At 42.7% G+C, this 277,535-nt stretch overlaps 3 protein-coding genes across 3 annotated transcripts; 1 reads left to right on the top strand and 2 right to left on the bottom strand.

The window, feature by feature from the left end:
• Window positions 1–31,694: 31,694 nt before the first annotated feature.
• On the bottom strand, window positions 31,695–71,233 carry AGPAT5 (1-acylglycerol-3-phosphate O-acyltransferase 5). The gene is made up of 8 exons (XM_054990931.1): window positions 70,691–71,233; window positions 66,638–66,707; window positions 63,946–64,061; window positions 60,562–60,651; window positions 52,511–52,601; window positions 44,692–44,853; window positions 35,286–35,409; window positions 31,695–34,135 (listed from the first exon to the last, which is right to left on the bottom strand). The coding sequence occupies exons 1-8, from the start codon at window positions 70,907–70,909 to the stop codon at window positions 33,910–33,912; spliced, it is 1,098 nt and encodes a 365-aa protein (XP_054846906.1). The 5' UTR covers window positions 70,910–71,233; the 3' UTR covers window positions 31,695–33,909.
• A 29,665-nt stretch (window positions 71,234–100,898) lies between these two features.
• Window positions 100,899–238,707, bottom strand: MCPH1 (microcephalin 1). The gene is made up of 14 exons (XM_054980151.1): window positions 238,626–238,707; window positions 235,912–236,003; window positions 235,102–235,220; window positions 230,125–230,209; window positions 227,124–227,238; window positions 217,840–217,980; window positions 216,535–216,627; window positions 212,529–213,536; window positions 208,834–208,946; window positions 207,574–207,611; window positions 203,199–203,361; window positions 184,772–184,849; window positions 102,954–103,191; window positions 100,899–101,695 (listed from the first exon to the last, which is right to left on the bottom strand). The coding sequence occupies exons 1-14, from the start codon at window positions 238,654–238,656 to the stop codon at window positions 101,634–101,636; spliced, it is 2,376 nt and encodes a 791-aa protein (XP_054836126.1). The 5' UTR covers window positions 238,657–238,707; the 3' UTR covers window positions 100,899–101,633.
• On the top strand, window positions 135,720–184,677 carry ANGPT2 (angiopoietin 2). The gene is made up of 9 exons (XM_054980138.1): window positions 135,720–136,282; window positions 157,938–158,093; window positions 163,581–163,702; window positions 167,806–168,038; window positions 169,374–169,504; window positions 174,130–174,231; window positions 174,541–174,707; window positions 181,847–181,977; window positions 183,626–184,677. The coding sequence occupies exons 1-9, from the start codon at window positions 135,995–135,997 to the stop codon at window positions 183,784–183,786; spliced, it is 1,491 nt and encodes a 496-aa protein (XP_054836113.1). The 5' UTR covers window positions 135,720–135,994; the 3' UTR covers window positions 183,787–184,677.
• Window positions 238,708–277,535: the final 38,828 nt, after the last annotated feature.

The raw sequence follows: 277,535 nt of genomic DNA, 5'->3' as shown, positions 1-277,535 counted from the left end.
GTGAGCAGAAGGTGTTTCTGTTTGCAAAAGGGGCAAAGGTTTTGCAAGTTCTGCACATTGCCCTGTAGAGCCTCCCACACCACTTTCTGTGCTGTTCCAAAGAGTTTCCTTACCCTTAGGAGCAGTTTTTCAGAGGGCACAGGAGGAAGAAAGAGACAGGAAAGATCCATTCTATGAATGGAGCCCTGCTTGCTTATTTCTGTAATCTTCAATGTGTTGACTGCAATAAGCAATTGTAGTTCTCCCTAACTGAAATTAGTCAAATATTCCTCTTGTCATTAAGGTTAGAACTTAAAAAGTGACTACACGCAGGTTCTACAAACGTTTTACAGGATCCTTTTTTACTTGCCTCTTGTAGAATTCAGATTTGGTCACCAATATTGTGACTGCAAGTAATCATGCAATGCCTTAAAGCCACAAAATTCTGACAGAATTTTAAGGGTTGTTTGGAGAATTGCTTTACATCATGTCAGTCAACAATATGTAGGTGACCTCTGTTCTCATAATGCAATTTATTGCAAAATATCTCTCATTCCAAAGTTTAACCAATAACTGGTAGGAGGAGGAAGAGCTATGATTTAACATTTAGTTGCTTAAGACTTTCTTAATTTCGTTTTGAGTCCAAAGGCTCAGAAGTTCATATATTAGGGGGCATTCCTCATGCTGACTGCTGTGGTTCTTATCCTGTGTTACTATGATATATTTACTGAGAAAATCTTAGCAAATAGCTACAGTCTTCAACCCCTGAACCCTTCTTAAACCAGTCAATTCCCATGGGGAGTTCAGGAGTTTTTATAGATAGATAATTTTCTCATGAGAATTTTTCAAGGGTTCCTAGACTAGGAACTGACATGGAAGAGATTCATGAGATTATACTGTAATGATCATGTCTCTCTTTCCAATACTCTGAGAATTCATAGAATGAAGCATGTCTTACAGTGTGGAATAAAAATGGATGATACTTAGTGCTATTTCATGAAGTCTGAATAAACTTATTAAGAAGAAAGTATCATTGGACTCAGTGGGAGTAAAGCAAAACTAATTGTCTACTGTGGTATTTATGGTAAGATGGAAAATAACCCCCCAAAATGCTGAGGTGTGTGAGGCGGCCCGCTGTCAGGGCGGTTATCTGGAGGGTCCGTCGTGGCCTTAGCCACGGCAGCCAGCGGCCGGTGGGTCCAGGGTGGGAGGTTGCTCCAAGGCTGTGCCTGCGGCCTGCGTGCTGGCAGAAGGGCTCCTAGCTTCCTTCAACTGGCCTCAGACCGTCAGGGGCTGTTAGGGCGTTGATAGCCCAGGTTCACAGCATTCTACAAAGGGGAGCCACCCTTAAAGCAGGGCCAGCCTCCCCCGTCTCATCCTTCCCTACCAGGAAGCCCCGAGCTCCTTTTATCCCCTCCCTCTAAGGGAAGCTCCGCCCCATTCCCCAATCGCCAGCCCCCAAGGTGAGGCCAATTACCTGGGCTAATGCCAGCCCTATCACCTGGCCCCACCGCCACCCTGGGGAATTCCTGGGGGACATTCCTGCAGCTGGCACCTCCTGTCAATCCCTCCCCCCTTCCCCTGATTGGCCCTCCCCGGCAGGTGGCTGGCCTGGCAGATCCTGGGGCCTATCATGTGGTGGCGTCTTCGTTGGGTCCCACCCCCCTTGCGGCTGAGCATGCTGCGGCCTGTTGGGCCCGGGCTGCTGGCAGACCGAGGCCCTGCAGCTGTGCCGCCACCTCGGCCTTGCCTCCGTGGTCCTGCCCCTCTGGCGCGGTGGGCTCTGTCACCGTCCCGCTAGCCACCTTTCCCCACTGGCCTCCTGCGCCCCTTCCCTGCTGGGCAAAGGGGCCGGCATTGGCTTCACGGCCACGGTGGCCGCCAGGACTCCAGGCTGCGTGCTGTGGCTTCCTTCCCCTTGTCTCTGCTTTGCCGCCGGCCCGGCTCGGCTTCCAGGTGTGTTGGGGGGCCCGCAGGGCGACGGGGGGTGTTGGCTTCGAGGGAGGGGAGGCCCATCCCCGGACAAGGTGAGAAAAGTTGACGCTTTTTTGTTGCTAGCAGCAGAAATAACAAATATTCAAGAAAGATTGGAAATATAAATTAGATTTACAATTCCAAATATTCATTGAATATTCTCTAGCACTCCCAATTTTTGTTTTGCAGTTCAGTTAAAACTGAGAACTGTGTTTGAATTTCAAAAGCCAAATGGTATTTTTAATACCATGTAATTCACTTGGAATTTGGCATGAACCAAATGGCTCCTCTACCAAGCTACCATGGGAATGATCCAAGGCAGAAGATGTCTTCCAAAGATGGTCCAGTTTTCTTACATAAATACTTACCAAACATTAGAGTAAGGGCCTAAACAAGGGCGGAAAAGATTTCCCAGGAGTCTGTCAAGTGACATGTTGCAGGAGCCTGGCCAGAAAAACAGGTGGAAATTCTTTCTCTTAAATCAACAGACCCACATCCTCTGCATGAGCTTTGCTCAGATGGGTAAAACATTCTGAAAATGGCACCCTGCAGATGGGTGAGATCAGCAGCAACCCAGTCATATACATTCTCTATGGTAGCTTCCACCTGGTGAAGTGGCCTTCCTGAGGAGGACAGGAATGCTCCCATACTGTCATTTTGTAGAATATACACAACAGAAATGTTCAGGAGGATATTTTTTAAAAACAGGGCAGAATAATTCAGAAGATCACTTTTCTATGGAACAGGATTGTAGTCTATTCTAGTGTTAACTGTATATATCACCTCCTTTTACTGCATTGTTTTACACCTTTGCATTATAGTATGTCATGCCTTAAACAAGTTTCTTTTGTCTGCATTGTTTTCTAATTCTGCAATCCTTTTCCAACTACATGATTGAATGTCTTATGCTGCCCAATTGAATTCATTTTATATATTTTGTAACCTGCCTTGAGTCTGAACAAGAAAGGCGGGCAAATAAATAAATAAGATGTTTAGAATGTCATCGTTTCTAATACCATAAAGTTGAATCCTTTATCTATCTTAAAATAAATGCTCCTGGAAAATAGAAAAATAGCTGAAGAAGATACTCAGGGACAACTTGTATACAAATATTAGTTTATTTTATAGATTTATAGTTTTGTTACTTTTGAACTGAAAATGTTCTTTAAATGACTTAGAAAATGGAGGGCTGCATTAACAATGGTTAACATTATTCCTCTTTAGCAATCTGTGATAGAATGGCTGTTGGTTAAATAATTAGGGAGCTCTAACATCCTGGCTATTCTGGAAGATGGTAGAACCCAGGGAGCCACCAGTGCCATTAGCCTTGGGTGAATGGCTATCTGTAAAAAGGGAAGGGTGATCCTGTCTTCTGGTGGCCATGGAAGAGAGGGAAGGAAGAGAGGCACTCTCTTCAGCAGCTTCAGGAGAAATGATCCTCTTATTTAAATCCATTACAATAGTATGAATTTTAAGATAAAGATTCCCATAAACCTAGAACTTTCCTTGACAATGGGTATGAGTTCTGCCTCTGTAGCGTCCACTGTTTCCAAACCTGTTTTGCGGTTTTAAGAAATAGAGCTTCATAGAGTTTAAAATTAAAGATGAAAACTAAGAGTGGAAATAATGTTGTGGATTACCTGGGGATGCTCAAGTGCAGAATTTTATGTGTGGTCCTCAATTCACATGCAAGCTACTCTTGCTTGGTGCACATGAGCTTTCACAGGAGCTTTCACAGGAGCTCCATTTGTGTGATAGCATCTGCGAGTGAGTCTGGAGGGCAGACCACTAATTCAGCTCTGTTTTCACTGTGAGAACAGGTACTGTAGGCTCCTCTGACTTGCATTTCTTTAAGGTGTGAGAAAGTATCAAGATCTGCATTTCAATGAATGGATGTGGAAGTTGGGAAAAACTGGGAAACTTTTAGCAGTTGAGAAGGAACAGAAATAGAACACGTGAATGTTTTCATGTGGAGTGGGCGAATGGAAAGTTGGAGGGGGGACACGTGAAATCGGATTCACTTGAGCATCCTGAGGTGCTTAGTAATGTGTATTTCCACTCTAAGATTATCTGTGTGCTAAGTGCTGCACTAAATACCATCCTGTATAGAATACACAGCCTTGAATCTAAGAATCTCTCCAGTAAACAGAAGGTTTCTGCCTCACCTAATTCCCTTCCTTATAACAACCCCAATCTCATGTAGTTTTTGTCCGTACAGTTCCTGTGATTCCTGGCATAGTCTTTTAGGTGGTCAAAGGGCAACCCCTCTCCATTTTCACCAATGGGGTACAATCAACTCACATTCTAATACAGTGCATCTAGTGTTATATTTCTGAACTCTTTCTGAAGAGGCCTAAGTCCACGGCAAGGCCTAAGTCAATGGCAAATACCAGTTTCTGCTCCAGAGAGATCTTTAAGTAATATTTTATGCTCACACTTGGTAGAAACTGTGACATAGTGACTTTCTGAGGCCCACTCTCTAATTTTATAGCTGACCTGAGATTTTAGTTATCTGCTGACTACAGTCACTAAAATACATCCACCACAGAACTACATTTAGGCTATCTGACATTACCTCAGCTATCAGTGGAAACGGTTACCACAATCAGCTGGGAGTGAGAAACAGTGTACAATGTATATGCATGAGTGAATGAGACTTTAAGGTATTCAGGGAACAGGCCTTAGAGATGCTAGACTCTGCTGCCAATTTGAGTTTGAGAGGGGGGGGGAATTCATATTCAGTAGGATAAATCCTTTATGGAATAAACATTTCTAGGGAAGTTAGCGCTGTGAAGACTTGTGTGATTTGCCCAGTAATCATCTTACCATAGACTAAAGTATTCCTCTGTGAGATGAGAATATAATTCAAGATTTCCACCCTCAGAGACTCTCATAAAACAAGATCTCTATCTCACTAGGACAGGCTAGCTGTAAAATACTTTTAAAAATAAATAGCTAGCTCCTGCTGACAGTTTGATGATAAAAGATTTGTTTTATTTACACAGAGATATCTTCTACAGTAGGCCTGTAGTGAGAACTATTATCTACATTATGGGATTCCATCCATATTTGGTGTGCAACTGATACTTGGTTTTGAAACTCCCATTAGTAAACTGTACTTGGGGTAGGGATAACTCCATTGGTGCTAATGACCACACAGAGGTCAGTTTTGAGGCATCAATTTCCCATCTAGCGTTACTGACCTCTTCACCTTTGCTTTTAAAGTGCCATACTACAGCATAGATCTAATCGATTTGGGATGTACTCTTGTTAGTTTCAGCATTTACTAATTAAAATGCATCTTAAAAAAAATTTCTTAAGTTCAGCTCAGGATCACAACAGATCAGGAAAGGTAAAACGTGAAGGGATAAGCTGGTGCTAGGCTCTCGTGGCCCTTTCTTACATGCCCAGGGTAATGCTCATCGCCACTTTGGGGTCAGGAAGGAATTCTTCTCCAGGCCAGATTGGCCGGGGATCCTGGAGTTTTTTCACTTCCTCTGGGCATAGAGTAGCAGTCACTGGGGGAGGGGGCGAGAGAAGGTAGCTGTGAATTTCCTGCCTTGTGCAAGGGTTTGGACTAGATAACCCTTGGAGGAGGGATCCCTTCTATGTTTCTTCTTTAAATGTCATGGAGGAGTACTGATTTACCTGTAGTTTCAGATAGTAATGTGATTTCAATATTCTTTTATTTGCATTGCTCTAACCATCTTAGCATATCGCATTCACAGTATGCATATTAGAAGAAAATGAAAAAAGTGATAGGATCAGTTGCAAAGCTTATTGCACACAGGTTACAACAAAACAGTTACCATGTTACAATAGTTAGGAAAAAGTAACTCAATTTCATCAGTGACGGCTGGAGCAACAAAAGAAGCCCTTGGCAGAGACACCAATAGGTACAGGTTGGTTAGATACACTTCTGAGACAGGGTTAGAGCTCTCTCTCTCTCTCTCTCTCTCTCTCTCTCTCTCTCTCTCTCTCAGAGGTCAAAAGCTACAACCTCTAGTGCCTATCTGTATTCAGAAAGAAAATAGGGGCACCAAACCTCATTGTATCTGAGAGTCCTATTTAAATTCCTTCCAGCTGATCACACACATCATTGCTGATATAACCTTGGCCTTGGCATGGTACAAAAACAATGACAAAGAATTGCCCACCTGTGAAATGCAAAGCACCAGAAAGTTTTCCAGCATCCTACTGTGAGAAGTGGAAGAGCAAGTGTAAGGGAAATAATCAACAATTCTGTTGCCCAAAGAAAGACCTGCTCTCGCTCTATGTGTGATTCATTAAGCTCAAGGCAATGAAATACACTCTGCACTCACACTGGAGCAGACATGGCAATAGTTAAAAGAGTATATGTGCTTTATGAGCTCAGAATCATAAACACTGCTACCACCAAAGTGTTAGCACTGTAAACAGACAGGAAGTGTTTACTCTCAACACAATGCAGACCCTCCTAAAAAATATGATGCAAGAAAGATCTGAGAGCCTAATCACACAAGTACATATACCTTTAACAACTTTCCCCTGTATTTCATGGTTTGTATACCAGTGGAATTTGGGGGATATGACTTTGTCTTTAAAGCAGAATGCATATGCCATAGTAGCCTCTTCCCAAAATTTATGTGTGAACAAGGGCAGGGTATGTGAACTAGGACTTCTGCCTTTCCCCCCGCCCCCCGTCAGTTCTGTGCATTGAAGAACTATGTTAACACTGAGACATCAGCAAGTATAGCTTTATAGAACAATTTTTTAAATCTGAAATCTAACTCTTCTATAAACATCTGGTACTCAGCAAATCAATGGATCACATTTATTATAGGGCTGGATCCAGCCAGCTTTATCACACAGTCTCACCCAGTCCCCCTTTCACAAGGCTTTCATCAATGCAGAGCCCGTCACTCACAACACAATCCACAACATGCTCTGCAACATAAGGGTGCTTCCTTTCTCCCTTTTCCACCTGCAGAAAAGCTGGTTGTATCCAACGTGTAGTTTCTTATTTTACATATACATGAATATTTCCAAAATTAAGCAGCTACTGAGGGAAGGCTATAATCTTAGGCAGTCTTGCTAGGAAGCAGTAGTCACTGCTTCCTACAAAGATGGTTGGAATCAGGTTGAGGAAGTCTGTGATAACAAAGCCAGTTACTGTTTGTGTAAAACCAGACATTTTGCACGTGCCTAAGATTAATAGTGCAAGTGGAAAACCAGAATCAAAGGTACATCCACACAACTGCATTTTCAGAAGCCGTTTTACCAAAATGGTATTTATATTCAGCACATCCATGGAATTGACCATAACAGTTAGAGGTTTTGATAATTTCAGGTAGGTAGGTAGCCATGTTGGTCTGCAACAGAACAGCAGGATTTGAGTCCAGTAGCACCTCAGAGACCAACAAGATCCTCAGAGTATAAGCTTTTGAGAGTCAAAGTTCACTTTGTCAGATACACGGAAGAGTCATAGAATCATAGGGTTGGAAGGGACCTCCAGGGTCAACTAGCCCAACCCCCTGCACAATGTAAGATATTCACAACTGCCTCCCCCCCCCCCCCCGTGACCCGGCTCCATGCACAGCAGATGGCAAAAAACTCCAGGATCCCTGGCCAAACAGGCCTGGAGCAAATTGCTTCATGACTTCAAAGTGGCAATCGGCATTACTCTGGGCATGTAAGAAAGGGCCACGAGAACTAAGTACTGATATGACCCTTCCTGCCCTCCCTCTCATGATCTGTCTAGGTTCACAGAATCAGCACTGCTGTCAGATGCCTCTGCTTAAAAACCTCCAAAAAGGAGAGCCCACCACCTCCCAAGGGACCACTCTGTCAGGAAGTTGTCCCCTCTCCAGACTAAATACCCCGAGCTCCTTCAACCTTTCCTCATAGGACTTGGTCTCCAGACCCACCCACCCATCTTTGTTGCCCTCCTCTGGACACAGTCCAGCTTGTCTATATCATTCTTAAACTGGGGTGCCCAAAATTGAACACAATACTCTAGGTAAGGTCTAACCAGAGCACAGTCACACAATCCTCTTTTTAATAAGTGTCATTCGTATTTATGTTGTGCCTCTAACTTAGCAAGGAAAAGCTGGAATACATTTTTTAAAATTATGTGAATGGTTTACTGACATACTAGCAGCTTAAGGATATGTATTTCTGGCTTGAGCAAGAAGCCCCGATGTTTACAACTATTTCCTGGCCCACCTACTTGATGGCTTCTTTGAAAATTTCCATGCATATCCAATGTAGTAACTACTGCCCATGTAAATGGGAAGGAATCATTTCACACTAACAACTAAATCACAATTTACATTTAGTGCCATGTTAATCTCCATTGTAGAGTGTGTGCATGGTGAATACAGCATCTCTTCAAATCCACGGGTCACAAAGATGATTCTGAGAGAAAAATAACAGGGCAGGGGGAGAGGAGATGCTGGGAGACAAAAACAAGGTAGGCCCAAGTATTCAGTTCACTGAGCTCACAACTCCTGTACTTTAAAGCTGCCCTTTGTACTCTGAAGAGATTTGCCAAGAACAAGAGTATTATACCATCGTGCTTTAGCAATGCCCTAAACTGCCATTCAGAGAACAAGAACCATACACATATGCAGAAATGGGAAGTGGTGCTATCTTGAAATCAGCAAAACAAAGATACAACCTGTCAAAAAGTAATTGGCCTTGTCTCAGTAAACAATTCCCTCTGTTTTTACAAAACAATCTGAAAATATCTCCTCTGCAGAGGGAATTTTCTGAGTCTACAAACACTGTCTCCATTGAAGCCTCAGGAGAGAATAGACTCTTAAGCCAAATAAATAAAATATGATAAAAGAGGTGCTAAATATACAAGATAAGGAAATGAAGATAAGGAGTGTTTATGTATGTTAGAGGGTACAGTAAGTGTACTTCTCCTTATGCAAGTAATTTATTTTTAGAAAGATCATCTGACTTGATCTCTTCTTTCCAGCATAGTTTGGCTGTTAACCTAATACAAGCTGCAAGTCTTTCCATAAACAAACTATATTCCATTTAAAATTCAGGGGCATGCTGTCTAAGAGTGTGAATCCTCAGTTTCTCACTCTTCCTTTTTTTGACTGCTGATTGCACTTTCCCCAATAGACACATTTACAGCCAGTCCACTGCTGTGTACACCACCAGGGTGCCTTGACAGTATAGTTCCACTGCAAGAATATAGAATTACAGAACCACCACAACCTCACCATATGTATTTATTTATTTAATTCACGCATACCTCACCTTTCTCCCCAGTGCATCTGACAAAGAGAGCTGTGGCTTTCGAAAGCTTATGCCACAATAAAAGTTGGTTAGTCTTAAAGGTGCTACTGGACTCTACTATTATTCTCCCCAGTGGGGACCCAAAATGTCTTACATAATTCTCTTCTCCATTTTATTCTCACAAACTCTGAGAGGATGGTTAGACTGAGAGGATGTGACTGGCCCAAGGCGGCATTTTCTCAATCTGCATCTAATCCTGGTGTGAAGAAAAAGCTATTTATACTCAAGGTTGTTTCTCACCCATCCTCAAGAGAGGCTGGGCCAGTAAAAGGTACCTCCTCCACTACCTTTTTTGCTGTCTTCTCAGACAGGTGGTAGACTGTAGACACTGAAGAGACTGAAGAAGATCCATTTTAGGACATCCCGTCCTTATTTCCTGTCCATATATGGAATATGGCAGAAATTCCAGATAGTTCATATTTTTCTTTTCAGCTCACCACCAGATGGTGCTAAATGGAAGAGCTCTAAAATCCTTTGCTTTTCTACAAGGACTCCCTGATTGCATTTTTTCAGTAAAGGGAATTTTAATTAATTATTTTTCTAAAACAAGCGAGCACATTGTCCCAGAGAAGCTGAATTAATTTTGACACTGTTTTTATTGTGGAAGACATGATAACTATTCTGAAAACGATTGTTTATAGGAAAGGTGCCTGAAAAACTAAGTAATTAGGAGTAAAACCAAGTAATGCTGAGGAATGATCTTTGACGGCATATGTGTGAGGGTTAAGGAACTCACATGATAAATTGATGATTATTCAGCAAAATGTATGCAACTTGTCCCCAAAATGCCCTCTTTTTCCAGAGAACGGGAAAACAGCAAATGTAACATCAGTTTTTAAAAGGAAATCTAGGAAATTACAGACTAGTTTAGCTTAATATCTATTCTGGTTCAATTAGTGAAAACAGTTGTTAAAGTCAGAATTATAAGCATATAGTACAGAGGAACAAGCCATACTGAGGAAGAAGCATCATGGCTTTTGCAAAGGAAATCCTGGCCTTACCAACTTTTTGGAGTCATTCTAGAACATTAACAATCACATGGATAGAGATGTCTGGTAGATATTATATACTTGGACCTTCTAAAAAGCTTTTGACAAACTCCCACAACCAGGCCTCCTGGGTAAACTTAAGTCTTGGCATAAAAGGATTCATCCACTTGTGCATTAGTAAAACAGGAAGCAGAGGGTAGGAGTAAATGGTCAATTGTCATAATGAACAGAAGTAAGCAGGGGGGTCCCTGGGGATCTTATCACATGTCTTCATAAATGACATGGAATCCATTACAGATGACACCAGTATGGTGAAACCAAGGCAGAACTCCAATAAAATTTCTCCATGTGACATGAGCCGGCGACAAAGTGGTAAATACAGCTTTTCTGGTTTGAAAGAAGACTACTGAAGGAGAGGGACTTGACAGCAGTTTATAAAATGGTTTGTGGTTTGGAAAAAGTGAATGGAGAAAATGTTTTCTTCCTCTCCCCAACACTAAGAACTTGACACCCAACAAATCTGATGTGCGGTAACTTCAGGACAGGCTAGTAAAGTACTACTTTGCTCAATGCATAATTAGGTTGTACCAATGGATGTAGTTATCATGAGCACTATCTTAAAAGGCTTTAAAGAGGGACCAGCCATGATGGGACCAGGGTGTTTGGATGTAGTATACCTCTAGCTATAACAGAATGGAATGGAATTCTTAAACATTTGGGGTGGATCCAAAGCAGCATACAGTTTCTCCTCTCCTCTGCTTTATTGTCCCCTGACAAAGCTGTACAGGTAAAAGGGCACTGTGGTGTGCAAGTAATTCAGATGATTTGTACACAGACTGCTCCATAATCACAGTTACACTCCATTGCAACAATGCAACAAATGCTAGCAACATATCTCAACTTTTCTAAAAAGCCCCCCAAAAGTTTTATGAGTTGCTTTAATCCAGTGGCATGGAACCGATGTGCCAGAACTCTGCCTAGTTGTTACATTTTTTAATTGCAGAGTTAAGCAAGCACACTCAATTAAAGGATCCATTTCACTGCTGAGTTTGAAAATCCCTTTCCGTTATATTACAATAATGCTACACATTTCATTTCAAGGAAAACAGTTGCAAATGGTGAACTAATAATTGCAAATAAATTACTTCTGGTTAAATTGGTATAAAGGTAAAAGGTAAAGGTAGTAGTCCCCTATGCAAGCACCGAGTCATTACTGACCCATGGGGGGATGTCTCATCACGACGTTTTCTTGGCAGACTTTTTTATGGAGTGGTTTGCCATTGCCTTCCCCAGTCATCTACACTTTACCCCCAGGAAACTGGGTACTCATTTTACCGACCTCGGAAGGATGGAAGGCTGAGTCAACCTCAAGTTGGCTACCTGAACTCAGGTCGTGAGCAGAGCTTGGACTGCAGTACTGCAGCTTACCACTCTGTGTATAAAAAAACATGCAAATCAAACACTTAGAATTGAAGATATTGCATTATTCGTGAATATTCTCTTACTGCTTACAATAATTGGCTGTTGTTGAGAATATTCTCAAAATATGCTTGAGGATCATAAGTGACTCTTTATGATAAAAGCATGAAATACGGCAGATTCAAAGTAAACAATTATTTTCATAACTTCACTGCTGCACCGTCGATCAAAGGATAATTTTAAAAGCAAAACCCAAAATGGTATGAAATTCAAGACAGTGGATTGGATCAACTTTTCTGTGAATGGAGCATATTTGGAGAGTAGAACTTTGCAATAGGCTGCAGTAAGAATTGGGAATCAATTGAAATTCTACCTCTTTCCTCAACTCTTCCTTGAATGGATAAAAACCTTGAGGAATTGTGACTCTGTATTGGTCCATTCAAGCAAGATTTCTGAGGGGAAAGGAGACTTCTGCTTATTCCCTTCTAGCTGCAGTTGAGCCCTTTTCCCTACTGTTCTGAGGGTGTCCCTAAACTGCCCAGTCATTTTTCAGGAGGTGCAGGGAACGGAAAAGCAGCAAACATTATTTCCATAAAAACTAACTCTTTTAAAGGAAGGATTTAGTCTGAACTGAAAACTTTTAAATTAGAAATTTGTGCCCCTAAAAGGCCTGGTGGGGGCCCAAATTGTCCTGCTGCAAAGCACACACACTCCTGTGCCTGCACGATGATGTCACCTGGAAGTGACACCACTGGAAATGAGGTCATTGTGCGGGCACTGGAAGCACGCATGAGGAACAAAAGGAAGGTGAGTGCCAGGTCCTCCCCCCTTCTGTTGGGAAGGTAAAGGGACCTGGCAACCCTAGTTGGTGTTGAAATAAAGTTCTAATTCGCCTGCTGCAAAGTGCAGGAGTGTTCATGGGTGTGATGATGTCACTCCTGGAATGTGATGTCGCACCGCCCTTGGAGGGTGCCTGAGAAACCCATTCCCACATCTTTCCCCTTTCCGGCCAGATGAGTGGAAATGGGAGGCAGAGGGTGGGATCAGAGGATCCTCCTCTCCCACCGGGGTACTGGTAACCCTAACACCAACCAAGTCTCATGGTGAAAAATGTCCATTTTTGAAAAACAAAATTATGTATGGAGCAGTTCAAAGAAGTTGACTATAATAACCCTATACATTAAAAATCAGAAGACAACCCTTTTTTTCTTCAGCAATAATACGGGCTTTTTCCCTACTGAAGTACATGTTAAAAACAGGTTAGTATATCTTCTAGCTTAATAATGTTCAGAGCCAGGGTGTAAAAATTAGTTTCTACCATTACTTCTTTGTCAAACAAAAGATACTAAGTTTTTATTCAGTTAAGTTTTCTTAACCAGAGAAGGCACTAAATAAATAAAACACTAAGCTTCTCACAGTCTAAAACTGTCAAACATCCTAAGACACAATGAATGCCACTCAATATAATTCTTATGTTACTTTTTTAGAAGAATCCAAACACATATCTAGTTACAAAAAATGAAGTACTTTGGGAAAAGTATTGCATACTATTGTGTCCCATCATAGCCAAAGAGATTTTAAGAACTTGTTGTAATCACTGCAGCTGCTACAGTTTTAACAAGGTGTTGATTTTAGACGAATTCTGAAATAGGACTAGATACCACTGAGGAAAAAGAAAACTAGCTCAAAGTAACACTTGAGGCTTGATGGAAGTAAGCTGTACATACATACCATGTATAATTTGTTTACATCGATATTTTGAGATACCAGCGGAGAGGGACATTAATCACAGATAAGAGGTGTCAGGAATTAACAGAACAGACTGAAGGAAGCTTAATTTACATCTCCCTCAATGTTGCATTTTTTTCAGAAGTTATGGACATTTTGAAAGACATAAAATCAGTCTACATCACTCAAGTAAGGGAGCTCCCAGAACTGATTTAATGATGTGTGTGGGAAACACATTACTGAATTCTTTCCTGGATTTTTTTTCCAGAGGGAACTAAACCCATCTATTACTTGATTATCTGTCAAAAAATTGGCTTCAGAGGCATTAGTCCAATGTTGGACTAAGGTTTTGTTCTCACCGAAGATACTATTCTTAAGACATCCTAGCACATTGGTTCTAGGCCTGGATAGCCTGAGGGGCAACATGAACCATTTTTTTTAAATCCAACAAAATGAGCAGCAAGAAGAGTACCATTCTTGTCTCCCTCCAAAGGTCTGTATCTAGCCAACACCAGTTATATGGTGTAGCCTCCTTCACCTGGCCCTTCCCTATTTCATACCTACTGTGCTAGAGGCTACTGTGCTAGATGGAACTATCAGCCATTTTGCTGTAAAGGAAAAAATGTCCTGACCTGGATAGCCCAGGTGAGCCTGATCTCGTCAGATCTCAGAAGCTAAGCAGGGCTGGCCTTGGTTAGTAATTGGATGGGATGGGAGACCTCCAAGGAAGATCAGGGTTGCAGAGATAGGCAATGGCAAACCACCTCTGTTAATCTCTTGCCATGTAAACCCTATCAGGGGTCGCCATAAGTTAACTCTGACTTGAGGGCACGCTCCACCACCACAAAAGAGAAAATAAAAATCCATGTCCTGGACAAAATGTGAACAATAGGGGGAAGTAGCTATATTATTAAGAATCCTTGCACCTAGGGATGTGCGTTTCGGCATTCAGAATGCCGAAAGAATGCCGAAACAAAAGTGTTTCGGCTTCTTTCGGGGAATGCCGAAACGTTTCGGGGAATGCCGAAACGTTTCGGGTAGCCGAAAGAAAAAAGCCGAAACGTTTCGGGATTCTTTCGACTTTCTTTCGGCTTTTCAATGGGAAAATGCCTCCGTCTTCCCGGACGTCTGGGGGAGGCATTTTCCCACCGAATAAGCCCAAAATTGGTGGGGACCTTCCTCTAACCCTTCTCTAACAACCACCCAAGTTTCAGACAGATTGAACTTTGGGGGGCCATGTTATGGCCCCCCAAAGCAGGTCCCCCCATCCTCCCATAAGAAAGCGAAGGAGCAGCATATTGTTAGCATGCTGCTGCTCATCTTTCTTCATTATTTCCTATGGGGAAAAAATGAAGAGGCAGGCTTCCTTTGCCAGGGGTGGCATTTTGCAGAAGGACCCTCAGGGGCCCTTCTCCCACCCCTCCTCCCACCCCCCACCAAGGCTCAGCCTGCTCCCACTTGGGGGGGCATTTCATGGCCTCCCCAAGTAGGTGCTCTAATCTCTACCACTGACAGCTGGGGGAGGCTTGTGTTGCCAGGGGTGGCATTTTGCATGCAAAATGCCCCCCAGCCCTCAGGGGCCCTTCTCCCACCCTTCCTCCCACCCCCCACCCAGGCTCAGACTGCTCCCACTTGGGGGGGCATTTCATGGCCTCCCCAAGTAGGTCCTCTCAGCCCCTAAAGTCCACCCCTTACAGCCCCACACAAACCCAATTCCCCCCCAGCTGCCACACACAGACCCAAATCCCCACATTAGCCCCTCACAGACCCAAATCCACCCCCACCTGCCCCACACCCATAACCCCAGGAACAGGCTGGCAAAGGCCAGCCCTCTCCCTTTGTTCCCTATGCTGGGAACTTCTAAACTCTCTTTCCCTGGGCAATTCTGCACAGCCCAGGGGTGCCACAATGGTGGGCACACTTCTGAGTGCCAGCTGGTCCCTGTGGAAGAGCACCTGAACCACAGCCACCCTCCCTCAAATTCCCCCACCACCTAGAGATGGCTGGCCAGCCAGCCCCATTGTTCCCTATGATGGGAACCAACTGCACAACAAAGAATAAAACAAGAACAACACAAAATAAAGTTTTAAATTTTTTTTCTCCCTTCCAAAGTACAAGTAGGCAAAGCATTATGACACATTACACCAGCAGTCCCCCACACAGAAAAATAACACAACTCACTTAATATCAGAGAATCACAAAGCATGATTCCTGTCAAAAACACTTTATTTCTTGAACAGCTTTAGGTTACACAGCAGGGGGGAACACCAAAGGGCATGGCAGCACTATCTTACACAAAAATAACACAACTCACTTAACATCAGAGAATCACAAAAACACAATTCCTGTCAAAAACACTTTATTTTTTGAACAGCTTTAGGTTACACAGTAGGAGGGCACAATAGGGCATGATAGCAATGTACTACAAAAAATAATACAACCCACTTCACCGTTTTTGACAGCAATTGTGTTTGTGTGATTCTCTGATGTGAAGTGAGTTGTGTTATTTTTGTGTAGTACACTGCTTTCCTGCTCTGTGGTGCCTTCCTACTGTGTAACCTAAAGCAGTTACAGAAATAAAGTGCTTTTGACAGCAATTTTTCGGGGTGATTCTTTAATGTGAAGTGAGTTGTGTTATTTTTGTGTAAGATACTGCTTCCATGCCCTTTGGTGTTGCCCCCCTGCTGTGTAGCCTAAAGCTGTTCAAGAAATAAAGTGTTTTTGACAGGAATTGTGCTTTTGTGATTCTCTGATGTTAAGTGAGTTGTGTTATTTTTGTGTAAGATAGTGCTGCCATGCCCTTTGGTGTTCCCCCCTGCTGTGTAACCTAAAGCTGTTCAAGAAATAAAGTGTTTTTGACAGGAATCGTGTTTTGTGATTCTCTGATGTTAAGTGAGTTTTGTTTTAATTTTTCTGTGTGGGGGACTGCTGGTGTAATGTGTCATAATGCTTTGCCTACTTGTACTTTGGAAGGGAGAAAATAATTTTTTTAAAACTTTATTTTGTGTTGTTCTTGTTTTATTCTTTGTTGTGCAGTTGGTTCCCATCATAGGGAACAATGGGGCTGGCTGGCCAGCCATCTCTGTAGGTGGTGGGGGAATTTGAGGGAGGGTGTCTGTGGTTCAGGTGCTCTTTCACAGGGACCAGCTGGCACTCAGAAGTGTGCCCACCATTGTGGCACCCCTGGGCTGTGCAGAATTGCCCAGGGAAAGAGAGTTTAGAAGTTCCCAGCATAGGGAACAAAGGGAGAGGGCTGGCCTTTGCCAGCCTGTTCCTGGGGTTATGGGTGTGGGGCAGATGGGGGTGGATTTGGGTCTGTGAGGGGCTAATGTGGGGATTTGGGTCTGTGTGTGGCAGCTGGGGGGGAATTGGGTTTGTGTGGGGCTGTAAGGGGTGGACTTTAGGGGCTGAGAGGACCTACTTGGGGAGGCCATGAAATGCCCCCCCAAGTGGGAGCAGTCTGAGCCTTGGTGGGGGGTGGGAGGAAGGGTGGGAGAAGGGCCCCAGAGGGCTGGGGGGCATTTTGCATGCAAAATGCCACCCCTGGCAACACAAGCCTCCCCCAGCTGTCAGTGGTAGAGATGAGAGCAGAGCACCTACTTGGGGAGGCCATGAAATGCCCCCCCCCAAGTGGGAGCAGGCTGAGCCTTGGTGGGGGGTGGGAGGAGGGGTGGGAGAAGGGCCCCAGAGGGTTGGGGGGCATTTTGCATGCAAAATGCCACCCCTGGCAACACAAGCCTCCCCCAGCTGTCAGTGGTAGAGATTAGAGCACCTACTTGGGGAGGCCATGAAATGCCCCCCCCAAGTGGGAGCAGGCTGAGCCTTGGTGGGGGGTGGGAGGAGGGGTGGGAGAAGGGCCCCTGAGGGTCCTTCTGCAAAATGCCACCCCTGGCAAAGGAAGCCTGCCTCTTCATTTTTTCCCCATAGGAAATAATGAAGAAAGATGAGCAGCAGCATGCTAACAATATGCTGCTCCTTCGCTTTCTTATGGGAGGATGGGGGGACCTGCTTTGGGGGGCCATAACATGGCCCCCCAAAGTTCAATCTGTCTGAAACTTGGGTGGTTGTTAGAGAAGGGTTAGAGGAAGGTCCCCACCAATTTTGGGCTTATTCGGTGGGAAAATGCCTCCTCCAGGCGTCCTGGAAGATGGAGGCATTTTCCCATAGAAAAAAGCCGAAAGAATGCCGAAATAATGCCGAAAGAATCCCGAAAGCCGAAAGCCGAAAGAGATTCTTGTTTCGGCTTTCGGCTTTAACGATAGAGAATCTTCTTTCGGCTTTCTACTTTCGGCTATAGCCGAAAATTTTTGGCTTGCACACCCCTACTTGCACCACAGCCTTAAAATTACCTTTTGGTTCAGGTCTTTTGGTTGAATACAATGTTAGTGTAACTCCCATGAGCTAATTGGTTTAGCCCAGTAAGGCGGAGTTAGTGTTTGGAGCCAGGCAGCTGAGGAAGGGGCTGGTGGCTGGGGAGCGTGATAACGTTTACATGTTCTTATCACCTTAAATAAGGTGATCAGAAACACATTATATGTGAACGATAATGACTAAAAGTGATGTGTTTGTATTATATTTACTTGGTATTATTACTGGCAGGCCTTTTTTCAGCTGGAACATGGTGGAACGGAGTTCTGGAACTGCTTGAAAATGGTCACATGCCCTCTGCGGTGGGCAATCTAAACTCCCTTCTGTCTGGAGATCAGGGGGCGGGGCCACCAGCCATGTGACCATTTTCTCCGAGGGCAACTCACTCAGTTCTGCCACCTCTTTTCCCAGAAAAAAAGCCCCGATTATTGGAATCATGTTATTCTTGCAGGGCTGTAATTCCCAAGCTGAGGACAGAAGCCTGGGTTCCAGTTGCTTCATAAGCAGGAGGATTGTGGCAGCGGACTGTATCACTTGGTGGGATCCAAAAAGTTGAACTTGTTTACCATGAGTGGTTTCAAAGACATTGTAGGCTGCAAATTTCTGGGTTTTTTGCACCTATGAGTTTGGTTTTTAGAAAAAGAAAAAAATGATGTATTGTTCTAATTTTTTTAATAACTTTTTTATTAATATTAATAATGCTTACAATACAAGATAGTTACAAAGCTTTGAAATATTCTTAGTAAGACTTTTGTGATGTACAATATAAGATAGGTAGTCTGAAATTTACACAAAAGGTTAACTGTAGTCACAAACTTATGCTTGAAAAATTGCTAGAAAAAATGCTATAATAAGTAACTATCACTGAATCAGTACAGCATACCCGGCCAAATCTTTCTTCCCTCCCCCTCCCCCCTCTTTCCCCCCCTTAAGATAGTTATCAACTATAAATTCTTCTGACTTTCTCTTCCCTCCCACCTCACCCCCTTCCCCTTTTACCCTTCCCCAAACCCCACATAAAGACAATCCTAACATGGTGGCTTGTAGTATTGTTCTAATTGTTGAAAAGTTTGGTGTAAAGAAATTTTCTGAACATATTTGTGTTGAAAGTTTGCTTCATAATTAGCCCCATAGAGTCTATATGAAAGAGGTTATATTAGCAGAAGGCACTGAAGGTTTCTTGAATTGGAGTTGAGGAGAAGAGGAGGAAAGCTCCAACTGTAGGGTATTCCTGCAACCTTTTCTCCCTTGCATATCACTTCAGGAAAGTGCTCTTGGGAAAAGGCTGCTATTTCCCTTAGCAATCTCTCAAATCAGGAATCAGTGTTCTCAGGTATACCTGCTGTCTTTCATAATTAACCCAATTTTAATTGGGTTGCATGCTAAAGCTTTCCTGTCAGTGATCTCTTACAAAACATCATTTCTGCTCCATTTGTTTTAGCACTACTGCCAGAGGAAATTCATCTAGACATTTGGACAGAAAGGAAGCGTGGAGATGCAGTGGATAGTGTCTGACAAAGACTGGGGAATTCTGAGTTCAAATAATCACTCTTCCATGAAGCTACAGGGTGACTTTGGGCCTGTCACACTCTCAGCCTAATCTATCTGTCAGAGAGGATAATGTGTGGGTGGGGAAAGAAGCATATATGTTGCTCTGAACTCCTTGTAGGAGTTCAGGATTTTAAAAATAATGATATAACTATATACAATAATAAACTGGCTCCCCCGCTTCAGGAAAAGAAACATAAGGGAGACGCTCAGAGACATGGTAGAGCTATCTACCCATTCTGGGGACTCCCCAGTTAAGCAGAAGAATGGTGATGGTGATGGCGGAAAGTGCCATCAAATTTCAGCCAACTTATGATGGCTTCAAGGGGTTTAAAGGCAAGAGATGTTCAGAGGTGATTTGCTATTGCCTGCCTCTGTGTAGCAACTCTGGAATTCCTTGGTGGTCTCAAGTACTACCCAGGGCTGACTGTCCTTACCTTCCAAGATCTGATGAGATTGGGCTAGTCCAGGCCATCCAGGTCAGGGCAAAGCAGAAGAATATAATTTTGTAAATGAACCAAAACAAAATGCAATTTTTTTAAAAAATGGTCCAATTAGTACTTCAAATGGTCCAGAAGGGACAGAATGTTGATGGCAGTTAAGCATCAATTAAAAGTGGGGAGGTAGGAGTAAATCAGCTTAGTCAATCCCCTGGGAGCTTAGAGAATTCTAGGCAGGGAGATTTTGAAGTCTGGGATGAAATTTCCATATCCTCCCTCCATTCTTCACAGTATGTTGTAAAGTGACTGGCCACTGTGGGATGCCACAAGCAATAAAACTAGGCCAATCACAGAAGGTAGAGGTCCTTACATGTTCTAGGAACCCAGTTATGCATAACATGACTGTAAATTAATCACAAGAAAAAGGACCTCCCTTAAGACACTGTGATGTATGGCATTACCTTAGTATCATACAGACCTTCCTGTGCCACATGTCCTCCCACCTTCACTCACTCACTCACTCACTCACTCACTCACTCACTCACTCACTCACTCACTCACTCACTCACTCACTCACTCACTCACTCACTCACTCACTCACTCACTCACTCACTCACTCACGTTTACTTTCCCCACTTGGTAAAGTGATGAACATATACTTCCACAGGGCTTTTTTTCTGAGAAAAGAGGTGGTGGAACTCAGGACTGCACAATGAAGTCACTTTGAGTCAGCTGGAACAAGAGGGGGGAGTTTTTTAAAGGTTAAATTGCCCTCGGCGAAAATAGTCACATGGCCGGTGGCCCCGTCCCCCTGATCTCCAGACAGAGGGCAGTTTAGATTGCCTGCCATGCTGTGGCATGGAGGGCAATCTAAACTCCCCTCTGTCTGGAGATCAGGGGGCGGGGCCACTAGCCATGTAACCATTTTCAAGAGGTACTGAACTCCGGTCCACTGCGTTCCAGCTGAAAAAAAGCCCTGTACTTCTATGAGAGGAAATACTGTTCCCAGAGCATCACTTCACCGGCCTCCTGGATGTGCTAGTCTTCACCAGTCAGAAACTTGTATGTTTGAATGTATGTGCATGGACGAAGTGTGATTTTATGCTCTCTGTGGCTCCTGATTTTATGGTATTCTCCATACCCAATAAGCACTTAAGAGTTCTTCAGAGGTCATAGTTTTTAAAACAAATGCCTGTTATTGAAGCTGTTTCCATCTTTTAATACAGAATGAACTCCATTTCATAACGAAACAGTGGCAACAAAATACTGTCCCATATTCTTGACCACTGACATCAGTTTTCCTCCATACTGTACAAAAATTAAAATGGAGATATATTAGAATACCGAAACATTAGACTCATTGTGGTATGTAATGAATGACACTCTCGGCAACATTTTCAAAGTATATTTCTTCTGGAAAGAGAGCTTCTATAGTAGAATATTCAGGAGTAGTGAAATAACAAGCAAACTTTTCTGGACAGTAAGGCTGAAGAATTTTTTAAAAATCATTCCTCATTTCCCCAAATGATTTGTAAATCTGATATACTACTCAATGTTTATTCAGGTGATATTTGCTAGGTTATGACAGCTTGTATGATAAAAACACCCAAACATTCTCTTACGTACAAACGAGTCATATCCAGTTTATAAAGTGTTTGAAGTATGCACTGTTTATCCAGAATGCCTGTTCCTCATAATAAGAGAATAAAACACTTTGCCAAAACTTGCTCTTCTCAAACGTTCTTCAGTACGTTGTTTCTATATGGCAGTCCAAACCAAGCCTTGAAATCTGAACAAAAATGGTTTGCATAGCCTGCTAATAACATATTTTCACCTTTGTAATCAAAAGGATTTCATGTCAGGATCTTAATGCAATAATAAAACAGTTTATGGAGATGCTGCTAAAATTATATGCACCTGATGGTAGAAAGTACATTGCAAACAACTGGAATTTTTCACTCAAAAACTAAAGTGTCTATGTGAGGTTCATCAAAGCAAAGTACTAAAATCAGACCACTTGGAATGCCCAGAATCCCTTTATAGCTGAACACTTCTGCTAACTACAGCACTTTAACAAAAGAACACGTTAACAATGCAAGCAAGTGTTCTGGCCAACTACTCCACTAGAAATTCAATCGTGTAGAGGAAGACATTGTGCAAAGGCTGCAGCAATTTGTAATTGAAAGAACTTTTTGAAATGTGATGTTATAGGGACTAAAAAGGCCTGTTCCAACTCCCAACAAGATGTAAGAACACAGGACAGGCAAGGTTTCTCACCATGTTTCTAGGACATGGGGCAAATAGGTAATATATATACTAACTTGTAGGTTTCTACAATGGAATTTTAGTGCTGTCTTGCAATCATGTCTTGCAACACCACATTTCTAGGTTCAGTGAATTGTCCCCTGTGATCTCAAAATCTTTTCTTAACGGATACTCTGGCCACCAACATTCTAGTCTCCTTTTTGTCTGCAATACCTGACCTTGACCTCAAAGCATAGGAACAACTGAAAACACGTTTTAAACAACAATAAAGCACTGTAAGTAGCCAATTATAGATAGTTCAGTTGTAGTCATGATGGCCGATAATAGGTTAGATCCAACAACCCAACAGCAGATGTTCCTTGCTCTCTCCTATCCCCCACCCCCCGCAGTTCTTCTGACCCTAGGAAAGTTAATTAAAGAGAAAATTAAAAGGACGGTGGAGAAAGGAGCCGCCACACTCTTTACCAAGCACAGAGAAATGACCCGCTGTCTGCAAGCCAGACAGTGCTGAAACTGGGAGACTGAGGGAGAAGCCTCTCCCACAAGAAACTGGCATCTCCAGGGCAGAACTTCTACCCATCAGTTGTGACCCACCCTGGACCACTGGAGAATCGGTCAGTGGGCTGCTCCTTATTATAACTGCAGCCTATTGACCCACGTGGCTGTTATACTGCAGGCAGCTCCCATGATGACCCCGGGAATCACATTTCCCTGAGAGCAGGGGAAAGATTCATGATAGTCAGCACTTTCTGTTAACATCACTGTATACAACCAAGAGCCTATTTTTAACAAAAAGAAAGTCCCAGAGATGTGACTATGCTTCACACAGAGTCATTTCTAAGAAATTCTGATTGCCCCGAAACGTCGCTGTTTTTAACACACAGTAAACATATTTGTTGATGACTGAAAAAAATGAAAGGTTTTCAAAACTAAGGCCCCTAATGGTAGCCAGTTTCCATATTACATGTAGGGTCAGATACAATGATTTGAGCAAGTTTGTTCCAGTTTCAATATTTACTTACAATTGTACACTTTCAAAATCAATAGAGTGATCCTTTGAAAGAGGTTTCTTCTGGAATGTATGTTTAACATAATTCTGGCATCGGCTCTTAGTTTCCATAATGCGAGCAACAGAATCTCTCCCATAACTACAGATCATGACCCTTTCATGAGAGAGAGATTTCGTGTTTAAACTGACAAGAGTTGCTGCCAGATCACTTGCCAAAGAAACATTTATATGAACTACAAGATACAGAACACAAATACCCCCATTTCAAAGTACATATAACTTCTAATAAAGCAGAAAGCCCTTGTTATAATAAAAGCAACAAAGCCTGACTGCTCGCGAATAGACATGGGCACGAACAGAAAAAACAAACATGGTGTTCGTTGTTCGTTGCCATCCACAAACAACGGACATTGACGAACATGACCTGTTCACGAACATGTTTGTTGTTCATCATTCATGGGGGCCAGCAGGCTCTCCTCCAGCCATCAAGATCCCTACCACACCACTCCTAGAAACCCTACCTGAGCAGACAGCAGGAAATGTACCAATAATAAATAGCTTGGCCCCAGAGCCTGGCAGCAGAGCCTGGAACCTGAAGGGATAGATCCCTACTGAACCACTCCCAGAAACCTTACCTGAGCAGGCAGCAGGAAATGTACCAATAATTAATAATAGCTTGGCCCAGAGCCTGGCAGCAGCCCTGGAACTTGAAGAGGTAGATCCCTATCCCACCACACACAAAGAACATTCAAGCTCCAATGCACTCTCCCTGTCTCTCTCAAAATGCCAACAGCAACTGTCTCTTTCTCACTGTCCGTAAAACCAGAGCTGAGAGCCCCCCTCCCCCCTGCTCTTTGCTTCCTTGTAACAAATGTGGAGCTCCACACTTGAAAGGAAGATGTGCCTATCAAGCTAAGTTGGGCTTAGATTGGGGTTTCCAGGGCAACAGCAGGAGTTCAGACAGAGTTGATTGCAGGAGCCAGATTGTCTGGCTTGACGAACAGCAACAAACCAGGCTTGCAAGGACGACCTGTTCATTTACAACAGCTGATTGGGCTGTTTGTGGCTTTTTAAAGTTTGTATTGCTGTTTGTGCCCATCTCTACTCATGAACAAGGTGTTTCTACATACATACTCCCCAAGTCTGCAGAAAAATGCGATTTTGTATATTAAGCACAAGAATTATCCCTTCCAATAGATGAGGACTAAGTATGTTAACGGAACAAGAAATGCTGAGAATTAGTTGAAAGGAAAAGGGGATGGGGTAGACTGCTCAAGGCTTTGGATGTTTGCAGAACCCTGGAGGGGAAGATGGGGTGGGGGTGGGGATTTCCAAACTGTTTTCCCTTCCTGAGATTTCTCTGAGGTCCCCACCTTGTTTCTGGTGAATGGAAAACAACTAAACTGGTCTTTGGCACACTGCATTTTCTCGGTATTTTAGCATAGCTGACAACTGCCTACCAAAGCTTATATTCTGATGTGCTTCGCTTGCTGTAAAAGGTTTGACATCACCACACCCAATTAAAACCAGAACCAGGCCAGGCAGTTTGCAAGATGTATATTGGAGAGTATATATGAATCAGAACAAACATGGAGTTGGTTATGTAGATCTTTCCCCAATTGTATGAGAAAGTCCACACAATTATCACCATCTGTATGGTTGCTCTCACTTCATACACTTTTACCAGTAGGGTGTGACTCCCACAAGTAAGCAGTTCCCATGTGAGGTTGTATGAATGCAAGGAAGACTGGATCATTCTCTGCCACAAATGTTAGAATTAAGATTATTTGGCTGTTCCTTCCAAGCAAAAGTATTCTCATCTCTTTTAGCATCATTTAGGCTTCCCTCCCATTACAAAATGACTCCACATATGCAGATTAAGTCCAAGGAATCTCACCTCAGGCTAAATTGCTGCCTTTTTGATCTAGAGATATTTCTCAGCTCATGCATGTAAACATCACCATGAGCTGGTATAGAAGATCATACTGAGCCATACTCTGGGATATTATATCTTTTAAAAGTCAGGAACCTGCATGGACTTGTCGAGGGCATTTCATTTCCCCTCCTCCAGTATTTTCTCTTTCCCATCCCTGAAAATGTCCATAGCCTCACCTTTCCCTGCTTCATTCTCTCCTTCCACCCACCAGTCAATCTACCTTTATACGCCCCCCCTTCAGCTTTTCATCCTTCCCTACCCTGACAAAACTCAGGCCTTGCGGTGCTGGTTAGATCTAGACCAGTTGCGTGGTGGTGAACTTGCAAGGAGGTACCTCACTTTCCTCTGTATCCCCCTTATTTCCTCTTTCCCTCCTCCTGGAAACCCCCATATCCTCATATTTCCCTGCCACCAACAAACTTATTTTTTATCTACTCCCCATCTTTAGGTATATTATTTACTTCATTTATACCCTGCGTTTTTTCACAACAAGCAGCTCACATGATTCTCTTCACCTCTATTTTATCCTTACAACAACCCTGCAAGGTAGGTAAGGCTGAGAACATGGGACTGGCCCAAAGTCACCCAGTAAACACCATAGCAAAACACTGCTTCAGACATGGGTATCCCAGAGCTTCAGCTGAAACTGTAACCACTACACCACACTGGCTTTTGTGTAGTGGCTGCTATTGAACAGTAGCAAGCAGCTGAGCCAAAGTGAGTCAAGCAACCTGCATGGTAGCAAGCCACCCAGTGGTTGCTGCTGGGCAGGGCCAAGATGAGCCCTTTCTTGCAGGCCAAAACAGCCCTGGAAAGGGCTCTTCCCCCTCCCCCTGACTTTTAGTGACAAAAACCAAGGTTTGAAGCTCTGTGATTGCCTAGCAACCACCACTGAGTATATTTGTTGCTTATAGCTAGACATGGGCATGATCGGAATTACGGTCTGAAAATTGCCCCAATTTTGGCATTTGCGCCATCGGGACTGGGCTGATCGTTTCCGTTCACGGCTCCCAGTTCAGCGGTCGGGTGGGGCGCTCTATCGGTTCTCGATCGGATCGATCGGTTTACATTTGGGATTGCAGTCTGCAGACAGTCTGGCGCCAGCCATCTGTTCCCGAGGGAACAGAGCCCCGTGGAAACGGAGCCTGGAGAATGCCGGAGCTGTTTGCCCTCCTTCTGTCGCCCTGGAAACGCGAATGGAAGCCCAGCTTTCCTTGATCAGCAGGGCTTCCTTCCAACCACGGAGCAGCCAGAAAAGCGCGCGCCTGTCTCGTCCATTTGGGAGAAGAGAGGGCGAGGGATGGGGGTGTTCTTCTGTAGCCATGGGCACTTGAATCTCATCCCTGCAAAGCCTGAGAGGCAGCTCTTATGGCCAAACACAGCCCTCCTGCGTAGCAGACCCAGGCTTTATAAATAGCCATGTGCTGCGCAACCAAGTTTCACTTTCCGCTTGCGGGTGGAGTGGGACAGAGGCGAGCTCTCGCTTGCCGCTTTTGGAGAGAGAAAGCGCAAGAGAGAGAGAGAGGGAGCTTTAACTTTGGGCTTCAGCGGATAGGGAATAGGGAGCTATCTCCTCTGGTTCCAGGGCTGCCGTCTAGCTCTGGGGCCAAGCTCAGTGGGCACCTCTTTGGCTGAGAGCTCACACAGTATTACACACTTTAGTGCCTGGTCACTCTGGTCTGGGGGAGTGGTGGTGGTGGTGGGCTAAGGCTCTAGTTTATTCCCTCTCTCTTTCTCTCTCTGCTTCCAGGGCTACCGTCTAGCTCTGGGGCCAAGCTCAGTGGGCACCTCCTTGGCTGAGGGCTCACACAGTATCACACACTCTAGTGCCTCCCCCCCCGTGAAAGTACCAGCACACTCTCGTGGGGACAGACCCCCCCACCCCCTGAGGGGAGGTGGCTCGCTGCCACCTCCACGGGCCTGCTGGGCCCAGCGGCCGCCATCCTCCTCCTCCACCATTCCTTTAGCGCTGGAAACCGCGGGGCAGCCTCCCGTGTCGGCCTTCCCGATTCTGTATCGGAAACGGGACTTGATCGGTGAGGTTCAGGTACCTGGGTTCGGTGCCGCCGCGGAATCACGATCAGCTAAATTGGGATTTTTTTTTTTATTGTGCCCATGTCTACTTATAGCTACAGGCTCTCCCATCATATTGCGAGTGTTTTAACCCTTCTGTGTATTTTTTTTTAAGATTGCAGATTTTTCTGCAAGTCTGGCGCTTTTTCATGTTTGTAGAAAGATCTATCTTGTCTGTCCATGACCCCAGCCTCTGGATTTAATGGAGCTATGTTTAGAATGAGATATCTTGACAACTGGGGGACCAGCTAGAAATTGTAGAAGCATCTCATTTCCCCACTCCATTTCCTCTTTCCCTTCCCTGAACCCTCTCCCTATAGCCTCTTCCCTTTTATTGTTTCTTCCTCTCCTTCCCACCCACCAGCAAACTTATATTTATCTGCCCCCATCTTCAACTTTCCCTCCTTCCCTTCCCTGGCAGCCTGTCCCCAGAGAAACTCTGCCCAACTGCACAGGGGGAAAACTGCAATGACTTTTGGGGGGGGGGTACCTCAGTTTCTCCTGCATCCCCCTCCCTGCACTAATTTCTCTTTCCCTCCTCCTAACAGCGCCAATATCCTCACCTTTCCCTTCTTTCTCTCCTTTCCACTCACCCATCTCCCCCCCCATTTCCCATCTATTCTTATTATTTATTTACTTCAATGATACCTCACCTTTCTCCCAGTGGGGACACAAAGCAGTGTACAATATTCTTCACTCCTCCATTTTATCCTCACAACTTTGTGTAGGTTAAACTGTGGGTGTGTGTCTGGCTCAAGATCACCAAGTGAAATTCCATTAGAGAGTGGGAATTTGAACCTGGATCTCCCAGATCCTTGCCTGAAACTCTAACCATTACACAACGCTGGCTTATGTGGGCAGGGGCTGCTGTTGAATAGTATCAACTGAAACACGAAGAGGGCTCCTCCGGTATTCACAAACAGAACCAACTGAAAAGTTACCTGGAGTAACTAGTAGAGAAAATAACCAAAAATATAAACTTATCTTTATAAAGTGCAATCTGTGCAAAAATGCATATGCCAATAATTATCAATAAGTATCAAGCAACTGGGCCTGAGTTAGTCCAGCAAGCCACATGGTAGAAAGTTGCTGGTCCTGGCCTGGAGAAGCCCTCCCTTGCAGGCCAAAACAGCCCTGGGAAGGGCTCTGCCCCTAACCCTGCCTTTTACTGACAAAAATCAAGATAGGAACCAGCTGGCAATACAGTTGTATTGCCACAGCCACTGAGGGCATTCGTTTTGTAAAGCTACAAGCTCTACTTCTATTAATTTGGGGGTATTTAATAGGGGCATGTAATTCAGATTCAGGAAAAAGGCTAGATTTTTGCTGATTCAGCTAAACCTGGCTTTCTCAAATCAAATCAGAGAATCCCAGATCTGATCCAGAAACCCAGATCTAGACCTTCAGATAAATCTGAGTAAATCAGAGAAACGTGGCTTCAGCCTCTGGCTGGCCCCTTCCTAGGTTTCTCCCACTTTTTTTCCAAGGGGAGGGGCAGGCAGAGGCAGGAGGAGTGAGGCAGGGAGTGGGGGGGGGGGTTGAGTGGCCAATCCGTGCAGGAGCTCACCTTGTCTGCTTGGCTTCTGAGAATAACACTGGTTTTGTTGGGCTAAGTTGCAACAATGTCCCTTGCTTCAGTTTGGTTTTGATGGAATTCTGTTTTAACATTATTTTCTGGTTTGATGTTGGTTCCCTTTATTCACTTTGGTTCTAGGGGGATTCCATCCGTTCCCTTGCTTCACTTTGGTTCTGCCAGGCTTACTCTTGCATTTGGGAGTGTGCCTTAGGTCACTGGCAGCCTTGCCCCTGTGTGTTTCTACCTGACAGCCCGCTTGGAAATGTTTGCCCCAAAGGGAACAACAGAGAATGGCTGGGGCCACCTTCAGGAGCCTATAGAATTGAACCCGAGTCCAATCTTCCTGAAACTTGGGGTGGTCTTTATAGGACAGTTAGGAGTAGGCTTCCTGAAAATTTGGTGTTTGCTTAAAAAATCACCCCTCCAGCCCCCACCCATAACTTTCCCAAGAGAATAATGGCAGAATAAATCCAGGATTCTCTCATCTGTCTTAACTGGATCAGAGAATCTTTCCCAGATTTCAGGGATCCTGGATTTTGAACTCCCTGTATCCTGTATCCAGATTTCCCACATTCATATGGGGCACCTATTTTCAGATTTAAGTATGCACAGATTTGACAATGTTGAGAATTAGCTATATTGATTACTAAGTATTAATGTCAAATGCCCAGTCAGTATATTTGGAACACTCAGATGGTATTTTTGAACTGGCTATGTGTACTTTCTATTACTGAAGGTGGTCAGAGTATGAAAATATCAGATGTGAACTACCCAGGAAATGTGTAGAGCCTATTTATACAAATTTAAGCAACACATGTAACAATTAGGTTCAAAATATTATCTCATGACATTACACCATAAATTCCTTTCCAAATTTAGGAGTGGGAAGAGATAAGGAATGTAAGAGCCTGGAGTATTAGAGCAGTAGCCCTTCTAGTCTATCTCATTGTTTCTCACCAGCTGCCGGTTACCTGGTTGAAAGAGCAACAAAAAGGGCAGAGGCCAAGGCCACCTCCCCCACCCCCCATCATGCTCTGGTAATCTCTCTAACCCACTTTGAAGCCCATCCATGCTTGTGTCTACATCCACTCGCACCAAATTTCACAATTACTCACTGATCATTTTGGTTGCCCCCTTTTTCCTTCTTTGAGCTCAGCAATATCCTTTCCAAGATAGAACAATTAGAACTATACTATACACATTCTAAATGACACTGCAGAATAGCTCTATACAAGGCCATTAAAATATTGGCTATTTTACTTTCCATCACTGTCCTAATATTCCCCAGTACTGAGTTTTCCTTTTTCACCACTGCCGCACACTCTCAACATTGTCATCAAACTTTTCACTCCTTCCCCAAGATCTCAATCTTCGTCTCAGCCACTGGCTCACTGAAATGTGGAATATGTATGAAAAAGTATACAAGCTCTACTAATAAATCATCTATGTAGTATGTCTCATCATCTATAACCATGTCGAGTTTAATCCAGTGAAGTATTCCTGTCACCGGAGAACAACTTTCTTACCTTCCATTGCAGCCCAAAATATCCCCCTGAAATGTTGCTCCTGGAGGGTTCTTCACCCCCTAGGAATAACAGTTTGGGGGATTTTATTTAATAACAATAACAACATTTGATTTATATACTGCCCTTCAGGACAACTTAATGCCCACTCAGAGTGGTTTACAAAGTATGTTATTATTACCCCACAACAATCACCCTGTGAGGTGCGTGGGACTGAGAGCTCCAGAGAACTGTGACTCGCCCAAGGTCACCCACAGCTGGCTTCAAGTGGAGGAGTGGAGAATCAAACCCAGCTCTCCAGATTAGAGTCCCGTGCTCTTAACCACTACACCAAACTGGCTCTCTGGCTTACCAACTGGCTTACTTACTTGTCTTATCTCCTTGGAGTCAAAGTAGCTAAAAAAAGCAACAAGTGGTTAACTTATTATGGGTAGCACTGGGAGGGATGTGGCAAGAATGCTGAGCTCTGTGCATGGAAATCCTTCCATCTGTGAAACTGCTCCATTGGGTTCAAGCAGTTGTATGTACCCAACCTCCCACACCATCACTATTTGGAATGTTGTAGTGATTTGCACAATATGCATAAATTATGTAAATTGAACACCTTTGCAGAACTTGTCATTTGCATAGTTTATTCTGCAAGTTTCAGCATTTGACATAATTGATGCCCTTTGGCATGCTAATCAAATCAACTGAAACTATTTTGTCAGTCCTTAAGGTGCCGCGGAACTTTGGTTCTGTTATGCAGGACAATGAAGCCTGAAGCCTACCACTGGAAATAATCTTTTTGTGACCAGCTAGGCACAACACTAGTGCCACACACACAAAATGTAATTTTAAAGGAGAACCAAAATGTTGAATAGCTTTATTGCCTTTTAAAATATATAAATTAACTTCTGCATTTGTTGTCAAATAACAGTCAACGCCTCAAACAAATTAATGGAATTTTTAAAAAATAAATTGTATTAGTATGCCAATGATGTTAAATATAAAATAAGGTTTATATAGGGGGATGATTTGTGTTCTAGGTAATTTGGCATTCAAGTAATCAAATTCCCAAACAACTGTTCTACCACACTGAGGTTAAGCAGTGTATTTTGGTTATAAAGTTGAAGCTATTTTTAGGTTATTGGATTGTTAGATAAGCAAATTAAAATTTTTAATCTTGACATTTAAGCTGGGAAAACATTTCTGCCGATCTGGGCACAGCGTATGACAGAAAAACATTCGCCATTGAAGGCACCTCTTCTGGTACTTCTTGGTCTTACAGTACAATGAGCTAGGTTCAAAGGTGTCCTAATGTAAGAAGGGGGCACTTCCACTTCGGCATGTGTGAGTCCTTGACTAGTACCATTTGAATTTCAGTCTTACACGCATTCTCAATGCTGAGGATCCCACAGCTCTCAAGAGTAGCTTTTTTTGGTGACCGCAAGAGCTGCAGGAGACGTGGCAAAGATCCATTCTATGAGTGGTTCTTTGGGTCCGATGACATTATTCTAAACATTGTTTCAGATAGTTTCTCAACAGGTATTTAGTTAACCAGAAAATCAGATCCAGTCACCAAGACAGCAGAATTAAAAGTCAAAACAATTAACTGAATTTTATATTTGAAACAAAACTGTGCAGAATACTTACAAACTTCAGGAGAAATGTACAAGAACAAGGTCTCGCTTACTCATTCTAGATGGAGGAAGAAACATTTCATGTTTTTAAAAAGATGCTTCACAATTTTAGTTTGTGATGGGCCTTAAAACAGTTCAAGCCTCATTAAAACCAACAGAAGATGCATATGTAAAAATTTAAAAATAGCCTCTAGTAGTTCATTTTTATGGTGAATCTTGATTTAATATAAAGCAACAAATATGAAGTAGGATCCCTTCCTCTACTAAGTACAGAACAATTATCCTCTTAACATCAGGAAATAGTTTTCCCAATATATCACCGAAAGTAATAGCTACAAGAATCAATGGCTCTTAGAAATGTATTTGTGAACACATGAAAGTAACAGAATATGCATTTCCCACTAATATTCTACAGTGCAAACTCAGTTTCATAGTTTCAGCCCATCAGAAGTGCATACCAACTTTGAAAGCTTTAAAAGTATTCCAAAATTACGAGTATTCCAAAATTACAGTGTTAACGCTCAGACCATGAAACATTAGGTTAAATGCAAACTCAGTAGACAAAGGCACATACTTTATGTTTTGGCAAGAACACATGGGTATTCCTTGTTACCATAAAATACACTCTTAGCTGCATAGCAGCGTTGCTCATTGAAGTACACATCCACGTGCTTCCATATGACTTGGCATCCTCCCCACCCCCAAGCTTTGATTCCTGACTGGCATACTCACAGCATAACATATACTGTACATCTCTTCATCAGAGATATCACCCTATCCACAGTGATTATATTGTGTGAAGCCATCCTGAGGTATCAGGAAACTTTGGAATGTTCACCACTGTTTATGGCACACACACTGTAAGTTAACAACAGCTTGGCTGAAGTTTTCCAACAAGCGCTTCTGGGAATCTAGCATAGGCAGATTACAAATTATTTAGCCTCAATTAAGACTTAATTGGAACATATTGCATATAGTAATTTATACACCAAGGAGTGTTAAAAAAAACCAAGAAATCTGTTGGTACAATTATAATAGCAACAAATGTTTTGTGAACAAAAGAAACTAGAGTCAGTTGACAATGACAATATAATAAAATCAAAATACCATTTAACTGATTTTGTCACCCCTTTTTGATTCTAAAAACAACAGTTTGAGCTCTATCATTTTAAATTATTTTTTTGCAAACTTGGGAGAACAAATCTAATATTAAAATAAAAACGCAAAATGCTGTAGCTTTGGTTTTAGTTTGCAATGCAGCTATAATATAGTTGTTGTGAACAAAAGAACAACAGAACCTGGGCAGAAAAAAATGCACAAGGGTGGACCCTTAACAGCTTTCCACTGACAGAAGCAGCTTTGTACCCTGGCTTCCCCTTCAGACCTCCCAAAAGGCTATGCAGGACCAGACAACCTGCTGGGCAAAGAGCCTTTACGCGGCGGGAGGGAAACAGGGAGTTGGGACTAGCAACCTTCCTCGCTCCTGTGCCTGCAGAATGCTGGTAGAATCAAACCTATAAGCTTAATGTATTATCAGCAAATACATTCACTGATCCACTTAGAACTACCTTATTTATTTAAAAAATGAGAGTTCAAACAAAACAATCCATAAACAAAACAAGTTATAGCGCCTTGCCTGTCCCCCCCCCCCAGTAACCTTCTGATCTCGGAAAAGCTGCTGCTAAGGGTTAGGGGTACTTTCCAAATTACTATGCCAGGCAGTATGAAAAGCTGCCACAACAGGGAATAAAAGAACACCAGCCAATCAGCTCTCCTCACTCTTGCAGGACTGGAGGAAATTCCATTAATAAACTAAAAGCTGGCTTGGGAATAAGGGAAGGATGATTCTGACAGATTTCCCCCTCCTACCGCAGTCTCAAAAGCCATACGGCATACTGTTCAAGAGGGTATCATCATGTGCAGATGGGGTAAACCACTCATGGATGGGAAAAAAACATGTTAGAACAGAACGTTTTATCAGCTGCTGTCCTTGAAAAAAAAGTCAGGAGCACAATTACATATATGGTATTTCCCACAACGACGATAGGTTGCAATTTATCCAATGTTCCATTAATAAGGCTTTATTTACATTTCATTATAAATTCATGAAAGAGTTTTATGTGATGTGCAAGACAGGACAAGAAGTGTCACTGATTGTAGGATCTCCTTATGCTATAACGCTGACCCACAGACAGCCAAATAATGTCCCATATATCCATGTTTTCACATAAAGTTTTCTTCCAGTTTCTGTCATCAACATACTAGCAGTCAGACCAGTTAAAAACAGTAAGGATGGCAAAGTTTTCTTGAGGCTTAGTTTGGAATGAACACATTTCCCAGGGAACTTGTTTCTTCTTTTAGAATCTTTTGCATCATAGAATTCTATTAGTAACCTACGAGCAAAGAAAAAGTAAGAACTTATACAGAACAGTCACATTTGCATACCGTATCCTTGTGGTTGGGAGCCTCCTTTAAAAGTTTCCTCATAATTATCTGCAACAATATTTACATATTCCCCTTTCCTGTCTGGAATTTAAACAACTGCCAAATTATGTGAAATGAAGTTTTGGGTTTTAAGGGTTTTTTTGTGTGTGGCAGAATTATCAAAATAGACTGTATTCTAAGACACTGAGAACTGCACCACTGTAACAAACATGGCAGTCCTATATTAATACCTGTCAGTAATATCTACTGCACCTCACCAGGTCATTATGACATGCATTTCCCTGACCCTTGCCACTAGCTGTGATCGGTGATATCTAGCGCTCCCATTCAGTGGGATGATATGTGGAAGATTCCGTGGTGGTGGTGGTGGGGCTCATCACAGGGTTGCTGTTTCTAGCAGCAGTCTCGTGTTTCTTATAATATAGTGTTCTACTAAAAGAGGCCTAATTAAGGTTTGGGACATGGTGCATTGATACGAATCAAGCGGACTTAAGTCATCAAGAAAAAAAAAACAAGTTTAAAGTCACTGTATTTCAATGTTTCCATTTCATGCAGTCTTCCTTTAAAGCAAGGAGTTTTCCAACAGCAGAATGTGTGTGTTCTGCTTGTACAGGAAGACTGCTCCTTGCCTCAGAGGAAGGGTCCATCTGCTTTTCATCAAGTTTCCAATATAAATATATCCTGAAAAAATATGCTATTTTTTAACAATGAAAAAAGTCATCCACACCCTAGGCTTAGAACAAATAACAAAGAAATGTATCAAAATCTCACGAGAGCAATGCCAGCCAAATTCATGATTTCTCACTTAACATCTGATGGCCCACTGACTGTAAAGCCATCATCACATCTAACTCAATGGAGACAAAACTTTTTAGCACTTGTGTAAATAGCAAGGGCCAGGGATAACCTACCTCACAGAGTTGTTCTGAGGATAAAATGCAGGAGGGAAGAAATATATACACAAACCTGAACACTGGGAAGGAACGGCAGGATAAAAATGATAGCGCTAAAAGCTATCCATCTACGTTGGGTTTAACAGAAGCCTCAGACTAGACTAACGATAGTGTAAATGCAGCAAAATATATTTTCACTACTTACTTATCCTTGATTTCAAAACGTTCATGAAGCCATCTTCTCATGTACATTTGTTCTTTTGGAATATCCTTTAGATCAATTCGATCGACATGGATATGGATTCTTGGACACTCCTTACAAAGAAAGTCTAAAAACCCAAATGGTCATAATCAATATCTCAGTGCAAGTTATATAAAAATAAGATTTACAGAAAAGAATCTATTTTCATCCCTTTTTTCAATGTTTCATTAATGCAAATGCACAGTAGGATCGGAATCCCATCTCAAAGCTAGCTGCTCCGCATCATTTTGCATCAGCAATTCATGACCTCTGGATGAATTTGGCTGTCAGTGAGTGGTAGGGAAGAAAAGCAGGAGGGAACTGAGGAGGAACAACAGTCATAATATCTTATGAAACGCTGGGTTGAAACCAATATCTCAGTCCTTCTAGTGGTACAGCATCCCTCCAGTGCAATGTGTTCTGCGGACAGCAGAGGTATGGCACATAAACACAAAATCTCTCATAAGTCTTATTCTGAAAGGTTAAAAAGAGGAACAAGCTTAAATACTGACTCTACTGATCATGTATTTCTTATGTGTATGTATATTGAGAGAAGGTTGCCACACTTGAAAACTAATTCATATTTAAGTTACTTGACTTTGAAACAAATCTGCACACTCTTTTGATCTAGTGTGTTGTAGCAGTTAAGAGTGGCAGGACTCTAATCTGGAGAGCCAGGTTTGATTCCCCACTCCTCCATTTGAATCCAGCTGGATGACTTTAGGTCAATCACAGCTCTTTCAGAGCTCTCTCAGGCCCACCCACCTCACACAGGATGATTGTTGTGAGGATAATAACACACTTTGTAAAAACTGCTCTGTGGGCATTAAGTTGTCCTGAAGGGCAGTATATAAATCGAATGTTATGTTATTATTATTTTGCTGTCCATAAAAAGTGCTCCACATTTCCTTGTACTTAAATCTGCCTATTGAGCAACTTGGTCTTCATGTAAGGTAGCTATAGTTTTCTGACATTTGAGAATACAAGGAGTGCAAGTCTTTCTACCTAGTCATACTCCAGTGATACACAAACATGTAATGAGCACTTCGACTGCATCCTGACATTGATATTCTTGTTCCTACATATACAACCCTATTCAGAGTTCTGGATAGGTACAGGCACAGCTGTCTGCCATTCTAGAAAAATATAATCTAGAATCATAATCTAGCCATGTTCATGTTACAGGCGCTGCATGAAGCAATATGGAGGTCAAAGTTACCTTTAAAGTGACACTGCCCATGGCAATTCTGCAACTTTTCTTCCCACACGTGGAAGCCACTGCAGGAGAAACCATCGTCCCCTCCACCCCCCGTACTGTTCTGCTCTCAAGACTTAAAAATTCTTTTAAAAACTCAGTTATTCAGTGTAGTTACAAGAATGGTCAACTGGATATAATCAACAGCGTCAAGGAACTATTTTAATTATGCAGTTCATCTTAGTGAGACCAAACCATTTTTAAAGACCCAATGTCATTGTAACCACTTAAGTTAACCAGTGGATAAAAACAATTTATAGCATTCCTGTTTTTGTGAAGGAACAGCTGGATTCTATCATAGGAGCCACTAAAGGTTGATCGTAGTCCCATGACCCTTAATTTCACATCAGTTCAACTCCCCAAAGGCTTATGTAATTAAGCTACAAAACCTAAACCTTGTTGCAGCAATTCATTAAGTAAAATAACATCCAACATTAGGAATACTGGCTTGAAATGCCAAGGTTTGATGAGTTGCTTAATTGTCACAAAACTTGCCAGAAGGCTATTCTTGGATGTAAAAATAAAACAAAACTCCTCTCTACATCAGGCAACATATTTTAGAATCATACATTACCTCAAGCTTTTGATTAGGAACAACTTTCTTATTGTGAAACAGAAACTGATTAGAATGTGTCAACTGAACTCTCACGGGAACAAACATGAACAGCATTAAGAAAATTAGTTAAAACTAAAAATTTCAATCTCATGGAATAAAAAAAACAGGAACTAATCAGCACGCATCTGTATTTGCTTCCAGAAGCATCATAATCATAAGGAACAGAAAAAAAGGCCAATTTAAGATAATTTAACTGGCAAGGATACTGTACACATTAGTTGTGTTTCAAGCATATATTAGTTGTGTTTTAAGTTTATAGTATATAAAAAGTTTAAAAGGAAAAGGCTTAGAAGAATTGAAAATACATTTTGTTTTTGAAGCCCATGTACAGCAGACTAAAGAGTATTGGCTCCAGAAATGGAAAACCTACCTCAATCCCAATACAAAGATAAGTTGGTTGAATCAGGATAGGTCACTATTTTTTTTAAGTGTGTGTGGAGAGAGGGGAGATCAGAAATTGGAAAGAAAGGAAACTTTGGAAGTTTTAGAAAGCACTGGAAAATCCTCCTATGAAACAGTGCCTCTTTTGGAATGAATATGTTATTTTTAAAGAAAAGAATGTGGATCCAGAACAGTGTTTTCATGGACTCATGAACCTATGCTTGCAGAACACAACTTTCCCATCTCACCCTCCTTCTGAGGCCCCAAATGCCCCCTCAAGTGTTGCTCAAGGGGAAGGACACCCCTGGAATAGTACTGGGGACGCACTGGAGCTGCAGTAGGATAGTGGAGGAAAAAGGCACATTCTGTGGGCAGAAGTCTTTGTGTGCAGGGAAACACTATTCTGGATCCAAGACAAGTTATTATTCACTCAAAATGTGTAGTATACATTTTTAAAATATAAAATCTACAGCTTTAAATAATAATTCCTGTATATACTGTAGATATCTTCAAGATGTTTATTGTTTAAATGTGGCTACTTGTGTACATAAGTGATTATAATGTGTATCATGGTACACATTATACTACCACTCCACTAAGCAAAGTTAATAAATTAATTAAAATAGTTATACCTCACCTTTCCTGTTGGCTCAAGGTTGAAGCCTTCCTCCAACTAGGAAGTGTCACTTCCACTGAGAAAGAGCTACTTAAGTTGGAGGAAGGCTCCTCAGAGGTTGACTGGATCCACTCCACTGTGATTCTACAAGTGTGTTTCTGTCCAAGTGAACACAAGTTATTTTCTACAAAATTGAGGGGGGGGGAGTATTTTCTACTTTTTTCTTCCCCTCATATGGCAAAAACTAAGGTACACATAGCAAGGTAATGAGGTACAGCAGTCTGTATCTCTATACTGCCTATATTTGCATTTTTGCTTGTTGAAAATTAAGGCATTTATACTTTTAAAATGTATAAATATTCCTGGCAGTAAACTTTTACATGCTAAGTTAGAAATGATACATTGTACTGCATATATTTCAATGTTTAAAGATTCCAGAAGTTGTATATCCCGGAATGCATATCATTTTAATAAGCCAGTTACAACAACACACATACATAAAACTTTATATATTTAAATAATTGTACATGCCTCCTCCCCTTTGTCCATTTTATTGGGTAGCAATGGCTATAGTGAGGATTCTGTTCTGAAATTGCAAGTGTAGAAAGGGATAAGTTTGTTATTCCAAATTAATGAATACTGACAGAAACAGAATTCTTGTCAGAATGCAAGAAGATGGAAAAGAATGAGAATTCAACCATTTCAAATATTCTTAGGCAGGGAGAGATGAGTGACTGAACTAGGAGATCTGGCAGTTGAGTGCAATCTGTCATGCTTCAAGGTGATGATAGGATCTTCCCTAACACCCTATACATTCTAGAATAAAAAAGAGGTTTAAATAAATATATCAGACATAAGTGGAGGTAAAATACTTTCCCTTGTCTCATATCAAATCAAGCTTTGACAATAGCCTATGCTGAATAATGGCATACTTTGTAAACCGCTCTGAGAGGGCATTAAGTTGTCCTGAAGGGCAGTATATAAATCGAATGTTATTATTATGTTATTATTATTGAACTGAGGGAAGAAACTTCCTAGTAGTCTCAGCAAACAGAAGATGTAGTCAAGGTACTCTACACGTCATACACTTCAGCTTTCAGATGTCTTCCACAACTTCACATGAAATGACTGAAGACAAAGGATACTAACAAAGAATTATACCCTTCTAAGTCAGCTGAAGTCAACGGGGTTAACTCCATTTAAGTGTGAAACACTAAGACTGGATAATGGAGGCTTGCTCTGTATGTCTGACATTTGCAAGCCCTTAAGATGGGGATGGGAGTACATTAAAAACACGATTATTATACAACTGATATAAGGGTGCCAGATTTATGAAGTGAAAAGGGCTAGCTTAAATTCAGGCACTATGGTGTGTGAAGTTGCACACAGTACTTCAGGCATCCCTGAATTTTAAGACCAAAAACAGATTGCTTGGCCATTTTGTATTCTGTACTGTACCCAAACAATGATGTGGGTTTTCCTGAAAAGTAAGATTTGGATCTGATTTAACATACTTAAATGTATTTAAATTTAGTAAACTAATTTTAAAATTATCCCATGTCAACTTTATATCCTAATAGCTACAAATACTTGAACTGAAATATGGGGAAAGGAAAAGTTTGATTTAAATCTTATATTATGTGGAAATTGTTTTTTACTGGAATAATCCTTTTAAAAACTTTAAAAGAGCATAGCATGTACTTCCCTTGCATTGTTTACATGGAAAGAAAATCCTGACGGCAGTCAGAATTGTTGACACACTAATTTTAGCATATGGCATGGAGCATAATATGCTATAGTGCACTCATATTTCAAAAAAATTGAACTCTTATCCATGGAGTTCACTAGGACATCACACCGCTTGCATTACTTGTTAGTTCTGTATTATACAGTAACATTTCCACCATATGAGAGGAGAAACACATAAGAATTTTATCTTTGGTTCTGCAGGTCAAATCAAAACTAATCAGGTGAAATGACTTTTATTTAGATTACTATATGTATATCTGATTTTATACCTTTATTCCCAATTCGCAAATCAGTAAAATATCCATGTACTGTCTAAAACAATTCTTAGGAATAATCACTTCAAAAGCATTAATTATTAATTAATTAATAATAATTAATTAATTTATTAATTTTATAAAACTATCTTTAGAAATGGACACTTGTCTGTGGAAAAACTTCTACACCCTATCCCAAATATAAAATGTAGTATGAAAAATTATATGGAAGCATTTCAAACTGAAATCAGTCATTCTGCCATCCAATAATGGTGTTGAGCAGCCTATACTTTCAAATTCATTGGTGGGTAACAGATAAACTTTGACCTTGAACCCTTATACTTTTTACTTAGAAAAATTAACCAGATTGGAATTGAATTCCTGATGGCAGCATTACCTACCCAGAGGGTGAAATAACAAGAGGGTTTAAGGCACCAAATCTAACCACATGATAGAAAGGGAGTTGTGACAAGGCCGCTTAGTGACTGTGCTTGCCTCTTACATAATTAGGTCCTAGTATTAATATGGCATGGTAGGAGCATTATAACTCACATTGTAGGCTGCATTTACTATACAACATTTTCCCCCCTGAATATTGTGCCCAAGTATTAAGGCTCCTTAGTGGGACTATATGGCCCTGAGGATGAGACATGTATATAGAAATCACAAATAACTTCTTATTCATCTTTCCCTCCCATGATACTCTGGCAGTATCAAGAGCTGACTCTTTCTAGTCCTCAATATGCCCTCTATGAGTAATTTATTTCCCACCCACCCCTAGAATCTCAATGCCTTTCACAGCACTATTTTGGATTCTAACTGGAAGACACTCTGTTAATTCCTGACAGCTTGACTGTTAACTCCCAACTCACACAGCTAACTGCCTCTCTACATACACTTCTCAGCTCCATCCATACTCTGTCATCAACCAATCACTCACTCATCCTCTCTTTCATCCTTCTGTAACACACCAAACATTTAAACACACACACACACCACACACACACTTAACTTCAAATCATTACAGGCCTCTTTCCACCTTGCCCTTATCAAATATCAGTGAAGACTATTTGCAATAGCTACACCCCAGCTCTGGAGTCCTTTGTGCCAGAGAACCAACACCATGGCATCTTCTTAACGCAGTGGGGAGGGAAAGCATTTAAGAAGTTGTATTTAAGTGTTTTAGTCAACATGACCAATTTCAATGCACATCACAATTTGTTTACACATAGTGGAATAATCTGGCCAACCTAACTGCAGACATTATAATGTTCTTATACATAGAACACATGTGTCTATGTATAAGTGCCTTACTGAGCATTCGTATTAGTTTCTTTGCTACTAACTAACAAAGAGAATTCTCATCTGGAAGGCTTAAACAAGAACCACACGGAAACAAGAGAATAGTAAGAAACTAAAATTATCTAGTGACTGTGATGTTTTATAGATTTCTTCAGGAACTTTTAAGGCTTTTCTTGGTTCTGTTTTGGGGCACTGCTGGAGATATATTCTCATTTAATTGTTTTATGTTTTCATAGACATTAAAATTCTTTTGACAGATCCTATGTTGATAGTTATAATGCCTGAGAGTAGGAAGGCTGTTCTTAAAATATTTCAGATTTATCTGCGATGTTTGATTTCACTCCTCTACACACTTACCTCAGACTTGAAATTGGTACATATATGAATTAAATGAAGTCTGCTGCATTGGAATAAGGTTACCAGTACAAATTGCGAGTGAGCCGTTTCACCACTACTCATAGATTCCAGAATACAAGGCATGTTAGTCTATTGCAGCAAAACAAAAAGAAGAGTTGTGGCACTTTAAGTTGTAACTTTATCTGTTAAGTCTTTAAGGTCCCACAAGATGCTTTTTTGAGTATAAATTGCAAACAGCCCTTGTAATGAATCTTGAATATATTGACTGGCTGCACCAATCTAGAATGTTTTAATATTTGATCAAATGCTATGTCCTAATAAAGAAATTGAAAATGTTGTATAGCAAATGCAGAATACCACGTGAGAATAATATTATGTGAATTCTTGCCTATCTCATTCCATACCTTCAGAAGAGGCTTTTCAGGGGGATGCAGTGAAACTTAAATGTTACTTGTATGTGCTGTATAACAACATAAAAATGGACTTCAATAAGCGTAAATGTATGTCTATTTTAAACAGGGCTTTCAAGTTTTGGTCAACTTTGGAAGCCAATGAGAATTTGTAGTCACCATGATTATGCCTCTTTCCTACTTGAGAGAGAAGTAAGGCCTCATCTCTGTGCCTCTGAGTGCCTCCAAAGTGCAGAACAAGACCAAGGCAGACCCCCTCATTTCTCCGCCCAATAGCTCCCAGCTCAGGAGAAAGCTTGCCAGACCCTTATGTGGAACAAAACTGTGATCCCTGTTCTTAGCAGATATACAAGATAAACACGATCACCACAGGGACAGCTGACTTAAATCTTGATATCTGACGACAGTTGAAAGAGTTATTCTTAGACTCTGGAAAGATGAAGAAATTCCAAATGTAAAAAAACATGTTCAGTATGCTAGAGGCAAAGTGCCTTGGCCGAGTAAAAGACCAAGAATGATCATTTCAAAGCAAGATTTATATGAGAGGAAGCTCTCAGCTTGCTGGAACAAAATACTATACCTTGTCATAGGGTGGACATGCACTAAACATTAACATGAACTGTTGGTTCCTTCCAATCATTCTGCAATTATATTGAAGATAATGCAACACATTTTTATATATGGGAAGCAATAAGGCCGGATCACATTTTCATAAGAAACCCTTTTTCAGAATGGAAAAACAGTTCTTGGCCCCTGAAATGTTTGCTGCCATTTTCAAGAGCAGCTTTGGCACGGACTTTTTTTTCCTGGCAGGCTACATGCACCAGCTGATCTGGGGGTTATGAAGTCAGAGAGAGGAGGTCAAGTATGTGTGTAAAGTCCTGTCAAGTTGCAGCTGACTTGTGGTAATCTCTGCTGGGGTTTTCAAGGCAAGAGACTACTAGGGGTGGTTGGCCATTGCCTGCCTCTGTGTGGTGGCCATGGTCTTCCTTGGTAGTCACCCATCCAAGTACTAACCATAACATTTGAGTGAGAGCAGTTCTTGTACTTTCAACTCTGAAGGGTATTTTGGTTTTGTTTTGATCTTGAGAACTGGAAAGGGGAGGGAGAGAAAAACTAAACAGTACTGCCATTCCTTAGAGTTGAGTGCTTGATTTCAGAGATGATTTTGTCCCCATTAAATGGCTAATTAGCAGTCTTCCTGAATTATACGCAACATATGGAAGTACTTTAACTGGAAATGAAGTTCTTTACAAATCATGCCCTCCACCACTTCAGTCTTAGGCAATAACCTGCCTCTACACAGTCTGATTCCCAGATCTCACAGTAGGAAAGTCCTGTTGATATTATATACCTCACCCTTGATATTAAATCAAAATGTTCTCAAGTAGGTGGCAACAGATGTATACTGCTATTATATCAACATCTGTTGACTAAAGTCAGAGGAAACCATCTTTTTTAGTTACTCATGCAGTAATTTGCTCCGAACTATTACCAGATTGCATTACCACTTTTAATGTAGGCTTGGCAGGCCAATTCATATTGAGGTTGCTTTAAAAACTGGTTATGCACTTATTTCAACTTTTAAAAACTGGGTTATGTTGAAAAGGCCCATACACATGGTGGGGGCAATTTTCACCATTTCCTCCCTCATGTGGCAGCCTTCCAACTCACCCCACCTGCATTTTCTGGGGGGAATCTCTATCCCCTAGGTACAGCATTTTGGATTGCAGCAGGATGGAGGAAACAGAGGAGTCATACTTAATAACATTCAATTTATATACTGCCCTTCAGGACAACTTAATGCCCACTCAGAGTGGTTTACAAAGTATGTCATTATTATCCCCACAACAAAATACCCTGTGAGGTGGGTGGGGCTGAGAGAGCTCCAGAAAGCCATGACTAGCCCAAGGGCACCCAGCTGGCTTCAAGTGGAGGAGTGGGGAATCAAACCCGGCTCTCCAGATTAGAGTCCCGTGCTCTTAACCACTACACCAAACTTGCACGCATAGAAATTTCAGATGAGATTTGACCCATTTTTAGATCAATGTCAGCTGTTAAACTCAGTCCGGTGCTTAGCAGGATGCCAGGATACTAGACTGGTCACTGGATACTAAGTAACCAAACAACAAGCATCTTCTGATTGTGTATCATCAAAAATCAAGGAAATGATTTTATTTTGGGTATTATACAACAAGTATTTTACCAGAGACGAAAAAAATCTCTACTTTTGCTACTTCAAAAACAGAGATCGTAAAGCAAGTGGCAGGCATAACACATGGTTGTCTGTCACAGATTGTATGCATCTAGTCTAACACATTATAGAAATCAAGTAATGCATATCTTGTGTAATGCCTTTTCAGGCAGTTTGTACTAGGTGAAAGGAGAGCAAGCAATCTTTCTTTAGATCACCTAATACCATCTACTCACCTGTCATGGATGGTGCCACTTTTCTTTGTCCTTTAAGGTCCACAGTACCTTCATATGCCACTGTTACATCATAAACGGCATCTAAGTAATCTTTCATTGAGTCCACAGCAATATAAGTAGCCTTCACTCGTGGTGTAAGAACTTGCTTTAACACTGCAAGTTCTAAGGGAGAAAAAAAGTACACGTACTGAAGAGGTATCATAAAAAGCATTAAAGGATACTCAGAAGAAAAAGCTGTTGCCATAGACAACGGTTTTCTAATTACCCATAGATACTTCTTTTTGTTTGACATGCAGGTATCATATTAGTGTTTCTCAGATCCTCTTTGCAGACTGAATCATTTGCTATAGAATTTCTAGGCACTGTAAAAGATTCTGGGGATTATATTGTTTATGCAGAGTGCTGGCAAAGCTGGCTTTACAATCACCTTAGGGCACTCTTATGAATTCAAAGAGAATACATTTCACAGTCTTCAGCACAATGAAAGGGGAAATTAGTAATAGCAAGTCAGTTTTTCCAATCTGCTTATCTGCTATTATTACAGATGTCACCAAAAAAATCTCCAAATCCAATGTAGCGATGTGTTTTCAGATATTTCAGGTTCTGGTATTTTTTCAGATATATCTGAATATCTGTAGTGATATTTGAGTTTCCCAGAATACTGTTAATCGGGTCCTAAGAAATTCCGGAAATATTCAGGGATCACATTTTAAGGTTCCCAGGCTTGTTTTTCTTCCATTTTACAGGTTTTCTGGGCAACAAGAGGAAGGGGGAGGGAAGGCACTGTCCTAGACAAAGGGGCCAGACATCAGGGAGAACACTAGAACCCTCTGTCCTCCTCTCACGGTCCTCTTTGGGTCTCTGAGCATGGGCAAAAAGGAGAAAAAGCAGGGCCCCAGCTTGACTCCATTTCAGGACTGGATCTTTTGGAGTGTTAGCGCTGCTTCATACTGCAGCTCTAGACATCCCTGCCCTGGACTTCTGCTGCCTGCTGCTGTTTGCACAGGAAAACCACCTTGTTCTTTCATGCCTGGAAAGCATCAGGACTGGTTTAATATTATTTAATTTTTTTCTGTGCTTTTTTGTTTTCCAGATAGGACTATATTTGGGATGGGTGGAGAGAGAGCATCTCCCCCCCCCCTTTTCTAGTTCTTTTAAGAATAATTTTTCTTGGATTTTTTTTGTGCTGTTTTATGAGTATTTAAAAGGCTTTTGCTGTTGGGTTCTCTTTTCTTGTTTTAGCATTTTAATTGCTTTGCATTTTCTCTGTTTCAAAAAGGCTTTTAATTTTAAAGGGTTTGTGCTTTTGTGAGAGGATGTGGTTCCAGGTTGTTACTATTTTATAAAGTTTCTCTGCACCATGCTTGAACATCTAGTGGAGCAGAAGAATGCCCCAGAAAAGGGGGCCTTCGATGCAGCTACTGTGCAGGGGGAGGGACCACTCAACAACGAGGAGTGGCTGACTCTCTCTCAGATGGTGGAGGTCTTTATGCCATTAGGAGTTCACCAGTGTGCTCTTCTAAGCCTGGGTCACATCATTCCTTTGATCCAAATTGCTTCAGGGAAAGACGACCACCTTTCAGGACCCAAGCACAGGACATGCAGACTTCGTTCCAGCAGTGCATGTGCTGGTACAAAGGCTGCAGAGGGGTATCAAATCCTTCCTAGGACTTTTCATCAAGAAGGTCTACATGTCGATAACCATATGCAACCCACATAGGACAGCCTCACCAAGCATGCTGGACAGCTCATTTACTGGAGAGATGAGTTCTCACTGAATGTATTGTTCACAGGCCAAGAGGAGCACACTGCCTCTAGGATGGAGTATGGTTTTAGAAAAAAAACATGCTCACTCTACATGCTTATTGGCCTTTAAGCCACAAAAGAGAGGTCCAGCCAGGCCATATATTTTCTGACCCAGTAGCTCAGTTGATCAGTGGCACATGACTTGTAGAGCTCAGAAAGGTGGTCAACTCCACCACTGTGTCCACTCAAGCCTGATTTGTGTGCCTTGCGTTCCTGCTGGTGCCAGTGCCTTCCAGATGGCCCTTCTCAGGCATAGAGTGTTCACTGATTGCTGATCAGAAACAAATTTAACACTTTACCTAGCCCTCAGGTCATGCATTGGAACAGCCTGGTAATTTAATCAAGAAACACCTATTCCTGGGTCTGAGTCCGCCCCCTCTCCATTTCCTATTTTGGAATATTCACAGGACTCAGGAACCACTTCTCGCGGCTGAACATGCCTGAATCCCCTTGACAACCTAGGAAAAAGAACCTTTATTTTCTTTCAATCTTCTGGCCTTACAACAGAGGCCAGAATCTGACTGCAAGGAGCACGGAGCAGCCTAAGTCTCCATATGCCAAAACATGGTGCAGATCTTAACCCCTTCCTTTTCATTTATGGGCTACCCAGATACTTAGTACTCCTACCTGGAACTTGGATGAGTGCCTGGAACCTAAACAGCTTTAAGCGACTGCTTCACTTTTTAAATTCTACCTCTTAGGCCTCTTGCCTCCTCCTTCCTGAGAGATACACATTGCACACTGCATATGTGGATGCCTGGAATATTTTAAGTTAACATATGCCCATATAACATTGATGTATATTACTGTATGATTGATATTATTTTAACTACTGGACTATGTTAATCACTTCTCTCTATCTCCAATTTCTGTATGTTCCAGATCTCTGTCCTCCTTCAATCTTATGTTAGAAGCCTTGTAACTTTGTTCCAATTGCTTAGTTGCCACCTGTGTTAGTCATTACCCAGACTAGACAAATATCGGGGTGCAAAACTTAAGCTGGCATCTCCTAAAAGTGAGAAACAGCAGCAAGAAGGGTTTGTTCCTTATGTTTGGGTTACCCTTGAGTGGGACCAAAACTGGAAAGTAATGAAGTCTATTACTATATAGTAACAAAGAAAAAACAGCACATTGTATAGATCAGTGTGAAAGAATCAGGCAGCAAAAGGACATTTACTAGGGTTCCTTTGCAAAAGAGCTCACTATTCAGTCTGTGTGGAAATTGGTTGATATTCCCCATATAATATGCAAAAGGTTTCAGTATCTCTTCTATAAAATTTCAGCATATCTAGAGTCCTCAACTTTCCACTTTCATCACACATAACAGCGCTCTTTTTTCTTTTAGGCTGCTTCTTTGGATGCTATCCCTTGCTTGGGCAACTGTTCCAGAGCAACTGTCTCACCCTTCCAACTAGCACTAGGATGAATCTTCTCTGTCCAATTCACCTGCCAGACTCAGGCACAAACCCAGACGGGTTCTGCTTGTAGGTCAGATTTGTGACAGATACATATCATATCACAGACACGTATCATATCCTGTCATCCCAACCCATATCCATTATTACCCTCATACTCACTACTGGGTAAGGTAAAGTTTTGACTTCTAATAAAAATTTAGATTGTGATTACCTCTACTTATCTATTCTTCATCTATTTTTATGTGGGAGATATGAAGGACTTGGTTCTAAGCAAGATAAGGAAAGCCCTTCTGAGTCTTGAAATAAGCTTCACTGCCATATCATGGGAAGTTCTTTTAGTTAAAGAACGGAAAGGAGAGGTGGCCTTATTTTTATACATTCCAGGATCCTGCTGTTTATAAAACTCTGCCCTCCAAAACCAGAATTAAAAAAAGAATAGGAACATTACTTAGTCTTGCTCTTATTCTGTTCAAGATGATGCAGGAACCTAAGTACAACTCTGTTTTTAAAGTATTATTTCAGTTTAAGTGCCATTGAATTGAAGGAAGTTGCTCCAGTGCCGGGAAAAGGAGGCTTAAACCTTTTGTTTACAGAGTATTTAAGACATTCCTTTTCCCAAACAAATTGTAAAATCAGTTACTTTTAAGAACTATTCGTCAAATATATATACTGCTAGTTCTACAAAGATGATCCTTTATCATGTGCTACAAATATGGGCAACAATGATATTGGACCAATCCCAGACATTTCATCATTATTTACTTACGAATCACAAGATTAACTATGATAACATTTTGAAGCCTAACAGTTTAATTTTTAGTTTGCAAATTTTGCACCATATAGTGCTAATGATGACTAATGAGCTGTGCTTTAAAAGTGTTGCTCCAGTCCAATTGTGCTAGATAACTGTTTTTTAAATCAAGTATTGGATTGGACACACCAAATATTACTCTCAACTTTCTCCAAAATATATTGTAAAAACACAAGATATGAAGATTCTATGATGCTGGGAGAACTAGGAGAAATTTTGGTTGTTGTGGGTTTTCCGGGCTGTATTGCCGTGGTCTTGGCATTGTAGTTCCTGACGTTTCGCCAGCAGCTGTGGCTGGCATCTTCAGAGGTGTAGCACCAAAAGACAGAGATCTCTCAGTGTCACAGTGTGGAAAAGATGTAGGTCATTTGTATTATACAAATGACCTACATCTTTTCCACACTGTGACACTGAGAGATCTCTGTCTTTTGGTGCTACACCTCTGAAGATGCCAGCCACAGCTGCTGGCGAAACGTCAGGAACTACAATGCCAAGACCACGGCAATACAGCCCGGAAAACCCACAACAACCATCGTTCTCCGGCCGTGAAAGCCTTCGACAATACATAGGAGAAATTTTGTTTTTTTAAAAATCAAGTTTGTACATATTTCAATCCTACATTCCATATTATTAAGATGGGGTGAAAAATTAGATAAATGCTTATTCCTTTTCCTGCATAGTTTATGGAAGTAATGAAAAATATAAAAGCATATAGCAGAGTATTCTTTAATATAGTTAAACAAAGACGTGTATGCATATTACAGATACATCACAATTAGCCACTGGAGGAAAGAGCTCTAGATACAAATATGGTCAAAGTCAGAGATTTGGGAAGGAAAGTTACAGCATGCAAATAGCTCTGAAGAAAATAGAGTAAGTCGTTTCTCCAGTATACACTGTTCTGAAGACAGCACTGATTTTTCTACAAATAGATTGCAAACCGACAGACAGGAAGTCATTTACAAGATAACAATCTCATTGCTGGTCAAGAATCACAGAAATAGAGATGTATAGTGCCAAGAAAAATGAAAACTCCTACAAGTTAGATGACTGAAGAACACCTCACTAGAGAGATAAGGAACAAAGAGAGGATAATTGAACAATACACATCATCAAGTTGTGTTTTAGGTGATCCAGAAGAAAGATAATCCTGCTATTAGAAAATACCAGAGCTTTCAAAACACATCTTGCTACTGTGAGCCTCCTCTGGAAGATAGTAATTATCAGGACAAGCTCACAGTGGCATGGATTATTACATAAATATACCATCCTTTGTGGTAAACTACTTTGGGGAAAGTTTTCTTCCAAAAAAGCATGGGTATATTTTAACAATAGTCTTTTCTTCAGTACATACAAATTCACAAGCCTGTAAAGGACAACTAGCAAAAAAACTAAATGGAATATCAATATATAAAGATATTGTTCCTGGCATCTGATATTCAGAGGTAAAGGCTCAGATTCTGCAGAACATTTCCCCTAATGGAGGGGATTTCCATCAGCAAAGATGACCATCTCATCCTTCACTGCAAGCTAAAGAACCCCTCAAAATAGTGTTCCTGGGGTACAAGAGACCCCTGTGAACATTACAAGGAAGGAGTTGGACATCTACAGTGGGATGAAGGAATTGGCAAAAATCCCACCCTTTTGTTCATAGACACTTTCTGTAGGATCCAACCCATAAATAGGGGTTTTCTTTCATGTGCCCTTAACCATCATCATAAACTTCTCAGACTAGATGCTATTAGAATGCTGAATGATGCGGCCATCTGGTTAAACCCAGAATATAAGAAAAGCCATGCTATGGACTTAGCAAACAGCACCCTTACCTTCATAAACAAACTATGATAATTGACAGCATAAATTTACTTCCCCAAGAAGCAAATATGAATGTGAGGATGAGCCTAGCATTTGGGGGGGCGGGTTCTAAAAAATAAACCAACCAGCATCTTATATGTAAGATGCCATTCCTCTACAGGGACCTCTTCCAGCCTTACTCCATTTTCATTCACTGCATCTTTCAGCGGTAGTGACTTCCCTGATTTGCCTACGCATCATCCCAGAAAACAGCAAGGTGCACTCAGCGTGCACCACATAAAAGATGACAAAGCAAAGCATTAATCAGTTGTTTTGAACTATATCCATCATGAAATGGCCACCCAAGGAGGCAAGGTAACCACCACAATCAAAAGTGTTCCTTTAGCTGTTTAGTACGTCTGCTTTGTACTTGATAGCCCCAGTGAAGCTACGTAGATCTCAAATGTTTGCAAAGGAAGGTGGGGGGAAGGAACCAATAATTGGGGACTTGAGGACAAACACCAAAGTGTGCAAGCTGGCCAAAGGGTTCTGCTGGGGGTTGGAGGGGGTGACACTGCCGATATTCATGACACTTTTCAGCCAAGCTCTGCTGGATGAATTAAAAGGAGTTACACTGGCAAGCATCTATCATTTAATCACACAGAAGCTTCCCCTGTAGTTTCAAGGTCACCAAGATGCATTAAATTACACTTGGATCATGGCCAAATAATCACTGACAAAATTTCTATTTTAATGATCTGTAGTCCTGCCAGCAGAACCTAGCTAAAATGTTTTGTGGCTGCTGCTGCACATCTAAATTCAAGATGGCGGCGGAAACACCACCCCTCGTCTCCTCCATTCAATTAATAAAAGTGGTAGTACCACCTACCAGAGTGACAGGTGAGAAGTTCTTTGACTCAGTGCTTTCCAGTAGATTGGTTTGCTGGTCAATTTATTGACCATTGTTCTAAAACTTCCTCTACTTATGGGTTTGTTCTTCCTACCACAGGTGGTGTGTAGTTTTCACTGAAAGACTCCATTAAAAGCTTGGGGTCCTGATTTTCTATTAGAGGAAAAGGCGTTCATGACAGTGAAAAATGCTCCTCTACATCTAATTAGGAAGCTGGCCCTCCATCTGTAGGTGCCTGAGCTCGCTATGCTGAGCCATGCTTTAGTAATCTAAAGGCTCGATTATACTAACATGCTCTACAAGGGGCTACTCTTTAAGATGATCCAGAAACTGCAGATGATTCAAAATGCTGCAGCGCTCTTGATATCTGGGTCTAGCCAGTGGGACTGTGTCAGTTCTTTCTAAGTCCAATTCAAGCTGTTGGTGCTCACCTTACCTGGGACCCACATACCTGCATGTTACTGAACAACAGTTCCATTCTTCCCAGCAAGGTTTACTGTCTGGGGCACATTTGGCAATAGTTCAGACTTAACCCTCTTAAGTAGTTGCCCCATGCCTGTAGAGCAGCCTCTTGGAAGAACTCAAGAGGTCCTCCTATACTGGAAAGGCTGCAGAATAGCTATTCTGGAAAATTTTTAGAGAAACCTAGAGTAAAGAGGGAATAAGATTTTTTTTTGTTTAGATTGGTCTTATCTGTTTTAATGTAAACTGACTTGGGTCCCGAGAAGCTCAGAAGGGTAGGCATATAAATATTTACAAGTAATTAAATTATATACTACCAATGTACCATAAATCAAAGTCATATTGTGCTTTTATTAAATTGGACTGTATTAAGTACCACCTTGCTCCACGTAACTGTACCTAATTTTCTTTTAAGATTCCAGTTGTTTCATAAAATTGTGCAGGAAGTTAGTCACCAAAAGATTGGTGAACATGATGGCAAGATTTTATTATTGTGCAAAATTTACAGGGTGACTAGCTGCTCTGGTCTTCTTTGAAAGTCACAGGTAGAGTCTGACAATAGAGCCTGTTACTGTTACTTGCCTTTATTCTTCCCAAAGTTCTTTGAATTTCACTTACCTTCTTTCTTAGCATATGACTGACTATCTGCAATGACTTTTGGTAGCTCTGGATTGTAACGTGTCCCCTCAGGAAAAATCACAAGATACATCTGCAGGATTACAAACAACGTGGCTCAGGTAATATAATTTACGTTGCAACTGTGAACAAAGCTTTTTGGGGGGGGATAAATTGTATTAGCAGGATATACTATACTATTCAGTAAAGTTGAGCAATGGTGATATTCAATGAAAAACTGTTTTTCTGAAGAAAAGAAACTCACAAAAGAAAGCAGCAGAAGCAGCTAAATCAAAAATAAACAGTCAAGCAGGGAACATAAAAGCATAATCAACTCAACATATATCCTCTTACATCTTGCACAGATATTCCCAGCCAGATCCCCATGTCTCCTCAGCTGTAACACTTTAATATAACATATCCTGTAAAGCAGTACACCTAGCATGAAGCTGGTATAGGTATTTCTAATGGAAAACAATCTCACATCCACTGTCATATGTCTGGCTCTTAGTTAGTTGGATGGTAAGGGTGAAAGTCTGTAACATTCTGGAGTGAAATTCTTCCTATCTTGAAATCTGTTTGCGAGGAACAAAAAAGTGCTTTCCACCTGCATATTACACCAAGTTTTCTAGGTGTTTGCCCTACAAGGAGATCTGCTTTGGGCCTCTGTAATTCCACATTTGAGGGAGTTGAACCAAAGTAGTTGTTTATTTTTTCTGCAGTAGGAAAATGCCCCATTTGGCCACTTTGTTTCATCAGCTGATTGGCTGAGGACAGGTCAGTTTCATCAGCTGAGGAAACTTGCAAGGTTTTTTTTTTTTTAAAAGTGCACCAACATTGCAACATTAATGTTTTTAAAAAGGGAGAGGATTTTCTTCTTACTGTTGAGGTTAGCACACTTAAATCCATTCTTAAAATTCTTCTAAGCCATACGACAACTGATAGGCTTCAGAAACTTTCAAGTTTTTGATTTTTATGCACCGTTGTACTGCTGCAACGCTGTTTATAATTTTTTTAAAAAAGAAAAAAACTGGATTGGTTGCTGTTTAACCAATCAGGATACGGGGGGATAAAGAAGCGAGTGAAAGGCAGGGCAAGGCCTCGCACCAAAAAAAGCATTCTGCACTTCAAAAAAGCCCTGGTTTGACTTTGCTGTAAAGAAAAATTGAGGTATGTGTGCAGGAAGAAAAACCATACAAAACCTCACGGAAAAACTGGCTCTGCAGCTGATACAGCCTTTCACTGTGCAGAATGCAAAAAAGTCTGGGAAGCAGTTTGGAGACTGAATCAGGGTATTTTGACCATGCATGCAGAACAGTGGAAAGAAAATGATACAGTACGGGGGCCAGAACCAACAAAAAAGGCCCAGTGCAGAAGATCAAAACAATGCAGTTTGATAAGTAAACACTGTCATGTAATTTCAGATACAGAATTTGTGGAAGGAATAACAGAATTCTGTGACTGGTTAACTAAAACATAATTCTGATGCCTATTTTTATACTTTAGAAGGATGGAAAATACTTAAATGGGCGATCTTCCCAAAAATATGGCAAAGTTTTCTAGACAAAATCCAAGAGAGCCTCCAAACAGTTACTTTGAAATACACCTTCACAGAACTGTCAGCAAGACAGTTTTTGTGCCTGGATTGGAGGGGGAGATTGTAACAATGAATCAATTTATCACCGAAATAAAAAAAATAGTTTACTTTGAACTTCTATGGGTTACTGCACTTTTTTATTTAAGTGCAATTGCTTCATATTTATGTTGTTCAGATTTGTACCATTAAGGCTGAAAAAAATGTACCTTGTACCTCCATCAGAGTTGGTGTCATTTCTGCACGCATTGTAATGCTGCTTAGGTTGCATGGAAAAGCAATGGATGGTTCCACTGGACTGGTGGAACATCAAGTTAATAGCTGTCCAGGAAGATTTGTACCAGGCAATTTCCTCATGTAATAAAGCAATTCATATGAATCACAGCAGAGAGCGCCTAAGAGTTTATGGTATTTTTATTTGTTGGCACTTAAAAGCCAAAACTTTGGCTACTGTCTTGTTGGCATCAGTGCATTAAATCTATTTCTTTATGAGCAATTCCACAATGGGTAAGAGTATTGATTTTTTACTAGCAGAGATGTTTCAAATGCTATACTTAAAACTACCTCAGCTCTAAGTTGTAAAGGGTAAGGTATCAACGCTTCAACTAGTGCACAATGCCTTATAATCAAGATGGGTAGAAGGGAAAGAGGACTAGATATTCCTGTACTGTACATCCATCACAATGGGTAATTTCATCTCTTTAGAAATGAGATAGGTGTATTAAACTATTGGATCTGCTTTTATATACACTGGACATCTTCAAACTAAGTCTCAAAATCACCAGATGGATAAAATCTGGTGATTTTGAAATCCTATTATTTTTCAAGAGAAGAGTAGAATTCGGCAGTGTGATATAATTGTGGCATAGCCCTAAATTCTGGTAAGAGAAGGTAAAGATACTGTTTACTGAGTTTGCCTTTCAACATGGGGAGTCTCTCTTCCCTCTCAATCAGTATATTACCAGTGTACCATGAATCTGTTGGCTGACATTTTCTTAATGCTTGTTTCCAAATCACTAAGTTAATTCATAAATATTGTTTGGAAAGCAGTCTGGGCCAAAACAAGCAAAGCCTGATTAGCATAATCTCATGTAATGTTTGTTTCATCCTGTTTTTGTGTCCTCAGCTGACTTGCTCATCCTGCACATAAATCGTACGTCCACTCATGCAAAACACCTGTGAACTGGCTTGACCTCAGGTCCAGCTCTGCAAGTATCTCGTATTTCTAGACTTCTGCAGTGCTCCAACATTTAACACTGGGTTCTAATAAGTTTTGGCCATAAAAACTTTCTATGCAGTTTTGACATGCTAAATGGTTTCAGGGAGATTCAAGTTTTATCTTTGCTACCTGAGATTCTTTTAACAAGAGTTGCCAGGGAAACAACCAGAGACCTTTGGCATGCTAAGTATACATCTGATCTCCAGTATCTTGGTAAAACTGTCCCATGAGTTTCTGTGAGCAATTGCATGAAATGGAGTATTGTGGGGAAAACGTTTGGAAGAAAGGTAAGAGGCATGCCATACTCATAAGCCATTCAGAATTTTGAAACAACTGATCTGAGACAATCGCTCCAGACGGAAGACAGAAGACTTCTGGCTTAGTTACAGAGGGATCACATTCAAGTTCTGTGATGCTGCATTCTCATTGACATTTATTTGGGTGGCAGAATTCTTACTGTAACATGCAGATGAGAGCTTGACATTTGCAGTAGTGTATAGATCAGCTCTTTTTACGGAGTTAGCATTACTTGGCCAAGTCAGGAGCAGTTCCTCATTTTTCAGTAGGCAGCCAACCAGCCTTAAGGTAAATTTCTGTCCAGAGATCCAGGCAGACTATGATTGAAGTGACATTCACTTCAGATATACAATAGTTTTGTTTCTCAGACTGAAAGGTTACCGGTAGCCAGAACCTTAAGGAACATTATCTGACTTGTCATTGCCACAGACTTTAACCATGGTAGCAACATTCCGCACGGTGTCTTGAACTGTTCCACTTTGGAATTCCCAAGGCAAATTCATTTCTATATATTTGACATAAACATTTTCAGTCAAGGGCTTGCCACTGGATTATCTAACGTTCCAAAATTTATGTACAAAACATGAACCAAAGTATAAAATTCCACATCTGACTAGATTAGCCATAGCTTTCAACTGTTCTCATATGTTCAGTGTTTCCTGAATTCTTTCTTCCACTTGTTTTTTTTAAAATTATTACAACTGTCTCCACATCCAGTCCTTTCTGAACAATACTTTATTGTGCAAGTCTTAAGTGTTAAATGTTTCCCCTTCAAGGTCTTCCAATTCAAACAGCTACAATGATATCAGTTGCAACAAGGATTTTGGATAAACCCAGTACTTTGAACCACATGTTGCTTGCTTGTATAAATAAAGACCATAGAATGGACACAGGGAAGACAAAATAAATTGTAAATCTTGCAGGATCTTCAATTTTCAGTGGTACTATTAAGTGCATAAACTGGCTTATCTTCAGCCAAAAACACTTCCTTGGTCATCTAAAATAAACTATTAAGATTACTATTAAACAGCAACCTTCTTGCATTTTCTGCATTCAAAATGTTCTTCAGATTTTGAAGGATCACCTTTCCCAATGTATTCCAACCCTCCTTAGGTATACGAGTGTCCAGACTTGTATTCTAGTTAAATGTTCACCGAACCTTATTTTTCTAACTCTACTGACTTTCAGGACTGACTATCTGCAGCACAACATGTATGAGATTACTGCAATGAAGAGTCTCAGTTCAATATATTGTCAAAGGCTTTCACAGCCGGAGAACGATGGTTGTTGTGGATTTTCCGGGCTGTATAGCCGTGGTCTTGGCATTGTAGTTCCTGACGTTTCGCCAGCAGCTGTGGCTGGCATCTTCAGAGGTATAGCACCAAAAGACAGATCTCTCAGTGTCAGTGTCTCAGCATGAAACTGAGAGATCCCTGTCTTTTGGTGCTACACCTCTGAAGATGCCAGTCACAGCTGCTGGCGAAATGTCAGGAACTACAATGCCAAGACCACGGCCATACAGCCCGGAAAATCCACAACAATCATCAGTCTCAGTTCAGTCTGATAATGTGCAAAATTACTTTCCTTTTTGTGAGAAAGCTGATACAGGTGCAATTTTCCAAAAAGGAGACTATGGAGTTCAGTGGAAGTCACTTGAGATAAAGCAAATCCATTTCATTCACCTTTACCTTTTCATAAGCACTAAATTATTTATACAAAAAACCTCTGTCAAATAAAAGAGAAATTCCACAGAAAATGAAATAACAGAATAAAAAAAGAAGAAAATCTGCATATCTTCATTATTGTTCTTGCTAGTAAAAATACAAAAAACAATTCTTCAAACTCTGTGTCAGAGATTATCTTAATGTAACACTACATGCAATGTCATCGGTATGTCTCTAGTTTTCTAAATTTTCTAAAAAAAAAAAAAATTGTAAGCAAATGCTTTGTTACATTGTTAGCAATAGTGACCTTTCCTAAATCTTCTATTTCAGTGTCAGTTTCATGACTGAACCAGTTACATAGCCAAAAGCTAGAAAACAAAGATTGCTGTTGTGTTTGATACTGTTTTCATGAAAGCGTGCCTAGAAACTGGAGCAACTGAACCCCTCCATCTGTTTAAGCAGTGTGATTAAGACTGCTTTTCCTGTCTGTGTTTTACTGACTGTTTTTAACAGCTCCATTGTCTCACCTTACAGGTCTCAAATCTGTCAGGAAGAAGAACGTATTCTTTAAGTGTGTAGAAGATGGGGGCTCTATTTCCAGCTGTTGATACCAAGCCAGACTGTCACAGTTTTCCTTCTATTTTTGACAGACCTGCTGCCACCAGGGTCACAAAGTCTTGTCTTAACATAGCAGGTTTTTGAGAATAAAGATGGAGTTTTTTTAGGGGGACAAAAGAAGGAAACAGAAAAAATAATTCTTCTTACACTTGCTTTCTCTAGGGGCACCAGAAATAAACCGGGGGGAGGGGGCAGTTTTACGTTTACAATCAAGTTTATTATTAAGTTTAAAATGCAACAGCTATACTATAAGAATTATCATTAAAGGTGAATTAGTTTTTTACAAATAGAACTATCATACAGTGAGAACTGAAGTGGGCAATGATAAATATGGAAATATATTAATTAGAAATAAAGCATCTTAACTAAAGTTATTATACTTCTATCAGCAGTTAAAAAATACAGTTTTATGTCAAATCTGAATCTACTGGAATTAAGTCCCTAATTTAAAATACATGAACAAAACATAATTCTGCCTTGACTGGCCAGAATTAAAATGCAATTAATGGTTCCATTATTCACCTCTGTGTGTTTTTAATAGAGATATTTTCCTCTATTGAGGAATTATCATTGTAAGCAAACCCACACAAATTAACAGATTAAAGATAAAACCAAAATAACAGTGCCAAACAAAAGGAGTTTCCCGAACTGCCTCTGAACTTCTTAGATAACTGAAAATTAAGAGATAAAAAGCCATGACAGTATGTTGATGATATTATGGTGTCTGAACTCTCATATCTGGCTCCATATAGGAATACAGTTCAAGTTCTGAGAGCCAGCATGGTAGACTAGAATCTGGGAGACCCAGGTTCGAACCCCCACCCCACCATGGATGATTGCTGGGTTACCTTGGGCAAGACACAACCTCTCAGCCTAACCTACCTCACATGAAGAGAAGAATTATATCAGTCCTCTTGGGTCCTTATTGGGGAGAAAGATGGAGTATACATAAACTATCACTGCCTACCCCTATTTGATCACCTGCAGGTATATGATCTTAGACTAGTCTGCAGCATTATCTCCAGTTTCTTTTTGGGAAAAATATTTGTTGCAGCTATGATTAATAGGTTTATTTTAAATAAAATGATCCACACAGTTATTTCACTGTTGGCTATAGGTCTTATACAAACAGGAGCAAATACAACATTATAAATTATAGCTGTTCTAAAGAGCTCTAAAAGTGGTTGGAAAGTCTGCAAGGGTCAACAGGGTTTGAGCTGAGTATTTTAGCAGTGCTCGTCAACAGACACTGCTTGAGGCACTTGAACTTAGGGGCAAGGGAGGGGAGGCTATTTCTGAAGGAGCTGAATAGTCCCCTATGCACGTGAGGACATGATACTTTGGACTGTAGTCTACGATTACTAATCGGCTTTATGATAGGAAATAAACTGCTGCTTGAAACAGGCAGACTCCAAAGGAAGACACCTAAACTGCAAAGTTTTCAGAAGTTGCATAAGGCAGTGTTGGTCAGGATAGCTTTCTTAAATAGTGGCTGAATTTCTAGGTGGGTTTCTATGGCAGATTGTACTGTATGAGGATTGTTCTGTGGTTCTGGGATTTTTTTAACAGATTGTAATGAAAGGACTTTAAACGTCACTATAGGCCAGTGTTTCTCAACCTTTTTCCGACCGTGCCCCCCTTCTGACCTTGTTCCCTCCTGTGGCCCCCCTGTCCTACTGGTATAAAGGTAGCTATTTTATATGCCAATAAAGGTGTTGTACTTGAAGGTAGCTATTTCAATGTCTTGTTTGTAAATTGAGCTTTTTCTTCCTTCTATGGAATACCCCTGCTCTTTAGCTGCCCCTAGTGGACTCAGGGTTACACTTGCATGAAGAAACAACACCCCACACACTGTCTTTTCTGTTTTCTTTTCTCGGTCACTTCTCTGTTTTCTTCACTGCTCACTTCCCTCTGTGGCCCCGTAGTCTCGTGCTGTGGCCCCCCATTTATGCAATTTTAACCTGTGGCCCCGTTGAATATCCTGGGGCACCCTGGGGGGCCATATGGCCCCAGGTTGAGAACCACTGCTATAGGCCACTGTCGCTGGTTTCTTCTTCTTTAGAGAAAAATGGGCTAAAATGTCTCAAAGCCTCAGAAAACTTTGTTAAATTAAAAGTTAAAAGACATTTTTAAAGTGCCAAATGCTATATGGGGATATTGTAATAAGAAGAATTCTACTGGTAATTTAGTAAAACTCAGTAATAAGATAGTAAACATGGACGTTTTCCTTATATGCAGCCATTCTACATAATCGGAGCTCTAAAGTTTTGTCTATATAGAAAACTTCATACCAGTTGTGCAATATAAATTCTATTAGGCCATTTTTATTGTAAGACACATTCATTTCAATACAGTGAGTATATAAAAGTGCACTGGGAAATTGGAGTGCAAGAGATTTGTGTGTATCACTTCCTATATCCAGTAATGCTATGGAGAGATTTTTCCTAGCAAGTGCCCCTGTTGCTGAAGAAGGGAAACATAAACAAAGTACCTTATTTTGTCCTCCATCTATTCAGCAGCACTAATATGAGAACCATGTTACTGGGCCAATGGCCAGGCATAAATATATTTTGTAATTCTGACATTAATCTAGGGGCAGGTAACTTAAAATGCAGTGTGGGCAAGAAACATACACATACAGTTTGCAAAAGTATAATCTTACTGGAGTTTCAGCTTTCGTCTGGGCTTGTAAGTTGCTTCTCATTTTCTTTTCATCAAATTTGGCACTTCGTTTTACATAGATGCCTCCATGCTAGTACATAAAAAGAAACATTTGTGACATCTATTGTTTCAATAAAACAATGTACCTTTTAATATTATACTAGAAAAGCTTAAAAGATTTACGAAGAAAAATAAGATCATTTTACCTCACACCATTATTTTTGACATACAACTTTCACCACTCCTGCCTCAATATGAACTAGTATAGATTAATGTGACATTGTAATGTTAAGCAAAACTGTAAATTCTACTCCATTTCTTTATTAATACAATTAAGCTGAAAAAAGGCATTTAAAAAACTCTATGTAAGAGTTGGAAAACTAAGATATACAGAGAAGCAAGACTGTTCATGTATTGAAATCAATTAAAATATTTCAATTATATTAATGTTATCAATAGCTATAGCTTGAGATAAATAGTAAATTGTAAACCATTTAGCCTGAGAAAAAGGCAGAGATTTGTTAATTCCAGATGCTTTGGTTCCAACAAATTCTAATGAATACATCCGTGTGTAACTCAGAAACACTATACGAAACAAAACTGTTTTTCTACGTATAGTTCAATGCAAAATTACTTAGCTTCTACTCATTCATTTTTTCCACTGTTTTTAGAAGGCCAATCAAAATAGTATGTACACCAAGTAGCCTTCTGCTAATAAGCTTGGTTCAACTAACTGCAAGTTGCCCTGTGGATTCTATGAAACTCTACAAAGAATGGAAAAGCATGAATATCTACACCTGAAGAGACTAAGCATATTATTAGTATTATAGCCAGCATCTATAATTCCTATGTGCCGAAAATGTTGATCATTTCACTTATGTCAAAGTGCTATTACCATGGAATTTATTCCAATCTAAAGAACAGATCAGTGTTTCAACTTGAAATTGAGAACAATTTTTCGTTATAAAGGAGTTTAATGTAGATTTTCCAAAAACAAGTATTAAGTTGTGAAATTATGAGAATGGTGCAATGGAAAAAGTCCTTTCTACTTAAAGAGCATATACTAGAAAATAAAATCCCCAAATGCCACTTGCAGATCAGTGCAATTCATAGATAGGTTCTGAGTATGTTCATCAGGATTTGATGGCCAAGCCCCATGTATATTGACCCATAAATAAAGTAGACCATATGCCAGCAATCTTGGTCTGTTTCGGACAGTAGAAATCTGTGGGTAGGTTCTGTTTGGTTCTATACAGATCACTATCTAGTGACATTTGGGCTGACTGTCTGAAATTCTGCAAAAGCATAAACCTATTAAGAAAGCCTCTGGACAGACTACCAGATTTGAAGGAGTTACCAACTAACTTGTTTTCCATCAATATCCTGGTTGATTTGCGCAATAGGGAGCTGGCCCAGGCAGTTAATAACATTCTAAATTTTGCTGTGGAAATGAAGTTGCTTCTCTGCTTTCTGAGGAGCTAGAAGTGAATTAGGAGGAACAGCAATTAAAAGCAAGTGGCAAAACTAGAGTGACTTCAGTCAGTCATGGCTTATAAACAGCTGAGAGTCTACACCAGGCAGTATTGATGGTGAACAAGTTATACTTCTCTGCCAACATTGTATAACGTGCATAATATTGTACACTGGAACTCTTCTGGGTTGCAACAAAGCTTACTAAGTTCTCAACAACTGATTGTAGAAGTGGGAAAAAGAGTAGCTTACGTTGGAGGCAGTCTCCTCCTTCCTATTATTTGTAGAGATAACGAGACATTCTCAGTAACTATACAATTATTTGTAAATATGGTGATGGTGTGATGGTGTGTATACATATATATTTAAAAAACTGAAGAGCCAATATAAAATTGAAATACAGTTTAAAAGCAATTATATGCTGCAAGTCTAAAGACATTTACTTGACAGTAAATCCTGCTCAAATCAATGGGACATCCAAATAAATGTGTTTGCAACCGAGACAACAGTTTTTCACAGGGGGTATAATATCCTAAACCGTTTCTTCTCAGCAATAAACATGGTTACTCTATCCCACTGTAATGAACATAAGGACTTTTGGGGCACCTACTTTAAACGTGTGTCAGAATATTTTTCCAGGAATCAGATAATATGTTTTTAGATCTTTCAAATTCCTCCAGTAATGATTTAAGGGCTTGTTTTGTAGACAATAAAAAAAAACAGGATGTGTTTACCAATAAATTTTCCTCAAACTTGTTTTCTGCTTTCTACATTTTCAGTACTTTATATATACATATATATATTCCACAACAGGATGTTTAGCAGAGGTCGGAAATCTGCATTCCATCACAATTCTGTAATTAATTGTCACTGGAAAGTTTTAGTTGAGTGTAAATGACATCACTGACACAGCATCAACAGGAAAAGCAGGAAGTGTTTTATATTTTCACAGCATTTGGCATGACAGAGAGAATAAAAAACCTGTCAGCTTTATGTATCCTTAATAATGTAACACTTTTACTTAAACACCAGTAAGTACCACCATTCACAAGCTGAATTAGTAATACATCCTCCTACTTTCTACTCTCCAAACAAACACCCAGAAATTAAACACACACAGGGCAGGAGCCAGCTAGATTTTTTTTTTGCTGAGCTCTCCTTCTTACTACAGCTTGTCCCACATGGCTTTTGTATTGTGAAGTCTCAAGAATCTCTGAATTGCAACTACTGTATTTAACTAAACAGATCACGCCAACACCCTATTAGGATGAAATTCTAAAGGACCAAAAGGGAAAGAATGTAAGAATACATTAAGCAAGCAGTCCATATAGGAAAAGGACTGATCTTTCATCTAATTTTCACTGTGACAAAGACCAAAGCACAGTTATAGCCTCTGCTGGTATTTGCTGCCTTATTTGCTTGCTATTCTTTTGAAAGACACACCAATTTTGCTAAAACGTTATGTAGCCATGCTATAGCAGAGCTAGTATCCCATAAACATGCCTTTCTATTTGCATTAAAACAACCTACAGAACTAAAATATCAAGGAATTTCTCTATCGTCATTAGCTATAAGCTTTTATAGTCCTATAAACAGGACACAGGAACATGTTATTCTTTGTAGACAATATCCCACATCAAATTCAGTGACAAACACCAGGTTTTGAAAAGATTATACCACCCTAAGATGCACAAACATACTCTTAAAATCATAAGGGGAAAATATGGTCAGCCAAAGACAGAAGAATCTCTTACTAGTACTTCAGCTGTGTGATACACATAGTTTTATTACCAGGAAAACTGACTATACTGTTGAAACCCTTATTTGTAAATAGGTTTCACTAATATCACTAGAATTTACTCACAGGTAAATATTCAGAATTGAAGTGCTATGTGGGAATAGGTTAACAATTTACCTGATAAAAATACCACCCGTACAAAGGAAGCCATTTTAACCCATCTTTCAAAACATATCGAATGTGTCCAATAGCATTCTGCCTGATGGCCAACATGTCTGCTATAATCCAGTCAACTGCAAAGACAAAGCACAAATATTTAAGCACATAACCGAACATTAAAATACTTCCAAAACTATCGTTAGCACAGGTAACAGGCCTATATTATTTTTTAATGTGAAATCTTGTACTGGTTGTGAACATATCAGCAATGCAATGGAAGCTACCCTCACAATTACATTAATAATGCAATCCTATGCAGATTTTCTCTATTATAAGCTCACTGACTTTAACGGCCTTAGACTGGAGGACTTTTGAATAGGATTACACTGTAAAGAGGATGATATCGAATATTCTAATTTTACCCAATTCCTGTTTGGTTATAGACCATACAGGTATGGTCTACAGTTCAACCTACAATCAACAGAAGGGAATCCATATAACAATCATAGTACATTTTTCATAAGGTTATCATGGCAATATACATGGCAATATCCCCTGTGCCCCAGGATTTTATTCTCACAACTCTGTGAATAAGTTGGAGAGAAGAAGAACTGGCTTGTGATTCAGCTAGCTTCATGATTCAGGCCCCAGTCCTATCACGACACTAACTCCTATACCAGCTCCTTGAAGAATCAAGCTGAAGCACAACACATTTTAACTTCAGGTGGGTAGCCAAGCTGGTCTGTAGACAGAAGAGCAAGATTTGGGTCCAGTAGCATCTTAAAGATCAACCAGATATCCAGAATATGAGCTTACAGATGCTAATTTTCTTAAAGATAAACTAGATTTCCAGGGTATAAGCTTTTTAAAAAAAGGTAAAAGTAGTCAGTCCCCTGTGCAAGCACCGAGTCATTACTGACTCACAGGGAGACATCACATCACGTTTTCTTGGCAGACTTTTTGTTACGGGGTGGTTTGCCATTGCCTTCCCAGTCATCTATATTTTACCCCCAGGAAACTGGGTATTCATTTTACCAACCTCAGAAAGATGGAAGGCTGAGTCAACGAGCCAGCTTACTTGAACCCAGCTTCTGCCAGGATTGAACTCAGGTTGTGAGTAGGGGTGTGCAGGGCAAGGTCAATTCAGGTTTCCTGCTTCGGGTTTATCCGAAGCAGGGGAAAATTTTGGGAATACCATAATTCCCAAGTGGCAAGCTGCTTCGGAATTAGGGTATTTTACTCGCTTCGGTATGCTCCGTAAATATTCAGAGCATACTGAAGCGACTCCCCCCCCCTCGGGGCAACCCCTCCACCTCCACTCTCCCGGGGCAACCCCTCTACCCCCCACCCACTTACCTTGCACTGGAGGGAGAGGGGGATCAGCTGAGCGGCAGTGGGCCACTGCTGCAGTGGCCACCGCAGCAGTGGCGGTGGTGCCCAGTGGCGGCTGTGGTGGTGGCGGTGGCGGCAGCATCATGTGGCAGCGGCCTGGAGCCAGCTGGCTCCTCTGCCGTCACACCACCTCCTGCCGAACCGCCTCCTCCACCCCTCCACATCCCCGCGGGCAGCAGAGAGGGCTGGAGCCACCGCTGACCACGGGGCCAAGGTAAGTGGGGTGGGGGCTGCTTGGATGGTATTTAAAGGGCCCCACCACTGCTTGCAAGCAGTGGCGGGGCCCTTTAAACTAAGCCCTGAAGCTTTCCGAGGCATTCTGAATGCTTCAGAAAGCTTTGATTCGGGATTTCATGCTGGCCCCAATTCGGAAATCCCGAATCTTTACGGATCGGGTCCGATTCAGGAATTTTTCCCAAATCGGATTTCCGAACCGCACACCCCTAGTTGTGAACAGAGCTTGGGCTGCAGTACTGCAGCTTACCACTGTGCGCCACAGAGTCCTGGGTATGAGCTTATAGATGCTAATATTCTGGATTTCATACCCAGGCTCTATCAAGCTAACTACAACATGTATTTTAGCTAGCTTCCTGACACTCTGATTTACAATACCCCTCCAATCCTGTGACTGGATTATAAGGACCCCTTCCTTTTCCCACTCCTCATAACTACCAAAGGGAGCTCTGACTCTCGAAAGCTCATACCCTGGAAATCTAGCTGGTCTTTTAAGATGCTACTGAACCTGAATCTTGCTCTAACACATCTTAGTGTAACAAGTCACTTTTATACTATGGAATGCATTTTGAAAAAAACAAGTTATAACAGGATATTACTCTGCACTTTTTAAAAGAACCACAGAAGCACTCCAATTGATGCAAATCACTAAACCAAATTCAAAACAAGAGAATGAATAAGCTCAAGTTCAGTGAGTGATAATAAACATGAAAGGCTTCTTACAAATAGAAAGCTTGGGCCCTGATCCATAAACGTATATTAGGCAGAGGCAATAGTTTGTGTGTGCACAATGAGGATTCTCATTGTTGCTACCTCAAAAAAGAGCTCTTTATTTTCTTTGAAATGAAGTTTTTGAAATAAAGTTTCCACCAAGTTTTGAAGCAGTTTGTCAGCCAAGTAGGGACACTTTTGAAAACAAGCTTTGAAGCCTCATCATACAGGGAATTTACTTTCTGTGTTGTAGTGAATAATGTAATACTTTATAGAGATCTGGATTTCAAGTTAAATCTGGGGTATTTCAGCACGCACAGTCATATTTTCTATAGAAAAAAATCTTCTGTGCCCAAGGATGGGATATACTGACCTGTACACTGATGATTTGATATATACACTACATTCTCTTTTGTTTTTGGCAAATCACCGTAGAGAATTATCTAGGAGAGAAAAGGTACCTCATTAGCACATTTATTCACAGAGGGGTTAAGGAAGAAATTTAAAACTAGAGTTCAACAATTTAATGAAACAAATTCTCAAGACTGAAAATTTAGTAAGTTCTACTTCACTGCAAATTTAAAGAAAATGAAAGTTGTAATACCACGCTCTCTTTTTTGTCCAAATGCTATTTTTGATCTCCTTGATACCACATGGTCCTCCACTGAAGCTAGCATGACCATATATAATAATAAGGGTTCACCTCTGCCTAAGGGATGGACGAATAAGCTGGGCTATTTTACAGATGTACTTTTAAAAGAAAATAGTCAATCATTTAAAGATTTTCATTCTCTTGTATAAAAAAATGACCAATATGTTCCTATAAGAATCATATTTCTTCCCAGTGACGTGTATCAAACTGACTAATAACTCTTGAAACCACATTTTTAAAGATGGAAACCTAACTATGGCTGCCTCAAACTGACCTGTGGAAATAATGAAGTTATCCAGACAAATCCAGAACTTGCATAATAAAAAAAATATATCAACCTTCAAGCCGCTTTATATAAGTAAAAAACAATTTGCAATGGTCTTTCTCATCCACCCCATTCAACTAGCCGGTATAGGAGAAATACAAACATTTACACATTAACAAAATTTACAAGTAAGCAGGGCTTTTTTTCAGCAGGAACGGGGTGGAACGGAGTTCCGGCACCTCTTAAAAATGGTCACATGGCCAGTGGCCCCGCCTCCTGATCTCCAGACAGAGGGCAATCTAAACTCCCCTCTGTCTAGAGATCAGGGGGTGGGGCCACCGGCCATGTGACCATTTTCACCAAGGGCAATTTAAACTTTAACCCCCCCCCATTTCAGCTGATCCAAACTGACATCATTGTGCAGTCCTGAGTTCCACCACTGAGTTCCACCACCTCTTTTCCCAGAAAAAAAGCCCTGAAAGTAAGTATTTATCCTACCCAATTTAAACAAAGTGAAGAGTTTTGCTTTTCTATCAGTGGAAAGATACAAAGTTTCAACATAAATTTTAAAAAGACTGAAAAAACGGATTTAATTCATGAATGAGAGGAAGGGATGAAAAACCACTTGAAGCACAGAACTACTCAAGATAACAGGATGTCTTTGACCTCAAGGTCCCACTAGCTTCATTCAGGCCTGCCCAGAGACAGGAACCATGAGACATCTGTTCACCAAGGCCACAAAACAGAACTTGTAACATCTGCTTTCTGGCAACAGGGCTAAATCCTACAACGGATCCTAAACACTTTTATTTGCCCACCAGTCTTAGTGATTTCAGCAGAACTTGCTTCCAAGCTGACATATTTAAAGAGCAAGGATATCAAGAAGCAAGTATAATTTTATATACCAGCAAGCAAGTTTAATATAAAGATGGCATGACTTTACAATGATTTTTTTGACAGCAAAGGGACACCAATAAACCCCAACATGAAAGCAAGGCTATTCCTACAGCTAATACATGAACTGATCTTGGATGCGATAGTGCAGAAGTTTTGGGAACCTTGTAGATATGGTCTGAATCCAGCCTAGATTCTTGTGGGCACAAGGCAGGGTGTTCACTGATTCCTCCCTTAAGCAGCAACCTAAAACATACCCTGGAATACTGCTCCTGGAGGATGGGGGACTACCAGAAATTATTTATGGGGAATCTGAAGACCCCTGGGGGAGTGCAGTGAAAAACCATTCCCCAACTTGCAATCATGGAAATCTATGTAATTTCACTGTCAGTTTCATCATTAAACAATTCTGTGCCATTTGAAAAGCTACTAAACTTACTCTGATGATGATGATGAGCATGAAGGTGGTTAAAAGTAGTGAGTAAGTGACTGATCTACACTTAGTTGATACATTCAGCCATTGTATCATTTTGTGCATATGTGGTAATACTCTCTGCAGCTTGCAGAGGGACACATTCATAGTTACCATCAACCAAAAGAGCCACATTTATTAACATCCATAGCATGAGGCCTGCACTGCAAGGAGGCCCACAGCTTTCCATTTCCTCCAGCAATAGCCGTTTCCAAGTGGGAACCACCTGGCAACCACAAGCCCCTCAGGGCAACAGCCTTCCCCTCACTTTTTTGGAAAATGACGCAGGTGCCACATTGGGGAATGATGTTCAAAAAAGCCACCAGTGGGGTGTGCTGCACAGTGGGCTTATTCAGTGGGGTGGCTTCTGACCCACTGCATATCACTGTACTAGAGTAACACACAATCGACAAAAATAATGTGAAAAAGGATTGCACTCTGCTCTGACTGTAACTGAGTCCAGATACCTTGTGTTGGTCATGATATAAAATCGTTCCTTATTTATTGTTACCCATTAACCATTAACTGTCACACAATTACAATTCACAATCAAACTTGAAATATGAACAGAGGCTCATGATCTAGAAGGTTGAACTCCGCAATCTGAGGGCTCTAAACTATGGGTTAAAGACCAATGGTGTGGCTAGTTTTACAATATGGTTTGGGAACCTCTGGTTTAGTCCCCACTCTGTCACTACACAAGCTCATTGGATGATTTGGGCCAGTCATGTTCTTCGAGCCTAACCTACCTCAAAGGATCACTGTGAGCATATAAAGTGGAAGGGAAAAAATCATGCATGATGCAGAGAGCTCCTTAGAACGAGGGCAGGATAAAAGTGTTCTAGATACAATACACAGACATATACAAGAACATATTAGAAGATTGGGAAAAGCCATTCTTTTTAAGACTTTATGTGAATGTGTGTAAACAATATTCATTAGTTACACATCAATCTTCTAGATAGGATAACTAATCTTCAAGGCCACCTGGGTGTATTAGTTAAATGTTGGATGAGGTTCTGGGAGGCCCAGTTCAAATTCCACAGTGCCATGAAGCTTTCTGGGTGATCTTGGGCCACACTCTCCATCTCTCAACCTGACCTACCTCACATGATGTTGTAAAGTAAACTGAATGAGAAAAGATGTATGTCAGTTTCATGGAGAAGGAGCAGATTAAATAAAATCTTTGGGTCATCAAGTATAGTTCCTTAAAAGAGTTTTCCAGTTTGCCCTTGAATATGTGGAATGATTTAAAACCCCAAAATATCTGATAAAGTGGAATCTACAACTGATTAAACCAATTAAGGGCTTAAAGATGCTTATGGTCACTTTTTTAGAAAAATTCTCTCACAACCTGGTGACACAGGATGACTGAAAAAGGCCTTCTATCACTGATGTTAAGGGAGAAGTTTTTTTTTTTATGTAGGCTACAATATCCTTGCCAAAGCACAGGCTTTCTGACCATGTGCTGCATTCCCCTCCCACCTATGAGACTGGGGCAGGGCTTTCCGGTCAGAGTACTTTGTTTCTTTTTGAACAGGCATAAAAATCAGTACTGCTTTTTTAAACTGGACCCTACAATTCAGGTTGTATTCACACTATGGAATGCATATACATTCCATCTGTTATTCAAATATAAACCCAGCTATAAGGTACATTCACTTTTAAAAGATTGCCCTCATTCCTACCTCACATGAACATGGACACAAAGCAGCACAAGTGCCAGCATCCAGACACAAAACACCTTCAGCATTATTCCCCGCAAGTAGAAGGCCAGTTCTCACTTGTACTCAGGTGTGCATATTCAATTACAGCAACATGTTCTGTCAAGTGTGAAGGGCATATATATGTAACATTATACACACATTTTTTTTGAAGCCAGCATGATCTTTTCCTGGCTTCCATATCTGCTTTTTAAGATACGCACAGCCCATCACCATATTCAGGGTATGTGCATTTGCTCCTCAAAAGTCAGAAGCCAAGTGTCCAAAGCTGTAACAAAAAAGTGTGCATGAACCCCTTTGACAAGGACACCAAAGATACCACTCCCCCCCTTTGTCCCCTCCCTAAAGGTATGGCCTCATTCTCCACGAGTGGGTTGTTGGGAGCGGGGAAAGAGTGTGTGTGTCCTTCGGTCAGTCACCTGTACGCCGGTGTAGTTCTCGAAGAAGAAGAGCACCATGCTCTGGTAGATGGTGTACAGCCGGTCGTCCACCTGGTGATAGAAGCGGGCGGGCAGCAGGGCGGAAAGCAGGCGCCAGGCTCCCCAGGCCAGCATGTAGGTGGGGGCGGTGCCCATCATCACAGCGGCGGGCAGCACGTAGCGCATGGAGTAGGTGTGCAGCACCAGCGAGAGCAACATCTTCCCCCAGCTCTGCTTTCTCTCTCTTTTTCACCCTCCTCCTGCCCTCCCTTGGCCGCCCTCCTCGCGCCGGCAGAAGCCGCCTGCCTGCTTCCCTCACCGGCCGCGCCACATTCAGCAGCAGACCAGCCGTCGGTCAGGCGCTTCTCCTCAAGCTAAAGCGGAGGAGGAGCCGAGTCCGAGCTGCCAGCCGCATGGCCGGCGGGCGGCCGAGGCGAAAAGAAGCGTGAGAGAGAGAGCGAAAGAGGCGGGTCGGGCGAGAGCCAGTTCCGGGCAGGCTCATGCCCGCCCTCGCCGCTTCCCTTCAGAAAGCGCACAGCCCGCCCTTCCCACCACCCTCTTGCCTGGGAAAGAAAAAGGCGCCTGCGGCAAGGCAGCTCCGCCTCGCCGGTGGAGACTGAGGAGACTTCCGGGGGCTGGGCAAGGCCGCCTGGCGAAAGCAGCAGCCCGCCTCTTTCTTCCTCCTGTCAGAAACCCTTCGGGAAAGGCGCGAAATATTGACAGGGTCTCTGAGGGGATAATGACCAGAAGCCATCGCCTGCTTGGAAGCGCGCTTTCCCGGCTCCTCTCAGGCGCAGGGGTTGGTGGTTGATAAAAGATAGGGGGGGGGGCGGGATTTCTGGCAACCCGATTTCTGATGTTTATGGTTGTGCATCGGAGGAGGGAATAAAGTTGTGGCAAAATAGGCACCCGCTGAAGGATTAGAAAGCCTTTTAAAAAGCGACTGATATTCAGTTGTTATTAGTCCTTAAGATGCCACTGGACTCTTGTTTAATTTTAAGAAGTGTGTGTGTGGAGGGGAGCAATGTAGTAACTTTTTACTAAGGCAAAATTTACACAACAGGCTTTTAAGTGCTCCAGGACTCATCAGGCTGGATGTTAAAATGAAAAAAAAGGGGAGGGGGAGAAAGGTGCTTTCAAGCCACGGAGCCGTCCAATTCAATACATAAGCGAAAGTTGATCACTGTTATGCTGCCAGTATAGCAAAGGCAGAACCTGATACTAGGCAGACAAGTGGGATGCGGGCGCTAGAGTAGCAACAAGAGTATGCACAAATTCCTGTCATTTCCTTAATAGCACACTGGGAAAGCACCCATGGAATATACTTCATTGGATACCACACTTACTTTTGGGGCAGCAACAAGATGATAAGCAAAACAGAAGGAAGAGATAAGATTAGCACTCATGTATTCAGAGCAGTCCTCTGTTTTAGAGGTGACATTTTAGGCAGCAGAATGTTTTTATGCTCCTCACTTATCTTTATAGCCTGTTTTATTATTCATAATAAACCACCAGATGAGAGACAGGGCATTTTTAGTGGTGGTGGCATCTCATCTGTGGAATGCCCTTCCCGTTGAGGCTCACCTGGCATAAACTATATTTTCATTTCTGTGAGAGGCTAAACATTCCTGTTTACCCAGGCTTTTAACTAGGGGTTGATCTTTCAAATTGTACAGTGAGCTCCAACTTCTTTTATGAGACTTTTAAAAAGCTGTTAGATGTTTTATGCTGTATTTACATTGTAGCTTGGTTTTGTATGTTTTTATTGCTGGTTTTTAAAACACTGGCTTATTAGTTTGCTAATATTTAGCTAATCTTATCTGTTAATTTTTAAATAATATTTTACTTGTAAGATGCCTTGAGCCTGTTTCCTAGAGAGAGGGCATAAAAATGTTCTAAATAAATAATTTCAAATGTTGTTTTTATGATTTTTGTGCTGTTTTTTCTTTGTGAGCTATCTCAAACAAGTCTGTGGAGAGACAGCATATATTTTCTGAATAAATAAAACTGCACACTAAGGAGAACACACAAATGGACAGACACAGCTTAAGGTATTAGGAATCCCTGAACAAACCTGGCATCAGGCATAAATATCAGGGGATAATTGTAGAGAGTATGCACAGATACAGTATACCCAAGGCTCCCAGTTCAAGGTAGGCCTTAAATGAATTATTTCATGCTGATTGGCTGCTTTACATACCAATAATTTTGTTCATTACTATCACTCCAGCAACTCTTGTGACCACCACCCTTCCTTTAGTCTTGCAGGGAGAATCATGTAACCTGAACAGGCTTCCCTTTCTCTAAGCACAGCCATGCAACAGTGGAGGATATTCTCAGACGTAAGCCCCACTGCGAGTCCCATGATGAGAATAGCTGAGCTCAGTCCAGAGCAATGAGTAGGAACTGGGCCCTTTCTATCCAAGCTCTATCAAAAGCTGTGATACTGTTTTATTTCAAGCCTATTGAAAGCAATACACAAGGATTTACCGATCTACATGCTGCAGCAACCCTCAGTCCCTTTGCAAGGTGCACTAACATCACTGGTAGACCTGACCTTGTCACAGCGTGCTTGCTAGAGGACTAACTATGCGTATTCATTTAAAATATTTATATTCTGCCTTTCCACAGTACCTAAGGTGGCTTACAAAGAGTAAACACACAGAATTATAAAACAGGTAAAATGCATGAAGTTAAAGTGTCATTACTAGTTGCTACTAAAGGTGTGTCAAAATGAAGAGAGTGCATGACCTTTCTGTACTATATCTGGCAGGCTATTCCAAAGTGTGGGCATTGCCGCTGTAAATTAGCTCATACATGCAGCAGCTGAATTATCCCAAGTAGAGGGGACCATCAGAAACGAGTACCTGATGACCTTAGTTGGCATTTGGGCTCATATGAGGAAAGGCACTCCATAAGATACGCAAATCCCAGGCCTTGAGGAGCTTAAAGGTGACCATTTTAGGGTTACGGTTGCCTAGAGAAAATATGCCCTATCCCTTTAATAGAGGCTTAATGAACTGTTATTTATAAGATGAAGTTATTTACTTCCATGCCATGATAAGTTGCCCATATCCACACTTTTAGCTTCTATTAAAGGCACACGACATTTTCTTCCAAGCCTATTGGCAACCTGAACTATGCTTGTCTGTTATGTGGCTTGCAATGGGTGTAGAAGCTAGTTTGGAACAAGTGTTGGCAACCCCATAACAGGCAGCACACTGGTGTCTGCAGCTGTTGACTGTGTCATAGGCTTAGCAGCTGGATGGCATTGTCTAGTGAAGAGTTCATCCTGAACTCTACCCCAGTTGGATGGCTGTCTGCAAAGAGACAAAGGGACAGCACCAAGTAAAACACTGTAGTAGCAGCAGACAGCAAGAGGGTTCCAAAAGCCTGCCTATTGCGTTCTTGTTTCCCACTTGGGGATTCCCATATGGTGGGATGTGTTTCTTGGGGGACTTAGGAAACCCACTGGGCCAATAATTGCTAATTCCTTGAAGGGAGCTGCATTGGAACTATGTCTGTACTTTTAGTTGGGCTGCTCAGCAGGGGTCTGATCTGCATCACAGGTAGCAAAATAGCTGGAGTTAATAGTGGTCACTTACAACTGTGGCTTCCTGCAGTCCCCACTTGAGGGGATGGTTATTCTAGCATGACATTGTTCTGGTGCAAGCATGCCTTGATGTTACTGTATCACCTGCTTAAACTAATATATCTGAGTTACCACCAATATTCTAAGACTTTCAGGAACAGAATTTAGGCTTACACTGTGAAACTACTGGAAGGATATCCACTGTGGCCAGGATATCAGATATATGTTGGAAGGGTATCAACTAAACAGCCTCCCCCCCCCCCTCTTCTAAGTAGTAGTGTGGATGTCCTCTGAATCCTGTTTGTTGCATTTTTAAAACCATGAACAAAGAGTTATAACATAGAAGGACTTGGTGCCACTTTTTGGCTTGCTAGTACTGTTCCTTACACTGTTTTCCTCTTGTAACTTAAAGAGTTCAAGGAGATTGTAATAATCTGTATTTATTTATATTACTCAGAAATATTAGCTAGGCTTAAGGGGGGGTGGAGATTGGCTTCCCAAGATCCGTAGCTGAGCTTCATAGCTTAGCAGGGTTTTGACCTTGGATCTTCCATATTTCCTTTTCTGGCAGGATTCTTCTGCTTTAAAACGCCCGAATCAAAGAAGATTCATTAAACAAAACTTTCACTAAATAAAACCTGAATCTGTAATTATTATTTAGCACTGCTTTACTGGATGAAGCAAAAGCATGGGAATTTGTTGCCTACAAAAACTAACAAACCAGAGAGCTTTTTGTCTCGTACTTTTTGTCCCTTGTGTAGCAAGAATGAGCCCTGATGTAACATGCTGTGCTTCAGGGCAGAGAACATGTTGGCTGTTCTCTTATCACTTGTTGGGGCACAGTGGATATTGTTTCCAGTTAAGGGCAATTTAATTACTCATTTAGCCTGAATATCAGAAATTACCGTGTACTTTATATAATGATAGATTTCAGGTATAGAATTAGGAGGACAAGTGAAAGTGGGGAGTGATTTATTTGCATTTTGAGTACAAGCAAATGTGGCATAGTGGGAAAGGGCTGGGTCCCCTCCCACCACCACACTATTCTTTTGGGTATGTATGTATTTCTAGTCTCTCTTTTCTCACTGACACTTGAGGCAGATTACAGAATGTAACTGAGTATGATATTCAATAAACAGTACAAAAGGGTATAGATTGCAGAGGTTTGAAAATAAGCAAAAATCTGATACAGAGCTGAAACAATGGGGTTTTCTGCATGAGTTTTTTCCATCGGTTCTGCCCCCCTGCTTCAATTTATCCTCTGATTTCTACACTCATTATTTTGCCTTTAGTTTTTGCTTCCCTAATTCCTTAGTTTTTGGTTCCCTACTTCCACCCCTTTTTTCCCAGATCTTCTGAGACCACTTTTACCCTGATCTTTTTATGGAAGCTGATTTTGAGTTGATTTTTTCCCCACATGCATAATGTTTCTTTCAGTTTTGTTTGTCTCGCGGATTACCACCCAGCTCTCACCCCCTTTTCAATGACTGGACATTCATCATTAAGTTACTCCTCTCCCCATCTCCCCTCTGACTTTCTTTTCTATCTTTTTTTTAAAAGTTATTTTTATAGCATTATATTGACCTACCATTATAGATAAACATGCAGCAGATTGTCTGAATTTCCAGCTTTCATTTTTAAAAAACAGTTAAGTCTCTAGCTCCTTACATTTTCCCTGAGATCACTGCAAGGGAATGGGCTAGAAACTTTGTTTAAAAATGAAAACTGGGAATTCGGGTAATCTGCTGCATGCATTGCTACAATGGTAGGTCAATTTAATGCTATGAAAACAATTACTCCTAAAAAAAGATAGAAAACAAAAGTGGGGGGAAGGTGGGGAGAGGAGTGGCTTAATGATAAATGTCCAATCCATATAACACTATGAAAATGTTTGTTTGTTTTTAATGCAGAAGCCCAGAGGCTGGGGGGTGGCCACTTCTGGTGCCAGAAAAAACAGCAGGGTTTGAAAATCGCATAGCTGCAGCTGTTCCAGGCTTTGTCCTAACAGAGGTCAGTTTACTTACCATGTCAACCTCTGCCTCCTAGCTCTGGGTAGCCCATGCAAGCTCTCAGGTTTGGGGTGGACTTAGGTATGGATTGTGGAGCTGCTCCCTGCAAAGGCTTCCCCAGGTGTTCATCTTTTTAAAAAATCCAGCCCTTATATTGATATAACATTATAAACATGCACAAAAAATATACAGGGCGTGTGGGTGCTGTGATATAACTGATGATGCCAACAATGATGACAGCACTCTCCCTTGAAAATCCTGATTATATAAGACACATGCAGAACAAAATAAACCAACACTTCAATTGTAAAAATGCAAAGGGAAGACAGACATGCAGAATAACCATATCCAAACAGATACCAATGCTTGGAGATCAACTGCTAAGAAAGTCAGGATTAAGTTGAAGAAAAGCCCAGCATTGAAACAAACATAAGAAATTTGATATGACATATTAAACAACATGGAAGCTACCCAGTAGGAACATACTTAGAGTAACAGACAGTACATAGTACACAGTCCCTATCAACCTATCAAAGCATCCCTTTGAGCCATTTCCTTACAGTGCAGCCCTAATACCTGTGTAAGAAAGCTTTCCTGAATAATTTGTTTTTGCACAGTTCATGGAAAGGCAGGAGAGAGGGAGCTTTCCTAACATATTCAGGCAGGCTGTTCCATAAGGTGGAGGCCACAACAGAGAATATACATGCATGGAAAGCTGCTGATTTTGCTCAGTTGCAGGGTGGTATCTGCAGAAGGCCCTGTTTAGATGAGCGAAGCTGCCATGGCGGAGCATAGAGTGAGCAGCAGTCCTGTAGATTTGAGGGTCCAAGGTCATGAAGGGCCTTGAGTCTCAGTGAGGAAGGTGGACTATAAATGACAAAAATAAAAAATAAATAAGGGCTTTGTATGTGATAGCCAAAACATTGAATTGAGCCCAGTAATTGGATTGACTGCAGAATAGGGTTAATATGCATGCTCTGCCAAGTTCCCAGTAATCATTGCACTGTGGCGTTCTGCATTATCAATATCAATAGCAGATGGTGAATTATGTAAGGCCAAAACTAGATGTTAGGGTTGGCTATGAGCTGGGCTGGGAGTCTCCATGTGCAAGAATTCAGTGGAGTTGCCAACCTACATATGAGGCCTGTATATCCCTTGGAATTACAACTAATCTCCAGAATACAGAGATCAGTTACCCTGGAGAAAATGGCTGATCTGGAGGGTGGACGCTATGGCATTATACCATGCTGAGATCCTTCCCGTCCCCAAACCCCATCAACCCAGGGTCCACCTCCAAATTTCAAGGAATTTCCTAGCCTGAAGTTGACAACCCTAAGCTGCAAAATGGGGCAAATAGGTCGCAGGACCATTTCAGCTCAGGAAACAGAGAAGCTGAAGCCCCTCCTGCCCCCTTGCCATGATTCCAAGCCAAATTGGTTCCCCAATGCCAATGTTTGGCTGTGCAAACATCAAAGTTGGGTCAAGGGAACCTCGAGCCAACTTATGGCCAAACGTAACATCCAGTTTGGGCAGTCTTCACAGATACAACTTTCAAATTTCAGATAATCTTAAACACTTCTCATTCTAAAGGCATCATTTCCACACACCAACCAAAGTGAGTCTTTTTGGACACATCCATATGTATTATCTGGGGAAAGTACTGCACTCCTGTTATTTATACAGAAGTTATGTTTCTTTCCAGTTCCACCAGGCCAGCAGACTATCTGCCATCCAGTCTTCCAACAAGCAGCATGTTCACAGTGGCATATGGTACAGGGCAAGGCTACTGGAGCCCCAGCCTAGCTATTTTTGGCACCAGAAACAGCTGCTTTGGAAACTTACAGCCACGCTACCACAGCATATTACACTACTCAGCTATTTTTAGTCCTTAGAGCCGGGGGGGGGGGAGAGCTAGGGCACATGTGCCAAAAAAAAGAAAAGAAAAGCTGAGTCAAGGATGTTCAGTTTCAACCTGGAAGCCTGGCCTTGTTATCCAAGTCCAACATTAGGCTAGATTTAAAAAGACACAGATTTGCAACCAGGATACATTTTCTCAGAGCTACATTGGGGGTAATGAACAGCTTCAGCATATAGCCTTAGCCAAAAATTTGGGGCTGAAAAATAAGGATATATAGGCATTTTGTAATAACATTTGGTAATTTGTGGCTTAAAAGATGTGTGTCAGTGCCACTTAAAATAGGGATGTTGCCACATGATGGACATGAAAACCCACCCCAACCATAGCTGAAGCAAATGGTGCAGGAACAGGCAGGAATGGAGTGAGCAGCACTCCCCTGTTCCCATGCCACCCACTGCTGCTGCTGCACACTCCCACCCTTTCCTCCACGGTGTCTGTGCAAAATGGTGCAGGCATGGTGCTGCTGATTTTGCTGGGGCTCCCTTTTGGCCCTGACCCCCCCCCCCTTCCCCTCATTTTCACTTTCTCTACTGAGCCTACAGTGCAGCTTGACAGGGAAAGTGTAAAAAGCCCTTTAAAGGAACAAAGGGGAGGGCAAATGATGTGAAGCAGCCCTGCACCATTTTGAAAGTGGTGCTTATCTTGGCCACCCTTTGTTGTACTAGCAACAGAAGCAACGTTTACACAGATGCTCCTCTGAAGGCATGATGAAAAGCCCCCTTTAAACCAGAGGGAAACAGGTTGGGTTTTTCCTCTGTCTTAAAGGGGAAAGGCCTAGGTAAATCATCAGTTGTACTCAGAATGAACTTCCCCTTTAATGCACAGAGTTCTTCTGGCTTTTCATCTGGGGAAAAATCCCATATGGAAGCAACAGGTGTGTTGATTTTAGAGGCAGGAGTCACTTTCAGGTAATAAGAATTCCATGAATCCTTGAATGTTTATCCAGGCAGTGAAATATAAATGTGCTTTCTTAGTAATCTCTGTAAGATCCATGTCTTAACATGTCTTTTAGTAAGAGTGACAGCCAAGCTACAAGTGATGCCTGACACAGGTTGGACACTTGTCAGCTTCCCTCAGGTTTTGATGGGAAATGTAGGCATCCTGGTCTTGCAGCTGTAATGGAGAGCCAAGCTGTAAAACCAGGATGCCTACATTTCCCATCAAAACTTGAGGGAAGCTGACAAGTGTCCAACCTGGGTAAGGTGTCACTTGTAGCTTGGTTCTAAGTTCAGAAGCACCTTATGCTAAAACACAAGTCTTTTCACAGGGGCAATTCTTCATGCTTATGTTTCTGCCATGGCCAGCTCAGATTGCCTTGCATTTCTGTTTAGAATTTTTAAATGCTTGAATGGTCTTGAGGGGGACATTTAGTGGTTCCCCATCCTCTTGGACAGGACAGATTTCACTTACAGAGATAAAATGAATTCCTGCCATTTGTTACGGCATTAGAAATGTATTATCATATGAACATAGAAACTGCCTATCTGAGTGAGCATTCTTTTTCCCCTATGGACTGACTGTCTTAGAGCAGCCTGTGGGTGGTAGCTGAGCTTACTGTGAGCATTGGGATATATTGAGGCCTTCTAAAACCTCCAATTTTTGTCCTTTTCTTCTCCCTTCCAAGAGACCAGCTCTTTTCTGCCAACCACATGAGGCCTAGAAAACATGTTTCAGATCACCTACAATACAAAGGCTGAGAACTAGCAGAGAGGGGGAAGATTGGATGTAATTCTGCATAATTTCATCTTGTTCACTTCAACAAGGGCCACCTCAGAGAGAGAAAAACAAACCCCTCCCTTTGCCTAGCCCTCAGACCATTAATCAAGACTTCTTAGTAATTAATCAAAAAGCACTTTAATACAAAGGATCTGGAGGCCTTTAGCACTCAAGCTTTAGACAGAACTAAAGCATGCATTAGCATTTCCCACGAAGAAGTTCTTGGTCCAGAATGATTTAATTTGGACTATGCAATTTATTTCCCCCCCAAATTCCAGTTTTGTGAGGTAACTAAGAAGACTTCCAATACATCTCCCTTCCCACAGGTCTCCCCTCTTTCCCCTTATTTGAAAACATTCCCAGGACCTGGGAACTCCTTCTCACCTCTGGAGGATGTGGGCTCATCTCTCCTTTCTTAAACCCAAGAAAAAAGGGTGTGGTTTTTGTTTTGTTTTTAAATCAAGATGCTGGCCTTATAATAGAAGCCAGAATCTGGTTCCAAACAAACTTTTTGCTTGCTCTGGACTACCACTGTCTTGAAAAATCTTTTTTCTGGCAACCATTACATACCTCCTTGCATCTCTCCCCCTCTGGTTCTCTGCTTGAAATATTATCTGGTCATAGTATATCGTTGTGGAAATGAAATTAGAAAGTTTTCTTTCATACCTTTTCAGATTGTGTTTATGAGTTGAAGCTGTGTGTGGAAGGACCACATAAAAATATTCACCAGGTCCAGAAAAATGACACTTGAGTGCTGAGTCAAATGTAAGTTGTATTTGTCTGTGGGGTTGATATTTCTCAGGACAGATGGAAGACACTGGCTCCATACCTTCATAATCTACTAATTTAGAATAATATCCAGTGCAAACTTATATAAAACTGGAATGGAAGCCACTGACAGAATGACAGTTATATATGGTGTGAATGCCTTTTCCAAAAAATGCAATTATCATATTTTAAAATAAAATACTTAAATGGGTGCATGGAGTACTTTCAACACTGTTTTACTCCTGAAATTTCTCTCCTCTCACATTAAAATGCTATTTTCTTTGATTTTGAGTTCAGTGAGTCCTATTTTAAGGTTCATCGAGTTTTCAAAGAATCTGTAGGACCCATTCCCCCTAGCTATTTCTCACTCCCCTTTTTTCTTCTTTTTTGATTACTGTGTTTCCTGTTTAGATTCTGATGATTTTATCTGCTTAAACAATTCTTTTCCATCACAAGAACATTGCCAAATCATGCCTTTTCTTCTTTAAAGCTTGCCTGAAGGCTTTAATGCATCAAAGTTAATAGTTTATGAGAGATTCAGCATGATCATTGTAACTCTGTTAAAACTCTTCAATGCAACTGTGAACTATCTTTTACCAGAACGCACACTGGTGTTTCATTCCAAGGCCGATTCCAGATGGGCAGAAATCGCGTTTCTTTAGCGATTATATTCGCTTACCGGCCATCCGTTTCGTTTCGCGTTGCAGCGTGTGGTCCCATCGTGTTCCGTGTAGTCCCGTGTAGTCCCGCTCCTGGCTGCTCGCACGGGCAACTGCAGTCGCCGGGCATTGGTTGCTTTTTTCCCGTCACAGTTGATGTCGGGGGCCCTCGTTGGCCCGTGTTTGTTTTTTTTTATTTTTTTGTTACGTATTTTGCGCAGCTGCGCAATTGCGCAGCTTTGCGACCACGCTACGTCAACTGGCTGGCGATTGGCCGGTCAACTCGACCCGCGAAGTTCTTAGGAAGAGTATTGGTTGCCGATTCTCTTCTGGATTCTCTATCATTGTCTTAGTGCGTCGTGAGCAGTAGAAGCTGACATGGCGCCCGAGAGAGAAATTTTTCTCATGATGGCTCAGCTGGTGATTCTCCTGCTCCAGAGCTCGACGGCGCTGTGCCAAGCGCATCTGTTGCACATTATGCGGAGAAGAAGGGCTGCCACACTACTTTTTCATTGTGGCAACCCGGCCAGAACCGCTCGAAGGGCCGCTTTGCGAAGATATCGGCTTCACCAGCGGTGGTATGCACTTGCGCACATTAGAGAACCGCGGGACTGTTGGGTCTATCCCCGCAGCTGGGACTGGTGGGAGCGCATAGTGTTGCGTGTTTGGGACGACCAACATTGGATCCAGTGCTTCAGAATGAGCAGGGGGACCTTCATGGAGCTTGTGGGTGTGCTTCGACCAACCTTGGAACGGCAGAGTACCAACATGCGGGAGCCCGTCTCCGTGGAGAAGAGGGTGGCCGTGGCAGTATGGTGCCTTGCCACTGGCGCATGTTACCGCGTTGCGGGGGACAACTTCGGTTTGGGGTTATCGACTGTTTCGGATGCTGTGCTGGAGGTCTGCTTCGCCATTGAGAAGAAGCTGCTCTCCAAGCTGGTTTGCCTCGGGGAGGAGGTCGGAAAGGTGAGTGTCATTGCCAAGTAGGCTGTTCCCTAATGAAATCTTTTTTATTTTTATCTGTATTTGCGCAGTAGCGATATTTAGAATTTCGAGCCATCGCAACAATGATTGGCCAGTCCATGCCCGCAGTGATTTTTTGGGTGTGTGTGGTTTGGTCATGTCGTGCGTGGCCGACTCGGGGTCTAGACTGATCCTCTTTTCCTTGCGTTTCAGATCATGGATGAGTATTCCGCGCTGGGGTTCCCCCACTGTGTCGGGGCGATAGATGGAACTCACATTCGCATCGGTCAGCCCCGGGGGAGGCCGGACCAATATGGAAATCGCAAGAACTTCTCTTCCATCTTGCTCCAGGGGACAGTCGACCACACCGGACGTTTTGTGGACGCGGAGGTGGGCTGGAGTGGCAAGAATCACGATGCCTTTGTCTTCCGCAACTCGGCCATCTGTGCGGCAATGGACACTGGCGTTTTTGTCCCGGGAAATCCGACCCTGACTGTGAACGGTGTATCTGTGCCACCACTGATGATCACTGACGGTGCGTATCCAATGCGGCGATGGCTTATGAAGCCTTATGGGAAATTCGCCATCACGCAACAGCAGAAGTACTTTGACCGGTGCCTGGCACGGGCTAGGAATAAGGTGGAATGCAGTTTCGGACGTCTGAAGGGGCGCTGGCAATGTCTCCTGCATCGACTGAGGGCCAGAGAGGAGAACGTGGTGACAATTGTGACTGCATGCGTGATCCTGCACAATTTGTGTGAGGCCAAAGGCCATGGCGTGCTGGGTTCATTGCGGGATCCCACACCTTTGACAATGCCCGGCGATGGTCTGGAGTTCGGGGAGAACGACCGGGGAGTGTTGGAGGAGGGGAAGGAGGTCCGTGATGCGATGGCGGCATTCATGTATGCAAGGGACAGGCGGTGATGCTCTGGTTTTCCTTGTGGGCCCCGGGAATGCGTGACCAGCAACGGTATCTTTTGCAATGCAGACTCTTTGGTGACAATAAAGATTTGATTTATGAAATGATGGTGGCCTCGCAGTTATTACCAGTGACCAACTGAGCGTGTGTGGGCAGCGGCATTCTGGGGGTTGGAAGGGGGCCCCGTTGCGGGGATCGTTTCTGAAGCGGGAAAAGGGGGGGGCATTTTATCCATCTCATGCAATTGTATTATTCGCACAGACTAGGGGGGAAGCGGTCTTGTTTGGTGTTGTTAAGCGTGCGGGAGAATATTTGCGGCTCCTGCGACTTTTGAGTTCAGAGGAGTGGTGGGCGGTCGTATATTGTGGGGCTGTTGGGCTGACGCATTTGCGCAGATACGAAAATGTGGTCAATGCCAGTGGCACGTTTCGACCCCGCTACATGTCTGAACAAAGTTTCAGCATTGGCGAAAGGTGTTCTACCCCCCTGATCGCAGGATGGAGGGTGTCGATTGCATGATGTGTGGGTTGGCCGAACGGTAATGTGAGACAACCAACTGTTAACATTAAAAGAGTGTGTATGGGTTCTGCAGGGATGGCCGTGTGCCGCCTGATTTTCGCCACTTCGATAAGCCACAAAATGGCGCCGGATCATTTCCGCTCCCCGTGAGATGGCGGCGTTCGATCTCCGCATAATAACCCCCCCCCCGCCTGTGGCGTAGAGGGCAATCCGGTGCCTGCACGATATCTTTGTTTGCTGTATGGCGTTATCGGACAAGAAGCAGTTTTGGGATAAAAGAATGTGGTCGAATTGTGCAGGGTTGGTTGTGCTAATATATGTTCGCCGGTGCGAAAAGGTGCAAAATGAGAGCCAGTCCTTCTGCAAACCCTAAAATGGCCGCTCTCAACTGTCCAATCGCAGGCCTCCTAGCAAAAAGCAGTTTGAATTTCGGGCATGCTCAGTAGCGTTCCCGCGCATTTACGCAGCCCCGCAAAAGCCAGAGCAAAAATGGCGGCGAGCAAGGGGCGCTTCTGGAAAGACCGGGAGGTTGAGGCGCTCCTTGACCTGCTTCTGGAGAGTGGCAAGGCGGCTCGTATCATGTGCAGCAGCCACCTTCCCACAAAAAGCCTCTTCTCCAGGGTCGCCAGACAGCTTGGCGCGAGGGGTTACCCTCGATCCGCGGACCAATGCCGCTCAAAATTCAAGCGGATCAAGGCGGACTTTTTCGGGGCCCTGGAACAGTGGCAGGGGATCCCTCGGATGACTGCGCGGCCGCCCTACTTTGCGCAGATGCGGCGCCTTTGGCAGCAGGCGGGCCGGCCGAGTTGGGAGGACCGGAGACACACCGGTAAGCAAGATGTGGGGGCGTGCAAGGCCTGGGGAAAGGAGAGGCTTGTGTGGCTGTGCGTATCATTGCGCTAGCGAAATGTCACCAACCCCTCCCGACCTCCACCAAGGCACGAGCCTATCTCACAACGGGCCTCCATAAGATGGTGCCACCACCCACCCCCTTTTGGCAGTGTTTCCCATGGGTGAAAACAGACAGGCTGGTGTGGCTGGGAGTGGCACGTTGGATGCACACTGCACCCAGACTTCAAGGTGTGATGCCACACCTGTCATCCCACCCCACCCCTAGGCCGAAACTGTTCCCTGTTCGAGGGGCCATTTCATGGACTACTGAAAATGCTGGTTTTAGCCCACCATGTTACCACTGTTCCCGGGAAGTCACAAAAGACTGGGCTCTCTGGCCAGGGGTGGCATCTTGCGTGAGAACTGCCCCGACCTTCGAGGCCACATCCCCATGAAAAGAATATTGGGTTGAATCCAGCCAGTTCCAGCCCCCTCCCCCAGTCTCACCCAATTCCCTTACATCCAACAGTGGCCATGCCACATGGCTGCAGAATCCCCTGCATACCCATTTTTGTGTTCAAAAATGACCCAGTCTCCCTTTTTCTGCAAGCAGAGAAGCTGCTTGAATCCACTGTATAACGTGGAAGAGCACTCCCATGCAACTAAAAATGTGGTCAGGAACATATCTCCGCATTTATATCTCACCGTGTCCACACCTCACTACTAGTCCGCCACGACAAGGACCAAAGTTTGTAAGGGTCCATTATAGGTGGTGTCAGTGTGGCTTGAGATTGCTATTCTTGCATTGTCCATTCAGTGCATAGTGTGTGAATGTTGCACCAAAGCACTCATAAGTTAAAGGCCCCAGAAGCCATCCATTAGCCTTACAAGGAAAAACATACACGCTGGCCTGCATAGGGTTGACAACTCCATCTCCAACCTGTGCCCCGACCCTCCACCACGGCCAAAGCTGATCCCACCGTGTAAGACGTGATGGACCTCTCGTTCCAAGGGCAATTGTGCACAGTCTGTGGGCAATATATTGGTGGGCACACACGCACCCCTCTGATCTCCCATGCCCACAGAGATGGCTGGCAAGAGTAACCACCTCGCCGCCCATTGCACTTGCAGCAGTCCTGAGGGGGATAGAGCGCGCAAGGCCACAGGTGCGCGAGGAGGAAGAGGAGGAAGTAGAGGAAGCGAGGCCTGTGTGGGAGGAACTTTCCCCACCTGCTGTCGAGGAGCAAGAGGAGGGTGTGCCCGAGGGATTGGAGGCACCACCAGAGCCACCGGCCGAGCAGCCCCAAGGTAGGTGCTGGCGTGGGCACAACAGCAGCCACTGGAGGCCGCTTCTGGAAACCCCTGGGGAGCTCAGGACATGCGCCACTCCATGCGCTGGCATGAGTGGGCACACCTGCACAGCGAGCGGTGTCGGCTGGACTGCCAACATCGGAAAGATTAACTCCTGCGGTGTGTTGTGTCCTACTGTATTGCAGATGCTGGGATGGGGAGAGACCTGGCCATTCGGGAGGCAGCTCTGGGGGAAGACCCTGGCGGCAGGCGTGGGCCACAACAGAGCCGGCTGCGCCGACCTGTGGTGGAGGCACCACCAGAGCCACCGGCCGAGCAGCCCCAAGGTACGTGCAGGCCTGACGTGCATCCGCCACTCAATGAACAGGCAGTATGTGTCTCACCGATCAATATAACTTTATTGGTTGAACACCCAACATTTGAAGGACAACTTCCAGAGTCACAGGCCACGGGCGGGGGCCACCCGGGCACCGCCAAACCCTTGAACCTCATAACTGTTAACCAAACATGACTTCAAACCAAACAGCATAACTCTAACCAGATCAAAATTGCATGAATTCTCAACCGACGGGTCATCCCATGCTTTGACTGCACACTTATGACCAGCCCCAATTTGTTCACAGTGTCTAGCGTTGGCGAGGCTCCACCAACAAGCGCGCCCCATGAAGGCCCCTCTACCAGCGGTATGTCAGGGCCACCAGCGAGCAACCTACAGGGGACGGACAATGTCCTGAACGCCATTGAGGCACTGGAGGGCCGAATCATGAACACCCGTGAGTGAGTCGGGCTTCGGGTTCGGGCGGGAGTGTGGTGAGGCCGAGGTGTTCATCATCTGCTTGGTTTTTTTCCAGTGAACAATGTGCAGAGCAGACTTGACACCGTGGAGCGCCTGCTCCTCTACCAGGGAAGGAAGCACAGGGCGCTTGAGAGGCGTGTTCGGGCACTGGAGCAGCAGTTGTCCGCACAGCAGTCGACTGCAAGGGAGCAGTGAGATGACGGGGGGGGGGGGGTGTTTCCATTCGATGCCTGTTGCAGCACTTATTTGTTGAAAAGTAAAGTTTTTGGGTTTGTTGAACGCCTCATTGTCCCTGTTTTGGTGCTTTGGTGGGAGCCGGGAGTGGGAATTCATGCTTTTGAGAAGGGCGCCTACAAGGTGAGGCGATCCCTGGACCTGCCAACACACAAGCGTCTTGGCACACCTTGCCTCGGCTGAGGAGGAGGGGCAGGAGGCTGGCTGATTGTTCCCTCGTCTAATTCTCCCTGAGCTGGCGTCGCAGGCTGGGTGTTGGTCACTACCGGTACAAGGGGTGGCCTTTCTGGAGCGGGCGCCACCGGTTCCTGTTGCTGGAGCATGGCCTCTCCAAGTGTTTGCAGCGTGCTGACGGCTGCACGCATCACTTCCAGGTTCTGGTTCCAAGCGCTCTGGAACATTGCCTGCTCCTGACGAGTGGCCTCCATGAACTCAGCCCGCCACATCTGAGCCTCGGACTGCTCCCTCCTCCGCTCGGCAATCTCCTCGCGGTGCAGATCGGCTGCCTGGCTCATCATTTTCTCGGCCACCTCGGTGCTTCCCTGGGTCCTCCGCTTACGGTGCCTGATTGCGGAAAGACGTGTGCCAGGGGACAGCTGGGCAGCGGCAGCGGGAAGGCCTCCTGAAGGGGAGAGAACAGCAGCAAGGTCAAGGCACCAATCAAGTCGAGGCCTCCCCATTTCCCAGTCTGGGGGGGGAGGCACAGACCTTGGTCGGCCAGCCGTAGGGACTGATGCCTCCAAGGCCCAGCCTCACAATGGGGGTCACTGGGGTACCTGGTGAGCCGCTGCTCGGGGAGGGTGGGCTGTTCTCCTTTCCAGAAGTGTCCTCTGCACCGCTGGCAGTGCCCGCCTCGGTCTCATCTGCGCAGAAGGCAAAATTATCAGCGGACTAGGGAAATACTACAATGGCTGCCCCACAGAGTGCCCGCCCTACAGAGTGCCTGTGTCCATGAGCCCACACCACCCTCTGCCCAGGCCAGCCTGGGCAGCGCTTGCAGGGGATTCTCTCAGGGGCAGTGGGCCAGAGAATCATGGTTTGGCTGGGGGGGGCCTGGCCTGTGCCCAGGGCGGGGGGTGGGTTCAGTCATGGCTGCCAGGAAGAGATCCATGCAGCACCAGAGAATCACGGCATGGCCTGGGGAGGGGAGAGTCTGGCCCGCCCTACAGAGTGCCTGTGTCCCTGAGCCCACACCACCCTCTGCCCAGGCCAGCCTGGGCAGCGCTTGCAGGGGATTCTCTCAGGGGCAGTGGGCCAGAGAATCACGGTTTGGCCAGGGGGGGGCCTGGCCTGTGCCCAGGGCAGGGGGGGTTCAGTCATGGCTGCCAGGAAGAGAGCCATGCAGCACCAGAGAATCACGGCATGGCCTGGGGAGGGGAGAGTCTGGCCCGCCCTACAGAGTGCCTGTGTCCCTGAGCCCACACCACCCTCTGCCCAGGCGCTTGCAGGGGATTCTCTCAGGGGCAGTGGGCCAGAGAATCACGGTTTGGCTGAGGGGGGCCTGGCCTGTGCCCAGGGCGGGGGGGGGGGTTTAGTCATGGCTGCCAGGAAGAGAGCCATGCAGCACCAGAGAATCACGGCATGGCCTGGGGAGGGGAGAGTCTGGCCCGCCCTACAGAGTGCCTGTGTCCCTGAGCCCACACCACCCTCTGCCCAGGCCAGCCTGGGCAGCGCTTGCAGGGGATTCTCTCAGGGGCAGTGGGCCAGAGAATCACGGTTTGGCCGGGGGGGGGGGCCTGGCCTGTGCCCAGGGCGGGGGGGGGGGGGTTCAGTCATGGCTGCCAGGAAGAGAGCCATGCAGCACCAGAGAATCACGGCATGGCCTGGGGAGGGGAGAGTCTGGCCCGCCCTACAGAGTGCCTGTGTCCCTGAGCCCACACCACCCTCTGCCCAGGCCCGCTTGGGTAGCCCCCACCCGGCCCCTCACCTGTTCCTGCCAGTCCACTTAAGGTCGCGTCAGGATCATCCCCGTGCTCCAGGAGGTCTTCTTCCTCGAAGCCAATGTGCCCTGTTAATGGAAAGAGGCCAGCATTCGTCAGAACGGATCTCCTGTCCCCAAGCCCGAATGGCCCCCCACAACAGCATCCCTGACTCCACCCCGCCCCCACCTACCGCTTGGGAAAGGGGTCGACGTCCTAAGATGGTCCGCATTGATGGTGACCAGGTCATGGCTGAAAAGCTCCTCAGAGCCCTCCAGAAGGTCCAGCGGGTCTGGCCTCGTCCTGCCCTCCACCTCCAGCACAATACTTCTTGCAAGCCGCTTTGGGTTAACACTCGCATCCCCCCTCAGAATGCTGTCGAGCTCCCTGAAGTAGGGGCAGGTTGTAGGCGCGTTCCCAGATCGACCGTTGTGTGCCATCACCTTCTTGTACTCCAGGCGCATGTTTTTGGTCTTCGAGCGGCACTCTGTAGCCGACCGCTTGTGGCCCCGCTCAGCCATCTGCCTCGAGATTTTCTCGAAGTAGTCCAAGTTCCTGTGGGTGTTTCTCAGAGCTTCCTGGATCTTCTCCTCACCCCAGAAGTGTAGGAGATCCATAATCTCTCTATGTCGCCAGGATACTCCCCGCTTCCCAGCAACTGCCCCCCCGCTAGCCATGCTGCTCCAAATACCCGCGTATGCAACAAACACCTGCGTTGGCTGCTGTGCTTGCGAGTTGGGAATTCTCTCGTCCCCAGGATGGGGCCCATCAAAGCTCCTCAAATCAGCGCGCAAGGGAGTTCAGGTCAAAGGTCGACAATACGTGGCGTGGCGGGATTCTTTGAGAGGAACAAAATGGCGGCAGCACTAAAAACGCGTGTGGGCCGTAATGGCAGAGGTGAAGAAGCACAAGTGCGCCTTTTGAGATGTTTCGCAACATCGATAAATGTTTTCTGGGAAACAAAAAAAATTTCCAGCCCCACGGAGAAACGCAAGAATGGAAATTCCTTGCCGTTCCGTTGGTCGAAGTGCGCATTTTCGCACATCGACCAACGCATTCCCGTTCTTGCGCAAATTGCGCCCGGTTTTTTTAAAAAAAAAATGGCCTCGCCATCGGCCGGCGGGGGGGAAAGGGGCAGGCCTCTGAGCGGTGACGGGGCGTCGAGAACAGTGCAAACCCGTACTTGGATGTTCACACCGGCAGCCTATATCACGCAACAAGGCGCCATGAAGCGCAGGTAAGATGGGACGGGATATGACGGGTGTGAACGGGTTTGAACGGCGAAAAAGCGAAAGCACTCGCTTTATTAGTGCCCATCTGGAATCGGCCCAATATAGCAGTCCTGCTATAAGAATAGATTGACTGATTAGATTTCAGATATATTTGCTCCTGTTGTTAGTAATGTAATGATAAGATTATAACAATCACATTGCAGGAGCAAAGATTCCAAGATTCCCTGTGGTGAAGAAACAGATATGTCCAAAATGTTTTGATGGTTGTTTTAGTTAATATAGCAGCCTGAATAGCCTAGTTTAGCTTGAGCTCATTAGAGCTTAGAAAATAAGCAGGGCTGGCCATGCTTAGTACTTGGATGTGAGATCACCAAGAAAGACCTGGGTTACTATGCAGAGGAAGGCATTGGCAAACCACCTCTGTTTGCCTCTTGCTAAGAATGCCCGGTGGATGGGTTCACCATGAGTTGGTTAAGATGATAGCATGTTCTTCTTCTTTGTTCATACATTTTAAATTATTTATTTTTATTTATTTACGTTATTTATAGTCTACCTTTCTCCCTGAGATTTATGGCGAATTACACAGTGTGAGTCAGTACAGTCAATTACAAAGTTATTTTGATAAACAATGTAATAGGATATATTAATGCAATTTGCAAAGATTGCAAGAATCTAATACAGATCTGAAGATATGCTAAAATAGAGCATAAGCAATTCTAAGTCTGACATATTAAACAATATAGGAACTATCCAACAGGATCATACTTAAAGCAATGGACAGTACATAGTTGCAAGGTCTATAGTCCTTATCCCTTTATTAAAGCATGTATAGGTATAATTGGGAGTGTTACTAGTTGAATCTGTTTTCTTTAACTGCAATTAAAATGTAAGGAAAATGTAAATTCAATTGAAATTTAGTGCAATCTTAAGAGTTACTCCCATCTAAGCCAGTTGAAATCAATGGGCTTAGACTGGAGTAACTGCTTAGGATTGCACTGTTAGTTACTTCATTAGAATTTTAGATGATTATGAATACAGAATATTACTTAATAATGTTAAAGAATCATGGATGAAATAAAAACGAGCTATTTTTGAAGACGTACTCTGATTATTAGAGGCCTTTTAGTATAATAATCAGATATTGGTATGATGATTAGAGGTCTTTTAAAATCATGCATTTTCTAAGAAAATAAATTGGGTCAGAAAAACATTATCTTTGTATGTTTTGATGCCAGGGCCCATGTCAAAATCAATGCATGAGAAGTCTGAAGAACCTCCATCACGTTGGGAAAAAAGACTGGTATGATATGAGAGTGGCCAACATTTATCATAAGACTCAGAAGTTCCTAAAGACAATGGAATCCCTACAAATCTTCTGAAACAGAAAGGTTAATCAGAACACAACCACATCCATCTTTAGACTGACACACATTTCTTGCATAGAACAAAAGGATCCTTTTATACAAATTAACATACAAGCAATACAATACAAAATGACATTTTGCACACTTTATATGATAAAGGGATGTCATGAGGTCCAGTGGCTCAGTATTCATCTTTTGAATGTTAAAAAAAAAACCTGCCTGCATTTCTTTGATTTAGAAATGTCTATATGCCATGTCTTCTTTCTTTTTTCCCCTTAATGTCTCAGCCAGTAGGGTGTGCTAGAACGTAGGCAGTTGATGCAGGTCTCTGGAGATTCAATTAGTCCATTTCACAAAGCCAGTTATCACAGGGATTTTGCACAAAAGGCATGCTTCAAGAGCATTACTACCATCAAGTTGTGAAGGAATGATATTTTAGCTGTCTAGCTTTCTAGTTTTAGTTCTTCAGAGTTATCAACTGAATCCAAAATTTGATGACCAAAATCCCTAAATAAAATAAAAACTAAGAAGGTGAAATTTTTCTTTAATCAAGGGAAGGAAAAATAAAAGCATAATAGTATGAATGATAATTCAGAATTCATCAACCCAGTAAACTTGACCTCCTTCTACAGGTTCTGTGAAGACTGTGATCAAGTTCATTTACCATGTTTTCGTAACTCTCCTAGTATACATATTTTTGAGTGGTGGTGCTCTAGCAGAATTCCCAGGGGCTTTCCGAGAAAGGAAGTGGAGAATGTTCTTTTCAAAAGCATGAAGTGGGAAAATGTTAGCAACTATTTATAGCAGCACTTAGGCTGTGGAAATCCCAGACATTATTGGTCTATTTATAGAATTATTTGGTTTAAAATGATGAAGCTAGTGCTACATTGGGGAAAAAAAACCCTGTATATGCTATATCTGTCAATTACAACCAATAACTTTCATTTGAGAAGGACTTAAGAGAGCCATGTGCAAACAGAGAAATCACTTATTTAGTGTTCTCAAAGATTACATCCATATGGTTAGACTGAAACCTACCCTGAATGAGCATTTTGAAGAGGGGGATGATTATCATGTTACCCTTCTTACAATGACCTTTAATATGTCATGTGCATTCCCTAGGTCCCTCCTCAAAAATTCTGGGCAATTGGAGACTGAACTATTGAAGAAGAGGTGGCAAAGATCTGGTTTCCAAGCAGAATTCAAGGTTTTTTGTATCTAATCCATAGTCTGCAGTATAGCAGTAAAAAAAAATCATTTCCAGTCTTCTGAAATATAGTGATTCAGTACATATGGTAGGCAGTATACCTATACTTGTGTATGGTATGTCACTTGGATATATGTGCATACACTTGATTTCCAGATGGAATACTACTACCTCAAACTGGGGATGAGAGATCATGGATACATGCATATGTGTCATGTGGCCAACCGCATGAGTCCATAAGTTTCCTGTCCGGCGGAGAGGGTCTATAATCAAGCAGGAAGGATATGTACAATTCTTTCCACTGATATGGTGCCAGGCTCTAGACATTACATCAGCACCGTGACCACAAAAAGCAGCACACAGCATTGCTGTATAGCCTAAAGAGTACCTTATATTGAATGTGAAGTGGGCTGGTACATGGGTGTATGGATGTATATGCAGCTGCAGCTTTCACACATCTGACAACTGTGCAGAGAACTGCAACAACAGTACATTTACGATAATAATAGAAAACAATGTTGTGATTTTTCTAAGTACATCCCAATACCCACTGTGATATGGAAACAGTACCACCTGCACATATAACTTCTACTGGTGCTGTGTCAATATAGGGATCATCTTCTGTAAGGATGCATGCCCACATGAGTGTGTGCATGCTGTCAAGTCGACTCATAACTGACTTATGACAACCCCAGCAAGGGGCATTCAAGGCAAGTGAGAAGCCGAGGTGGTTTGCCATTGCCTTCCTCTGCAGAGTCTTCCTTGGTGGCTGCCCATCCAAGTACTGACCCTGCTTAGCTTCTGAGATCTACTGAGATTGGGCTATACCGTGCTGCCTTCCCTCCCAGCAAGGTCAAAGCCACTATGGGTCCCCACTGGGGAGAAAGATGGGCTACAAATGGTAGATTGATTGATTACATTCACATGTGAAGAAGGTAAAATTTATGCTCCTGTCAGAACTTTAAGTGCATCTGCTGCCATTTCAGACACCATAAACTGGATTGTGAACACACAGACAGGTGCTGGCCAAGGTGGATTTTTGCTTCCCCTAGCTACAAGCTGTGAGCCTCAGAAAGATGATGCCTATGTTTGGGGGACCCTTATGGATGAAAAACCACATGATGAAGTTCCCTGCACTGAAGGGGCAGACAGTGCACAATCATTCTTTGTTGCTTCACCTATCAGAACCAATGGAAGTCCTCCTGGGTAGTGCAGGAAGAATGGGTGATTTCAGCAACAGTTCACACTTTCAGTTGTCATTAAAGAAGCGTCATCAAGTGATGTGTACAAGTGTGTCAAACAGCCCTTTGTTTTAGATAGAATTCTTAAGGTTTTCACTAGAGATGGGCATGAACTGAAATACGAACCAAAGTTCATCACAAACTGGTCTGTTTTTCAGTTTGCAAACTAGTGGTTCATCGAGGGCATTTTTGATGACTCGCAACAAACCACTATGATTTTTAGCCCCATTTGTTTGTTTGGTTTTTTGGTTCATCACTGCAGACAGCCTGGTGATGATCAATCAGTTTCCTAGGTAGTGGAGGGGGGCCTTTCTGCAGACCTGCTGCCCCAGAAGTGATGATTTCATGAACCAAATGAACTGGTTTGCGAACCGGGCAATTTCATACTGGTTCTTGGTTCGTGAAACGCGATGAGCCTTGAACCACAATGAACTGCCATTTTCCTGGTTTGTGCCCACCTCTAGTTTATACTTCTGTCTGATGAAGAATGTAGGAAAATCTGGTATTTCCTTCTCTTGGAATATTTGCTTGTGTGTATGCACTAAAGGGAATGAGATAAAAGTGAAGTCCAAATTTTCTTCCAGGGATCCAACTGACTGCCTTGTCATCACCCAACCTTTACTTTTACAGAGGAGTATATATATATATATATCCACTGCTTTTATAAAAACAAATGAAATTTACTGGGAACAAAATAACATCATTGCTTCCCAGCCCTTGCTTTTAATGACATTTTTTCTTTTCAGTGAGTATGTGTTGCCTGGGCAATGTCAGCAAAAATATAAATTTTGTGCCATAAAGAAGTTGCATGGTGCCCTGTAGCTCAGAAATTACCATCTTTGTGTACAATTAAAATATGATCTTGGGAAAGGGAAGGGAAGGAAGCTGCTTTGGGCCCCCACTGGAGAGAAAAATGGGGTACAAATAAAGTAAATTGATCAGTCAGTTAATCAAAGGAAATCAAACCCTATCTCTTTAGGGGTTTCTTTTCTCCATTGCTCCATTGCTGATCTAGCTTACAAGAGAGCCAGTGTGATGTAGTGGTTAGAGCGTTGGCAGGGTCGGTGCGCCCATGGAGGCCAGGTAGGCGGTGGCCTCAGGGTGCGGGATGCTGGAGGGGGTGCCAGAGGAGGCGCAGGGGGTGGGAGTGCGCGCCATGGAGCTGCAGCCTCCTAGCCCTCCCGCCCCGCGCTGCCGCAGCCACCAGCACATGCCCCCGGCCAGGCGCAGCAGCCGCAGGCAGGCATCTGCGGCGGCGCAGGGCAACCGAGCGGGAGAGCTGGGAGGCCACCTGCGCGCCGTCCCAGCCGCTCGCCACAGCAATTGGGCCAGCGGCGCCTGTGATGACGTCACACGCAGGCCGGTGTGTGTGCGGGTGCCTGGCCCGCTGGCCAGCCGACGGCGCCAAAAACCCTGGCGCCGATGCTGAGTGTTGGATTAGGATCTGGGAGACCTAGGTATGAACGAACCCTCACTCTGCCATGGAAGCTCACTGGGTGACCTTGGACCAGTCTCACACGCTGTCAGCCTAACATCACAGGGTTGTTGTGAGAATAAAATGGAGAGGAGATTGATGTAAATCACTTTGGGTACCCATTGGCGAGAAAGGTGGGTTATAAATGAAGTAAAACAAACAAATATGATTCTTGATACTATAAATACATACAGCACACTGCAAGTGTTTAAAGCACTTTACAAAATACAAGATGAGTAGCCATGTTAGTCTATCTGTAGCAGTAGAAAAGAGCAAGAGTCCAGTAATACCTATAAGACTAACAAAATTAGTTCAGGTATCTGAAGAAGTGAGCTGTGACTCACAAAAGCTCATACCCTACCACTAATTTTGTTACTGGACTCTTGCTCTTTTTCACAAAATACAAGTCTAAGTTGGAACGATTAAGTGTTTATGAAATATTTAACATTTATCCTAGCTCTAATTAACAAACGAATTATCCTTGATTTATTTAATGAATATCCTAGCTTTGGGTAACGACAGAAGAAATGTGTGCAACACTGGAGGTTGTTAAAAAGAATGGCATTCAGTATTGTGCAACACTGATACAGAAAATAAAGAAAGCAGTGAGCTTACTCTGTGATGAGGCAATTTTAGGAAATATCAGAAATGTTTACAGATTTGGAAAATGTATCTGCAGTACAGTACAGGACACAGGATATTTACATCTAAATATCAGACGAAGGCTGGCTAAATAAATAGGGAGGAAATGGCCTGGACAAAGGTGGGAGAATTTCCTTGACATAAATATGTCATAGATCCTAATAGCCAAGGAGGGCCTGTCCACAGGCTGGAATGTCAGGCATGTGCGCACACTCACATACACATTTTCTTTGATTCATGTCGTCTGTAAACTTAAGATCTGAGAAGGCCAGGACCACTGGTCTCCTACTGACGCAATGAAAACCTTGCTAACCAGTTTGGGGTTTGTCTAGGGTGGGTAGGGTTTCCATTGTCATAATGAGTTCTGTAACTACTTCTGTACTTCTCTAAACAATTGTTACACAGTTCAAGCACTGCTCCATGTTTTTCCTCTAGTCTGTAACTATTGCAATACAAGCAGGTATCTACAACAAGCTCTCTAAAGGAGAAGATTAGAATCCCCACAATGGGGACATACAGCAGCACACCACATCGGTTTCCCCTCCTCCATTTACCTTCATACAGCGTTACCAGGCAGTGCCTGGCAATGGGCAGGAGGGCTGTGGGCAAGGATACGGGGGGGGGGGGTGACACCAGCTGCAATGTTACGTTACTTCCTGTAAAAAACTTGAAAGTTACACAGGTAGCTCTAGGAATTGCTGAAAATTCTATGATAAAACCATAGGCAATTTCTAGGGCTACTCTATGTCCCAGTTTTTTTACTGGAAGTTACGTGACTCCACTCACAATGCTGCATTTTAAAATTTTTTTATTCTGCTGCCATTCTGAGCTACAGGGAGCAACAGGAGAAGGGAGTGAGAATTCCTCACTCCTACTGGGGCAAAGTGGAGAATCCAACATCAGAATCCTAGATCCTAGTCTAACATTCTAACCACTATCCCATGCTGGCTGTTTCCCTGGAAAATGTCCAAATTGCTTCCAACTTTTAGTAACCCTCTGAATTAATGACCTCCAAAAAACATTCTATCATTATCAGCCTTGCTCAGATCTTGAAAACTGGAGGGTATGGCTTCCTTTATTCAAACAAGCCATGTCATTTTGGTTTTTTCCTACTGTCTTTCACTTTTCCTAGCATTATTGTATTTTCCAGTGAGTCTTGTCTTCTCATGATGTGACCAAAAGTATGAAAGCCTTAGTTTCATCATTTTAGCTTCTAGGAAGAATTCAGGCTTGATTTGATCTAGAACCCACATATTTATCCTTTTGGTCATCCATGGTATCCATAAAACTCTCTAACACCGCATTTCAAATGAATCAACTTTCTTCCTGTCAGATTTCTTCACTGTCCATATTTATGTCCACATATAGTAGTATCGTGGTGAGGGTACCCCATACCATAAGTTTGGATTAACTGGGCTTTGCTTCCTTAAAAGCTCTCCAATGGATCAAATGGATATAAAATGTTTATTAAATGCTTAGGCTTTCACTAAATTTGATAGCATCCTGGCTCAAAATATAAACAACAGCATAGAATCATAGGGTTGGAAGGGACCTCTAGGGTCATCGAGTCCAACCCCCTGCTCAATGCAGGAAATTCACAACTGCCTCCTCACACCCCCAGTGACCCCTGCTCCATGCCCAGAAGATAGCAAAACACCATCAGGATCCCTAGCCAAACTAGCTGAGGGAAAATTTCTACCTGTCCCTAAGGTTGTGATTGGTCTTACCCTGGGCATGTAAGAAGGGGTCACATGAGAACTAACCACTGATGTAACCCTTCCTGCCCTCCCTCTCATGATCAGCCTAGGTTCACACAATCAGCATTGCTGTCAAATGGCCATCTAGCAAGATCCAGGCATCTCAAATTAAGACACACACAAATATCTGAACTGTTTTAAACATGGTTTATACTGAAGAAACAACGATTTCCAATGTTTTGCCTCAAACAGGGCCGGAAAATGAAAGCACGTACCAATTTGTGCCACAGGAAAGCTACTGCAGATGCCCCTGCACTAGCACCAGCGTGACCATTTACAAGCTTGTTATCCCAAATATATACTGCTTGTAGGCCTCCATAATGGAAAACCATTTGCTACAAATGAGATGTCAGTTCCACCCACCAATCATTAGCTTTCAGCATTACCATCAAATATCCCCAGGCAGTCTCATTATTATTATTACTAGCTGCTGAGGATGGAAGGAAGTTGTTTTAGGCCCAGTTTTATGATGTAAGGGACCTCATTACAACATAGGAGTCAGGGAATTAGACACACTGTCTTCTGATAACAGTCTTTTCAGTTCAAGCAGCACAGTCGGGGGGGAAGTTAAGTACTACTGCCTTCAGTCTTTATGAAACATTATGGATGGTAGTTATGGAGAAGTACCAAAGTATGCCCTACAGCCCAGTTATCCTTTCCATAGAAAATCAAAAGGTCAGGGAATGCTTTCACTCAGGAAATAAAAAGTAGATTCCAATATGGAGTTCTCCATTGGGAATTAGTATTCATGTGTGTGCCAATAAAAACTAGCTAAGAATTTTGCATCTTACAACTTACAGGATGACTTTATATACGTCTATTTTAAAAGCTACAAATATCTTTTAACAAAACATGGATGAGTGTTACTTTTAGGACCCAGGCTGTATGTATCGAACAGCAGAAGCTAGGAGTTTTGCATGTCCAGATTTTGATACAGCTTCATATGCCCAGGAGAGAGCTTTATGGCTAAAGAATAGAAGTTCTGGAGCACCAAGACAGCTGGTGACAGTACAATGGGCTGTACTGTCACCAGTACAGCCCATTGGCTTGTTGTGCTTTAAATTTTTGGCAGTGGCCATGCCAGCAGTACTGTAGAATGGCAACACTTAAGGGATGAATGACTATTAGTGGAGCCAGAAGAGGATTTACGACTCTATTTGCATTTGGAAGCTTTTAGCTAATTAATTAATTATATTTATAATCCACTCTCCCCACAAACTACTACTGGATAAACTTATTCTGCATTTATAAAATAGAATAATACAATGATTCTGCTTATCTCCTCCCTTTATGAGAACAAGATTTCTTTATAAGCAGAAATCATGCATATAGATTTGGGGAACTCTCCACGGGGCAGCGTAGGCAAAGGCCAACTTGTAGTGTTATGTGGTGGTTAGAGTGCTGGACTAGGATCCGAGAGACCCAGATGCAAATCATCACTCTGACATGGAAGCTCACCGGGTGATATTGGACTAATTCTCTCTCAGCTTCACAGGGCCGTTGTTGTGAAGATAAAAATGCAAGTGGGGGAGAATGATGTTGTAAGCTGCTGGGGGGAACAACAGGGTATCATATACTAATAGCCAAGTGGCTCTGAGCTCAGGATTCCTAAATCCAGAGATTGGAGCCATTAACGGACAAGACAGATCTTCTTACACCCCTGAAAAATGCCCCAGGTTTGCAGAAAAATCTGAAATCTAAAAAAAAGAAAATAAAAAAATATATACTGGGGGTGGTAAAGGTTTTTTAAAAAACTGAAAATGAGCACCTATCCCTTTAAGAATCAAATGCCCTCAGTAGCTATTGCTAGGCACCTATAAGAGTTTAGCCAGTATTTCAGGCTTGGTTTGTGATAGGAAAAGGAAGGGGAAGGGGGCAGGGCCCTTTCCAGGGCTGTTTTGGCCTTTGAGAGAAGACTTATTGGGGCCAGGCCCAGAAGCAACCACTGGGCAATTTAATATCACGTGACTTGCATAACTCACCCCGGCCTGGCTGCTTGCTACTGTTCAACAGCAATCCCTCCTCCAAGCCAGCATGGTATAGTGGGTCGAGTTTCAGAGTAGGATACGGGAGACCCAGGTTCAAATCACCGATGTGCTTTGGAAGCTCACTGGGTGACTTAGAGTCAGTTAGACACTCTTAACCTAACCTGCTTTTCAGGGTTGTTGTGAGAACAATATGGAGGCAAGGAGAATGACGTAAGCAGGTTTGGGTCCCCATTGTGGAGAAAGGGCAGGATATAAATGGAGTAAATTTAGGTGACGCTGGGGGGCAGGTGAAAGGTAAGTTATTTAGTGGGTTTGAAGGAGAGAAGGATGTAAGGAAAGATGAGCATATAGAGGCTGCCAGGAGGTGGAAAAGAGAAAACAGTGTGGAGAAGTGGGCACAGGGAAAAGTGAGGCACCCCCTGAATGTCCTTGCAGATTCCCTGCTATGCAACTGGGTCTGGCTCAGCAGGCACTATGCAAATGGGACACATTGCTTTACACTGATTTGGGGCAGCAACGGATAAAAACCAAGTTCAAACAAAAATGTGAAAGGACCCTAAGTTATTAATTCTCAGTTTAATTAACACTACATTATTTCTCCATCTATGGAGAGACTCAGGAGGTACTTCACACATTAGATTATAAATCTGAAAATGTAATGTGTGACTAGCAACCAACAGATTTTTAAAAACATGTGTGTTATACATGTGCCCTTGATAGAGTCTAGACCCTGTTGAGAATAGAGTGGTGACAAATTTGATTTGTTGCTCTGTGACGGATGAAACGGCTTCAAGTACTGCTTAGCCTCTGAACCTAGAAATCTTTTTCAAGCTGCATGTTTAGAAAAATAAAATGGGGGCGGGGGGTTTGATAGAAAGCCAAATCTGCAGAATCTTAAAATAGAGAATGAGAGGTTTTATGCTTCCTGTAGATGGATAAATAACATAGCAATATTAGATATATGTTCTGGTTAATAGATGATATCAGAACTTTTCAACAAAGAAGATCTAAGTGTAAAAACTGTTCCCCTACATTTACCCTACAACTGCCAAGCTAGTAGAAAATTTCCTTTGAAGTAGAAATGACAAGACACTGTCTTTTAAATACCTTGTAGATATCTTTATTAGTCTTCCACTGTAAAATCTCTTACATATGTAGGTAATAAAAACAGCAGCTATCCCCAGAGGTTGCATTACACACAACTTGAAATTCATTTCAAGAGAATTTATGAGAAAGCCAATTTGGAATGTTAGGTTACATAAATTAGTGATGACAGTTTTCTGTGTGTAAAACATTTATGAGAAGACTAGAAAGTACACAAGCGGTAATAATATAATTGTAAAAATCATATCCCACTGTTTACTGGGAACCATATGTTCACATGTCACTTATTATTATATTAAAATATTTCTATTCCAGTCTCTGGTATATTGCTTACTAATAAAGGGGTCCATGTAGTTGTCTGTTCATCATTTGCAGTTAAGCTTTCTGTTGGCCTCTGAAAAGTTCATATAAAGGCAGTGGCTAACTTTTCTTAAAATAAAAAGCGAAAATATTTGCTAGGATCTGAGATATCTTCAAAAATTATATGCTGACTTCACAAACATCAAATGAATCTGTATGTGGTCCAGTACAACATCCAATGAATATACAAGACCTAAATCAACACACTTATCTCTGTGATTTTCAAACTCACAATTCTGGGATTGTTCAAATGTTATTTTTAGCAGTCATTGAGAGATCGACTGTGGGTCTCAGACTTACTGGCTCCTTTCCCTTCTTGGTTCATGGAGTTTTTATGTATATATTTTAATAATTCTGCTTGGCTTTCTAGAATGTTTCAAACATTGCATTTATAGAATAAAGCATCAGAGTATTTAATTCCTAATTCTTGTTTTGAAATATATAACTTTCAAGAGGACAAACCTTATTCTGGATGATTGAATCTAGGAGGCAAAAGAAGAAGAAGAAGAGAGATTATTTAGCATGAATATCAATTTGGAAATTTACAGATCATCTCTTGGCTCTGTTATTGTCCCTAATACTTAAGTTGTGCATTTCATCCTATAACCAATCCACCCTATCTAGTCTACCACACAGCAAAATGGTCATGCAACAACTGGCTATATAGTACTTTTAGCATTCAAAGTACTTCCCCATGCTTTATCCTGTTGTAATCAGCCCAACTAGATAGGCCAATATTATCATGTTCGTGTTCCAGTTAAAGGACTGAGGCTGAGAAAGTGTGCCTGGCCTAAGGCTAGTTCCTGGCAAAAGAGCATTTGAACTGGGATCCTCTCTGATCAAACACTGCTTTGAATATATATTTGAGGATATACAGTGGTTAGAGTATGTACTGTCTCTTAATTTTTAATAAAGAAATAACTAGATGAAAGCTTCTACATGTATTAGGCAGTGAAGGATAGTTCTGCTGGAAAAACAAGAACAACAATTAATGGAGTTTGCTTGGTCCTTACTCCTTCACCCTGCACCCCATTATCTGTAGTGTGGTAAGATTAGACCTGGGCTTTTTCACTTCCTCCCTGCAGCTTCTTTGTTGCAAAGAACAAACGGGGAGATCCAGTGGACAACTGAAAGGGCATCTTCTTCACCCTAGATACTGAACTAACTTCACAGTGTATTCCATATCCAGCATTAAAGGAGATCCCACGCATTTAAATAATTATGAGATTCCTGGGTTTGGCCATTCATGTTTATGTACTGTGACCCCGTGACCTACTCTTAATCTCAATGTGCAGAGAGAAGCATCTGTGTCAGTAGTGTGCACACCCACGGAAGAACTGCGATAGTTAAAACAGCAAGCACTAGCCCACATCAGCAGTTTCCTGGAAAGGCAAGCGGCCTCAGCTTCTCCTTGGCCAAATTCCCGTAACCACATCTAGTACGTGGATCTATCCCCAGCAGTTTCCCTCATCACAGAGGGTACAATAAGTACTTTGATGGTTACAGAAAGCCTTGCAAACAATATCCACATGCCACTTAATTTATACTATTATTAAGTGAGAGCAGGCTAACAGGTGGTTCTTGAGGAAACTGAGCTTCTCATATATTGGAGAATTTGGAGGAACAAACTTTGCAAAGCAGTCTTAAGGGAGCATAATATAATTCAGTTAATAGCAGAGCAAACTGAGGAAGATGGCTATAAGATCAAACATGGGCAGAATTTTAGAGGCTTTCTCTTACCCAATATCCATTTTTCTGATAAACATTGTATCTCTGCATGCTTTCCAACCCTGCATTTTCCAATGCAGAGTTCAGCCTGACGGAGAGTTTTACATATTCTTCCTCCACAAAGCTGTATCAGCTCACAGAGTTTCTCAAAGGGTGGCTGGCTAGTAAGAGAGATGAACATTACAGGCTGATCTGAAAAAAGTTTCTGGTGACTTTCTCTATTTGATAGGTGTCGTTGAAGTCGGCAGATCTGTATTTAAGGGAAAAAGAGACAAAATCCAAATGTTTTCATTTCAGCAGTACTATATATAAAAGGATACACAACCAATTCATAGTCTCCAGTTTAAAAACAGTTATCACTTATAAGGCCTGATGTAGAGCTAAGATGAATCCAGATTTGTGTGGCTTGATACAGGTTTTACAATTTTCTAAACACTACCAGAACAATCTTGATGTTTAAAAAATATTTTATGTAGTATAGTATTTTGATATTGATATAAGCCTTCTTTATGGAACTATTCATAACAACGTATTAAAATATCACAAAAGGACTTGGTGGAATAGATCTTTCCTTATTTTCCCCTTCCTCAACCAGCCTGCCATTTACCCCAAAACTGCTCTCTGAGCAGTTTTGCTCAGCCTTATATGCATCTAAGCCATAAATCAGGGAGCTGAGGAGACAAGGGTGAATAAAGCGGGGGCTTAGATGACTAGAGTGAGGTTGGCAGTGTGCTTGTGATGAAGCTACAAGGATGTTTATGAAATCTTATGAGATGGTAGTGAAGGCAACCCACCAACAGCATCAATGCTGAGAACCAAGGCTGCCTGAAGCAACCTGGGTGGCTAGGCAATTTAAGCCTAGCTAGCAGACCTGACTGACTCCACAGGTTTGCTGGCAGGGCCTGCCCCTGAGAGCCCAGCCAACCGATTGACAAATGATAGTAACAACAGAAAACATTATTAAGATAGCTTATCTCACTAAATAAACTTGGTAAAATATATAATATTGGGGTAACCTCTGGTTTTGTGGCAAGAATACTTCTACCTTTTCTCATGTATGGTAGAAATGTAACTGAGTGGTAATTATTGGATAATGGATATAATCTCATATGGACCTGAAATTGTAAACCGTTTTAATCCAGAATTGGTTACTGAACTGTATTGTTACAATACCAAAAACATCACATGTATTTGTTTTGAATTCAATTATGGTAGCACGGCTATTATTTGCAAGATATTAAAAAAAAATCTTTAGTGCCTCACTTGAAAGAATGGATGAAAGTTTGTGGAGTTTGTTATGTATGATTAAGTTAACATATTTTAAAAACAAGTATTTATTTATTTACAATCTGCTTTTCTTGCTGAGACCCAAGGGAGATTTCACAGCGTGGGTCAATATGATCAATGGATGAGACATTCACTAAATAATACAACCGAGTAAAGACTGCAGAAATTTGAAAACAAGCAGAAATCTGACACAGCTGAAAACAGTGCTGAAACAAAACATAAGCAAATTGGCACAGCATATTAAACAAAGCACACCTATCCAGTAGGAGCTACTGTACACAGTAGTTTATATTTATATTTAGTGCTTTATATTTAGTCCAATTAAATATATATATAAGAAAAAGATACTGTAGATCTGAAATAAATGCAGAAGAGGGAAATAAAGATGATTAAGGCATTGGTACACCTTTCCTGTGAGGAAAGGGTAAAGAGTTTGGGACTTCTCAGTTCAGAAAAAAAGGGGAGACATGATATATATACCTATGCATGGATCAAAGAAACTGGACAGAGAGAAGTTCTCTCTTTCTCCCATAATACTAGAACCTGGGAATCCAGTGGATGGGCAATAGATTCAGGCCAAACAATAGGAAAAACCTCTTCAGTAAACAAATCATGGAATCCATTGCTAGTGATTGTAGGGCTATGAGTACAGTTGACTTTATCAGGGGAAACAGATTCATGGAGAACAGGTCTTTCAATGGCTACTAGCCTTGGTGACTAAAAGGAACGTCCCTATTCCGAGCCAGCAAACCTCTGAATACCAGTGTTGGGAGGCAACATCAAGGAAAGGCCTTGGCCCTCCAGAACAGCCGTCTGGTGGTCACTGAGTGAAACAGGTTGCAGGACTAGATGGACCACTGGTCTGATCCAGCAGAGTTCTTCTGATGTTCTTCTGGTCTGTTTGAGCTTTATTTCTCTGGCTGCTGTTAAAAATCTCAATGCAGAGGACTAATGGATTCTTGACTTAGAAGTCTGGAAATGTTTGAATGAAGTCCTTCAGCTTTTCTTGACTCTTGTCTTTATATAAAAAAGTGAATATCGATATAAGGGGTCAGAAAAACAGTTATTTGTATACTTAAGAAGAATCCTCTGAAGCATGACTACATCTGGATTCTTGTTATCTTAGTTATTCCTTAGCTGTTATCTTTGAATTGTATTTTAACATTATTGTATTTAAATGTATATAATTGTATTTTAACATTATTTTTCAGTCAATTTTGAACTGTATTTATTCCTTGTTACTGTTCACTCTTTTGTAAGTATTTCAATAATATTTCTTGTGGTATCACTTTTTTTCTGGGGCTCCGATGATTGTGACACATTATCATGAAGTAGCTGAACCAGCAGGTGTTTGAACATGTCTATAAAGAGAATCCTTCTCAGCATTAATAATGGTTAGACCAAATGCACATGTAATGGTAAACCATGGTGAAGACCAGGCATTGAACGGGAATTCATGTAAAAAAAAGATTGATGAAGAGAGTGCCTATAGCCCACTCCTGAGTTCCCAGACATGGTTGTCAGTATTACATATGCACTAGGCCTACAATTGGGATTGCTTTGATGAACTACAGATTTCTATTCAGCATGAAAACATATGATTCAGTTGAACAGCTAAACAGTCAAGTTAAAATTGATATAATGCATTACGTTTTTTCTTATGTTAGGAGAGCCTGGTGACAAGCTTGATAGAAACGTTGATGACTCAAAACCACATTTCTTTTCCATCACAGACAGTTACTATTCTCCCATGCTGCCTATTTAGGCTAATCAGCACCATCTAAAAGAAGAACAACAATCCGCAAAAGACATTAATCCAGCATTAGTTTATCTAAAATTAATAATCAGATCAGATTCCAAGGGACCTTGTGCTAAAAGTGTTCTGCTTTTGTTAGCCTGGAGCTGCAGTTTCCAAGCTGAAGCTGATTAGAACTGACTCTGTTTAAGTTAAGACCCTTTCTTAGAAGGAGCCTATATACAAAGTAGCTTGATTGTTATCCTGCTGTTTTACACATTTGCAAAGACATGATTTAAAAAGATCTCTTGCTTGTTCAAACACAGTTCTTGAAAGCTTGGGGGGTGGGTGGTTAGTTGTAATTAAAGGCCATTCTATTTTCACAATGGCGACTATTATACTGGAAATGTGCTTGAGGTGACAAGGAAATTAAATGGATACAAACAGCTTCTATTTTATACAATAAACACCTCAAATCAGGAAATGCCAACATTAAAAGGTTCGAAGCCATGAAGTCAAGCTGTGCTATGAATTCAAAGACTTACATTAGAACAAATGAAACTGGATTGAGAACAGAACTTAATTAATTAGTTGTCATAAGCCTTCTTAATCAGCCAAACAATAGGACATATCAATTCTTGTTTATATGCAGACTATGTTGAACTCTTCATAACAGATATTATAAATTCATGTGTGGCATTGAAAATGGTAACAGAAGCCTGTAGTCAAGTGTCAGAATATAAATGGAATGTTCAGAAATCTGATGTCTTGCTAAAGAACCTAGGTATGCACTAAATTAACAAAGCAAGTTGGTATCATGGAATGATAGCTGTGCTAATGTGAAAGCCACAGAGAAATGAGAGAATTGCTGGAAATAGAGACGTGAGAGTGAGCAGCAAGTGAAAGAGAACAGCTATTGTTCCATATCATATATGGTCTCACTATTTTACAGGCATTTCACTAATCCCAACCGGGGGGGGGGGAACCAAAGCAAAACTTGCAATTGTCTATTGCAAACCATGAAAGATGATCCTAAATCAATAAAATATCTGGTAATGTATCAGGTCAATTGATCCACTGATGAAGGAGACTAGAGCCATATTATTTTCTCTGGGCAACATTATAGTTGTTCCTATTGGACAGAGTTAATGCTATAAAATGGGTACTGTTGCCCAAAATGATTTTTCTACTCCAGAATGTTCCAGTATCCATATGAGAGAAATTGTTATAAGGTTAGCAAGAAGTGTATAATGAATTTATATAGGAGGGGGGGAAAACCTAGAATGAACCTAGAGCAACTCAGGGAAAATGGAATAAAGGTGGGTTTGCCATACCAAAAGCTGAAAGGTTAAAATGGATTTCAATATGGTTTAAAACAGATGGAGAACTAGATGTGGTCTTATTGGAACTAAGTTCTGTGTTAATTGCTCTGAGACGTTGGTCTATGTTAAAGAGACGTTATGAGAAGGATATAAGTGGAAAGAGAACTAAACCCACAGAGTTGGCTGGCATGAAAGAGACTGTATACATTGGGAGGTTGCTGTTTCGGCTTGTTACTGTGAGCTAACTAAAAATAAGGTTGTAATTAAAGATGGGCACGAACCGCATTACGAACGTCAAAAACCCACGAAAATGGCGATCGCGCGATCGTGACCCGGCGGATCGTGATCGGCCACGGCCAACGAACCAGCGGTCGGGAGAGGGCCGGTTCGGGGCATTCGGGCTCAGTTCAGGAAGCCAGACACTCAGGCGCCAGCAATCTATTCCCCTGGCAACGGAGCCAGGGGAATGCCTGAGCTTTGTTTGCCCTCCTTCTGTCGCCCTGGAAACCCAAATGGAAGCCCAGCTTTCCTTGATCAGCAGGGCTTCCTTCCAACCACGGAGCAGCAAAGCAGTTACAAGTTGGGAGAAGACACCCAGGGGAGGGAGGGGGAAGGGGGCATTCTGTAGCCATGGGCACTCCAATCTCATCCCTGCAAACCCTGATAAGCAGCTCTGATGGCCAAACACAGACCTCCTGTGTTGCTGAATGGGACCCATGCTGAAAAATAGCCATGGGCTCCCAGGCTGGGTTTCACTTTCTGCTAGCAGTGGAGTGTGACAGAGCTCTTGCTTGCCACTTGCTAGCCTTTGGAGAGAGAGACTGGGAGCCAAGCTACAAGTGACGCCTTACACAGGTTGGACATTTGTCAGCTTCCCTCAAGTTTTGATGGGAAATGTAGGCGTCCTGGTTTTACAGTTTGGCTCTCCATTACAGCTGCAAGACCAGGATGCCTATATTTCCCATCAAAACTTGAGGGAAGCTGACAAGTGTCCAACCTGTGTCAGGCGTCACTTGTAGCTTGGCTCTGAGAGAGTACAATTGTGCTTGGCTTTGGTGGATAGGGATCCATCTCCTCTGGTTCTGGGGATGCTGCCTGGCTCTGGGGCCAAGCTCCAGCACCCCTCTGCTGTGGCCTCCACGATTCGGTTCGGGAATGGGAGATGTTCATTGCTGTTCAGGAATTCAGGATCGTGGTCTGCACCGAACCACAATCCTCTGGTTCGGTAATTTTTTTGGGGTTGTGCCCATGTCTAGTTGTAATTTCATTTGATATAGTCTCTCTGAATATTAATAACAATACCCAAGAACAAGCAGGAACCTGCAAGGATTTGTGGGAAACATCTCATTTCCTCCTCCCCTACTATTTACTCTTTCCATCATCTGAAAGCCCACATAACCTCTCCTCTTTTCCTACTTCCTTCTCTGCCCACTCATCAGCCAACCTACCTTTATCTCTGCCCGTTTTCATTTTTCCCTCTATCCTTTCCTCTGCCAGCCTCTACTCAAGAAAACTAGGGCCCAATTCTGTGGTGCTGGTCATGGGCCAAACCAAATTGCACAGTGGAGAGCCTGTAAGGAATTGCAAGGGCACCCCATATTTCCCTTTATCTGCCTTCCCATACTGTTTCCTCTTTCCTTCCTCCTGGCAATTCCACATCTTCATGCTTTTCTGCTTCCTTTTTTCTTTCCAAACCACCAACCAATCTACCTTTTATCTGCCTCCTCAACTTCAGGTCACCTCACTGCATACAGGGCTTGGGTGAGCCCACCCTATGGCGTTTGGACAGACTGGGCACCATTTCTCTGGTTTTGTGTGGGGTGGGCCAAAGCAGGTGCCTCTGCCTCATTCAGACTGAGCCAGGTGCCCCAGCCTCCCTTACCTTGTGCATGCTGAGCTGGGTACTCCCACCTCTATCACTTTGTGCCAGGCACCCATGCCTCCCTCGCCTCATATGGGACCAGCTGGGCACTGTCACCAGGCGCTGGGTGCTGGTGCTTCAGTCTGCCCTACCTCAGGAAGGTTTGCAGTATGCTGCCCTCTCCTTGTGCATGCTGAGCATTGCCTACCCTGCCTTATGTGGAATTTGGGCAGCTCAGGCCCTTCCCCTTCTGTAACAAGGCTAGCCTGGTCCAGGTGGGAGGGGGAGGTCATCAACCCATGGGAAGGCTTCCTGGTGCTCTTAATGGCCAATCCACCCCTGCCTGTGAGGTAAATCAGACTGAAAATATGTAACTGGCCCAAGGTCACTGAGCCACTACATCGCACTGGCTTTTGTGGAGTGGCTAGCGTTGAACTGCAGGAAGGAGCCAGTTGGGTAAGTAATGCAAGTCAGGTAGTGGGAATCTGTTCAGTTGTTGTCACTGGGCTGGAAAGGGTTCTGTCCCCTCTCCCTGACTGGCAAAACTGTTGTGGTTGTCTAGCAACATCCATTCCTTAAAGCTACACTCCTATCACTTTGGTTTTTTAAAAAACTCTGTATGCAAGGTGCCATCCATTACCCTCTTATGCAACTGTGTGCACAACTACAGCTATTTAATTTTCATATATTTACACTCCATGTGTTCAACCTAAATCACCCTCCAAAGAGATAAAACTCTTTGTATTGCAATCCACCTAAATATCTACAAAGACTGTGGCAGCTCCTAAGGTATCAGTATCACTAGGTTCCCACCTGCTGAGATCCTTTAATTGAAGTCAGTAGAGGCTGAGCCCTAACATGAAGCATCAGTTACTCCACAAACCATGATAGTCTCTCACACATGGATTTCCTCAACACTCTCCAAACAGATGGTCAGTACTATCAGTGCTTACCACCTCACTGACCACACACAAATCCAAATCAGAGAATGTGTATAAAATACCCTCTTGTACATACAGATTGCACTGAGTAAAAAACATTTTATGTGAAGTGCCCCAACAGAAGGGCAAGGATACAAGGTAATAAAAGCTTTGACTGACAGCAAAATAGGTTCTAACTCACAGCCTATATGAGGATTCTGCATGCACTACTGCACTTAATAAAGTCTGAGCCATATTTCATAGGCTGTCTTCCCAAATAAGTGAAACGGGGAAAACGCCAGCACAAACATACTTCAATCACTTGACCATTTCTAGTTGAGATCTGATGGGTCATATTCAGTGCAGTCTCCCTCTATCTTCTCTTTTCTTTCTAGGTTTCAAGTGCATCTCATGTCCATGAAGAAAGGGGAGGGAGAAGAAACTAAAATGCAGACAATTTGACTAAAAAAGTTTAACACTGTGTGTTGGCAGACAAGGCGTAATTCTCTCACACACTGATAAGAAAAGTTAATTTCAACAATCATTTCTCTGAAAGGCTATGTTCCAGTGGGAATACTATATGAAAATGCTTGGCAGCTGAATCTACTGTTTGGCAGATATTCAATGTCATGCTTGAAGATGTTTGAATCACTTTTTCCTGCGCTGCAAGGTTCAACAGAAAAGAATTATTTCTACCCACATTCTAAACAGGTCTAAAACACAGAGGACTAAGATTTTTTTTTTTTAAAAAAAATCTTTTGCACATAGCAACATTAACAATTAAAAAATTTAATTGTTTTTTAACCATTAACATGAAAGTGAAATAAAACAATCATTAATGAATTAAAAACGTCAAATGTATCAGCTCTGGGAGAGAGATGAGCATTGATACTGCTCACCATATACAAAACACCAACATTCTCCCTCATTTATAGAATTGGGCCCAATTCTATAGTTACTGTGGCAAAGATTTGTCTAGCATAATCTAATTATTCCTCCAAATACAAAAAAAAATCACGACCCGTAGTTCTAAGGTTCTGTTGAAAAACAAGATAAGAAGGGGGTGTAACAAGGTGGCCTACAACATGAAAAGCATCACTATGACCAGATGCCATATGGCTTTCACCAATTGTGATACAGTTGTGAGGATGCTCAGAATGACAGTAGGTGGGAAAATGAAAGCGGCAGCTTGAATGTAGGAGTAGCTGAATTCCCTTCCACATTATCTAAAGAGCATTTCAGCTACAATGGAACCATTTATATGAGATTTTGTTCCATTTACCCTCCCCCTTCGTATCTCTTACAATGCTTCCAAGTTCCATGGGGCTGGCTCTCTGGACAGATGCTGCTGCCCCTCAGCTGAAGTTATGAAATGTCTCCCCAAAACAGAGGGGCTGCAGAGATCCTATTGAAGCTGCTGTCTCCATTTCCCTTGAAGTGTACACCAAGGGGATGTGGTAATCTGGGACAACATATGCAAGAAGGTATCAGTTCTCTAATGTTAATATCCCTCTCTGCTTTGGTCCTTTGTACTGAAAGGTGGACCATTTATTTGCTCTTTAAAAGATCCTGGGAAAGGAATAAACCGTTCTCTGAGATCCTGTTCCCTGTGCCCTTTAAGCTGGATGGCAGACTGCCTTTTCTCTAAAGGGAGAATTCTATAGGGAGGGGAGTTGGGCTAGAAAGAAAATAGGCCTTAGGGTGCACCTCATCCAGGCCCTATTTTCCCCCTTTAGGTTCAAGGCTGAAGGGAAGCAAGCAGAAATCAATGTTCCTCTGGCAGAATAGGGTGATTTGAAGGGGAAGAAGGGAGACCTTTCATAATTGAACATTTTTCTTGTACCTCAAGGGGAGGGCAGAAGTAGAGAAGGACTTCTTCTGTTTTCCTCCTTCCCTTCCTCTCATTTGTGTGGCAAATACATGCTAACTACTGACTTTACTGATCAGGCTATATTTCAAAATAAACTTTAAATGGCAGTCAATTTGTATTGCTTTGAACAAACCCTCATTTTGAAAGATGCCACATTCCTTTGATTAGGAGCCAGATAGCTACTGAAGCTTATGCAAAGGAGTTGGGATTTTCCAGTGTGACTGGTGACATTTTTCTTCTTCAACATCTGCCCCTCATGCTGTATCAGAACTGAAATCTCACTTGATTTCCCAAGCTGTCTGTTATACAGCAAATGGATGGCTGTTTAAATGCCCTTTGGGTTCATCGAACTAGTTTCATGTTTCTTTGGAGCCAACTGCATTCTGGAGCTAGGTCCAATGTTGTCTTCACATTTGCTGTACCAGCCAGGTAATGTTAGTATGTTGTTGTGCCGCTGTACTGAAAATTCCTTTTTATTCCAGGAATAACAGTATCAGAGAAAGATTGTTGAAAGCAAAACCCTGGCAAATGAGCTCCCTAAAGATTTCTTTCCCAAGCAGGGTTGTTAGTTCATCATAAATGTAATACTATATTACGAGTCACTCTTTGTTTTACTAACCAAAAATATGCATTATGCTAGACCTTCTGTTCTATCTAAAACAAACTACAATTATTAAAAGCACAGGCAGAGTACATTCTTTATTATTTAATTTTAGCTGAAATGCCTTTAACACACCCACTAGTATCTTACAGAATGCCAAACAAGATTTTTTCCAGCATCACTTGAGTTTTAAATGCTAGAATTTGAAACTCAAGGGAACAGATGGGAAGGAAACACAATTCTCAGAGGGAATTTACAAAGAACTCATCATCCCTCCCATCTCTTTTCACTATTGTAGCATTATGCCTGCTCCAAGGTTCATATAAACCATTGTTACCTTTAACCAGAATTTGCAAGCCAGCTTCATACTGAGGTTTAAAGCCAACCAGTTAGTGTTAGCATCACAGCCAGTATAATGGTTAGGCTAGGAAGCAAAGGCAGGTGGAAATCTATGTACAAGAGGAGAACTGGTGAACTGTTCCCAGTCTTGGAATCATAGGTTTGATAAATATTACAGCTACAACTGCAAATGGGCTGAACAATGCTGGTACTTCTGAAAAGTGGTGGAATTTAATAACATTTATTATATGTGCTCTAACTCTGCATCCATTGCAAGTATTCCAAAAACTAGTATATTAAACTAGTATATTAAAATGCAAAAGCATCTCCCAGCAGTCCACAGTGCTTATACTGTTGAACTACTTGAGCCCAGATTGCCCTCAGCAGACAGATTTATAAATTGATGCTTAATCCTGAAGCGGTGCATAATTTCCTTCCTCTTTTAAAAGTAAAGTTTAAAAGCAAATCAGGGAGAATGTGATTACGTTCAACAACAGATGACTCAACTAGCACCTGAGAATTTTTTGTACTCCTGTGTATGGGTTGCTGAACTTCCTGTTTCAATAAAATACCAAACAAGTTGTGCTTCCTTTACAAATAAGCTCTTACATCAAGACTGGTTCCTACAATTTCAGTTTTTGTCAGCATTCCAGCATTTTCTTTGGCAAATGTAGAAACAGTCTAATTAAAGAGCGCAGAAAAACAAGCATCATTCATCACAGACACTGCAAACATTTGAAAGAACATTGAGCTAGTCAATTCCTTTATTGGCTTTAAAGAGTCTGATAGGATGAGGCAGTTTGTACAGTGAAGGAGGACAGAGATGCTCCCAGTATATATAAAACCATTATTTTGATATTTATACAGCATACTATGTATATACAGAGTTTCATAGAGACCTCTTCCCTAAGAAGCTCTTAGGGGCAACAAACTCTTTGTCTCCATTGCAGCTTTTTCACTCTTCCCTACATCAATACATTGCTTGGCTGGATAGTCACCACTGTCGTGAAGGTTTTTTTAGATAAATACACCTGAAAACATAAAACTGGGAAGTATGTGCAAATATCTTGTGTTTTGAAATATACTTGGGTTATAACAATCTAATGTCCTATTCAGGAACAATTCTGTTAGTTTAAACCTGTGATTTTTCTGCGGCCAAATGATAACACTGAAGGGAACAATCCTGAATGATAACTGGTTATGAAAGCAAGGATCAGATCATTTTCATTTGAATTAATGCTATTTAATTAATGCTGTTCTCAAGTACTTTCCTTCAGATGATGTGGATATTCTTACCTGATCCAGTCATCTATTTCAGGTACAATTTTTCTGATTTGCACATGGAACTACTCTACTTGCAGTGGCTTAACTATTCATGTCAGTGGGGGAAACTGATCCATATCTTTGTGCATTGTGGCATTCCGAGGAGGAAGTATGCTTAGATCACACACCGGAAACTAAGCTAGCAAAGCACATGCCAGGTGCAGGAATGATGGACATGTGAATGAGTAAGCCACAGAGAAATAAGAGAATAGCTGAAGATGGGAAGACACATGAAAAATCTCAAGCAAGTGAAAGTGAGCAGCTATTGTTCCAAATCATATATGCTCCCACTATTTTATAGGAATCTCAAGGGGGAAAAAAAACCCCAGACTTGCAGTTATCTATTACAAATGATAGATAACAGGTTAAGACCAGTAAAAGGTTACATGCTGACTTTGCAGGAGTTAAAATTGGTAGGCATGTTGAAAATAATTTCTCCACCGTTATCCCTGAGCTTTGGAACTCCCTCCCATTGGAGACTTGAAGGCTCCCCTCATTGATGTCCTACAGAGGACTGGTTATATGATCATAAATGAACATACGAAGCTTCTGTATCCTGAATCAGAACATTGGTCCATCAAGGTCATTATTGACTACTCAGACTGCCAGTGGCTCTCCAGAGTCTCAGGTATGGATCTTTTATATCACCTACCATCTGATCCTTTTAGCTAGAGATGCTGAAGATTGAACCTGGGACCTTCTGCATGCTCTGTCACTGAGCCACAGGCGTTCTCAATGGTTAAGGTCTGGAGGACCTTTGAGGCGGTTAACGGAAACTTTTTCCCAAAGATGATTTTATCAACAACATTGTTTTATTGTTTTTATCGTTTTTACTCTGGCTGCTTTTAATGATTTCAAGATTTCCTAGCCAGATTAGGATTTCCCAGCCATGGTAGGATTTATAACTGTGGCTGCTGTTTTAGCTGCTGTTTTAGTGTTGTTTGTTATCCTATTATTTTCATTAAGCTTTAGGTGGGTAGCTGTGTGGGTCTGCAGTACAACAGCAGAATTTGAGTACAGTGGCACCTAGAGACTGACACGATTTTCATGGTGTAAGCTTTTAAGAGTCAAAGCTTACTTTTTCAGTCACTTTATTATTTTTGTAAGCCACTCTGCTTTTGAAGTAGAAGAGTAGGCATTAAATATGGTATATGGATAAATAATAAAAAGAAACGTTCAGTTTAATGCACACTGAATTTAATGCCACAGATGTTAGGATGATTATCTTGAACGAATGGCCTTAAATAAATAAGGTCAGAAGAACAGGTACAAGGGAAGTCCATCAATGACATCACACCATGATGACAATAAATATAAACCTGTACTTTCAGAGATAGTAAATTTTCTGCTATCAGATATTGAATATTATCAATCAATAGACAGGATGCAGAGATCAGCTCTAACACAGCACTGATTTTCCTTAGCACAGAAATCCCTATGAATTTTTCATGACTTCCTATGTGAGGTTCTGTCTTGCTTTTCTTCAATTTTATTTTATTTCTTCTTTCCTGGTTCTTACCCTTCCCTAGTGGCACCAAGTAATATCTTTAGCAAGAGGGAGCTAAAGGCACAAGCTGGGAATTTGGCTGATTGAAGAAAGGAAAGGAAGAGTGCCAGGTGTCCCTGCATGTTATTTTGTGGCTGATGTCATCATGACCAGAGGTTCCAAAGTATAGTCTGATTGCCCCTGAGTGCTTATCATAGGGCAAAGCTCAGGTGTAAAGAGAGGCTGGCTGTTCTTGTACAGCTAGTCTGATTGAGAGGAAGATGTGAATTCTATGGAATTCAGTTTCTGCTTTTGTCCTCTGCATCACCCTGAACTAGGCTTGCAACTAAACAGGATGAAGGTGCCACAAATGAGGATTTGAGATAACAGGAGAAACTGAGCTTGGAATTAGGACAGAGAACAGACAGTCCAAACACTTTACCAAGGATAATTTTGGTAATGCAGTAGCTTGACATTTGCTGTTTAACTGACCACAAGGGGTAAGAATTGGGAGTTCAATGAGTCCCTTTCCGCTTTCTCCCTAATTCATCCTGCACACTCACCCTCCTCTTGAAAATCATTTTTTGGTTTTTACTTGTAAAATACCTAATTCTGTTGGTTTTGTTAGGGAAGTCAAACAAGAGCTGCATACGAATGGCAGATTACCAGATTATCATACATCTCAATTCACTCTAGCATAAAAGCACTTGACACACTACAGGATGTTACAGAACTAAGAAGAGAAATAAAAACTTCAGGCTAACTATATTCTACAGTCATGGTGTTACTTTGGCATTCCCTTTGTGAAATGGACACAAACCAAGTGGAAAATACAGCCTGGTCCAGACAGATTTAACTCCATTTCCCCACTGTTCCTTAGGTCTTGGCTTGTATCCCAGTCATAATTTGTCCAGCCCTTTAAACACTTCTGATCCCAGCTGAGAGGGTTTCACTTTGACCTATCATGAAATTGGGTTTGAGCCCTCACTTGTATTGCTTTGCACCTCTTCTCCAATCAAATCAAGGCGCATCTCCCAAAACCTTTATGGCCATCAAGCTTGTCCATTCCTGGTGGGAGTCGAGGGGGAGGCAGAGAAGGTCATCATCAACCTGCCTAGGTCTCTGTAAAGGAAAATCCATCTGCTATCTACCTGGAATCTGTGGAGTTTACTGCTTCTTTCCCAGGAAATGTTTTTTTCTGAGACCAGGCCCCTCTCTGAGTGTTAATCAAGGTATCCTCCATTCCTCTCAATGAACACTGGTAGACTCACTACCCACACAACTGGGCTCAGTGCAATGAAGACAGCCACCACACAATTTGTACAACACATTCCCAGCCTGTGTGATAACATCACTTCCTGGACAAGGAGCAAAAAAGAGGTGAGTGCCGGGTTCCCCCCTCCCCGCAAAGAGGGTAAGGGGACCTGGCAACCCTACAACCATCAGACAGCTCAGCTAAATTTTGTCCAGGGAGAGGCTGCCTGCCATTTGGAGTGAAGGAAGGAATGCTGAACACAGCGGGGCAGATAAACATAAGTTGGCTGGTTGACAGGAAGGACAGAAGGAAGCAGAAAAAGGGGTGAGGCTATGGGGGCTGCAAGAAAGGGAAAGATGAAATAGTGGAGGAGAGAGAACAGGTGAAAATGGGATGCCCCCCACAAGTCCATACAGGTTCCCTGCTTATAATAACTGTATTGAGGAATACTGGATCAGATTTTGTGCCATTATTCTAATTTGAAAAGATTTATGGATAAGCCAGGAATAACTCTAGCATTCCTCCTCTTACAACTCAAAGGTTGTTCAGGCATGAAAAATACATGTGATGCAATCCCACCCAGAGAATTTACTTTTTGTTTGCTAAATTAAGGTTTTGCTGTTTAATATAAAGAGAATTATTTCTCTCAGGTCTCTGTCCAAACTCTTTCCCTCTAAGAATTGTCAGTGGATCTGTAAGCCCTAATCATGTTTCATGTGCGGTTCCAAAGTAAATATGAATCATAAAATTATTAAACACAAAGCAGAATCTTCTTAACAATCCAATTTGCTTGCATGACATACAAAGCAGATTTATGATTATTTTTTATTGCCTAGATATAGTGTACTAAATGAATGATAAGCAAAAGCCAATAAAGATTCCTAAACAGCTGCAGTGCTGGTAAGCTGTGATTTTTCTTTTCTAAGATTTAAAAGAACTACCAATAGTCAGCTCTGAAGATGTTTCTCCAGCTGTTCTATCTAAAGATGCAGTAAATTGTGGAATATAGGCTAAGGATGCCAACACAATACTGTGGTAAGCCTGAAGTGTCACACATTCTGCACTCTTATATTACAAGATGTTTCTCACATACTATTATTGGAACCTACAAACCGTAAGTGGAAGAGGATTTCTCCCCCCTCCCCCCACCTTCTCTAAGAAGACCACTGAAACTCACGGTCAAGGAAATCTTGTAGAAAAAATGTCACAAGGCTGCAGTAAGAAGGGAACCTAGGCAAAATTGTCCCTCCTGCAAACAGAATTCATGCTCTAGTGAGATTTATCTGCTAGCGGAAGAAAGATGTAGATGTAATTCTGTTCAACTCTCCCTCTTACTTCAGGCTCCTGTTCTACATGGCATTTTGTCCAAAAGACATCATCTAGCCTTACCTTTTCAGGAGCCACAGTACTACTGGGATAAGGGGAAGTAGGAAAAGATCCACCTTGGGTGCAGTCAACCCAGTACGGTAATGTTTATGTAAGCCCCAAGAAATGTGGAATCACTATTGATACAATCCAGTCCTATACCAAAATCAGGTACAATTTGCCATGAGTTCCACTGTAACCAATGAAGAAGGTCCAGGGAACCCTCATGAACATTTATTAGTTCTCACATACTCTACTTCCTCTGGACTTTTCAATCTGAAATATATCCCCTCGTCCATTCCAGAATCAGTTTTGAAAACTCTTCTTGCAATGTATTGTGGATGTGCTGTACAGATGGGAGATCAGAAAAATGTACTTCTGCACATGCAGATCTCAACATAGGGGATCTCTTGTCTCAGTGAAATAGGTCTCACTTCCAAGTTAATAGTCTCATGTTGTAACAGTGAATTATGTGCCAGGTTCTGAGTCAAGATGCTCCTCACCATTTTGACTTCATTAAAACAAAAAAGGATTCAAAATGCTGCCGTCACCTTCACTGATGCAATGAGCTTGGCCCCAAACCCAGGCCTTACAAAAACAAAGGATATGAATAAGTACTGTTATAAATGAGAATTCATGCATGTTCATCCCACAGGAGTATTTTATTGACTGACAGATTTTTTACTGTTACGGCTAGGATTAGTGCAGGCATGTATGCCCATTAATCAAATACTTCAGATCAAACATTGCAGACAGATGGTTGTTGTGGGTTTTCCGGGCTGTACTGCCGTGGTCTTGGCATTGTAGTTCCTGACGTTTCGCCAGCAGCTGTGGCTGGCATCTTCAGAGGTGTAGCACCAAAAGACAGAGATCTCTCAGTGTCACCTCAGACAGACTTTTGCACAATGAGACAGTATCTCAAAGTCAATGGCCTTTTTGGCATGGGCCATTTTTGTTGCTTTTGGCCCCATACCCCTTCGGGTTTTCTTCTGAATTCTAGACGATTAACTCCCCCTTCAGATTTCAATGTGGCATTTCAAGGGTTCTGTTCTGAATGTTCTCCCCACACAGAAAAAGCACAGGCAGAAAACTTGGAAGACAACTCTTGAAACACCACACTGAAATCTAAAGGGGGAGTTAATTGTCTGGAATTCGGAAGAAAACCCAAAGAGGTATGGGGCCAAAAGCGGCAAAAATCACCCATGCAAAAAAGCCAATGTCTTACATCCAAAAATTCCTATGCTCGAGAATGAAATAGTTGCACATATTTATTTATTTTCATTTATACTTTGCCTTTCTCTCTAGGACTCAAGAACAGATTACAGGTACAATAGAGTCAGATTACAATAGAACTATTCAGTCAATCAATAAGCCGATTACAAAATATAACATTTTAATAACAACAATATTCAAATCTAACAGCAAACATTCCTAGTAAACCAAAGTTTTTCAGTCAGTCAGCAAGCAGATTTACAAAATATAACATCTGAGTCTAACAGCAAAGATTCTAGTACAACAATATTATGCAGTGGGGCTGGGACTGAAGAACTGGAATTAAAAAACAGTATCTGTAACAAGCATCACCAGATGATCTGGAGAAAGAAATGGAGAGCTGGGTGTCATCAGCATATTGATTGCATCATATTCCAAAACCATAAATTATTTTTCCTGGACTTCTCATAGAGATTGAATGGAATGAGGAACAAGACTGAACCTTCGGGACTCCAACAAGGCAGGACCCAATATAGAAAACCTGTCTCCTACTTATGCCCTACAGCAGCCTTCTGCATTCTGCCCGTAAGGAATGGCTGAAATCAATCCAAAGTACATCCTTGATTCTCTCATTCTACCTCCAAATGCTTCAACAGGATGGCATGGTCTGCTGTGTTAAAGGCTGCTGATAAATCCAGGACAAGCAGCAGAGAGGAATCTTTTCTACATTTAAACATAGGTCCCCTACTAGGGCCATGTCCATCTCATAGCCCAACCTGAAACTAGACCGAAAGAGCTCTGGGGCAGATGATTTATCTAGGAAGTTGCTCTGCAACTGCTTTTTCTTTCTTTTTGCCCAGGAAGGGCAAATTAGAGACAGGGTGATAGTTGGTCACGCCATTTTTCTCCTGTGATTTTTTAAAATGCAATGGACGGATGACCATCTGTTTTAGGGCACAAGGAAAAGTGGCCTGGGTACCTAAAGGATGTGCCTGTTGTTAATCCCCACTCAAGGTGCAGTCTCTTGCAAGCCCTGAAAAGCTACTCCAGAAGACTGGGAGACCCTCTGGAATGGCATATGAAGTGACTTACGAAGCTGCAGCTTGCTATAAAATCAGTGATTATCCACTTGCCTGCAGAAGTTCTTTTGCCGCATCAGGAAGTCTTTGAACCTAAACAATAACTTTTCAGCAGAAGCTACTTACACATTCAGGAGTATCATTAACTGATTACACACCAAGTACTATTTATGAATGTGTTGAGTCCAAACTAGCTGTGGTGTGCACAAATAATGGGAAGTTTTTCAGTTTGCTGGTCAATGGTAAGTATTAATCAAAATAAATTCCAATGTGTAGCACAGATGAAAATTGATGAACATTCTGATAAACAGGATTAAAGTAAATCAGTTAGAGTATATGGCGTGAAATGGTTTATTTATATTTTGACTAAAATGAAGTAAATATATAAAAACAGTTGCTGCTAATCAATAAGATAGCAGTTCTGCAATATTTGGACATATGAACAATTTTTATTCTAACATTGTGCCACGGGAACATATTCAGTATTTAAAAAACAGCTTCTCTACATTTTTCCAGCTATGAACATTTTCAGAGACACGATCTCAACTGTTAAATTCCAAATAAAAAATGAGGGGGGAAAACTTAAAGAATATTGAATCCAGCTCAATATAACGATACATCCAATCATTTCTATCAGCAGTTCTTTCTTCAGTTTAGAAGGATAAAAAGAAGCTTTTTCTTTCTGTCTTGAAGAATACCAAGATTCCAGATAATTAGTACTTGGCTTCCTTGGTTAAACTAACTTTCCTGGCAATTGTTGCCTTATATTCATTAGGTTTTAAGAGCCTGTGTTGTATTATGTAGCATTAGTTTTATGTTTTTAGGAACAAAGAGTATTTTATGATTCAAAAAGTTTATTAGATGGTACTTTTGAAAACTAACATTAAAAGACAGTAATTTCAAAGTGCTTCTTGTTTCCTCAATCTTAGATCATCACCGACCATGTGGAATCTGGAAGAACCATTTTAATGAATTGAGCTCAAGTTCTCACATTGTAATTGGCCATTAAGCATTCTAGTTCTCAGCATTCAATGGAAATACCACCAATTAATATTTATGTTCCTTCTATGAATCACACTGAGGATGACTTTCCTAAGACAAATATACATATGAACTGGAATGAGGCAGAGAAAGCCAACATATCATCGGGGCTGTTTGGGAAAGTTTTTGTAGCTTTCTTTTCCAACACATGAAAGAACTCATGCCAATATCCCATTGCCCTTTCCATCAGTCATAGCATACACAATATTTCAAATAGACAAACAGAGTTAGCAAGCAAGAGCACAAAAACTTTGCCAGGAGTCATACACCCATCTCAGAAATGGCTGCATTTCCACTGGGTCAAATACCATGACATTTCCTGCTGTGACCAATTTGGTACATTCCAGCAACCCTGTGGTGTTAACCCAAACTGTCTTTGCTAAATATATCATTTATTGTTGCCATATTGTGTTTCAAACAGAACTGTACACAGACAATTGGCTTAATATGTTTGACTGTTCTTTCACAGGCATCAAATACGGACTTCTCTCCTGCAAGTACAATCAATGTTTCAGACCTCACAGACATGCATGCATGGAGTATAACCCACTGACAAGTGAATAAGCATTATTTTGCATATATCTTCTGAAGTATGAGCCTCCCTGTTAGGGTAGTTTCTCCCACCAAGCCCCTGAAGAAATTATCTGGGGTGGCATAAAAAGAGGGGTACCCCCATGTTCCCCACATCATCTGCTCTTTTGAGTGAGTGCCAGAGTGAATCCTTTGTTTATTTCCAATCCTTCTTTCTACAGTGTGCAGAAAGCAATGTATGCATGGTATATCTCCCCAAATTCTCATGAGATATTCTCACACTACAAGAGGTCCTACTCCATTTTGGTTGCCTTAGCAATCTTATTAGACAGCAAGGCAAATGCCAGGTTGGTGCAAGCAATAGGAAGGCGGTCAGTTCCCCTGGAAAACCCTGCAAACAAGGCTTTTAACGAGATCTCATATCATTTCAAAGGCAATGGTTTGTATAAGAAACCTGGGTGAGCAAGTCTACGTTTAAAGACACAGAGCAAGGAAAGGCCAAATATTTTCATACCTGTTCTATTTATGGAATTTTGGAAGCAGCACCTAAAGGTCAGCACCGAGGCAAATTTTTGCCACTGCTCTCAAATTCCTAGCAGGTTAATTCATACAACTCAAACCAAGGTCATTAAAAAAGCCAAGAGAACAATGCATACTATATCTAAGGTACATGTGTGCATATAAAGTGCCGTCAAGTCATGGCTGACTTATGGCAAGCCCTGCTGAAATTTTCAAGGCAAGAGACTAACAGAGGTGGTTTGCTATTGCCTGCCTCTGTGTAGCAACTCTGAACGTCTTTGGTGATTTCTCATCCAAGTACTAATCAGAGCCAACCCTGCTTAGCTTCTGAGATCTGATAGGATCAGGCTTGCCTGGGCCATCCAAGTCAGGGCTCTGAGGTACATACAAAAGAAGAAATAAGTACATTATTACATTTCAAAATTACTCAAAGCAAATTGTGTGTTCTGGAGTAGGTGACAAATAAAGTGAATAGAGGGAAGAACGACACACTTTTTTTTGTCTTTCAGTGTTGGACTTACCACCTGCTTTTTAAAAAAACTTTGTAGGGGAGGGCAGAGAGAGGAGTTAGGTTCGTTAGGATAGCCTAGGATTAGATTGCGGAATGTACTACAAGATATAAAATATTTCCAAGTATATGAGAAGAATTCATCCCGCATTTGGAGGTAATTTGAAGTTCTGCTACTGAGATTAAGGGCTAAGTGTCCTCTAAGCCAACTGTGCTACAATTTCACACTGCTGAGATGTAGCATTAAGTGAGTCTCTTTTTTAGTGCTCCAAAGTCTAGTACTGTTCTGGAGAATCCCCCCCCCCCACACACACATAATTCCTCACAGACTCCCAACTTAGGCTGTTTCCACACGGCTTACCTGCAGCCGGGGCCATGCCGCAATGTCGTGGATCATGCCGGGGAAAACGTGAAATATCGCGTTTTCTCGCACGACTTTTGCGCGACATCGCGCAAAACTCGCGCGAGAAAACGTAGTATTTCGCGTTTTCCCCGGCACGATCCGCGACGTTGCAGCATGGCCCGGCTGCAGGTAAGCCATGTGGAAACGGCCTTCGTTTTCTTTTCTTTTTTCTTTGCATTCTAGTTTTTTTCCTACCCTAGTGAGCATGTGTGTTTTTGAATATGGACCATTTTTGCTTGATGTTAGTATGGCAAGAACTACATCACATGAAATGAATTTTGGAATAATATTTCTGATGTTTAAGTTCTGGAGAGAAATTATGAGTCTTTTTCTAAACAGATATGTTTTAAAGAAGCATTAAAAAAATATTTGAAGCATTTCCCAGCATGTGAGCACCCTTATGTTTAAGAACTCTCCTGTTTCAAGCTGGTACGAGACAATGGGTATAAATACATGTTACCTCAACTTTCGAGTCACACGACTCATTAAAAACTGATGTCAGAGAGGATGAAAAGGAAGTAAGAAATTGTGTAAGAGCAACAAACAATGATTTTAGATGCTTATGGCAACAGTAAGGTAATTAGTTCCTGACATCTGTTTCCCTTGCAAAAGTTAACTGTTAATCCCCTTAAACACAAGCAGGAACATTCATAGGAAAAATATGGATTCTAATCTATGTGGCGGACTATTGATAGTGAACAGAATTTATTACAAACTAGATTTTCTCTCTTTAACAGACTGATTTCTCTTTCCTGATAGATTGTCAGCTAATAAGGTCTTGCATTCAAGTCTCTGTGAAAAAGATGGACTATAGATGAAGTAAATAAATAGATGAAGCCCCTTTATAAAACAGATGCAATATATGCATAACCTGTGAGGCCCTAAAACTTAATGAGTATGAAATTAAATTAACATTCTTTCCTTCCTTCTGTTGCCTCTTCCTTTCTGTGTCACATTCTTATAGACTGTAAATTTGTTAAGGGCAGGAATTTGCCTTTTTTAAATACTCCTCTTTAAAGCACCATGCACCAGGAGTGGATTGGCCATTTACTTTACTGGGAGAAATCCTGGTGGATTGCCATAAGCACTGCTCACCCTCACAAAGGTCGGTGAAGAGAAACACAGGTGCAGAAGGCAAAGCTGGGAGCCACAGTGCCTATGCTCCTCCCTGCCCAGGCCAGCAAAGAGGAGGACAGGTACAGTAGTGCCCAACTTTGCCCTATGCCAGCAGTACCCGTATATCTTCTTGCTGGCGTAATGCAAAGCTGGGTGCTGCTGTGCCTGTTCTTCTCTTTGCTGGCCACCATGCTCAGGCCAGCAAAGAGGAGCATGGGAACAGAGGTGTACACTTTTATCTTATGCCATTTCCGACTGTTGACCATGGCTGTGTCTTTCTTACTGCGCTGTTCATTTATTGCTGCTTTAATTTTTTAATGCTAAAACATTCTATTGTATAAACTTTTACATTTTAATGAAAAATTATATGCCATGTCTTGACTTAATTCTTTTAATACTGGTTTTATTGCTTTATATTGAGAGTTTGCAGTAAAAAGATACATTAAATAAGCAGCCCTTTGCTCCTCCCCAAAAGCTTTTTCCTGAAGATTGCAGGAACATACAGCACTTGATGCAGCCCAGAGGCTGCAGCTATGGGAGAAACTGGTAAACCCTACATGAAGGCACAGATCCAGCTTATATGTGCAAAAAAAGAATCTTGAAATCCTGGCAACGAGCACAAGTGGATACATGCGAAAAGGTCACATATGGTGATGGAATGGAAAATTTTCATTGTGGCTCATACATTATGATTCTCATTTTTTCCTTTCATATAGGTCATTCTATGATATCACTTGCGGTCTTCCTTTTAAATAGTCATTCATGATATCATTTGTGGTCTAACAGCGAAATTTGTATATCATTTATAGAATAGCTCTTTTTGTAATTAAAAATGGCTCTTTTGGCAGCTAAAAAATCAGGCAAATTCTAGGGTGGAAAGGGACTCCATCAAGCATTTCTGGGAGCAAAGAGTTACAAATGTGGCTTTAAAACTGATCTGACTAAAATTAAGCAAAATAGTGTATTAAATGTCCTCGTTTGGGTCCTCAGAGTCATTACCCCATTTGAGATATTGTTTTACATACATATAATTAAGCTATTTCAAATGTTATAAAACATTTTTCCTAAATGGCAATAGCCTGTAAGATTAAAAGGTCTAAAATTCAATTTTTCTGATAATTCAGTTGCCCTTTCACTGACTCCTGTGCTTTTCATTAAAAATGGCCATACAGCAACCTGTTGCCCAAGGAAGCAATGTAGGACAACTGTAGCAAAAATTTTAACATTTTGCAAGCAGCGACCACCACTGCTACAGACAGCAAACACTGAAGGACTAGAGAGTCAAATGTGGGTCTTCATTTTATATGTTGTTGCCAGGCATACCCCCCCCCCACAAACACATATGGGAAACATATTGAAAAAGAACTGTAATGTGAAATCTGCTTTTCAGAGATTAGAACCTCAGTGAGGGCAAGCATTTTTGATGTTATGAGTTTACAGATATCACGGCTGTCCACATCTTCCCACAGTACTAGTAACTTAGCTGGTGCTGCACTGCTTAAACCTTCTGATGCCCAGATTTCTGTATTCTTCCATATTAAAGGGATTGGAAGTCCCACCGGGATCCCAACCTCCAAGGTGACATGGCACATTAGGTTGCCTGAAGGCTTACATGGACCCATCCTTGCTGATTGAAAAGCAGGTTGGAGAAGTTTTCAGGAAAGTCTAGTATCACCTGGCTTGCCAACTCTCACCCTTTTTTGACTCAGCTCAGCTGGTCATGCTCATCTATGCAATTGTAACCTTGTTGGGCTTCTGTAATATACTGTCGACTGGGTTGCCCTTGAAGACAACTTAGAAACTTTAGCTGGTTCAGAATGCAGTATCCTGATTATTGTCAAGGGCTTGATGGAGGGAACATATTTTGCCTATCTTAGAACAGCTACATTGCCGGTCAGTTTGTTTCCATGACCAATTCAAGGTACTGGTTATGAGTGACTTTTAAAGCCCTTCACATTCTAGGTCCCACATATCTAAAATATTGTCTCCTCCCATATATATCCATGTTGCAACTGCAGTCCTCAGGCTGTCCTCTACTGGCAGTCCCCTCACATAAGCTAACTTGCTTGGCGTCAGCCAGAGCCCATGCCTTCTCCATTGCTGCTCTTGCTCTGTGGAACAGTCACTCTGAATAGGTGAGGCGGTGCCGCCTTCAGAAATTTGTAGGAAGCACTGCAAGGCCATTTTGTTCGCCACGGCTTTTAACGGAATATAACTGCTAGTGTCTTGTGGAGGCAGGGGGGTTATTTGGGAGTTTTAGCCTGTTTCTTTTAAATTGTAGTGTTTTCAAGTATGATTTGTAAGCCACCCTGAGTCACAAAACAGGTGTGAGAGAGAGAGAGAGAGAGAGAGAGAGAGAGAGAGCATGATAGTGTGTTTTAACAATTGTTTGCTTTTCATTTCATGAACCCCACCAACATTTAATAGATTTCAATGTATTTAATGGGGAGAAAGTAAAGGGCACTCAGGGACAGTCAGATGGGATGAAAAGCGATAGGAACAAGCACAACATCCTGCTGAGGATTGTGGTTTGGGAATGGTGCCATCCACGATCAATGCTATGTATCAGAAAGGATTTAGGTATCTCAGATTTAAGTGTACTTTATTAATATGTTGATTTTTCACGACTGAAAGGCAGTACAGAAAAAGTTAAATAAATGAATAAACCACAATTGCCAATAGCAATCCTACTGGAATGCAGCTCAGTGGAAATAAATGGGATTGCTTTGCAAGGAAGTATTGGGATCTACATGCAAGACCCTCGGCATTGTTTAATATTGCTTGCCAAATGTTTATGCTTTCCCCCTCCCCCATGGCCCACACTTTGGCTGCAAGAATCTCCGAAGTGCCTCTGTATCTGCCCATCAAACAGAAGCTGTGCAGCTGGAAGAAAGAAGATAATGCCAGTGGGATCCAGGCATCCTTTTAAAAGCATCTAAGTAATATACGATGTGAAACTTTTTTTTTAAAGCACTGTCTGAGTGAGGAAGGGAAATTGTTTCCCTAGAAAGGAAATTGCCTGAAGCACATCTGGCAGAAAAAAAAATCTGTATTTAGTTTTGATGAACTATATCTTTCACCCTTTTTTATAAGGTGAGTTATGTTGAGTGAATACTTCTTTTAAAAAAATGGCAAAGATCTAATTTTACTTTAAATACACCAAGCTGGTATTTGCTATTTTATGTCCAAGAGCATATAATCAATCAAAAACAAGCAGGAAATCACAGTATGGAAACAACTGTTCCATTTGAAGAATATCTGGAACACTAAGATGAAGAGACAGCATGACATACTTTTAATATTTTTAAATTCTTTTTAAACTACCAGGGCAGGCAAAAGCATGCTAAATGAATCGGTTCTGTTGTCTTTAATGTATCTGACAGTCTCACTGTTAGTAACAATCTCTCAGCAATTACACACCCCAAGAGAAAAAGGCAGACTTGTTTCTCCACCTTAGGATCAATTGTGCTTTGATAGTGTGTTTGAACTTCCCCTCAATTCCAACACACCTTTTAAAAGGCTGCTTCGTTTGAGCCTTAAGGTCCGACCCAGACTCCTCTTTGCATTCAAAAAACCTTCCTGGGAGGTCTACAACTTTTGTTGGAGCCTTTATTTATGGTGTAACTGTGGTGGCATTGTAGCAGGAAGGGCAAAAGAGTTTAGACCACCTCATACTTTGACCTCTGTGGGTACAATTGTGTGATTCCTCCCACTCTTCTGCATCAGCATTTTCCCAACCTGTTACATTTTGATTCTATAGACAGGGCTACCAAGAGCTATTTGTTTCCAGTTTTATAAGTTTGCCATGGAACCAACGTGTTCCATGCAGCGACATGGCAGCTGCAGGGAATGTCTTCTTTTTAAAAAAGAGAGCTCAGATGGGCTCAAAGCACCCTGCCTTCCCCTCCAGACCATTTTCCTATGTGAAAACAATGTGCGTCTAGGAGGGTGGTGGAGGAGATATTTCCTCATTTCTGCTGCTCCCCATGGAGTATTCTGTGCAGAAATGGGAAATCTCCCTGCCCCCCTACTGTTTTTGCACAGGAAAACACCTTGGGGTGAAGAAGATAGGAGCTTTATCTCACTCTGCGGCAGTTTGGAGCCCTCTTAGGCTCTCCATTTAAAAAAAAAGATGCCATTCCCTGCAGGAGCTGTGTGGCTGAGCAGAGCAAGAGTTGGCTCTGTCGTGAACTCGTAAAAAAGGTAACATTTAAGTTTGGCTCTAAGCAATAACCAGGAGCTAATCAGCTGAGCAGCACAAGAAAAACAATGCAAGCCTTAGTCTATGCCACAAATCAACTCTTGTCCAGCACCACTACAAAAATCTACTGTCTGTCCAACTTGCCACAGCTTTATTTATTCAGGACAATTTAATCTCATCTTTACCCCATTACAAGTATTCAAGGTAGCTTACAATGTTAAAAATACAACATAGTAAAATATCAGCAAATCCAAACAGTAGTCTAAAATCTGCAAAAGAATTTGGTTTCAACAATGGAAACCATAACATTAACTAACATTAAAAGCTCAAATAAGAGGATAGATCTGGCCAGGCACCTGAACAATAGCAGAGACAGTATGGATCTCCTTAGGGAAGGAGATCTAATACTGGGGGCCACCAAAGAGAAGGCCCTCTCACCAGTAGCTCCTTGCTTGACTTTAGTAGGTAGGAACACTGGGAGAAGGGCCTCAGAAAAATCTCAATTCCCAGACAGACTTTGTTTATTAGACTTTATCCTGTCCATTAGTGACTCCAGGCATGTACTCAAGACGTCAAGAAATGCACCATATTAAATGAAAAGAACATATGGAAATGGTGGTCATCTTTTGTGACAAACCATGGGCTTAGAGGCCATGTGTTCATCATATTTGTTTTTGTTATTTTGCTAGGGTTTCAAGCCCATGACATCTTCCCAGGCCCTCAGGTAGCATTGCCAGGTCCCCTTATCCTCCCAGTGGGGGTGTACCCAGCACTCACCTCTTCTATTTTCTTCACATGCACGTGATTCATGCTGGATTGATTTGGGGCTCAAATCGGCCCCGTGCAAAATGCAGACGTGCTCCCGGGATGGGGCAATGACATCACCCCCAGGAGTGATATTGTTGCACAACCCCAGGAATGTACCTGGGAGACCTGTTCTCCTGCCTTTCCCCCCTGCCAGCCAGGAGAGTAGTGGAGGGGGTAGAAGGTGGGAGTGGGGGATCCCAGGCCCACACTGGGGAAAGGGCAACCCTACCCTCAGGGCAACTTCTTTTGCATCTAGATTCCTTAATAGGGGCCATGTGTCCAATGAAGAATTTCTTCATATGAAGGAATAGTCCATCTCCTCCTGCTGAAAATTCCCAGAGTAAAATCAAGAGTGGACCTTACCATTATAGAGGGGAAAATATAACTAATCCTGAGGAAGAGGGCAGAAGCCTGAGGAAGCTTATAAAACCCTCTTCCCCATGAGCTCAGTGTGCATTTCTTGGAGCTGTCCAGAGAAGGAGTTGCTGTGCGTAGTGAAGAGTATCCTCACACAAGTAAATGTGAGTTTGTTGACTGGATCTAATCCAGGGTCTGGTCAATGGTTTTCTTACCTGGTTTCCCTTTACTCCATTACCCCAGTAAGATATTTTTTCTATAAACAAGGGCCAGATAAACCATTCACTGTTTTAAAACCCCAAGTTATTAACAACTACTTGATATTTCGTTAGATACATACAATCCTTTAATAAACTTTTTAAAAACTCTACCTATCTGGACCCTATCGGGTTCCAGAATGCTTTGCGGGATCCGATACTCCATGGCAGTTTGTTAGATGAGCTGTTGGAGGACTGGTAGTGCCAACTCTCCAAAGCCATCGACGAAATCGCTCCCTGTCGCCCTCTTTGCCCCTGTGCCAGATAGGCTCCCTGGTATACAGAGGAGCTCCGACGGAAGAAGCGGGAGCTAAGATGGCTTGAGCGAGTGTGGCGACGATCTTGGGATGAAGAGGCAAGATCGTCTTACAGGACGTTTATGAAAGCCTATGAGGTGGCAGTGAAGGCTGTCAAGAAAGAGTTTTATGCAGCCTCCATTGTGTCAGCTAGCTCACGCCCAGCAAAATTGTTTAATGTGGTTTGGTCACTGGTCTCCCTGCTGGAGGGAGGCCGTCAAATTTTGAATTTGGACACTAGCTGTGAGGCTTTTGGGAGCTTTTTTGCTGATAAAATCTTGTCCCTCCGCTGCGACTTGCCAGCCACGGTTGATTCAGTGAGCTAGAGACCCCTTGGCCGTCTTCAGGGCCAATATTTGATCATTTCAGCCCACTTTCTGGGGAGGAATTGACAAGACCCTGCAATTAGTTAAGCCCACCCCATGCCCCTTGGACTCATGCCCATCATGGCTGGTGAAAGCCAGTGCTGATGGGCTGCGGTCCTCATTGGATGTCATTCGTAATCTATCCTTAGGCTCCGGGGTTTTTCCTGGGCCATTAAAGAAAGCTGTGGTGAGGCCTCTTTTAAAGAAGCCATCGCTGGACCCCACTGACCTGGTCAATTACTGCCCAGTCTTGAACCACCCATTTCTGGGAAAGGTGATTGAGCAGGAGGTGGCAGAACAGCTGCAGGGCTTCCTGAAGGATGTCTCAGCCCTAGATCCCTTCTAGTCCAGGTTCCTCCCAGGACATGGGACTGAGATGTTGCTGGCTGCCCTCACAGATGATCTTTGGCAACATCTGGACTGAGGTGGCTTAGCATTGCTGATATTACTGGATCTGTCGGCAGTGTTCAATACAGTCGATTATGATCTTTTGACACACCACCTCACCGATGTGGGGATACGAAGGACAGCCTTGCAGTGGCTTGTTTCTTTTCTCCAGGGTTGGGGACAGAGGGTGGTGCTTGGGGATAAATTGTCATCCCACCACCCTTTGGTGTGCGGGGTCCCACAGGGAGCAATACTCTCCCCATTACTGTTTAAAGTCTATATGCACCCCCTTGCCCAGTTGGTGCGATGTTTCAGACTCGGGTGCCATCAATATGCAGATGACATCCAGTTGTATCTGATGATGGGTGGCCAGCCCCACATGGCCCCGGATGTCCTGGAACGTTCTTTTGCAGCCATGACTGGCTGGTTGAAACAGAGTTGGCTGAAATTGAACCCGACAAAGACGGAGGTCCTGTACTTGAGCCACAGGGGGTTAGGCTTGGGACTCCGGCTCCCGGCCTTCGATTGGGCACCGCTAGTGCCAGATCTGAGGGTTAGGAGTCTGGGGGTGATCCTGGATGCCTCCCTGAAAATGAAGGCACAGGTCACAGCGGTTGTCAGGTCCTCTTTTTTCCATCTGCGCCAGACCAGGCAACTTGTCCCATACCTATCAATCTGTGACTTAACTACAGTGATCCAGGCAGCGGTCATTTCTAGACTAGATTACTGCAACTCACTCTATGCGAGGCTGCCCTTGAGCCTGATCTGGAGATTACAGCTGGTACAAAATGCAGTGGCATGTGTTATTATGAGAATGCCAAAAGGGGCACATATAACATCGATATTACATGAGCTGCATTGGTTGACTATGGAGTACCGGATCAGATTCAAGGTTTTGGTACTGACCTATAAGGCCCTAAGCAGACTGGGACCAGCGTATCTGTGGACTGTCTCTCCCCATATATTCCCCAGAGGACACTCCGATCAGGAGATAAACAGCTGTTGGTGGTCCCTGGCCCGAAGGAGGCCCTCTTAGCCTTGACCAGACACAGGGCCTTTTCAGTCCTGGCTCCTACTTGGTGGAATGCTCTGTCTACTGAGATCAGGGCCTGGCAAGACCTACTAGCTTTTCACTGGGCCTGTAAGACAGAGCTGTTCTGCCAGGCACATGGCTGAGGTCTGGGCCTCTGCTGGCCTGAAACAACAAAGGGTGTATAAAATCTAACCCTCCCTGTGAAGGCTGTCCACCATCCTGTTTTAGTTTGTAAGACTAACTGTATAACTAGAAATATGTTTTTATTTTAATGATGTTTTAAAATGTTTATGGAAATGGAATTTTATTGTATTTTAATGGGTTGTGATCTACCCTGAGCTCACTCGCGGGAAGGGCGGAATAGAAATGTGAAATAAATAAAATAATAATAGAAATGATTTTCATGCCTCAGGCTCAGATTTGCATGTAGGCAGCAAACCTTCTACAAGCACTACCTGGGAGTTAGAAAGGAAAGGGAGGTAACCTGATTGGTAGCCACAAGTATCTAGTTTACTTTGAGGGCCAGGTAAGAAAGATCTGTCTGCTGCCTGCCTATTACTCTCAGGGGTATCAAACTGCCCACCGTGTAATAACCACTTCCATAAGCAAATATGAGAATATCTCCTACTGATTTGCATATCTAGCACTCTGTACCTGCATTGCTGTGCCTTCCATTTTGCTCATCCTAGCTAGCATGAGGACAATAAATTATACCCTTGCAAGTTCAGCCTATCATGCTCAAGGGATGGTAAGCTTACTCACTGCCCCTCTCTTTTACCACACTTTGGACAGCAAGGTCAAACAGTCGTGGTGTGTTTACAGATCAGACTTAGAGCTTTCAAAATATAAGTAAGTTCAATAAACAAAAATAAAAAGAATACACATAGTCTGTTCAAGCATCAGTCTGAGCAAGAATTCAAAGAAAAGGTGAAAACATGCAGTTCTATTACCCTACACCTGGCACTCATCCTAATGGTGTTTAATTAGGATAGGCTATTAATTCTTAAAGCAGCTTTTAAAAGTCCATCATTACCATAGTTCTCAGAGTTGGACTCCATCTTCTTTCTCATCACATGGACAAGATGGAGTCCCTAGGTAAAGGCTTAGTTCTTCATGCTTGATTTGAGTCCAGTGGCACCTTAGAAACCAACAAGATTTTCAGGGTGTAAGTTTTTGAGAGCCAGAACTCCCTTCTTCAGACACCTTCATACTTGTGCCCATCTAAAGAGAATAGCAAGATGGAAGACATGTTCTTCCACTTAAGAATTTTTAATTTTCCCCTTTGAGAGTCCATCCCCTTGGGATTCTCACTCTTCCTGATCAAGCAAAGAAGAAAAAACTCTAGGCATTTGGCTTTCTTAGTCTCTGACATCAAGTGGGACAATCTAGCAAGGTGTGAGATGGCAAATCTTTTATATTCATTTGGCTAGAGAGAGTTGCATTCGTAACTGCTGAAGTACTGCGCTATAGATTTGCAGAGGGGCTCTTGTAACATAAATCCAATTGTTGAAATAGAAATGTGATCTCTGGGGTGGAGCACTCTGCAATAAGCAAAAAATGCTTGAAATGGACCGATAAAACAGTTGAGTCTATATACATGTAATAATTTTGTGGATCAATGGATAGATTCTAAACCTCTCTTTATTTTAAGCTATATGAGTGAAAATCCAAGAGCAATTGAACAAGCCATTGAAAACTTGACATATGCAGTCAGTGTACTCTAGTGGCTACTGAGTAGTGATTATTGTATCAGAGTAGAATTTGAGAGACTCGGGTTCAAATCCCCACTGGGGCATAAAAGCTTGCTGAGCGACCTTGGGGCACTCAGTCTCTTCCCAGCTTAACTACCTCACAAGGTCTTTGCAGTGAGGATAGAAATGAATGAGGAAAGAATGATGTTGTAGGTCTCTTTGGATTCCCAATGGAAAAAGTGGTTTATAAGTATCTAAATAAATAGTTATGAAAAAATATTGGCTTGTATCCTATGAAGTACATACTTAAGGGCATTCACAATATAATTTGCATGTAGATTAAAAGCCATGCTGCCCAGGGCTACCGTGAGGAGGGAACCAAATGAAAGTGCCTTTCTCTTTTGTCACAGATGCTTCTAGTGATGTGAAATAATGGTTTCACACAGTCATTTTCTTTAGACATTTTCTTCAAAATTTCTGTTGAAGTTTTTACTCAGCTTCTTCAAGAGCCTTGTAATTTCATAACTCACTTTTATTATGTGTGTCACAACTTGTTCTTGTATAGCATGCACAGCAGGTCCTTCTTTGGGATGAGCATTTGCCCTCATGCAGTTTCGCTGTCACACTGTCATGTGGAAATATATTTCCACAGAGTTTAACAAAATGGTCCTGCAGAAAAAAAAATCATGCCAGTGTTTCTTTAATGGTAAGGTTTGTCATGAAATATCTGAAAGATGGTCGGGTGTGTTGAAGGAATGGCTGTCACCCCCACCACCATTCTTTGAATTTCTTTCAGCCCCTGGCCCCAACATTATTTTCATCTACCCAAACAAACTTCTGGACAGAGGGTGGGAAGCAAATTGACTCCCTACCCCAATTTCTCATTTAGGCGGGGACAGGGAAGCAGGCCTAAAAAGTTATTGAATTTCTTTATAAAGCCATTCTCGGTGTTCAGTATCTTGGTCATGTTCAGCATAGCATAAATAAAACACTGAGAACTGGCTATTATATATTTTCTCCTGAAAGACTATCAGGGCTTTACTTTGTAATAGCTGAATGTTCTCATGGTTTGTTCTACAGGATACAAAGTCAAGATATAAATGCATGTATGAAGTGCATGCTTGTTTGTCTGATGGGAAACAGGACTTGATTTGCACAATATACTAAATAAATCACACATTGTTGACTTAAAATTAAGCTCAAAGGGACTTTTCCCATCTCTCCAACAAGAAGGAATGTATGTGACTATACTTTTAAAACTATTAAAAATAACAGCTAAATACTCAGTTAAAAATAAAAAATATTTAAAAGACTGATTAGTGAACTGAATATTGGTCTTTAAAGGACTGATTATACAACTGTCTTTGAGATCCCTAACTGGGAATGTATATAGGTGAGTCACAGGCGTCTTGTAATTGGTTCAATTTTCCCAGAGCAGTTTCTTGAATGAACATTATGCTCTGATTTCTGTGCTTCCTTCAATGGACCCCCTCTAGAGGAAGATAACGATACACCAGGAGGGAGGAGTATTTAGCGACACATGCTTAACTTCTCTTATCAACACATCAGAAGGACAGTGATTAATTTAGATAGCAAAGCACTACGCTGTTCTCTTTTTTAAAAAGCCCTCTATAACAAAGCATGAAAGCTGGGTATTGGACACATCTCTCACAGCAGCTGAGACAGATCTGCATGTGACAGTTTGTTACACAGCTGAGCAGAAAATAACCACGCTTGCTACTTCAGAGACACAACAAGGAACCAAGACTCTTTTGCCAGATCTACACATCACAGAGAGACACTGGTAGCTGCAAGAAACAACATTTATAACTTTAGTTCTTCAACAATATTCAAGGGCTGACATCTGCTGATTAACAAGAGTCAAAATGCAGTCCCCTATTTATTTTATTCTCAGCTGCGGTCTTGTTCTAGCTTCAGGATACAACTCCTTTCAGAAAAACACAGAAACTATAGGCAAGAAGCAGTACCAAGTCCAGCATGGATCATGTAGCTATACTTTTCTTCTGCCTGAGATGGACAATTGCCGATCTTCTTCAACTACCTATGTGCCTAATGCTGTGCAGCGGGATGCACCTCTAGATTATGATGATTCTACACAAAAACTGCAGCTGCTTGAAAACATCCTGGAAAATAACACTCAATGGCTGATGAAGGTAAAAACAATATAATTGCTTTCTAAACATACACTTGTGTTTTATAATATACTGTACTAACTGTTTCTGAACAATTTACTGAATACTTTTCAAACAAGTTTGTTAACGATGACAGGCTGTTTATAGCTCTGAAAAACCCATTGTGAGGATCTTCCTGATCCTCTGATGATTTGCTTAAAATGCATCCTCCATTTTCCAGCAAAAGCTCTCCAAGTTGGTTTTGCAGATAACAGTAAATACTTTATTTCTACCTCTGTTACATTTTCAGAATGCTACACAGATCCATGTATACACACAAGGTTTCATATGTGATACTGTGCTCCTAGACACAGGGATTTCAGTGGAATTTAGTTGGAGCTACAGTTCTGAAAACCACTAAGGGCTGTTTTATATAATGCAAAATTAGCAAAAAATGTAAATGTAAACTATGCATAATGTATAAGAAGAATGTTGCCTCCGCTTTTGAAGGAGACTGAGAATATACACGTTACAGGAACTGTGGCTTCTCACTGTGGTTAAAAATGTGTAATTCTCACAGGATATTCTACAAAGTATACATGTGACAAGAAGACAGTTTAAGGCTAGTATTATGGAATAAGAGCTGTTGTGGAAAGCAAACTTTACTGTAAACAATATTTATATTATTCTCTCCCCAAGTTTCCATGCTTAGATGAGTAAACATTTAGTTTATTCCCTTACCAACTTTCAGTGCTTAAATGAGTAACTGCATAAGACTGCAATGACTTACATTTAGGGGGAAATGGCAGAATGACTATTATGCTGTGTTTGAGAGAGAGCAGTATGTGGGTTAAAAAAACTCAATACAGAGTTTACTCAAAGTCTTTATGCAGTTTATGCTAAATTATACACAGTGAAACAAGTCTGAAAACAAGTAGCCTTTATAGAAAATATGACAAAATTGACAGTTTCCTGCGGTACAGAACACTATAATTATACCAGCTTAATGAACTCTACCAGAAAAATCTGAACAGCAATTGCATAGTAACCTTGCAGTCTGTCACATGATACAATATTTGTGCTATAAGCCAGTAAAATGGGCACAGGAGATCTTCCATACGTTTATTCAGAAGTAAATTGTATGTTTAGCTCCATGGGACTCACTCCCAGTATGTTTAAGATTGCTGTCCTAAATTGCAATCCTAAAAACACTTTCCTAGGAATAACCCAATTGAATAAACTGGATTTACTTCTGAGTAGACCTGTTTAGGATTGAGCTCTCACAAGTTCACATTTAATACTCAGTGTATTTTTTATCAGAGGCTGCAAATACTGCAAACAACACCACAGAAGTGGATTTTAAACGGATAATCCACCGAACATTTATGCAATGACTGTTTTTTCATTGGAACTTGATTCTCTCAGCAAGTATGCAGGAACCAATTTCTATGTGTCCTGTTAAAGTAGCTGATCATTTGCATATGTAAAAAGTATAGAAGAACAATGTTTGGAAGGCAATGAAGAATATATAAAGCTGTATTTAATAACCTAAAAGAAGCCTTCTTTGCAGTATTTACTGTTCATTTATACAGAAGAATTTTTATGTAAATGTAACCACTATTTTCCTATATTAGAAAAAGGCTTATATTCATTATTTTGATATTCCACTTCTCAATATCAGTGCTGGTTGACAAATGAAAAACACATACAATTGTACTTAATGAAGCAACTGTTGAATAGTTTCCTACAATATCTTGTTAAAAGATCTGAGGATTTTGGAGCACCTGCCAGATGAATGGATTCCCTAGTTAAGTAATAATGAATTTCTTAATAAATTAAAGAAATTCATTAAAGAAATTAATGGATTAATTTGTTTAATGAATTTCCTAGTTAAGTCATAATCAGGATAAAACAATTTATAAATTGGTTCCATTCTCCTTTCCATTTGCCTATGGAACTCTGGGAAATACATTTACAAAAAGAGAAGGCTAGCATATTTAGTCCATTGATTTAGAACCAGGTACGTACTTTGGGAAGGACATTTTCCCATTTTTGAGCACTACGTTTCATCTACTAATCTTTCTGTGGAATGACATTGTTTAGGATATCATTTCTTTAATATCTGGCCTTGATGCTATCTCAGCCTGCTTCTGTTCAAAACTATTTTTCTAGTGAAACCTAGTAAATCAAAGCAACTCTGAAGAAAAAACAATGTAAGCCATAAAGGGCTTCACTTGTTTTTAAAATCTTTTATTTATTATCCAAGGCAAATTGCCATACATAACATTTGGATGCCACTCTGTATGTCCAAATCGATTAAAATGAGTATCTTCAACAACTCACAAATTAAAATAATAAAAATTGATTATTGTAAATCTGACAAATTGTGGGTGTACTTTGTCCTTTAACAATAATATTCTGTCATTTTCATGATAGGTAGCTGTGTTAATCTGGCTGTAGCAGTAAAAAAGAACAAGGGTACAGCTGTGACTCACGAAAGCTCATACCCTAGTACAAATGTTGTTAGTCTTACAGGTGCTAGCTCTTTTCTATCATTTTCATGTTAGGAAAATGTACGCTTATTTTTGAAGTGTGTCAATGAAACAACATTAAACCGTCATCTAATTCTTCAACATTAAACTGTCATCTAATTCTTCCCAGAACAAGTTATCCATAAGAGCTTTGTCCAAAATATAAGCTACATCCTTAAACCATTTTATACTTCCCTTCTTTAATCAATCATTAAAAGGAAATGTTATGTTTCTGAATGAACAACGAATGGCAGAGTATGCAGACCACTATGCTTGCTGCACCATCAAAATAGGAAGTGGGAAAGTGTCAAAGTTCCTTTGCTTTCCGGAAATTAACAGAGCATCAAGGCCAGGGTTTCATGAGTTCCTAGAGAACCACAGTCACCACTGATGCCCTTGCTAGTAAACCAAGTTACTATTATTAGCACAGCCTCTAATCTCCCAGCATCTTTTAAAATATCAGTATGTCTGCAGGCTTGCCAAAATAACCAAATTAGTAATGACAATTTAACAAACCAAACAACAGCTCAGATTAATGCACTATGTCCCAGAGAACCATTCTTCTAGGGAAAAGTGATGTTTATGTTGCAACCAAGTGCCTGGACTACACTTTTATTTTAGACCACCATCAATCCTCAACATTTCTATTTCTATATTAATGTATATTTGCTTTCCACTATTTTGTGGAAGAAAAAGGAGCCAGCTGGACTTTAACCATAGGCTGAAGGATAAATAACTTCACAGTTTAATCAGTTTTTTACATAGTCAAATAACAATGTAATTAAATTTCCAAGCACAATCTGAAACAAGTATTACTTATTTTTGCATACAGTTGCAGAAAAGAAAGTTTAAAGAAATGAGAACTCATAGAACTTTACAGATGCAGAGGAGTTAGCCGTGTTAGTCTGTGGTAGCAAAATCAAAAAGAGTCCAGTAGCACATTTAAGACTAACCAATTTTATTGTAGCATAAGCTTTCGAGAATCAAGTTCTCTTCATCAGATGCATGGTACAGAAACTGGTCAAATATAGAAGAGGAGGGGGGAAGAGGGGAGGAGAGTGAAGATGCAATTAAGAGGGGAGAGGGAGGATGCAACCAAAACATTCCTTTGCTAGTAAATGTAAACATCTCCTTTTGGTGTGAGGTTTCAAAGGAGTTTGCCGTGTTAGTTTGTAGCAGTAAAACAGCTAGACCATTCAATTCCAATGCAGTATAAGCCTTCGATAACCACAGCTCTGCCCGTCAGATGCATCTGACAAAGAGAACTGTGGTCCCTGAAAGCCCATGCCAGGTGCCACTGGGCTCCCCCAGACCCCGCCTCTGTAAAGGAGATCTGTTACCTGTGATAATGTGATAACCATTCATAGTCCCTATTCAGTCCCAGCTTGACAGAGTCAAATTTGCATATGAATTCCAATTCAGCAGCCTCCCATTGGATTTTGTTTTTAAAAGATTTCTGTTGAACTACAGCGACCCTGCATGCAGCTTTACATTTAGTAATCCCTAATTCATTCCACAACCAGGTAACATCATTAATTTGATTCATGATTAGTCCAGTAATCATGAATCCAGTGATCATGTGATGACTTGGTTGCATTCCTGTAGCTAGGTACTATCATAAATGAGCTCTTTCACATTCTCTAAAGCAGTAAAGATGACAGAACTACAATGCATCCCTTCTGTCTTCGTGATCCTTTCATTGTACTAGGACAACTATGGAGATTCCCACTAAATATTGGGAATGACAACATGGAATAAGAAAATCGTTAAATACGTAGTTCAGCTGCATGCAGGTCACACACAAACATACTCCAGTTTGGAAAAGTGGGCTCTAGTTCCCCATTCTCTGCATTGCCACTTAAGTTGTGTGTCTAGGAAGGGGTATGATGATTCTTGCTCATCCCTGTACATCCAGTTTATTTCTGATCTTTCTACTCCATGTCTATGGCAGATGTCAATCTTTGCCCCTTGGCCAGGACCCTGTCCAAGCACTGATGTTTGTTTTCCTATTCCAAACCTGTCAGCACTCTAACTTCCAAATTTTCAACACAATTTTTGTGCTGCTGCTATATCCTCCACAGACAAGGTGCATGGTTCCTTGAATTCTGAGTCCACCAGCACATGTTGGTAGTTTCACATTTAATGAAGGGGTTATCAGGCAACTTTTAGCAGCAAGGAATGTACAGAATCTGTTAGTACTGTTAGTTGCATATGAGAAGGGATTGGTATAATGACACAAGAGAACAAAGCATACAGATGCAGGCAACCTTGCTATAGTTCTCTTCTATGAGGCTCTGATGGAGCAGAAACATTTGGAGAACTTCTTGCAGGTAGATCAAAGTTAGATCAAATCCCAGACCTGTCTTATCTCTGACGATCCATACTGCTGGTCTTTGAATTAGCAGTAGCATTTGACCAAATATGTCAAACACTTTTTTGGTAAAGAACAAAGAAATTTATAAAAGGCCACAAAGTATCCCCAGCTTTAAGGAGTACCATCCACTTCTCATGGAGGGCCTCTTCTCCACAGCAAATGCTACTGAATTTACTTTCTGTGAATCTGTCACCTATGTGAGCTTTTACTTAGTCTGGCACTTAAGGCAGGTTGGCTCTAAGCATATGCAGAGTTCTTTTTCTGAAAGGGACGAAAAGTCATTTTTAAAAAAGCTTAAAAGGCTTCTGAATATATACAAAACGATGTTCCTTTATTAAAGGATTGATTTTTCCCTGTCTACGGACTTAGTGGGGGTCTCATCTCCTATGTCTCTCATCCTCAAGCAAGAAAAACAGGCAGATGTGCTGTCTTAAAAATTGCCTGGGAAAGAATATAGGGATCAACAATGGGGAGTCTGGTTTGTCTGAATGAAAGGAAGACTTTCACATCTATGCAGACAAACGCATTGAAGATGAACCATCAAATGATGCTACCCATCTACATGGCTCTCTTATTAATAAACAACACTGGATGGAGCAGCATACTGTGCATGCACTTGCATGTAATACCCATGCATGCCCTATAAGTGCTTCATCCTGTGAATGATGAATCATTTATAGCGCTTGCATGTGTATTACATGCATGCATTTAGCTATCACCCCCACCTAAAATTCTGGCTAGCTGTTACACTTAGACCTATGTCATTGTAATGACCGAGTATGGTTGCTCTCTCCTGGACACTCCATTCCTGTTTAGAGATGCATGTAGTTAATTTAACCAAAAACCAGTAGGAGAAGCTAGGACATGTAGCTTAATTGGGTGGAATATCTACTCCTAACTGAGACAGTGAGGAACGTCTTGTGCCAGAACCTCTGCCATCAGTGTACATATTCATCCAACAAGCTATTGGTGTGACTCATTAGGAGGCCATGTCATGTATGTTCATATAGGCTTGATGTCTGACTGGTCAGCTGACTGGCATCCAAACCTTACTTTGAATAGCTGCCGTCATCAGAGGTATGTAAGTAAGCATCATCCTGCAGTGCACCTGGCTTGCATAGTCTGTAACACTGTCGTGTGGAGTATATGGATGAATACTTGTCAGAGATGCTTTAGGCTGATCCTGCACTGGGCAGGGGGTTGGACTAGATGGTCTGTATGGCCCCTTCCAACTCTATGATTCTATGATTCTATATATAAACTGGCCTGTGGAATTTTGGAGGGTGCAGCAGGTGATAGCCTTGGATTCCTTGCAACTCCCCTGGCCATATCAACAACCTGTATTTCCACAAGCCTTTCTTCTGACTGTTCATAGTTTTCTTCAATTCCATTTTCTCTTAGAACAGAGCTCATGTTATAGAGATGCAGAGGAACGCAAAATCACAGTGACATGTTGCATTGCACCTGAAAACCTGTACATGCAGACTTTTCATTCGGCAGTTGCCCTTCATGTGAAGTAGAACCCCATGAGGCTTATTCAGATAGGTGCAAACAGGGGCAAGATCCTTTAGTTTAGTCGAAAACTATTAGATGACCAAATAATCCATTGGCCAAGCCTAGCTTTGCAAAGAAGCACCATCCTCCAACACCTTTAAATCGGAGCTACATTGTATCATTATGCTCAAGCCCCAATGTGTACAACAAAAGATCCTTTCATGAACAGATTGAATGGGCTCCCTTCACTTTGTAAACTTTAGTTACTTTGAAAAGTGTCTTGTGCGTAAAGGAGAAAAACATCGACCTCTTAAAGCCTAATATTGTAATAGAGATATAACGTACCACATAGCAGATACAGCTGATATTATATGGCTGTTAACAGAATTTTTACGTCTTTGGGATGAGAAAGGACTCCACCTGCAAATCTGTTTTGTGCAGAGCTCAACAAAGTAACAAGAAAGGCCCTCAATTAATAGAAAGATTTAAACTCTGTAATTGCTTGGGGAATCAAAAGAAAAGAGATGTTAATCATCTTCTCATGTCCATAAATGATCCCTACAGTAAGTGGCACAAACCTATCCTGAACCATTTTGGGGGCTGGTCTCTGTCCCTCCACTGAAGAAATTACCGATACTGATAATCACTGCTGTACTGCATTGAGGTTACTATTGCCCTGTCTACTAGGAAGAGGAGGTTTAACCCTAACTACTTCCATTAAATTGTTTTGGGGAAAACTTTTTATCCTCTGAACTGCATCTCTCTTTCCTTATACAGTCTGGCTGAATTTTTGCACAATGCTTTAGGCACTCTGTAGTAAGATAGGAGATGAACTCTTCAGATGCAGGAGAATCGCACGCATAATGGACAAAGTGCAGAGGAGCAAGAGGGAGGACTGGAGATTCCAACTGCAGCCCTACCACCACATGGCCTACTCTCCTAGAGCTTCTGAAATCTAGTACTTCTAGAGCTGTATTCAAGGAAAAGACATATACTCTTGAAATATATATTTTTGGGAACAATTGCCTTCAAATGCAATTTTTATTTTAGTTAGGTCTAATGCAGCTTGGCTACCATCAAACTGATATTCTTTTGAGGCTAAAACACAAGCAGTATATTTAAAATAGTGCTTGTATTTTAGCTTCAAAGAGTATCAATTTTACAGACCCTTTACTGACGTTAATAACTAGCACAAATGCCAACTCATTTACTTCCCATAAAAATAGTCAGGAGTTGAATGCTAGGCATTTCACAAATAGGGTCTGGAGACATATAAATTTATCCCAGTAAGCAATTTAAACCCTGTGATACATAAACCTATATTGGATCCTCACCACACATTGTGGCTAGGATCCAACAATTCCCATGTGCGTGGGTGCCAGCACATGCCAAATTTTCTCTGGCTACAGTACCTCTGGGCCCTAAAAAACTACCCCAGGAAGTTAGGGATCTTCCTGAAAGGAGAAATTAATACTTTGGTATTGATTAATTCCTTTATATGTTGGTTCATCACACATTACCAAACTAAATTATCAAACAAGTTCCTACTCTGACAGTGTCATCTTAACAACAACAACAATATCAACAACAACAACATTTGATTTATATACCACCCTTCATGATGACTTAACACTTACTCAGAATGGTTTACAAAGTATGTTATTATTATCCCCACAACAAAACACCCTGTGAGGTGGGTGGGGCTGAGAGAGCTAAAAGCTGTGACTGACCCAAGTTCACCCAACCCCACTTGGAATGGAAAATCAAACCCGGTTCTCCAGATTAGAGTCCCGCGCTCTTAACCACTACACCAAACTGGCTGTCTTGTTTACTAGTTTACTCTTCTAAGTCCATGACTTTAATGGACTTAGAAAGGTGTAACTCTGCTTAGGATGGCACTATGAGATGATAACTCTTAAAGCTGGACAAAAGACACATGACAAGAAGGAGGAAAGACAAAGTAAATAGACATTGCCAAGAAATTGTCATCTAGAAGGACCAACTGAGTTACTATACATGTTATGAACTTCTGTATAAAAACATCTTGTAGACGTCAACAAGTTAGAACTGTACATTTAAAAAAATATACATATGTTGGAAAAACAAACATTCACCTCAGTTTTCCAGTGTATGCACATTGCAAATCCATGATGAAATCACACATTCATATTACATCACAATCTATATGCAAGTTGGCTATTAACTCAATTTTGTACAAAGAAGTGGTCAAGCTCTTTTCTAGGCAAATTTCTTCCTACTTCTTAATGAACCAGAACAGGTTGATAATCTAGGTAAAAAGAAATTATTTTTATACAACAAACTCAGTGACTAACCCATACGCAATGGCAGACACATCTTACAATGAAACTCACTTAATCCTAATCTTTAATTTTCAAGGATTAAAACATCACTTCAACAGAAGCAGGCAAAAGTCAAGCATAGCAGTTAATTCTAGTACACAAAAAACACAGTAGAATGCATTGTAAAACAGGGTTAACATACCTGTAACTTATGTTCATCGAGTTCTTCTGTGCTGACACACATGGGGACTGCGCAGGCGCAGGCCAGCCGCCGGAGAACTTTCCAGAGCTTCCATGGCTCCGAAGGGGCCGTTTGTCGCGCGCCTCAGCGACCGTTTTCCCGCCCAAACGGTCACGTGATCCTCCAGCGACCAACGGCCCCTTCCCTCAGTTCTCTTCTTGCCGCCGCTTGGAGAGAACGTGAGCTTCGTTGCTCTGTGCTTTTGCGCTTCGTGCTTTATTCTGACTGATTGCTTGGCTTTTGACTTCGGACTTCGTGACCTCGACTATTCTTCGGATCTCGTTTGGACTTTGTTGTGGACTCGGTAATTTGACTCGGACTGTTTTTGACCTTCCTTTCGCGTGCCCCTGAAGATGGCCTCAAAGGCTCTCTTCAAGCATTGCCTCCAATGCCACACTAAATCAAGCAGGGTACCTGGCCGGCGCTGGTGAAGCACCCTCCACCTTCCTCCTTGGTCACAGAGGAGTTCAACCCCAGGCGATCGGGTCACTCCTCGGTACCTGCCGATAAGGAGGGCAAGAAACTGGATGCCATGGGCAGGCGCCAGTACATTGTTTCTTCCCTGGGTCTGAGGATTGCCAACTATCAGACCATCATGGCAGGGTACCAGCTGTACCTCTGGGAGAAGTTGGCATCCTATACACGAGACCTCCCTCCTGAGCAAAAGGCTGTGGTGTCCCTGCTGCAGACAGAGGCTGTGAGGCTGTCTAAGCAGCAGATGAACGCTGGGAGCCACGCTGCTGACACTGCTGCTAGAGGGATGGCTTCGGCGGTGGTCCTCAGGCGCCACTCCTGGTTGCGGTCTACGGCCCTGTCCCAAGAGGTGCGTTCCAGAGTGGAGAGCATGCCATTTGAGGGGGACTCGCTCTTTTCCAAAGCGACCGACGAGACCCTGAAGAAAAAGAAGGAGGACCGGCAGACGGCACGGTCTTTGGGTCTGGCTCCAGCGGACAAGCCCTCCTCCAGGTCACGGTACGCTCCCCGATCTGGCCCTTACCATTACCAGGGCCGATACCAGCAACAGCGGCCGGGCTACCAGCAGTATCCTGCCTACCAACAGCGGCCCTACCCTCCCGCACAACAGCAGAGGAGGCGTCGGCCCTTCAAGCCTCGTCCGGCACAACAACCGGCCCAGCAGAAGGATCAGCAGGGCACCGGGAGGCAGTACTGACGGGTCACGCCAGCCGTATCCCCGAACTTTTCGGACAGACTTAGTCCACTCCTCTCTGAGTGGGAGTCAATAACATCTGACTCATGGGTCTTAACTATTGTTGAACTGGGATACGGGCTGGAGTTCGTTGAGCTGCCTAGATGCAGTTCACCCCTGACAGCTGTCAATAACACTATGGCCGAGCTGGATGCGGAGATCGTGTCGCTCTTGGCCAAGGGTGCTGTGGAAGAATTGCCCTATGAGGACTCTGTAAAGGGATTCTTCTCTAGGTTCTTCCTGGTCCCTAAGAAGGATGGGGGCTTACGTCCCATCTTAGATCTGAGGGACCTTAATGCCTTCCTCAAGGTGACCAAATTCAAAATGGTAACGTTGGCGGCTGTGATCGCCTTGCTGAAACAGGGGGATTGGTTTGCGGTTCTTGACTTAAAAGACGCATACTTTCACGTGGGCATACGGAAGGAGCACAGGAAGTACCTGAGCTTTGTTTACCGGCAACGGGTTTTCCGGTATAAGGTGCTCCCCTTTGGCCTGTCCACTGCCCCACGAGTGTTCACTAAATGTGTGGCCCCTGTGGTTTCCTTCCTACGGGAAGAAGGCTGTACCATCTTTCCGTACCTCGATGACTGGCTCATCGTGGCTGAATCGGAGTCTAGGCTGGTGCAGGACATTGGCTTGGTACTTAGCACTTGCCAACGCCTGGGGCTCCTGGTGAACTTGGAGAAATCCAAACTGGTGCCCAACTGCAAAGTGTCCTACATTGGTGCACTGTTAGACTCTGTGGAGGGTAAGGCCCTGCTCCCCTTGGAGAGGGCTCGGTCCCTAAGGGGTCTAGTGTCCATGTTTAAAAGGAACCGGTTCCAGTCTGTGCGCACTATCCAGTGCTTACTAGGGCATATGGCAGCGGCCACCTCTGTGGTGCCTTTCGCTAGGCTGCGTATGCGCCCTCTCCAGAACTGGTTTGTGCGGAGGTATGATGCTCTGCTACACCCTCCGTCCCTCAAATTCTCTATCCCGAGGGTCATCCTCTCCTCCTTGAACTGGTGGCTGTCTGAAGACAACTTGTTTAGAGGGACCCCTTTTGGGTATCAACACCATGACATCACGGTTACCACTGATGCCTCTCTGATGGGATGGGGGGCTTACTGTGGTGATGTGTCTGTGCAAGATGTCTGGTCTGACAGGGAAAAGACCCTCCATATCAATGTGCTTGAACTAAGGGCCATTCGTTTCGCACTTGTGTCTCTTACAGCACTGCTGAGAAATCGTCAGGTCTTGGTGCAGACGGACAACACGACTGCCATGTACTACGTGAATCAGCAGGGGGGCACAGTGTCCATGGCCCTGTGCCGGGAAGCCACACTCACTTGGCAGTGGGCTATCAAGAACGGCGTGTCGCTCCGTGCTATACACGTGGCTGGGTCGGACAATGCCCGGGCAGATGCCCTCAGCAGGGTCCCTTTACTGGACCACGAGTGGGAACTGAACGTAGAGTGCGTTGGGCCGATCTTCCAGATGTGGGGTCATCCAGTGATAGATGTGTTCGCCACTGCGGCGACCACCAAGGCCCACACGTTTTGTTCCAGGGCAGGGAGCGACCCCCTCTCTATTGGGGATGCCTTCCAGTTTACGTGGACGCAGGGCTTGCACTACATGTTTCCTCCGTTCCCCTTGATTCCCAGGGTCCTGTGCAAGATAGAGGAGGACGGGACGGACTGCATTCTAGTGGCCCCCTTCTGGCCACGGCAGGTTTGGTTCCCGAAGCTCCTGCGGATGTCCCAACGGACGTATGTGAGTCTGCCCCCTCGGCAAGACCTTCTCCTAAACGGGAGCCTGGTCCACCACGATCCAAGGAAGCTGCACCTAACGGCTTGGCGGATCGTTCCTCCCCGATAGGCTTTACTGACGAGGTACAGAGGGTCCTCCTGAATGCTCGTCGGCCATCCACTAGGCGCGCTTATGCGGCCAAGTGGCGCAGGTTTGAGCTCTGGGCACTTGCCAGAGGATTGGTGCCTGACAACAGTCCCTTGGGGGTTGTGTTCGAGTATTTGTGCCACTTGCGTGGCCTGGGCTTGAAGGCTTCCTCCCTCAAGGTCCACCTGGCAGCGATATCAGCTGCTCACACCCGAGTTGAGGGTGCTACGGTGTTTTCTCACCCACAATCCCGCCAGTTCCTTAAGGGCATGTACAATCTTTACCCACCTGTGTCAGCGCCAGTGCCTCAGTGGTCGCTGTCCTTGGTGCTCTCACGTCTCATGTTGCCTCCATTTGAACCTATGGCTACCTGCCCCTTGGATATGCTATCCTACAAGGTAGCATTCTTGGTGGCCGTCACATCGGCCAGAAGGGTCAGTGAACTGTCTGCACTGCGGTCTGACCCTCCCTTTCTTGTGTTTCATCCCAACAAGGTGGTCCTGCGTCCCTGCCTTGAGTTCCTGCCCAAGGTGGTGTCCGCCTTCCACCTCTCGCAGGATATCTCACTGCCTGCTTTCTTTCCTCAACCCTCCTCTAAGGGGGAAAAGGCCCTCCATACCTTAGACTTGAAGAGGGCCCTAGCCTATTACCTGGATAGGACGAAGGGATTCCGCTCCAGTCCTCACCTGTTTGTATGTTTTGGGGCCAAGGACAAGGGTAGCAGGGCTTCCTCACAGACCCTGTCTAGGTGGATTGTGACGGCCATTAGCAAGGCCTATTCCCTGGCAGGGGTGGCTTGCCCGCTTCATGTCAGAGCCCACTCCACGCGGTCCCAAGCATCCTCTTCGGCACTCCTCAGGGGGGTGCCCCTGGTTAACATTTGTAAAGCAGCCACATGGTCCTCTGCAGACACCTTTGTCAGGCATTACGCCGTTGATGTCAATGCGGAGCAGGATGTATCTGTGGCCAAGGCTGTCTTACACTCCCTTTTTTCCTGAGGGAGTTTTGGTATGACTTTCTTGGCGTACCTGTTGGGTACCCTTGAGTGAAAGTGTGTATATATGTGCCTGGGGGTGTGTATATATGTAAATATTGAGTATTTATGTGTCCTTACACAGTTTTTTACATAGATGTATATATGCTTATCTATTTATTGTTGTTCTTGTTTGTTCAATAAAATTGTGTTGGACTTCACCCCCGCCTTCCTTATTGTGTGAAGCTTGGTACACTCCCATGTGTGGAGGCACAGAAGAACGAAGATGAAAACAGGGTTAACATACCTGTAACTTATGTTCATCGAGTTCTTCTGTGCTGACACACAACCCTCCCTCCTACCCCGCTGTGAACTCCAATGCACAATACTGTGATGGCTGTAACGGATATGGGTGTTTTTAAGGTGTTACGGCTGAAGTGTGTTGGTCAAGCGGCGGCAAGGGAGAACTGAGGGAAGGGGCCGTTGGTCGCTGGAGGATCACGTGACCGTTTGGGCGGGAAAACGGTCGCTGAGGCGCGCGACAAACGGCCCCTTCGGAGCCATGGAAGCTCTGGAAAGTTCTCCGGCGGCTGGCCTGCGCCTGCGCAGTCCCCATGTGTGTCAGCACAGAAGAACGAAGATGAACTTATTGTTAACCAATCAAGAGGACCTGATAAATTCAATGGACTCTCACTGACATCCAGGGAACCAAACTCTCACTGACCTTCTTTCACAGTATAAATAGATGCTTTAAAATCTTCTTATAGTTAGCAGACATCATTTGTACCTCACTTTCAGAGACAAAACTCATTAACCTTTTCACTGACATCACTAAAGCGCACCATTCAATAAAAAACACTAAAACTCACCTAACAGGATGCACTAAATGGATTTCCTCTTGTTTCTAAATGGTGAACAGGTGTACAGTAGCCCTGGCAGGGGGGTGACCATGACCATTAAAAGGAAAATGTGGTAAAAAATACCTGGGGGTCCTGCTTTATGCTATACAACATAGATCAAAGCAAACCATTTTGTCCTTTTTGTATCCCTAACAAAAAGAACAAAATGGCTGAAAAAGATATTGCAGTAGTTAACTTCTGACAGCATACTACCTTTCAGAGGCAGAGAAGTTGTGTTCTCTACAATTGGTAGGATTGTAATATTCTCACAATTCATTTTAAGGCCAGGCCTACACATGCAACACAACAACTTGGTAAAATGGATCATATCGTTTCAGACATGAGGATGTTCACCGACCTTTTGGGACAACCAAAACATGTTAACCTTTAAGAAATAAAAAGGAACCATTTTTTTAAAAATCTGCCTTCATTTTAAAGAAATCCTTGCAACCAAAAAAAACCATGCACCTCGGGAAGAAAAATTCTATTCCAGATGCTCTTTGCTAGTTTTTTTACTTGCAGGCAGACTGTTTTTAAGGGAAACATTCAACATTGTGCTTCCCTACCTGCATTCTGAAATGGTATAGTCCATTCTCTCTCCTCCTGGTTCAGCCCTTATTTCTGCTTCAGGCATAGGCTGATACTACATTTAAGGAAAGCATTATATAGGAGATGTTATGTGCTGTAGAGAGAAATACAACTACTAATAGGATACTGGACGAAATATAATAATGCAAAGTATTACTTTTAAGGAAATGTTATCAAGCGTTCAATATATGGAATGTTGAAAAACTTTATACATTAAACTGGCAAACTGCCAGTTAAGAACTGTTGGATTCTCACACATATTTTGTTCAAAGGCAGAATGTAAAGGAATATTCTAAATATTTGGAATGCTGTGAAACTGTTAAGAGGTCAAGATTTTTCACATAGATACTGTTGTATACACTAGAAATATAGTTTTGAATGTGAGATATTTTCTCCCATTGCCCATTATACATAATGTCAAAAAATAATTTCAATTTCTATAATAAATCTGGAATAACCACTCATGTGCAGAAGTACTTGAACATGTTCACGGGACTCTTCAGAACATGATTTCTCATGCAGAAAAAGGGTACTTTTTTATATTAGAAAACAATTTTCCAAGTGGATCCTTGTTGGCTTTCGCTCAGTTCTCAAAATGTCTTAAAAATACCATTTGACTTTTATGCTTTTTAAAACAGCAAGGCTCACATACATGACATGGTCTGAAATTAGACCAGCATGTACCACGTTTTATTCAAAAGAAATATATGGAAGTGTCAGGTATAAAAGTCACTTCATATTCTTGGAAGTATTTGTACCTATTTTCAGGATATGGCAGCCATTATTTTTCTTTCTATGTATGGTATGGTGAAGAAGAATAATTTACTTCCAAATGTCATCAGCAACTGCAGCGGCATTTCTTTGCTAGCAAAGTGTGATAAATGTATGTTGTACAAGTACCCATCTTAAAGTGGAGTATATCACCACACAATTTGAAAAAAATCATAGCTACAATATCTTGCATACACATGAATAAGATTTAAGGTGGTGAGCGGATCATGCCCCATGGCGTAGATTGGTAAACTGCAGTATTGCAGCCCAAACTCTGCTCATGACCTGAGTTCAATCCCAGCGGAAGCCGGGTTCAGGTAGCCGGCTCAAGGTTGACTCAGCCTTCCATCCTTCCGAGGTCAGTAAAATGAGTACCCAGTTTCCTGGGGGTGAAGTGTAGATGACTCGGGAAGGCAATGGCAAACCACCCCGTAAAAAGTCTGCCAAGAAAACATTGTGGTGCGACGTCCCCCCATGGGTCAGTAATGACTTGGTGCTTGCACCTTTACCTTTTACCGGATCATACTAGTTACATCAAGATTGTGATCATCAGCCTGATGAGAGTTCGGGGGTAACTCAAAAGCTTGCAAACTATTTCTATGGTATTTTGGTTGATCTTAGTACATGGCTTTCGTTTGCCAGTTGCGCTGAAATTTATGGGTCACATTGAAGGTCAACTCATGATTGACAATCACTGTTTGAGGAGGATTTTTGATGTGTGTAAGTACCATCAAAGAGATCATCAAAGAGCTTCCCTGAGCAGCTTGTTGTGGCAAAGCAGCACAGAAACAGCAGATCAATAAAGTCTATGATGTTCCCAAGAGTGCATTTTTTTAAATAAACAGCAAGACTAAGTGATACCTTACGAAGCACAGTAATGAAAAATGTAAAAATAGCCAATTAAAAATAGCAGATATATTTAACTTCAAAGACAATAGCTTTCCATTTCATTCTGCACACAGGTGGCTATCATTAAGACAATTTCTTGCACAGCATTTCTGTACTCATCTTTGTTTACTGTTCTAGGAGGGATCTCCTCAGTACAGAAAGAATGTACACATGAGCCTTTTCTAATCAATCTCAATGTATGTCTATCTATTATTCATTTAAGTTGGTCCTTTCACCTTTTTGTTTGTTGACAGGAAGAGGAGATAAGAGAGGACAGCTTAGCTGGAGGTCTGGTCTGAGAGACACTCTCAGCAGGGCTGTGTATAAAACTAAGGCTGCAGGCTTCTCAAGCATTCCCATCTGCATTCTCAAGAGGATTGTTTTTTCTTGACAAACAACAGAAGTCTACAGGGACTTCCTGTCCGAACTATAACCAGTTTTCAATTGACTCTCTTCCAGCCTGGAGTTGTATACTTGTGCTGCCTTTCAATTTCCCTGCAAATTTAAGTGGACTCAATTCTTGTTTTATAACCATACCAAAAAGCAAAACAAATATTTCTTTAATGTTAAGAGGCTTTAAAATAAAGCAGGTAAAAACGAACTAAAGAGGCTCTCATTGTAAAAAGTTAATATTGAAAATCTAATTTTTCTCTCATTTTTAGGCAATGTGAAAGAGAACAGATAATATTTAACATTGTTAGTGCTACATAACCAGTGCGAGAACACAGCTAAGAAGCATATTAAAACTATGTTTTTCTTCCATCATAAAAGATTTGTACAACCAGATTTCCCTCCCCACCCCCATGTTGCAAAGGGGTTTTTTTTTTGGCAACTATAAAAGTGGTTAAAGATGCGTGGTCATTCATGATTTTTCCCTTGACAGTAGGCAAGCCACAAACTATTTGCATCTGAGATGAATTTCAATACAATCCTACACAGAGTTACTGCAGTCAAAGGGCATTGAGCTGAGAGATGTGTAACTTCACATAGGTGTGCATTGTTAATCTCATTAGGCTTAGACTAGAATAACTATGCATAGGCATGCAGTTAGTCTCTTACATTTCCATCATAATTACACTGGTTTAAGAAGAATGAGGGAGTTCAATAATCAGTAGAATATACAGGATGCACATCACTTGTGTGCAATATTCCTGTTGCAACAATACACAATACAAGGCTATGGAGAATAGCAAAGATGGTCTCTTTCTAGAGTGATAAGTCCCTCCTAGCTGTTACTATGATCTGTGAACTTAGTGTACTATAAAAGCAATACTTACTTTAATATTAAACATCTTACCAAATTTTGAAATCTCTCTAATCTGGATGGCAAGTAAATGTTACCACTGCAGGAATGTATACTTAGGCTATAATCTCACATGTACTGTTTGCTTTTGATTGTTAGTGGGATTTAGTCTCCAGTAGGAATATTTAGGGATGCAAGCCATTCTGGCAGCTCTTCACACATTTTAGAGCAATGCTGCTGCTTCCTGCATGAATGTAGCATCAAACCTCCTGAGAGAGGAGATAATGCCTGGGCTCTTCCTCATGTCACCATTTTCCAATAAGACAATGTTGGACTGAGGACAGCCAGCACAGCCTATAGGAAAGACCTGCACAGCAGTGGGTCACACACTATGTAGGCAATGTGAGCCTGAGCCTGTACTGAACAGTAGCTATCCTTTATATTTTTTCTACAACTCCTAGCAATATTAAGCACCAGAAACTTCTTCAGGGAAGAACTGTAGCTTAGGTGGGGAGAACTGCTTTGCATGCAGAATACTTTGCATGCAAGACTATCCCAGTATCTAACCTTAGCATGTTCAACTGAAGGATCTCAGACAGCAGGTGCTGTCTGCCAGAGATCCCAGAGAGGTACCTTCTGCCTGTGTAGACAATTCTGAGCCAGATAGAACAATGGTTTGATAAGGCACCTTCACATCCAAATGGCATAAGTGTTTCGGAGCTTCTGGTACTTCCTGAAGGGACCAGATCTGTCAATTTCTGGAACACAGAGGAAAGGGTGCCCATTTTTGAAAGGCAAGTAAAAAACATGTATATCCTATAGGTTTTCCATTGATTTTATTAACAGATCCAGACTATCTTCATAGGGGCTGTGGCTGCTGCTTGAAGAGCTTTCCAGTCCTTCCACTCTTTCTAACCTGTCAACTCTACAAGGTGTGCCTGGTCAATATATCCAATGCAAAACTGATCTACTACATTGCTTTTGCAATTTTTGTTCCCCACCTTCATTTTTGTGGTAAACAAGTTTTCTATTCATTTTCAAAACAAGTGCGCACCCCTAGTTAACAAGCTTTTAACTTGTTTCTCTTTTACAGTACCCTGTTTCACGACATAAAAAGCCTTCTTTAAAATCCAACTTTGAAAAGCAGCTCGTGATATTAGAGAGTGGCAAAGCTGAAGAAATAAAGTCACGTATTTCACAGGATATGCCCAAGCTTCTGGACGTAACTCAAGAAATTATTTAGATCCTGGGCCTTCTTGTTTCTAAGCAATAGAACATTTACTAATGTTCCTAGCCAGGCTTTTTTGAAGGCTGTGGTCTGGATCACGTATTACAATGTTTACTTATGCCAGTCATCAAAAGTGGCATTTAGCTGGCAAAAATGACAAACTGCATACATAACCATGGCCACTAAGAACACAAATGCTTTGTTACATTATCAAAAAGCACCAAGGAACGCAAAAATGACTGCTTGTATAATTCCACCTGCATGAAGAATAAGTAAGACGTCTTTACAAAAAGCACAGGCAATTTGTTAGTCTGGTGGCTGACTTGTTCTATGCAACAGATATAAACAAGGAGCTGGAAGTGTCTTCACATGAAATAGGAGCTGGCAAATCTACCCTCTCTTTTAAAAACCATTAATACAGCTCAAACTGCAGTTCCAAAGATTGTATGTTAGACATAAACTGTTTGTTTTATTGTTCTTAAAGGTCCAAAACACAGTTTTACAATGTGTTTGAAAACATTCTATATTTCTGACAAAGTTGTATAATTGGGTACAATCTTTAAGAAGGAAACATAGCATTGATACTATAAATAGAATGTCTATTGATACGTACAGTGTGCCAGTGGAAATTACATGACCATGCAATTCTGAAGACTTAATAAGCGCTCATCTTTGGAATGGGAGCAATAATTTTGGTTGATTTCCAATTCACACTGCAGCGCTTCACTAAGCCCTTGATGCTTTCTCTGGGAACTGACAACTCCCCAACCTCAGAACAAAATTTCATGTGGCTCAGTGGACTGCAGCAAGAGGGGGAAGTGGAAAAGTTCCACTCCGCAAAGCCTGTGGATGATCTGCTGCAAGTCTGAATGATGACAGTTTTGAAAAATGAATTTACAGTTGGTTGTTGTGGGTTTTCCGGGCTGTATTGCCCGGAAACCCCACAACAACCATCGTTCTCCGGCCGTGAAAGCCTTCGACAATACATTGAATTTACAGTTGTTTTCACCTGTACAGTTTTCAAAAGGTATCCCAATGCAGAAAAGTTATTCCTACTAAACAGTAGGATAAACAGCAGGGGGGAAAGTCACAATAGGTATGATAGCGCACACTTCGAACTTTTTTTAAGTAAGTCAAATTACTATTAACTTTTCTCCAGGTTTGGAAAGGCCAACACTAAGTTTTCTTACCTTGAAATGAACAATGTATTTGTTATCCCTTCAAAATGGAGACCTACCAATCCTGCACTTTGGGAACTCACTGTTAAGACTAGGGCTACTGTATTTTCTGTTTTAATGCTATTTTTATTGTGATTTTTACCTTTGTTTTATTGTGGTTACAGTTTCAACACTGTCCTCTGTAGTGATGCTATTGCTTTTATGATGATTTTATTAATGCTGGAAACCACCTCAAGAGCCTTGTGAGGCAGTAAATTAAAATTTTAGACTGAACAATAAATAGCTATACTTAGGAGTGCCAGACAAGACTAAACAATATCTTCCAACATCCAAAGAACTTCAAGAATTCTATTATGAAGGGTCACGTTTCAAGCAGGAAAATCTGAGAATCATTTCAAAATAATGCAAATTTGTAGAAATAAAATACATTGCTCACATTTCTTACATACACAAGTGTGACTGCATTCAAATAATATAAATGTATGGGACTTAACAGAGCTGAAGTAATCTCCCTGCTCTAAGGAGAGATTGAAGTCTTGATTCTAAATTGATGCAGAAAGAGGGGCCAAAGCTTACTGGCAGAACAACATTTTTGCCTACAGAAGGGCCCAGGTTCAATCTCCTCTTAAAAGGATCAGGCAGGAGGTGATGTGAAAACACCTGTTCCTGAGTCCCTGGAGAGCCACTGTTGGCCAGAGTAGACGATACTGACCTTGATATAACAGTGCTCTGATTCAGTATAAGGCACCTTGATGTGACAATGTGGAAAGGAATAAAGAAAGAAGGGGACAAGATTGTCCATTATTATAAACAGGAAAGATACTTAGACATAATCTTCGCTTATTTCCTTTTAAGAACGATGCTGTCCTGGATAACTAGACTTAAGAGTAGCAAAGTGAGAGCTACTTTCAACCGTAAAGCTGGCCCAGAAGTTGACTGAAGGAAGAAGTGTTGTTGGGCAATTTGTAGAAGTGTAAGAAAGGTGGGGGGATGCCTGAGAAATCAAGGTATAAAGAAAGTTCTATGATTTGCTAACTTATCAATATTTACACCTAAACTAAAAGCAACTCATTTAAGCTGTGAGTATGCCACTGGCTACTCAATCTTGTTATAAGAATAGGCCTTGAGATCACTTCAAAACAGGTGTTATTTTTGTATTCCTAGAAGGAAGACATTGTTTGTCAGCCTTGCTTTTTATGTTTTTGTTTGTCGGAAAGGTTCACGTAACAAACAGCATTGTTAGAGCATACCAGACTTCTTGTCTAAACCCTAACAATGTAGGGATGAAATACTTTTAAAGATTTGTACTCTTGATTCAGGAAGGTGACTAAACCCATATGCCTTTGTCTTCTCTCATCTCTTGAGCAATACTCCCACAGTTGCTAACACCAGTGCAGCGCCAATGGAGGCAACAATGGCGGGAAGCACTCATGTAGCCAAGTCTTGAAATAACCACTACCCATTTCACTGCTCTTCAGTTTAATAGCATGTCCAGAGCAGCTACAGGATGCGACTCTTAACCTTGGGTACCACTTCTAATGCTGATTAGTATATAGTGCTTACTAGAGAGGCACTTTGACGAAGAGATGGAGAATAGCGAGATAATTCCCACCGCTCTGCCTTGGTTTCTAGCAACTTCTACATCTATAGCAAGTTCCTTTGTATATCCTTCTCATGACTGCATTGGCTACTGGGAGACCACATGGTGTCTCATAAACCTATGGTTGCTAATTACTAGCTTGCCATTGGAGACCTACTTTGTCTTGCTGGATAAAAATAAAAACACACTGTGGAGTGAAAGCATCTGAAGTTTTAAGCAATGCTGTGCATTCTGCCCAGAACATATTTGCATTTTGCACACAAAAACAACACAAAATCATAAACATTCTCTCTCTTCTATCGTTCAGCTTGAAAGTTATATCCAGGATAATATGAAAAAAGAAATGGTAGAGATCCAGCAGAATGCAGTGCAGAATCAAACAGCAGTGATGATCGAAATTGGCACCAATCTGTTAAATCAAACAGCTGAGCAGACTCGCAAATTAACAGATGTTGAAGCACATGTAAGTAGAAACTGTCTATTTGAAGTCATTCTAAAGCTAAAGAGTGGTTTTCTTTATATTTCATGGGTTAATGTTCTTTCTCTGCCCTAGAAAACGTTACCTCTATAGCTACATGAGAAGCATTCAGTTTACATTTTTATGCCTCAAAGGATATGGCAATTAGATGGTGGTGTTACAGCACAAGTTAAAGGTTGGATCCTACCAGATCCCCACCTTCTCTTTTTCCAGAGCTCCATTATGAGGTGACTGACAAAAAGCAGCCCAGCGATATCCAACATGATTCAGTATGTTAGATCCCACTGCCACATGGGCTGCTTGTACTAATGTAAAACTAATGGATCCAAACTTTCTTTTTCACATGCACAAGACATAGTGGAAAGTATTCTTTGATCAGGTCAATACCTTGATCACTATGGGTTGCACTAGACCTTGTGCTGTGGATTGCATCTAGGGGTATGTGATTTGTCTTGAGAATACGGAATATATACCCCCAAAATAAATATTTGGAATTATTTGGGTATCTCTAGGTACACTGCCAAATTATCCAGATATATTTAGGAATATTCAGATTCTCATTTAAAAGGCTGCAGCAGCTTGTTTCACTCCCTTTGTGGGCTTCCCAGGCAATAGGAGGAGGAGGAAGGGAGGCAGCATTACTTTGTGCATGCCTGTGTCAGTGATGCTTGCTTGCCATATGCCATTGACAGGTATGGCTGCTGCCTTGGGATTATTAGCTTGCTCAGCTGGTTTGACACTGGTTCTGGTGGGCTTGTAACACTGTCCCTTGCTTCAGTTTGGTTCTGATGGGATTCTCTGGTTTGACTTTGTTTCTGCTGGGCTTTGTTGGTTCTGTTTGCATTGGGATTTGGGAGGCTTTTGGTCATTGGTTGTTGTTGCTATTGGCTAGTGCGTCCTGGATTTCCCTCCATAGGAAACTATGGAGAGTGGTTGTAGGTAGCTTGTTCAGGAGCCTGTAGAATTGGATTTGGGGGCGGGGGGTCTCTAGTGGATAGGTAGATCTAGCTTCCCTGCAATTTTATCACAGTTTTCTTGAAAAATGGCTGCTCCAGACCCCCAGAAAGATTTCCTCGTATGGAATAATGGGAACAAATATATCCAGAATTCCAAATACTATACCGGTATTTTTGGACCCGAATACCAAATATTTGTGTTTCTGATACTCAGACCTAAATAATACTTTTTTTTTTTTTGCTGCATACCCCTACTTGTGTCCTTTCCACAAATGTTTTGCTGGATCCAACCCTATGACAGCACAGAAGACATGGAGAAGAATTTTTGAAGCTTGGGCAGTGCTGCCAATTCCCTCAAGCCACTCCCAAATGGACATATATGAAGGAGGATTGTGGTAGAAGGAGAGGGTTGTACAGGAACAATTGGTCAATATCCAGGCATCAGAAAAAGAAGGAATACCATTGGAAAGAGAAGATTATACATACTTCCTGCTCCACTACAGCACTTTCAAATTTTTGCCCTGGGAGATGAACTATAGCAAGTTGATTTGCAGTCTTGGCATTCTGCCTTACTGAAGTCCTGCTGAGTTGGTCACTGTTATTTCTATTCCACCCACCTCCTACCAAATGGCAAATGAAACTAGGTGGAAGTGAGTGATTTGGCCAAAGCCAGACTCTGTTGATCCATATGCAAGTTATGATCTCAACCTGTGTCCAAATCCAGCCCCCAGTTAGCTGCCATTTGCTGTGGCCCCAGTACAGGACTCAAATAGTTGTCAGAGAGGCCCAAGTTGTGCATCCTTACATAAGATTTCACTGTCTGGGAGGAAACTTGCATAAATGCTAGCATTTCAATTGTTAACTGCAGGATAAATCAAGAGGTTGAACTGAGTGGGAGAAAGGCTAGGGAATAACAGGAAGCTACAAAGAAAAATAAATTGTTACATTTTTTCAAGTTGATGTCCAAATCCCAAATCAATTGTGGTTCCTAAAGGAGAACAGAGAGGTTCCCATACTGCAACTGGAAAAAAAATCATCTTGTTATAGATCTCAAGTCAAATCCAAAAGTGTGGTTATTATGGAGTAACCACAGTTATTACTGAACAAACAATATAAACGTACAGAAATAATAAATGCATTGCAAGTTCTTTACTTTCCTCACAATGTGAAATACGTTTATATGAATCATTTCATGTATCACTATAATAGTTTTTCAGACCTTTAATTGAGGATCATAGCTCTTTTCTTAGCATAGAGCTAATCAGAAAACTGGTTTTAAAATGCTTTGGAAAAGATTTGAACATTTTAGATTAGCATAAAATTGAGTAACTTTCCTTACATTATACAGAATGAGGAGTAGAATTCTGGACCACACCAGTTCAGACTGCAAGTGTGAGGTGAACAGAAGATGTATAGGGCCCAGTCTACACACACAGCAGAATGAGATGTCAGAATGGACTATACCACTTCAATCCAAAGGTGAGGGGTGAGATTTTTCAAAAATTCCCTGATGCTAATAATTTCTTGTAAGAAGAAATCTAGCAGTGCATGCAAAGGGCTAGGACAGAACCTTTCTCCCTAATGTGCTGGGTATTTTCTTAATTTTCTGGGAGTTCTTACATGAAGGAACAATTAAAAAGGTGACAACCCACACTGAAGTGGTTCAGGCCATTCTACCATCTCAAGAGTTCAACTCCGTACTTTGTATGTCTAGTCCAGGCCAAGAACTACTGTATCAATATTTCACTATATAGAACAAATTTATATCTCTATTTTTGAGCAATATCAGATGATATTCAACACACTTAAGAGTGCTTTTTATATTTCTACTGCTCCAGAAGTGAAAAGTGTGTATTTATAGACAAAAGTAAATAACAGCAAAATCCTTTTGAATCAGTTTCAGTCCATATGCAATATTTTACTACTATAGACTAACTTACACAAAGGAAGCTTTTATAACCAGCTTCAGCTTGGAAGCTGAAGATTTGTACCAGTAACTAGGAAAAAGGGTTTAATTATCATAGGGGATTAACTAAACAACTGCTCTTTCAGAGACACCAAATTTTTTGGCAGCAATTCGAAAATATGGTTAAGTGTGAAATCATGTCCCGAGCAATTGCTCAATATGAAGGATGTGAGTAATAAATTCTTCCTGCCAACTCAAGCCAGAATTTGATGAATTAAAACAGTTCCTTTAAGATATAACGACAAAAAGTGATACGGACTAAAGGACACGCAGCAAATTGTAATGCAAAGCAACATTCCATATGACAGCTCTCCTTCCTCATTCTTAGGATGAGATGCCATTCTTGGGACCTAAAACGGAACCTGCACAAGCAGCAGATAAAACAAACTGTGGCATGATTCAGTACAAACAACAGAAAGCAGCGCGTATGCGCACACACGATGGCCACCAAAAAAACCCCCTAATGTTCTTATCTATATAAACTGTGACCACACTGGAGGAGACATTTCCTATGAAATATGAAATTAATTTCAAAAGAGTACAAAACAATGGATCACATGGCAAACTATCTTTTAAAGCAGGCTCTTGGTGAGAAATGCTCATGCCCCTATAAATCAATTATCCCTCTAACACAGCACAACATTTTCATGTTTGTTTATTTTTTACATTGCCATCAGTTAATAGAAATAACATGCTGAAATTTGTCTCTAGATGATAAAATACTGGAATTTTAACCATGACTGTCAAGCTGATGATCTCTTATAGAATACTGGACTCAGAAACAAGGTTAACCACAGGCTTATTGGATAATCTCAGGGGAGTCAGCGTCTTTTAGCTATAGTTTCCTTTTTAAAATTTGGGACAAAACTGTGACCCATGAGCTGTGGTAAAGAGGAACACAAATCATCATGAAACCAGCTGAACATCCTAGGTGGCTGATACTGACTGCAGTCCACCAAGAGACGCAGGCAGTTGACTCTTGGAGGCCTGCATATATTTATCACGGGTTGGATCCAGACTAACTAGGCAATTTCCACCAATTCCTACTACAGACCACCACTCATGTTGTTCCTTTGGACCCCGTTGCCCAAGACCAGCATTTTGTGGAGACAAGATAAACACCGCTCCCCCGATGGAAAATGAAGTCTGGATCCAACCTCATGGGTAGAATGGTGCCATCCTGGACATGAACTTCCTGATCCCCCTGATCTCTGAAATCACGCACCTGGAGGCAGTGGATGCTTGGGAACAGAATGAGGGCAAAATGGAAGTCTGGCAAAGGGGAACTGTCAAAAACTCCTCTCTCTTTTTCACTCATAGAAGTGCATCCACCAGCAAAACACAGTTCTAAAACTCCATTAGATTATATGTTGATATAGCCTCTTTCAGTACTACAACACAATCACTGGAACAAATTGCAGTAATTTATACATGGTTGATGAACGTGTACAAATGTACTTCTTTCAATATCCAGAATCGAGTCTTAATAGCTACTTTTAAAAAAGCCACTCATTCATTATCATATACATTTTCCCCAGCAAAGGAAAGTGTAACTATTCTGCTGAAAGGCCTGGTACTGTAGCCCAAAGTGGGACAACTAGGAGACAAAGTTAGAATTTAGGCCAGAGATCATCACATGTCCATCAACTGATCTTATCATAGCAATCTGAAAGCAAAGAGTGGCAGCTTGGGGAAAAAAGCCATTGTAATGGCAGAAAATCACTGTCAGATTGAGACAACTATATTTGTGGATGTATTTGTATGGAGGTAAAATTTGCCAGATTAGATACCAGATGCATAATCTAGTGACGATACAAGCATAAGGAACTATCATTCACAGTTAACAGCCTCTAAAATTTTTGGATTTTCTCTCATTAAGGTAATAAAGGTGTCACGCTCTGCCACCCTGGGACCAAAGTCTAAGGCTGCCTCCCCTTCTTTGCACACCATTTGCAGCCCAGCAGGGGAAGAGACTTCAGAAACTGGAGAAGAGGCAGGATTTGTCTCCACCCTCTTCCCTCCAGCTCTCTCCTTCTCCACACAGCTCTCTGGAGTAGCCCTGCTCTTCTTTCCTGGCTTCCGCCTGCCAGGCTACATAATGCAGCCCTCAGAGGAAGGAAAACCCTGGACTCACCAAACCAGGCTCCCTCCCAAGGTGCCCCAAGGCATGAAAAGGAGGAGAGCCAATGGCTCCCCCTGCCCCGCCTCCCTCTGTGAGGCCCTGCCTTGGGGTTGGCCTGTCCCTGTCCCTATCTTTCTCTCCTCTCCCTATCTTTCTCTCCCATCCAATTACTAAACAAGGCTGACCCTGCTTAGCTTCTGAGGTCTGGTGAAATGAGGCCTACCTGGACTATCCAGGTCAGGGCACAATAATTCTGCTGGGTAGGTTTAGGCTTGGAAGTACATTTAAAGGGACAGATATTAAGCATGGTGAACACATCACTACTTTATTTCAATTTGTTTGACAGCTTGTATTTTAGAATATGATTAAATTGTAAGTGAGCTTGAATCTGCAAATGTAATTCAAAATCTCATTTCCCAAACCTACAGGTATTGAATCAGACAACAAGGCTGGAGCTTCAACTTCTGGCACATTCCCTTTCAACCAGCAGACTAGAAAGACAAATTCTGGATCAAACAAGTGAAATAGGCAAACTGCAAGAGAAAAACAGGTAACAAGTACTTTTGCTATCCTACTATGTATTGTTTTAGTGGACAGACATGGACCAAGGATTAAAACACATAATGATATAAGATACTGTTGGTATGCATGAAGTTTCTGTAACATGACAAAAATTGAGCGACGTCCTTCATACTGAAGCAGTTGTATACATGTGAAGCACAATGTGCATGAACTTGGGTCCCAGCAAAAAAGTGAGAAGTACAAATAAAGTCAGTGCTGAATTGAGGACCAAGTGTTCCCCAGCTTACTTCAGCTAAGCGATTTATACAAAATTGATCCTTATGAAAAACCCTCTTCTGAGCTTGCTTCTTTCTTCAGTTCACTCACAAATAGTGGCTATCACTATGAAAACTAATCTCTTACATTTTAATGCCACCCTTCCTCCAAGGAGTTCAGAATGGCATACATGGGTTTCTCCCCCCCCCCCCCAATCTTATACTCACAAATCCTGTGAGGTAGGGTTAGGTAGAAAAGGAGAGCACATGCATACATCTGCCTTAAACTCAACAAGCAAGCTTCGTGGTTGAAGAGGGATTTGAAGTTGATCGTTCAGATCAAAGTCGGACACTCTAAACCATATTTACATTGGAAAGCAGGGTAGCATGGATCAAACCCTCCTCTCCAAGGAGCTTTTCTCTAGTCTTCTCCAATAGAACAGCCACTTTAAGTTGGAGGAAGGCTCCTTGGACTGAAAGATGGCTTCAAAATTTGCCCAGTTGGAGTCCTAAGATAGGGGTAAAAACCACCCCTATTTATTTCAGCATGAGCATTCTTGAGTCAGGACTTATGGTGAAATAAATGTTATTAGTCTTTAAGGTGCTACTTGACTGCTGTGTAATTTTGCTACAACTTCCCCTTGGATTTATCTACACCATACCAGCTCTCACAAATTAATATAATTTTGGAAAAGGATTCCTCTAAAGCAATATTGAAAAATAAGCAAGGGGCAATGTATACCAGCCTGGTTACAAGCATACCTTTTCTAGAACAAAAAGACTATCAATGCATTCTGAACGCATTACAGTCATTGGCTTGGGAATTGCCTCTTCATTCAGAGGACAAGAAAAATTCCTTTAGAACCAACAGGATTTGCCATCTAGCCTGGCTGTTACTGGTGATAAGAACTGAAAAGAATTTCCCTTTATCAGATAGCTAACAGTCCCATCAGGTTTTTTTGTACTTTTTCCTCAATAGCACGAAGCAATTAGTGCAGAGTTGCTACTCTATTCATTTTTAAAGCACTATTAAAACCTACATAATTCAACGAGATATTGCCAGCTATTCCTATGCAGTGAAACTCGCCATTCCCAAGTGGAACAGCTTTATGTGATCGCTGTTCAAAATGAGACCTCCAGCTGCATTGGATGCCACAAAAATTTGCTGTCATTTTTCATCCACCAAAGAAATAAACACTTGGTTATATTCTTGGCCAAACTGTTCCTTTCCATTTGCTGAGAGTCGGACTTGATCCCTGACTGCTTCCATATTCAGTGTTCAACATCAAAGGATCCCAAATTTCTTTTCATTTATCTGAAATATTTGAGTGACAACTGAATAACAGCACTGTTAACATTTATTGCTGAGTAGAGACCACATTTAGCCAACTGGTGCAAAGACACAAACTGCAATCTTGGTTTTCTCCATAAGTATTCTGTTCAGCTTCCAGTTGGTCATTGAAAAGCACCCATCCTTATTCTCCTATAAATTTACCAATTCTAAGTTCTCATTAGTGAGCTGATGACTAGACATGGGCACGATCCAAAAAATAATCCCGATTTAGCTGATTGTGATTCTGCGGCGGCACTGAACCCAGGTACCCAAACCTCACCGATCAAGTCCCGTTTCCGATACAGAATCGGGAATTAGGAAGGCTGACACGTGAGGGCGCCCTGCGGTTTCCAGTGCTAAAGGAATGGTGGGTGAGGAGGATGGCATGGAGGCCCGTGGAGGCAGCAGCGAGCCGCCTCCCCTCAGGGGGCGGGGGGGGAGGTCTGTCCCCACGGGAGTGTGCCGGTACTGTCACGGGGGGGGGGGGGGACACCAGAGGAGATAGCTCCCTATTCCCCAATTCCCTATCCACTGAAGCCCAAAGCTAAAGCTCCCTCTCTCTCTCTCTCGTGCTTTTTCTCTCCAAAAGCGGCAAGCGAGAGCTCGCCTCTGTCCCACTCCACCCGTGAGCAGAAAGTGAAACTTTGTTGCACAGCACATGGCTATTTATAAAGCCTGGGTCTGCTACGCAGGAGGATTGTGTTTGGCCATAAGAGCTGCCTCTCAGGCTTTGCAGGGATGAGATTCGAGTGCCCATGGCTACAGAAGAACACCCCCTTCCCCCGCCCTCCCCTCTCTTCTCCCAAATGGACGAGACGGGCGTGCGCTTTTCTGGCTGCTCCGTGGTTGGAAGGAAGCCCTGCTGATCAAGGAAAGCTGGGCTTCCATTCGCATTTCCAGGGCGACAGAAGGACGGCAAACAGCTTCGGCATTCCCCAGGCTCCGTTTCCACGGGGCTCCGTTCCCTTGGGAACAGATGGCTGGCGCCAGACTGTCTGCAGACTGCAATCCCGAACGTAAACCGATCGATCCGATCGAGACCCAATAGAGCGCCCCGCCCGAGTGCTGAACCGGGAGCCGTGGACGGAACCGATCAGCCCAGTCCCAATGGCGCAAACGCCAAAATCGAGGCAATTTTCAGTCCGTAATTCCAATCGTGCCCATGTCTACTGATGACTGCTCCACCTGTTCCATTTCATTGTTCTCAGATATCTCAGCAGCTACACTGTACAAAAAACCCAATCTTTGTTTCAATTTTTAAAAGTGTGGAATCACAGGACAATCTGCCTTTATATATGCAGTAAAATGTACAGTAGGATCCCTATGCTGAAAGAACTTTTCATTTCTGGTAAACATTAGAATAGGGGTGAAAGGGCATGTTTTCACATTTGTCTTCACTATCCAGCTATATTTGTGTACGCTCCCGCAAGGTTTGTTTTATACAAACAATATTCTTTACCCAAGAGGGGCAGAGTAAACAGGGATGTAATTTTACAACGTCATTGACTGTGGTAACAGTAGGAACAGCATCTGAATATTCCAAATAGAATACTGTTGCCTACTAAAAAAGCAACAAATAGTTAAAAGGAAACTTTTGTATTGAATATACACCGTAAAAGATTTTAATATTTGTGGCAAAAAAACAGAGTGAGTAAAAAAGGACCATCTATTCCTCAGAGTAATATTAGAACATATATGGTCATTTTAGCTGTATCGGTGTTTGGGATGGGACTTGACACTATTTATTTATTTAAAGTTCGCCATTTTCACCGAGACTCAAGGCGGATTACATAGTGTGAGATTAGCACAGTCAGTATCAAGGACACTTCAATAAACAATGCCATAGGATAAATAAATGCAAGTTTACAAAGACATAATATTAGCAATAACCCAATACAGAGTTGACGAAATGCTGAAAAAGAGCATAAGTAATTCTATAACTGGTATTAGACAACATGGAACTACCCAGTAGGATCATACTTAAAGCAACAGGTAGTACACAGGAGCATGTACTTAAAGCAGCAGATAGGACAGTAGGCAACAGAGTGGTGAAGTCTACGGTCCCTAACTATTTAGTGAAGCATCTCTTTGAGATCATCTCCCTACAATACAGCCCTTCTATCTGTGTGAAAAGCCATTTTGAATATTCAGTTTTGCATAGTTTGTGGCAGGCCAGGAGAGTGGGAGCTCTCCTGACTTCCTCAGGCAGGCATAATATAGCACTATGCAGTATAAGAGGCACTATGAATATCTGCTCAGTTAACATAATTTATGTACCACACAGAATTTAGCTTGTCTGAGCAAATAATTGCAATTTTCTTAGCAGAGGATACTCAAAGTCTTGGTGATCTCCAAAATATTGCTGTAGTTAACCCACACTGGAGTCCAAAACTATTTACCACACAGAATATTCTCTATAGTAAACAGCATCTGAACAGGACCTACAGTGGACTGTCAAAGGCTCCTTGGCTGAACAATTTTTTTTTTTTATAAGGGAGATGAAACTGCTTTACCAGTCTCAATGGTTTTGCTACTGTTTTTTAGCTTTTTAGAAAAAAAAGTCCTCGACATGGAAGACAAGCACACACTTCAGCTACAATCAATGAAGGATGAAAAAGATAAGCTACAGTCACTAGTGTCCAGACAAAATTCCATAATAGAAGAACTAGAGAAACAGCTGGTCACAGCCACATCCAACAACTCATTTCTCCAAAAACAGCAACATGATCTGAAGGAGACAGTTCAGAACTTGTTCTTTATGATTTCTACACCAAACCGTAAGTGAAAACAGAACACCCTGTTGTGCTAGTGAGAAATAGCTTGATCTTGGTTGACATACCTCATCTCTATCACCTCCCCAGTTCCCTCAGCTTCTTTCTTAGCAGAAAGTAAAATTATACCAGGCATGTAGAAATGGTCCGCTTTTTACTCCTGCTTGCAACTGGAATCCCTGTTCATGTGGGTATACAGAGAGGAATGGAGAGCCAAAGCTACCCTGAGGTTCGGTGCCAGTGTAAAGTCTGGTTAGCGTACTTTCATGTGTGGGTGTTAAATCTCATACCGCAGTGGTTAAGAAGGACAAGCTTATGGGTCACCCTGTGACAGCAATTCTAGAGGACCAATGTCTTCCACAAACAATTCTGGTTATTCCTTAGCATTAGAATTGACCCTTTGAGGAGGTAGAGCTTAACTCTTTCAAGATTTGAATAGCAGGAACAAAAATGACCCTTCTGCAGGCAACTGAAACACTCACAATTTTGGCTTTTTGAATTTTCAAGGAGGCTTTCTGGTGATTTAAGTCTAGTTCATATGAACACATGGAGCTTTCTTATACAGGGGAAGCCCACTGACTCAAGACTCTGTCTTTCACTTGCTTCCTGGGGTCTCAGACAGCTGCTACCTGAGATCTTTTAACTGAAGGTGACGGGGACAGAATTTTCTTCATGCCAAGCAGGTGTTCTCCACTGAACCATTACCTTCCCCTTCCCCTAGTTAGTTTCCCAGACATGAGATCTTCCCTACAGAATGCAGTGGTAAATCCCATACTTTTAAAAATTGCAAGGGGATCCATTTATCAATGAAGAGTTATCTATAGCTTTTAAGTCATTTATAGTCTAAATAAAAAAAAATCTATAAAAAAGATTATCAATGAAGGGTTGGTAGTCCTGAAAGGTCTAAAAACATTTCCTTAAGAAAATTTCCAAAGCTGCATGTTTCTGGTGATGTTATCTAAATTTGTGCACAAATAAGTAAACAAGTTAAAGTATGTTGGCTTCAGCATCAGTGTGGAAACAAATCCTGAACTTTTGCCAGATTTGAGAAGAATGCTTCTAAAAGTGTCAACTATGGAGAAGTGTGGAAAAACAATTAAAAAGCTGGACGTACGTTTTCTGCACTTTAAGCAAACTAAATTTATGAACCCTAACTACTAAACAAAATGAAAAACAAACATGGAGCAAACAGGGAAGGGGGAGGGGAAAGGAGAGACTTATGGAGAAAAGCAACAGTCGCAGCTAAGACTATAAGTCTGAAGAGAGCCTTGTGGTAGGTGTTAGAAAGTTTGCAGCTACATTAGTCATTTTCCTATAGGTTTTTGTGTGTTTATTTTTTAGCATCCAAAAACGCTTTGGTGCCAACTGAAGACCAGATCAGCTTCAAAGACTGTGCAGAAGCATTCAAATCAGGACTCTCAACCAGTGGAATCTACACTTTAACAGTCCCTAATAGTGGAGAAGAGAAAAAGGTATATGTTACATTTATCAAGAATAAAGCACTTTCTTAAAACCAAGAATGAGTCCTAGAGGTTTAAGATAGGGGTGTGAACAAAAAGTAAAATAAAAATCAGGGAAATCCAGAACCAGGTTTCAAGGACCACCAAAAAATTCAGAATTCCTGAGATCCAGAAAAGATTCTCTGATCTGATTTGAACAGATGAGAAAAACCTGAATTTATCCAGCCATTATTCTCTATGAGGAAACCTAAGAGGTTGCTATCTGTGGTCATTTTTTAAGCAAAGTGTACCAGATTTCCAAGGCGCCTACTCCTCTAAAGACTTTCCAAGTCCAATTCTATGGGCACCTGAACAAGGTGCCCCCAGCCACTCTCCATTGTTTCCTATGGAGGAACATTTCCAAGCTGGCTCGTAGGCAAAAAAATCACAGGGATAATGCTGTCACTGGTTAGATGAACACTTCCAAATCAAAGCTCAACCCAGAGGAAGTCCCAAAGAACCAAACTGAAGCAAGGGAATGGTATTCCCCCCAAACCAAAGTGAAGTAAGGGAACAAATGCATCACACCTGAGAATCATCAGTTCCACCACAACCAAGCTGAAGCAAGGGAATGGAATTCCCCTCAGAACCAAAGTAAAGCAAGGGAACCAACATCCAACCAAAGAATTTTGTCAAAGCAGAGAATTCCACCCAAACTAAACTGAACCAAGGGACACTGATGCAACTTAGCCCAACTGAACCAGTACTATTCACAGAAACCAGGCACACAAGGAGAGCTCCTGCATGGATTGGCCACTCACTCCTCCTTCCCTTCCTTCTGCATCACTCCCCCGCCCTTTCCTCTTCGAAAAAAACATGGGAAATGCCAGGGAAACAGCCAGCGAAGAGGCTGAAGCTGCAACTCTCAGATTTACCTGGATTTATCTGGAGGTCTTGATCTGGGGTCAGAGATTGGATCCAGGATTCTTTAATTTGATCCAGGAATGCCAGATTTAGGTGCATTCGTTAAAATTCGGCTTTTTTCCCAAACCCCAGACCCAGATCGCACACTACTAATTTAAGGTGTTCTAAAGTCACACCATTAACTAGCCCAGCAGTAATTTCCTATTTGGAAAAGAGTAAGAAATAAACAGAGACTTGTATACCAATTCTAAATTATGTGAGTGCAGCAGTGCTTGTGGAAGGAAATGTTCAAAACTTCCTTGCTCCTGGAGAAACCCCTCCCATTTTGTTTCTGGGAACAACGTGAGGATGAATTGCGAATCTGCAGTGGGATGGGTGGAATAGTTGGGAATTATCCCCATGATCTACAAGCGGAAGTTTCTTCAGCAAGCAGAAAAGACATTGGGACCTAAGCCAACAGCACTGAAATGTCATAGAAGAATGCTTAGCCTAGGTAAACAGAACTCAAGAAGGGAGAAGCAGGAGTGTAGTGGCAGGCCCCAACTACTTCCAGTGTCTATTTCTGAACACATTTATAGTCATAAAAAGAGTTACATAGGCACATATCCACAGCCTTACTTTGTGCAAGGTTCCCAAATATGCACACACATACAGATTTTATGCACATTAGTTAAGCAACGGCATGAAAAGGCATCAATCAATACAAGGCCTCCCAATTTTCAATCTGTGTTCAAGTCTTTCCAGACTGAATGCGAGTATAAGGGTTACAGTTTTCAGATTCTATTCCAAAATACAGGAATGTCCTGCATTAACCTACTAAAGCTGTACTAAGATAAATTTAACAGATTAAACTAGGCAAATGAAACAACATTTCGACTACTTGACTAACGTTGAACTGGTTGTTTCTAAAATTAAGTTTGTCAAAGAATCTGGATGTTTTTGGCAAACTGTGAGTATGAAAGTTGTGATTAGATAACTAACATCACCCAGTGAGAAGGAAATTCCAGTTTTTAAGCTTCCTCCTTTATGATTTAGCAATCAGAACCAAAAGAAATTCCTTCCAATTTGGACCACCCCAAATCACACATGGTATCTTCAGTCTACATTTGGGCTTCTGAAGATTCAACAGCTAACCATGGTTTTAGAACAAGAAAGAAACTGCGGTATTATATACTTCCTCCAATCTGTTTCACTCCTTGGGTGGCTTCTCCCTTCTTTCATGGATCAACATTTTAAAAAGTTATTGGCTTCATTTATACCCCATCTTTCTCCTCAGTGGGGACCCAGAGTGGCTTACATTGTTCTCTCCTCCATTTATCCTCAAAACAACCCTTATAGGTAGGTTAGGCCGAGTGTGTGATGGGTTCACGATCACCCAGCAAGCTTCCGTGGCAGAGTGGGGATGAAAACCTGGATCCCCCAGATCCTAGTTCAACACTCTGACTACTACACTACTATGCCTGACTACTGCCAATGTTGGTTAAATGTGCCCTAATTCCAAATTTATAAATCTAGTTTCAACATGTATGTACATGAATAAGATTAGTACAAGATTACTGAGGGAAAGAAAAATCCCGGGTGGTGCTGGTGCAAAATATTGCCCTGGTTTATTTACATTTCAGCTTGCTTAACATTCAAGCAAGTTACACAGCAGCTACTGTCAGCGCTGTAGTTTAAATATTCTCCATTTGGCAAGCTTGCTTTATTGCACTAATGACTTTAATGTTCTTTTCAAGTCAAGTTCTAACAAACCACCCAATATGCCATATTGGACATATATAGCTATATATACACAATATGTATAACCTGGCAGCAATACGTTTCAAGCTGTCAGCAGATTTTTACACACCACTATGGTGCTGCTAAAATAAAAAAAGAACGGTTTAAAACCAATGAAAAGCAGGGTCGCTACTGGTCCAGCAATTAGGCAGTATGATTGATGACATGATTTTTATTTCCAGACCTGCAGCATGGAGTACAATGATTATAGTGTTTAGACTTCATCATACTAACCCTTATTTGTCAAAGGAGAAGTTGAATGGATTATCCTGGCTTTTGGAAGGTAATCCATCAAGCACTATTAACAGTGTGGAGCCTCCTTTGAAACTGAATTTTTACAGAAGCAGTGCTGGCAGATGATGCTCTAGCCCAGAGAAGCCATAGAATTACTAAGTTCTAGAATAACTCCCTATCTTTTAGAGGCCCCACTGATGACATTTTTGAAAAACTAAGGTTTTCAAATTATTATACACATTCCACTGTAATAATATTTTCAGAGGTATCTTCTCAAGCAGTAAAACAGAATAGTCTCTTGCTTTGCCAGACTGCCACTGCTTATGTTTTGATCTTTTGCTGTTAAAACTCACTCTGACCTCTCAGGAGACTTATAAATAAATACTTCTGGCCAACTTAACATTAGTTATCTTGCTCGCCTCCAAGCTTTCATTAGAAAGCATAATGTAAAAAACAAACAAACCCCAAATTGCTGAACTTTCTCGTCCAGGAAATAACATATTATACTATTGTTAGTGCAATCTTGTTTATATATAAGAAAAAAATTTAGCATCATTATACTTGTATTTTACAAGCAACCTTGGGACAGACCAGTGAGATTATCTTTTCCCCCAGATGCTCTCCCTGGTGCTATATTACAAAAGTCAGAAATTTTAAGATTTATATGCTTTGTGACATGGAGAGCTGCTGTTTGAGAAACACAGGGCCAAAATATAATTGGGCATTGTGGCTTTCAGGATTATGACTTTTGACTCAGGTTTCATTGAATGGATAGGATATAAATGAAATTTCCAAAAGGCTGCTCTGATTAGTGCAATAATTTTGTGAATAATATGTTTGTTTAAAATTTAAACAAAGCATCCACTTGAAAAAGACAGAACACGTTTTTTCCCTCTTTAATCCTAAATTATTCCCGTTAGTAGTCAAAATATTTTAAACAATTCTGTTTAGAAAAATTGAAGAGTTCTCGGAAATAACCCCTCGAATATTTCTTTAACAATAGTCATGCTTTTTTCTTCTTCTTTTTAAAGATCATGAGCTTTATCTTCCCTTAGATTTTGTATCTGGCCTCTAATTATATGGGCCTTCTTTCCACAAATACTGCTTTTCAGTTTGCTGCTGCTGTATTTTTCTCACAAGCAACAGAGAAAAGACTTCAAAAACAAAAACATAAGTATTTTGGAAACCCAAATTGGCAACAGGATATAGAATTTGTTGGCAGATTTTATACAATAATTGTAGCTGCTTCAGAAATATGTTTTTATTGTAACAAAATACTTAAATAAACAGGCTCTAGTCCTTGGATTCTTATGTGCAGCAGGAGGCTATAATGAAAGTATCTTCTCCCACCGATAGTGCTGCTAGCTTTTTAAGATTGGTGATCACCTTTTGTGGCAGTGACGTACAGTTAATCCCCACCCTTTCCCGTCTCCAAAAAGATGGTTGGTACAGCACTGTCCATCTCTTTATACATGTGTGAACTGTTTAGGGGCACTTTGTATACAAACCTGTATACTCAATATGGTAATTCTACCTACACAGTACCCTTTAGTATTCAAGCAGCCTAATTCTGCCATGATTTTCAACAGCATTTCTGTAACAAATAACATATTTGAGTCCCAGCACTAAGGTGAAAAATAAAGTTCCCATGGCCACAGACACAGAGTTCTGTAAGATCATTTTTGTGAAATGTGTGTAATTTCTATGCTTATCTCGGACAGACATATTGTGATATGGAGACCAGTGGAGGAGGTTGGACAGTTATTCAACGACGCTCGGATGGCAGTGTAGACTTTGATCGAACATGGATGGAATACAAGATGGTAAGGCAGAATGACTTGATGCAATCCACTGATACAAATCTAAAGTGACTTGATTATATTGAACAGATTTTATCTTGCTGCTATAAATGGTAGCACTTGCTCTACTGAACTACAGTTCTCAGATATGAATAATACTGTACTTTCTTTGGATAAAACCAGTAATCTTACCAATTTAGTTAAGCAGGGGTTTGCATACAAGAGGCTCTTTTTAAGAATTAGAATTATTTTACATTTTCTGTATGTTCTAAACTTGATCATTTTTCAAAGAACAACAAAACTGATATATTTTAATATCCAATTTGATTACAGGGATTTGGAAATCCTTCTGGGGAACACTGGCTGGGAAATGAGTTGGTTTCTCAACTAACAAATCAGAAGCAATACATGCTTAGAATACATCTGAAAGACTGGGAAGGAAGCGAGGCGTATTCCTTATATGAACATTTCTCTCTAGCAAGTGAAGAGCTAAAATACAAGTAAGTGAGCAGAGGTTAAAAATTGCTCTTCAATGAATTATTACTATTTTACCTTTTAAAACGTGATAGTATAAGAAAATGAATGACAGAGGAAAGGATTTCACAGATGCACACAGGAACATTACTTTGGTCCAATAAGGAAATTATTTGGAAGACAGCAGGTTCAAAATTTTCCTGAAGAATGCATATAACAATCCAAACACATTTTTCCTTTCAACACGTCAATGTGCATCTTTTCTACGCTGGATGGAAATGCATCTCTGGAAGTACATTTTAAGTGGAACAACCGCTAGAGACAAAAGAGCTAAACGGTGTCTTTACCGTTTGCCTTCCTTCACTCAAATCTGCTTTTAAAAAGTTGATGGCAAGAGTGTATCTATATTTTGGTCTGCAGCAACTGTGTTCAACAAAATGTAGATCACCATATGAAACAGATTTCTTACATTACATCCTCTGACAGGAAGTGAAGAAATTGATGTTTGCCATCAGATCATTACAAGAGGGACCCACAGGAACTTATAGAGAGCATCTCATTTTCCACACTATTTCCTCTTTCCCTTTCCTGCAAACCCCCATAGCCTCTCCCCTATCCCTGCTTCCTTCTTTTCTTCCCACCCATCAGATGAGTCCTTCTGTAAACTTGGTTCTTTTCTCGGGTTTATAGAAAAGTCTGTCAGTCAATCATAAAATAAAATTAAACAAACCTGTATTTAAATATACAAAATACAATCTGAACGTATATCCTATAGTCCCTAATTCTCATAGCAATCAAAAGAAATCTTGCTCATGAGAGGGTAATATGGGGACACTGATCTGATAAAAGAAAAAATCTGATCTGATAAAAGAAAAGAAACAATCCTTACTTCTGGGACACCATGTCTATTACACAAAATAGGATTAATTAACACTTCCCATATTTGGATATAAAATTTGCATTGGAGTAAAATATAAGCAATCTACTCTGGTTCCCTATTATTGCATGGGCAGGTTCTTTCATGATAGGGCAATTTGGCAAATCTTCCATAGAGAACTGCAGATGGGAAAACCTGAAGTCACCACAAATGAGGCCATGTTGAAGATATATTGATTATGATTATTTAAATGCTAGTAATCAATCCCACAATGAATTTCAAGGCCACACTGGATGATCATGGCCACACTAGAGATCATGGAGTACTAAAAACACAAATCAGACAGTACTGGACAGGCCAATCTTTAGGCCTCTGTAGGAGCAATACTAAGTAGTTCTACTCAGAAGTAATCCTCATGTTATTCAGCAGGGAAAGTCCCTTAGGATTGCAGCCTGTCTCTCTTATTTCTATAGCAGGGATATATTAATCTTTTTATGAGGTTCTGATATCAAATGACATGGAAATGCCGCTACCTACCTGAGTATTGTCAACAGAAAGGCTAGAAATCTAAAAGCCAAATCACTTCCTTTCTCCCACGAAGGATCAAAGGAGAGGGCTACAATTATGCTGTCAAACCAGTCCATCTTGTTCAGGATAAGCAACCCTGACTGGGAGCAGCGGTGTGGGGTTTTAGGCACAAGAAAGTCTTTCCTAACACCTGCTCCCTGAGATCCTGTAACTGGAGATGCCAGGGACTGAACCTAGGACCTTCTGCAAGCCCAGTGAGTGTTCTACCATTAAGCCACAGCTTTCTTTCTCCCTCTACACAATGCTTTATCATCTTTGCAAAAAGGCAATCCTCATTTTAGAGGTAATTCCACATTTATTTTATTTTAAACAACTTTACTTGGTAAAAGAATGAAATATTACAGAAAGAGCAAGAAGAATGCAAGTTGACTAAGGTGCAGAGTAGTCAGTTTAAACATTTTGAAGATCACAGCAATATTTTAGAGAATGTTTTAGATTCTTCCCAACTAGGAAGAAAAAAAATTGCTCTGACTCCAACCCAAATATTTCCTCATCTGGAAGCACTTAGGCTCTACAGCAGGGATTTTTATTTTTTAAATTAACGCAATATAATGTTTATAAAGGTTACCTTTGTAAAATGGGTCATTACCCGTGTCCATTTACATTATTAAAAACTAATTACTGCAGACAAAGATGGCTGTCTGCCGCTATATTTCTTTTTGAAATAAAACCAAGTTTTTGAGTCATAAAACGTAACATTTAAAAATACGCCTGACTTATGAAACATATATTTTGATAGTAAATCTGACTATTTTGCTACACTGCAACATTACTTAAAAGTAATTTCCTTTTATCATCTTACAGTTTTGGAAATGCAAAGCAGCAGAAGAAAAGCCAAATTAAACATTGTACAGATGAAATAAAATGGCTATTAACAGATTAGTGATGACACTCAGTCCATAAAAAAGTCGTAATCCAGTGAACTCAATCCATGTGTGAATAGGTCCTGGATACACCAAAGGATGCAATGTAGAGAAGAACCCTGCACCTACCACCTAAAGCTACATACACTGTGATGCAACTACATGCACATCCTTAAAAGAGATGGTTGACACCAGACAGACACTAGATTTCCTGTTTGTGGAGATTGTGGAAAAATTTAATCTGGTCCCACTGAGTGCCATTGTCCCTGTGACAACCACAATTGTCCCTGTGATTGTCCTTGTGACAACCACAAGCCATAGAGATTCTAATGAATGGCACCATACATGCTATCCATTTAGAAATGGAAAAATATTAGGTAAATCAGAGCCACTTCATACATTAATAGTCTATACGTTTCAAAGCTGCTGACCTCAATGGATTTAGAAGGGTGTATCTCTGCTTAGGGCTGTTCTGTAAATGTTTGCCAAATACATGCATGCAAGCAGACAAAAATGGCTGCAGATGTAAATATCTGGGGTGCGAACGATCACTGTTGAACCTTTGAATATGTTCTCTTCAATTTTCTGTATGTGCCTGAAAGTCTGAATAACGTCTTAATTATAAATGAGTAGAAGTAACTGATTTGCACTTTCTGTCTCTGTCTTCCTCCCCTCTTATGATACCTTGTCAAAATGCAAACTGGAGAGAACAAATTTTGATCATATTATTCACTATTCTTAGCAAATGCTATGTGTGTTATGTGCTATCAAGTAGCGTTCAACGTATGGCAACCCTATGAATTAACAACCTCTAAAATATCCTATTATTGCCTTGCTCTCATCTTGCAAATAAAGCCGTGATTTCCTTTATTGAATCAAGCTATGTCATGCTGTGTCCTCCTCTTTTCCCACTGCCTTCAGCTTTTCCTAGCATTATTGCTTGTGAGTCTTGTCTTCTCATGTTGTGTCCAAAGTGTAGCCTCGGTTTATTCATTTTTGCTTCTAGGGAGAATTCAAGCTTCATTTGATCTAGAACTTAGGGTTTTTTTGGCAGTCCACGTATCCACAAAAACGCTCTTCCAGCACCACATTTCATGTAACTGAACTTTTTTTGTTCACTTTCTTCATTGTTCCAACTTTCACATCCATACACATTAATGATAAATGCTGTAGTATGAATTATCTTGATCTTGGTCCCTAGTGATCCTTATCTTTTAGGATCTTTTGTAGTTCCTTCATGGCTGCTGTGACGGACTCAGCTTCAGATGCTGAGGTTTCCAGAAGTGAAAGTATGATCGACATGTTTCCTCCCCCGCCCCCGCCGCTCCCATGGGGCTAGCCTGAAATGACAGTTGGGGATGGAATGTTGGGGAAGCTGTCAGTTGAAGTTGGAGAGAAAACAAGAGAGTGAAAGGGAGCTGGAGCCTGGCTTTAGATCAGAGAGGGTCAGCCAGAGAATCCTCTGTGAGAGGAAATAATGTTTGTGAAACACTTTTAGTCATAGAACTAAAGTGGGGAAAACCATCACTAACTCCTACTTAGACTCAAGAGATCCGGGAATTATAGAGAGCCAAGGAAATGGGTATAAAGGAGTCTCCCCTTCAGTGCCAGGAACAGGGTTATAGCTCATAACTATAACGCCTGCCCAGTATCTAGCAAGGGTTTGTCTTAGTGGAGCACCCTTAATTCTGGAGAGGAGGGAAAGTCGTGTTGTGTCTGTGCTTTAACAGGGAAACATTTGTGAAGCAGTGTCAACCTCTGAAAGAAGCCAGCAACCTAGTGTTAAACCAAGTGTTTTGTGCCTCACACCAGTGAAGTTGCTGTATAAAAACCCTTCTGTTACTTAAGTTCAAACATCTGCCTACCTGCCTTTTGATTTTAACCTACTGTAAATAAACCTTCTGTTACCTTTTGAACCTCCCCAAGCCTTGTGTGCCAGTTTCTACTAAAGGGAAGCGCAAACCCCTGATCTGTCCCCTACTAAGACTTGGCTGGGTAACCATTTTTAATATTTCCTAAGGGTGGTACAAGAAAGAAAGTTGAAGCTTAACATCAACCACGCTACCAGAGGCTTCCCAGCCCAATATACAGCTTCATAGGCTTAAAGAGGACAAGTTTTACCTCAGTAGGGGAAGGTCAGCCGAAGCCTGAGTTGGACTTGGGTTTGTGGCAGCTGCCCTTCCAAGTCTCAATTTCCTGCTGATTTCTTCGTTGCAGTCACTCTTTTGTTTGATAATTGGGCCAAAGAATAGAAAACCTTTCACTGTCAACCTTTAAGTCGTGTACTTCTGTAATCATTAATTATGCATTCTTGATGTTCAGCTCAAATCCTGCTTTGGCACTTTCTCCTTTAACCTTCATCAGTAGTTGTTTCAAGTTTTCCCTATTTTCTGCCAGTAATATGATGCCCTCTGCATATCTCAGATGGTTAATGTTCTTCCCCGCAATGTTCACTAGACCTTCATCGAAATATAATCCATTTTCTTTATGATATATTCTATATTTAGGTTGAATAAATAGGGAGAAAATATACATCCTTATCGGATATCTTCGCCAACTAGAAACCATTCTGTTTCCTCATATTCTGTCCCAATAGTAGCCTCTTATCCAGAATACAGGTCTTTTCTGCACAGGGCTTTCTCGCCAGTTCTGGCCCCTTACAGCCTCGATGTATCCTCTGAGTTCTGCATGCATGGTCCAAATACACCAATTGCTTCCTGGACTTTTTTGCGTTCTGCATGGTGAAAAGGTTTTCAGTGGCTTTTCTCCCTGCACAGATACTGTGAAGTTTTTTAAAATAGAGAAGCCAAACACTTTTTTTTGTAATGCAGAATGTTTTCTTTGGTGTAAGCCCCTAGCCATTTACACCATGTCCTGGTTGGTTGAACAGCAACATGCAACCTTCCCCCCTTTCTTCCTCCTCCAATCATCCCTCTTCTGATAAAATGCTGTTTGTTATGTGCTGTGTGTGCCACTTTTTTGGGAGGGGCTGGTAGTTAAAATGGGAGTGGGTGTTTCCTGTATTTTTAAAATCCAATTTCCCGCCTTTTTTTTTTTTTTTACAATAACAACCTTGAAATGCTGCTGTTTTTTAAAAGCAAAAAGCTGCCAATAGCTAACAAGAAAACTCTTCCTACTTATATATTTAACATTAGGCAGTGCTTATTAGATTGGCTTCTGTGAATGTAAAATTGCAGGCACCTAGCACATGTATCTAAACTTACTTGCCATAGGAAAATCCCCATGACCACACCCCCACCCCAGCTCCTCTGATCGAGCAGGCAGCCACAGCACTGACTGGGCAAGGAAGGGAAGATAAGGAAAGTAGTCAGCCAGCCAGGGCACCAGGCAAAGAAAGAAAAGCCGCAGCAGTGGTGAGAGTAGTTTCAAAAGGCTGCCCAGGCTGTGAGAGGCTGTCCAGACTACAGCATGGGTGTCTTCCACAGCTCTCACTTTTGGGTAAGCACCACCCCTTAGCACCACCTCTTCTTTGTGTCCAGGGAACTCTGGTCAGCTGGTCCCCTGGATTTTGTACAGAAGTCTTTTTTAGGAGTCTATTTCCAGTCTCTCCCCTCCCCCAATTTTTAAAAGTTTATTTTAAAAATAGTTGTTGCTTTAACAAAAAAAATAAAAAAACCCCTCACTGACAAAACTGTTGACATGAGTCTTGCCCTAGAAAGCCTGCAGCAGAAATGGGGCATTTTTAAAGTGCAGAAATAAAAACAAGACATCAAGTCAGTTTGACTTCTTCAAGTGCAGAATTATAGAATCTGAAAGCGGATCAAATCTTTGCAGGTTGAATACCCAGGAAACCCACTGTAGGTGTGCCACCTAAGTTGCACAACAAAACTATCAGATGTTGTGGCACCCCATTTCTTTCAAAACAGTCTGCAGCTTTTCATGATCCACATAGTCGAAGAAGGTTTTGCAGTAATCTATAAAACACAGGCTGATTTCTCTGGTACATTCCACTAAATTTGCAATATGATCTCTAGTGCCTCTTCCTTTTCAGAATCCATCTTGAACATCTAGCACTTCTTGTTCCATGTACAGTAATAGTCATGTAAAATTTTGAGCATCACTTTGCTTGCATGGGAAGTTAATGAGATAGTCCGATAGTTGCTGCAATCTTTGATGTCTCCTTTTTCAGAATTAGAAGGTAGATGGAACATTTCTAGTCTCTCCGCCTTTGTTTTGTTTTCCATATTTGTTGGTGTATTGTTAAGATTTTGATGGACTCAGTTTCTGTAGCTTGAAATAGCTCCATCGATATCCTATGTACTCCTGGTGATTTGTTTCTCCCAACTGCTTGAAGCGCAGTTTTCACTTTACTTTCTAAAATTGCAGATTCTTCTTTGAAGGAATCTGTCATCCTTAAATCTCTTCTGTATAGTTCTTCAGTGTATTGTTTTCATTTTTTCTTTATTAGATTTTATTTCATTTTAGCAAAACTAAATATGATTTTGAAAATGACTATGTATTGTATCAGTGTAAGAAAATAACAGAACAAAACTGGGACAGGGAGGCTGACAGGATCCCATCAATAACATCTTACATATAACTGGAAGCTTGTTTGACATTCTAATGCCACGAGACAGCAACTTTCTCAACAATATCATTTGTTTTCCATTAATTTAGTTATATCAGTTCAGGAGGGGAAAAAGTTATTCCTATTCAAGAACAATGTAGGCTGTTGACAAGAAGTTCCTGGCACACTCTTTATGCCAAAGACAGTATATGAACTAGAGAACTGAACAGGATACTTCTAGGAAAATACTTCCTCACTACTGCAAAACAATTGTGTAGACATGTATTAACTTGTTTCTTTTTTCCACAGAATCTACCTTAAAGGACTTTCGGGTACAGCAGGCAAAATAGGCAGCATAAGCCAACCAGGAAATGGTTTCAGCACAAAGGATGCAGACAATGACAAATGCATCTGCAAATGCTCCCAAATGCTAACCGGAGGTAAGAGGAGACTTCTGTTTTGCTCTTTTCCTTTTTTGCCTGGCAATTCATGCAGAAAGTCAATAGCAAGTAATTTGGCCATGTTAATTAAACAGATACTAAATGCTCCAATGGATCTATTAATTCAGTGAGTTTCTTTTTCAAGTTTTGTTGTTCTACAAAGCGTAACTGAATAAGGTATGTGAGAATGATTGAAACTCCTACCTAAATCAACTTGAATCATGTAAATAAGATAGAAAAGGGCTTAATGTAAGGGAGAATACTCAGCTGAGGAATAAGGATGCCCAGAAAGGAAAATAAACCAATCATGGTGATACTAATAGATTCTGTGCAGATATAGAAGGGGACAGGATCAGGTGCTGCATTCAGCACCAGCAGAACTATATATCAGTTGTGGGTTACAATAGCATAGTATCACACCTGGGACATTGCACTGGTAAAATATTTTAAAATACTATGACTGATCTAGTGCAACGTTGCTGATAGAGCTGTGCCCTGAAAAACCCTGCATAAGCCACGTATGTGGCAGAAAGCAGATGTAAAGAAAGGCAGGCAGAGGGGAGCATAATCTAATCTTTGTCAGTTTCCTTCTCTTTTTTCACCAGTTAGCATCAAAACATGAAGGCATTAGCTACAAAGTTATAATAAGTACAAAAGCGCACAGCTCAATTGGAACACAGAAGAAAAACATTCAGATTAAAAAACAAGCATTACTTAATCCCACAAATAAATCTAATGTTAGTTTAGAATAAATAAACTCCAAGGATTGGATTCCACAGATCTGTTCTGCTAACCGTAGCACTTTCCACTGATGGAAGATCCTCCTGTGTCAAGGGAAAGCTCCTTGTACCAGAGAAAAGTGCCACAACTTGAACAACAAATCTACAGGATCCAACCCAAAGTATACCAAAAGACAGAGAAAAGGAGGCAGAAGGCTGAGTACAAGTCAGCAATGATTGTCTTGTTGAAATTAATGGACATTAATTTGGTTGCAACTAATTAGTGTCATTGGTTTCATTGGGAGTCAACTATAACTAGCTTTTGCTGAATTCAGGCCATAAAGGGGAATCATAATAGCCTTACTTGGTTTTAGATTCAGAACATTACAATCATGCATATTGTTTTGCAAAATTCTAGATGGGTGTCATTTGTAGAATCAGTCTGACCAGGTATGCTATGCAGGTATGCTGCCAGTCCCCATGCAGATGATTAAGGGGATTGGCAAAAGAGGGACAATACCTTCAAGATGCCAGACTGCTGAACCGAAGTCCTGTCAGTTCAGATCACTATTTGATCCATAATAAAATTTTCACTGTTCCACAAGGGGAATGGAATTTTTCTATCTCCCCCTCCCACTGCAGACCACTGATCTCCCATAAATACTGCTCTGTGGAGTCACAGGACCCTCAGAAAAGGCATGAGGGGCAAATTGGGGGCTTACAGGACGAAAAGTCAGCCTGGACCCAACCCTATGGCTAGAACAGATGCTGTCTAGAAGCACGTGCAAACTATCAACTGAAAGAATTAGTTTTGTCTGAAGTCTGATGTTGAAGGGTAATTTGCATATTCTAAGAGTAGGGATAGGATGAAAGTTCTGATATAACTACTGTAATATATACTTTTTCTTGTGTTTTTTTAACTCGAACAGGCTGGTGGTTTGATGCATGTGGTCCTTCCAACCTGAATGGCTTGTACTATCCAATGAGACAAAATACAAATAAGTTCAAAGGGATTAAGTGGTACTACTGGAAAGGATCAGGATATTCTCTCAAGGCTACGACTATGATGATTCGACCAGCAGATTTCTAAAAACTTCTGCACTTTATAGAATGTACATATTGAAATAACTGTACTTTGCAAATTAGGTATTTTATTTTCAGAACACAGCGCAACCCTACTGGCTTTCTATCCTAGGTGACATGTGGATGCATCTTTCAAGAATCATCTTATTTCAGCCCCAAAATTTGAAAAAAAGAGAAGACCAAGAAAGAAGACATGCCTGATGTACTAATATTTGGTAAAAGACAAAGTAAAAAAGACTGCCCAAAAGACTTTGTTATCTTGAATATTTACGATGTTTATGTATATAACTGGAATTGTGAAATATATGAAACACGTCACTCACATTTACTTAAGCTTTACAAGTATCGTTTTATGACTTACAACTGAATTTTAACTCCTACCTGAAAATATTCTATCATGCCATGGTTGTAATTATGTACATAAAATATTTTTGTAATTTAACTCTTATACAATAAAAGACTCTTACTTTTATTGATCACATATTCAGGGATATTTGGCAGCATGTACTAATATATTTAATAATGTTTTGTAAAAAATATTTCTATGTTTTAGGGGGTTTCTTTTTAAAATTCCAGTACTGAGTGTACAATGACTATTATTTTTATTGGACATTTACACCTTTTAAAAACATTAATTATCCCTGCTATGTATAGAGTTTCATTATGTGATTCAATATACTTTTTAAGAAAATTGCACTGTTTTTCTTTCCTAGCTCTTTTTAGATAATATCTAATCATGACATTTTTCTTTTGGGGGGCAAAGCAGTTTCTGTGTTTTCTAGCTGAATTACCTACCAATGAAAAACTACTTGCAACTTGAAAATTTCCATATTCCTTTACCAAGAGGCATTTGTCCAGAAAAGAAATACAAATAAAAAGTTGTTTTTTCTCTCTCTCATCATTTGATCTCCTTGGGCAAAAACCTCAGTATTATCAAAGTTAATCTGTTCAAAAAGAAGACAAATTTCACAAGCAAAGCCTGTATTACTTACAGGAGCTGCAGGGAAATCAACTGAAAGCTCATATGGTTCTTCTGAAACCCAGTGGCCATATTCCAAAGACCACAATACCTACAACGTGAAGAAAATCACATTATAATTTATAGCACCATTCAGTGGCAATACAGCAGCCTTGTTGAATACATAACTAAAATAAATTACAAGTTGAACAGGCAATTTCACTTTTTCCCCTTTAGGAAAGCTATGAATTAAACATGTTATTGCAGATAAAACATTATATTTCAGTCAGCTTAAAGGGATCCTTGTAGTGAAATATCACTACACAACAATAAAAATAGAAGACCTAAGAACAGAGTGAAAATTCTTGTCTCTAATGAAGACCTGAATAAAGGGCTTCAAAGTCCATGGCCAGGATCCAAAGAACTAAGTTCGATACGCCTAAGAACTTGGGAAGCTCATGGGATGCTTGGGTTTTTTCTGGCTTGAGTGGCTAACATTTGAATCACACCATAGCCCACATTGCTTTTGAAAAATCTCTTTGCAGGTTTACTGCATTGCAAGGGAACTACTTAAAAAACAGCCCCCCAAAATTTGGAAGTCGTTCAATTGTTCTTTGGAAATGGCCATACAACATGCAGCAGAATGCTCAAACCGATGTCAAACAGAAACCAAGCTTGTACATTAGCATGAAAAACAAGCACCGAAAATAAGTATTTGTTCTTGTTGAACTAGCCATACAGTGAAACACTGCGAGTTATTCTCAGGGCTCTCCGCAGGAGAGGACACCAACAGCACAAAATTTCAGGGTCTCAGACCACCTACAGGACTGATGCACTGGTCAAGATGCTGCTGGGGGACAGCAGCACTATATCTTTTCTAATCAAGCATCATGCATGTGCTTCCAAATGATAGACCAGAACCAGAAGGATCTTCATCTGAGGGTTTCATAGTGGCTGTTAAAATTAGCTCATGCCAGGAACTACCAATCGTGTGTGTGTGTGTGTGGGGGGGGGGAATTCCAAAAGTGAAGTTCAGCTGTCACCTAGCATTATAACAATAACATTTGATTTCTATACCACCCTTCAGGACAACTTAATGCCACACTCAGGGCAGTTTACAAAGTAAGTTATTATTATCCCCACAACAATCACCCTGTGAGGTGGGTGGAGCTGAGAGAGCTCTGGAAAAAACAGGGTTAACATACCTGTAACTTATGTTCATCGAGTTCTTCTGTGCCGACACACATGGGTACTGCGCACGCGCAGGCCAGCCGCCGGAAGATTTTTTTATCGCTTTCCCAGCTCCGAAGGGGCCGTTTGGCGCGCGCCTCAGCGACCGTTTCCCGCCCAAACGGTCACATGCTCCTCAGCGGCCAACGGCCCCTTCCCTCAGTTCTCCCTTGCCGCCGCTCAACCAACACACAGAGCCATAGCCCCGATAAGACCAGAGCCATAGCCCAGCCATAGTACAGCGATCTGTGTTGGAGTTCACAGCGGGGTAGGAGGGAGGGTTGTGTGTCGGCACAGAAGAACTCGATGAACATAAGTTACAGGTATGTTAACCCTGTTTTCATCTTCGTTCTTCTGTGCCTCCACACATGGGAGAGTACCAAGCTTCACACAATAAGGAAGGTGGGGTGAAATCCAACTCAATTTTATTATACAACAAGAAAAAACACAAAAAACAACATATATACACATACCCATATATTACCACAGAAAATATATCAACCCCACAACATCCAGCAAGTATAAATACATATCAATATATATATATATACACCATATACAGCGACTTCACCTCCCCACTGGAGTATATTAACCATAGCATACTCCTAGGGAAACAAGGAATGGAGGACAGCCCTTGCAACAGCTACATCCTCATTGGCATTTACATCCACAGCGTAATGCCGTACAAAGGTATCGGCGGACGACCAAGTTGCAGCCCTGCAAATATTAGCTAAAGGTATACCCTTGAGCAGTGCCGAAGATGTCGACTGGGACCGTGTGGAGTGAGCCCTGACACCCAAAGGACAGTCCACCTTAGCCGTGGCATAGGCCTTCACAATGGCTGTCACAATCCAACGTGACACCGTCTGTGCAGACGCCCTGCGGCCTTTGTCCTTCGCCCCGAAACACACAAAAAGGTAAGGACTGTTCCTGAACACCTTTGTCCTCTCCAAATAAAAAGCCAAAGCCCTCCGCAGATCCAAACTGTGGAGGGCCTTCTCCCCTTTAGTTGAAGCTTCAGGGAAAAATACAGGCAGAGAAATCTCTTGTGAAAGGTGGAAGGTTGACACCACCTTGGGCAGGAACGACAGACACGGTCGCAAGACCACCTTATTCGCATGAAAGCGAAGGAACGGGGGGTCTGCCCTAAGAGCAGCCAGCTCGCTGACCCGTCTGGCAGAAGTGATCGCCACGAGGAATGCCACCTTGTAGGAGAGCAAGTCCAGAGGGCACGTAGCCAAAGGCTCAAAAGGGGGCAACATCAACCTGGCCAGGACTAGGGAGAGAGACCACTGGGGCACAGGGGGTGACACAGGCGGGTAAAGATTAAGCATCCCCTTCAAAAACTGGCGAGACTTATGGTGAGAGAAAACCGTGCAGCCATCCACCCGATCATGGAACGCAGAGATGGCCGCAAGGTGCACCTTCAGAGATGCTACACTAAGGCCCTGGTCTTTCAGCTCGCAGAGATAGTCCAAGACCATCCCCAAGGGGCTATCCATAGACGCCACCTTCCTAGAGGCAGCCCAAGCCTCAAACCTACTCCACTTTGCCTTGTAGGCACGCCGTGTGGAGGGCTTCCTAGCGTTCAGTAGGACCTTCCTGACGGGCTCAGAGAAACCTAGGGACGGGGCCGAATCCGCCAAGCGGTCAGGTGTAGTTTCCTGGGCTCGTGGTGAAAGAGCTCCCCGTGTAGGAGGAGATCCCTCCGGGGCGGAAGGGCCACGTAAGTTCGGCCGGACATCTCCAGCAGCTTTGGGAACCAGAGCTGCCGTGGCCAGAACGGAGCCACTAAGATGCAGTCCGTGTTGTCCCTCTCCACCTTGCACAGCACCCTGGGTATGAGAGGGACGGGCGGAAACATGTAATGTAGTCCCCGGGCCCAAGTAAATTGGAAGGCATCCCCAATAGAGAGGGGATCGCTCCCTGCCCGAGAACAAAAGACCTCGGCCTTGGTGTTTGACGACGTCGCAAACACGTCTATGCTCGGGCGACCCCACTTCCGAAAGATCGGCCCAGCGTACTTTGCGTTGAGCCCCCATTCGTGATTCAGCATGTGCACCCTGCTGAGAGTGTCCGCCTGCACATTGTCCGACCCAGCTACATGAATGGCGCGAAGCGTCACCCCATTCCTGATTGCCCATTCCCAAATGAGCGTGGCCTCCCTGCAGAGGATCATGGACACCGTGCCGCCCTGTTGGTTCAGGTAATACATAGCGGTAGTGTTGTCCGTCTGCACCAGCACCTGATGGTTCTGCAAGATTGCTGTGAACGACATAAGTGCAAAACGAACAGCCCTCAGTTCAAGCACATTAATATGGAGACCCCTTTCTCTCTCAGACCAAACATCCTGAACACACAGCTCCCCACAGAAAGCCCCCCACCCTTGCAGAGAGGCGTCCGTGGTTACGGAGAACTCGGGATGATGGAAACCAAATGGGGTCCCTTTAAACAAATTAACATCCGACAACCACCAGTTCAGAGAGGATATAACGGCTCTGGGAACAGAGAATTTAGCAGTCGGAGGATGCTGTAAAGCATTGTATCTCCTCACAAACCAATTCTGAAGCGGGCGCATCCGCAGCCTCGCAAAAGGGACCACCGGAGTCGCAGCAGCCATATGCCCTAACAAGCATTGAATCATGCGCACTGGCTGATAGCGATTCCGTCTAAACAGGGTTACCAGTCTCTTCAAAGAACGTGCCCGCTCTGGAGGCAATAAAGCCTTGGCCTCCCCTGAGTCGAACACTGCCCCAATATAAGGCACAACACGGCTAGGTGTCAGCTTAGATTTTTCAAAGTTAACCAGGAGGCCTAAGCGTTCGCAAGTGTCTAGCACCAATGCCACATCTTGCAGAAGCTTAGCCTCCGAGCTCGCCGTTATGAGCCAATCGTCGAGATAGGGATAGATGGTACAGCCCTGCTCTCGAAGAAAGGAAACCACAGGAGCCACGCACTTAGTAAACACACGTGGGGCTGTGGAAAGGCCGAAGGGGAGAACCTTGTAACGGAATACCCGCTGCTTGTAAACGAAGCACAGAAATTTCCTGTGCTCCTCCAAGATCCCCACGTGGAAATACGCGTCCTTTAAATCCAGGACAGCGAACCAATCCCCCTTCCTCAAAAGGGCAATTATAGCAGGCAGTGTGATCATTTTAAACTTGGTGACCCTTAGAAAGGCATTTAGGCCCCTAAGATCCAAAATTGGACGTAGACCCCCATCCTTCTTAGGGACTAGGAAGAACCGGGAAAAGAAACCCCTCACAGACTCCACAAAGGGCACCTCTTCCACAGCACCCTTAGCCAAGAGGGACCGAATTTCATCCTCCAGCTCAACCAAGGTATTATTCACCGCACTCAGCGGTGAAGTACACATCGGCAGTTCAGTGAATTCCAGCCCGTACCCCTTATCAACAATTGTTAAGACCCATGAGTCAGATGTTATTGACTCCCATTCAGACAAAAAAGGACTGAGTCTGTCCGAAAAGTTCAGGGCTGCCGCAGGGCCGGGTCTTCAGAACTGCCTTCCAGCCCCTTGCGGATCTTTCTGCTGGGGTAGAGGTTGAGACGAGCGGGGCTTGAACGGCCTACGCCTCCTGCCTTGGTGTTGAGCTGGGGTATACTGGCGCTGCGAAGTAGGATACTGCGGATAGTACGGACGGGGTTGGTATCTGCTGCGGTACTGGTAGGGATTATACCTCGACGAATACCGAGACTTGAACGTGGACCTGTCCGCCGGAGTGACCCCCAGGGAGCGAGCTGTTTGCCGGTCCTCCTTCTTCTTCTTAAGCGCCTCGTCGGTGGTGGTAGAGAAGAGGGAGTCACCCTCGAAGGGCAGACGTTCAATCTTGGCCCTCACCTCCTGCGGGAGGGCAGTTGACCGCAACCACGAGTGTCTCCTCAGAAGCACTGCTGATGCCATACCCCGAGCCGCCGTGTCAGCTGCATGACTTCCAGCATTCATCTGTTGTTTTGATAATCGTACTGCCTCCGTCTGCAGCAACGACACCACCGCCTTCTTGTCAGCAGGGAGGTCAGTGACATAGTTGGCTAGCTTCTCCCATAGGTAGAGCTGATAGCCCGCCATAATTGTTTGATAGTTGGCTATCCGGAGGGCTAAAGCAGCGACTGAGTACTGACGCCTACCCAGTGCGTCCATTTTCTTTCCCTCCTTATCCGGTGGTACGGAGGAGGACCCCAACCTCTTGTGTTGAATCTCCTCGGCTATCAAGGATGATGGTGGAGGGTGCTTGATGAGAGACTGCCACGTCCCTTGTTTGATCTTATACATCTGTTCGATGCGTTTGGACGTGGCAGGCAGGTCAGATGGTGACTTCCAGACCTTGTCGATGATCTCCTCCAAGCCCTCCAACATAGGAAAACCTACTGTAGCCGGGTTCTCTCCATAGATTCTGCACAGCAGCTTGTCTTTCGTCTTCGGGACCACGGAAGATACGTCAATCTCCAAGGCCTTGGACATGCGGGCCATTTGGTCTGCATAAATCCGCAGGTCCTCGAAGGGAGAGCTGGTGGATGGACCAACATTGTCGTCTGGGGATGGTTCAGAGAACGACTCAGAGCGGTAGCCGGACCCCACATCCTCGTCATCCTCATCAGACGGAAGAGCTGATACTTCGTCTCCTGGGAAGGGTGGGGGCAACCACTCACGACGGCTAGACGACGACGGCCCCGGATCCGACGATCTGAAGCCAGGCGGAGCCCCTTTCCACTGGCACCGAAAGGCCTCAGGTAGATCTGTAGCCTGTCGATGACGCGCAGCCACAGACCGTTCGGATCCAACTCGCTCGGATCCGACACTCCCCTCCGACCAGTACCGCTGACTACGGGCAGACTGTGCAGGCGAAGGATCCCTGGTCGCCTCTCGGATCCGACGACGCGGAGCCGGGCTCGATTCCGGTGTTGGCGAACGCCGCCCACTCGACAGGACCACATAGGCCCCGGGATCCGGCACCTCTTCTTCAAGGAGGGGACGGTCAGGGGAGTCTAGGTGAGGCGACGGCGTAGGTGGAGACACCAGGACCACCTCCTCTGCAGGCCGGCGCCGAGGGGACCGAGAACGATGTTTGGTCTTCTTAGCCTTCTTCTTCGGCACCGATTCGGAGGAAGCTTTCGGAACCGATGTCCTCTTGGTCGACGCCTTTCGCGCAGCCTCCGGTCCCGGGACTGACGCAGGCCTTTCGATCGACGCCGGGGCTGATCGTATCGGTTCCGACTCTCCCGGTTCCGGCCTCGGAGTCGACCTCCCCGGTTCCGACCTCACCGACGCCGACTTGTGCGGGGACTTCGCAGACCTCGCCACCGAGCTTGCCCTCGATGCAGGCTTGTCCGCCGGGCGGGATGTAGCCACCGATTTTGAAGAGGCTACAGAGCCCGCTCGCGACCGGCTCCCGACATGGGTGGAGGTTCGGCCAGCCTTCTCCGCGGCCCCAGGTTTCTCCGCCTCGGAGGGCCCAGGGGCGTCCAAGACCCGCTGCCACAGTGAAGCCTTGAGGCGGGCGGACCGCTCCTGCCTGGCTTTATGCGTAAAGCCCTGGCAGATCTTACAAGTGGGGACTACATGTTCCTCCCCCAGACAAAGCAGGCAAAGGCTATGCCCATCCGTTTGGGCCATTTTAGCACGGCACTGGGCACAGTGCTTAAACAGGGCTGTAGAAGCCATTCCGAGGGGCAAGCCAAAACGCGAAGTCAAATACAGTCCGGATCGATACACTACCAAATCAGTCAGTCCAAATCACGAAGCAGAAGAAAGGTCAAGTTCAGAATCCAAGTCAAGCACGAGAAAGCAATCCAAAGGCACAGGAAAAAAACACGGAGCTACAAGCGAACGTTCTCCTCAAGCGGCGGCAAGAAGAGAACTGAGGGAAGGGGCCGTTGGCCGCTGAGGAGCATGTGACCGTTTGGGCGGGAAACGGTCGCTGAGGCGCGCGCCAAACGGCCCCTTCGGAGCTGGGAAAGCGATAAAAAAATCTTCCGGCGGCTGGCCTGCGCGTGCGCAGTACCCATGTGTGGAGGCACAGAAGAACGAAGATGAACCTGTGACTAACCCAAAGTCACCCACCTGGCTTCAAGTGGAGGAGTGGGGAATCAAACCCGGTTCTCCAGATTACAGCCTCAGGATTGGATTATACCTCACACTAATGGATCTTTGCTGTTTGTTTCTATTGGTATTTAGGAAATTTAAAAAGCTATCTTTTTAATGCTACCACACACTACTTTGCATACTGAGATAGTGTGAGCAAACGGATTGCACAAACGTGCTCCCCTCCACCACAGTTACCTTGTTTGTAGTTTTGACAGCTGGTAGTTATTAAATTACATTATATCATATGCCCATTTATATCTTCTTACAGTATTAAATTACTCAATGATACACAACACTAGATATAGGTGAAGCTAAGAGATAAACAGCAAACTCACAGCCATTCATTGTTTCACTTAGATCAGAGTCAGTGCAGCTGGGATGCTCATAACAATGATTTAACATGACCAATCCCGGAAGAACTATTACAAAGGGATTTTAACAAAAGATCAAAACAAGAGCAGTTTACAACTGTTCAATGACTTTTTCCACAGGAACAATATGACATCCTCTACAGTAACCTGCTTAAATGTGTCATTTCCTCTACTGGTGTCTGTTTAAAATAAGGAAGACCTCCCCCCACCCCCTTCCCTGGATTTGCTCATTTATATTTTGCATCAATAAAACACTTCACCCCTTTGGTAAATGATGCAAGAACCTTGATAATACTACTAAATGATTTGTCCAGGATATCCAAATTCATATCAATTCCTACCCCACCCCAAAACTTCTGACGCAAGTTAATGGTCCAGAGGCTTTCATGGTTGGATAAAGGTCTAAAATAATCAGTATAAAATCCTGACATAGTAAATGGCTTTTCTAATATTTGAAAAAAGATACAGGAATGTATAGGTAGCTTATCTTGGCACATAAACTTTCCATAGATCTAACATCCAAGAAAGGGAAGTAATAGTAGCACTTTGGTAGGGCTGAAAAGCAATCAAGGAGAAAATTAATCTGTAGATGCATAAAAACATATATGTTAATATAAATTAAAGTCTTCAAATGAGTTACAGAAAAAATGCAGTTGAATGTATTACTTAATGTTTGTTGTTGTTCGTCTGTGCAGCCCCACATTGGGGCTGTGCTTGCGCAGGCCTGCTCTGGAGAGAGATTTCTAGCTCTAAAACTCCGAAGGGGCGCTCCAGGTCCTCCGCGCATGCGTGGCGTCTCCCGTCCAAACTGCGCAGAGGTGCCGAGCGCCCCTTGGTCCCGGTGAGAGAGGTTGCTCTGCTCCGCTCTGCTTCACCTTAGTGATTATAGTTAGTTCTAGTGTTTATTAGTAGTTAGTAAGTAGTTTAATCATAGTTATAGTTGTTAGAGTTGTTAGTTAGTGTTAAGATATATATTAAAAAAAAATTGTTGCTCGGGCGCCATCGCGATGGCGCAGAAAGCATTATTCAAGAAATGTACTCATTGCGACACGAGGATGACACAGACTGATGAACATTCCTTATGCCTATTGTGCCTGGGTGAGTCTCATAACGTTGCCAGCTGCCGCCACTGCCAAAAGTTTACACATAAGGCTCGTAGTGATCGTGCAGCATGTCTTAAAGCGGCCCTATGGGAGATGGCACTGACGGGATCCTCAGGGTCGCTGGCAAAACCCTCGGTTGCCTCGGATCAGATGCCCTCTGAACTCTCGGTTCCACAGGTGATGCCATCTGACTCCCCGAAGCATCCCCCGGTTCTGACCCGCCCGGATCTGGCACCCGTGGGAACTGATGTGGAACCGAAGGAGAAATGGATGGGCACCTCGAAGCGCCACTCTCCTGACTCACACAAGTCAGATTGGGCGGCTTCATAACCGGTCCATAAAAAGTCCAAGCCGAAGTCGAAGCACATGAATAGACCTGCTTCTACCTCGTCTCATAAGGACCGGCGCCGCTCGGCAACACCATCTCTTGGAATGGAGGAAGAAGCCTTTGGGATCCTGTCCCCTCCTCCCCCTCCACATACTCCCGCTCCAAGTCTGCAGGAGGCGGATAGTGGTGGGATGATGCGGGGCAGATTTTTTCTTCGGAACCGATCCCAACCTCCTTCCATCCGGAACCGACACTGTCTATGCAACAAGGTTCCAGTGCAGGGAACGTCTGCACCGGCCAGCCAACTGGCACCAACCAGCCAACTGACACAGCAGTTTGCCCAGTTCCCATGGCCTCCTCAGCCGGTTCCATTGATGGCCGTCCCTTCAGTTCCACCATGGTCGTATGCATCATCTTTCCAACCACCGGCTCCTAACTGGCAGGAATTTGTGTCATGGCTACAATCGGTTCCATTGGCTCCGTCTGCTACGGTGCCTGTTAGCCTAGGACATTGTCCTCCGTCAGAGCTGCCTAGCACTTCCTCACACCACCTTTCACGGGGCAGACCCTCCGTGTTCGGTTCCGAGGAGGACGTCGAATCCATATCTCAGTGCGAGAAGGTATCAGACCTAACATCTGATCCTGCACCTGAGGAAGCTGTAGGAGACTCTGCATCTGCCACCATGACAGAGGACTACTGTCTCTTCTCCGAGCAGATGCTCAGAATGTCAAAAGCCCTGGAGCTCGACGTCTCATCCTCTGCCTCGAGATTGAGAAGCAAGGTGCTCCAGGCGCTTTCCTCTGACTCCACAACATCTGTAGCCTTGCCAGCAGTGGAGGACTTATTGGATATAGCCCATGGAGTCTGGGAACGGCCTGCTTCCACTCCTGCTACCTCATGCAAGGTGGAAGGCTATTATAGGCTAAAGCAACAGGACTATGCCTTTCTGTTTGCTCATCCACAGCCCTCTTCCCTAGTAACTGAAGAGGTGCAACCCAAACATAATTATGGTGCACACTCCTCTCCAAGTGACAAGGAAGGCCGCAAGCTAGACCAGCTGGGCAAGATCTATTCTTCGGCCACTTTGAATTTCAGAATTACAAATTATCAGGCCATCATGGGGTCTTACAATTTGTTCCTCTGGGAGCGGCTGTCGACGTATATGGCGGACTTCCCTGAGGACAAAAGGCCTCTAGTTAAGATGCTCCAGGGGGAAGAAGCTAAATTGGCAAAACAGCAGATGACTGCTGCTAAGCATGAGGCTGACTGGAACTTTTTCCGCTGGAACTTCTTTAATAAATTTCTGACATGGGACGCACATACTTCCCTCCCCACCACAGTAAAATCAGAGATAGGAGGGGGAGGTTTACAAGAAAACCAACACCCTAACTTGGACGTTGGAGGACATTTAAAAACTCCCCAGGAGTCTGTGCTCCCAAGTTGCAATCTGCGGGGAGAGAGAGAGAAGGGCTGATGGGTGTTATCAATGGAAAATGAGGGGGAAGGAAAATGGCATGTGCCCCCCCCCAACCCCAGCTAAGACCAGTTTATGGGTTTTGGGGTCCTCAGGACAGACATTGGAGTCAAGGCATATTATGCAAGATGTGGTTGGAGGAAAGAGAAGGGAATGATAAGCTTATTTTCAGCTCCTCTTAAGAAGGTGCAAAGGGGAGATTTGGGGAAGGGGAGAGCAGAAATGGCCTCTCCGGCCCTGTCAAGTGGTGGGTCAAGGGGCCACTCCTGGAGAAACCAGGAGCTCTCCCAGGGCCAACACAGAAAGGGAGAATGGGGGGGGGGAGGGGAGGAGCTGACCACAAGGGCCCCAAGGAGGAAGGAAGCAGCCAGGGCTCCCCTGCAGAAATTATTTCTTTGAATAGAGATACAGAAAATGGGATACTAGAACATCAATGTTGGCTTTAATCAGTTTCTGGTAAAATCAATGTGTACAGATGAACACTAGCTCACTGTAACTAGTCACTTGAATGCCTGCAGTGTTATCTTGTTTCCTGACACTATTAAGAAATAATACTGGGGGAAGGGCTTACATACTATTTCTGGAGTTTAAAAATCACTTTTCTCTCTGGAAAGTATAATAATATATATTGCAACTGATTTGTAAATTAATACATCACGAGGTCTCATGGTTTAAATATGTATGAGCAAGTTTAGAGTCAGGAGGATGGGTCAGGCTCTAAACTAAAAGCTACACAGCAAAAAAATTTCTTAGCATTTTAATTATCAAGCAGCCACCTTAATAAACCACTACACGTGTGAAATCAATCACCACAATAGTTCTATACAGTGACTACATGTTTTAAAACTGGTTATACAATTCCGTTTATGCCAAAATAATCTCTCTGTTGTTGGCTGGTTAATGCTGTTCTATTTTTTGGCTTTTAAAAATAATCCTGGCAAGAATCCCCAGCATATCTTTTTCAGTGTTCAAAGAGCCTCTGGCATTGACTTACTTGTAAGAATCTCTCTAACTACCAGCTGGAGCAGGGAGAAGAACACACAGCCATGAGGCTTCATGCTGTTTTTGAGAAGTAGGCCAAGGATCCTTTCTCCTGACTGCTGGGGCCATCAACTGCCCCTGCTTCCACCCACCAATTGTCTCCAGCCCTGCACAATGGGGCTTACATATGGTCTCGTCTGTGGCCCCTTACCTCTAGCCAAGGGCTTGAGCATGGTTTGTCTCTCAACACAGACAATGGGCTTAGGTGTGGCCTAGTGCTTCAGCAAAGCCTTCCATTGTAAGCACTCAGTTGCTCAGCCCTTGCAGTTGAGACACAAAGGGAGGCCTTTCTTTAAAAACAATGAGGGCTGAAGCCCAGTCATCTTCAGAAAAAAGAAACGCCTGTGAAAATATCATTAAATCTGGAGTCATCTTGCAGTAGTAAGAGCAAGACCTGTGATCTGCAATCCAGACAGTGCCAGACTGGGGATCACAGAATCGAAAGGGGCCACACAGACCTTCTAGTCCAACCCCCTGCCCAATGCAGGATGAGCCTAAAGAATCTCTGACAAATATTTGTCCAGCCTCATCTTGAAAACTGCCAGTGAAGGGGAGCTCACCACGTCCCTAGGCATCTGATTCCACCTTTGAACTATTTTGACCATGATAAAGTTTGCTTAAGGAAGGCCCTCCCTCTAGAGTCAGCAAAAGTCTAACAAACTCTGCCTGGGACTAGGCATGTGCGGTTCGGGAATCCGATTCGTAAAAAATTCCCGAATAGGACCTGATCCATAAAGATTTGGGATTTCTGAGTCGGGGCCAGCATTCAGAAATCCCGAATCAAAGCTTTCTGAAGCATTTGTAATACTTTGGAAAGCTTCGGGGCTGAGTTTAAAGGGCCCCACCGCTGCTTGCAAGCAGTGGCAGGGCCCTTTAAACATCACCCCAGCCCCAGCCCCCCAGCCCCACCTACCTTTGCAGCCAGCGCGACAGCAGTGGCGGGGCCGCGGAGGAGGTGGAAAAAGCCCTTCCTGCCCCTCAAATGGCCGCTGTGGCGCCGCAGCCATTTGAGGGGCAGAAAGGGCCAGAGGAGGTGGCTCCGGATTTCCCCGCCACCCTGCAGGCTCAGGAGGTGGGGCAGCAGCAGAGGAGCCAGCTGGCTCCAGGCTGTCACAGCCTTGTGCTGCTGTGGCTGCCACTGCTGTGGCAGCAGCAGCACCGCAGCCCATTGCCCAGCTGATCACCCTCCCCCTCTCCCTCCAGCTAAGTAAGTGGGTGGGGGGTGGAGGGGCTGCCCCAGAGGGGGTGGGAGGTAGGGGTGGGGGAGTTGCTTCCCCTCACTTCAGTATGCTTCGAATATTTATGGAGCATACTGAAGCAAATAAAATACCATAATTCTGAAGCAGCTTGCTGCTTTGGAATTGTGGTATTTCCGAATTTCCCCCCACATCAGGTAAACCTGAAGTGGGAAATCCAATTTTTTTCGGGCTGCACACCCCTACCTGGGACCAGAAAGGGTGCTTTCCCAGAAGTACAGACTAACTCCTTACCACCTGAGAACTGTGGCCGTTCCTCAAGTTCAATGCTTTCTTAGAAGATTATTGCTCCTCTTTTATTATCTGTTTGTTTATACTCTATCTTTATCCCCAGTAGGACTCAGAGTGGCTTAATTATTCTATTCTCCTTCATTTTATCTACAACAGAGGTGAGGTATTAGGCTGTTTGTGACATGTCACCCAGCAAATTTCCGTAGCAGAGTGGGGATTCAAATCAGTGTCTCCTAGATCCTGGTGCGATACTCTAGCTAATACACACACTGGCTCTCATTTATATGAATCACTGGTGTGCATAAAAACTACATATATATCACACAACATGGAATTATTCCATTTGACAACACACACAAGGTTTTCTGACATTCAATATACAGGTGTTTCTAATTAATATTCACAATAGATATGGATATAATATATAATTGAATCCATCTCTACCTAACAAGGTGACACTAGAAATGTGATGCCAGTATCATACCATTGCTCCTATCATACCATTAACCTAAATATTAAGCTAACAGTGTGATATAATGGTTAGAATGTGAGACTAGGATTTAGAAGATCCCAGGTTCTAACTCTGCTCTGCCATGAAAGCTTGCTGGGTGGCTTTGGGCCAGTCACACATATTTAGCCTCGTCTATCTCACAGGGTTGTTTTAAGCATAAAATGGAGGAGGAGAAAGATGTAAGCTGCTTTGAGTACCCACTGGGGACAAAGAAGTCTATAAATGGAGTAAAATAAATAAAATCTATTGATATATTCCTATTGGCCTGAATTCATGAAGCAAATAACTGAAGAACTACACTCAGTAAAGTCCATCTGTATGGGACCTTCAGGCTTTCTCAAGAACGGCTGCCAGCTGTGTCAGTCATCAGACCCCCCCAACCCGTATCTGAATGTGTAGTAAGAGAGAGAAAAGAAGATGAAAACGTTATTGGACAAGTGCTATATATATATATATTTAAATATATATATTTAATATATATATTAAAAAGCCTGTAAGAGTAACACACGGCTGTATGTGCTGTAAGGATAATTAGGATAAAGACTTAAGACCCATAGAAAAGTTCTAGTACTATCATAAATATTTATATAATTAATAGTACAATAGATTTAATATTAACAAGAATAAAAAGACTACAATATCAATAACAGCAATAAGCAGGGGAGTATCTATTAAGCTATTATTGTTGAAGTTGTTAATTTATTTATAGTCTACCTTTCTCACTGAGATCCAAGGCAGATTACACAGTGCAAGTGAAAATACAATATAATCAACAGCTAGGACATTCAGTGAGCAAAGTACAATAATGAACAATAGCTAGGGCATTCACTGAAAGAGATACAACAGGGCATGGTAGCAAAAACATTGAAAAAACAAGCATAAAACCAAGCATAGAGATGAAATCTCAATGAAACAAAGCATACCTAATTTACATGGCATGTTCAGCAACGTGGAAAACACGTCTACATCAGCAGACAGTATTCAACACAGTAGCATATAGTCCCTGCATCTCTCAGAGCTACTTCTTACAACACAGCCCTATAATCTGCATAGAGAGCCCTCTTGATTAATTAATTTGCATAGTTTGTGGAAAGCCAGGAGAGTGGGAACATTCCTGTCCTCCTCAGGCAGGCCATTCCATAAGGTGGGGGCTACTGCAGGAAAAGCACATCTGCAGGCAGCTGCTGATTTTGCCCGACTGCAGGGTGGTATCTGCAGAAGGCCCTGAGCAGATGAGCAAAGCTGCCATAGTAGAAAATAGGGGGAGAGGCGGTTGCACAGATATGAGGAGCCGAGGCCATGAAGGGTTTTGAATGTGATAGTCATGACCTTGAATTGAGCCCAGTAACTGATAGAAAGCCATTGAAGTGACTCCATAATAGGAGATTCCATTATGCTGGGTCTAATATAACCCCTAGGCTCTTAATTGAGTCAGCCAGGGTCAACTGAACCACATCAAAGATCAGAAGCACAATGTCCTTGAAGATCTCTGCTTTCCAACTGCATCACTTCCGTCTTATCTCGGTTCAATTTCAATTGTTTGCTTTCAGCTAGTTGACAACAGCTGTCAAGTAGCGACTGCATCACCATTGGATAACGAGATATAGAGTTGGGTATCATCTGCATATTGATGTCATTCAATTCCATAGCTATGAATGAGTTCTCCTAAAGGCTTTACATAGAGGTTGAATAACATGGGGTATAAGATTGCGCCTTGTGGAAACCCATGTGATCATTCCCTCATTGAAGATAACTTGTCTCCAATAGCAACCCTTTGAATTTGTCCCATGAGGAACAATTTAAGCCAGTTCAAGAGACATCCCCTGATACATACTTCTGTCTTTAAATACCTCAGCAGGGTGGCATGGTCTGCCATGCCAAAGGCTGCACTTAGATCCAAGAGGAGGCAAGGCCTTTGTCTCCATTCAGGCAGACGTCATCAATTAGAGCGCCAGAGCCATCTCTGTACTGTAGCTTGGCCTAAAACCAGACTGAAAAGTGCTCAAAGCACCAGAGTTGTCCAAGAAAGCCTGGAGCTGTTCAGCTATTGCTGTCTCAATCACTTTGCCCAGAAAGGGCAGATTAGAGATTGGGCGATAATTGGCTACACCATTTTTGTCTAAGGATGTTGTTTTAAGTAGTGGGCGGATGACTTCCTCTTTGAGAGGCTGAAGGAAGGTGCCTTGAGTTAATGATCGATTTACAGGAGACATCAAGGACTCCCTTATGTGGCCTTTACATAGTAACTAGGATGGGCAAGGATCCAGAGTATAAGTGGTGGCCTACAAAGATGCTAGAATCCTGTCAATATTCATGACTGTGACTGGGTCAAAATTATTCAGAAACATGCCAGAAGGTATGTTAAGCATTACTTTGACTCTCCTATATTACAGGTGGCATCCAAATCAGACTGTATTTGAGCTACTATATCAGCAAAAAACTTTCCACAAGTGTCACAGCTAATAGTCTGTTCTTGAACAAAGGAAGGTTCAGATTTAGGGGTCAAAAGATGCTGAGATACCTTAAATAGTTGGGATGGATGTGACTTAGCTGATGCAATGATTGCAGAAAAGTAGCATTTCTTTGCAGCTATCACTGCTACTTCATATAATAATAACATTTGATTTATATACCGCCCTTCAGGACAACTTAATGCCCACTCAAAGCAGTTTACAAAGGGCTGAGGGTAACTCCAGGGAGCCGTGACTAACCCAAGGTCACCCAGCTGGCTTCAAGTGGAAGAGTGGGGAATCAAACCCGGCTCTCCAGATTAGAGTCCTGCGCTTTAATCACTATACCAAACTGGCTCATAAGTCTTCGAGTGGGCTCTGTAGCATGCTCTATCAGATTCAGTATCAGTTTTCTGTCAGCATTTTCCCAGACATCTTCCAGTCCTCTTTAGATCACCCAGCTTTGCAGTGAACCGCAGGGCTATTTCTTCTTCAAGGGAGGGAGGGGTCAGCAAGAAGTAATCTTGTCAACAGCTTCAAGGAGCTTTGGCTTCCATGCTTCCACCACAGCCTCAATAGGGCCTGAGTTTGGAATTCTAAAATCTCCCAGCACATTTTAGATATCAGAAGGATCCATGAGCATTTGCGGGAAGACTATTTTAGCTGGGTCTCACGTTTTGTGGCCTATCAGTGCCATATTCACTCTCTTGACTTCACACAGTAATGGTCTGTCCATGGTTCATGCCAAATCTCCAACTCTGAAATAAAAACTTCCCTCAAAGGATCAAAGAAAAAGATTAAATCCAAGGTGTGGCTCTTTTCAAGCATGGGGCCTGTCGATATTTGAAAAGGCCTAGGGCTCCTCCTCTCCTATTTCCTCATTCTCTTCTCTGAAAGCCCCCATAGCCTCTCTGCTTTCTTTGCTTCCTTCACTGTTTCTCACCCACCTTTATCTGCACCCCCTCTGTCTTCAGCTTTCCCTCTTGCCCTCCCCTGACTGCTTCTCCTTGAGAAAATTCTGTGTGGTTCTGGCCCCTAGGCTGGGATAGACCAAGCTGCATGAGGAAAAACCCACAAGGACTTGAGGTGGCACTTCACTTTCCCCAGTATCTCACCCCACACACTGTTTCCTCTTACCCTCCTCCTAGCAGTCCCCATATCCTCATCTTTTGTTGCTTCCTTCTCTCCTTCCCACACATAAACCAAAGTATCTTAATTGGTCTTCCATCTTCAACTATATTTATTCACTTTATTTATATATCACCTTTTTCTACAATGAGGACCAAAAGTGGCTTACATCATTCTTTGCACTTCCATTTTATCCTCACAACAACCTTGTGAGGTTAGACTGAATGTAACTGGTCCATTTTCATCAAGTGAGCTTCTACAGCAGAGTGGGGATTCAAACCTAGGTCTCCCAGATCCTACTCTGAAACTCTAATCATTACATCAAAATGACTTTAATGGGGTGACTGCAGTTGAACAGTAGCAAGCAGTCAAGCCTGGATGATTCACGAGAGTTGGAAGGTAGCAAGTCACCTGGTGGTTGCTGATGGGCTTGGCACCAATGAGTCCTCCTTCAAAGGCCAAAACAGCTCTGGAAAGGACCCTGCCCCCTCCCCCTGCTTTTTACTGAGAGAAGCCAAGATTTGAAGACTGGCAATACGGTTATCGTTGTCCAGCAACAGCCATTAATGGCACTCATTTCTTAAAGTTAAAGGTGCTTCCAATGTTTTTTTAAAAAAAAGATTTCAGATTTTTCTGCAAACCTAGGGCGTTTCTCAGGTTTGTGGAAACATCTCTCTTTTCAATTAATGGCTCCAATATCTAGATTTAAGTATTCACAGATGGAACCAGGTTTAGAATTATATATACTGATGATAACACCAATAATGCTACTACTAATAATATCACCAACAACAACAGTGAGCACCTTGTATCAGTTTAAAGCCAGACATTAATTAAATAATTGTTTCCAAGGCATCCCACTGTGGGGGGCAGGGGGGGACTATTTCACACATATTTCAAGCTACACTCATCTATGCTTATGTTTACATGAAATAAAAATACATTGCTTTAAATGAGAAACATGGCAATAACAACACTTTGTTTTATTGATCTTTGAGTAATCTGGACTAACTCAAGCTATTTAGTCAAAAAACTCTTAAATAACTTACATACAATGAACAGCTAGTTTACTTCTAACAGAAAAATATTAATTTCGAGTATTTATTTAAATAATTATATACCCTGTCTGATACGTCTTATACAGGACTGCCGGGGCAACTTATCAGATTAGTGCCAACACTGTTTACTGAAACAAGAAGAACAAGTATACAGATAATCACTCAACATTACTTACCCATTCATAACTGACAATCCAGCAGCCTCGAGCAATTCCCAGAAGTATATTTAAGGTACGACGGGGACTCCCTGCAATCACATGGCTTGTATTTTCACATACTTCATTTGAAAACATAAAGCCTCCCAGCTTCTTTCCCACTTGAACAATCGCGTTCTTCTGACTTTAAAGAGAGACAAAGAAAAGATCATCCTCTTTTGTGGCTGGCCTGCATGTATGCAGTCCAAATGTGGCACTGCACAGAAGAACGACGACAAACAATAAAAGTTACCACAAAGCCTAAACAGAGGTTCATAGTTAAATTAACATGGTCATGAACAATGACCAGGGAATATGAATTAGATCAATCCTGATAAACTGGCCTTATCTCATACTTATTGCACTACATACATGTAATGTCATTTTTGATTTGTCTTTTATGGTTTTATGTTTTCAAGTTAGTATTTATTGTTATTTATTGATGTTAGCTGCCCTGAGCCTGTTCTTGGGAAGCGTGGGATATAAATCTAATAAAATAAAAATAAAATAATAAATGATTTTTGTTTGTTTATTCCCTCTTCCTGCTGCACACCTCCCTCATGGCATATACATTTTGTAGAGGTCAGTGAACTGCAGTGGGAGGAGAGAAGTGTCTTGAAAAATTTAGTCTGGATCCAGTACTTTATTTGCAACATCTGTTATGGTAATAATGTTTTAGGTAAAGCTAACTGAATCCAATGTTTCAGATGAGGGCATTTTGAAAATTATTTGAATTAATATCAAAATAAAGATAATGTCAGCTAGGTAGCCCTGGTAGTCTTTAGTAGAAGAACTAAATTCAAGTCTAGGACAACAACATTTCCCAGGGTATAAGCTTTCATGAATCAAAGCCAGCTTTAGGGGCCAAGTACTGTAAATTAAATCAATGGCCACATATCTTTATTTTTCTGATCATAGTATCTATACATGTAAGCTTTTATTGTTAGTTTTACTAACTATAATTTAACAAATTCAACTATTCCCTTCTTGTCCTAGACAGTCCAATACTGTAATGTAGGTTAAGTATGCCCGTTATATGTGTGTGTGGCTACTAGCACCTGGCATTCACCCCCTTTAAAAAATATATTGCGGCTACCAGCATTGAATGTCAGTGACTTTAATTTGTAGTGCTGCCCTATTATGATGGGCAGAAAGATAAGAAAAGATAACTGAATGGGGAGACCTCTGAAGTAAGCTGCCTCTTTACTGAATACTGTCTGTACTCTGGCCTCGCTTTACCTTCTGTTTAAATTCCAGCTGCCACAATATCCATAAAAGGGAGACACAAGCTTTTATTAACAGGATGGCAGCATGTAGCTTTCTTTTCCCTAAAGGGTCTTTGGGACCCTAATAATGTGGAAGTTAATAGGGAGATGATTAGGACCTCTTTCCCACAGCTATTTTACTAGACAGATAGGACATAGTTGGAATAGAAAAAGCAAAGATTTATTTACAGGAAGTAAGTTGTAGAAACAGATAAAGTTATAGTGTGAATTTGAAATGAATAATAAGCACAAATGTACAAATGGCTTGCAACTTCACTTCCCAGAAGTTACATTTTCCTCCAGTAAGGAGTTAACTAGTTGAAACTGAGCCTAAGTTAACATGTACACAGAAATTCAGGAGAGAAAATAATTCCTTTTCCTCCAGATAGGACTCCTCAGCATTCAAAGTTCCTTTGTAACCACTTTACCATGCTGACAGATTTCTTATCAAGTACTAGGCTGTTCTTTTTAAACTATAGAGAACCTGACCTCTGTACCAATTCCAAAAGTTAGATTTTCATAGGGATCCTCTGCTCTCACACCACACACCCCACCACCACTCACTGGGCCAGTTGGGGGGTGGGGTGGAAAGTCAGGAGAGTAGGCTTCCCAGGCACGCTCCCGGGGTGGCACGGCAATATCATTCATGGGGATGATGTCATTGTGCAGGAGCCAGGAGCACTTCCACGCTTCAGTGGGCTGATTTGGGCCTGTTTGGCACCCAAATTGGCCCACTGCAACGCACAGGAGCACTCCTGGCCCCTGAGTGATGACACTTTCTGGAAGTGATGTCATCATGGGGCTGCAGGAGGTTAAGGTAAATGCTAGTTTCCCCCCACCTCCCACCAGGAGAGTAAGGAGACTTGGCAACTCTATTTACAGGATGCTTGTTTAATTCCTTAAAACAAGGTTCCTACCCTATTGTGCCCCCAAATCCTAACTAAAAGGCCCCCCCAAAGCCTAACTTATCTTGTTCTTATCCAGGGCTACCAAAAGCTCCAACCAAAGGAAAATGTATCCCTTTTCTCCTTTTTAAACTGAGATGGCACACTTCTTCTCCCAACTAGGCATGTGCACTTTGGGAATCTGATTCGGAAAAAATACCCGAATCGGACCCAACCCATAAAGATTCAGGATTTCCAAACTGGGGCCAGCATGCTGGCCCCGATTTGGAAATCCTGAATCAAAGCTTTCCGAAGCATTCATAATGCTTCGGAAAGCTTCGGGGCTAAATTAAAGGGCCCCACCGCTGCTTGCAAGCAGTGGTAGGGCCCTTTAAACATCACCCCACCCCCACTTACCTTCGCAGCGTTGGCGGCAGCAGTGGCTCTGGCTCTCCCTGCCGCCTATGGGGCCACAGAACGGCGGAGGAGGCGGAGAAAGCCCTTCCTGCCCCTCAAATGGCTGCTGCAGCCATTTGAGGAGCAGGAAGGGCCGGAGGCGGCGGCTCCGGCCTTCCCCACTGCCCTGCAGGCTCAGAGGAGGCAGTGTGGCGGCAGAGGAGCCGGCTCCAGGCTGTCGCAGACTCGTGCTGCCATGCATGCTGCCACTGCTGCCCAGCTGATCACTCTCCCCCTCCCCCTCTGGCCAAGTAAGTGGGTGGGGGGTGGAGAGGTTGCCCCAGGGGAGGTGGGAGAGTTGCTCCCCCTCACTTCAGTATGCTCTGAATATTTATGGATCATACCAAAGCAAGTAAATACCATAATTCCGAAGCGACGCTTGACGCTTCGGAATTTTTGGTATTTCTAAATTTTTTTCTCGCTTCAGGTAAACCTGAAGCGGGAAACCCAAATTTTTTCAGGATACACACCCCTACTCCCAACCAGGGAAGTTCCAGGGGCTCTGATTGGCTGACTAGTCTCTAGGGCTTGTTTGAAGGTAAATTCCCCAGGATTAATTCATAGCCCTGAAGACAAGCAGAACTTGGGGGATGATTGCCACAACAGTAATTATTTATTTCATTTATAACTATGTGGAGTGGATCTAAAGTAGCCCTTATATGAGTGAGTACAAGGCACTTTCATTTGGCAAGTGGGAGGCTAAAATGTCCACAGAGTTCTCCCTCAATCTGCAGCCTCCTAGACCACATCTCATGCTGTTCGACAGAGTGTCCTGACACCCAGGAGCAGTTTATTGAGAGTCATGGTAGACAGGGGATGCAAAATAGACCTGTTCTGGGTTGAGCTCCATTCAGTATTTGCTGGATTTAACCTATGTTTATGAGCTATAAACATATATTCAGTACATGCATTTCAGACACTCTTTCAGCCTGAAGTCTGAGAATCTCAAAAACAAGTTGTAGGCTTTCATGGCTTCCCTTCTCTATGTAGCTTTCCCTTTTCATTTCCTGTTTATTATTAACCATAATTTGCCATGTTTTCTTTCCCAACCAGAATAGAAAACTATGCTGGATCCAAAGATGCTGTTCTGTCCTTATAATGACTTTTACTACTGGACCAGTATTTATACTGGCAAAGAGGGCTGTTCCCCCCGCCCCCATTTCTCCTTGCACCACAGAATTCCCCTTCCCCCACAGCCCTGAGTTTCCTGACCAGCAGGAGCAGAATTGCAGAGGGCTAAGCAGACTGCAGAAGGGGGAAAGTCCTTTTCTGTAAGTTTCATTGTTCTCTGTAAAGAAAATCCATCTCATAGCCTCAAATGGAGTATTCTGGGATTTAGTTATACCCAACTTTTCTTTCCAATTGGAACTCAAGGTGGCTTACATAATTCTCCTCTCCTCCATTTTATCCAACAGCAATCCAGTGAAGTAGGTTAGGGTCTGAATGTGTAACGGGCCCAAAGTCACCCAGCGAGTTTCCATGGCAGAGAGGGAATAAGAACCTGGTTCTCTCAGATCCTAGTCCAGCACTCTAACCACTACATCATGCTGGCTCTCACACCACACTGGTACTGAAAGCACTAACCACAGGCTGGTGTTTCAGGTATCTTGGCAATCTATACACCATACTAATTTCCTAGTCCAAACCACTGAGTTAGGAAGATGGTCTTGACTGAACCTCTGTGATTTGATGAAGCATATTTAACCTCCGATTTTATACTGGTAGAAAGTAACAGAAATATTTTGTACTTACTCAGAAGACATACTTGTCATGACTAATGTTTTCGATGGCTAAAAATGTAAAAGAACAGTAAGTTAAAAATATGAATATTCATTAAGTCGGTACAGTTACAAGTTTCACAGAATATGTAGAATATATGAAGATTAAAACTTTTGCCTACAAGGCAAAATATAGATAAATTGACTGGGATAATAGGATTCTTGAACTGTAGGTTTACTGGCCTAGTATATTTATTACAAGGGAAGACATGCGTCCTTTTAAATGAACAGGCTTTGTTAAAAGAATTTTTTTTGTGTTTTTACTAATTATATAGTTCTTTGCTTAATATGCAGTTCTTTAAATTCACCAGAAAAGATGCGAAAGGCTGAAGATGGTAACCTGTGTAGGCAGAAGTTAACAAGCCCTTTGTGCCTATTAAAGAATCTCCTGAAACCAAGGTGACCCTCTAAAACACAGCCAATGGAGCACAAAATGGCTGCAGCTGGAAGGAACAAGCAGAACATGCTCTGTGCACACACAACAGGCTCTTGGGATCTCTGATTCTGTTCTCAGGGGTTTTTTTTAGAGTTATGAGCATACAAATACAAATCACGTCTTGATTCAGAGCTTTTAAAAAAATACTTAATTTTTTTTAAAAAAACCAAAGTACTCATTTTTGATCAAAACAAGGTTTCAAAGTGTCTAATCAGGCAATCTAATAATAATGTAAAAACATGGCTTTATATTTATAGTTTTTCTGAAGACTACAAGACAATCCAATCTACTAGTTACAGCTCATCTTTTCGAGCTTTAGAGATGGCCTGAGCACTGAACTGATTACTAAATCTTTTGTGACTTGTACCCTGAACAGCCCCTGATCCCAAAGATCCCCCCCTCCCCATACATCCTTTTTATGTCTTCAAAAGCTTTATAATCAACACATGGAAGGGGGATTGGGCTTATGCTGCTGCCCCTGTTCCCAGCTTTCATGTATTGATCTGAAGGTTGGAACAGAACCTAAATGTGCAGGATTTTTCCCACACAACCAGGCACCCTTCAGAAACTAGAACTGATGTTGTTGACTGCTATTATAAAATACACCCTGATATTCAAGTTATAGAAAACTACCAGATCAAAATTTATCTTAAAAATAAATAAAAACTGGGAACAAAATATGCAGTAACAGTAAACACTGACCCTCATTCAGCTATACATGCTTTCCATACTCCTGCTCATGAGTGCAGGCCTCTAGTTGAATCAGGCTGTCTGGATATTTTGACTCGTCAGACTCACCTTTTTGATTTTTCCAGTGGTTTCTAATTTCTCTTTAAGTTCATGTGATTGATTATGAAAAGATTCAGATGAACCATCTTTGACATCACACCTGCAAAATTTGTTCTCATCTCCTAGAAACCAAGTTTATTCAGAGTTAATCTTGAACATGAGAAAAATTAGATGCAACATGGCAAAACTGCAATAGTATAACCATATATTTACCCATATTCCAGAACATTGTCACATGTTTTTAAAGATATTTGTTGTGGGTTCTTTGGTTGTTTCTACAAGCCACACAGACCTCTGCAATAAGCTTTATGTGCTAGTTCTCACAGAGGAACCCAAAGGAATCAGTGCTTGCTCTTCTGATTACACAAATGTTTTTCTCCTTTGGCTGGATCAAATGGTTCCCTTCCACTAAATCTTTTGTTTGAATAAAACTAGCTCTTTCCGCCAATAGGAGGCTTCTCCAATCGCAAACCCCTCATGTAAGGATACAATTTGATTCCAGCTATGGTCTAATAACCTTTGCTGGATGAGAGGATTTTAAATCTATTACATTCACAGCAGGAGATTCTCAAAAGCAAAGTTTAGACAGATTTGTTAAAAAAACTTGACATTTTTGCCAGTTTCGTCTGCAAGTTTTAACTTCTTTTTTAACTCTTTTTAAAAAATGGCAATAAAAATGTGGTGTAGTGGAGATCCAGGTTCAAATCCCCGCTCTGTCATACAAGCTTGCTGGGTGATCTTGGGCCAGTCACACACACTCATAGTAACCTATTGCACAAAGGCTGGGTATAAATGAAATAACAGAAATGTAAATAATTACAGAGTTCTATCTAAAGAGGTCTGAAGAAGTTATTCAGTATCTGTGTGTATTTTAAATGAAGGTTACTTTTTACCTTATGTATGTTCATTATTTGCAATAGGACTAAAAACACACTATAAAGAGACTGACAATGGAGGGAAAGTCCAAATTTCCCACGTCTACAAACTCCTCACAGGTTTCTCAATATAAACTCTGTGGGTTTGAGAAAATCAGATGTCAAACTCATTTCCCTAGAGAATTGTAATCTTTCAATATAAATCACAATGACAACCAATAAAAAAGAAATATGCACTCCCACTGCCTGTACTCTATGATCAAAAATAAGAACTTGTTTTCATTGCTATCCAATGTAGAGTCTCTATACGAGACATCTTACACTGGGATGCTCTAGTGTAGGGAGATGCAATGTTAAGCTGGAAAGAGTATAAGGGTAGTTTGAGATCGCTCCTCAGAGGGTTTGTTAATTTCATCTCTGCCTGGGAAAGCTCTGTCAGTTTCACCTCCCTCTCTTGGGGAGGAAAAGATGAAATTAACAAATCCTCTGAGAGAGAGAAGGCTCTGTATTTTTAAATTACTCTTATATAGAGAGGTAAACTATGCTTCCCAGCTAACATTGCATCTCCCTACACTTAAGCGTCCCTGTGTGTGTGCACAGAGACTCTTACTTTCATAATTATTGTAAGAGAAAACATAATTCTGCCACTGAAGTTTATTTCAAGCAGCTCGGTTTGTCATCAGTTTTTTATGATTTTGTAACAAGCTGAATTACAAAGAAGGGGCATATACACATAGAAAAACACCTTGTATGAAACTGATTTTTTTTTCACCATAGAACTTCACACTGTCAAAGAAACAAACTATTTCTTTCGCAGAGGTACATTCCAGCTACACGCAGTTCTCTTTCTTACTTATTCTTTGGATACTGGCCTTAAATACATAGCTTCATTTTTAAGCCTTGCCAATATATATACACTGTACCTTCTGGCAACTGTGAAGTGCTAGCTGAAATGTTTATGATTCTCTGCCTAGTGGTTATAGAAATAATCGCAAACATAACTGGACTTCCAGAGGAACTGTTTCAATAGATTGGAATGGTAACCATAAATTTTGGCATCTAGCAGAAAAAGCTTCTGGCATTTATTGCAGGAATAAGTTTTTTAAAAGCTACTGACAGCAAATAAAGGCATTTCTCCTGCAGAATCCCTTACAGGATAGCACAAATAACAGCAACATAAGTCATACATAAGGCATACTTTGCTTTTTTTGACAGCTAAGCATCACTGGCCGCTAGACAACCAGTCATAATTTGCAGAGCTTTGTACTTTTCATTCCCTATGTGCGATTTTCCACAAGCAATACATCATGAACGTCTTCATAGGTTGCAACCCTGTTAATTACGTAGGGAGAGAAAGGAACGAGGACCTTAAGAGGGCACCGATTCTAAGCTCAACGACCTGGATGATGATGTAGGAAAGAAGCAGGATGGGAACACTGGCCAGTGGCAAGGGTTGTACTATTAAATGGCAATAAAATGCCATTTGAAAAACATAAGATCTCTGTTTAAATTTTGAAGCAATTGGTTGAAGTATCCTTGCTGAGATCCAGAGGAAGTTTCTTTTCTGCCCCAGCTGCTTTAGAAAAATAAAGGAATAATATGACAAACAGCTGCAGTCAAAATGAAATGGCTGCCTAAGTTAATGCTGCTATGGAAAAGAACTGTGATGCAAACTTTCCCTATGTTACCTGGATTTTAGCATGCTTCCAGAGCAGTATAGAAAGGTAGCATGCCTTAAGCAAGCTTCCATAATGCGTAAGGTAATACCTGACAAGGCCCAAGTGCTTATTAGGATTTAAAAACGAGAGGTTTCTCATACACTTGAAAGGCTTTTTTATTCATACTACAGTCAAACCTCCTGTATCAATCAATCTGTTTACACCAGACATTCAAAATTTATTATTTTATTTATATCATATTTGTATTCTGCCCACCCCACAAGCGGGCTCATTTTAAGTAGTTGTGCTCTTCACAATAATGATCACCTTCAGTGTCCATGATCAAAACATTTAAGAAGTCTTCCATTCTCAGAACCCATTTAAAACAAGTATCCATTTTCATTATCATTTATTGCCCTTTCAAATATCTAAACAAGTCCTCCCGTGTATAAGTGTGGCTAACATTATACACAAAGTGAAATTATTCATAATTGTGTTCCATATCAAAAAGTACAGTTAAAATCTAAAAGTAACTGCTCAGCTCATATGACTTTTTAGACAGCTCAATCACTGGATATCAAACCAGAGCAGCATTTTTATCAGTAACCATAGTATTTGCTTCAAAGACATTTAGATCAGTAGAATCTACAGTTCCACTAACATTCTTCTAAGCAAAGTTCAAGCAAATCAGTGTTATTTGTCAAGAGTTTTTAAGACACAGCCCAGTGTTAGAGGTTTCCAGATTTAACAATGCTAAAGAAGGCACAGAGTTTCAAGTTACTTGTACGTAACAGTACAAAGTCAGAAATCTGCACCAGAATGTTCCGATCACTTCCGTAAATTCAGTTCTCTGTACCATTTTGCATTTCTTTATTTCCTTTCAAAGTAGTTACTGACAAGGAATTTTCAAATGATATAGTTCTTGGGAGTTCACTCTCCTCAAGGATCACTAGTTAATATACAAGTATGTCTGATTTTGGATTTTAAGAATGATCTTGAAATCCATATTCAGAATGCATAACACTGTTACACTTAGCAACTATACATTTTGATTGAAATAATCAATACATAGCATGAGATCTGGAAAACAAGTTCCCATTCTAAGGTGTTGGTGCCAGACTTTCCTGATCCACTGATCTCTCTAGCTGTCCACATTGTAGTAGCAACTTACCAAGTGTAAGACAGCATCTATTTTCAGTGGTTATGGGCATCTTTTTCTGAAAGTTAAGATTGAGAAGACAGTCTGGGCTTTCTACAGTGTTCATCTTTCCCCCTGGTAACACAGAGTTTAAAGTTGCACTGTCTTTACTATGAGAAGATACAGATTGCATGCAGTCACTTCTTGCAATATTCTCATTATTATCAGCCATTTTTTTCCTCTTTCTGCTCACAGTTTTCTCTTTCGTATTGGATTTTTGCAACACTGCCTCTTGCTTAGTTTGAGAAGGGCTACAGTTGTAAACCATTCTACTAGGACTCTGCAATTTCTGCAGGTTTGGAAAAGGAAGGGTAACTTCTACCTTACTTTTATTTAAATTAGACGGTGAAAAATAATCTTCGTAAGAAGAATCTTGGTCTACAGCAGACTTAGTAGGAGTGAGCACAGCTGGCAAAAAGTCATTCTGAAACTCTCTTCGGCATAATGCTGAAGTGTTCGGTCTAATACTTGATCTCCTTTTGGATCTTCTTTGTTGTTTGCTACTTGAAGCACAATCACTTTTCAGTGAGGAAAGGTTTAAATTAGTTGAACGGAAATCAGCAATGTAGTCATTGTCCATTTCTGAATATGAGAGGATGCTGGAACTTTCAGCAGATTCCACATGGATCAATTTTTCTGAAGAACATCTATAGTCCAACTTGCTTGCATGTGGAAGATCACTGTGTTTTTGTGGAGAGGGCATTTCAAATTCAGCCTCTTTGCTTAGAAAATCCCGTGCCAAGCTGAAGATTTTTGGCCGAATCAGGCTTTTTTGTAAATGTTTGCCACTTGGTTGTTTTGGACTTAAATTCTTGCTGTCATCTGTGAAGAATGGAGAGCTTCCTAATCCAGCTGCAGAAACATCAGGAGTAGCCGAAACTTCAAATGAAGAGTTGGAAGATTTCTTTCTAAGACTCCTGCATTCAGAGTTTCCCCACAAGTCAGCAAAGCTTGAGTTTAAAGGATCACTGCTCTCTTCTTCTACAAGATATTAAAATCAGAATCAGCAAAAATCTTAATGAAGTAACAAAACAAAATACAGTATTTGACCTGTTTTACTTGGTTAAAAGGTATTGATGGTTTTTCTACCTAAATACCACTTGAAAAATCACAAGTGCACTGCAATATGCAAACCACACACTTATGTATTTGTCACATCACCACCACCAGCACAGAAGTAATTTAGTCTTGCTTGAAATGGATTTATGACCTCCAAGTGTAAGCAGCTTTGTGCACCTGAAAATAGAAGGCTGGATCCAGAGCCTCTCTTCTGCCAAGAGGAAAGGCACTTCCATTCACATAACCAAGGAGGGTAAGCATTATTTGCTGCTTCCCCTTTCTACTGCAGCACACCAACTCTTCTAAATAATTCCCAAACCCCAAGGAGCCAGTTTTGGAGAGCACAAGGTGTTGCAGCAAGGAAGAGGAGACAGGAAAGATTCATTCCACAAGTGAAGCTCTACTCACAGTCGTTTGGATCTAACACACAGGTCTGTCAGGCACGTCTAAGTATCATTTAAATCCACAGATCTTAAACATACAGTTAAGTACAATTCATTTCAATGGGACTAAAGGTGTTTAATGTTCTCCAGACTGAACTTATTTTCAGGTTGTGAAATGGACAATAATAGCAGAATTGGTTGCCATAGACAGAGGGATTCTTCTTATTTGCTCACAAGGGATTTCATATCCTTATGCCTAAGAATACAAGCAATTGTTCTGTCACAATTAAACTTGTTGGGAAGTTGATGCATGTGCTTCCCAGCTAGAGATGCCTTGAAACAAAACCCAGAATATTTAGGAACACCCAGGCCCACCCCCCCAAATCTTTCACAAGATTTTCTGGTGCAAGAATTATGGTTTAAATGTGAATAATACTAGCAAAATATGCTAATGTTTGATAATACACTATTATAAAGCCTAGTGGTTTCACTGTTATAAAGTTTAACTTGATATCCAAATATGCTAGCAGTTCTGACCAAACTGTACATTCTCTTTTGTTCACTACAAAATTTGTTGTCTGCTTTAACTTTTACATCTCAACTTCTCAGATGGCAAAAATTAAGATATACTTGCTAAGGTGGCATAGGATGCAGTAGTTTGCACCGCTCTCTTAAGTAATGGACATTTTTCCAATTTTGTTTGTAGAAAAACAAGGCATTTGATTTTAGCATTACTTAAATATGTTAGTTAATACAATTTTACATGCTAAATTATAAATTGAAGTCAAGGAAAAAATTAGGGTGTCACAAGCACCTGTGACCTCAGACTGGGTCCCCGACTGCTCAACCATGAGTGGGTTCCCAAGGGTTCTTCCTTAGGCTGTTTAAAAGTTTTTCCTGCCCACTGGTACCTACTTCTCTTTTGCAGTTTGTGGTATCCCATGGATTCTTCACACCTGCATGCCTTCCCTCATGAGCAACCCATGAGGCTTCAGCTGGGCCCAATCCCTCAATCTCACCTCTCAGCATCTGGTCCCTCCACCCTTCCAGCTTGTCTTGGGCCCTTGGAAGCTCTGGGGACTCGAACTCCTCATTGGGCTCTCCCTAAGCCATGCTTGGCTCTGGCGTGTTGCTCACCTTTGGACTCAAGGCTCCTGCAACCCCACCCTTTATCCTGGATGCTCCAGTGCTGTTATGGGCTCTGCTGCCTTGTCTGCCTCTGACCTACCATTGCTGTTGGCCTGCCCAGACCTCCCCCACAGCACTTTCTCTCTCCTACTGCTGGCCTACTGCTTTGTCAGCCTGAGTGGTTGGAGCAGGCCCTTCCCTCCAATTGGCCGGTCAGCCTCCATGAGACCACCCAACCAGCTACAGTGTTTTATTCCCCCCCCCCCAATGAAAACTTTCACGAAAAAATAGGAGGGGAACCCTTAAATTCCTATCCAACCTGAACTTACTCTTCTTTAATATTATAAAATACATCATTTATTATTTCCAGAAATTTTACATCTCAATTCCCATCATGTGCAACAATAACAACATGCTATTTATCGCTACAGGTACTACAAGAAATTCTTTTAAATTTGTACACCTGAGCTTTTAAAGAAATATCTTAGAATGTTAATGAAAACAATTATCTCATTATTAAAATGGTAATAGACTGAACCAACATCTTTTTGAGATGCATCAGTTCAGTGCTAGCCAAAATAGACCATTCTTCTTTTTTTTAAAAAAAAAAAATCACACTCATTAATTCTACTGTAGTAGAAATTCACAAGAAAATTTAATACTGTGCAACTTGTTCTCAACAAATTCGGGGTTAACTAGCTCACTACAGAAACTGTTCTTTAGGTATTCACAACTGGGGAACCCACAAGGACTTGCATGGGTCATTTCACTTTCCTCCTTCCCCACGCTATTTTCTTTTTCTCTCTTCTTGGAAGCCCCCACATTTTCTCCCCTTTCTCTGCCTCCTTCTCTCCTTCCCACTTACCAACCAACCATTCTTTTATCTGCTCCCCTAGTCTTTAACTTTACTATTTATTTGCTTCACTTATATTAAGCCTTTCTCCCCAGTGGGGACCCAAAGCATCTTACACCATCATCCTTTCCTCCACTTGATCCTCCATGTGAGATAAATTAGGCAGAGAGATCCTGACAGGCTCAGGGTCACCCAGTAAGCTTCCATGGCAGAGTGGGGATTTGAACCTGAGCCTCCCAGATTCTAGTATGACACTTTGACCACTACACAACACTGGATCTCAGCCTTCCTTTTTTATTTTTTAGATTTCAGATTTTTCTGCAGGTTTGTAGAAAACCTGTCTTCTTGTCTGCTCATGGCTGCAGTTTCTGAATTTAAGTATCCACTGTCAGATCTATGTTGAGAATGGATATATTGCAAAATCAAGTAAAACTGCCTCTTTTTCCCTCTTCTGCCGACGCAAGCAGAAACAGGTAATTGCTGTTCACAATTTATTGGATTCAAGCCATTAAATTTAAGTTCAATACCTTTTTTTCAGAAGTTTTATATTGTTTACCTGATAATGCCCAACTTGAACTGGCAGAAACAAGAACTGGTTCTTGTGTTGCTTGAACAGAACTGAAGCCTGATACCTGAGACATCTGTGAAGCTAAAAATAGGGGTTTCAGGATAAATGAAGTTTTAAGAATTCATTCTAAATTTAGGCTTGTTCCAAGATACTAATATTCATTTGAGAGACTTTATTTCAAATATTTTATATGTGTTCAGGCTTAAAATATCACTGAGAGAGTGTGTTTTAGTACTTCAGCTCTGCTACATCCTCAGTGAAGAAACAGGAGCTGTTTTGACGAATTCCTGAACCTGACAGGCAGAACATTCCCACCCCAGGACATATTCAACATCATCACAGAAGGCTGGAGCCATTCAGCTTTCTCATTCAGTCTCAGCTAATTCCCCTCCTTACTACAGGCTCTATCCCATATGGTTTTTGTCCATGAAGCTTGTATGATTTCCTCCTGAATAGTCTTTTTTAGTGAAGGGGACCTCCTTCCCTTTTATACCAGTGGAAAAGCTGGTTGGCTTTAACCCAGAGTGTTTGCTTGTGAAGTTACAGCTTTAGCTACTGCACTCAAGAAAGTTTTACCAAACTGAGAACATACTTAGGCTGTCACAGTCAAGTAGAGCTACTTACCAAAATGGCTGCCCCAAAGTGCTGTTAATAAATCGTGTGAGGATTATAAATTAGTTCTATTTCGATTCATTCCACATTATAGCCTAAAAGATCAGTGCCACCCCAAACTTAAAAATATGAAATATTGTAACACAGAAGATGAATGTCCATACCATATATAACACTGTTGTGTATAATACCCAAGTGGATCAAAGAGAATGTAAAGAGAGTTGGTAGGGGCCTCATTTGCCGTCTCACACAACCTCGTACTCAATACACATCAGAGAGGAGCATTCTTGCACTCCACAAGCCCCTTCGTTTTTTTTTTTTATTAACTTTTTTGGATACTGAAAAAACCATCCACGGACAAATCTACACCCCAAAACATACTTAAATTGCTGTTTTGCAGGCTCTGTTCAAATCTGATTAGACTATGAGCAAACACATCAAGAGAGTAAATGTTCAAATCAAGCATTTCAGGATTCTTACTTTACTAAAATGTAATCCATGTAAATAAAAATTAATCATTATTAGGAGTGATGATCTTTTCCATGAGTGAAAGCACGTATCAGTCAAAGACAGTACAACTTAAGTATTTTACATAATATAACTGGATAAAGACTGAGGAAAGTAGAGCCAAATTCAGGGGCAAACCTATGGCAGTTCTATAGACCAGACATATCACCATACCTGTAGGGGAAAGATTTTCTCTTTTCTCCTTCATGTCCTTTATTCTTCTTTCCATTGCATTGCACTCATATTTAATTTTACTTGCTGGGCTGTATAACAGAGAACCATCATCTTCAAATAATAAAACCGGTATATCCATTTCTAAAAAAGTTATAATTGGAAAGTTATTAGGAAGAGCAGACAACTTCTGAAGGAAAAAAGCAGGCAACTTCTGAAGGAAAAAAGCAGTATTTTGAAATCTACTTTTATATAACAATGTCTTTTGCCATATCTATTGGTATACTTAATGACAAAATATGGCAACGATAGAGGAACAAACACTGAAAATACTCAGAGTAAAACAGCTTCCTTCCCCTCTTCCCCTCATGTATGGCTTAGATATTATTCACTTCTGAAGAAAATCAAATCACGGCACCTTTCCCCCAAACCAGGATTACAATGTTTTGAAGAGAACAAATTATAGTTTGTGGATTCACAGTGGATTATTGTGAAAACTGAAGTGATTCTTTTCTCAGCAACAAGTAAGAGAATAGGAAAAGGCAACCCAAGGATGAGCTCATTCCTGTAATGATAAATTATAAACCATTGTTTATATATTTATATAAATCTCTGGGTTTTTTGTAGAAATCATGTAATAGGCTTTGACCTGAGCTTTCACAAATGTTTAAAATATATTTAAATAATAGGATCATAATTATGCTAACCGTGAACAGATGGTTTATGCTTTTTTGACCCATTTGAAAGGTTGTGTCCTGTGTTAGAATGCTTTAAAAGCTGTTAGAAAGGCAGTACTGGTCATAGTAGTTGACGAAGAATAGGACAAGATAGGGAAATGAGGACCCAGACTGAAACTAAAGCGAGTCATTGCTTCCCTGATTGTGAAGAACAATGGAAAGACAATTGCTGGATATAAAGGATTCACATAGATAACTTTTGCATTTGCACTATAGTACATCCATGAATGGAAGCTTGTTGTTAATTATACACATCTTTAATATTTCAACACAGCAGTTTTTAAAAAGAAGGCTGCTTTGTAATGTTACATATTTTTCCAATAACAAGGCTGGTCTTTGTATGTACACAAGCAATAGGAGTCTAAATTTGGAGGAAGGGATGGGGCGGAACTGTCTCTACTGATGAGAGAAAAACAGGGTTGTACCTATGACCATTGTTCATTGAGTTCTTCTGTGCAGGCACACATTGGGATTGCACACATCCAGGCCAGCTGACTGGAGAAGTTTCTGTTGCTTCTATAAAGCTCCATTAGAAGCTGCTTCTCACCGTCACTTAATTGCTCGTTTTCCCGCCTAAACGGCCACGTGACTACCCGGGAGAAGTGACCCCCTTCCCCTCAGTTCTCTCTCAGCTGCCGCAAAGAAAAGATCCTTGCTTGTGAGCTCCATGCTATCTTTATCTACTGCTTTGTGGTTTGACTTTGGGACTTGACCTTGACATTTCTTATGGTGCGTGATTCAGCTATTGTTAGTTGTTGGAATAGTTTTGAAGTGACAGAAATTTCACCTACGTATGCGCAGTCCCAATGTGGGATTGCACAGAAGAACAAAGATGAACCTCCTGTTATTTCAGGAAAATATTTATTAATCAAAATACTTTCTTTCATATGCAACATCTCACTCGTTTCCTCTTTTCAGTGAGTGCTTTGGGGGGGAAATGGTCATTGAAAGAAAGATTACTGGAGTTTCAAGAGAAAAAAATTATCTTTATTCCTTTGTCTCCCCTATCCCACAACAAATCCATGAGTGTGGGAGAAGGAAAGAATGGAGGAAGATAACATAATGTTCTTGGCCCTCTTTTCCCCTTATCCTGTAATCTGATATACTAATTGCCAAGTGGCCCTGACCTGGGTATACTTAAAATCTGTAAACTGGTGCCATGAACGGACAAGACAGATCTTTGTACACACCTGAGAAATGCCCTTGGTTTGCAGAAAAATATGAAATCTTGAAAAAAAATGGCGTGTGTAAAAAAAACCCCAAATGGTAGAAGGAGTACCTGTAACTTTAATCAGATGCCTGCAGTGGCTGTTGCTAGACAACCATAACAGTTTAACCATTATTCCAGGCTTAGTTTTTGTCAACAAAGGGCAGGGGGAGGGGGCAAGGCCCTTTCCAGGATTGCTTAGGCCTTTGAGGGAGAACTTATTGGGGCCAAGCCCAGAAGCAACCACCATACGACTTGAAAGTATGACTCACCTGGTCTTGGCAGCTTGCCACTGTTCAACAGCAGCCCCCTTCCCCACAAGTCAATGTAGTGGTTAGGGTTTTAGAGCAGGATGTGGGAAACCCACATCTGAATCATCTCTGTGCGGTGGAAGCTCACTATATTTGATCTAGTCACAGGCTCTCCGTCTACCCAAACTCACAGGGTTGTTGTGAGGATAATATGGAGGCAAGAAGAATGATGTAAGCTGCTTTGAGTTCCCATTGTGGAGAATGGTGGTATATAAATGAAGTAAATTAATAAGTATAGATGAATATGGAGTCAGATAAAAGGTAAGTTCTTTAGTGGGTTTGAAGGAGAGAAAGATGTAGCGAAAGATGAACATATGGAGGCTGCCAGGAGGAAGGAATGAGGAAGGAAAAGTGAAGACGGGGGAAAGACAGGGGCAGATAAAGGTGGGTGGGAAGGAGAGAAATAAGCAGGAAAGGCTATGGGGGGCAGGGAAGGTAAATAAATAAATAAAGTATTATCTACAATTGTTGATATCATTTTATAATTACAGTTGAAGAACTTTATCTTGAGATGATAGCCAATTTTCACTAGTATTTGTTTCCAGTGTAATGGTTCAAGTTAATAGCATGAACAGATCTTTTATTTAAAATAATTGGTATCTCACCTTTCTACCCAGTTAAGGCCACCAACACAGAATATAACAGGGTTAACATACCTGTAACTTATGTTCATCGAGTTCTTCTGTGCTGACACACATGGGGACTGCGCAGGCGCAGGCCAGCCGCCGGAGAATTTTCTAGAGCTTCCATGGCTCCGAAGGGGCCGTTTGTCGCGCGCCTCAGCGACCGTTTTCCCGCCCAAACGGTCACGTGATCCTCCAGCGACCAACGGCCCCTTCCCTCAGTTCTCCTTTGCCGCCGCTTGACCAACACACTTCAGCCATAACACCTTAAAACACCAATTTCCGTTACAGCCATCACAATATCGTGCATTGGAGTTCACAGCGGGGTAGGAGGGAGGGTTGTGTGTCAGCACAGAAGAACTCGATGAACATAAGTTACAGGTATGTTAACCCTGTTTTCATCTTCGTTCTTCTGTGCCTCCACACATGGGAGTGTACCAAGCTTCACACAATAAGGAAGGCGGGGGTGAAGTCCAACACAATTTTATTAAGCAACAAGATCAACAATAAATAGATATGCATATATACATCTATGTAAAAAATACCGTGTAAGGACACATAAATACTCAATATTTACATATATACACACCCCCAGGTACATATATACACACTTTCACTCAAGGGTACCCAACAGGTACGCCAAGAAAGTCATTCCAAAACTCCCTCAGGAAAAAAGGGAGTGTAAGACAGCCTTGGCCACAGATACATCCTGCTCCGCATTGACATCAACGGCGTAATGCCTGACAAAGGTGTCTGCAGAGGACCATGTGGCTGCTTTACAAATGTTAACCAGGGGCACCCCCCTGAGGAGTGCCGAAGAGGATGCTTGGGACCGCGTGGAGTGGGCTCTGACATGAAGCGGGCAAGCCACCCCTGCCAGGGAATAGGCCTTGCTAATGGCCGTCACAATCCACCTAGACAGGGTCTGTGAGGAAGCCCTGTTACCCTTGTCCTTGGCCCCAAAACATACAAACAGGTGAGGACTGGAGCGGAACCCCTTCGTCCTATCCAGGTAATAGGCTAGGGCCCTCTTCAAATCTAGGGAATGGAGGGCCTTTTCCCCCTTAGAGGAAGGTTGAGGAAAGAATGCAGGCAGTGAGATATCCTGCGAGAGGTGGAAAGCGGACACCACCTTGGGCAGAAACCCGAGGCAGGGACGCAGGACCACCTTGTTGGGATGAAACACAAGGAAGGGAGGGTCAGACCGCAGCGCAGACAGCTCACTGACCCTTCTGGCCGATGTGACGGCCACCAAGAATGCTACCTTGTAGGAGAGCATATCCAAGGGGCATGTAGCCATAGGTTCAAATGGAGGCAACATGAGACGTGAGAGCACCAAGGACAGCGACCACTGAGGCACTGGCGCCGACACAGGTGGGTAAAGATTGCACATGCCCTTAAGGAACTGGCGGGATTGTGGGTGAGAAAACACTGTAGCACCCTCAACTCGGGCGTGAGCAGCTGATATCGCTGCCAAGTGTACTTTGAGGGAGGACACCTTCAAGCCCAGGCCACGCAAGTGGCACAAATACTCGAACACAACCCCCAAGGGACTGCTGTCAGGCACCACTCCTCTGGCAAGTGCCCAGAGCTCAAACCTGCGCCACTTGGCCGCATAAGCGCGCCTAGTGGATGGCCGACGAGCATTCAGGATGACCCTCTGTACCTCGTCAGTAAAGCCTACAGGGGAGGAACGATCCGCCAAGCCGTTAGGTGCAGCTTCCTGGGATCGTGGTGGACTAGGCTCCCGTTTAGGAGAAGGTCTTGCCGAGGGGGCAGACTCACATATGTCCGTTGGGACATCCGCAGGAGCTTCGGGAACCAAACCTGCCGTGGCCAGAAGGGGGCCACCAGGATGCAGTCCGTCCCGTCTTCCTCTATCTTGCACAGGACCCTGGGAATCAAGGGGAATGGAGGAAACATGTAGTGCAAGCCCTGCGTCCACGTAAACTGGAAGGCATCCCCAATAGAGAGGGGGTCGCTCCCTGCCCTGGAACAGAACGTGTGGGCCTTGGTGGTTGCCGCAGTGGCGAACACGTCTATCACTGGATGACCCCACATCTGGAAGATCGGCCCAACGCACTCTACGTTCAGTTCCCACTCGTGGTCCAGCAGAGGGACTCTGCTGAGGGCATCTGCCCGGGCATTGTCTGACCCAGCCACGTGTATAGCACGGAGCGACACGCCGTTCTTGATAGCCCACTGCCAAGTGAGTGTGGCTTCCCGGCACAGGGCCATGGACACTGTGCCCCCCTGCTGATTCACGTAGTACATGGCAGTCGTGTTGTCCGTCTGCACCAAGACCTGACGATTCCTCAGCAGTGCTGTAAGAGACACAAGTGCGAAACGAATGGCCCTTAGTTCAAGCACATTGATATGGAGGGTCTTTTCCCTGTCAGACCAGACATCCTGCACAGACACATCACCACAGTAAGCCCCCCATCCCAACAGAGAGGCATCAGTGGTAACCGTGATGTCATGGTGTTGATACCCAAAAGGGGTCCCTCTAAACAAGTTGTCATCAGACAGCCACCAGTCCAAGGAGGAAAGGATGACCCTCGGGATAGAGAATTTGAGGGACGGAGGGTGCAGCAGAGCATCGTACCTCCGCACAAACCAGTTCTGGAGAGGGCGCATACGCAGCCTAGCGAAAGGCACCACCGAGGTGGCCGCTGCCATATGCCCTAGTAAGCACTGGATAGTGCACACAGACTGGAATCGGTTCCTCTTGAACATGGACACTAGACCCCTTAGGGACCGAGCCCTCTCCAAGGGGAGCAGGGCCTTACCCTCCACAGAGTCTAACAGTGCACCAATGTAGGACACCTTGCAATTGGGCACCAACTTGGATTTCTCCAAGTTCACCAGGAGCCCCAGGCGTTGGCAAGTGCTAAGTACCAGGCCAATGTCCTGCACCAGCCTAGACTCTGATTCAGCTACGATGAGCCAGTCATCAAGGTACGGAAAGATGGTACAGCCTTCTTCCCGTAGGAAGGAAACCACAGGGGCCACACATTTAGTGAACACTCGTGGGGCAGTGGACAGGCCAAAGGGGAGCACCTTATACCGGAAAGCCCTTTGCCGGTAAACAAAGCTCAGGTATTTTCTGTGCTCCTTCCTTATGCCCACGTGAAAGTATGCGTCTTTTAAGTCAAGAACCGCAAACCAATCTCCCTGTTTCAGCAAGGCGATCACAGCCGCCAACGTAACCATTTTGAATTTGGTCACCTTGAGGAAGGCATTAAGGCCCCTCAGATCTAAAATGGGACGTAAGCCCCCATCCTTCTTAGGGACCAGGAAGAACCTAGAGAAGAAACCCTTTACAGAGTCCTCATAGGGCAATTCTTCCACAGCACCCTTGGCCAAGAGCGACACGATCTCCGCATCCAGCTCGGCCATAGTGTTATTGACAGCTGTCAGGGGTGAACTGCACCTAGGCAGCTCAACAAACTCCAGCCCGTATCCCATTTCAACAATTGTTAAGACCCATGAGTCAGATGTTATTGACTCCCACTCAGAGAGGAGTGGACTCAGTCTGTCCGAAAAGTTCGGGGATACGGCTGGCGTGACCCGTCAGTACTGCCTCCCGGCGCCCTGCTGATCTTTCTGCTGGGCTGGTTGTTGTGCCGGACGAGGCTTGAAGGGCCGACGCCTCCTCTGCTGCTGTGCGGGAGGGTAAGGCCGCTGCTGGTATGCAGGATACTGCTGGTAGCCCGGTCGCTGATGTTGGTATCTGCCCTGGTAGTGGTAAGGGCCGGACCGGGGAGCGTACCGTGGCCTGGAGGAGGGCTTGTCCGCTGGAGCCAGACCCAAAGACCACGCCGTCTGCCTGTCCTCCTTCTTTTTCTTCAGGGTCTCGTCGGTGGACTTGGAGAACAGCGAGTCCCCTTCAAAGGGCATGCTCTCCACCCTGGAACGCACCTCTTGGGACAGGGCCGTCGACCGCAACCAAGAGTGGCGCCTGAGGACCACCGCCGACGCCATCCCCCTAGCAGCAGTGTCAGCAGCGTGGCTCCCAGCGTTCATTTGCTGTTTAGACAGCCGGACAGCCTCTGTTTGCAGCAGGGACACCACAGCCTTCTGCTCAGGAGGGAGGTCCCGGGTATAGGATGCCAACTTCTCCCAGAGGTACAGCTGGTACCCTGCCATGATGGTCTGGTAGTTGGCAATCCTCAGACCCAGCGAAGCGACGATGTACTGGCGCCTGCCCATGGCATCCAGCTTCTTGCCCTCTTTATCGGCAGGTACCGAGGAGTGACCCGATCGTCGGGGGTTGAACTCCTCTGTGACCAAGGAGGAAGGTGGAGGGTGTTTCACCAACGCCGGCCAGGTGCCCTGCTTGATCTTGTAAAGCTGCTCGATGCGCTTGGACGTTGGGGGTTGATCACAGGGCACCTGCCACACCTTCTCCACAATCTCCTCAATACCCTCAAGCATGGGGAAGCCAACGTACGCCGGATTATCCCCATAGATACGCTTGAGGAGCTTGTCCTTGGTCTGGGGGACTGCCGAAGAGATGTCCATCTCGAGAGCCTTGGCCATCCTTGCCATCTGGTCGGCGTAGATGCGGAGGTCCTCGAATGGGGAGTCCGCAGATGGCACTAGCTCCTCCGCTGGCGATGGTTCGGACCAGGACTCCGACTGGTAGCCGCCAAAGCTCTCCACATCCTCCTCATCGGAACCGAGCTGGGATTCCGGAACCTGGAGCGGAGGGGGAGCCCACGCAGACCTCGATGTCGAAGGCCTCGGTTCCGACACGGAGAAGCCCGCAGGTGCCCCCTCCCATTGGCAACGGTATGGCGAGGGGAGGTAGGAAGCCTGTCGATGCCGGGACGCAGTGGACCGGACTGATCGGACACTGTCCCCGGAACCATGCCGCTCACGACCGACCGGAGGTGGAGACGAACGGGCAGTCGACGGACGGCTCCGACGAGGAGACGGGCTCGGTTCCAGCCTCGGCGACCGAAGGGGAAGCGATGGTCGGCCCCGACGGCGCGGGCTCGGCTCCGGCCCCGACGAGAACTCTGCGGGCACCGTCTCGAAGGCCATCGGATCCGGCACCGGCACGGAGATGTCTTCTGGCTCCGGGGAGCCCAGATGAGGGGAAGGCGTGTGAGGAAGCACGATGACCTCCTCCTGAGGAGCGGGACGCGGCGACCGATGATGCTTGGTCTTCTTCTTCTTCTTCGCTGGTTCCGAAGAAGACCTCGGAACCGACGCGCTCCTCGCCTTCGAAGGGGACCTCGGCTTCGACCTCTTAGGCTTCATCGGAACCGATCCGGACGTCGGTTCCGACCGGGGACTCGGTACCAGGATCCTCGGTTCCGACGTAGGTCTCGGATCCGACCTGGTAGATGACGCGCTACGGGGCGGCCGCACCGGTCCCTGCGCTGGAGAGGCCGCTCTCGACGCCGAGGTACTCGGGGGACGCGGTTTCGACCCCGACCTCGCGGAGGCCACTGAGCCAGCTCTTGAATGCCGTTCGGCAGAGGGGCTTGGGCCGGCCTTGGAGGAGGGCAACGGAGCGCCTCCGGACATGACCTTCTGCCACAGGGAGGAGTTAAGTCGGGCCTTGCGCTCCTGTCGGGCCTTGCTGGTGAAGCCCTGGCAAATCTTACAGGCCGTCACATTATGGGTCTCCCCCAAACAGAACAGGCACAGTTCATGGCCATCGGTCTTGGCCATTTTAGTGTGGCATTGCAGGCAATGCTTGAAGAGAGCGTTAGAGGCCATCTTCAGGGGCACGCGAAAGGAAGGTCAAAACAGTCCGAGTCAAATTACCGAGTCCACAACAAAGTCCAAAACGAGATCCGAAGAATAGTCGAGGTCACGAAGTCCGAAGTCAAAAGCCAAGCAATCAGTCAGAATAAAGCACGAAGCACAAAAGCACAGAGCAACGAAGCTCACGTTCTCTCCAAGCGGCGGCAAGAAGAGAACTGAGGGAAGGGGCCGTTGGTCGCTGGAGGATCACGTGACCGTTTGGGCGGGAAAACGGTCGCTGAGGCGCGCGACAAACGGCCCCTTCGGAGCCATGGAAGCTCTAGAAAATTCTCCGGCGGCTGGCCTGCGCCTGCGCAGTCCCCATGTGTGGAGGCACAGAAGAACGAAGATGAAGTATATGTATGTGTGTAAAACAGCAATTAAAACACACAAGAACAAATAGCAATAAGGTAAAGCAAAACGAAACAAAAAAGCCTTCACCCACTGGTGGAAGAAAGTGATAGAAAAGAACAGACATCTTTCTGGGGAGGCCATTTCTGAGTTTTGGTGCCATGACCAAGAAGGCCTTTGCTCAAATTGCCATCCATCTAGTTTCAGATGACAGCAGCACCTTTAGCAGGGCCTCTGAAGATGTAATGTTCAAGAAGCTTCATGTGGGAACAGGCAGTCCTTAAGACCTCATACTCGCCTGTTGCTGCTTTCTGTACATCCAAATCTTTAGCCATAGTCTTCAGCTTTTTTTGTAATCTCCGATCATTTTCTGGAGTTTTTTCAACAAAGTCTCTGGGCTGCATGCATTTATGCTACATAACAAAGAGAAAATGAATAGCATTTCTAAAAAATGTCAAGTAAAAATCGTTGTTTAATATATGTCACAGGAGATAAAACCTTACAAATGTTGCCCCTCAGATGTACTTATCCTGCAAATTCTTGAAAAGTTTATATAACCTCCAATTTTGCATAATTAATTAGGCTGTTGCTTGCAACACACTATTTTCAACAAACACAAACCACTTATCTCTTAGCTTGGCTGTTGCTGCACCTGACAACTCATTCAGTTCTTCTCCACTGCCATAAATGGAGGCTCTCTTGCAGCGTCAAAAAGTTCTGTATCACCCCTAACACTGCAGATGGGACATTGTTTTCCAAAACTAGCTGAGTCTCTCTGATTTTAACAAGGATAGAGGTGGGCAACAGCTGTTAGAAGCAGCAGCAGCCAAGGTGAGAAGTGTTTTTAAACTTAACCCTTTCTTCTCTTAGCTTTGCTGTTGCTGTTCCCAACAGTACCTATCTACTCCCTCTCCTGCTCCCCCCTGCTATCAGTGGTAAATGTGACCCATCCTGATTCTTAGGGACAGATAATCCTGGAAGGGAAAAATCATAATGCAACTTTAAATTTCATTATTGCATTAATGAACTTAAATAATGGTAGCTGAAACTCTGAACAGACGTATCTCTTGAGAATGGCTTCATTGTGAGTCAAAGAGCTTCTTGGGTATATTTGTAAATTGACCCCTAGATCTTATGTATTTCACAGTTATGCAATCCTTTTTTAAAAAGGGCACTGTATATCTGAGTTAGAGTTAAGCTTTTGTTGTAATTACAACAACCTGAGTTTACCTCATATCATATATAACTGATAGCCCCAGTTGGCCCCAGTGCATCATTAAAAAAAATTTGTAAGGGGGCATACACTGCTTAAAGTATGTTTCCACAAACCCAGGTTTACAGAAAAATATGAAACATAAAAGCAAGGTGGGGAACTAAAAAAAAAGCCAGCAACAGTGACATTTATGCATACAGGAAAAAAACTTTTGAACAACACTTCAGTTCACCCCAACAACCGAAACTGGCACCCAACAACAAAATGAGATGAGTAGATAGCAGAAGTAGTGGTAAGTGGAGGGAATGGGAGAGACTAGAGTGGGGGAAAGAGAGGATGGACCAAGTAATTGGGAAGAAAAGACTGGACAGGCAGTGGAGGGATGTGGAGATAAGAGGGAAAAAAGGAGATGAGAGAGAAGAATAAGATTTTCTTGCCACTGAGAATCCTAGCAGGTCACCAACTTGTTTAACTATATAACATATTTTTTCAATGCAACAAGAAACTGTGAAAAGAGGCTAATATTAGATTTTCTGAAAGCAGTAATTAGAAAATTTGATTATTAATGTACAAAGTTATTAGTAAGTCTGGTTCCAAAATTGTGGGGTGATTCCCAGATCCCAAGCAAATTTGTTTAGGCCTGTTCTAAAATGATATTTGAACAGAGAAAACCACACAACCAAAGGGAGAAACCAGCGACTGATCTTGCTGTGTGTAACTATGGAAGACTTTCATAATTCTCACCCCTCTCCAATTTTATAAATAATGTGATCGTATGACATATTTTATAGAGGCTTGCTGGACAGTAATCACTGCAGCATTCCTATCTTGTGCTGCATTAATTGCACTGAGAGCACAGGTAAGATTTATTATGAAGTGTGCCTACTGGTTTTTTGCAAGCTCTGTCTCCTATGAGATACTGACTGGCTGGTTCATATCACAAGGCATTTATGTGCATGAACATCCTTTGCCAATCCTGAATACCTCCTTTCTATTTATGTTCTGAATTCCAAATGGTACGATTTCTTAACAGTAAACCTACTATTTTTCTATTCCCTTTGTACCCTAAGAATGCTGCAGTAATTCTCCAAGTTTGATTTTTAATGCAGAGATTTTTGTTGTTCCACTGCTGCAACAACTATCCCAAACCTCCTTTATCTTATCAAGTAAACTTAAAATTAGTGATGGAATGTGCAACATCTTGCAAAAACTAAGCAGCAATTAGAAAAAAAACTAGTTAAAAGCACATTAGAATGCGCATCCAAGAACTGATTTACTTCTTATTACATCCTGCTTTTCTAACAGAAACCTGACCCTCAGCAAGAAGTATTAAATACAAATTGATGAAAGTAGGCCAATGGAACAGCTAGTTGAAGATGGGTAGTATTTAGGCCAGGAACCCAGCAGAAAGGGCCTCCCTTAACTCTGCTAAGCTGCAGAATAGCTGACAGATGACAGAATCCAAGAAGGAACATCCAGGTGATAGGTATGCCATCTAGGTTGATGGTAGTTTCATCCTGCTGCCAAGACAGAATGTCTCTCTGGTAGCTATTGATGAGTTGCACTTCCTGAGAAGTATTCCTATTTACAATGTTATGTTCTGAACAGCTGCTATAATGCACAGCTACTTTTCAGGGATGGAGATCAACAAGCCACATGCACAGTTTTCCAGAAGAAAGCAATAAAGCAGAATACTCAACACAGAAATAAAACCAGAGGTTTCACACATTTTTATTCCTACTTAAGCTTAACATTGTGCTATAATATACACTACTGATAAACAGAAATTAGGGGCTGTCATAAAAAATTGCCAGGAGGGCAGAAAAAAAACATATTTGAAATTGTGGCAGATAACTACTTCAGTTTTTTAAAAAATTATATCAGGGAACTGTTTGAAAGAACAAGTCAATGTGTCTTTGAAACAAAGTCTCCCACTAAAAGATTGGGACCTAGGAGGCTGACCTCTAGGCAATTCCAAGCATTCACAAAACTGATAAGAGTTTATAAAGGAAGAACATGTCAGAACCAGTTTGAATTAAAAATTAATTATATATACGTATACACACACACACACACACACACACACCCTTCTAATTTGTTGAGGCAAACCTTCATTCGTATTTATTGCAGGATATAATGATTCATCAACATATGCTCCAACTTCTCGGCACCTGAGAAAGAAAATAAATATTTCATTTGTAAATATGACAGTACAGTATGGAGCTAAATGGGTTTGCACTTTAATAATCATACGTAAGTTTTGCCAAGCTAGCCAGTTATCTGAAGTCTAGTTCTCATCTATTTCTTCTACCACATTCAAAAACCCTAAGAGGCACAGCTTGTGAAGAAAACCCATGTGGGTCATCAAATAAACTACTTGCTTGCTTGTAAAAGAGACACTGAAAATGTTACAGCTTCTATTTATACACATTTGAATGAAGATAAAGCAGAGAACTGTAAAAGAGCTAATACTTTGGACACTAGATAGGAAGGGAACGGAGAATCTTAAAGGACAGGGGTCACATTCTTTAGTTTTACTGGCAGCCAGAATCTAAGACAAAGCCTTTCTGGCATGACTTAAATGTCGCTCAGGTCAGCTACTTTGTATTAGATTCTGAGAAATGAAGGCCTTTTTTTTTTGAAAAAAAGGCCCTTTTTTGAAAATACGCAAGCACTGGATCATGTACCAAACCATTCCTAAATCTGACATTTTTCTGATTCATTTTCTCAGTCCTGAGAACTCAAAGCAGAGATTCATCCAACTGCCTACAGCAAAACGCATGGCTTTAGTTTCCCTGTCTAGAAGCATGCCAGTTCTCTAAGTCATGGTCTGATCTAGTTAAATGAACCAGGACAAATTTGAAAAGCTGCATACGGTGGTAAGCTGTCCTGAAAACATAACAACATAGCTGCAATAAAACATGTAAGAAAGCAGAGAGAGCTCTTTCCAACTTCAGTTCCTTCAACATATATATTTCATAATGAATAAAATGGCCTGTACATGTATTTTATGAGAACATTTCTGGCTAGGTGTACATTCAACCCAAGATTGGGATAATTGTCTATATCTATAAAACTTGACATAATCTTACAAAGATTTTTAAACTGAGTCCTGAATGAAGTATAGCGTTCAAATGCAACACTGTGGTAAGTTCCCTTAAGTGATGCAGGGTGGAAATTTTTCCAGAAAATTTTCTACCACACATTTTTCCATGAAACATTTTCTACCACACATATGTAAATATAATCTGTTTATATATAGCTGTCAGGGCTTCTGTGCGGCAAATCAATCATGTTAGACAAGCTCAGTGTAGTATGTGATGCACAGACAAATCCCAGGGCCAGTCCATGGACAAACCTGTACCTGGTATATTTTCTCTCTTTTGCTTATATTATTTAAATTTTGCCATCATTATTTAATTACTTCTATTTGAACTGGAAAAAATTTTTATTCAAATTTTCCTAGAAAACACACATTACTGATTTCCTCAATGGAAGAGTTAACATGAAAAGCACTCAGTCCAAGCACAAATTCTGAACCACTGCTTTGTGATTTTTAAAGTATTAACTAGACTAAGAACCATGAGATTGCAATAAGAAATTAATATAGCCCAACAATGAGATTCTACTGACACCTAGTGTTCTTATTTATCACAGGCTTGTGAATAACATCTCAGACATTTGATATATTCTATTAATCCAGTTGAAAGAAATAATGCAAAGTTACTAGACAGACTTTTTGTGTCCTTAAAATCAAATAATATTAATACTATAGGTGTTTGTAGCAGAGAACAGCTACTCTGAATATTATAAGTCAGCGATTTTTTATCTTCTTTTTGCTAGAATTTAAGGATATCTGATGAGCTAATGATGACTAAATAGGATTCTTTATGGAATTCTTCATTAATGTCACAGCAAATCAGAAAACGGAAGCTATGGGCATAATCCAGAAAATCCCTTCAACATGTTTCAGTCTGGCTTCAAGACCAATCAGCTCTACTGGCTTTGGATGACGATATCCAGGTACAATTGTATACGGGCAATTTCCATTGATATTGTCAGATCTGTTAACAGCATGTGGTCCACTACAGATCAACTACAATCAATGTTTCTGATAAATGGGATTTTTGTTGTCGGCAAGAAATAATGAGTTTCCATAGAAGAAATAGAATCAGTTAGTTGAGTGCCCCATTCTATTCCCAATGTGATTATGTTAAATCTTTGATGGAGATCATCTGGAGCTTTGGAGCAGACTGTGAACAATATACATATGACACACAGCTTTATATCTCATTATCTAAACCTCCAGAAGAAGCTGTGAAGGTCCTGAGACAATGTCTTGAAACTGTGGTCAAGCAGTTGAGGGTTCAAAGACTAAGAGTGATGTATAATCCAGATAATATTTTATTTTATTAAATCACTCACCTTTCTCCCAGGCATCCCAGAACCCAAAGTCGGTAACAACAATTTAAAAAGAATACAAAACAATTATAATAATACAAGCATTACACCTCCACATTAACAACAAGACTAAAAACAACTTATGCCCCATCTACCAGGAGGTGGAGATGATGGTGGTTAGGAAGGTAATTGTTTGAATACCAGCCTTGGGGTTTAGTAGATCAAGCTAAGGCCTTGTGGGTGCTCTAGGACCTGACCTTGTTGGTGAATGAACAGGCCAAGGCTGTTTTTAGGATGCCTTCTTTCAATTAAATCTAGCTCATAAATTTACGCTGTCAACCTTGCTATGCTGATCCATACTGCTGTAACTTCCAGAGCAGGCTACTGCATCATATTCTATGTGAAGCTGGTGTCACAGACATAATGGAAAAGCTTCAATTGGTACAAAATGTGGCAGTGGGACTTCTGTCTGGAGTCAGCCACATAGAACACAGAACCCCAGTGCTGCTACTATTTTTGCAGATTTGGCTGTGTTTTTAACCGGTACTTGTTTTTATCTCATCAAGGGACCATTATAGTGTTTTTCCGCCCATGCAAGTTGATTTGTCAGCCATCCTGAGTTTAAGGAGATAATGTAAAATACAAATATTCTACATTTGTTTACGTTCATTAGGCATTGCACTTTCTTTTAAAAAACTACCCATAAAGCTTCCATATACTGAAACGGAGTACTGTAAATGTGTATAGCTTTTGATTGAATCACTCCAATTGGCAGTGGCTCTTCGCGGCCTTTGCCTAAAGATGCGAAGGCCTGATGGGGGGGACCCCAGAAAAATGCAGAAATGTTGGACAACACAGGAAAACATTACATATTTTTTGAAATGAGTAATATGCTTTTACAAACACATATTTACTCATTTCAAACAGAGCATCAAAGTCTGAAAGACTTTTTCCCTTCAACTTTTCCAATAGAAAGTTTGGGAAGCGCTGAAAAACGCTCCTACAAAATACACTTTTTCTTTTGGAATAAGTGGGATTCTTTAAGACAAGGTTTTACTCACACAAACAACATGAAAAGCTGATGATTGCTTTTCCGATTTCCATTTGAAACATCAGGAAATTCTGGGAAGCGCTGAAAAACTCCTATGAACAATATATTTTTCTTTTTGGAATGAGTGAAACATTACTAAGATAGCTACAAATTTCTGTGTCCTATGCTATCTTTTGCTTTAGTATTGAGTATATTTGCAATTTTGCTTGTAGAAAATTAAAGCATTTAATACATTTAAATAACCTAAATATGGTGACTAACACAATTGTATATGCCAACTAAGTTATACATGATGTTGCTAAAGCTGAAAAATGAGTGAAGATTTAATAGAAAATTAAGTATTGCATTTAGTTCAATTTTCCCCCGATTTCCATTTTTTCCAGGAAGAAAGTGTTTCCTCCCCATGTCTGCAACATTCCAGAAATGTTACATCTCTAGCTTAATAAGAAATTTTCCTCAGCACTTGTACCTGAAATCATGTTAACTGTAGATATCTGGAACTGTGTGTTGTCAAAGCATGCACTATACCAGTAAACTATGGGAACTTCTAAAGATACAGATATATTAGTAATCATTTATAATTATTTTATTCAAATATAAAGTAAAATGGGAATCTTGAAATGCATTTTATTTAAAACATTTCTATGCCACCTTTCCACCCAAATAGGATCTCTGAAGCAGTGACTATCAAAACCTTAAAACATGTCAACATTTAAAAAAATTTAAATAAAGTATATATAAAATATTTACACAACTCAATAAAGCATTTAAACACATACTACACCACTACCAGGGAGGAGGGACAACAGCAGTTACTGGATATGCCAAAACCTAAGCGAAATGAAGCAAGGAAGTCTTCTTCACCTGTTGACAGAAGAATCTCCCTGGGGAGGAAGTTACAAAGTTTTGGCACTCTGACAAGGCCTTTTCTGAGTTGCCACCCAACTAGCCTCAAATGGCAAGGGGCACCCAAAACAGGGCCACTGAAGATGACTGGAGAGAACATGTAGGTTCATATAGGAGAAGGCAATGCTTATGGTATGTTATTGCAAATGGCTTTAAAAGTCAATACTAGCAAGCATGAATTGGGTTTGAATGCAAATTGGGACCCAGTGCAGATGGAACAAGACTAGAGTGGCATGGTCCCTACAACCCACTTCAGTCAGGATTCTAGTCAAAGCATTCTGTACCAATGGTAGATTCTGGGCAGTCTTCAAGGGCAGCCCCTTGTAGAGGCATTGCAGTAATCTAATCTAGATGTTATCAGGGCATGGATCAGACTGACAAACTCTTTCCTGCCCCAGAAGGGCCACAAGCTGGCTCACCAGCTGAAGCCATTGAAAGGCGCCCTGTTTATGCAGCAGGAGGCCTAGGTGCAGGCCTTTAGGAAGAATGTAACCCCACGCAGAACGCAGTAACTAGCTGGGTCAAACATTACCCTCTCTAATAGCACCTCTCCTTTGCTGGAATTAAGTTTCAGTTTGTTAGCCCTCATCCACCCCAAATCACAATTTCCACAGCCTCCCTGTGATTTGCTGGAGTTTTATGTTAGTTAACATTTTTCTTTTAGTATTTTCTCTTTTGGCAAGCTTCTAGCATGTCATTACTTACTTTTCTACCCAAAGTACAGACACTAGTTTAATCCCAGTCTTCTGTGCTCTATTCCAAGTAGACCAGTGCCCCTCTTTAAAGATTACATGAGTCACTTGTTTGCTGAAGGTCTTGGAAACCTATAAAATATTAGAAAAGGTATTTTAGAACTTACCTACAAACTCTAACTATACTTAAAAGTGAGAAAGCTGTACACATTCCGTTCCTAGCTAAGAAGGAAATTTGTATATTTTCAGTTGCACCTTTCATCTCACCTAAGTCTATTCATGTCTGTGATAATTTTCTGTTTTTAACCTTGCTCTGGACCTTTATTACATCTCTTCCTTAGGCTACTTGTACCTCAGGAGAGCCCTGGTCACAACCAACACTCCTTCCCCCCCACCCCCCAACATAGAACTTCACTTTGTTCAGGCTTTTTTACCTTGAGAACACCTTCCCTTTCGGGTTTGAACCCCACTGCTAACATGACCTGTGGCATTTTGCCTGGTTTGTGTGACCTATATATTACTGCCTCCCTAACTCCCTCAAAAGATTTTCACTGCCATCAAAGAATTTTGCCTTAGATCTCTTCTGTTTAGCTGGTATTATAGAAAAGCTTAGTTACAGATAGTAGTGACAGGACAATCAGTGTATGGGGGTTGGCTGTGAGGTATAAAGGGATCCTATATTCCAGATGAAATAGGTGTTTTGCTTAACCAAAAGTAGAATTTATTGATAAGTACATATGCATGATGGTTGCAGAGTATTGCTAGGCATATTGTTTTCAGAATAGGTTACTGGATAAACTTATTTAAAAAAAGGATTACTTACTTTTGCTCCCATATCAAGAAGTTGTTGGGCAAAAGGTTCTGAGTAGTTTTCTGTTCTGCTGGATGACCATACATCAACATATGCGACAACATCTAGTAAGGGGAAAGGGAGAGAGATTTAAGCAACAGAGAAAATGTTCCCTTTGGATTGCCACCCTTAGGTGCAAATCCTAGAAGAAAGCATGTGGTTAGTTCTAAGGTGGGTCATAATTTTTAAAAAGTAACAGATGGACTTAAGTTATTATTTTTAATACCCTAACTTCAGGTTATATTTGGTTCTTACACAGACAAACTCTAGATGTGACTTACATGTGCATGAACAGCTACTGTTGCCATAATCCTGATCCTACTGGGATAAGTGACAGCAACTGAAACTTCTCACAATAGGAAAGCATTCTAAGATGTGAAGGTCCTTTACTACTGTTCTGAGTGCTTTGTAACTCCTACCTCTCACATCCAGTTACATACTACCCTTTTTCAAAGCATTATTCTATGCACCCACCATCACCACTTTGTGCTGGAATCCCATACAGATGGCTCCTCTTTCCTCTACACCATAATACACTCTTCATCTCTCTTTTTGGCACTCTCTGAACATCCACATGTTCCTTCTGGGGTGTAGTAGTGAATGTTTTGAATTCTATCCTTTCAGAGGAATGAACTGTTTCTGCTGTTTATTTATTTATGCCCTGCCTTTCTCCCCAATGGAGACCCCAAACAGTTCACATTGTTCTCCTCTCCTCCATTTTATCCTCAAAACAAACCTGTGAGGCAGCTTAGACTGGGAGCATGTGACTGGCCCAAGGTCATTCAGCAAGTTTCTGTGGCAGAACGAAGATTCAAACTTGGGGGTCCCTAGATAGTTTTCTACACTTTATAGTAAATCTAACTTGTGCATGTGGTATTACTTTTATTTACATAACTTATAGTCCACCTTTCTCACTGAGACTCAAAGTGGCTTACACACTATGATCAACAGCCGAGTCATTCAATAAACAATGTAATAAAGTATGCTAATCAAAATTTGGAGACCTTTGAAAACAGGCAGAAATCTGATGTATAGCTGAAACAAAGCATAAGTAATTAAACACTGACATATTGAACACTGAAACTCCCTAGTAGGAACAGATTTCCAGTACTATGAACATACTTAAAACAGATGGTATCCAGTAGTATGATCTACAGTCCCTGTGCCTTCATCAAATGCATCTCTTTGTACCATTTTCTTAGAGTGTAGCCATCCTACCCATGTAAAATAAATCTCCTGAAATCTCCTTTGCAGAAAGCCAGGAGAGAGCTCCCCCTAACCTCACCAGGAAGATCATTTCATAAGGAGGGGGCCACAACAGGCAATATATGTATGGGCAGTTGTTGATTTTACCCCTTTACAAAGTGATGCCTGGAGAAGGTCATTTCCAGTTGATACAATGTATAGAAAAAGAAAATTCATGCTGATGGGGATGCTATGCCCTGTGCTGCTGAGTGGTAAACTGTAGTACTGCAGACCAAGCTCTGCTCATGACCTGAGTTCAATTCTGGCAGAAGCCAGGTTCAGATACCCGTGTCAAGGTTGTCTCAGCCTTCCATCCTTCCAAGGTTGGTAAAACGAGTACCCAGTTTCCTGGGGGTAAAGTGTACAGTAGATGACTGGGAAAGGCAATGGCAAACCATCCCATAACAGAAGTCTGCCAAGAAATGTTGTGATGCGACATCTCCCCATGGGTCAGTAATGACTCGGTGCTTCCACAGGGAACTTTACCTTTACCTTTAACAAGAATTGTAGTTATAATTAAAAATACATGGATAGGTACCATCCATAACACAAAGCACACAGAGCAGAGGGCAGGAGAGTAGCAACACTGTGGAAAAAAAGATTTTTAGTGTATTGTTTAAAACAAGGAACTGTGTGATATTGGAGCAGGATTAAAGGCTCAAAAGCATGAAATAATGTAGGGACATTCACTTATGCTTTCAACCAAGTGGGGCAGCTGGTGGTTACTCACTTCAGTTATATAAGGACCAATTCACATACAGGTGCATGAGGTGGTAGAATGGACTGCACGTCTGCCAATTGCAAGTAGCAGATTCCAGTTCTGAATGCTCCTTCACATAAAAAACTAGATAACTAAGCACAGCAGGAAAAATGTTTCTACCCCTTTTCTTTGCTTGGTTTTCTGATTTTCTATTTGCAAAGTTTCCCCCTCCAACTTGGAGGGTACTCTAAGATGTGATTATCTACCCTATTCTCTTGCATATGTAAACCAGGCCCAAACCTAAGAACAGTTACTGCAGTCTAAGCCCATTAACTTCAGTGGGCTTCGACTGGAGTAACTCTTGTTAGGACTGCATAGTAAGTACACTTATCTGAAGTAAACCTCACATGGGAGTTTCTGAGTAAATCCGCACAAAATTGCACTGATAAAAAATTAAACTCCAGTCCTATGCACTTACTTGAAAGCTAACCCCATTGGATAAGTTACTTCCGAGCAGGCATGCTACCAGCCCTGGCGAGCACCCTTTTAAAATTAAGCTCACAGGGCAGTACAGGTGGGGTGTAAGAGCGAGCCCGCCGTGGAAAATCAGCAGGAAGAGGCTACAGCGGCAACTCGAAGTCCAACTGGCCGCAATGTTTACTTCCAAATAAAACACATCCAGAATCCCGCGACCACCCTCCTTAGATTCCGGCAGAGGCCAGTCGGAAGGCAGCTTCAGTACCTGTTAAAGGTTGCCCGTTGCCGCTTTCCATAGCAACCGCTAAGTAGAAGTCACGGAGACAGCCACGCGCCACCGTTTGAAATGACGTCCGGTTACCGGAAGTGCCGCGTAGCCTGCGCGAACGGCCTCTTCCTACCCATGCCTTTGGTCGCTCTCTGCGGGGAAAAAACCATAGAGTGGTTTACTGATTACTGGAGGGGGCACCGCGGCTTTCCAGTGCAGTTGGAGAAAAATTGCCTGGTGTCAAATGGGGTTCTCCCCGAGGCGAGTGAGACTGTCCCCCGCATTTTATTTATTCTGAACATTTTCTCAAGAGCCTCTCGGAATCCGCCTTCCAAGAAGGGAGAATTGGATCGAACCGGTTCAAAATTAGCCCGTGAAAGAAGCGCCGCATAGCGGTAAAAACGAACAGCTCTGGGCAGTCTTTATTTCTGAGTGGATTGAATACTCCTTGAATTAGTTAATAGGTTGAATTAATAAATACGTTGTCACTGTGTGTATTTGTTGTTGCTGCGGGTTATTTTCATTCTGTTTTTGAGGGGGAAATGCCCACAGTTCAGTGAGCCAGACTTGTTTTGCAAAAACGTTCCGGGTTTAAGCTGGAGTTTAGAGTAGCGAGCAAGAGCTAGAAAATTTGGGAATTAATCTGCGAGGAGGAGGAGATGCCTCTTAAAATAGGCAGAAGTGGCCAAGATCAGTCGTCTGGTTCAGTTAGGCGAAGTCTGTTCCTGTCAGGATCCGCCAGAAACAAACGAGTTCTGCCGTCCCAGGGATGTTCTTGCGCGGATTTTAATACAATTCTACGTGTCTTAAAGTGCACATTAAAGTTTGTTCCGTGAGACTGTTTGATGAAGCTGGTTTACAATCACAATTTGATTCCACCCTTCCTTCAAGGAAAGAGAGTAGGTACATGGGCTTCCCACAACAGCTGTGCAAGGTAGGTTAGGCTGAGTGACTGGGGGGTAAGACTGTACAGGAGGATTAAAGGCATAAGGGGGGAGGGGTTGAATCTCAGGTCTAACCACTATGTCAAACTGTTGACCAGTGTTATATTGACCAGTGCAAGCATTTTGCTGCAACAGACTTGGCTCCTTTTTTGGAATTATTACAATTCTAAGCATTTATTTACTAACCGAATTCTTTTGAACTATAGATGAAGAAGCAGGGGGGCCCACCCCCATCCCCCTCCAAATGGCTTATGCAAGGAGAAAGAAATGGCAGAGAAACTGACACATTTGTAGAAGCTGAGCAGTTCAAGTTGTTGAGGGTCATTTCCGGCCCCTTTGAATCTTTCCACAACAGATGGCACTCTAGTGTTTTGCTTTTGCTATAAAGAAATTTAGGTCCTCTCTGGAGGCATTTAATCCATCTCATTTTGACACAAGGCTGTACATATGGGGACTGCCAGCGGCATAGCGTGCTGCCTTGTGCCTTATATTTCTTCTTAGGAGCATTACATACAGAGAAAAGAGTTCCTTGCTTTTTTAAAACAAAGAAAAGCAGCAAAAGCAATGGAGGAGAGATACTTGCTTCTTGTATATTATAAAACAGAAACAAAGCCGGGAATATAACAATATGTATCTCTATTCTATTAAAGTGCATTTAAGTGCAAATAGCAAAAGTGTTATAAACAGTGTACATAAAGCAATAAATATATCAATCACAATCCGTCAATGTCCATATATACATTCCACAATGGGAGATCCCAGGAAGGGGAGGTAGAGTTCCAGTTGGAAACAAATTTCCAGGAGAGTTCATAAATAATTAAAAGTCATAATCCATGCATGATGAAACCATTAATGCCGACGGTCCAATGTGTGCACTGATGTTTCCAATCCCGTTTCGTGGCAAAAAGACACTACTTCATGGGCATATATCTTCTGGACTATGAATAAATTAACAATACACATGATACAGATACTCTCACTCCCTTGCTGCCATACCATGAGATTTCATAAGTATACTTACAAGTCATAAAAGTACATCAATTTACTTACAAGTAGTAACTCCCGGTCCAACACACTCCCGGATCCAATACACAATCAAAAATTACGACGGACATAAACACAAAGGGGGAGGAAACCAGTTAAATTCAGATGGTAATTAATGACATAATTGTTAATTGTCCACCTCCCCTTCCTGGGATCTCCCATTGTGGAATGTATATATGGACATTGACGTATTGTGATTGATATATTTATTGCTTTATGTACACTGTTTATAACACTTTTGCTATTTGCACTTAAATGCACTTTAATAGAATAGAGATACATATTGTTACATTCCCGGCTTTGTTTCTGTTTGCTCCTACTAACCGGGTTGTCTCCCTGAGTTTTGCCCTGCTCTTGTATATTATAAGCTATAAAATAGAAAATTGGGATTTTTTTTTAAAAAAGGTAAAGATTACAGCATTTAATAAGATTGGTCAAAAATATTAACCTAAGTGGCTGTAAGCTTCCCAAATGTTTACTGACAACACAATTCATTATTTGCATATTTATGTAATGGGCATGGTTCATCCTGAAGAAATAACAACGGTATATCCCTGTTGACAATTAGGGGCACCCCTAGATGTAGCAGTACAACTGTGTCTTCAGAACTTTATAATATTATGTTACATTTAATGTATCATTAGATTTAGTATAGATTTAAAATCATTGTACAATCTCTTAAAGTAGGGCATTGTTCACTTTTAAAAATGCAACTTTATTGTAGCTTATTCTTCGAGGCCTTTTTATGGCAATGCCTGCAGAAAATCATGGTATTTATACTGCTCTGATTTGGTATCTCCGATTTTATTCTGTCTTGCTGTCCTATAATTTAATAAATCACCCCTTCAGGATTTGACTCAGCAGCAGGTTTATTTCTGAGTACTCGGAATGCTGATAATAGGATAGTGTCATAGGCTCACCGCTATCAGGTCATGCTACAAAAATACACCTCATTCCTTTAAGAGTCAATGTGCCAGAAAACAACAGCACTGTGTGAGGAGGGGGAGAAAGACCTAATGCAAATCTTCCAGAAAGGAACCTCATAATATGAGTGACAGCAGGGATGAGTTCCAGGCTAAGAATAAGAGTCATTTGCAGTTGGACAGCAAATATATCCAATTGCTTTCCATTCAGCTCTTGAAAAGCTGAGTTCCAGCCTCCAGTGAAATTGGGCCACTATAAAGCTACTTTGCAATACTCCTGAATGGCAGCTGGTTGTATGGCAGCCAAGTGCTAAGCCATTTTCTTCAAAGGAAAAAAAATCCCTTCCCAAATGTCACCCCCCCTCCAAATCACAACACTTGGTCAATACTGTGTCATGTAAGATGCAGTTATTGTTAACTGGAAGTTCTTGCTGTATTATTTTGTTTAATTTATATCCCATGTTTTGGCCCCACAGAAGCCAGAGGAATGTCATTCTTGAATTCACATAGTCTGATTGATATGTATGCATGATCCAGTACACACTGCCTTGGATCCAGACTAGTGTTTCCATGGGCACAAGAATTTCTGCCTACAAACCATGACTTTCTCCCCTCCGCAGTCTTGTGGCAAATGCCTCTCCCAATACTGTTCCTTCAGGTCCCTATACCTCAGGAACCATGTGGGGGTGGGGACATACCTGGCTTCTGTGAGAGGCCAAGAAGCCCCTGTCCCCTCAGAACTGGATTTTGGAGGGTATTTTGGAAAATCACACTTCATGGACCAAAAGGCTTGTACCCACAGAAATGCTAGCATGGATCCGAGCCACTGTCTTGAAGCTGCATGTTATCAATTACTGGTTGTCACTTTTTCTAGCAAATAAGCCTCATCCAGAAATCAGGGAAGAGTGGAAATACATAGGCTTTTCTCAGGCAAGAGGACAAGTGGCTGTTAGCATCCCACTTTCTCACAGTGACCTTGGCTTCTGTACCAGCTCCAGCTGCCTACCAGTGATGTATGACAGGAAGGAGGACTGGGGAAATGGAAGAAATGGCTTTTCAAGAAGCAGTAATTTGCTCATCTTTGCCTTCTACAGCGCCACTTTGGCTCCAAATAGGCATTACCAAATTGCAAAGAAATCTGTTTAAGACAATTTAAAACAAACCAATGCTTTATCCAGTTATATCTTAAAAATTAAAACATTTCCTCTTACCCAGTTTCAGTTGGAGCCAAGACCAAAAATTTTCAATGCTAGCTTCAGCCAGGGGAAATGTAAATCACACCTGCTATAGCTGTGACTAGCCTTTAAACACCCAAGTTTATGGAGAGGGATTTGCAAGCCAGAAATGCATGTGCATTTACATATATATGCATGTACATATACATGCATGTACATATCCATATATACATGTATATACATATGTATATGTATATATGTATGCTTGTATAATGTTCATCAAAAAAAGGAATGGATGTTGTAAGTTGCAGTGAGAAATTAGCTACAGGATACCAAAGACATCAAATACTTTTTTCTTCTCAGATTCTTTTATAACCTTTTGCTCTGAGTTTGAAGTCACCTAGAAGCTTCAGATAAAACACAGTATTTTTTCTTCTGCAGTGTTGGCACATAGTTCCTCCTCCTCCTCCCTCACCCAAATAGGTTATGTGGCCAATTTTACTTGTTCAGTAAAATTCAGGGGTTACCAATTTGATTCACACATGGAAATGGAAGGTTTTCATTTCTGAATATAAGCAAGTATGACAAAAAAACAGAAACTTGGGTGAATTTTTTTCAGCTAGTTTTATTGTAAAGAATTATGGTAACATGACACAGTTTTAAATCTGGAGAGAGAAGTCTGCATTCACAGTTCTTTTTTGTTTTTTAGTATTTTGTGAGCTCTGCTTTATTTAAACTTTGCATAAAGTCTATCTATGTTGACAACATGTCCAATAAATATGAATTTTTGGAAATACCTGTTCTCCTACAGGTGTTTATAATCCGGTTGTCTGTAAATGCCTACATGCTTTTTACATTTGGAGAACAGTTCAAACTATTTCATTATTACCATGATTAATGGCATGATGTAATCATTTTCATGTAGGGATGATTTTTTTAAGTAGCAGATGGATAAGCACCTTTTTGAGAGTCAGAGGAAGGTGCTTTGAGTTAACAACTGATTTATGATAGTCATCAAGGATCATTAATGTGGTCCTTACATTGGTATAGCAGCGAGGATGGGAAAGGATCTGGGCCTTCACAGATCCTAGGATCCTGCCAATATCTGTAACTGGGTCAAAATGGTCCATAAACAGATCAAACAACATAAGCATTTCTTCTGCTTGGCCTATATTACATCCAGATCAGAGTGTTACTTTATGAACCAAAAAACCTTGCAAAGTGTCACTAGTTGCTTGTTCCTGAGAAAATAAAAATTGAGATTTAGGAATCAGCAGATGTCGACATATCTCAAATAACTGGGAGGGTCATCATGAACTGATGCATTGGTTGCAGAGAAGTAACATTTCTTCGCCACTGTCACTGCTGTTTCATAGGTTTTCCAGTGTGCTCAATAGCATAATATGTTGCATTCAGTTCTAGTTTTCCACCAGATATCTTCTGGCCCTCTTTAGGTCACCCAATTCTGTAGTAAACCACGGGGCTGGCTTCCATCCCAAGGGAACGAGAGGTCAACAGGGAACAATTTTGTTAAAAACTTTGAGGAGATTTATGTTCCAAGTTCCCACAACAATCTCAACAGAACTTGTGTTTGGAATCCTAAACTCCCCAGAGCATTATGGAATCCAGAAGGATCCATAACCCTTAATGTTCAGACCATTTTAATTGGACCCCTGTTTTTTTAGGATGTTGGTGTCATATTCACCCTTGCCTTCAATAGATAATGGTCAGACCATAGTTTAGGCCGAATCTCCAGCCCCCAAACAAGACCGCTGTGATGGACAAAAGTAACTCCAGCTCCACTTCTGGGAAACAGCCAATGACAGCTGGCAGAATGCTGGGCTAGTGACAGTTGGAAAAGCCGTTAAGGCAGTTACTGAAGAAGGTGGTTTTGGAAGCTGCTAAGGAAAGCAGCAGAAATACAGTTGGCTGTTAACTTCTCTTCTGTTACATAGTAATCTTTTCCTGTTTAACCACAATATACCTATGAGTTTTTGAATCATTCACTCCTATGTTGTGTTATCAGTAAAAGTGGTTCTTCGTTCTGTTTTAACCCTGGCTGGTGTGAAGTTGTTGGCTGAGAGGAAATAAAGCACACACAAAAAATTCAAGCTCTGTGGTAACGACAAATGGGTTGAGTTTAGATAAATGGTGGCAGCATATTACGGAAAGTAAAATTCTGAATTCTATTTCCCCAATAGCCCTGGACAGTAGCTGAGTGGGTAGAAGGAAATATGGGGAAGGGGATGTTTGTCTGATGGAATCTCTAGGAAAAGGAGAGGGGGGACCAAGTATGGTTTTGGATCAGGGCTTGCTGCCTGATAAATAGAGGTTATATAGGTGGCCCTTAACTGCCTGTAAGCCTTGAACCTGTAAGGGAAGTGGGTGGGTGGCAGTGTATAAGGAAGTCACAAACCACTCTCCAAGGACGAAGCTGAAGTTGGTTCCCAGTTACCAGTTCCTTATTTGCAGTTCCTTATACCTTATTCGTTATTCGCAAGGCCAAAGAAAAATATTGTGGGAAAACTGAAAAGCTATAACTCCAAAAGACTCAGCACTCTAAGGGGACCTATACTGGGTCATCCTACAAAACCCAGATCTTGAGTAAACAGCTTCAAAATAGGATTCCCCCAGAACATTACAATAAGAGGAAAGGGGCGGCAGCTGCAGCAGAAAAATACTTTGGAACACCCCAAATCACATAGATCTGAACTCGAGAGATTGTCCCCTACAAGAGGACATGTGTTGTTGCTGATCCAGTCTCTGGTTCTGGACCTAAGGCCTCCTATGTGGCCTGCCTGGAAAAAAATTGTTTTAGGCATTGCTGTGAATAAGGAAGTAGGGAACTATAAGCCCTCTGAAAGCCAAAAAAATCTTTGGATCACCCCAAATCACACACCCCTGAACTCCAGAGACTGTCCCCTACAAGAGGACATGTGCTGGTGCTGATCCAGTCTCTGGTTCTGGACCTAACGCCTTAAATGTGGCTTGTCTCCAAGCACCCTGTATTAGACATGGCTTTGAATAAGGAAGTGGTGGATAAATAAGCCCTCTGAAACCCCAAACAATCTTTGGATCACACCAAATCACACACCCCTGAACTCCAGAGACTGCCCCCTACAAGAGGACATGTGCTGGTGCTGATCAAGTCTCTGGTTCTGGACCTAAGTCCTCGAATGTGACCTCCCTCCAAGCACCCTGTATTAGACATGGCTTTGAATAAGGAAATGGTGAAAATATAAGCCCTCTGCAACCCAAAATAATCTTTGGATCACTCCAAATCACACACCCCTGAACTCCAGAGACTGTCCCCTACAAGAGGACATGTGCTGGTGCTGATCCAGTCTCTGGTTCTGGACCTAAGGCCTCGAATGTGCTGTCTCTAAGCACCCTGTATTAGACATGGCTTTGAATAAGGAAGTGGTGAAAATATAATCACTCTGAAACCCGAAATATTCTTTGGATCACCCCAAATCACACACCTCTGAACTCCAGAGACTGTCCCATACAAGAGGACATGTGCTGGTGCTGATCCAGTCTCTGGTTCTGGACCTAAGGCCTCGAATGTGCTGTCTCTAAGCACCCTGTATTAGACATGGCTTTGAATAAGGAAGTGGTGAAAATATAAGCCCTCTGAAACCCCAAACAATCTTTGGATCACCCCAAATCACACACCCCTGAACTCCAGAGACTGTCCCCTACAAGAGGACATGTGCTAGTGCTGATCCAGTCTCTGGTTCTGGACCTAAGGCCTCGAATGTGGCCTCCCTCCAAGCACCCTGTATTAGACATGGCTTTGAATAAGGAAGTAGTGAAAATATAAGCCCTCTGAAACCCCAAACAATCTTTGGATCACCCCAAATCACACACCCCTGAACTCCAGAGACTGTCCCCTACAAGAGGGCATGTGCTAGTGCTGATCCAGTCTCTGGTTCTGGACCTAAGGCCTCGAATGTGGCCTCCCTCCAAGCACCCTGTATTAGACATGGCTTTGAATAAGGAAGTGGTGAAAATATAAGCCCTCTGAAACCCCAAACAATCTTTGGATCACCCCAAATCACACACCCCTGAACTCCAGCGACTGTCCCCTACAAGAGGACATGTGCTGGTGCTGATCCAGTCTCTGGTTCTGGACCTAAGTCCTCGAATGTGGCCTCCCTCCAAGCACGATGTATTAGACATGGCTTTGAATAAGGAAGTGGTGAAAATATAAGTCCCCTGCAACCCGAAATCATCTTTGGATCACCCGAAATCACACACCCCTGAACTCCAGAGACTGTCCCCTACAAGAGGACATTTGCTGGTGCTGATCCAGTCTCTGGTTCTGGACCTAAGGCCTCGAATGTGGCCTCTCTCCAAGCTCCCTTTATTAGACATGGCTTTGAATAAGGAAGTGGTGAAAATATGAGCCCTTGGAAACCCCAAACAATCTTTGGATCACCCCAAATCACACACCCCTGAACTCCAGAGACTGTCCCCTACAAGAGGGCAAGTGCTGGTGCTGATCCAGTCTCTGGTTCTGGACCTAAGTCCTCGAATGTGGCCTCCCTCCAAGCACCCTGTATTAGACATGGCTTTGAATAAGGAAGTGGTGAAAATATAAGCCCTCTGAAACGCCAAACAATCTTTGGATCACCCCAAATCACACACCCCTGAACTCCAAAGACTGTCCCCTACAAGAGGACATTTGCTGGTGCTGATCCAGTCTCTGGTTCTGGACCTAAGGCCTCGAATGTGCTGTCTCTAAGCACCCTGTATTAGACATGGCTTTGAATAAGGAAGTGGTGAAAATATAAGTCCCTTGCAACCCGAAATCATCTTTGGATCACCCGAAATCACACACCCCTGAACTCCAGCGACTGTCCCCTACAAGAGGACATGTGCTGGTGCTGATCCAGTCCCTGGTTCTGGACCTAAGTCCTCGAATGTGGCCTCCCTCCAAGCACCCTGTATTAGACATGGCTTTGAATAAGGAAGTGGTGAAAATATAAGTCCCCTGCAACCCGAAATCATCTTTGGATCACACGAAATCACACACCCCTGAACTCCAGAGATTGTCCCCTACAAGAGGACATTTGCTGGTGCTGATCCAGTCTCTGGTTCTGGACCTAAGGCCTCGAATGTGGCCTCCCTCCAAGCACCCTGTATTAGACATGGCTTTGAATAAGGAAGTGGTGAAAATATGAGCCCTTGGAAACCCCAAACAATCTTTGGATCACCCCAAATCACACACCCCAGAACTCCAGCGACTGTCCCCTACAAGAGGACATTTGCTGGTGCTGATCCAGTCTCTGGTTCTGGACCTAAGGCCTCGAATGTGCTGTCTCTAAGCACCCTGTATTAGACATGGCTTTGAATAAGGAAGTGGTGAAAATATAAGCCCTCTGAAACCCCAAACAATCTTTGGATCACCCCAAATCACACACCTCTGAACTCCAGAGACTGTCCCCTACAAGAGGGCATGTGCTGGTGCTGATCCAGTCCCTGGTTCTGGACCTAAGTCCTCGAATGTGGCCTCCCTCCAAGCACCCTGTATTAGACATGGCTTTGAATAAGGAAGTGGTGAAAATATAAGCCCTCTGAAACCCCAAACAATCTTTGGATCACCCCAAATCACACACCTCTGAACTCCAGAGACTGTCCCCTACAAGAGGGCATGTGCTGGTGCTGATCCAGTCCCTGGTTCTGGACCTAAGTCCTCGAATGTGGCCTCCCTCCAAGCACCCTGTATTAGACATGGCTTTGAATAAGGTAGTGGTGAAAATATAATCCCTCTGAAACCCCAAACAATCTTTGGATCACCCCAAATCACACACCCTTGAACTCCAGAGACTGTCCCCTACAGGAGGTAATGTGCTGTTGCTGATCCAGTCTCTGGTTCTGGACCTAAGGCCTCGAATGTGGCTTGTCTCCAAGCACCCTGTATTAGACATGGCTTTGAATAAGGAAGTGGTGAAAATATAAGTCCCCTGCAACCCAAAATCATCTTTGGATCACCCGAAATCACACACCCCTGAACTCCAGCGACTGTCCCCTACAAGAGGACATGTGCTGGTGCTGATCCAGTCCCTGGTTCTGGACCTAAGTCCTCGAATGTGGCCTCCCTCCAAGCACCCTGTATTAGACATGGCTTTGAATAAGGAAGTGGTGAAAATATAAGTCCCTTGCAACCCGAAATCATCTTTGGATCACCCGAAATCACACACCCCTGAACTCCAGCGACTGTCCCCTACAAGAGGACATGTGCTGGTGCTGATCCAGTCCCTGGTTCTGGACCTAAGTCCTCGAATGTGGCCTCCCTCCAAGCACCCTGTATTAGACATGGCTTTGAATAAGGAAGTGGTGAAAATATAAGTCCCCTGCAACCCGAAATCATCTTTGGATCACCCGAAATCACACACCCCTGAACTCCAGAGACTGTCCCCTACAAGAGGACATTTGCTGGTGCTGATCCAGTCTCTGGTTCTGGACCTAAGGCCTCGAATGTGGCCTCTCTCCAAGCTCCCTTTATTAGACATGGCTTTGAATAAGGAAGTGGTGAAAATATGTGCCCTTGGAAACCCCAAACCATCTTTGGATCACCCCAAATCACACACCCCTGAACTCCAGAGACTGTCCCCTACAAGAGGGCAAGTGCTGGTGCTGATCCAGTCTCTGGTTCTGGACCTAAGTCCTCGAATGTGGCCTCCCTCCCAGCACCCTGTATTAGACATGGCTTTGAATAAGGAAGTGGTGAAAATATAAGCCCTCTGAAACCCCAAACAATCTTTGGATCACCCCAAATCACACACCCCTGAACTCCAGAGACTGTCCCCTACAAGAGGACATATGCTGGTGCTGATCCAGTCTCTGGTTCTGGACCTAAGGCCTCGAATGTGGCCTCCCTCCAAGCTCCCTGTATTAGACATGGCTTTGAATAAGGAAGTGGTGAAAATATAAGCCCTCTGAAACCCCAAATAATCTTTGGATCACTCCAAATCACACACCCTTGAACTCCAGAGACTGTCCCCTACAAGAGGACATATGCTGGTGCTGATCCAGTCTCTGGTTCTGGACCTAAGGCCTCGAATGTGCTGTCTCTAAGCACCCTGTATTAGACATGGCTTTGAATAAGGAAGTGGTGAAAATATAAGCCCTCTGAAACCCCAAACAATCTTTGGATCACCCCAAATCACACACCCCTGAACTCCAGAGACTGTCCCCTACAATAGGACATATGCTGGTGCTGATCCAGTCTCTGGTTCTGGACCTAAGGCCTCGAATGTGGCCTCCCTCCAAGCTCCCTGTATTAGACATGGCTTTGAATAAGGAAGTGGTGAAAATATAAGCCCTCTGAAACCCCAAATAATCTTTGGATCACTCCAAATCACACACCCTTGAACTCCAGAGACTGTCCCCTACAAGAGGACATGAGCTGTTGCTGATCCAGTCTCTGGTTCTGGACCTAAGTCCTCGAATGTGGCCTCTCTCCAAGCTCCCTGTATTAGACATGGCTTTGAATAAGGAAGTGGTGAAAATATAAGCCCCCTGTGTGGGATTAGCAAATTTATATTAATCATATAGCTGTGATATTGCGCTAGTAGGCGGCTTGGGATGGATTGTTTGTGTTTTAGGTGACTGGTCTCTGTCTTTTGGCCGCCCCCCCCCTTTCTCCCGGGTTGCACATGGGACGGGAAGGTCTGGCCTTGGACAGATAACTAAACATTCTTGGGATGCTGAGGCAGAGACAAAGGGAGAATTATAAGTTTCCCCTCCCTCCTTTTGGAGGAAGGGAGTGTGTGTGAAAGTAACGAGTAACTACCATGGAGACAAGGAGGGTAATAAAGCTGTTGCGAGAGTGAGAAATGGAGAATAGCTTATCCATAGGTGTAGAGAGATCAGGTGCCTTATTTTGGATGTGGCTTTCGTTTCTCCGGGGTGATGTCATGAGCCCTTAAAAGTAGTATGTGCTCCTTTGTTCTCTGGTACACTCTGAGCTCACTTGTAGCCTGTACCCTATTTGCAAATATACGTTGTTCTTTACATCAGCCCTTGTCTGTCTCATCTCCCTTTTGCTCGGCGAATAGGAAGGAGCAAGGGGGAAGGCACTTTTGTGCAACAGATTTCTGGCACCCCAGATGGGACTCTCCAGCGCATTCTAGCCTTGGCTGCAGAGTAAGGACTCAGCTGAAGACCTGAGAATACGTGCGCACCTTCCCATTTTGGGGATTTCTCTGGCCTTTTCAGCTAGCCCGTAAAGCGGCAGGCTGGGGCGCTGTGAGAGCCCTCTAGAGACAGCCAACGGCTAACGCATTGCTCTTAGAGCGAAGCAAAATGGTGAGTGCCCCGGGGCAAACGGAAAAAGGGCGGAAAAAAAGCGCTTGGGAAAAGGTGGGGGATGTAAATCCAAATGGTTAGCCTCCTAGAGTGGAGCTGTGGTGTTCCCCCCTGGGTCTTTGTAACAGACTCCGGATTTTCAGGGGGACGCCCCTGATAGGTGTGGTTAAAAGTAAAAAAAAATAAAAGAGAGAGAGAGAGAGAGAGAGAGAGAGAGAGAGAGAGAGAGAGAGAAGCCTGAAGTTGTTTTGGGCTTGGAAAACACTGTCTGTTATGATCTGTTAACGGTTTTGGCGGCTTTAGAGACATTGGTGAGTTGGTCTCAAGAATTGTGGGTTGCTTGGTTTTCTTGGTAATTGTTACATGTTAAGTGTTGAATGTTTATTGTTACTCGTTTTTGTGAACGAGTGAGAAGCGAGTATGTTTGTGTCTCTGTCCACTGATAATGCTGAGAAAGGGAAAGCTAATTTGTGAAAGTGTCAAAAACTGCTTTTGCAGCCTAAAGGACTGTCTTTGTTAATGTGCCAAAGTTTTCTGATAATTGCATAAAAGTTAGCTGTTTGGCAAATGGTTGGGTGTCTACTCAGAGATTTCTCTCCACGGTACTTGCATGCTGTGAAGGCACTCCTACCTTTTATCTTTGGTTCTGTGATATTGAATTTGAGTGCATTTGGGTTGGTTTGTATTATTTGCATTTGAATTGAATTGTTTGGAAACAAAAAAAAATGAGGAAAAAAAATTGGTAAAGGAGTTGAGAGGAGCCAGACTCCTTTAGAATACAAAGTAGAGAATTGGGAACCAGTAAGGGGAATAAGTTCAGTGCCCCCTCCCCTGACTGTTGAGAATCTGATAGCCTATTGGAAGGGAAGGCAGTCAGAACATAAACTCTTAGGAAGATCTAAATGGCCAGCATGTGGTACTTTTAATCAGGATAAGATCAGGGAACCATAAGATTCACTGCGATTGGGAACACTAAGAGGTGTACGCATGAGTGAGTAAGTTTATTTTCATACTGAAGTCATGGAATGTGAGTAGAAGGTTTGGCTACATAAAGGTATTTGTGTTTACAGATGTTTAAACGCATGTTGTAAGAATAGAACACCACGGAGACTGACGCTCCTGATGAGGCATTGATGAAATCTGAGCTTCAGCCGGCCCCAGATTGGGCGTGTCTCTTTCTTTTTTCCATTTAGGACAAGTAGCTTGCGTTGGAACAAGTTTGGAGGAATGATTTATCCCCGCAGTCATTGCATTGTGACATCACATTTCAACTGACTACAAAGAGGACATTGGTTCTTGTGTGACTTTCAAGAAGATACGTCACTGGGACACTGGTTAATTTACTTTGCAGGTTCATTCTGGATACTTTGAATGTTGTTCTGAATACTGTGGTAGTGAAACTGTGTAAATATACATTGAACATTGTAACTTTGGTTATTTGTAAAAGTTTAACAGTCATTAAATTATTTTTTGAGAGTTTACATGCTGTACTGTATATAGTACTGACTATAACCCCCGTGGAGTTTCCTTTCCTTTAATTTGCACATTGAAGGGGTGTTGTCAGAAGGAGGTCGGGAACTGTTTGGTCTGTCTCCTCTGACTCTGGGCTGCTAGCCCCCTTAACACCACCTCCTATCGACTACCCCTGTCACCATGGGGTCAATTGACAATCCTGCCTTTGAATCAGATTTGGTAAAATGATAAGAAGCTAAAGTTTTGCCTTTAACCTCAACTAATCTTTTGTTTGGGGTTGGCATCTTCTGCTCATAGTTCTGGTCTATTTGTTTTAGTTCTGTCTCTGTTGGCTTTTCTTTGTGATCAATCTTTGACTGATTGGACACATGCCGTTTTGCACTCCAGCTTGGCAGAAGAGAGGGAAAGGGGAGAACACCTCTCCTCCTCCATGAATATGACTTTGTAGCTTAGCCCAATCTTCTACGTTTAGTATCTCCTGCCTGAAGAGAGTGCTGTCTGTTTTCTGTCTTAACCTGCTTTAGACCTGTCTATGACACTTGGTCTTAGCATCTAAGCTCAGTTTGGTATTTCCCCATTACACCCGAAACAGGACTCCTGGACAGGAGTTGGGAACCTGTTTCTTGAGCTCTGTTTAGGCAAACTGGATTATCTTGCCTGCTGTTTCTTTCCTCTCCTTACAAATGCTGATTCCTTCTCTTTGGAAAGCTGCCAGTTGCTGACTGATTTTGAACTCCTGTTCCTCTCCTTGCTTTCTGGAGCCTCCTCCATTGCAGAGCGCTGGAAAGGAGAGGAAGAAGCAAGGTGGGGAGCTAGACAGCTTTGTGTGCGTCTATGCTTAACAAGTGTGAATCAGATTTCAATGCAAAAAAAAAAGGAAAAAATTATTATTAACTCCTTTGCACATCCAAGCACTCTGTAGTTTTATTTTTTCTTGCTGAGTGAGACAGGCTGTTTCTTTCCACTTGAAACCACCTGCAATTAAGCAAGGCTGCAAGCAGAAAATGATCAGAGTGGTAGAGCCATAGTTACAAAAAAAAAAAAAGGTTAATTTGGTGGTTATAGGTTATCCGGCTAAACATTGGTGAAATAAATTTTAGCAGCAGTAACTCAGCATTGGAGAGATATTACGATTAAGAGAGCCAAGCAAGTACAACTCTCCTTTATAATAGAGCAAGGGCAACGGAATGCAGAATGCTCCTGTGCCCTATCCCAATCCTATGGAGAAGGAAAAAGAGGGGTAGATTCCTTTCTTTGTCTTTTGGCCATGGAAGTTGGTTTTGTGCTAGCCTTTGCATTGTTGTTTTCTAATGTATGGGTTTCTATCTTATGATTTCTGTGGTCCTATGTGATGGCTAGATGCCTCTTTCCCTGTTTAGCGATAATCAAGGAATTTTAGTACATGTTTCTTAAGTAAAGATCCATGTGATTTTTTTGAACCAAATTGTCTTAAGGGAGTTGAAACAGGAATACTGAAGGAGAAATGGTACGTTAAATTTTGTGTAGGATGAAGGGTAAGGTCCCCCATGACATTCTCATGGGTGGACTGGAGGACTGTGAAGTGGACTGTGGGACAGTTCAGTGGATAGGGAACTGGTTGGAGGACCGCACTCAAAGAGTGGTGGTTAACGGCATTTCATCAGATTAGAGGGAGGTGTCCAGTGGGGTGCCTCAGGCCTCGGTTTTGGGCCCAGTACTTTTCAATTTTTTTTTAAATCAATGATCTGAATGAAGGAGTGGAAGGGCTGCTCATTAAATTTGCTAATAATACCAAATTGGGAAGGGTAGCAAACCCCCAAGAAGATAGAATTAAACTTCAACAAGACCTGAATACTCTGGAGAAGTGGGCAGCTGTGAATAAGATGCAATTCAACAAAAACAAGTGCACAGTATTACATCTGGGCCACAAAAATGAGAAGCACAAATACTGGATGGGGGATACACTTCTGGGTATGTGAAAGATTTGGGGTAAGAGTGGATTGTAAACTAAAAAAATGAGCAGTCAGTGTGATGTGGTGAAAAGAAAAAAAAGGAAGGGGGCTAATTCAATACTGGGTTGTATCAAAGGGGCCATAGCGTTAAATCGCAGGAGGTCATATCACCTCTCTATACTGCCTTGGTCTATACTGCCTCTATACTGCCTATGATTCCATGATTCTGTGAGAGAGAGATCCATATAGAAGTTAGAGTTAAAGAATTGGGAAGGAAAGTCAGAGAGTAAGGTGTGGGAATGTAGGAAAGGAATTTAGATTAAAAAAAAGGAGAGAAGGTAAAGCTAGAATATTTTAAGAGGGATTTTTGTATGTGTTTTATGCATGGGCAGCCCAATCCTAAGAGGGGCGGGGAAAGTGAATAGGAACCGAACTAAGGCTTGCGACGGCGTATCTGGGCTTTACGCCCGCGTAAGTCGCCCTCCGCCCGCGCTGGGATGTGGTGCTGGCCCGCCGGCAGGCCGGCACCAGTGCAAGCCTCAGGCGGCCGGGCGGAGGCGGAGGAGCGGCATAGAGCCCTGCGCCAGCGTGGGGGTGGGGTGGGGAACAGGGCGGGGTCAGAGTTAGTCTGCTCCCTAAGCCCCTCCAGAAGCGGGAACACCCACAGCGGTGCAAAAAAGCTACGCCACAGAAAAAGAAGGTGTAGCCCATAGGCGCTCATGGAACGGCGAAAAACCGGCCCCCTCTCCGAGCGCTCAGCCCCGCCTCCATGGCCTGAAGGAGCATAGGATGAGAACTATCCTGGGGACCAATCAGCGTGCGTGCCCGGCGTGGACGAGCCCCCCTCTCCGCACCCAATCACCTGTGACCGCGCCCTACAAAACATCCGGCCAGCACTGGCCAAAACCCTCAGGTAAGTGAGCACGTCGCCGGAGGCTCTGTCCATGTGCTGCGTGGCGTTGCCCCTTTGAACACCTAACGGGGGTGAGGGCATTCATGGTGGCAGGCACAGAATGCACTCGGGGGACTTTGTGAAAAAGTGGGGGCACTTCCCGTAAAAGGGAAGAAGTGCAAATGTCTGGCTAACCCCCTTTTTACCCCGACAGGAAAAACAACTCAACATCTAACTGGACTCATGCAAGCTAGTTGCTTCTAACTAAGCACAAACAAATTAACCCTTCTGTGAGAGAAGGGAGTGACACTTGGCGAACTTACAGCAGCCTCTCCCGTTTCCTTGCAGGTACCCTGACTCCGGTATTCCCGCCTGGTGTTGACTGACAGAGTGCTGACAGGTGAGGAGGAGGTAGGGGAGGGGGGATTAGTGCAAACCGCCCATTCACCTGACCCCACCCGCTCACTTGCCGCTTCGGGTGAGGCCCAGCAGGGGTGGGGGGCGACCATGGCTGCCCCTGGCCGCCCCTGGCCGCCTCAGAGGCAGGCGCCCCAAAAACCACATGCGACCAGGTGTTTGTTATGACCAGCTCATTCCTTCCCTTTAAGGTAAAGGCTTGCCAAGGCCGAGTGCATCCTTGCCAGACTGCCGTGCATCAGCTGGTCGCTGCTTCCCTCGACTATGTGCATCCTCCCGGATGGCGGAGTGTGGGGCTTGCCTCGCCAGTGGAACGAGGCAAAGCCCACATGTTTTTTCCCCCCACAGGCACGTCCAGGGCAGGGCTGCTCCCCCGCGTCCCGCCCTCCCCAAACATCTCTGATGGAGGGTTGGCTGCAGCCCAGGAAGCACTTTCGCGCCGCGGCCTGCATCTCAGCCCCGCCCCGCCGAGCGGTAAAGAGGGCTGTGAAGAATTCCCCGGCTCCCTTGCTAGCCTAAAAACAAGCCCACTTGTTCCAGTGCAATAAAACGAGTTGTAAAACATCTAACTTCTGTGTCTGCGAGTCTGACTTTGTCCTCTGCCCCTCCCCCAAGACTCCCGTCACATATCTCCACCTGCACATCGCCACAAATGTATCTGACAGACCCCGTTCTGCCTCCCCGCCCCCCCTCCCCTCACAGTAACGTCAGGTAGAGGGTTGGGGCAGGGCATGTCAGCGGGGAGGAGGGAGCCACCGAGGGCGCTTGATCCCTGGTAGGGCGAGCAGCTGGCACCTGATAAGCCAGGGAGAGGGTTGCCAGGGGTGCTGCTGCAGGGGGGCGGGAGATGGCAGGGGAAACGGTCCGCTCTCCCAAACCCTAGCCCCATCAGCAAAGAAACTAGGGTAGAGGCAGGCGGATGCCAAATCCCGGGCAGGAGGTCCCCCGCGCCAGACGAGGGTCGCTCCCATTGCAGCCGCAGCCGCCGCAGCCACAGCAACACAGTCCCATGAGCGGCCTCCCCCCAGAGCGGGTCCGGCCCCTCGGGTGCCTGCGGCAGCCCCATTGGCCATTCCAACACCCTCCACCCCGCAGCGCCCCGCCTTGCATCCAATCCTGCGGGGCAGTTGCCAGCCTCCCACGGCAACATGCCATGGTTGTTGGGAGGGGTGGGGTGTGTCCGAGGCTGCGCGTGGCTCCGCCCTGGCCCGGCGCCGTCTCCTGCTTTCAGCATCTGCGGCCGCTTGCGTTGCCTTGCGGGGAGGTAGGACCCACTCCTAGGCTGACAGCCCCACCAATCCTGCAGGGGAGGCCGCTGGCCCCGCCCACAGGGGCAGTGGAGGAGTACGCCACCCGCACAAAGTGGCCGAAACGCAGGAGCCCGGGGTCCCCTGGCTGGCTACCACAGTGCTCCCCCCCCTGCCCGGGCCATGCAGGCTGAGTGGCCACCCCAGACCCCGGGAGGGCCCCCCCAATGGCAAGTTGCGCGAGCACCCCAGCTCAGGGCTGCATGCCAGGCAGGGCAGGTGCGTCAGGGCGATATGGAAGACATGCCAGAGCGGCCCCTGGCCAGTCCTTGTGCATCCTTCTCTTCCCTCCCCTCCCTTTTGGAAGGGATGCGCTGTCAGCGCAGGCCTGGTCATGGGCTCGTGGTGCCAGAACAGGATATGGCTGGCAGATCTCCGAATTATTGCAGGCAGACACGGGTCCATGGGCAGATAAGCTTTATTCCCAGACCCGCAGCACGCCATAGGGTGAGGCCCAAAGGTTGGCATGTGGCAAGGATGCACCTGAGTAGCGCAGCATCCTTGAAAGGGACGAGGGCCCTGGGGCCATAGGAAGCCAACCACCGCGGCCCCCTCCCCTCCAACCCACAGGTCCGACCCGGGAGGCCTCTGATGAGCCTATCCCTGGCCTATGCAGCTGCCAGACAGAAGATAGGGAATTGTTACATCTCAGACCCTCCAAGGTCATGCCGGCGAGCGGTGTAGTTCGGTGGGCAGCACAGAAACACAATACCAACAGTGGTCCCGGCAGCATGGAGGGCGACGGGTGGCGGGAGCAGCGGGCGGCCAGGCTCGGGGCCCAGCTCATTGCCAAGGCAGCCGGGAATGACCTGCTGGCAGATGAGGGTACAATGACAGCGCGCCCAGTTTACCTGGAGGAGCTGGATGTCATGTAAAATTGCTTATGGTATAGTATGTAAGATGTTTGTTTTGTAGTGTTTGGCCACGCCCCTGAGGAAGAATCTATACGAAATCTGAGCTTTTCAGCCGGCCCCAGATTGGGTGTGCAGCCGTGGATTCCCTTACCATGTGTGGACATAGCTGTGCATGAATGCTACTTTATTTAAAGAAGACACAGGACACATTTTGTTTGGACCTTTGTATTTTTCAAGTTTAAGGAAGAATCATTGTATAAATTGTATTTAGTCATCCCACTGATTGATTTATATAAGAAATACATATGGCCCTTTGGGCACTTATAATAGAGTTGTTTATTAATTTGTAATTGTTGTTCCTTCCCGTGAGGGTTCTCTTTAGTTTTACTGGGAATGACCTGCTGGCAGATGAGGGTGCAAAGACAGCGCGCCCAGTTTACCTGGAGGAGCTGTTCCCGGGCCGTGCGGAGGAGGCCCGCCTCGTGTGAGCGTGGTTAGACGCGGCGCTGTGCGAGGTGGAGTATGACCTCCTGGAAGAGGAGGTGGCTGCAGGCCCCGCGTGCAGTAAGTCGGGGTCCCTCTACGCCGGATGGGCCTCACCGCCATCTGGGGGGGCCTCCTCCGCTGTAGCCAGTGACTCCATTCTATTTTCTGTGGTCCTCCAGTAACTTACCTTAAATTTGTTATTGTTGGACAAAGACAAAGACAAAGATCAAGCTAATTTGATCCTGTGCTTAATCCAGTTCCAGCTGTATTTCCTCTGCTTTAAAGATAAAAACCTAAGCCGCGACCCCCGGGGGCCCCCGGCCCGCCGGAGGCGGGGCGGGGGGCGTCGGGGGGAGCGGCGCAGCCGCGACCCCCGGGGGCCCCCGGCCCGCCGGAGGCGGGGCGGGGGGCGTCGGGGGGAGCGGCGCAGCCGCGACCCCCGGGGGCCCCCGGCCCGCCGGAGGCGGGGCGGGGGGCGTCGGGGGGAGCGGCGCAGCCGCGACCCCCGGGGGCCCCCGGCCCGCCGGAGGCGGGGCGGGGGGCGTCGGGGGGAGCGGCGCAGCCGCGACCCCCGGGGGCCCCCGGCCCGCCGGAGGCGGGGCGGGGGGCGTCGGGGGGAGCGGCGCAGCCGCGACCCCCGGGGGCCCCCGGCCCGCCGGAGGCGGGGCGGGGGGCGTCGGGGGGAGCGGCGCAGCCGCGACCCCCGGGGGCCCCCGGCCCGCCGGAGGCGGGGCGGGGGGCGTCGGGGGGAGCGGCGCAGCCGCGACCCCCGGGGGCCCCCGGCCCGCCGGAGGCGGGGCGGGGGGCGTCGGGGGGAGCGGCGCAGCCGCGACCCCCGGGGGCCCCCGGCCCGCCGGAGGCGGGGCGGGGGGCGTCGGGGGGAGCGGCGCAGCCGCGACCCCCGGGGGCCCCCGGCCCGCCGGAGGCGGGGCGGGGGGCGTCGGGGGGAGCGGCGCAGCCGCGACCCCCGGGGGCCGGCTGTCTTTGTCTTTGTCTTTGTCTTTGTCTTTGTCTTTGTCTTTGTCTTTGTCTTTGTCTTTGTCTTTGTCTTTGTCTTTGTCTTTGTCTTTGTCTTTGTCTTTGTCTTTGTCTTTGTCTTTGTCTTTGTCTTTGTCTTTGTCTTTGTCTTTGTCTTTGTCTTTGTCTTTGTCTTTGTCTTTGTCTTTGTCTTTGTCTTTGTCTTTGTCTTTGTCTTTGTCTTTGTCTTTGTCTTTGTCTTTGTCTTTGTCTTTGTCTTTGTCTTTGTCTTTGTCTTTGTCTTTGTCTTTGTCTTTGTCTTTGTCTTTGTCTTTGTCTTTGTCTTTGTCTTTGTCTTTGTCTTTGTCTTTGTCTTTGTCTTTGTCTTTGTCTTTGTCTTTGTCTTTGTCTTTGTCTTTGTCTTTGTCTTTGTCTTTGTCTTTGTCTTTGTCTTTGTCTTTGTCTTTGTCTTTGTCTTTGTCTTTGTCTTTGTCTTTGTCTTTGTCTTTGTCTTTGTCTTTGTCTTTGTCTTTGTCTTTGTCTTTGTCTTTGTCTTTGTCTTTGTCTTTGTCTTTGTCTTTGTCTTTGTCTTTGTCTTTGTCTTTGTCTTTGTCTTTGTCTTTGTCTTTGTCTTTGTCTTTGTCTTTGTCTTTGTCTTTGTCTTTGTCTTTGTCTTTGTCTTTGTCTTTGTCTTTGTCTTTGTCTTTGTCTTTGTCTTTGTCTTTGTCTTTGTCTTTGTCTTTGTCTTTGTCTTTGTCTTTGTCTTTGTCTTTGTCTTTGTCTTTGTCTTTGTCTTTGTCTTTGTCTTTGTCTTTGTCTTTGTCTTTGTCTTTGTCTTTGTCTTTGTCTTTGTCTTTGTCTTTGTCTTTGTCTTTGTCTTTGTCTTTGTCTTTGTCTTTGTCTTTGTCTTTGTCTTTGTCTTTGTCTTTGTCTTTGTCTTTGTCTTTGTCTTTGTCTTTGTCTTTGTCTTTGTCTTTGTCTTTGTCTTTGTCTTTGTCTTTGTCTTTGTCTTTGTCTTTGTCTTTGTCTTTGTCTTTGTCTTTGTCTTTGTCTTTGTCTTTGTCTTTGTCTTTGTCTTTGTCTTTGTCTTTGTCTTTGTCTTTGTCTTTGTCTTTGTCTTTGTCTTTGTCTTTGTCTTTGTCTTTGTCTTTGTCTTTGTCTTTGTCTTTGTCTTTGTCTTTGTCTTTGTCTTTGTCTTTGTCTTTGTCTTTGTCTTTGTCTTTGTCTTTGTCTTTGTCTTTGTCTTTGTCTTTGTCTTTGTCTTTGTCTTTGTCTTTGTCTTTGTCTTTGTCTTTGTCTTTGTCTTTGTCTTTGTCTTTGTCTTTGTCTTTGTCTTTGTCTTTGTCTTTGTCTTTGTCTTTGTCTTCGTCTTCGTCTTCGTCTTCGTCTTCGTCTTCGTCTTCGTCTTCGTCTTCGTCTTCGCCTTCGCCTTCGCCTTCGCCTTCGCCTTCGCCTTCGCCTTCGCCTTCGCCTTCGCCTTCGCCTTCGCCTTCGCCTTCGCCTTCGCCTTCGCCTTCGCCTTCGCCTTCGCCTTCGCCTTCGCCTTCGCCTTCGCCTTCGCCTTCGCCTTCGCCTTCGCCTTCGCCTTCGCCTTCGCCTTCGCCTTCGCCTTCGCCTTCGCCTTCGCCTTCGCCTTCGCCTTCGCCTTCGCCTTCGCCCCTCGCCCCTCGCCCCTCGCCCCTCGCCCCTCGCCCCTCGCCCCTCGCCCCTCGCCCCTCGCCCCTCGCCCCTCGCCCCTCGCCCCTCGCCCCTCGCCCCTCGCCCCTCGCCCCTCGCCCCTCGCCAGTGGGATGGGGAATTTTATTTTTGGCAACCTCTTTTACAAGCAAAACTTTTGTGGTACAAAGTTGTAATGTTATAAAATGGTAAAAACTTCATAAAATTGTAAATTTACTAACAATCCATCTCAAATTAGTATATAGATAATTCAAACAGTATTGCTTCTATAATCATATTAGGCATAAATATTAAACATAACTTTTAAACATTAAGTAAAAAGTATTAAATACTCAGTAGAGATGGGTTGAAGGTTTTATCTTAAATCCTGAACAGCTTGAAACCTTCAAGTGAGAACTGAAAACATGTTTCTCTGTTTTAGAGAAACTGTTTTTCAGTACAAAATATATGGGATGTATGTTTTTGTTGCACTCTCCCAACCAGGAGACAGACTGCTCCTAAGACTTTAATGGCTTCTTTCATTAACAAACACTAGTTGTTTTCATTAAGTGAGGTATCAAAATATAAATGTTCATTTAAATGAAACAGAAAAATAGAACAGATGAACACAACAAGAATTAAGTTTCCTAACATTTCTTAATGAAATCTAACTCAGTCAGATTAACGATGAAATGCATTCAAGTTACCATAGCACATATTACAAGGGTAAGTTTCCTGCCTAGATCTTCATGAGATTTCTTTTGGCCAAAACCCTGATCTGCTATTTGGATTACCATTTTTATATATTATCTTATGCAGAAATCTAACATCTTTTCATATGATAACATAGATAAATATCAAAACACTATTTACTATTTCCAATCATGTGACATTCTACCTAGCCAAAAGTACCACTATGCCCAGCTGCAAGATAAGAGATATGGATAGTAAAAATGACAGGAAAAGTTACATGACCAGATCATCCTTGGTCTCTGCTAACAATTAAAGAACATGTATTTGATACTGTTCACTATTTTTAATTGGCTGTCAAAGATAAAGAAGCACCAGTTATACACTATACTAGAAAAAGAACTACAGTGAAGTTCACACAGCATTATTTAGAATGCATATGTTTCACTAAGTATGTGTTCTAAACCATAATCAGCAGTCTACTGGTTTGAATTCCACTACTGACATGAGCTCAGTAGGTGGCCTTGGGTCAGCCACTCCTCTCAGCCCCAGCTCCATTGTGGGGATAAGAATAACACTAACTTGTTCACTGCTCTGGGTGAGGCGCTAATATGTGTAAAAGAGTGGTATATAAGCACAGTTATTATTATTATTTATATTTCCATGACACCATCCCTTGACCTGTGAAATTAAGTATTTTGATAAATATGAAAGTGATACAAAATATAAATGCATTGCATAATGTGTGAGTGTACATATACAAACTTTAAAAATTGTATTGGATAATACCGCAAAGCATGATTACTGAGAAAGCTGCTTTCACTGCTTTCAGTGTGGAGAGCTGCTTGTAGATCAAAACAACCTGGCGAGCTGTCTTCATGTAGAGTGCACTTGATTCTCTTGGCTTTCAATTCTGCTTTCGTTCAGCATGGGTAAATCAATGTGTCAGCAGTAAACATTTGTATCACTCCTCTCTGAATGACCTTTTAAATTTTACTGCCTATCGTGTCAAAGCAATTAAAATTAACAATACAGTTACTAAGCTGCTAAGATCAATTAATGGCTCTTAGGCTTTATTTATTGATCTAGTGACATCTTCAAAACCCACTGGTAACAGACTATACATACTTCTCTTCTATCCACAATATATACACAAGGATTGATTACATATTCTTATCTTCTAAATTACATATTTAAATGACATATTCTTATCTCCTAAATTAATTAGTCAAACTCTTACATCAAGGATTGGTGACAAATTTCTTCTGAAGTCTCTTTAGAAATTAAACAATAGAAACAAACTATGTGGCATTCCTCAAATCCATGTGTAGGATGCTATGGAAGTGGTACTTAGAGGGAAATTAATCTCCGTTGCCTCCTGTCATGAAGAGCAAAAAGAAAACATTAGAAATGAAATGATATCTAGAATAAGAAAACTAGAATATGAACACAAAAAAGGCCACCCAATCTATAAACTTACTTGCATAAAATTAGAGGGAAAAACCTCCTCACATTCTATACAAGCTATTAAAGGCACCCAGGAAAAACCCAAACTAATTCTGTAAAATTAGCCGATGTATTTGCTGAATACTACCAAACCATTTGTACATCAGACAATCCTGACACTAATTATATTTTAATTTTTTTATCATCACAGGAAATTTGGAAAAAAACTCACAAGAACATAAACAATATCTGGACCAGCGAGTCACAACAGAAGATGTTACAGTCACTATCAAATCCTTGAAAAAAATAACAAAGCTTCAGACAGGGATGGATTCCCTGGCAAATTTTTACAAAAAAATACATTCACCTACTTTCAACTCCACTAACTGCCACGTGCAGCTCTGTTATGATAGGAGGTAGCATCCCTCTATCTTGGTCAGAGGCTGAAATAGTAGTTACTCCAAAAAAGGACAACGATATTACAAATACTAAATCTTCTCAACCAATACCCTTACTGAATCAAGACCAAAAGATCTTTACAAGCATATTTGCCAAAACATTGTCTAAATTTAAATAACCAACTACATTCACCTTGACCAGACTGGCTTTATGCCAATAAGGAATCTTTTTGACAATACACGTAACACTTTAACTATAATTAATTTCTGTGTAGCATACAAACCCCCTGCATTACTTCTGACCTTTGATATAGAGAAGGCATTTGATTAAGTGGAAATACCATATCTAAAACTTTTACTTCAAAAAATGGGTTTTGGCGACCAATTCTAAAATGCCATTAATGCTCTTTATCTTTCTCCAAAAGCTACAGTTAGGACTAACAATGTACATTCAATAGATATCCATATAGCAAGGGGAACTAGACAAGGCTGTCCCCTTTCCCCATTTCTGTTTGCCATAACTATAGACAGGGCCGGTGCTACCATTAGACCAACTAGGCAGCCGCCTTAGGCACAGACCTCAAGAGGGGCATAGTTTTATACAGATTACTTTCTTGAAAAAAATGCAACTGAGAAAACCTATTGAGCACCCCCTAAATGGTCCTGTCCACAGACATCAAGCAGCTCAAAAGCTCACCGTAACTTTATTTATTTATTTGATGTATACCCTGCCCTCCCCACAGATGGGCTAAGGGTTGCTAACAACATTAAAAAATACATTAAAATCACAGAAACATACAATCAATAATATTTTTTTAAAATGATTAAAATAGCCCAGGAGCAGGCTATTTAAACAAATATTGGGAGTCTGTATACAGGCATGGCAGATGGCTGAGGGCAGCTCCAGAAGAAATGGTGGTCTTAGATGGAAGAAGAAGGACACTCACTGGCACTCAGCCAAAGGCCCAGCAGAACATCTCTGTTTTACAAGCCCTGCAAAACTGTAACAGGTCCCACAGGGTCCAGATCTCCAGCGGGAGAGCATTCCACCAGGCCAGGGCCAGGGCAGAAAAAGCACTCGCCTTGATTGAGGCCAGATGGATGTCCTTTGGGCCAGGGACCACCAGGAGTTGCTTGTCTGCAGAGCACAACACCCTGCAGGGGACATAGTGGAAGAGGTGGTCCCGCAGGTATGGAGGTCCCAGTCCATGAAGGGCTTTAAATACCAAGGTTAACACCTTGAACCAGATCTGGAACTCCACTGGAAGCCAGTGCAGCTGGCACAGCACATGATGAATGTGCGCTTGGATGGGCGTTCTGGTAAGGATGCGTGCCGCTGCATTCTGGATCAGCTGTAACTTCCAGGTCAGGCCCAAGGGCAGTCCAGGATAGAGTGAGTTGCAGTAGTCTAGCCTGGAGGTGACCGTTGCATGGATTACTGTGGCCAGGTCCTGTGGTGAAAGATAGGGCGCCAGTTGCCTGCCCTGTCGAAGATGGAAAAAGGCAGACCTGGCAACAGTCATGACCTGGGCCTCCATTGAAAGTGTAGCATCCAAGGTCACACCCAGACTCCTCACCATCAGGGAAGGTTTCAATTGTACCCCATCAATGGCTGGGAGCCAGTTCCTAGCTCAATTGCCCCATGATCCAGACACAAAACCTCTGTCTTCAGGGGATTCAATTTCAGGCGACTCTGATGTAACCATACCGTCACAGCCTCAAGACCCTTGACCAAGGAATCCAAAGCAAGATCGGACTGGCCATCTCTAATGATTCCAAGTAAATGTGTGCATGTATCTTTAAATGCTTGATGAGATAGGTGAAGAGTGGGGGGGAGTGAAGGAGATGGATGAGTGAGTGATATGTGTCAGGCTATGGCATTCTAGACTTGATAGTCTGTTTCACTCCCTTCTGCAAGAAGACGAGGTCTTTTGATTTCGAAAGGTTTATTGTGAAAGACAGCATTCAAGGCCAGATGTGCATATTCCAGGATTAGAGATCCTGGCCAAGCAAAGCGTTGCTAGGAATGAATCATAGGGTAAAGGTTGTTACATTTCACACTCCCGGAGCCCAGCCTCCCCCCCGAGTTCATACAGCAAAACTTCTCAGAGGTGCGCTGAGCTGGCCAAGGTCGAAACAGCAGATAAGACAGGATCCTTTCCCATGGAATTGGCTCCTTGCAGGTGTTGCCTGGAACAGCAGATAAGACAGGATCCTTTCCCATGGAATCGGCTCCTTGCAGGTGTTGCCTGGAGGGAAAGAAGTCTAAACACTACACAATTAAATATGGTGTTACTTAGGTTAAAACAGTTTCTGACAATATGATTGGTTAAGGACTGAGAGGGTGGGTGGAGTGAATGCAGTTTGAGACTGAGAGTAGAGAGAAAAATTTTAGTCAGAAGAAAGCAGGCTAGCTGTGTGCTGCCTGAATATGTTGAAGTGTTTATGAGAGAAATATAACCTGTGTGGAACCTGAACTGAGCATGTTTGTGAAAGGACACTCAGTCAGGGAAAGAGAGGCCAGCTATGTGAATGAGAGTAAATGAAGTAACTTTAAGAACCGAGAACTACGATGGTTGTTGTGGGTTTTCCGGGCTGTATTGCAGTGGTCTTGGCATTGTAGTTCCTGACGTTTCGCCAGCAGCTGTGGCTGGCATCTTCAGAGGTGTAGCACCAAAAGACTTTTGGTGCTACACCTCTGAAGATGCCAGCCACAGCTGCTGGTGAAACGTCAGGAACTACAATGCCAAGACCACGGCAATACAGCCCGGAAAACCCACAACAACCATCGTTCTCCGGCCGTGAAAGCCTTCGACAATACATCGAACAACCGAGAACTACGTTTATGAAACCGATACGCTTCTCGACTAAATAAAAGTTTATTTTTTGTTTTGCTATATCCCAGTGTAGCTGTCATTGCTATATCCCATTCCTATCTTCAGGGCCACATAGAACCACGAAGGAGCCTGACGCTTAGGAACGTTACCAAAGGGAAAATTTAAATAAAATATCTTGGAATAAAATATTCTTGGTGGCAGCAGACTACCCAGAGAGTTAAGGGATAGATTAAAAGAAAAATCTACCCTAAAGAAAGTAAAGGTCATAACACCATCCATCAGCAGATAGAGCTGAGTGTCATCCGCATACTGGTGACAACCTTGCCCAAAGCTGCGGGCTAACCGGGCAAGGGGGCACATATAGATGTTAAATAGCATTGGAGAAAGAATCGCCCCCTGAGGGATGCCACATACCAAAGAATGGTAAGCAGACATCTGTTCCTCGAGTGCCATCCTCTGTCCTAGACTGTGAAGGAAGGAGTTCAGCCATTGCAGGGCTGTTCCACGAATCCCCACATCGGCAAGGCAGTGGGTCAGAAGATTATGACTGACCATATCAAATACTGCTGTAAGATCTAAAAGTATCAGCAGTGCCGAACCATTCCGGTCCAGGTGTCGCCGCAAATCATCTGTGAGGGCAACCAGCACCGTCTCTGTACCATGGCCAGGCCTGAAGCTGGACTGGAATGGATCCAGGATAGAGGCATCACCCAGGTATACCTGCAGCTGTTCCGCTACCGCCCTCTCAATTACCTTACCCAGGAACGGAATATTCGAAACTGGGTGATAATTGGCTGGATCAGCAGGATCCAGTGATGGTTTCTTTAATAAGGACCGCACCACTGCCTCTTTCAGTGAGTCTGGAAAAAACCCGGAACTCAGAGAAAGATTAATGATGTCAGCTAATGGTGCCCAAATCCCATCACCACCACTTTTCACCAGCCATGATGGGCACGGGTCCAGTGGGCACGTGGTAGGTTTCACAGCATGCAGGACCCTGCCCACCTCCTCCTGGGAGAGTGGCCTGAATTGATCTAATGTCAACCCTGAGGACGACCAAGGGGCCTCCAGTACATATACTGCATCAACTGTGGTGGACAGATCCTGGCGGAGTGACAAGATATTATCCGCAAAATAGTCTCCAAAAGCCTCACAGCTTATTACTGAATTTACATTTTTATTTGTCCCATGTGTGAGGGACGTTAAAGACCAAATCACTCTGGAAAGTTGTGCTGGGCGAGAACTAGTGGACGCAGTGGAAGCTGCATAGTAGTCTCTGCAGCTTTCAGTGCCATCTCATAGGCCTTCATAAACGTCCTATAAGATGTTCTTGTCATTTCATCATGGAGTCGCCGCCACACTCGCTCTAGCCGTCTCAGCTTCCATTTGATTTGTCGTAGCTCATCAGTATACCAAGGAGCTACTCTAGTTCGGGGGCGGAGAGAGCAATCTCATCAATAGCTTCAGAGAAACGGGCATTCCAGTACTCTATCAGCTCATCCAATGAGCCACCAGGGGGCATCGGATCCTGCAGAGCATTCTGCAATTCAATTGGATCCATTTGACTCCATGGGCGAGCATAAATCAGCTCATCGCCCAAGCAGGAGGGGGTCATGGTGCTCAGACAAGCCCTCAGGATGAGGTGGTCTGACCATGGCACTGCTATAGCTTCATCCAGAGCCACCTGTATCCTGAACCCAAAGATCAAATCCTGTGTGTGTCCTGCTCGATGTGTGGGCATTGATACAAACTGGGAGAGTCCTAATGCTGCCATGGAGGCTATCATGTCCGTGGCCTGTGAGGAGGTAGCATCATCGGCATGGACATTGATGTCCCCTAAGACCAGAAGCCTGGGGTACTCCAAGGCCCAGCTGGCCACCGCCTCTAACAGGCCAGGCACAGCATCTGCTGGTGCGCTGGGCGATCGGTACACCAGACAGATGGCTATACTCTCCTCGGCATCCCACACCAGGCCCAGACAATCAATGCCAGCAATCTTTGGCAAGGGGAGCAGCCTGATGGAGAAAGACTCTCGAATGAGCACCACTACCCCAACAAGACATTTCCCAATATGCAAAACAAATAGGAGAAACCTGTACCATAAATGTGTTGGAATATATGTGTGTTGCAAGGTCTGAGATTCAGTCATTATGGGGTTAATGTGTTTACCTACCATGCTATTGTTTAGATTGACCTGGAAGGGGAACCTGGCTCAAAGCCAATAATCTGCAAGCCCAGGAAACTTGAGAGTGTTTGTAAACTGTTATTGGTCAACAGGTCAGGTGATTTTCTTTCAGGGTCAAGAAGACAGAGGAAGAAGAAGATTCTCCATTCAGTTATCACAGCTCTTTGTTTGTAACCAGTAGTGAGAATGTAGCTCCAGGCATTTGTTATTTTGTAGGCAATCCTGTTAACCTTTTTTCCTTTAGAAGTAAATGATTTTAAAAGCTAAACTTGTGTGCTGACTCTCTATTGATTCAAGATCCATTGCACCTCTGAAGAAAAGCTATTTTTTAACCTTTTCCCCCAACAAAGTGGACCAGTTGAAGTAATTATTAAGGTGAAAAAGATGCTAGCGATTCATGTATATTGTTCTTTGAATAACAGCAGTATGGTATGGCTTTGGATAGGCAATATGAGATCATTAACTCTCGAAAAAGGCAAACCTTATGAGTTATATCATCCCGCTTTCAGACAATACTGCCAGTCATTGCTGCATTTCAAAATAGTCTAGGAGACTCAAAGTTATCTCAGAAGTCTCAGTCAACTTGAGAGGAACAATCCTTACTGAAACTACTCCTTTTTATGTATTGTCGAAGGCTTTCACGGCCGGAGAACGATGGTTGTTGTGGGTTTTCCGGGCTGTATTGCCGTGGTCTTGGCATTGTAGTTCCTGACGTTTCGCCAGCAGCTGTGGCTGGCATCTTCAGAGGTGTAGCACCAAAAGACAGAGATCTCTCAGTGTCTAAGAGAGATCTCTGAGAGATCTCTGTCTTTTGGTGCTACACCTCTGAAGATGCCAGTCACAGCTGCTGGCGAAACGTCAGGAACTACAATGCCAAGACCACGGCAATACAGCCCGGAAAACCCACAACAACCATTACTCCTTTTTAGCTCTCCAGAGAGCCAGCTAAAAAGAAGAAAGCAAACAAACTAAGTAACTGCAGACAAAAGTATCTCCTTTTCAAGTACAACATAATTCTCTCTCTCATTGTCTCACAGCAAACATGAGAAGGGGGTGGGAGTAGAAAACACTCTGTTGTGCCAGCCAGGAAAAAGGTGGGGAAATAGCTTCCAATGCTACAAAAAGAAACTTTTCAGCAACTTGAGGAAGCCAAGCAAGAAGTGAGAAGGAAAACAAAAGGGAAAAGGTGGGAAACTGCCTCCAGAGCGAAGAAAAAAACCCACTTCATAGAGCAAACTGTATCCCAGCAACACCAAGAGAAGAGGCAGAGTGGAAAACACTAAAATCTTCACAGCTATTCTGCTGTGTCTGGAAAGAAATGGGCAGAAAGTCAGCTTCATGACTGCAATAAAAGGGAGGAAAGTAGGGAAATTCTGCTGTAGCAATGCGCAGAGCATACTTGCGGCAGAGGAACAAGTGCAGGGAAAAATACCTCTGCACTAGAACCTACAACTATATAGTCAAGCTTTTAAGGTTTCCTCAAAATTTGAAAATCTTTTAAAGAGTTATGATGACCTCGTCTAATCCTTAAGGCCACTTTTGGTAGGTGCTCGAGAGGGAAAACTGGTCAAGACCAATTTGTCATCTAAACCTTGGTTTGATCAAAGCTGTATTTGTGCTAAAAATGCTTTAATCTATGCCTATAAGTTAGCACTGAGAGCTGATGAAAAGACCAGACAGGATGCATATCGTTCTCTTTCATTTTTAAAAAAGAAATATAAATCACTGGTTGCCCGCTGTAAGAAAGAACATACCAGAAAACTGTGGGTCAATATAATTGAAAACGATCAAAAACTCAGTGGTGTTCTGGAAACTAGTGTCAAAACGCGCCTCCACAGCCGCCTCCTCCTTGGCTTCCTGTATCCCCCCAGATAAATGGACTTTTTTTCCAAAAAATGTATGATGATCTTATTCAACCCCCTCCTGCCCTAACAATAGAAAATCTGGCCAAATGCCTCCCAGTTCATGCCGAAGAGGTAAAAGCTTATATTAGCCAGTTAAAGAATGCAAAAGCCCCTGGGCTTGATGGAATATCTCCAGAATTACTAAAAACAAATAAGGACTGGTGGGCAACTTTCCTAGCCTCCCTATTTACTTATATTGATGAAACCGGCTACATCCCCAATGATTGGGGAATGGCTATAGTAGTCCCCTTCCATAAGAAGGGAAAGAAGGAGGATCCATCCAATTATAGACCAATCAGCTTACTAAGCAGTGTAAGCAAGTTGTCTACAAAACATCTGCTGGAGAAATTTTTAGACTGGCTAGAACAGGAGGATATAATTGCTGATGAGCAAACTGGGTTTAGAGCTGACAGGTCAACAATAGATCACTGCCTAGTAATGCAACACCTTGTAGAGAAATACGCTACAGGAGACCAAGCATCATTTTACCGGGCATTTGTTGATTTAAAAGCAGCTTTTGACACAGTCTCTAGAAATAGACTTTGGAGGAAACTGCAGGCCTCCTCTACTGATAGGCGACTGCTGTTCCTTTTGGGGGCTATGCACAAGCAAACTGCCCTGAGTAAGGTGCAGCCGAATTGGGCATTTGACTGACCCCATTCAAACTTACAGGCAGGTGTGCCTTCTAGCCCCCTTTCTGTTTATCTTCTACATCAACAATTTGGTAAACCTTTTGAATGACCCTGGATTGCACCCTCCCAAATTAGCAAATAGGCACATTCATGTACTGCTCTATGCAGATGATGCTGTATTACTTTCTAGGACCCCCATAGGGCTGAAACGAGCTCTAAAAAAATTCTCCCAATTCTGTGATACTGAACACCTTCTAAGTAATTACCAAAAAACTAAGATCCTGGCTTTCGGTAAAAATCCAAAGATCAGACGATGGGAGCTTCAGGGGCATCAGTTAGAACAACTTACCAGCTTCAAATATTTGGGTGTAGTTTTGCAAGCCTCAGGTACCAAAACAACACATAGCAGCTTCATTGCTGATGTGGGAGAAAAAACAGCACACGGTATACTGAAATTCTATCGATCACAAGGGGGGCAGTATGTACTGGCTGCACGCAGATTGTTTAAAGCCAAACCATTGGCCCAATTACTATATGGATCATTCTTGGGGCTGCCATCCTCCTCTTTCTCTCAACTTGAGAGAGTGCAGTCCAAATTCCTTAGAGCCCTATTACAAGTGCCCAAATGCATGCCTAACTCATGGGTTAGACTGGAAACAGGAATGTTAAGGGTAGAGGCCAGAATCACCATCCTTTCAATTTTCAAAAGGCTGTCAGGACATCTAAACCCGCAACGTCTGCTCCCTCTGTTATTCCAAGACAAATTTCAATCTAATTGGCAAAAGGCGACTCTGAAATCCCTGGGAAAATTGGGTCTTTCCCCTCAAAGTTTGCGAGTCATGGGGTTAGACCGAGCAAAATCACTCATTAAGCAGAGAGTGACAGACATTGAAAGACAAACATTTTCTTAGAGCACCAGGTTTTATTTCTTCAGATACTACTAAATATATTGCCGCTCCTGCAGCCTATTTTTACTTTCTTGAATCCAGTAACTCCAGAAGGGCATTTGCTTTAGCTAGAAGTTCAACTCTACCCTCTGCCGTCCTGGAAGGAAAGTTTAAAGCTGTCCATTACTCTCTTAGGCTTTGCTCCTATCCCCTAAGAGAAATTGACTCAATGGAGCACATCTTCTTCAACTGCCCAAGTCATAGTAAAATTAGAGCGGAAACCATTAGTCCATTAGTAGAAAGATTCCTTGGAAGTTCAAATAAAATCAAACTTGATTATCTTTTGTCTGATCGGAATTGCCAGACACCACATCAAGTAGCAAGATTCTGTGCCCAGGTCTACAAGCAACGTAAATCGCATAAGGCAGCTTAAACTACTAATTTATGATGATCTTATTTTTTTACTCTTATATTTATTCATCGTTCTTCCCCAGTATCCAGTCTCGACTGTTTTTAAACTGATTTGCAAATGGTTTTATATGTACTGGTCGCAGACTGTAATAATAAACTTGACTTGACTACCTCTGCACTAAGAACAGCAGAAATACCTGAACCTATTTCATGGGGTGAATTATCCTAGCTACCACCAGAAGAAGCTGAGAAATGGAGAAAAGCAGAGGGTGTGGTGTCGGTGTTGAAGAGAATGATAGCACTTTGAAAGAGCTCCGTCTCTCCCATGCCTGAAATTTAAAATTTATGTTGGAAGGGTAAAGTAAAAATATTTACCCTTCCAATGTAAAGATACACTAAGAGATCCGAAAGGCAGATTCATATTTATTAAAGGCACTATAGAAAACCAAACTTACACATTTGGCTCAATTTATGCCCCAAACCAAGACAGCCTAATGAAATTCTAAAACAAAGTTCATTAGAATACACATGTATCACTTAGTATAATGTGCTCTAAACCATATTTTCATGACAAACCCACAGAAACAGCAGCAACATAATCTAAGAGTATAATGGAGAGCAACACAGAAATAGAAGGATTAAAAGTATCCTGCTTACTAGGTTGGAGGCAAGTTCTGACGACAACAGGGCCAACAACAAAGATTCTCAGGTCAAACTCCATGGTCAAGTAACAGATTCCCAAATCAAAGACTGTGACCCACCAAGGCTCAGGCAGCCAGAACCAAAGAGCTCACCAACAGCCAAGACCAGAATACCACAATTGTGACTAGCTAATCCCATGCTAGCTGCGGCCTTATAAAGGGAGTTTCTCCTACAGGTGAGGCTGGGTTCATTAAGCTTCTTGCTCCAAGCTGGCTCATCTCTGCTACTCAGGAGGAGTAGATCAGATCCTCTACTGGCTCTCCTGACATTTCCTCAGCAGGGGGAAGGCTGTGGGCTGCCAGGCATGCGCTCCTGTGCTTGGTCCATGCCTCTGCCCTTACCCTCAGCCTTTGCTGCTCCTGGGGTTCTTTGGGAGACAGTAGCAGTTCTGGCAGCAGGCAGGTCCATGCTAAGGCCGCCTGGCTTGATGACACTGTGGTTGCCAACCCTCCTGGAGATCCCCACAAATTACAACTGATCTCCAAATGACAGGTTTTAACATTCTCCAAGACATGTTGGCTTCTTAGGCTGGCCTATGTGGAATTATACCCCACATAGGTACTACCTGACAATTGATGCCAACCCACCTAGGGAACTCCAAGAGTTACAAATTATACCCCACTGAGGACCCTCCATATTATGATTACCGTACCTGGAGATCTCCTTCCATTTCAGCTGAACTCCATATGTCCTATTTTACCTAAATTGGAGACAATGGTGGTATTGGGTATTGGCAACTGAGTGTCTGAAGCACCTCCTTACAGTAGTTGCCAACTTGGGGTTTCAGGGGGCTTATATTTTCACCACTTCCTTATTCAAAGCCAAGTCTAATACAGGGTGCTTGGAGGGAGGCCACATTCGAGGCCTTAGGTCCAGAACCAGAGACTGGATCAGCACCAGCACATGTCCTCTTGTAGGGGACAGTCTCTGGAGTTCAGATCTGTGTGATTTGGAGTGATCCAAAGATTGTTTTGTGTTTCAGAGGGCTTATATTTTCACCACTTCCGTATTCAAAGCCATGTCTAATACAGGGTGCTTGGAGGGAGGCCACATTCGAGGCCTTAGGTCCAGAACCAGAGACTGGATCAGCACCAGCACATGCCCTCTTGTTACGTGCAAAATTTTGCACCTTTGTGGTTCGTTCTCCCTTTTCTGACCAACCACAATAAAAATTAAAATAAAATCCAGGAGTCCTTCTTGAATTGAAGCAAAACAGATGGTTTTTATTTACCCAGTGGATGAGCCCTTTTTCTTACACAGAAGTAGACAGTCTCCTTGTGTGTAAAGGTTCAACCCCTTACAATAGAAGCGTAGAGCAATTAATACTTTCAGATAATCATAACAATATTACAATATTCTAATATTTGTTATATTATTGGCTCATAAAGTATCTAGGGTTAGTTCTGATTTGAAGATGCAATTCTGGGTTGGCTCTTCTACTTGGGGGAATTCCAAATCCTGCAACCCCTTATCTTGTCCTCAATTTAGAAGGACACCCTCTAACCTCTTACCTACTTTCTTCTGGGCATAATACTTTCAATAGCGCCAATGCGTCTCAATCTAGCAACCTTGATACCCTCTGATAACTGAAGTCTGTTGGTAAGGGATGTTTTTTTTTCTCTGTGCCCTTTCCCCCAGTTCCTTCTCAGCCTTAAGGAAGATAGGCCACAGGTGGCCAAAACCAGCTTGCTGCATCAAATCAGTTTTCTACAAAAGGCTCTCTGGTACTGATTCCTATTGGAATCTTATAGAATAATGTAACATATGCATAATATTTTATAAGTGCAGCTCTACAAGCAGTATATTATTAGTTCTCACTTCTTGCAGAGTTTCAGCATACTTCTCTTGGTCTTCTTGTTTCAAGTGTCATATTCTTACAGGTTGCATTACAAGTACTACATTGGCTCCTGAGCGTAGGAAGAAAGTGCAAGGCATATAAGTGATATATAAAAGTAATATATAAAATACTTTTTCTTCAAATCTATATCCATCACTCTTGTAGGGGACAGTCTCTGGAGTTCAGGGGTGTGTGATTTGGGGTGATCCAAAGATTATTTGGGGTTTCAGAGGGCTTATATTTTCACCACTTCCTTATTCAAAGCCATGTCTAATACAGGGTGCTTGGAGGGAGGCCACATTCGAGGACTTAGGTCCAGAACCAGAGACTGGATCAGCACCAGCACATGTCCTCTTGTAGGGGACAGTCTCTGGAGTTCAGGGGTGTGTGATTTGGGGTGATCCAAAGATTGTTTTGTGTTTCAGAGGGCTTATATTTTCACCACTTCCTTATTCAAAGCCATGTCTAATACTGGGTGCTTGGAGACAGGCCACATAGGAGGGCTTAGGTCCAGAACCAGAGACTGGATCAGCACCAGCACATGTCCTCTTGTAGGGGACAGTCTCTGGAGTTCAGATCTGTGTGATTTGGGGTGATCAAAAGTTTTTTTCTGCTGCAGCTGCCGCCCCTTTCTTCTTATTGAATTGTTCTGGGGGCATCCGATTTTGAAGCTGTTTACTTAAGATCTGGGTTTTGTAGGTCCACTTAGAGTGCTGAGTCTTCTGAATTGGAGGTATATAATATGTGCCCCTGCAAACTTTTTTTTGGAGTTTAGAGCTTTTCAGTTTTCCCACAATATTTTTCTTTGGCTTTGCCGCTTTGCGAATAATGAATAAGGAACAAGGAACTGTGAATAAGGAACTGGGAACTGGGAACCAACTTCAGCTTCATCAGAGTTTCTGGGTATGAAAAAGGAGGCTCTGATTCAGAAGTGCAAAGAGTTAAATTTACCTCATAAGGGGAATAGTGTCAAAGAACTGAGAGTTATACTGATACAAAGCAATGTGGAGCCTAATAGAACGGCAGAGGAGAGAGACCCTGAGGGACTGCACAACCGTAGTCCAGAATATTTAGAGTTTCTGAGGGAAAAGTTGAACGTTGAAACAGAACAAAAACAGTTTGAGAGGGAAAAGTGGAATGAACAAAAGCAGATTGAAAAGGAAAAGTTGAACACTCAAGCAGAACTTAGAACACGAGAAATAGAACAAAAAGAGTTTGAGATGGAAAAGTGGAAAGCTGAAATGGAACGTAGAGTTCAAGAGATGGAAAGACAAACTAGTTTGAAAGCAGAAAGATTACAATTAGAAAGGGAGAGACTTAAGAATGGGGACAAAAAGGAGGGAAACTCTGAACCCAGAGCTGATTTACCTCGAGTTACCCCAAAAGATTTTATGGTGTATGTGTCAGGAGAAGATCCACAAATTTTCCTATCCACTTTTGAAAGGTCTGCTCAGAACTGAGGAATACCAGAGACTCAATAGATGACGTATTTAGCCAGTTTAATTAGAGGGGAGTTGGCTGAGATCTACAACACATTTCCCTCAGATAAACCTGTTTTTTATGCTGAATACAAAGAGGCAGTATATGACAGATTTAGGCTAGGTGCTGATTACTTCAGAAAGAAGTTTAGAAGTCTAGTGCCTCAGAAAGAGAAGTCATTTAAGTTTTTTAGTGCCAAACTGACAGACTATTTTGATAAGTGGATTTCATCTGTTAAAGCTAACTCTAAAGAGGGAATAAGGGATTTAATGATTTTGGATCAGTTTTTATTTCAACTTCCTTCAGAGACCAGACTTCTGGTTAAAGATAAACTTCTAGAGAATGTCAACCAAGCATCAGAATGAGCAGATAAATTAACACTTAATAGAGGAGGTTGGGATCGCCCTGAAAAGAAAGACTATTGTTATAAAGCAGAGTTTAAATCAAGTAAAGGACAAGAGGGAGAAAGGAAAGGAACACATGTGAGTTCTGAGATTATAAAAGTCAGGATAAAAATACAGAAAGAAACCAAGATGGATACTGGAATTATAGAAGATGTTTTGTATGTGATCTGAAAGGGCATTTAGCTTACAAATGTCTAAAGAACCAATCCAGGCCAACAACATTTGAGCATGTATGGAGGGTCACTAGAACTGACTCAGATGATCAGAGTAAAGAACCTAGAGACTCCAAAAGCTCAACAAACACAAATAAAACATCTAGTAAGAACACTGCCTTACCCATAAACACTGAAGAAACAGTTTATTTGTGTGGGGTAAAGATAGATAAGGTTGCACAGGATACTGAACTGAGAGAGGTGGTACAAATAAATGGGTGAGATGTTTTAGCCATTCTAGACACAGGAGCCTCAGTAACATTGGTCAGGGAGGATTTGGTTGATAAGAAAAACCTGATTCCAGATAAGCAAATATCCTTGCAAGGTGTGTGGGGAAATTCTAAAAGAGTGCCACTAGTCCAGCTAGAAATTAACTGGAAAGGAAAGGAAGGATATTTTCCTGTAGCAGTTATTAAAGAACAGAAAATACAAGTAATATTGGGAAGAGATGTAATGGGAGCAAAAGCAAGAATTCAAATAAGCACTGACTCCGATGATTTTCTAAAAG

The sequence above is a fragment of the Eublepharis macularius genome, chromosome 1 (assembly GCF_028583425.1).
Source record: "Eublepharis macularius isolate TG4126 chromosome 1, MPM_Emac_v1.0, whole genome shotgun sequence".
NCBI lineage: Eukaryota > Metazoa > Chordata > Lepidosauria > Squamata > Eublepharidae > Eublepharis > Eublepharis macularius.
Note: the sequence above shows the minus strand (reverse complement) of the source record. Positions and strands in the feature narration are given on the sequence as shown.

What these genes read in the sequence shown, in the direction of transcription:
- MCPH1 (XM_054980151.1), bottom strand. Translation starts at nt 238,656, where the DNA reads ATGGAAAGCGGCAACGGGCAACCTTTAACAG. An exon ending in TCTGTACTTTGGGTAGAAAA is followed by an intron (nt 230,210 to 235,101) that starts GTAAGTAATGAC and finishes TTTCTTTCTCAG; the next exon opens with GTGCCGAGAAGTTGGAGCAT. An exon ending in CCACTGGAAAAATCAAAAAG is followed by an intron (nt 207,612 to 208,833) that starts GTGAGTCTGACG and finishes TTACATTTTTAG; the next exon opens with CCATCGAAAACATTAGTCAT.
- AGPAT5 (XM_054990931.1), bottom strand. Translation starts at nt 70,909, where the DNA reads ATGTTGCTCTCGCTGGTGCTGCACACCTACTCCATGCGCTACGTGCTG. An exon ending in ACGGGTGGTATTTTTATCAG is followed by an intron (nt 60,652 to 63,945) that starts GTAAATTGTTAA and finishes TTTATGTACTAG; the next exon opens with CATGGAGGCATCTATGTAAA. An exon ending in GTCATATGCTAAGAAAGAAG is followed by an intron (nt 44,854 to 52,510) that starts GTAAGTGAAATT and finishes TTTCTCCCTTAG; the next exon opens with AACTTGCAGTGTTAAAGCAA.
- ANGPT2 (XM_054980138.1), top strand. Translation starts at nt 135,995, where the DNA reads ATGCAGTCCCCTATTTATTTTATTCTCAGCTGCGGTCTTGTTCTAGCT. An exon ending in AAACTGCAAGAGAAAAACAG is followed by an intron (nt 163,703 to 167,805) that starts GTAACAAGTACT and finishes ACTGTTTTTTAG; the next exon opens with CTTTTTAGAAAAAAAAGTCC. An exon ending in AGTGAAGAGCTAAAATACAA is followed by an intron (nt 174,708 to 181,846) that starts GTAAGTGAGCAG and finishes TTTTTTCCACAG; the next exon opens with AATCTACCTTAAAGGACTTT.